At 37.8% G+C, this 288,358-nt stretch overlaps 1 protein-coding gene across 3 annotated transcripts; it reads left to right on the top strand.

Moving 5' to 3' along the window:
• The first annotated feature begins 94,451 nt into the window (after nt 1-94,451).
• On the top strand, nt 94,452-286,096 carry Mei4 (meiotic double-stranded break formation protein 4). 3 transcript variants are annotated; one of them, XM_060384692.1, is made up of 5 exons: nt 94,452-94,579; nt 130,423-130,668; nt 167,449-167,987; nt 216,383-216,514; nt 284,595-286,096. In XM_060384692.1, exons 2-5 carry the CDS (start codon nt 130,434-130,436, stop codon nt 284,862-284,864), a joined length of 1,176 nt encoding a protein of 391 aa, XP_060240675.1. In that variant the 5' UTR covers nt 94,452-94,579; nt 130,423-130,433; the 3' UTR covers nt 284,865-286,096. The 3 variants fall into 3 exon arrangements, 1 of the variants encoding a protein (XP_060240675.1); XR_002477470.2 differs by lacking the exons at nt 94,452-94,579; nt 130,423-130,668; nt 167,449-167,987; nt 216,383-216,514 and adding exons at nt 256,499-256,740; nt 256,867-257,004 and having other exon boundaries at nt 284,595-284,725; XR_009592214.1 differs by lacking the exons at nt 94,452-94,579; nt 130,423-130,668; nt 167,449-167,987; nt 216,383-216,514 and adding an exon at nt 256,493-256,740 and having other exon boundaries at nt 284,595-284,732.
• The last annotated feature ends 2,262 nt before the right edge of the window (nt 286,097-288,358 follow it).

The following is a 288,358-nucleotide window of genomic DNA, read 5'->3' as shown; positions in this document are numbered from 1 at the left end:
AAACAGGTCTTTCAGCATACTGGGCACCTCTGCCTTTTATACAAGCTCAGACAGTCTCACAAATACATGATTAGAGAAAAAAAAGAAAAAGACAAAGAGAAATAATTGAAGAAACTCCACTTGTTGAAAAATAAGCTACAAAATTTGAACTTTTTTTTTTTAAACAACACACTTTTAGTAGCTGACTCTAAACTTCAAAAATATAAAACTTGCAACAGGTGATTTATGAAGTAGCTCTGTATGTAATTAACATCCCTGAAGATGACACCTGAAGACATAGCAAGAGAGGCTCACAAAATGAAGAATAGCAATGAGTCAATTATTTAATCAGTAAATAGTATTAACAAATAGTATTAACAGAGCAACAGTAACCTATGGGTGAACATCAAGCAATCTTAGAAACCTGACTGGAATTAAAGGCAGAAGCAAAAGCTACTTTAAGAAATAATGAACAATTTTCTTTTTTATATTTGGTAAAAATTGTAAACTGCTGGGGCCAAAAGGCTCAGTAAAAAAAAGAAAAGAGACCTGATTAATACTGCACTGGCACATCATAATCATGTGCCTTAAGACTGCTAAAAAGCTCTTTCTTGACTCCATCTTTGCGGTAGCAGCAATGGGGTCTGCAGGTTAGTCACCAACACACAGATCTTCGTCTGCGCCCTTGAGGTGATGGGCTAGAAGGTCTCCCAAATCAGAGCTCATGTGGCCTCATTGGAAGGCAGTGAGCCTGAGGATCAAGTCATGTTTCTGGCAGGCTGGCCACTGAGGTGAGGCCACCATAGGCTAGTGTGGTGTAGAGGCCAGGACCACTCTGGAAATAGCTGGCCGCGTGCAGGAAGGTATAAATTCATGGTTCTCTGGCTCATGCTGGAAAAATAACAGGTCAGACTCCCAAGCTGACCAAACAGAAGAAGGAGAAGACAGGCCAGGCCAGGCCAGGCCAAGCGGCGAATGCTTGTCCTGCCCACCCCAGTGCTAATTTCCTAAGTCCTATTGTGATCCTGGCACTCTGATAAAGCCACTTTGCCCAGAAACAAAACAAAACAACAACAACATCAACAACAAAAACTGCTAACAGATGAAGATACATAAGAGCAAGCAAGGTGGAAAGATTTCTAAATAGAAGCACGGGATGCTGTACCAGAAATCTGAATCCAGGTGTTTCAGAAAAAAGATGGGGAAAAAAGACTTTATCAAAATAGAATTCGTCAAACAGAAGAATTCATTACCAGCAGGTTTGCACTATGAGAGCTATTGACTGTTAGCAAGTTGTAACCTTTCAACCCAACACTCATACTTAAATGTACACTTCATGTGAACACACACACACACACACACACACACGGGGGTGGATTAAAGGACCTCTTTCAATCTGAAAGAAAGTCATAAGAAGTGGATACTTGAGCATATGCAAAGGAACCAGAAGCCCTGGAAATGTTTGTACACCTAACATACTTTTCTTATTATTTACCTCTTTCTAAAGAAAATACAAGAGCATTGCATTCTGATGTGCAGAGTACATTGAAAAGAAAATCATGTGGTAAGTATAGAACAAATGCTGGAAGGGAAGGAAAACACGTACATGCTCCTGAGTAAAGTAAAATGACACATTTTAGCTTGAAGGTAGATGTTAATAAGTTAAAATTTTGTACTTTATTAGCTGCGAATTAAGATAACAATAAGAACCACTACACAGCTATCTAGGACACTAACAGCAAATGCTTGTATAGGTGGGACAAACAAAAACTCTTACTCACTGTTAGCAGGAATGCAAAATGGGTATGGCCCCTTGAAACAGAATTTAAGGTTTCTAACTGAAAAATTCAATAGTCACTATCTTTGGCATTTGTCTAAAGGAGTTGAAAATCTTTATCTCCAGAAAAAGCTCCATATACGGGAGGTCCTCCTCTCCTCCCTTCTGATTTTAGTCTATCAGATCACATCATGGACTACATTGTTTTTTAAAGCAAGGAAAAGACACAGAGGAGCCTAAATGAGCAACACTAAGTGGAAGCAACCAATCTGAAAATGGTAAACACCGAATGATTCAAGCTATGTGACATTCTGGAAAGTATGCGAGCATCGTGTTCCACCGTGGCTCAGTTGGTTGGTGAGATTCATTTTTTTTAACATTAAAAAGAGATTTATAGAGACAGTAATGTCAAGGATTGGGGAAGGAGGAATTAGTAATGGAACAGAGATGAGTGAAACAGTAAAGCTTTTTGTACAGTATTCTGATGGGAGGATGTCTCCATGTATTTGTCAACACTCGCAGACTACAAAACACCAAATGAACAGTGCATGTAATGTGTATTACATGTAATGTAAATGATAGACTTTCAGTGACAATGAAGGGTTTGTGTATCAAGAAAAGTAATTCATTTTTTTTTTTTTAAGCTTGACTCAAAGTGGTCATCTGAGATGAGACAGTCACAACTGGGCAACTGTCTCTATCAGAGCGTTCCATGGGCAAGTCTGTGTGGACATTCTCTTGATACAGAGTGATGAGAGAGGACCAAACCAATGCGGGTAGTACCATGATGTCTGGGCGGGTGACCAAAGGTTGAAAAATTGCTGAGTAAGCTATGAATAGCAAGCCAGTAAAACATGCTTCTCCTGGTTTTCTGGCTCATTTCTTGCCTCTATTTCCTGCTTCAATTTCTGTCTTCACTTCCCTCAGTGATGTGTATGGCTTAGATTTTTCGAACACCTACTTTATTTAAGGTTCTTAAATGCCTCTACTTCCCTTCCACAACCACCTCACCCTAGGTAGGAGATTAGTAGTCACAGGGACTGTAGACCTCTTTCAGCTACTTCCCTCTGATTAGGGTCATTGGGTTCTTTGAGGATATGCCAGTTTCAGACATCAGGATACCAGCAGCCCAGTCAAATGGCAAAGCAGCAGCCCAGCAAACAGCAAGCAACAGCGACAGAGGTGGGACCACTCGGCAGAAGCAGCAAGACTCTGCCCGAACTGCACAAGCCCACTGAAGCTGGAAAACCTCCATCAGGGCAGCATGTGAAGTTCTCAAACACTGGCAAAGTGATGCAAAGCATAGCGATGCAAAAGGCTTTGTCTCCCTGTCTGAGGGCTTCTAGTTATTCCTTCTCAGTGTCCACATGAGGATGTTTTCCAGCTAGCACAAACCAGGCCCCGAGCACAAGGAAGTTTCCAGCTGACAAACATCACACACCTTTTCTCAGGGCGGTTTTTTGAAGGGGTTGGTGGAACATTCCCACATCCCACACTTGAAAACAAACCAAAACAAAACAAAACAGAACACATTCATGTGACACAACGGAGTTACCAAAGAAACCAGAAACTTCCACTTCAGTGATGGACTGTGACATTAGTATAAACTGGAGTGAATGCTTTTCTCCAACAAATGCACAGCTTCAATATAAATGTTTTTGTTTGTTTGTTTTGCTGGAGTGTGGTGAGGAAGGTTTGGGAGGTTTCTTTTTCTTTGTTTTTGTTTGTTTGTTTCTCTTTTTAAATTCACTTTCCATCCTGGTTGTAGCTCCATGCCTCTTCCCTACCCAGTCCAACATTCTCCCCTCCTTCATCCCTTCAACCTATTCCTCAGAAAAGAGGAACTTCCTTTTCCATCCACCCCAGCTCATCAAGGTGCATCAGGATTGAGCATGTCCTCTTTCTTTGTGTCCTGACAAGGCAGTCCAGCCAGGAGGAAGTGATCAAAAAGCTAGCAAGTGAGTCCAAGTCCAATGCAGCCCCTACTTCCCTTACTTGAGGACCCACATGAAGCCTAAGCTGCCCATCTACTACATCTTTGTAGCAGGCCTAAGCCCAGTTCTTGCATGGTCCTTGGTTGATGCTTCAGTCTCAGCAAGCCCCTCTGGGCCCTGGTTAGTTGCCCCTGTTGGTCTTCTTGTGGAGCTCTTGTTACCTCCAGGTCCTTTTCTCTTTCCTTTCACTTTTTGAGGCCCTGCTGGGTAGAGTCTCTCAGGAGACAGCTCTCACAGGCTTGTGTCTACAAACGTGGCAGAGTACCATTAATATTGTCAGAGGCTGGCACTCTTCCTCAGGGTGAGGTAACCCAGACCCAGAAAGACACAAATGGTATGTCTTCATAAGTGGATTTAGCCATACAGGATAAGCGTACTATAAGGCACAGAACCAAGAAGATAAATACCAAGGAGGATCCAAGGGAGGATAAATAGATCTCACTTGGAAGGGGAGAAAGAATAGACAGAGGTAGTGGTTGAAGAGAAGGAACAAGATAAAAGAGGGGGCACAGAGAGTTAAGAGGGTGGAGATCAGACCTGGCAAGAGGACAAGGCCTGTAGAGAAAAGAGAAACTGAGGGTGGGGACATCTCTGTGACAAGCTGGAGCCCTAAGTCAGCGTAAGCTACTGGGAGGATATGGGGGGGGGCAAGCAAAGACTCCTAGTAGCAGAGGCATTGGACAATGAGAAGAACAGTCTCTAACTAGACTAGTCTCCTAGTGAGAGATGGGAACACCAACCCACCCACAAAAAACTTTGACCCCAAACTTACCCTGCACACAAGATGTGCGGGGATAAAGATAGAGCATATAGAACAGAGATTGAGGGAATACCCAATGAATGCTTAGCTTTGATATAAATGCTGAACATGAGTATAGAAGGCTGCACATATGTTGGAGCTAACAATCGAGCATGTATAGATCTTCTTATGCACCTTAAAGCAAACAGACCATTCACCTAGGTAAGAATTAAAAGTGAATTTTTATTTTAGCTTTATTGAAAGAATAAATAACTGTAAATAACCAGAAATGTGTAACAATAGTTCAAAGGATAGATAAGCATAGAAAACACCCTACTGAATATTTCTCAGCAAAGCAGAAAATAATTATTTTATAAAGAACATAGGAAAAAAAACAGAATCATCATGTTGAATGAGCAAAGTTGGGGAAAAAGATATGGCATCTTGTGGAGAAAAAAAAAATCTTATCAGTCAAAGGCAGATTGTGGTGTCTCAAAAAACCAGGTCAAGCAGACAAGAGAAATGATATTTCATATCTACTTCCAATATATTTTTGATAATGTAGCCTACATGGTGAGAGATACAGTTTCCTTTGGTGCCAAGTTTTGTAGTCATACCATCAAGGTCTTCTTGCCTTTATCTTCTTTCCTTTCCCAATAATTTTCTTTCCTACCATACTGGAGATAAGGCCCTATCCTGCTACACAAATGTTGTGCAACCGATTTACATCCCCTAACGTTTTCTTAAAACTGTGTTTATTTTTCTTTCCCCTCCCAATTTCTAAAAATTGCATAATACATATTCTTCAAATCACCCAGTTCCTTTCTTACAAGAAAGTTTGCCGCCCCCTCTGCACCAGTTCAAATTCTTGGCAAATACCTGGTGTAACCCTTCTTGTTATTCACAGCTTTTACCTTGAAAGCTGGTTTAAAATCTGTTGGAACATGGAGCACATTGCATCCTGCCTAAAATTTGTGCTTTCAATGTCGCAGCTTTGATCAGACCAAATCTTAACCAACTTGTGCCCCAATTAATAATCTACACCCTATAGTTCTATTTACACAGACTTCAGAAAATTAAACAGAATGTAGGCAGAGAGAGTGAATCAATAGTTGCAAAGGGCTTGAGAGGGGAAATTGATAGACAAGTGGACTTAAAAGTGACACAAAATGTGAAGATATTAAATAAGGCTCATAATATTAATTGTGGTAGATTTCTCAGATATAAATATATAAGATATATATTCCGCTGACACATATGTACCAGAGAATTTCTTACATTTCAAATTTTATATATTTGCAATTTTTGCAACATTAATGATTTTTATTATTCTATTTTCCCTTTTATTGAAAATAGATATTTTCTCATATGATATACCCTGATTAGTTTCCGCTGACTCTAATCTTCCTTGTTTATCCACACCTCCCCTCTGACTTCTGTTCTGTCTCTTATTAGAAAAGAGCAGACTTCTAAGAGATAAGAACAAAACAAAATGTAATAAGATAGAGAAAACCTAAGTCTAAGTTGGATAAGGCAAACCAACAGAAGGGAAAAAAACCAAGAGGAGGCACAAGAATGAGAGACCCAATCTTCCAAATTCTCAAAAGTCCTATAAAATCACTAACTAGAAACCCAATGCATATATGCAGAGGACTTGGTACAGACCCATGCAGGTCCTGCGCTTGCTGCCTCAGTGTCTGTGAGTTCATACGAGCCTTGCTCAGTTGATTCAGAGGGCCTTGTTCTTTTGATGTTTCCATTTTCTCTGGCTCTTACACTCTTTTATTTTTATTTTTTATATTAATTATAGTTTATTCACTTTGCATCCCAGCTGTAACCCCCTCCCTGATTCCCTCCCAATCCCACCATCTCTCCCTCATCTCCTCCCTACCCTTTTCCAAGTCCACTGAGAGGGGAGGGCCTCCTCCCATTCCCCCATCCATCTGATCCTACCTTATCAGGTCTCAACAGGACTGGCTACATTGTCCTCCTCTGTGGCCTGGCAAGGCTGATTCCCTCTGGGGGGCGGTGTCAAAGAGCCAGCCACTGAGTTCATGTCAGAGACAATCCCTGTTCCCCTTATTAGGGAACCCACTTGGAGACTGAGCTGCCATGGGCTACATCTGAGCAGGGGGTCTAGCTTATATCCATGAGTATCAGTCTGAGAAAAGACCCCTGTGCCCAGATCTTTTGGTTCTATTGCTCTCCTTGTGGAGCTCCTGTCCCCTCCAGGCCTTACTATCTTTCATAATATTCCCTGCACTCTGCCCAAAGTTTGGTTATGAGTCTCATTATCTGCTTTGATGCCCTTCTGGGTAGAGTCTTTCAGAAACCTTCTATGGTAGGCTCCTGTCCGGTTTCCTATTTTCTCCCTCTTCCAATATCCATCCTGTTTGTCTTTCTGAATGAGGATAGATCATCTTACCCAGGGTCCTCCTTCTTGCTTTGCTTCTTTAGGTGCACAGATTTTACTATGATTATCCTATATTATATGTCTAGTATCCACCTATAAGTGAGTGTATACCATGTGTGTCTTTCTGCTTCTGGGATAGCTCACTCGGGATGATCTTTTCTACATCCCAACTTATGTCTGTAAATTTCATGATTTCCTTGTTTTTATTGCTGAGCAGTATTCCACTGTGTAAATGCATCACAATTTCTGTATCCATTCCTTCATTGAGGGAAATCTGGGTTGTTTCCAGGTTCTGGCTACTATGAATAAAGCTGCTACAAATATGGTTGAGCAAATGTCCTTATTGTATACTTTAGCATCTTTTAGATATATGCCTAGGAGTGGAATAGCTGGATCTTGAAGAAGCACTATTCCTCATTGTGTGAGAAAGCACCAGATTGATTTCCAAAGTGGTTGTACAAGTTTACATTCCCACCAGCAGTGGAGAAGGGCTTGTCTTTCTCCACATCCTCTCCAGCATGTATTGTCACTTGAGTTTTTTATCTTAGCCATTCTTATGGGTGTAAGGTGAAATCTCAGTATCCTTTTTATTTGTATCTCCTGATGACTAAGGGCATTGAGCATTTCTTTAAGTATTTCTCTGCCATTCTCTATTCCTCTACAGAGAATTCTCTGTTTAGCTCTGTACTCCAATTTTTTTAATTGGATTGCTTGATTTGTTGCTTTTTAACTTCTGTACTTTTTTATATATCCTGGATATTAGCCCTCTGTCAGATATAGGGTTGGTGAAGATCCTTTCCCAGTCTGTAGGCTGTCATTTTGTTTTGATAACAGTGTCCATTGCTTTACAGAAGCTCTTCAGTTTCATGAGAGTTGTCTCCTGTGCCAATGAGTTCTAGGCTCTTCCCTACTTTTTCTTCTAACCAATTTAGTATATCTGGTTTTATGTTGAGGTCTTTGATCCACTTGAACTTTAGTTTTGTGCAGGGTAATAAATTTGGATCTATTTGCATTTTTTTCTACATGTAGATATCCAGTTAAACCAGGACCATTTGTTGAAGATGCTGTATTTTTTTCCATTGTATGGTTTTGGCTTCTTTGTAAAAAATCAATATCTGTAGGTGTGTGGTTTTACTTTTGGGTTTTCTATTCCTCTTTTACTCTTTATGCCTTCCTTTTCATGGGTTTCCATGACTCTGAAGGAAGGACTTTGAAAGAGACTTCCTGTTTTGAGGTTTGTGTTCCAAGGAGCTACTTTTTCTGTAATGTCTGGTTGTTGGTCGATGTATTCTGTCTGCTGCAGGAGGAAGCTTTTCTGATGATGACTAAATAAGGCACTGATCTGAGTATAGGAGAATATTAGAAGTTATGGTATTGATCCTTTTTGCTTTTTTGTTTGTTTTATTTATTTTTTTAGGTCAGTAGTATTTGGTTATACCCTAGATCTCTGAGCTATCTAGGTTCCAGTATTTGGTCATCTAAATATTGTGTGGAGTGGACCATAAGTCAAACCAGACATTGGTTGGTTACTCCAAGTTTTCTGCCACCTTGCCCTATCATATCTTGCAGGCAGGACAGATTATAAGTTAAGGGGTTTGCGGCTGTGTTAGTGCTTGTATTTCTTTTGTTAGCTTTCAGAGTACCTTTCTGCAACAAGTACATTAGAACATAGGGATGAAAGGTCCATGTAACCACCAGCTCTACTTCTCCATATTCAAAGAATTGTGTAGGTGTTGTTTTCAACAATGGAGCCTTGCTGTCAATTTATAGAGGCAACCCTATTATCTTAACAATGGATTGGGTTGTTTGGAGATTTCCATGGGATCTCTTTGGTCAACAACTCAATTGGATGTAACCCAGATCAGGTCCTAGAAGATTCATTTGGTGACAAGAGACTGCCACTTGGGCCTTTGTCACCTTCTACAGAAGGAATATCTTGTGTTTTGTATGAATGTAGCAACTGTCAATAATAAATTGGTTAGTCTGTAACTTAGGCAGGAAATAGAAGATGGGACATCCAGTAAACAGAAGTGATTCTGGGGGAGAGCCATGCATGGAACATTCAGCCAGCAAGATGTAAAGAGGATGGATACATGGTGTCTGAGCACAGGTAATCAGCCATGTGGCAGAGCTAATAATAGTATAAATGAGATATTTTAAGTTATGAGCTAGTCTGAGAAGAGCTTACCTATATGGGCTAGATATTTGTATAATATTTTGAGTCTCAGGAGTCATTATTCCAGGAGCTTGGGGTCAGGAACCCACAAAATACCTCATTATTGGAGACTTCATTAGCATTATCTTCATGCATTTTTTAGGAAGTTTTTATTGTACTAGGTTTCCATATCAGCCCTCAAATGCCCCACAATTCTAGGTGTTTCTGCTCACATTCTCTCCCCAACTCCAAATTCCCCCTCCTCCCCACCCAATCCTTCCATTCTTGACCCCCTCATAGCTATTCCACTCATAAAATCTATATCAGTAACAAAAGTGGAATAAATTCAATAAGTAGAAATTATTAGGATATTTTGTGGATCAGAGAAGCCAAGCAGGAAGGAATATGAATTCTATGATTTCATTTATATAAAGTTTTACAAAATGAAACTCCATAATGGTAGAAACCAAAAGGGTGTTTCTTTTCTATACAGATATATGGGGAAAAGCCTACTAGAATAGAAGGCCAAAGGGAACTCTGAAGAATATATATAATCCAGGTTAGGGTACAAGTAATGATTGATTAAGCAGTCCTAAACATTTGACACCAAAAGTCTGCATATAAGATTAGTGGATATGGGGGTTGGAGAGATGGGTTAGTGGGTAAAATAATGACTATGCAAGCTTGAGGATCTGAGTTTGGCTTTCCAGCACCTGTGTCAAAGCTAAACTGAATGTCAGGCATCTGTAAGCACAACACCACACCGGTGGGACAAAGAAGGGTAGAATCTGGTTCGTTGAGAGACCCTGTATCAAAAATTTAAGTGATCAGGGGCTTGAGAGATCTTGTTGTATATGATTTATATCTCAATAAAAAGTAAATTAGATAATGCCATGGCAGAAGTATGCACAAGAATAAAAAGAAAGTACATCTTTTCATGTCTAAGAGAAGGAGTTTGTTTCATAGAGGAAGAAATACCTGAGATAAGGATTGAATAAGAGTTTGGCAAATGTGCAATCTGATGAAGAAAATTACTCTAAAAGAACATGACACTGGGAAATAGTGGACTGTTTGGCAAGGAGGTCTTGGCTAAAAGGAAAACTGATTACAAAGAGGTAGAGGTGTCTCTGAAGTGGGCATGTTGAAGCTGCGGTAAGTTGTGGATCAGACTACTCATGTTTTGCTTTTACAGTATATTGCAAGGTGACTTTAGAATTGATTAAATGAAAAAAAAAACACCAGAGAACTTGAGAGATTTTATCCTAAAACCATTATTTTATAGTCTCTGACTTTAACTTGTACCTTAGAAATCATGGCCTAATCTATTAAGAGAGTTCATTTTTGGATTTTACAACTTTTGCAAGTAGAGCCATTTGTAGTTATGAGTAGAAATAGGATTAAATTTTTACTGACTTGGAACCAGGTGGAAAATTAGAGAAAATGACAGTTTAGAAGCCATTATAGAAGCAAAAATTTCAATTGTCTGCATTTTGGACAGTGACTTAAAGAGCGTAATTATTTTTTATTATTATTTACTTTTTTTCTATGAGGTTAGTGTTTTCATCAAATTTAGAAAGACAAGAGGAACTTAAGAGTTGTATCCTTGAGACGAGAATCAGTTAGAGGAGAAAGTACTAAGAGTTACAGAAATAGTCAAGTGACTATGAACAGACTCTGAAAGGGATATTTGGGCAGTATTTGAGCAAAAAAGGCCTTGGAGTACTCCCATTTGGAGTAAGACAGATAAGGATACTGTGATAATGCTAAAAACATTATCACAGGGTCTCCCCACATCCAAGGATTACTTCTCATGCTTCACTTTAAGATTTTTATTTTATCCTGGTTGCTGTCAGTACTCTTCCCTTCCTTTCCTCCTCAGTTGAAAAGTTCTTTTACAATTTACAAAGGGGCTGCTGCGGCAACTCTCTTGCTCCATGCTGGTCTTGGAAGTAAGACAGGACTATGGTAACATTCTTTCTTTACGGTGAAGATACATATTTAGACCCCCTTCCCATTAGTCTAGACCTGACCGAGAAAACTGTTCTCAAAAGTGTTACGGACAGGGGAGTGAGTGGCTGCCTTGGCAGCCTTTTGTGGTCAGCAGACTGCAGGGCATGGTAACCTCCCTGCTCTGCTCCAAACGCCACGCTCTGAAACACAGCGGTATTGCTGCAATGTTAACTTTTTACTCTTAACACCCCTTTATATCAGACTTGAAAGAAAATTGAGACAGGAAAATTTGACATGTTTCTTCTTTTATTTCCAGGCCATTTGACAAGCTGATACCCACGAGCCACCTAATTCCAAAGTCTGAGTGACATGGGCTCAGACTGTCACCACTGCACATAGACTGCGCACCTACTAGGGACAGTCCCACTTGGGTGGCTGGAAAGTGAAGCCAATAAGCTGAAAAGTTCATTTAGGCCAAGAATAGCTGTATAACTGGACAGCAAATCAACAATTTCCACACTTTTTTTTTTTTTATCGTGGCTTAGAAAGTGACTTGTCAGTGAAAAAGGAGCCAATGGAATCCTACCATAGCCATCTCGTTGACAGAACAAGTTAAACCTTATTCTTTTTAAATCATCTAAAAGAAACATCCCGGAGGCAGCCAGGCCAAGTCACTACACCTGACCCTTATGCTTCCAAGCTGAATCAGGAGCGAGAAATGAAATGAGTTAAAGGAAGAAATGAAGACAGTTAAATTCCCTACAGTGAAAGCTTCTGATGGAAAGTCAACATGATAAACTGACTATATGACTAAAGCCACACGACAAGGGTTTCTGTTATTTACAAAAACTACGTTGGCAAAGCAGTGAAGCTTTCTTTATAACTCTCCAAAATCCTCAGTTTATAATTTTGTTTCAGTTCCTTTCCTCTTCTTCTTCTTCTTCTTCTTCTTCTTCTTCTTCTTCTTCTTCTTCTTCTTCTTCTTCTTCTTCTTCTTCTCTTCCTCCTCCTCCTCCTCCTCCTCTTCTTTTCTTTTATTTTTCTTCCAGATCTCCCTTTTCACATCTTTCTACTCCTCCTCCCCATTTAGTATAAGTAATATTTTTAACTTAACAGTGATTTTAAAAATTTGATTTAAAAAATAAAAAAGCTCTCTTTTCAGATGAAATATTTGACATCATGTTTCTATCAGCTATCAACAATTCAAGCAGGTTGAAATCAAGTTTCCTGTTTTCTTGTCTGATCCCTGATGAGAACACTCAGATAATTAAATATAAATATATATACACTTGGTTAATTTAATAAATTTAGATATATGCATATTCATGTGTACTTGTTTTTTTGTTTTTTGTTTTTTTTTTTTTTAGATATGGGGTCACAAAGTTTATCAGTGATATACTGGCTAGTTTTATGTGTCAGCTTGACATAAGCTAGAGCCATCAGAGAGGAAGAAGCCTCCCTTGAGGAAATGCCTTAATGAGCCTGTTGTAAGGCAATTAGTTATCAGTGGGGAATGGCCCAGCTCATTGTGGATGGTACCATCCCAAGGCTGGTGATCCTGGGTTCTATAAAGAAACAGTCTGAGTAAGCCATGTGGAGCAAGCCAGTTATCAGCACTCCTCAAGGCCTTCTGCATCAACTTCTGCCTCCAGGATCCTGCCCTATTTGAGTTCCTGTCTTGACTTTTTTCAATAACAAACAACAGTATTGACATATAAGCAAAATAAACCCTTTTCTCTCCAACTTGCTTTTTGCGCATGGTGTTCCTTTGCAGCAACTGCAACCCTAACTAAGATAACTGAATTCATTGTCTTCTAAGAAACCTGCAGAAAGTACTTCCCCAGGATCTTTTTGTAGAAGCATTGAAATGACAGGTAAAAGCTACTTTACACAGATCTGTTTAATTTGACCATAGATTTTTTTTAATTCTTCTAATTTATTTTTTTTTATTTATTACAATTTATTCACTTTGTATCCAAGCTGTAACCCCTTCTCTCATCCCTTCTCAATCCTGCCCTCCCTCCCTCTTCTCCTGCCATGCCCCTACTACAACATGTTTGCAGTGGGGAAGAAAGCAGGCTTTGGGAGAGCCCTCCACTCACTCTGCTTTGTAAAGTTCATGGGTTCAGCTAAGTTGCTGGTCTTTTAATATAATGACAATGTCTACAAAGGGTTACAGCCAATCCTTCTTCAGACGGAGACCTCTCTAGCTTAAGAGCTACCAAAGTATTATTGTTATTACTATTTGTGCATAATTTTTCCACCTCTCTTCAGTGTCCTTTTTCAAAAGTAAAAGATCCTTAATATGTTCTTTTTTAGTAGAAAGTACTATGTCTTTATAGTTCTTTCAATATATTAACTTTCAAAGATACATAAACAAAACATATTGCTTCACATAATTTCCATAACTAGAGTTCATTTGTAATGAGCAGTGTATTTCTAGGCCTTGTGATTTTCCTTTTACCTGAGGCCTGAACTTTAACACTGTTTTTGTAAGGCACTGTTCTCTGTCATAATGTCAGATGTTCCTTTTGTAGCGTGTTCCTTTTTAACTGCTTTCTCATAACCCAAATGACTAGTTTCTGATAAATACATAAGAGGAGCATCAGTAGATTTCATTCATAACTCCACTCCAGTATTCTGAGAACTCTAGCTACCCTTGTCTCCTCAAGCTCTCCATCCATCCCACCTCTTCCAGGTCCCACAGATATATTCTCACACAACTGCCCTTGCATGTCTATCCTCAAGCATTCCCTTTACAGGGCTCAGCAACAAATTCAAACCCTAAGCTCTAGGTTTGGTATTTGACACTAATAACAGCACCTGCCTAAGGTTTTGTCCCGGGTTCCTCAGCAAAACTCGCTCTTTCCTTTTTGTGCTGTTATGGATATAATCGTATAGCCCCCAAACACATATATTAAAATACTGATCCATAGAATCCCAGAAGAAAGGGTTATTCAAAACATGAAGGCTGTAGAGGTCATTGTTCTGATGAAATTATTGGAACAGTGGGAAACTTTAGTCCACTGTAACTGGTTAGGCCATCATATTGGTCAGATCTAGCAAAACGGAAAAAAACTCTGCTGTAGGCTTCAGATGTTGTCTGATGACAGTTTTAGTTTGAGAGTTGGTGAAAGCCAGTGTCCAGTTCATGAATTTCAAGACACGGGGAGAAATTACTATTTCTAGAGGCAGAGACACGTAGGTACAGTCATGTGACAGAGGTAGAAGGAATGGCACTATAAGACAGGAATCACAGGGCCTGTTGCCCTTAGCAGAGGCTATGCAAGAGGCATAAGCCTGGAGTGTCAACACGCTCTGTTAATACCCTCACTTAGAACACTGAAATTTCAGAGAAAATATGTTTCTGTTGCACTAAGACTCCCAGTTTGCAGCATGTTGTTAATGTAGCCTTATGAAACACTGAAATATTTAAATGGGTCTGATCTGCTAGTCCTTTTCTTAGACCTAATAAAACTCAGTTATATCAGATAAGTCTGCATTTCACCACAGTCTGAATTCCTGTAAAAACAAAAAACAGAAAGTTCCTAACTTTGCCCAGTAGATGTCAGGGAAATTCATAGAGGAGTTTATTTTTAATCTGCAGATTACATTTCGGTCAGATTTTACCAGCCAGGAATATACCGAAAAGAGCCAAGGCAGAGGAAATAACATGAATATATTTTCCAATATTTATTTCAAATAGTAACTCAGTTTAAAGGGCCAAATCCATCAACTCTCTATTATTATTTCCCCTTCTGCTTTCATAGAGCAGATTTAACCTCTCTGTCTTTCATTTGGAAATGCAGCATTTCTTTCACATAAAAGCAATTGATCAAGTTATACAATCACATTTTACATAATAGTGCATTAGAAACAGTAACACTCCACAGAAAGCACAGACAGATCATGAGTCTGACAAGCAGAACGCTGCAATAAAATCAACTGGCAGAAAATTCTATACATTTGAATCACATACAATAAGTCTAAGACTATACAACCTTAGAACACCATCCTCTTGGGTAACAAAGGTTTTCTTAGTTTGCAAGCCAGTGCAGTCACTAGTATGCATATAGACAAGTAATGCTAAACACAATTCTAACTTTGAAGGGAATAAGAGACTATAATTTCTGAGCTAAATATGAGCAACCATGACATAGAGACATGGATCCAGGTTTCTCCAAATAATATGAACTGATGTGGAAAGCATATGTTTCTATTTCAACAACAACAAAAACAACAAAATCAAATCACACATCAAGGCAAAGTTAAAATGTGTTGGTGGGAACATCAGACAGGTAAGTTATAGCAAAATGCAGAAAATTCTGCTGTAGACTTCAAATGTTGACTTACATAGTCTTAGTTTTAGAGATGGTGAAAGCTAATGGTATATTAAGTTTATAAGACTTTATCTGACAGTTTAAAGAGATTAGCTCAGACATAGAACTTGGCAATGAATGGTTATTAAGTGAATAATGATAGACCAAGATAAATTGGTGCTGAACCTATAATATTCTTACTCTCAGAACCACAAAATTCTAATCACTGAACTTTGCAGAATGTTTAATACACATGTGGCTATGTTTAGGGTGGATACTCTTTCTCTCTGTGTGTGTCTTTTTCCCTCTGTCTGTACATTTGCAAGTGTATATATTCAGCGGAATCTATTTGAAATTTTATACTAATATTGCAAGGCAAATCATGTAAATGTGTGCCATTCCCTTCATCTAATAATTGGCTGGGTTTCCCTGGCCTTGGAGTGGGGAACTATTGTCATTTCTACATTTTTTTTCTGATTTTTTTTATCTTAGTGTGAAAATAAAACATTGTTTTACAGGTTTGCTGCATGTAGGGTTCTAATTATTTCCTGTATAAACTCCAAGGCCACAACAATTTGGTAGCCATATTGGCTTAATATGATCTTTCTATTGTCTTTCCTAAAACTGAGACATACTGACTTTGCATATGCTAATAGCTGAGATATTGAAGTTAAATTTTAAATACATATTAGGTGAAAACATAGCTTTCCTTGTAGGCATAGATGCTCATAAGAAATAGTATCTTTAAAAATACTTGCTTATTCTTTAGAGGATTTTATATATGCTCACAATGTATTTTGATTATATTCACCCTCCGCTCCTCCCATAATTCCTCCCAGATCTGCCTCACACACCCTCCCTCTCTCAATTTGATCATGTCTTTCTTACAGACCTCTAATTCCAATTTGTACTGTCCAGGTACTCATAACTGTGGGAACATCCATGCCCTGGAAGAAAGCTTACTCTCCCTTTCCTCAAACTCGTCAACTATCCATAGCTTCTCCGTTAAAGGGGAAGGCTTACGAGGCCCTTTCCCCTCCAAGCTACAGTGTTGATTGGCTTGTTCTTATGCAGGTCTTCTGCATACAACCACAGCTGTTGTGAGTGAATAAGTACTGCAGTCTCGTCATGTCCAAAGGACATGTTTTGATTGTGTTTGCTTGCTTGTGTTGTTTAGTTAGTTGAATGTTGTTTTTTGTTTGTGTGTGTGTGTGTGTGTTTTGTTTTTCGGTCTGGTCCTTTCCAACCTCTTGTTCTTCCAGTCTTTCCACACTCTCTCTGCAATGGTCACAAAACTTCGGTGGGAGGGGTATGATGTAGAAGTCCTAATTGTGGCTGAACACTCCATAGACACATAGACTGTACACTCAGTTGTGAGTTTTTGCATTGTACATAGAGACCTCTTGGTGATATATGACAGCTGTGCTAATCTCTATGTATTTAGTAAGGTAACTAAGGGGATATATGATGATATGTCCATTTAGGAAATTAATAGTAGACTTACCTCTGGGGGCTATGACCTCCCTGGCTATAGACTTTAGACCAGATTGACAGTACCAGTTGCACTTTTCCTCCTGGGGAATGGACCTTAAGTCTAGTCATGAAATCGTTGGTTACCCCAATAACATTTGTGTCACTACTGCATTCATTGGCATATTGTGCCATACAAATGTGTGATCAGTTGTTATTGTAGTTTAAAGGAATCACAGTTGGATAAGACTATTAGTGACCTTCCCCCCAGTAGCCTTCATAGCACCATCTAGTGATATTATCATATCCTGTGCTCAAAGTCTTTAACATCGTCTTACCATCAAGTTCTGGTGGGGAATCAAGAGCAATGACAATAGCTGGTGTTTTGTGTTAGAATTTCCAGGCCACTCCTGGCAAATGGCTCAAGGGGAGATATCTTACACTTGGCACTGAATGTTTTGTTTGGCTTCTGAGATGAGCATTATCAGTCTTATTGGTAACTCCAATTAAATTATTTTATATGAATACACACAGACAGACACACAGACACGTTATAACTTATCAAATGGGCCCTATTGCTTTTAAGTGTAAAAACCGTTAATGTTGCACCTTGACCCACTTAAAGCCACATTCCAAAGAGTTCCAAGATTCTGTGGTAGATCTGAAATATTCTCTTAAAAAAGTAAAAGTTAACAATCACATCAAAGAAAGAAACTTCAGATGAGAAGAAGTGTTTATCACATTCCGGGGACAATTTCAAATATGTGCCGATGATACTGCAGCTGCCTAGGGAAATCTGTTCAGAAACAGAGTCAGCTACCACAGTTCCCAGAGAATTCTGCATCTAAGTTTTAAAAAGCAGAGCTCATGTATGAATCTTATAATTCTCACCAGTGTCTTTCCATTTTATTTTTTCAAAATATATTTAAACAAAAAAACTGCAACAGACTGTTACCTATTCATTTACAATAGCCTTATGTGCTTTAAAAGGATATATATTCAAATAACTTTATAAAATGAGTAAAAAATGAAAATAAGCATCGGGTCCAGATTCATGTTACTCATAGAAATACATGCAGTTACTTACTGTTGTACCGACATAGAATAAGACACCAATATCTTCCAATGAACATTGGAGAGTTATGGACAAAGTGCCAATTTTATTCAACAACAAGAACAGGAACAATTCTATTATGACATTTTCTGTTCTTCATTTAAAAAAAAATGAAGTTTTGGAATTTGAGGCTAAATGCCACCATTTATTAACTAAACTGAAGCAAGACTGACAAGTCATTTAAAACAAAGTAGAAATTCCTTTCCTCTCTGATAATGTACAATAGCGATGTATACTTGAACAATTACTAGTGTAGTGTAGTTATCGCATTGTTGCTGTAATACAACAATTGAACTGAATTTAGAAGGCAGGGTTCTGCACAATTTTATACTTACAACTGAAGAAAGCTGTCATCAATGAAATTAAAAAATTAAATGTGGGACTTGATAGGCCAAACTCAATCAATTTGCCATCTTGGAAAAACTGTCACCAGAGTCAGACAGAGGAAGCTGAGATTTTTTTTTAATGGCCGCATTAACCACCATTGGTGTCAAAAGATTCTTTATTAGTTTCTGTCAAGCCACAGAACTCTACACTTGCAGGAATATAAGTATTATCACTTTCGAGATTAAACGTGGGACGCTAAAGGCTTTAAAGAATTAGAAGTTATTTAGTTAGATGTCATGTTCTAGTTTTAAGCAATGATTTCATTATATTCCTTTCCTCTCTGCTAGTCTCCAAACTTCCTCATTTGCATAATTGGGGATTTTTTTGTTGTTGTTGCTGTTAGCTTTTGTAGCTACCTTGCTGGATGAATCAGGAGGTTTTTTTTTAATATTTATTTTGGTTTTCTTTAATTTATACAAAATAACTGTACATAATTAAAGGGTTGTGATGAGGTGTTTCAACACAGGCACACAATGTGTACTAATAAAGTAACAATTAATTTTTCTTCTTCTTATCATTCCTCTATATTTAAAGTCATCTAGTTCTTTATAAAATACATAAAAGAATGAGTTACAGTGACCATAACCGTGCTGGATGGCTCAGCCATTAAAGGCTAGGTTCACAACCATAAATATAAGAACCAGGACTTAATGCAATAGTGTTTACTGTGGTAATCATAAGTAGAATTTTATTAAAACTAGTAAATTAAAAATGTTATTTATAAACTCTGACTTTACTCTTGATAAAATAATAAACTAAACATATCTTTCTTAGATTAAATAATATGTATGTTTATTTTAAAGAAACAAAGAACAATACATCAAAAAGTTGAGAAGTGGATCAGCAGGCTGACCAAGGGGTATAGTCACAGAGCTTCATTATCCTAGCACACAAGGGAGAGAACTGAGTCCCCAGCCAGTTGTCTGACCTCAACATGTGCATCACAACACACTTTAATAGACACAAACACACACATACACAGAGAGAGAGAGAATGCATAAACACATAATTCATAATTTATTTTAAAAACTATTAGCAGCCATTAACTACATGAAGTAGTGGATTATATTATGATATTTCTTCTCAAATTAGATACTACTGATCAAATTTACCCTCTGATGCTCTGCTCCTTTCCAAGTAGGCCCTTTCTTCTACCTTAATAGTTTTTTTTTTCTACTTTCATAGCTTAAAGAAAATCTATAATCCACACATGGGATTACATGTGATATTTTTTTCCAGGTTCAGCTATGTTTTGCTTGCCATGGTGATTCCCATCATTTTGGGTTTTTTTTTTTATTTATTTTACGAATAACACATTTTTCCCACAGATAGGTAGTACTCTTGTGTGAGCATATGTATATGATAAATACATCCCGCATTTTCTTTTTTTCTTGGTGAAGGGGTACCTAAGCTGATCTCATAACTGGACTATTACAACTAGTGTTGCAATAAAAAATGGATCTGCAATCATTTTTATAATAAGATTCTTTTACATATATCATTTTTATAATAAGATTCTTTTACATATATACCTAGAGTGTCATGTGATAGCAATATTTTTAGTATTTCTGTAGTGGCTAGAGTAATATACATTCACACCAGGAGTGTATAAGTATCCCTTTCCTTCATGCACTTCAGAGAATTAGTTGATTTTAATTTCTATTTAAATAATTAATTAAATTCTTTTTACAGCCCAGTCACTGACCACATCCTCTTTCCCCGTGGCCTGGCATGGTAGCCCCACCAGGGGAAAGTGATAAAAGAGCAGGTATCATAGTCCATGTGAGAGTCAGCCTCTATTCCCCTTACTAGGATACCCATATGAGGACAGAGCTGCCCATCAGCTACATCTGTGTAGGGGGCCTAAGTCCAGTCCATGTATGGTCTTTGGAGGATACTGCACAGGCCTCCCTAGGGCCTGGATAGTTGGCTCTGTTGGTCTTCCTGTGGAGCTCCTATCCCCTCCGGATCCTTCCATCCTTTCTTCCATTCTTCTACAAGACTTCCTGTGTTCCACCCAATGTTTGATTGTGGGACTCTGCATCTGTTTCCATCAGGGGCTGGATGGAACCATTCAGAGGACAGCTATGTTTGGCTCTCAGCTGCAAGCATAGCAGAGTGTCATTAACAGTGTCAGGGGTTGAGTCTCTCTCCTAGGAGTGAGTCTCAGATTGGGCCACTCATTGGCTGGACATTCCCTCAATCTCTGCTAAGTTTTTTGCCTTGCCCATCTTATAGACAGGGTAAGTTTTGGGTTGAAGGTTTTGTAGGTGGATTGGTTTTGCCCTCCCTCCAGTAAATATTTAAACAGAATTCTCAACAGAGAAATATCAAATGGCTGAGAAGCACTTAAAGAAATGCTCATAGATTACATATATCAAAATAAATGTAGTTTCTAACTAACTTTTTTTTAGAAGACACAAGAGTAGGATGAATGCATGACAAGGCAATAGTAGCAAACTGAAAGAATTCTACACTCAAAGTGTTAAGTTTCTACTCTGAACATTTTGTAAGACATAGTCTTGGGACTATAACACTAACTTCATTGTCAATTTCTTAAAAGAAATTCTAAAAATTCTGATTCATGTAGTAGTTGTGATTATTTCTTTCTCGAAAACAAGTGTTCAATACATGGTAAATGTAAATACATTGATTTATGGATTGTAAAATATAATAAAATTAATGTAAATACTTTAATAGTACTTTAGATTTTCTCAATGTCTGTTGCCATGTCCCCCTTTTCATTTCTTTTTTAAAAATAATTAATTTAATTATTTATTAATTACAGTTTATTCACTTTGTATCTCAGCTGTAGCCTCCTCCCTCAGCCCATTCCAATCCCATCCTCCCTCTCTCATCTCTTCTCTCATCCCTCCCTGAGTCTACTGATAGGGAAAGTCCTCCTCCTCTTCCCTCTGACCCTAGCCTATCAGGTATCACCAGGACTGGCTGCATTATCTTCCTCTGTGGACTGGTAAGGCTGCTTCCAACTCAGGGGGAGATGATAAAAGAGCCAGCAACTGAGTGCATGTCAGACAGTCTCTGTTCCCAATACTAGGGAACCCACTTGGACTCTGAGCTGCCAAAGGCTACCTCTGTGCAGGGGTCCTACGTTTTCTCCATGCATAGTCTTTGGTTGGATTATCAGTCTCAGTAACGGCCCCGTTGTCTAGATTTTTTTGGTTCCTTTGCTCTCCTTGTGATTTTATTTCTGACTTTGTTAATTTGGGAATTATCTCTCCGCCTTTTAGTTAGTTTGGCTAAGGTTTATTTTATCTTTTTTATTTTCTCAAAGGACCAGCTTTTAGTTTCCTTGATTCTTTGTATTGTTTTCTTTGTTTCTATGTTATTGATTTCACCTCTGCGTTTAATTATTTTCTGCCATGTACTCCTATTGGGTGTGTTTACTTCTTTTTGTTCTAGAACTTTCAGATGTGCTATTAAGTTGTTAGTATGTGATCTCTCCAATTTCTTTATGAAGGTGCTTAGTGCTATGAACTTTCCCCTGAACACAACTTTTCCTTGTGTCCATAAGTTTGGGTATGTGTGCCTTCATTTTTATTGAATTCTAGAAAGTCTTTAATTTCTTTCTTTATTTCCCATTTGAGAAGCCCTGATGTGTCATAGGGCATTCTGTCCAGTTATAAGAGAAAAGCAAGGAAGATTTAACCACTAACCAGCTACATGTAAAAGAATAATAAAAACTCTCTTCCAGGCTCATCTGCATGATAAGAAGAATGAGTAAAGTATTGATATATTTTGAATTAAAATACTTTAGTACGTTATATACATCATAGTTTTATAAGTAATTCCACTTGCCTTATGTACATGAAAATTAAATGTGTAAGAAAAGAAAAGTACATCTGGGCATGGTGGTACATGCTTTTAATGCCAGTACACAGGAAGGCAGAGACGAGTGGATAACTGTGAGTTCGAAGCCAGCCTGCTATACAAAGTGAGTCCAGGACTTCCAAGGCTACACAGAGAAACCCTGTCTGGAAAACACAAAAATGAAAGAAAATAAATGTACTCAAAATCAAACAAGAAAAAAAAAAAAAAAGAAATGCTCAATGACCATAGTCATTGGGAAAATACAAATCTAAATGACACTGAAATTCCATCATAGACCAGTAAGAATGGCTAAGATCAAACACAAGTGACAGCACATGTTGGTGAGGATGTGAGGAAAGGGGAACACTCCTCCATTGCTGGTGGAAGCACAAACTTGTTGTACAAACACTTTGAAAATCAATCTGGCTCTATCACAGAAAATTGGGAATAGCTCTTTCTCAAGACCCAGCTATATACCACTTCCTGAGTATATATCCAAAAGATGCTCTATCATACAATAAGGACAGTTTTTCAACTATTTTCAAAGCAGATTTTGCTTTTTAGATGATAAATATTCCAACTAAGGATGAGACTGCATTCAACTTATCTTTGATGTACATTTTCGTGATTGCCAGTGATGTTTAAAACCCTTCCACGTATTCATTAACCATTTGTAGGTCTTTTGAAAACTACTTGTTCGGTATATAAACTTAAAATTTATACATGCACACACTAAAAAATGATCAATGAAAGATATATCACATATCCACATTTTACCTTATATGTATATAGCTCTTCACTTTTAAGTGCATAAATTTTAATTTAATTACTCAAGTTACTCTAAAGCTTCATATGAATGAATAGAATGATGTTGAGTCCTAGAAAGAGTCACAATAACTACAATGTGCTATAAATAATTGCTTTTGGATAGATAGTTGATAGATAAATGATAGATGATTGATAGATAGATGGTATATATATATATATATATATATATATATATATGGATAATGCTAGAAAGCGATTGATAGATACATTACAGATAGAATATATGATAAATACATAGATACAAAGATGGATAAATAATGGTAGATTGATAAATGATAGACAAACAGATAATAGATATATAGTAGATAGGTAGATGATAGATAAATTGATAGATAATTATAGATAGATAGGTGACCGATAGATAGACACATAGATGATACATGCGTAGATGATAGATTGGTAGGTAATAATAGATATAGACAGAGAGATGGATAATGATTAAAATGCAGATAAATAATAGATAGAAAATGATAGATGGTAGAGAGAGATAAATAGATAGGTAAATGGATATATGATAGATAGATTTTACAGATGGATGGATGGATATATGGATCAATAGATGATAAATAAATAGAGAGAGAGAGAGAGAGAGAGAGAGAGAGAGAGAGAGAGATGATTGATAGAAAGACAGATAGCCCATATTCACATTCATAAGACCAGGACTGTTATAACTCCTGCTCCCTTTGGGCCAAGAAAGACAGCTCTTCAGTATTCCCAGGAAAATGGTTTGGCTACACTTTATTTCAAAGTTTTTAGAATGGCAGGCAACTGACAAATGTAGTTTTTATAAAATCAAAATATAAAAATGTGTGATACCTGCCATATTCTTATGTCCCTGTTTCTGTACTGCTATAGCCTCCTCTCTGACCCTTAACAGGAGTAAAAATGATTGCTATTGAACGGACTTAGTAATGAAGAATTTCTCTAAGTTCTATCTTTTTAACACTAGAAAAAAATAAATATATTTAAATTTGAACTAAAGAACTCATAACACAGTTAAGAATTCTGAAGTAAAGAACTATTTTGTCACAAATGCCCTTTCAAGAAACAGCAAGCCTGGAGTGGGAGACTAGACAAAGCCAAGCATCCAATCCTCACATATTCAGGAAACAGGTACAATGACTTTGTGACACAGTGACAGCAAGAGGACAGCAGGTTGTCCCTCTCCTGTGCTGTGTAGGAAAGAGCAGGAAGTGGGAATAAATGCTGTGTTGGAATTTATGTTGCAGACCCGTTAATATCAAGCCTGGCTCTAAGAGGCGTGTTCTTCCACTCCATCCAAGGACACAACTTTTATTATTATTATTATTGTTGTTATTATTATTGTTATTATTATTATTTACAGTTTGTTAACTTTGTATCCCTGCTGTATCCTGCTCCCTCTTTTCCTCCCAATACCACTCTCCCACCCTCATCTCCTCCCTGCCCCTTTCCAAATCCACTGATAAGGGAGAACCTCCTCCCCTTCCATCTGATACTGGTTTATCAGGTGTCTTCAGGACTGGCTGCAAAGTCCTCCTCTGCTGCCTTGCAAGGCTGCTTCTCCCGGAGTCGGGGTGGGGGGCGGTAAAAGAGCCCGCCATCCAGTTCATGTCAGAAACAGTCCCTGTTCCCCTTATTAGAGTATCCACTTGGATACTGAGCTACCAAGGGCTATATCTGAGCAGGGGCTCGAGGTTGCATCCATATATGATCCTTGTTTGGAGAAACAGTCTTATGAAAGACCCCTGTGCCCAGATATGTTTGGTCCTTGTGGAACTCCTCTCCTTTCCAGGTCGTATTAACTCCCCCCCCCCCTTTTTTCTTTTTGGTTCCCTGCATTCTGTCGGAGGTTTGGTTATGAGTCTTAATATCTGTTTTGATACACTGCTAGGTAGAGTCTTTCAGAGGCCCTCTGCGGTAGTCTCCTGTCCTGTTACTTGTTTGCTCCTACATCCAATGTACATCCCATTTGTCTTTCTAAATGAGGATTGATCATGGAACCCTGGGTCCTCCTCTTTCTTGTTTATCTTCTTTAGGTGGATAGATTTCAGTATATTTATCCTATCTTACAGGACCATATAAGTGAGTATATACCATGTGTGTCTTTCTGCTTTTGGGATACCTCACTCAGGATGATCATTTCTAGGTCCCACCATTTGCCTGCAAATTTCATGATTTCCGAGTTTTTAATTGTTGAGTAGTATTCCATTGAGGACATAGAACTTTATCTGCAGGAGTATTTTTTATATCCTTTTCTGGGCCCCTTCAAAGCGCTTCTTCTTATGCATTTTCCCCAAACTCAGTAGCTTTTTATCTCTAAGCAAGCACAGCATCATGAAGTGTTCTCTTCTCTCTGTGTGCAATGTCAGAGAAAAGCATCCTTTTGAAACCTTTCCATCAATCTGTTTTCCCTCGTGTAAATTAGATACAGAACTGGTCTCTTTTGTTCGCACTTCTCTCACTTTTGGTCAGCTATTAACTCTCATCTAATTACTGCAGTTTTAATGAGCCAGCTTCTCCAAAATGTCTTCTTTGTTAATCATTTGAAATTGTAAGTGATTCCCTGGTTAAATATTTTATTTTATTCTCATTTTCCTTTTATATTTTGGTAGTTTTCAAATGTCATTGATTAGGTGGATTAAAGCCACAACTTTTGATTACTGGAACAAATGCCTATATAGTATAGATTTGCTAATTTGTAAGTTAACATGATTACTTTATATAGTTCAGATGACATGAATTAAAATAAGTCATTCTGATCAATTTATATTTTTAAGTGAAAATGGTCCATAAACACTTCACTTCATTTACTAAAAAAAAACAAAAAGAGTTTTACTCATTAAATTCTAATTTTAATTACCTAGCACATTATCTCAATACACAGATAACAAATACTTTATATACTTATATGTAACTCACACATGCATGAAACAGGTCATTGGGAAGATGTAGTCCTGAAAGAAATACTTAATAGTAGTATAAACTTTAGTCTTAACAGGGAACATGTTTTGACTCTCAAACACTTTACATGTGCAGCCCACAAACTCAATGTATTGACGATGGAAATAAACATTGTGACTCATTTTATTACTTGATTTATTGGAATTGTAGAAGGCCACATTGTCCAAACCTGATCCTGCTGTAAATGAGAGATAATGACCTGGTGGACTAGGAAACAGAAATAAACCAGAACTATCCCTGGGGAGAGCGTTATACAAAGATTTCAATCATGTATAAAATTTTAATTTTCCTCATTTAATTCTATAGAGTGAAATTTTACTGGCCAAGTGAATAAATATTTATAAGTTTAGTGAACATATTTATTTTTGAGATGTATTATTACTCTTATAATAAAATTCCAGTATTATCTAGTCCCCAGGGAATGAGCCATGCTTGGTACTATAGCTTTTAATGCACTCTTATAGGGATCATTAATTATTTGAAGTACCCTAATTCAGGTATGGAGGGTTTAATGCTGAAATTGTTAAGGTTCCAGTATTTCTAAGTACCCATTTTTAAGGGCTCTGCTGCTGTTATCTTTAACCAATAGTGTGGATTGACCTTTCTACCCTGTCGAGGGATTGGCGTAGGGATCTATTGCCCAATTTTTAAAACTACAGTTATAACACCACATGGGGGGTTAAATCTTTGGATGTGGGGTTGTAAAAAAAAATGTAACAACAGAAAAAGGTTTCTGAAAGCATAGTTAATGACCTAAGTTTTATCCAAAATCAAATGCAAGCATTTCAGAAAGCCAAAGATGCCATGTTTCCTTGCATGACTTCACTGAAGATTTGGTTCTGAGCACAGGAAGGGAGCATTTTGCATTGCACTTGCCATTATTATGCACAGAACAAGTAGTACTGCCTGAAACACTTCAGCTCAGATTTGAGGCTGCAGTGTTACAAATGGCTGTGTTCTTACTGTATGTATGTTTCCCACTTTTAGAAAAACTGATTTAATTACAGAAATAAAGACTTGTTCTATTTTCCCACCGAATTAATGAAATCTTTGGATTGTATTCTGTTAGAATGTTTGACTTTAATTTTTTTAATTGTTAAGTTGAATTTTATTGCTTAAAAAGTATTAAATGCATTTTGACTGAAGGCTAGAATGGAATAGGTCATTGAACAAATTGTTCAATGACCTTAAACCAGCTCCTGTCATTTTGTACTATTTTTTTATATAAAACAATAGTCTCAGAATTGATGATTACAAAATCAAACTATTGCTCAATTCTGAAAACTGTGGAAGATGCTCTACATTCTTCTGTCATGAGGGTGCTACGTCAGGAATGAGCACATTTGTCTGTCCTCAATGTCACAATTTATTAAATGTCAAGAATTCAGAAGTTTCTCTGATTTAAAAAGCAGTAATTTGCCAGATTTCCTTTGAGAGTTCTGGCTGAGGTGAATACAGGTCTTTCTATTCTAATTTTATTACTGATTAATTGTTAAGATACACATTACACAGTCAATATGTTTAGATTTTGTAGAATTCCGTGAAGAGATAGAGGTTGCAGAAAGCTCAAGCAGACTCGGAAATCCTGAGAAGCAAGATAGTTGATAGATGGAGATGGAAATAAGCCTCTGTGAGAGACGAAATAAAGCAACTTCTGGAAAAAGTGCTTATGTTGTGAGTCAGGCCACTGTCCATCACCGCCTTGCGACTGAAGCCGCAGGGTGGAGTCCAGCTGCAGATGACAATGGGCACAGCTGAGTACAGATGAAGGTACGGGCCTGCAGATGGATGGCAGGTCCAGATGGGCAAACAGAAAAACAGGCAGCGTAGGCAGCATCAGCCGTGCGTACGGGGCCAACCGGAAGCACGTGACATACTGAGGCGCTTTCAGCCCGTCCGTTCTCGATGCACATTCCAGGTGGTCAGATGACAGTTTGTTGGCGGTCATCACCATCACAGAGTCAGGTGTACACATCTGTGTGGGGCCCAGGTGAAGAAGTTACAGGTTTTTTTTTTTTTTTTTGGTTTTTTTTTTTTTGGTTTTTTTTTTCCGTGGGGTATGATATGCCCATAAGGTCTTGATCCTTGTTTTTCTGATATTATTACAACACACCCATCTCCCCCCGCAGTCCCAGTATACCCTGGTAAGTATATAGAGAGGAACACTTTCTACTCCCAAGATAAGTCATTTATCTTTTCATGGCACATGGGCAGTGCCAGAGAGATGGTACAGTTCATTCTTCCTCCTCAAAATAAAACCAAAAATTCTTGCTAAACTGAGTCTCTTGGGACCAGGCACATTGTTTTGCATAATATGGATAACTTAAGAAAGGGTACAGCCTTATTTGAACACCTATAGTTCTGAATATTCACCCAAGTTTTAACTCTATGTTTATAAAGAAGCTCGTATATCTCATTATCCGGAGAATTTATTTTCAAATTAGTAAATGGCAAAATTACATATATATCAATTTAAATTATTTTTATATTTTGTTATCACTAAATATTTAAATTTTATATTTACTCTATTTATTTATATGCTTGACCTCATGTGAAAAATCTCTTGAATGAAACTAAGTCACAAATAGAAAATGTTTAAGAAGTGCTCACCCACTGGGCGTCATAGCCTATGGTCTTTGGAATCCAAGCCTAGTCTCATTTTACAGCTAAAATGTGTGTTGGATTATTGGTCGCGTACCTACGACCAAAATGACAAGATTATGTGAACAATGTGGCATTTAGGGTCTTATTATAAGATCACAGATGAGAATGGATCCCCATCAGGGACTTTCCACAAGATTAATTCAGAAATACCCTAAAAGAAAAACCTTGTCTCTGGCCAAATTTTGAGGAGGGGGCGTACTGTAACCCATCACCACTGAGCTTCCTCATTGTCATCCAAGCTTCTGCCCTCGTCTGCGTGACCCTCCTGTGCAAGGTGTCGATTGAATGGTGTTACCTGCACAGCTGCTCAAGCTAACCTTTTAGGACCGAACACTGGCAGATATGGACTGCTCTCATTTACAGGGCAAAATCAAAATAAATCCAGAAATATGAATGCAAAATACCTCACTATAGGCAAAGAAGGACTCCTGCAAAGGGATGACTCCTCACAGACCATTGCCTTATAACTAACAACTGAACTCTTGTTGCTGCCCAGCCCACTGCCTTGCAGTATATGGAATGTATATGGTACAGTTTCAAAATGTAAAAGGTGAATTCATTCACTTCATGCTAAGCATTTTTTTTTATCTCAAACCTTAAAAGAGCAAAAGTATAAAGTATTGTATACTAAAGTATAAGGTATTTGGGGGCACTAGTGTATCTAATACTCCCAAAGAGAGAGAAAATAGATTTTTGGTTGAGTTTAAGAGTTGATTACAGAAGTAGTTTTCTTCTGTTGGCCAGTAGTTGTTGGTGTGTGTGGCAGAATGTGACCTAAAACTGCCTGTTATTGTAACAAGCATCTTTTTTAACAAAAATATTTTACATTGGGGAGGGGCATGCATGCAGAAAGGGGAGGAAGGGTGGGATCGGGAGGGGAAGAGGGAGGGGCTTATGGGGGGATACAAAATGAATAAAATGTAATTAATAATAATAAAAAAGTCAAAAAAAAAAGAAAAAAGTGTGCATCTTTGTGTGTGAGAGTGAATTTGTACATGTGACTTCTGTGATTTTGGACACAGGAAGGGGGTATTAGACCCCCTTGACCTGAGTTATATATGAACGTTTGGGAGATATTCCATGTGGGTGCTGGGAACTGAGTTTGGGTCCTCTGGAAAAGCAGAACACACTGTTAACTAGTGTGCCTTCACATAAGTCTTTCCAATAGAATGTTCCTCCCATGCAGCCTCTTCTTGATGCACACTGTACCTTCTGGAGGGTAGGGTAAGCGTGTCTGGGAACATTAATGTGACATGAAATTAGTGTCAAGTCAAAATAATCTAAACTACCATAGTTGCTGTAAGAGTAACTTTGACACAGAATTGGTTAATAAGAGAGCATGCAATGAGAACATAATGTACAAATAAGAGTGTGTGTGCCTATTAGCCTGAACTCTAGGAGGCTGTTGCATGAGGTATCAGGAGTTTTCAGCCTAATTCAATCTCCAAAAACTGAGGCTTGGAGATATAACTCAGTGGTAATTTATACAATGTTTACACAGGTTCTACTCCAGCACTGCAAGAAAAGGGGAAAAATTGGAAAAAGCAAGACTTGGCCACCATTTCAAGGACCAGAAGTAATGGAAGGAAGAGCTTAGTTATGATAACCTAAAAGCTGGTGACAGAGGTTAACTGGTCACAGCTCTCAGAGGCCTGAGATGTTAGTTAACATCTAGTGATGTTAACACTGAAGCTAGTGTGGAATCCTAGCAAACAACCTGAAAATAGAACCTGTTGTCTGATGAGGGAACCATTTCTTAGAGATGTTAGCAAGAAATGATATCTTTTCTGTCTCCTTCTGGGTTCTGAAATTTTAGCAGTCATCTCCTAGTTTAGGGATGGAGTTTGGAAAGCAGAGAAGCTTGCAGCATCCAGCTTAGTAGTGCCACTGAGCCAGCAATGAAAGAGTTTTATACTGAAAGAAAATAGCCTAATCTGCCAATGGGCTTTGGTGAGGATCTGTAATACAGGAATGTAATAATCTTTGGAAACAGTGATAACGGAACTTCCAAGAGCTGTGGACTGTTTGACAAAAACTCCGGTGCCAGACATTAAAAAAAAAATCCTTTTCAGTTTTTGATAGGAGGATTTCAAGAGTCTCCCCAAACAAAATAGGCCATTGCTGCTGCCTTAGTTGCTTCCCTGAAGTTGAAGATAAGTTCCTCTTGCTGAAAGACCTAATATTTGAAACAAAGGACTTGGATAATTGACCTGGGAATAAACTGGAAGCCTCCTCCCTGAGGACTAACTTTCATAGGCCTGGAAGGTGATGAGTAAGCTGCCAGGGAGGAAAGCAATCAATAGTCCTACCCAACTTTGACACCTACGAACCAGATTACACAATGGCAAGCTTTGCACGATACTCTAAAATGTGCACCAGTGGCATTTATATTTTCCAAGTAACCAATAGCTCTTTAATTGTAATTAAGTCTTGCTGAACAAGAAAGAAATTATGTCTGCTACTGTAAACCTAGCCAACTATCTGTGGCAAGTGAGATCACAGATCCCGGGGGAGAACCTAATGCCACTCAAACCAATGTACTTCCTACCTGCATTGTAAATATGTGTTCTTATCCCACCAATAAGGGTAGATCTTACCACTCATCAATGTAACTTACCACTCATCAAAGTAACTTACTGCTCATCAAAGTAACTCATCAAAGCAGCACAGACCATTACAGAAAGACACACCTAGTCAAAATGCAGAGAACTGACTGTGGGGCATCTCAATTTATAAATTTACAACACCTCTATCCCCAACACTCAGGAAACATCTTAGAAAAAGGGATGGAAAAACTTTGAGTCAGAGGATCAGGAAGCCTCCAGCATGATTCTGACTTCTAGATATGACAGTGAAATAATATCCATGAAATCTCAACAGTATAGCTACTTAGAACTGCTGTGGACAATGGCTTCAGTTGACATGTTAAAGTGGATGAGGGAAATCCCATGTGGTCCCACCTATAGTTTAAGAGCATACCTGGAAAAATATTGATGCATTTTGGAGAGAATGGTGCTCTTTCTTTGGGTGGTGATTTCATAGTTCTGTCCATACAACAAAATGATGACATTACACATTTAAGATGCATAAAATCCACTACAAATAAATGGGTCAGCTTTGTTTCTGCAATTTTTCTATGCATTATGTAATATGCATTCATCAGTGATGGCTTACATATGCTTTGGGAGTTGAAAGGTGATAAGGGAGCTCTGAATTTGTCACTTGTTGGTGACAGTATGACCATTCTAAGATTGCTGAGCCACTCATCGCATTTGTGGTCCTACAGGTATAAATTAACCTATCGTGTTACACATCGTAGAAAATTTCTAGTACATACAAATGTATACAGTGTAGAATATTTGTCAGTGATTGTAAACACCTATTATTGCATTAGTCTCTATATGCTATTATCATTTTAGAATGTATTTCTTCTACATTTTAAAGTAAGCATACTACAAAACTACATGCCATGTTAGACCACTGGCAGCTTCCCATAGCTCATGTTTACTCATTTTCTATCATTTTTCTTGTAATTAATTTAATCTTGGGTTGTTTGTCCAACATGCTCCTATTTGGGATGGTTAGCAAGATAAAGAACACAGCACAGAAGTCAGGAAAAACTAGAACATCACTGATTCTATTGGCTTTTTACTTTGTGTTGCTAAAGTTCACATGATTCATTTATTATTTTCTAGTTGGAGCAGTTACTTCTGTATCCTCCCATGATGGTAAGATATAAGGGCCCCCAAAAGCAAAGAAAATTAGAGGTTTCTGTTGTGAAACAAGACACAGTTTCATTGTCATTCAATACTGAATGGAGCTCCCACCCTTGGCTTTCATCAATACAGAGCATCAGCAATCTTTTCAAACAGCTCCCCTGAAACAGCCTTGATCTAGTGGCTGGCCGGATCTGGGAGAGATTTAATGTGCTATTAGTGCTGCACGTGGACTGGTTCTGAGAGCATTGCACTTGGCAGAACATTATTACAACCAAAGGGCCATATTAATGCCTTATGAGGCTGTAAACTTGTTGAAAATGCACCTGAATTCTCAGGGGTAGGAAAATGAAGATGTAAGTAAGCCTCGGGCAAGTGTTTAGCTTCGCAGTTTATTTTCTGCTTAACAATAATGGGATGGGAAGTAGGAAGTTCCTATTACTTGTGATTCACACAGCAATACACTTTCACTGACGGCGGACAACCTTCGGATGATGATGTACCTGCATCTTGATGCCCGGGAAAAAGATGCTAAGGATCAAACTGTGCAGATCCGACAGTGTGAGGCCATGGGCCCTTAATGGATAAGTATTAGATATAATTTGTGCCAATTAACATAAGATCCTAGCATTTCTCCAAAAGCACCTCCTAGGGTAAGCGGTAAATGGATTGATATCTTACAAATTCTGTTAAGCTAACCAGACATAAAGCACTATGAATTTCAGGCAGCCATTACTGCGCTTAACAAAGTGGCCCATTTTACAGTAAAAGGTGCCTCTTTGGCTTGACATCTCAAATCCCAAATCACTTTATTTCTATTCAGTTCACTGTGTAGATTACAACCCCCAGAGGGTAGTTAGTATCAGTAAAGCCTGATGGGAAAATCTTACACATAGAAGTAGCCAACTTAGAAATTGAGATTCAGAGTAGAACACAGACTGACCTGGGAAATCTGAAGACCTGCGACCTGGCTGGGACTGCATAGATTTTAAACTAGTTCTCGTTTTCCTCATGTGTCCCTTACAAGATGTTGTTAAACTAAGTTTCTCCTGAAAAATAATGTGTTCACCTCCTTGGTTTTGAATTTTTCAAACACAATTTCATTTTTATTTTTGTTAATATTAAGGACACTCCATCCTGTTGCCACAGTTAATAACTTCCATTAAACAACTAATGGAAATTTACAACTCTTAGAAAATGTTTCTTACTTATCAAAATAAATGTTGGAGGCCATCAACCTGTTACATCCAAATCTTAGTGTGTGTGTGTGTGTGTGTGTATGTGTGTATAAATATATACATTTGTGTGTTGCTCAGATGATCAAGAAAAGCTAGAACTACAAATGGGATTTAAAAATAATGACACAGCATGTACTCCACACTCAGTACAGGTTTTATGATTAAGTAAATGACATAGAAACTTATTCAGAACAGTTCTGTGACTATTTTACACTAAAAGAATCAGTGCTATGGCCAACTTGAGTGGCAAATGAAAATGGAAGACTAAGCAGAGAGGAATGACCAGCATAATGCTTGGGGCAAATCCACTCATATTCGAATATATTTTGTGTATGTCATACAGCATTAATATACATCTTGCTGCTTAATGCAAACATAGCCATGTTAAATAATGCAAATCAGCAAAGTGGAAAGGTACATGAAGCAACATCTGTCCATGTGTGGGCTTATATGTGTATGTACAGCTGTATCTTTGGGCCAAAGACTGACAATGACTATCTTCCTTGATTGTTCTTAACTTTATTTTCTAAGACAGGCTGTCTTGCTGACCCAAATTGTGTTGATTCTAGAACTCTAGCCAGCTTGTTTTCCCTGTGGATTCCCTGGCCTCTGCCTTCCAAATGCTAACTTGCAGGTGGCTGTCATTCTGCCCTAGCATTTGAATAGGTGCTAGAAGAATGAACCGTGGTTCTCATGACTGAACAGCAAATACTTTATCCACTGAACTATCTCCCCAGTCTGTTAGTCATGTTTTTTAGAAATTTATTTGTATTATCTTTTTTTGCTTTATTGCTTTATAGAAGTCTACACTGCTAAGTTCTCCAATGGGTTAGTATTTCCTTGTGCTTTTATATCTTCTCTAATAAATATTCAATATCTGGAAGTCTCACTGAAGTTCAAAACCCTGCCACCTTGCAACTAAGACTTAAATATTTTACATCTGAAACAAAGAGAGGAGTGACTGAAAAAAAAAAAGCCTTGTGTTAAAGGGATAAGGAAAAAGGCAGATTCAGAAAAGAAATCTTACACTGATCATATTAATTACAGATTCAAGTAAGATGGCTCTTTTTGTTAAAAATCATCAAATGAATTTGCTGGATATGAAATGTTTTTGTAGTCCCCAGGTTATCCCCATAGATAATTTGCTGGTTATATGTCCCAGCTTATCATGTGATGTATCTTACCCTTGCAGTTCTCTTCTGTTCTAAAGTAAATCATTTGGTAAAGCTCTCTCTCGTTGTTATTTAGGTTGACAACACTGCAACTTTTCTATTTATCAACTAATGCCCATTTGCTTTTTTAATATATTTTGGCTACGCTGTACAGTACTGCAATAAAGAAGAGGGTGGACCTATCTCTACACTGATTTCATTTCTTTTGGATGTATATCATGGAGGGGGATTACTGGGTCCTACAGCAGTTTATTTTTAGTTATTTCTAGAACATCCGTACTGTTTCCCACAATGCTTATGCTAATTTACATTGCCATTGTATCAGTAAATTTTCTATTGTGATAAGCTTCCATGACCAAGGAAAAATGTAGACAGAAAGGTTTCAGAGAGGTAAGAGTGAATCGCTGTCCCAGAGGGAAATGTGGCTGCAGGCAGGAATGGCAGTTGGATCAGAAAGATGAGAGCTCACGTGTTAAAGCACTGCATGAATGAGAGAAATTAAACTTGGAATAGTGTTAGTCTTTGAACCTTAAATGTGTTTCCCAGCAAGGCCATACCTCCTAAACCTGTGCAAACAGTGACAACTGAGGACCAAGTATGCCAGATGCCAGACCCTATGAAAGTCATTCTTATTCAAGCTACCGCACCTCCTAGCAACAAACAATAGTATGAAAAACAATGGTGATCATTTTCTTTCCTCTTGCTGTGATAAAACACCACAACAAAAGCAGCCTAAAGGAGAAGAGATTTATTTCCATCACAGTACCATGTTACAATCCACCTCTGTAGGGATGTCAAGTCTGCAGAGATGATCACATTGCCTGCACAGCCAAAGAGTAGACGAAAATTAACACGCATGCTAATGCTAAACTTTGTTGCTCCATTCTTTTTTTTTAATTACACTTTATTCATTTTGTATCCCCCCATAAGCCCCTTCCTCCTCCCCTGACGATCCCACCCTCCCTCCCCTTTCTGCATGTATGCCACTCCCCAAGTCCACTGATAGGGGAGGTTCTCCTCTCCTTTCTGATCTTAGTCTATCAGTTCTCATCAAAAGTGGCTGCATTGTCCTCTACTGTGGCCTGGTAAGGCTGCTCCCCCCTCAGGGGGAGGTGATCAAAGAGCAGACCAATCAGATTATGTCAGAGGCAGTCCCTCTTCCCATTACTATGGAACCCACTTGGACACTGAACTGCCATGGGCTACATCTGTGCAGGGGTTCTAGGTTATCTCCATGAATAGTCCTTGGTTGGAGTATGAGTCTCTGGGACGTTCCCTGTGTTCAAATTTTCTTGTTCTGTTGCTCTCCTTGTGGAGACCCTGTCCTCTCCAGCTCTTACTATTTCCCACTTCTTACATAAAATTCCCTTCACTCTGCCCAACAGTTGGCCATCAGGCTCAGCATCTGCTTTGATAGTCTGCAGGGCAGAGGCTTTCAGAGGTCCTCTGTAGAAGGTTCCTAGGTTGTTTCCTCTTTTCTTCTTCTTCTGATGTCCATCCTCTTTGCCTTTCAGGATGGGGATTGACTGTTTTAGTTAGGGTCCTCTCTCTTGCTTAGTTTCTTTAGATGCACAGATTTTAGTGGGTTTGTCCTATGTTGTATGTCTATATGAGTGAGTATATACCGTGTGTGTCTTTTTGCTTCTGGGACAACTCACTCAGGATGATACTTTCCAGGTCCCACCATTTACCTGCAAATTTCATGATTTCCTTATTTTTCATTGTTGAGTAATATTCCATAGTATAGATGTACCACAATTTCTGCATCCATTCTTCAGTTGAGGGGCATCTGGGTTGTTTCCAGCTTCTGGCTATTACAAATAAAGCTGCTACAAACATGGTTGAGCAAATGTCCTTTTTTGTGTACTTGAGCCTCTTTTGGATATATGCCTAAAAGTGGTATGGCTGGATCTTGGGGAAGCGCTATTCCTAGTTGTCTGAGAAAGTGCCAGATTAATTTCCAGAGTGGTTGGTTGCTCCATTCTTAAAGAATCTAAAGTTAACTGTGTGGGAAACACTGCCACTTACAGTGGGTGGATCTTCCTACACTGATTAGTGTAATTAAGTTAGTCCTCTACAAAGCAAATGTCTCAGGAACTTTTCTATTGCTGTGATTAAACACAATGTCCAGGGTAACTTATAAAATAAAGCATTTAATGGGGAGCTTGTGGGGTTAGAAGGGTAGAGGCCATAATAGTGAAACAAAGATGTAGTGGCAGGAACAGCTGAGAACTTTAAAAAGCTGGAGCCAGAGAGCTTTTAAATGATAAGTCTTTTGAAACCTCAAAGTCTGCCTCCAGTGACACACTCTTCCAATAATACCAGACCTTCTAATCCTTCCCAAAAGCTTCCACCAACTGTGGACCATGTATTCAAATATGTGAGCTCTGGTAGCCATTCTCTTTCAAACCACCATGCCAAAAAAAATATACATAATCCCTCATTGAAACTCCCTTCTCAGATTCTAGGTCGTGTCAAGCTGGTGATTAAATCTAGCCATCATAAGTTAATGAATAGAAGAGAATATTTACAAACTATAAGTTTGATAAGAGGTTAATTGCCAAACAAACTAATAGCCAAAAGTCCATATGCTTACATGAACTCAGATGAGCAGAAAGTCTGAATAGATATTTCTCAAAAGAAACCACATGTAAACGGTCAGCAAGTATCTAAAGAATATTCAATGTCATTAATCAAGATCAAATCAAAACCACAGCAGGGAATAATTTCATTCAGACTAGAATAGTCATGACAAGACAAAGAATGGGAACTTTTGCTCATTAATTTCAGTAGTGCCTTTGTTCCTTTTTTAAGGCTTACTTTTGATCTTTTAAAACTTTTTAAAGTTAAAAGTATAAATGTATTGCTATTGTTTTTAAATATTTAGTAAATTGTCCTTAACACTGAGTATTTAGTCTAAGTGTTGTTTTGTATGTAATTTTTCTCTGTTGTCAAAGTATTCACAATTTCCTCTGTGATTTTCTTGTTATTTACAATCATTTTGGGATGCTATCTTAGTAATTGTTCTATTAGTGTGAAGAGGCATCACTAGTACAACAACTCTTATGAAAGAAAGAACTTACCTGGGGCTTATTTACATTCAGAGGTTTGTTCCATCATCAGTACAGTGGGAAGCATGGCAGTATACAAGCAGGCATGGGACTGGAGAGACCCCTGAGAATTCCACATTTCAACAGGCAACTGGAAAAGAGAGATTGGGCCTCCCCTGAGCAATTTGAAACCTCAAATCCTATCTCCAGTAAAAAACTTCCTCCGAAAAGCCACACCTACTCCATTAAAGCCAAACCTCCTATTCCCTGTCAAGATGCACCAGTCTCTAATGATCAAGCATTCAAATCTATGAGCCTATGGGGCCATTCTAAATTCAAAGCACCACAAATGCTGCTTACATACAGTGGTTTTGTTTTATTGATTGGCTTTAATACTTACAATTTGGTTAGATAATACATTTATAGAACGGTTATTTGAATTTTGCTGGGGGTCTCTAACACTGATTTTTAAATATAGATTATAAATAAATCTCAATGCTTGATTCAATGTCAATATACCGTTTTCTTCCACTAAAACCACTCTGTATGTTATATATATATATATATATATATATATATATATATGTATATATATACATATACATATTGGCAAATATATATATATATATTTGCAAAAAAATAACCATTATGAGACTGCTTCAAATAAGAGCAAGAATGCCAGTTCAAGGCCAATAACAGTTGTAAATAGACAATTATATTGGTATAAGGTCTTGACTGGTTTTGTTTTCTCTGCCTGTTCTAGAATTAGAAGGCAGTGGCCAAAAAAAATTCAAGTGCAATAGGTAGCAGCAGGGAAACTCTCAGACACACCAAATAGCATCAGCTCATGAAGAAAAGCTAAGATTGGGGTCACACATGGGAAGATCCTCTGAAATGCAGAAGAAGTACTCATGTAGTTGAACATGGCTCTTTCTGCAGGGATGGGAGTGTTAAGGGTTTTAAGGAGTTTAATGCCTTAGCTTATTTTTGGTCAGTTTAAACAAAAACAAGGATGTTGTTGGGCACACAACTTTGGAGATAAATATGTCCTGTTAGACTTATCTGCCTGGACTACCAGCAGGGCCTTATTGGCTTGAGAAAAGTCCTGCCAGGCCTTTGTGCCTTTGTCTCTGGTCAGAAGCATAAGGAAGAAACCAGAAGTTTATCATCTTTATTATCTAGTTGTGTCTTACACTCTGACTGGCTAACACAGATCTGTGTAACTTCTAGTCCTTCCATATAAATGTGGTTCCCAGAAGGGACTATTAAGTCCTTAAAGCCTATGAATCTTTTTATTTTTATTTTTTACCAGAAATGCTAATTTATTAACAGATGGAAAGCTTATAACCTCGTGCTCAAAATCAGCCTTGTTTAATAAAAATACTCTTTCTTACTATGTACGCAATAAACTCTTATCCAAGTTGTAATTCTTAAAACTTAGTGTTTAATTAACTTAGCTTTCTTTGATTCTTTCACTTAGCTCCCAACAACACAGGGTAATTAGGAATGGGGGTCAGGAAAAAAATCATTAACCGTCAAATCGAGCGGTGATTTACACTGTGAGAACACTGTGACCAGTCTTTCAGGGCACTGCTCATTCTTCATGGGACCAAACACCTGTATGTGTTTTGTTTTATGCCACTTTGTTCTCTTTGCAGATCTCCTTCTAATCGCAATAATACTATGCAGTAGTCTTGAAATTCTGCTGAAAACTTTTGTCCACTTGAGCTTGGCTCGGTCATTATATCTTGACAAATAAAAGGAAATAATGAAAATGGAAGCAGGGCTGCTGGAGGACAATAGAAAACTGAGCAGTTTGTTTACCAAAAGACAGGTGCTCGGTGAGATATCAGCTGCCTTATAATAAACTCACTTACACCAAAGCCATGATGAGAAAAGATGAGTGTACCAAGAAATCAAAGAAACCTTTAAGATGACGTAGCCACCTCCGGCAGTAACTGACTGAGAGGTTCCATGTGAGGACTGCCTAACTCCATATTCTTAAGCAAAATTAATATCTGATAAAGTACTCTTGGCATAATATAGTTTGCAAGAGAGAGTGAGAGATAACAAGAGAACAAGAGACAGACAGAGAGAGAAGAGAGAGAGAGAGAGAGAGAGAGAGAGAGAGAGAGAGAGAGTGTTAGATCTTTTAGGGGAAAAGATGTCATTGCTTTGTTCAAAATTGTCCTCATGCTCCCTTCACTTTATGTAATACACTTTCTCCTTTGTCTCCTCTCATGTATCATACTTGAAGATGAAAATTGGGATATGGAAGAATCTAATCATTAAGAATATCCTTTCTCCAGATAATAAGCTTGCCTGCTAGGCTCTTGTTCTGCTCTATAAAATAGCTGAGTTGCAGAAGCTATTATCTCTTTCTTGGGGTAATCCTCCATGACAAATTCTAATCCTCTCCTACACTCACTTCTCCTCATCTTCCAAAAAGGATCCCTCTGGTAGACTGCATTACTCAGAAAGGCAAAAGGCACATTTAGCTTTCAATGCACAGCTCTTATTACATCAGTCCTATGTTGGTGGTCCAGGTACTTACCCAGAAGTGACTTTAAGGGTATTGCTAACCTATGACTAAGTTGGTACAACAGTTTGGCTCTGTTGTAGTAGCCTCAGGCAGAGCCCACTCCACCTGCATCTCTCTCTAGCTTCATTTTGGTTTCCTCAAGCCAGCAACTCTCTTTTACTGACAAAAGTAAGAAAAGTCAGTAGCAGGTTTTGCACTAGCATCTTTTTGTGAGTGTAAGAATACCTCAACGACTGGCTCCTTTACCTCCCCCTCTACCCCTTGAGGGAGGAACAGTCTTGCTAGGCCACAGAGGAGGACATGGCAGCCAGTCCTGAAGATACATGATAAGCTAGGGTCAGATGGAAGGAGAGGAGGACCTCTCCTAGCAGTGGACTTGGAAAGGGGCAGGGAGGAGATGAGGAAGGGAGGGTGGCATTGGGAGGGAATGACGGAGGGGGCTATGGCTGGAATACAAAGTAAATAACTTGTGATTAATATAAAAAATAAAAATTAATAATAAAAAAGAATACCTCCTGTTTTTGTTAGACAATAAAGACCAGCCTGAGACTTAAGGCTCAGATTTGTATAGGAGACTTTGTTTTCTGTTTAAATTTAGGCAGAATGAGCATAACAACACTGTGGAACTTAAGGGTATATCTCCATGAATTTTCTTATATGTAGATACTTTGTAACTACCATTCAGATAGAAATATATTTCATTTCTGGCCTTTAAAGCCTCTTTAAGTGCCCTTCCGTATCAGTATTCCACCCATAGGTGTGTGTTGTTGTGGTTTTAAATACAATCACACTTTGCTTTGTTAGGACCTCCGTCATGTAAGTGTAATTTTACAATATGAGTTATCTGGTAACTCACCGTTATTTCTATAAATTGATTCATGCTGTTGCTCTGGGGCCATGTGATATTCCCCTGGTGTACATGTATCACGCTTTATTCTCTGACTGTTAATACTCATTTCATTTGTTTCCAAATTTGTACCGGACACTTGGACACTTCTCATGGTAAAATATAAATAACATAACACGTACTATTTGGTCCCTCGCTTGTTTTGGTTGTGTGAGACAAGGTTTCAGTGTATAAACTAGTCCTGTCTCTGCCTCATGGGTGCTGAGATTACAACCGAGTGCCAGCACACACAGCCACTTTGTCTGTTGTGAGTGTATAGCTCAGTGTCATTATTACAGTCACTTTGCAATGGAGTCAGTCACTATTCTCCAGAATATTTTTCATCTTTTCAATCGAAAGCACTACACTATTAAACAACATTTTCGTTTCTTCTCCTATGCCCTGGCAACCAGAATTCCCCATTGTCTGGGTGAATTTGACTAACCTAGGCATCTCACAGATGTAGGCTCACCTTATTTGACATTCTTACACAACATTGCATAATGTCTTCAAGGTTAATTCATAGTCTAGTGAGTGTTCAAATACATCCATCTCCCTTTTTTAAAGGCCAAACAACACGGTGTTTGTACATACATAAGTAGATAGATGCTTTGATTACATCTACAGTTTGACTATTATGAATAGCAAGAACATGAACATACAATTATGTGAGTCAATGCTCTCAATTCTCTCATGTACATATTCAGAGAAACTACACAGTAGTTTGGTATTTACTTTTCCTAGGAGCCACCATCAGGTTTTATAGTGGTTAAACCATTCATTTTTTTTTTTTCACCAGCAACAGACAAGCGTTCTGATTTCTCAGTATCATTTGGCAACGCTTGTTAACATTTATTTGGTTGGGTAAGTTTTGTTTTCTTTTATTCTATAATAACTATGCTAATGGATGTAAGAAGTGTTTCATAATCGTTTGATATGATTTTTCTATTTACTAGCAATGTTGAATATCTTTTCATGTGTTTATTTTCAATTTTTTAGAGAAATGTTTGTTCAGGTCCCTTGCTCATTTTCATTAAGTTGTTGAATTGTTGTTGTTCTTGGGAACAAGGAAAGACTTTTACCATCCTTCTTAATATCAGACTATTTTTTACTTATGAGAACAGTCTTTATAGGAAAGTAGGGTTTGTTTTCTCATTTATCATCCTAACATTTTATCTTATAATCAGAAATGCATTTAATTGTCTCTATTTGCAGTGCACTGTAGTTATCTATTTTGGACAGAAAAAGAACCTCAGATTTTAAATAGAAAAAAAAATGGGTCATTAGGATTCTTTATTCCCTTCTGGATAGAGTCTAAATATCTTCTTCTTATTAATTTTTGAGTCACAGCCCCACAGAGGGTCATATACTTGGATGTGGTAGTTGTGAAACATTTGTTAACAGTAAGGAGGTATTTTTTGTTTGTTTGTTTGTTTGTTTGTTCTGAGTACTTAACAACCAAAAGTCAATTCACAATCAACACATAATGAATCTGAGGTATTTCTGGTAGGGCTCCTGTGAGTTTTTCCACATAGTTTCAGTGCAGCCTTGATTCTGAACATAGAACACACATACTTGCCTTTTATTTGACACAAAAATGTACAACATCAACCAAAACAACCTGAAACAGCTTATTTGATTAAGGTTCGAGACTATTATAGATTGTAAATAAAAGGGTTTTTTGTTTTGGTTTGTTTTACTGAATATACAAAATGTAAATACCAAATTAGTATGTATCAAATTGTATTGTGTTTATGTGTGTTAAGTTTAAGTATTCCTGGTTTATTTTTTTTTTGAATTGTCAAATAATTGCCTACCTCAATCACATATGATTTTTACATAACACAGGTTAAAAAAACAAAATCTAAGACATAAAGATATTTTAAATATGCATCAAGTTATTGCTTAAGAAAGATCAGTATTCAAGGGCAGCGGCACAAAACTTCCTCCTTGAAATATTCAAATGGTCTTATTTCAGAGACTGTAAAATTCTTCAAGGCAGGGTTTCTCATCTTCAACATTATTGATATTTTAAATTAAATATTTTTTTTTATTTTTCCACTGTAGTTTGTTCAGCCAGAGCTTATCCTCTAATGGCTCTTCCACCCACAAATATAACAAAAATTCTTCTAGAAAGTCCTACGTGAACCTTGGAAGTAAAATGTTTTCTGGTCAAGAGGTACTACTTCCAGTTAAAAGTATCACTATGGTCTGTGATGTGTTACTTACAGTGATTTTTAGGAGTCCTAGAAAAACCTCAAGCTAGATAGCCATAACATATATTAAGAGGACCTAGTGCAGACCCATACAAGGTCTGTAATTGCTGTTCAAGCCTCTGTGAACCCCTATAAGCCCTATTAGTTGCTTCTATGCGCCATGTTCTCCTGGTGTTCTCGACCCCTCTGGCTCTTACAATACTTCCTCTTCTTCCCACACAGACAGGTATATTTTAAATGCTTGGTACCACTGTAACTTTGTTCACCTATGTTGCTTTCTTCCATTTATTTATTTATCTATCTATCTATTTATTTATTTATATTCTGGAGGAATAGTAATGATGTTTACCTATTTACTTCCACGTGCTCAGACTCATGTACGGACCTAAAAAGAGAAAACTCTTGAGAAAATCAAGTAGGATTTTCTCATTTAGGTGATACATAAGGAAATCAATATGCTGAAGATGCACATGTCTATTTTTTTCTTTTTTTGCTACCTTCGCTGATGCACTCAGACTTCATAGAGGAAACATTTATTTAGCTCAGCTATTTGGTAGTTCAGCAGTATTTTCATTAGAGTAAGCTCACCTCTTCTGAAAGTCCTCTGGGTTGTAACATTTCCAGTTTAGTGCATATGTATGAGAAACCAGTCACATCTCAAAACAGAAAGCTTCAGGGATGAGGTGGATGGAGCCAGTCTCATGCTTTTATAATGATGCTATCAAGAGAGCTATGGAGAAGTTCCACATGAACTGCCTTAAACACATCAACAACCTATAAGGACTTTCCAGTCTGTCTTGCATCCCCAAAGTCCACATCTCTAGACACCACTACTTCATAGCTAATATCACCCACCTATGAACATTTGGAGGACATGCAAACCATATCCAAACCATAGTAGCAAAAATGTATCCATGGGGCACAGATAGGCAGTTCACTCCAGGGTCTGGGAGGGGACAAAATGGCGGTGGTAATGTGAGGAGGTGCATAGCTAGAGCCCACAACACAAGGAAGAAGTGAAGCAACATCAGAACTGCAAAAGGTCTAACCATCCCATTGTGGATAAAAATTGTCATACATATGAGCACGGTCCTTTAAAATTAGCATTGCTGGAAATATTCTAAAAATCCTTTCCTGAATGTTTTATATCCATTTTCCTATAATCATTGAATGCATACCATATAGTCGAGTTTGAATGGAATGATCATTTCTTACTATCCTCCCCAAGCTAACAAAGCCTGATTCAAAAAGATTTAAGTATTCATAGGTCTAGAAGAAAAATAATGAAAATTCACACAGACTGTCTCAGAATCACACTAACAAGCCTTTGACCAGAGCAGGATCTATCCTGGAACTGCAGTTTTAAAGGGTTAAAAGAATTAAATAAAGGGGGGCAAGAAATGGTGATACATGGGAGCTCAGTGAAAAGAATGTTGTTTCATCATGACTGTTTCTAGTGCAATATTCTACAAATAATTTATATTAAGAATATGAGTAGATACTGGGTCTAGAATTGATCTGTGACATGACTGGAGATAATGTCCTTGTGGAAGATCAAAGGTATCTTGGTGACCTTTACATGAATGTAGTCAATGGATTATTCCTGCTTAACAGTCTTTTATTGTGTAGCCAGGAGAGAAATCACTGATGCATAAGAAGATCTGGATAGATTTAAGGGATCAGAAAAAAGATTAAGCCTACCAGAAATATAAAAATCCATTAAATCTTTGCAAAAATAACTTTAAAAATATACGTAGTCTGGTAAAATCAATGATTTTAAAAAAAGAGCAATAAGTTTCTAAGGAAATTAAATTTGTTAAAAAATAGAATTTTGATAATATTTCAGGATGGTGTAGTATGGGAAACTGGAAAAAGAGCGATCAGTTTTTCTTTACTCAGCATTTAAGCCCTACAATCAGCGAAACTCAGAGACTGCAAGGTTGTATAAGCTTTTGCACTTCTTTCCAAAATCATTATTACTCCTAGTTAGGAATAATATGTGCTTATTTTGTGTAAAACAGGGTAATGAGGAGGACAGGATTTGTATTACACTTTAAAGTACTGGGTGTTTGCTTTGTACAAAATGTACTAATTAACAATAAGGTACTTGCAACTATTTCTGTAGAAGTTGCTTATGGATAGATGTTAAGAAAAACCATTGACTTCATCTTCATATGTCTGTGATTTGAAAATTAGACTTACTACCTTTCTTCTCACTAATTGGTTGCAAACTAAAATTAACAAATTGTTATAAAACCAAGAAGAACTAAGAAATTATGACATTTCTAAATTTAATTATGATAATGAACTATCTCCATGATAAACTAATTTTATTACAGCAGAGATAAGACTGCAATGGTTTGGCAATCTATATTCCAAGAACAGAGAAAAGAGAAAAATTAAGATTGCCATATGGGAATTAATTATGAATCTTCTCATAATGGAATAAAACTGAGATATTCAAAGACATTATGTAACTTGGTATTACATAATGGATCTCAGGTCAAAATAAGTCTGAAGAAAAAAGAAACATGTCATTTAGAAAGTGAGTGAACATCTTAGGAAAACTGAAAAGATGTGAAGTGGAGAGGCTGTGCTGGGGTTGTTTTAATTGACACCTCTGTACATTGCAAAGGTGTGCCTCATGTGAAGACTATTTCATATTCTTGATCACTAAGTGCCATTCAAGTCATCCACTTGCTCCAATGTCAGGCTCATTAAGCCAGTGTTATATAATCTAGTATTCTAGCTATTGACTTAAAAACACAGCTAGCACCAGTGTGTGCACATCAGTTGTGACAAAGAATGAAAATTAACTAGTTGTGATTCTATCCTATGCATGGATTCTGAGCACACAGGTTTGCTTGCAAGAGTGTATATGATGTTGAGGCACTGATAGCTATGATCTGGCATCTCATGTGTGTTAGCTTCACCAAGACCAAAATCACTTTGCTTTGCAGCTTCTAGGCATCTTCCATAGGTAGTGACCATCTCTCCAAATTCTTTAGCAGTATATCATTATACAGGATTTTATTTCTTCACTGTAAAAAAATGGCAAACAGATACATCAATTTAATCCTAAATGTTCCAGTCTCATTATAGTTCCAATCTTAAACATCATTTTAAACCTCATATATGGCAGGTTTGGTTCCAGCCAATGGTACTCTTGGAGGTGGTGGATATTTAGTATGTGACAGTTGAAAGAAATAGGTCATTGGGGGCATCCTTTTGTAGAGCATTGTACTAATTACTTTTCTGTTGCTGTGATAAAACATGATGACCAAGACAGCTTGTAGAAGAAACAGCTTATTTGAACCAACAGTTTCAGAGAAAGAGTCAATAATGGCAGTGAATAAATGGGAGCAGGTAGCTGAAGCAGGAAACTAACAGATTGTAAACATGAAACAGAGCAAATTGGAAATAGGACCAGATTATAAATTCTAAATACCCACACCCATGACATACTTCCAACAAGGCTATACCTTCAGAACATTCCATGTCATCCTCCAAACAGCACCAACTGAAGACTAAAGTACAAATAATTGAGCCCATGAAGGACACTTTTCATTCAAGCCTCCGTGATCTTACTGAATTGCAATCCATTCTTCTCTCTTCTTTATTCTCTGAACATTGTAAGGTGAGCTACTTTTATATGACAAGCATATATGATGGGAAGTTCTTCCTCACCGCAGTTCTAAAGCAAAAGCATCAACATCCACAGACTAAAACCTCTGAAACGAACCAAAACAGACCTTTCCACCTTTACGTTTATTTCTTTCAGGCATTTTGACAAAATTGTAGAGAGCTCACCATTGCAATTTGCAATGGTAGCTTTGCCACCAAAACTGCCAAGTATTGCTTCGTGTTTTTAGACTTAGCTCATTCTTTTAATCTCTGAAGAAATTTTTTTGAATTCTCTTCTCTACTCACAAATTCCATGTGTTCAAATTAAAAAATCAGTGATGACTTTCCCTTTCCTTTATATTCACTTACAGAAACAGAAGATGCATTGCATTTCCTATAATCCATTTGAATTATTTGAATTTACAAGTCTTACAGTGAAAGAAATTTTCTATTTTAATCTCAGAGGTACAATTCTTTCTCGTGAGATCAAATTTATCATGTTATTAGAGTTCATTCCATGTAACTTTAAGATTCTGTTTGCCATCAACTATCTTATTTCATTTGTATCAAACCATGAAGAAACTAACATTCAACATTTTCTTTCTTAACTCAAATAGAACACAAATGGTAAGGAATTAATTATATCTCTGCCCCTACATCCCCTACAGAGCTACTATGCCTTTACAACCAAACTTCTTCAAAGAGTTGACATCATACACTATCCCTACCTGCATCCTCATCTTACCTTTGTCCTCAAGCATTTCTCTCACATCTTATACACTTCTGGAAAAAGATGCTGATGTTCAGAATCAAGATTCAGATTGGAAATAAATGAATTTTCTATCTGTAATACTATTTGAAAATGTGAAAAAAAATTAAACAGAGAAGAGCAAATGAATGAAAAAGAGGAGCAAAGCAAGTACATAGAAGTAGAACATGGTACCGTGAGGGGAGGCATTCCTAACACATAGTGTTATATATGTAAGCAAAATATGGGGATGCATAGAACCACCCAAAGTATTTAAATGCAGGAGTTCTACAGATGAAGAGTCTTGGAAATAAATCCCAAGCCTATGAAACTTTAAGTGCTTAACTGAAATAGTACATGAAGAAACAAACACATTACGAGACTACAGTGTTGTGGAGAAGTGGGGAAAATGTGGGTATTTCAGTGTGAGTGTTATTATTAAGAAAAGAGAAAAGAAAACAGGGATACTGTAATGTGGTTTGATTTTTTTTCTCTCCAATATATATGCTCATGTCATTGAAAGAATGTCCTAATAAATTATATACTGAAGTCAATATTACATAGGATATAAAAGGGGTAGGTACGTGTTAGAAAAAGAAATTTTGACAGATAAAGCAGTGGGCAGCTGTACTTGTAAAATATTTAATGACAAATTGTAGCTATGAAGCTATAATCCAAGGATTGAAGAAATAATTCTAGGATTGTTAGAAAACCCAGCAAGTAGAATCAGAAGACAGGGTCCTTTTCTGGAGCCAAAGAGATCACAGTTCTGCTGATGGATTCAAAAGTAAGTGTCCAGGACTTTTCAAGAATAAAATGTTTCTCCTGTGCCATCAGGATTGTGCTAATTTGTCATGTCAGTATTAGGAGATGTTACATGAGTGGAAAGAATTTGATACAAAATTAGGAGGTTTTTCAAGCTGACGATAATGGATCCACATTAATGAAAAAAAAAAAAACCCTCCAATTTCTTGTATAGAATCAAGATTCTTTGTTTCCAAATCCTTGATTTTTCACCAAGGAGATTGAAATCTCATATATAAATATTTGGAATTTTAAGGTAGAAATTACTGCACTATGTCTTTGAAACAAGACTTATATTTCAAATTAAACCATGTCGGTAATTTAGAAGAATGAGACAATAAATTTTCTGAAAGGACATCATTCATGCCATGTTTCATAGACTTTATACAATCCCTCCTTCTTTTTCAGAATGCATGAAGTTTATGCACCAGAGGTCATGATGTTCTATAATTATATAAATAAAATAATTATGATTTTTTGCAGTGTCTATCAATTTCCACATTCAGAAGAAAGTGAAACTATGTATATTCATAGACTTTGCCTACTAAAAATATAAATTATAGTAAAAAATCTATTAAGTATACATTGAATACAATAGTAATTTTCAAAAGTAGTATGCTTTTGATTATAGATTGCATGCCAAATACATTTAACTTGTATATCAAACTAGTAGAGATAAAAAATCATAATCATTCGCAATGTCTGCTTCTCAAAATAAGATATTCCTAGTGGAATATGGTTCTAAAATATCATTACATATAAATTTTAGCATGGTTTAAGTCATGTTTATATTCACTCATCATCCCTGAGGTAATAAGAGATTACATTCTAAGAATGTTTTCCACAGAACAAAAATGTACTGAAATTTATGTTTTATTGTTTCACAATGTCATGTATTGATATAAAGTATTTTGGTAAAAACCGTCTATAAATATGTCCCTTAATTTTTCTTCATATCCACGACAAATTTTCCTTTTTTTAATTCTAATTGTTATTAATTACAATTTATTCACTTTTTATCCCCCCTGTAGCTCCCTTCCTTCTGCCCTCCCTCCTCTTTCTCCACACATGCCCCTTCCCCAGTCTGCTGATACAGGAGGTCTTCATCCCCTTCCTTCTGATCCTACTCTATCACATCTCATCAGGACTGGATGCATTTTCTTCCTCTGTGGCCTGGTAAGGCTACTCCCCTCTCAAGGGGAGGTGTTCAAAGAGCAGGCCAATCAGATTAGGTCAGAGACAGTCCCTGTTCCCATTACTATGGAACCCACTTGGACACTGAACTGCTATGGGCTACCTCTGTGCAGGGGTTCTAGATTATCTCTATGAATGGTTCTTGGTTGGAATATCAGTCTCAGAAAAGACCCTTCTGCCCAGATATATTGGTTCTGTTGCTCTCCTTGTAGAGCTCCTGTCCTCCTCCAGGTCTTTCTATTTCCTACTTCTTTCATAAGGTTCCCTGCACTCTGCCCAAAGGTTGGCCATAAGTCTCAGTATCTGCTTAATCTCCTTAGATGCTGAAAAAGAATTTGACAAAATCCAACACCCATTCATGTTTAAAGTCTTGGAGAGATCAGGGATACAAGGCATATACCTGAACATAGTAAAGGCAATATACAGCAAGCTTATAGCCAATATCAAACTCAATGGAGAGAAACTTAAATCATTCCCACTGAAATCAGGGACAGGGCAAGGCTGCCCACTCTCTCCATATCTCTTTAACATAGTTCCTGAAGTCCTAGCTAGAGAAATAAGACATTTAAAGGAGATCAAGGGGATACAAATTGGAAAGGAAAAAGTCAAAGTATCACTATTTACGTATGATATGATAGTATATCTGAGACCCCAAAAATTCTACCAGAGAACTCCTAAAGCTGATAAACACCTTCAGCAAAGTGGCTGGATACAAAAATAACTGAAAAAAGTCAGTAGCCCTCCTGTATACAAAAGACAAAAGGACTGAGAAAGAAATTAGGGAAACAATGCTCTTCACAATAGTCACAGAGGACATAAAGTATCTTGATGTGACCCTAACCAAGAAAATCAAAGACTTGTATGAAAAAAAATTCCAGTCTCTGAAGAAAGAATTAGAAGAAGATATCAGAAGATAGAAAGATCTCCCATGCTCATGGGTTGGAAGGATTAACATAGTAAAAATGGCCATCTTACCAAAAGCAATCTACAGATTCAATGCAATTCCCATCAAATTACCAACACAATTCTTTACAGACATTGAAAGAAAAATTCTCAACTTCATATGGAATAAGAAGAAACCCAGAATTGCTAAAACAATCCTCTACAATAAAAGATCTTCTGAAAGTATCTCCATCCCTGATCTCAAGCTGTACTATAGAGCAACAATACTAAAAACTGCATGGTACTGGCATAGAAACAGACTGGTAGATGAATGACATTGAATAGAAGGTCCTGAAATAAAGCCACACACTTATGGACACCTGATTTTTGACAAAGATGCCAAAGGCATTCAATAAAAAGAAGATAACATCTTTAACCAATGGTGCTGATCTAACTGGATGTCTACATGTAGAAAAATGCAAATAGATCCATAGTTATCACCCTGCACAAAAATAAAGTCCACGTGGATCAAAACCAGACACACTAAACCAAGTAGAAGATAAAGTGGGGGATAGCCTAGAACTGATGGGCACAGGAGACAACTTCCTGAACAGAACACCAATAGCACAGGCTCTAAGATCAACAATCAATAAATGGGACCTCAGGAAACTGAAAAGCTTCTGTAAAGCAAAGGACACTGTCATCAGAACAAAATGACAGCCTACATATTGGGAAAGAAATTTTCTGTTTTTAATCATTTATTTTTTAAGGTATTGAAATACCCAGATCATGAGTCCCCAAATGACCTACAGGCTTTGAGTCCGATATAAAACACACGAGGGTCCTTTATTACAAACTCGAGCTGGGTGGTTGCCCTTTACAAGAACAAAGGGGCAAGAGACCCCCAACTCCAGGGGAACAGGGTTTTTTTTCATAGAACAGTTAATTTTATTCTAAAATATGTATTTATATATACTATAAAAATATAAAGTACATATATATGTATATATGTACACATGTGTACACCATTGCATCAACCTTAACACTGCATACACTAAAAAAGAAATGAATAAATAACAATATCATATACAACAATGTTTAACAATGCCAATGGGGCAGGAGATAAAAGGTATGCATGACATTTTATTTCTTCCTTATGGTATAATTTCAATGTTTCCTCAAGTGATCTTGAAGAACTTAATAATTATTTTTTTAATTTTATTAATTACACTTTATTCACTTTGTATCCCCCCCATAAGCTTCTCCCTTCTCCCCTCCCAACCTCACCTTCCCTCCCCCTTCTCTCCACTCATGCCCCTCCCCAAGTCCACTGATGGGGGAGGTCTTCCTTTCTTCCTTCTAATCCTAGTCTATCAGATCTCATCAGGAGTAGCTGCATTGTCTTCCTCTGTGGCCTGTTAAGGCTGCTCCCCTCTCAGGGGGAGGTGATCAAAGAGCAGGCCAATCAGTTTATGTCAGAGGCAGTCCCTGTTCCCATTACTATGGAACTCACTTGGACACTGAACTGCCATGGGCTATATCTGTGCAGGGGTTCTAGGTTATCTCCATGCATGGTAATTGAGTCTCAGGAAAGACCCCTGTGCTCAGATTTTTTGGTTCTGTTGTTTTTCTTGTGGCGCTTTTGTCCTCTCCAGATCTTACTATTTCCCACTTTTTTCATAAGATTCCATGCACTCTGCCCAACAGTTGGCCATAAGTCTTAGCATCTGCTTTGATAGTCTGCAGGGCAGAGCCTTTCAGAGGCCCTCTGTGGCAGGCTCCTAAATTGTTTCCTGTTTTCTACTTCTTCTGATGTCCATCCTCTTTGCTTTTCAGGATGGGGATTGAGCATTATAGCCACAGTCCTCCCTCTTGATTAGTTTCTTTTGGTGTACAGATTTTAGTAGGTTTATCCTATATTATATGTCTATATGAATGAGTATATACCGTGTGTGTCTTTCTGCTTCTAGGATAGCTCACTCAGGATGATCTTTTCCAGATCCCACCATTTACCTACAAATTTCATGATTTCCTTGTTTTTTTATTGCTGAGTAATATTCCATTGTGTAGATGTACCATAATTTCTGTATCCATTCTTCAGTTGAGGAGCATCTGGGTTGTTTCCAGCTTCTGGCTATTACAAATAAAGCTGCTATAAACATGGTTGAGCAAATGTCCTTACTGTGAACTTGAGCCCCTTTTGGATATATGCCTAGGAGTGGTATAGCTGGATTTTGAGGAAGCGCTATTCCTAGTTGTTTGAGAAAGTGCCAGATTGATTTCCACAGTGGTTGTACAAGTTTACATTCCCACCAGCAGTGGAGGAAGGTTCCCCTTTCTCCACAATCTCTCCAGCATGTGTTGTCACTTGAGTTTTTGGTCTTGGCCATTCTGATGGGTGTAAGGTGAAATCTCAGGGTCATTTTGATTTGCATCTCCCTACCTAATGAGGTTAAGCATTTCTTTAAGTGTTTCTCTACCATTTGATATTCCTCTACAGAGAGTTCTCTGTTTAGCTCTGGAACAGGGTTTTTAAGGGGTCAAAAGGCAAGGAGGGAAGTGCAAGTCTTGGTGTTACAGGATTGGGTGAAAGGGTCTCTAGGGGATGTAGGGGAGCTGACCTTTAAAATGATTGGTTTGTTTTTAGGAGCCAAAAGGGTAAATGGTCAAGTCTGGCTACGTTGGGGACACCTGACACAACCCCCTCCCCCCCACGCCCTGTACTGCCCTGTTAACTACAGGTTAGGCTGTAGCAAGGGGGAGAGGTAATTAACACATTCCATGGGCTTTCTTAGGGGCTATGTGACCCTAGTCATACCCTAAGGTTAATCTGGTCAAGGGACTGCTGCTGGACCCCTGCTCTGAAAGGACTGTGATCCGGTGATTTTGTCCCAGTCCCAGGAATTAACTTTAAGTTTTTGAACCTCTCAGTATAATTATATCATTCTCTCCCCTTTCTTTCCTTCCTTCAAAGCCGCTCACATATTTCCTCCTTGCCCTCTTTAATATTCATGGCCTTTTGTTATTAGTTGTTTCTCTCTCTCTCTTTCTTACATTCATAATTATAGCCTGCTCATCTACAAAATGTTACATGTATATATGATCTCATGGCTGATCATTTGGTATAGGATAACTAGTTGGTGTACTCTTTACAGGAGAAGACTATTTTTCTTGCTCACTGTACTCCTTGGTTGTCTGTAGTTTTTTGTGTATAAAGGATTGGGGCTTCAGGGGCATTTCCTGCTCATTTTAGCATTTCTATTGTCCTTGTTCAACTTCTGTTTAGGCAATGATATTGATGAGGCTTATGATGGTAGCTTATGGCACAATCTCCCTGATTCTCTGGTGCTGACAATCTATCTTTTTCTTTTTTTCTTTTCGTTAAAAATTGTTTAAAATTTTATATGTAAATGAACAGCTATACTATCAATTGAAAATATTTTTAATTTAATTTAACTATAATAGGTAACCCTCTCTACTTCTGCGGACATCTTGCCTATAAAGAACTATGGTTAAGCACAGAAAGAAAAAAAAATCTACTGGGAAAAAAAAGAGAAGCAAAGATGACCACTCCTGCCTCCACCACTCCTCCTCTTCTGTCTCTCCCTATCACACACACCCCAAACCCACTGAGGAATGAATGTGGAGCTTTGGAGCCTCTCAGAAATTGGAAAGGATTGGCATTTGAGATGGACAGGCTTTTGCACAAATGTGCTTGGCCAGTGAAGTAGTATGTACCCCACAGTCCTTTCCTTTTGAGCTATAAGGTAATCGTCAAATAAATTAACAATATAAGGGATTATCTCCCAAAGTCTCACACATTACATCTGGACCACAGCCTCTCCTTCTTTCCTTCCTCCCATTCTCCCTGATCCACCCCCATTGCCTCCTCTTTCAAGCTGATCCCAAGTCTCAGGTTCTGGAGTTGTACTGTAGATATTACAGACATGTTCCTTAGGACTGAGCCCCACAAGTATACATTTTTATTAGTCTTGGTTTAGGGTAATGGACTTCATTTACTGCAAAATGGAACACTCTTTTTTTTTTTTTTAACACACTGTTTTCATTTAGTGCTGTCAACAAGGTCATGGATATAGGATCATGTATTAGAGGACTGGAAGCCTCAGAGGGGCTGTATGCCAAAGAAAATTGACTATTTCTTCCTCAGCAGCTGTTAGTTGTCAATAGCTCCTCAGGTAGGAGTGAAACTTTATCGGCTCCCACATCCATGTTCACCATGGACTTGTAGATTGCCTTTATTCTATTGTGATATGTCTGTGGAATTCCTCATTTTCCTGAGACTTTTATCATGAAGAGGTATTGGTTTTGTCAAAGGCCTTGTTCATCCCTAGTGAAAGGATCATGGTGATTCTGCCCTTTAGTGTGTTTATGCGGTATACTGGGTTTATTGACTTTTATATATTGAACTATAAGATGAGGCTGATGTGATCATGGATGATTTTTTTTTAACTTTTTAAATTTGTATATGTATGAGTGTTTTGCCTGTATGTATGTATGTATGTATGTATGTATGCTCATCATGTGTGTGTGTAGTGTGGCACAGGTCAACAGAGGACATTGGTTCCTCTAGAACTGTAGTTACAGGTAGTTGTAAAGCACCAAGCAGTTTATCTATGCAAGAGCAACCAGTTCTCTTAACCTGGGAGCCATTTCTCTAGCTCCTGTGCTGGCTGATCTTCTTCATGTGCTTCTGAATATAATTTTAACATATTTTATTTGAGAATATTTGATTCTATGCTTATCAGGGACAGAACCACAATTTCTTTCTGTTGTTCTTCTGTCTTATTTGGTTTAAGTACCAAATATAATCCTGACATCATATAATCAAGAACTTGGGATCATTCTCTCTTCTTGTGCTTTAGAGAATAGTTTGGGAAGCATTCATTTTAGTTTACCCATAGAGGTCTGACACAATTCTGTAGCAAATTTATCTGGACCTGGGCTTTTTTGTTATTGTTTAGGGAATTTCTTTTATTGTTCCTTTAGTTTCATTGCTTGTGCTGGATCAGTTTCTTTTTTGGTTTAACACTGGTGTGCCATCTGGATTAAAAAATTTATCTAGTTCTTTTAGATGTTCCAATTTCATGAAATAAAGGTTTTGTAAATATGTCCTGCATTGTTTTGGTATCTGTTGTAATATTCCCACTTTTCCTATGATTTTATTAATTTTTGTTTTAATTTTAGTTGATTTGGATAAAAGCTTGCCAATCTTGTTAATCTTTTCAAAGATCCAACTCTTCATTTCATTGATTCTTTTTTTTCTCCACTTTTGATTCTATAATGATTATTTCTGTCTTTTCCTTTATCTCCTTCTACCTTTTCCTGCAGAGGCTGGGATAACAGTGAGTTTGGCAGTGTTCCCCGTGGAAGGTGATCACAGTCCTCTGGTGACCTGAAGTAATGTTTGTTTCCACGATAATATTCTATGATTAAGGGATCTCAGTTCACTTCACCATTCTGTGTGATGGATTTTTTTTTTTTTTTTAGGTTTCTCTTACATAATTTAAAAGGCTGTACGAGCACTCATAGACATTACAGTGCTTATATTTTGATTACTCAAGTGGAGAATTATTGCACCAATAACAATGGTAATTATGAGTTTAAAATAAGTATTCCTGTAGCAAAATGAAAAATATAACATTCTGAGAAGGGCAACAAATGCATGCATCTTGGTGTTTTAAAAAAAAAATCCACTTTGACCAGTCACTGTCACAAAATGCTGGCTAAGATCTTCTTAAACTCAATCCAGAATGCCATAAAAATACGAAACAAAATCCTCTGGACTCTACAGTAACTGGGGCATTGTGGCCTTCACTCATAACAGTTTAAGAGCTGCTGTTTCAAACATAACCCTTAAGCGGCACATTTTTAAATTACAACTGAAATTATCACTTGCTTTTCCTGTTAGAGAAAAACAAAACACTCTGGCGAGATGGGTAGGCTGAGTGCAGGAGGGCTATGGAAATGTTGCATTTGTGCCTACCTCCTGTTCACTGGGTGTGTTTGGAAACAATAGCAGTTAATTTGAATGTGAAAGAATAGACCTTGCCAAATCACTTCACAATTTAATTCCTAGCAATAATGAAGGGGTGGAATAATGTGGAAAATGGATTTAATTTTAAAGAAAACATTATTTACATGATAAGTAAAGTATTACAACAATTAATATTTAGGGATGCCACTTCTCACAAATTTATCTAACATAATATATTCTAAATTGTTAATAATCTCCCAAGTAAATTCATATGTAAATGTGGAGGAAGTGCCAAAATATATGAGTTTTACTTTGAAGCTCATAAAATCTTTATGTGAAAAAAGTCACTGAAGCAGTTCTTCGGGGATATTACATTCTGAGCTAATATTAATAACTTGTGTGAAATATTGGAATATTTGACAAATACAGCATATCAAATCTATAATCACTGCCAGAGGGCCTGTGAGAGTGTTTTTCCCCATCAATCTAGTGAAGTTGACCATAAAAGACAAAATTCATAAAATGCCACAGAACTGACTTTGCAGTCCTCTGTAAGAATATTTCCTAAAAAAAAAAAAAATTTAGTATGATTTTTTTCAAGATAACATGATAAAGATATTTATCTGACCTTTGTTGTTTATTTAAAATAAAAAGTTTTAAGACAAACCACTTTCCATATGTCAAAAAGTGAGATTTTTCGCTTAGTTTGTCTTGCTGCTTTTAGACAAGGTTTTCATGTAGCTCACTCTAGTCTAATATTTACTCTATAGCACAAGGTGTCATTTACTTCCGGATTATCCTATGTCTCCACCTGAGTGGATGAATTGACAGATATGTGTTACCACACCCAGTGGGAAAGGGTTTCAATTTGGGTGCAGGATTAGGTACAGAGTTAGAGGACAGCTTGCAGGACTCTGGTCTCTCCTTGTGCCATGATCCCAGCGATCAATCTCAGGTCATCAGCTTAGTAGCAAGTGCCTTTATTGACCAAGCCATCTCATCAGCCTAAAATATTATTTTTAACGATTATTGCTATTTTTAAATATCTAACTTGAGGCTGGAGAGATGGCTTGTTGGTGATGAGCGCTTATTGTTCCTGTAGAGGACCTGGGTTTTGCTCTCAGCACTCACACGATGGCTCACAACCATCAGTAAGTCTTCCAACTTCTTCAGGCATGAAGCATGCACATAATGTACAAACAAGCTTGCAGACAAGGCAGTTATGCTTATAAAATAAAGTAAATATAAAAATGTTTTAAAAAATCTTACTCTAGATTATTTACTATGAGGAATTTTTTTCAACTCAAGTTTAATAAACTGTAATTCTATCTTTCTTTTTAAGAAGATCAACACCCCCTGGGGGTGCGACCTTGCCAGGCCACAGAGAAGGCAAATGCAACCAGCCCTGATGAGACCTGATAGGCTAGGGTCAGAGGGAAGGGGAGGAGGTCCTCCCCTATCAGTGGACTCAGGAAGGGGCATAGGGAGAGGAGGGTGGGAGAAGAGGAGGGAGGGAGCCACAGCCGGGATACAAATGAAGTAAATTCCAATAAATGATTAAAAAATAAATAAATAAAACTGGACTTTCCATTAAATATATATATATATACATAAATATATATGTATATACACACACATATATATATTTCTACATCAGTATATATATATACTTTGTTTCTACATCAGCATATATATATATATTATACATATATATATATATACATATAGATACAGTATATACACCCCCCTACACACACACATATATATGTGTACTGATGTAGAAACAAAGTTAAAGATATATATATATATGTACTGGTGTAGAACCAAAGTTAAAGATCTGTCCTAGCACCTTGACCTTGTAGCATTGCAAAGCTCTGCAATGGTTGGCTGACTTCGGGGTCTAGTGCATGCTAAAGGAACTCTATGCCTTAAGCCACATTCAGGGCCTTTACCCATTTTATTTTTCTTTTTAGAAAAAAAAAACTTTTATTGTTCTTGCTCAATATTCTATTCTCTTCTTTACTGGACATTTTCCACTTTGGAGGCTTATTTGGACAGTTCATTTTTTAAATTGAAGTTTTTCGTCATCCATCACTGGATTTTAATCACAACCGTGCAAGTTTCACATTATTTCATATATATATACCTGTTTTCCTGTTAGCTATCATTAATCAAGCTGCAATTTTGTTGTCTATAAATGAAAATAAAGAAATGAGAAAATAAGTTCTGTGGTTCATCTTTCCCGCTTATTATTATTTTTTTGCCTTCAAGCAAGCAAATCAGGGGCAACCTTTGATCATTTTCCTTTCATCTCACTTGGCTAAATTTATGTTCCCTTCAGCAAACTTCTGAAATGTATCCCTTTGTCCATGAAGCTCCTATGAAGAACATTTCACACATAATATGCTGTTACTATTTTGCTGTTAAATTTTTTTTCATGCTATACTTCCTTGAATGTAAACAAAACATGTGTGGCATTTTTCTCATTAGCTCAATTAATTCTTTTAGTCAGTCTTTCAGATTAACAATGTAATCACATTTTTTTTTCATTTCATTTCTTCCAGTTTTTTTAAGGTGTATTTTTTAAATCTTTTTCCTTTTATTGAAAGTAGATTTTTTTCTCAAGTAATATATACTGATTACAGTTTTCTCTTCCTCCATTCTTCCCAGTTCCTCCTCACGTGTTCTCTGTAGATCTGCAACACTGTATATTTTCAGAGTATCCTTAACTAAGGTCAAACAATCTCTCTAGATCCTTTACTAAAGATGTGGCTTTGTAAAGAACTTTATCTGCTCAAGTTTATCCTAGCACATTCTATGGGTGAGTTATTGGTAGAACTGGGAAAGAAGTATCTTCAGGACTGGCTTTATTCTTGTCCTTATCAATGAGAATATGTCATCGCTATAGTTATGCCTAAAACACAAAAGGAATAAACAACCACACATAGTAAGACAGAACATTGAACTGATTTTAGCACATGAAGCTGGGCATTTAAGTTTCTGTTAATAAGTCACAGAGTAATGGGCACCATCATGACTTTATTTTAAAATTGTTAAATAAGGAACCGGAATTACTTATTTAATGCAGTTTTGTAATTCATTCGTGAAACGACACCCAAAACATTGAGTTCAATGTTAGTTTTAGACTAAAGATAAACTTTCATCTGATGAATCACTCAATTTTAATAGGTTGTCAGATTCCTTTTAATCACATAACCTCTATAAAGTTATTAAACTTTAAATTAGTCTATAATTTCTTATACACTTGTCTGCTTATAAAGATACCAAAAAAAGTGAAGAAAAATATTCCAAACTTTTGACCAAATAGATTTGCCATTTCTCAATCATAACACCAAGAAATGCGTTTGTGTGAAGACATTTAAAAATTGTCAAAAGCTTAATGGAGAATGGGAATTGTTGATTAATGCATTATAGAGTTGTATGAGAAAAGTGACCATCCCAAACTTCTCTGGTTATGCTCTGTCTTCAAAGAAATCACTAAAACACAATGAACATAAATTCTCAAAACTGTTCTTTAATTGGATTAAAAAAACTGTTCAACAAGAAATTCATACCTGGTACTAGAAATCTAGCCAACTACTAAGTCCCAGTGAACTTGTGATATTGGTGAAAATCCCACAACCATCACTTTACTGAATCAGCATATCTAACTACATTCAAAATAATTGTCTTTATTCCCACAGACTAGCAGGATTCTCACTTATCAAGAAAATTTCTTCTTGCAACAAATGAAGATCATTACAGAAAACCACAACAAATCAGAATGCAAAATTGTTGACACCCAGTACCAAAGGATGCATCCAAAATACATCTTTAAAAAGTCTTTTTAACACTTTTTAAAATTAATTTTTTAATTATAGTTTATTCATTTTGTATCCAAAATGTAGCCCCCTCCCTTGGTCCCACATAATCCTGTCTTCCCTTCCTCCTTCTCCACCCATACCCCTCCCCCAACACACTGATATCAGAGGTCCTCTTCCTCTTCCATCTGACCCTAGCCTATCAGGTCTCATCAGGACTAGCTGCCTTGTCTTCTTCTGTGGGCTGGTAAGGCTGCTCCCTCTTAGGGAGAGGTGATCAAAGAGCACACCACTGAGTTTATGTCAGAGACAGTACCTGTTCCCATTACTAGGGAACCGACTTGGACACTAAGCTTCATGAGGTACATCAGGGCAAGTGTGCTAGGTTACCTCCATGCGTGGTCCTTGGTTGGATTATCAGTCTCAGAAAAGACCCTTGTGCCCAGATTTTATTTTTTATCTCTTTATTTATTTTTTGCTCTCCTTGTGGAGCTCCTGTCCCCTCCAGGTCTTTCTATCTCCCCCTTCTTTCATATGATTACCTGCACTCTGCCCAAAGTTTGGCTATGAGTCTCAGTTTCTGCTTTGATACCATGCAGGGTATAGTCTTTGAGAGGCCCTCTGTGGTAGGCTCCTTTTCTGTTCCCTGTTTACTCCCTCTTCCAATATCCATCCCATTTCCTTTTCTGAATGAGGATTGAACATTTTACCCAGGGTCCTCCTTCTTGATTATCTTTCTTTAGATGTACAGATTTTAGTATGGTTATCCTATATTATATGTCTAATATCCACTTATAAATAAGTATATACCATGTGTATCTTTCTGTTTCTGGGATACCTCACTCAGGATGATCTATTCTAGTTCCCACTATTTGCCTTCAAATGTCACCATTTCATTGTTTTAATTGCTGAGTAGTATTCCATTGCGTAAATATTCCACAGTTTCTGTATCCATTCCTCAACTGAGGGGCATCTGGGTTGTTTCCAACTTCTGGCTATTACAAATAAAGCTGCTACAAACATGGTTGAGCAGATGTCCTTGTTGTATACTTGAGCATATTTTGGATATATGCCTATCAGTGGTATAGCTGGATCTTGAGGAAGTGCTGTTCTTAATTGTCTGAGACAGCACCAGAATGATTTCCTCAGTAGTTGTACAAGTTTACATTCCCACCAGCAATGGAGAAGGGTTCCTCTTTCTCTACATCCTCTCCAGCATGTGTTATCACTTGAATTTTTGATCTTAGCCATTCTGATGGTTATAAGGTGAAATCTCATGGTCATTTTGATTTGCATTTCCCTGATAGCTAAGAATATTAAGCATTTCTTTAAGGGTTTCTCTGCCATTTGATATTCCTCTACTGAGAAATCTGTTTAGCTCAGTAGCCCATTTTTTATTTGGGTTATTTGATTTTTTGCGGTTTAATTTTTGAGTTCTTTATATATTCGGTCAGATATAGAGTTGGTGAAGATCCTTTCCCAATCTGTAGGCAGTTGTTTTATTTTGATGACAGTGTCCTTTGTTTTACAGAAGCTTTTCAGTTTCATGAGGTCCCATTTATTGATTATTGCTCTTAGAGCCTGTGCTGTTGGTGTTCTGTTCAGGAAGTTGTCTCCTGTGCCAAAGAGTTCAAGACTCTTCCCTACATTTTCTTCTAACAGGTTTAGTGTGTCTGGTTTTGTATTGTGGTCTTTGATCAACTTGGACTTTAGTTTTGTGAAGGGTGATAAGTATGGATCTATTTGTATTTTTCTACATGTAGACATCCAGTTAGACCAGCACCATTAGTTGAAGATGCTGTCTATTTGCCATTGTATGGTTTGGGCATCTTTGTCAAAAATCAGGTGTCCATAAGTGTGTGGGCATTTCTACATCATCTATTTAATTCCATTGATTCACCATTCTGTTTCTGTGCCACTACCATTCAGTTTTTGCTACTGTTGGTCTATAGTACAGCTTGAGATCAGGTATGGAGATAACACTAGAAGATCTTTAATTGTAGAGGATTGACTTGCTTCATTAGAGTCATACCAAGGTACTTTATGTCCTTTGTGGCTATTGTGAAGGGTGTTGTTTCCCTAATTTCTTTCTCAGCTCTTTTGTCTTTTTTATACAGGAAGGCTATTGATTTTTTTTTTTTAGTTAATTTTGTTTCCAGCCAGTTTGCTGAAGTGTTTATCAGCAGAATGAGTTCCCTGGAAGAATATTTGGGGTCAATCATGTATACCATCATATCATGTGCAGTGATACTTTGAATTCTTCCTTTCCAAAGTGAATCCCCTTGATCTCCTATAGTTGTCTTATTGCTCTAGCAAGGACTTCAAGAACTATGTTGAAAAGATATGGAGAGAGTGGGCAGCCTTGCCTTGTCCTTAATTTCAGTGGGATTGATTTAAGTTCCTTTCCATTTAGTCTGATGTTGGCTATAGGCTTGCTGTATATTGTCTTTACTTTGTTTAGGTAAGTGCTTTGTATCCCTGATTTCTCCAGGACTTTAAACATAAATGAATGATGGATTTTATCAAATTTTATTTCAGCATATGAGGATATTATCACTAGCTGTTTTTTTTCCTTTCAGTATGTGTGTGTATATATATATATATATATGTATATACATATATATGTGTGTGTGTGTGTGTGTGTGTGTGTGTGTGTATGGTGGATAACACTGATGGATTTCTGTGTATTGATCCACTCCTGCATAAGTGGGATGAAGACTAATTGGTAATAGTAGATGATGTCTTTTATGTGTTCTTAAATTCGGTTTGAAAGTATTTTACTGAGTATTCTTGCATCAATGTCCATAAGAAAGATAGATCTGAAGTTTTCTTTTTTGTTGGGTCTTTGTGTGGTTTAGGTATCAAGGTGCCTATGGTTTCATAGAATGAGTTTGGTAGTGTTTCTTCTGTTTCTATTTTGTGGAATCATTTGAAGAGTATTGGTGGTAGCATTTCTTTGAATTGTTTTATTTGTTTCTAATTTATTATTTCAGCCCAGAGTTTAATTATTTCCAGCCTTATATTCCTCTTTGTGTGTCTGCTTCTTTTTTTTCTAGGTCATTTAGATAAGCCATTACATTGTTTGAATGAGATGTTTCAAATTTCTTGAAGGCACTTAGTACTGTGAAATTTCCTCTTAGTTCTGCTTGCATTGTGTCACATAAGTTTGGATATGTTGTGCCTTCATTTTAATTGAATTCTAGGAAGACTTTACTTTTTTTTTTTTCTTCCCTGACCCAGCTGTCATTGAATAGTGAGTTGTTCTATGTGTGTGTAGGCTTTCTGATTTTTCTGTTGTTGTTGAGGTCCAACTTTAGTCCATGGGTCCATAGTGGTCAGTTAGGATACAAGGGATTATTTCAATTTTCTTGTATCTGTTGAGGTTAGCTTTTTGAACAACTATAAGTCTATTTTGGAACATGTTCTGTGAGGTGCTAAGAAGAAGGCAAGTCCTTTTGTGTTTGGGTGAAAGGTTCTGTAGATGTCTGTTAGGTCCGTTTGATTCATAACCTCTGTTGGAGTGATTGTTTCTTTGTTTAATTTCTGTTTTGTTTCTGTCCTTTGTTGAGAGTGGGGTTAGAAGTCTCCCACTAATAATGTGTGGGGATCTATGTGTGGTTAAAGTTTTATGAATGTTTCTTTTACAAATGTGGGTGCCCTTGTGTTTGGAACAAATATGTTAAGGATTGTGATATCTTCTTGGTGGAAGTTTCCCTTGATGAGTATGAAGTGTCGTTCCCCATTCCTTTTGATTATTTTATTTTATATTAGAATGGCTCTTCCTGTTTTTTTCTTGGGTCCATTTGCTTAGTAAAAAACATCGTCCATCCCTTTACTCTCAGGTAATGTCTATATTTGTGACTTAGATGTTTCTTGCATGCAACAGATTGTTGGGTCTTGTTTATGCATCCATTCTGTTAGTCTGTGTTTTTTATTGTAGAGTTGAATCCATTACTGTTGAGAGAGATTAATGACCAGTGGCTGTTAGATCCTTTGATTGTGATGATGGTTGTGGTAGTGTGTTTGTGTGCTTGGCTACTTTTAGTTTTGCTGTAGTGAGTTTATTTATTTCCTGTGTTTTCCTGAATGTAGTTAGTATTCTTGTTTGTTTGTTTTTTTTCTTTCTAGTATCTTTTGTAATGCTGGATTTGTGGGTAGGTACTCTTTTTTTTATTTTTTTTTATTATTTTTTTACACTTTATTCATTTTGTATCCCCCCATAAGCCTCTATCTCCTCCCCTCCCGATCCCACCTTCCCTCCCCCTTCTTCATGCATGCCCCTCCCCAAGTCCACTGATAGGGGAGGTCCTCTTCTCTTTCCATCTGATCTTAGTCTATCAGATCATATCCGGAGTGGCTGCATTGTCGTCTTCTGTGGCCTGGTAAGACTGCTCTCCCCTCAGGGGGAGGTGATCAAAGAGCAGGCCTATCAGATTGTGTCGGGGGGAGTCCCTCTTCCCATTACTATGTAACCCACTTAGACACTAAACTGCCATGGATTACATCTGTGCAGGGGTTCTAGGTTATCCCCATGCCTGGTACTTGGTTGGAGTATGGGTCTCTGGGAAGACCCCTGTGTTCAAATCTTCTAATTCTGTTGCTCTCCTTGTGGGGTTCCTGTCCTCTCCATAACCTACTATTTCCCACTTCTTACACAAGATTCCATGCACTCTGACCAACAGTTGGCCATAAAGTCACAGTGTCTGATTTGATAATCTGCAGGGCAGAGCCTTTCAGAGGCCCTCTGTAGCAGGTTCCTAGGTTGTTTCCTGCTTTCTTCTTCTTCTGATGTCCATCCTCTTTGCTAGAATAACTGGTTGTACCTTGGAGCAGTATCTAGGGGTTGATCCAGTAGCTCAGGCTTCTGTATGTCTGAGGTTGAAGCTATGTGCCCCAGTACCAAGCAGTAATCAATGGCAGGTGTGTCCTGCACTCATGCATGTAGCTGAAGGATAGAGTCTAGAGCCTGCAGGAACCCAGAAACTTTTCCACAGCTGGATATCCTGAGGTCAGACCTGATGTTTTCCCCAACATGGGGTTTCCTCCCATCAGGGAGACCCAAATTTCTGGTGTTTTGGGGTTTGCAGTTCTGTCTGGGATGGTAAGTGGAGCACGCTGGTGCAGGTAAGTGGCTCTGTGCTGGTGACTGGGTTCCTGCAGGAACCCAGGAACTTTTCTGGAGAACTTTCCTGGAGTTCTGGGATTGGCTGAGTGCCCTGAGATCGTACATGATTTTTCCTTCACCATGGGGTTTCCTTCCAAGTGGGGGACACAGTCTTTAGTGCATTGGGGCCCACTGTTCAGTCTGGGATGGTGAGTTGGTTGTGCAGGCAGGTCTCTGGACTGGCAGCTGAGAGCCTGCTGGATGCCAGGACTTTTTCCAGGGATTGTCTGGGAGACCTGAAGTCAGTCCCAATTGCTTTGTTCATCGTTGTGTTTTATCTTGACTGGAAATCCCAGTCCCCAGTGTTGTGGTGTCCACGGTTCAGTCTGGAATGGTGATCAGGGCACACAGATGTGTGGCTCTGGGCTGGCTACCAAGCATCTGCTAGAACTCAGGAACCTGATTGTTTCCCGTACTGTGGGGTTTCCTCTCAACTGGAAAACACAATCACTGGTGTTTTAGGGCCCAGACTTTGGTCTGTTCGTTGCTGTACAGTCAGTGCTGTCCTGCTTACCAGTCACTGTGTCTTCCTGGCACCGCCATCTTGGATCCTCACGATACAACTCTTGTACCTAAGGTTGCAGAACAGGGAGCAGGAAGCTTATAAGAGCCAGATAATCAGGAATATTGCTGTTAAAGTGTGTTTCTCAATATTAAATGTCAGAAGTTGCACATACAATGCTCCACTAATATCATTTTATAAACGTGAACAGAATAGGATAACAAAAATAAACAGGCTAAAGTATATGGAGCAGGGGATGGCACACAGGAGTCCCAAGAGACCTGAACACTACCAAAAGAACTGCAGGTAGTTAAGTAATACTGAGAGCAAATGAAATAGTCTGTCCTGACAACAATAATGAAAGTAATATTATATGGATTGAGCATGTTGTATTTATGTATTTAAAAAATATATACATTACTACTTAAACAAACACACACACATATAGATACACACACAAGAAAAATTAGTAAAAAAAGAGACCATTAATTTGAAAAAGAGCAAGGTAGGACACATGGGATGGTTTGGAGGAAAGAACAGAAGAGGGAACATGAAATGATTATAATATAAAAAAAACACTAAAGAACAATAAAATAAGAATTTCTCAAAATTGATCATTCACGCAAGTCCTAAGTCACACACGAAAGTGTTTGTTGTGTTGCTTAACAGGTATGAACACATGTTTTTTACATGCTTATTATTTATTGAATTAAATTTTGTATTTGAATTCATAAGGAAAAAGATAGATTTGCACATTTATTAAATATCTATTGAGGATAGCTTTTAGCAAGCATAAACTGAATAATTTTGCCATTGCCTGTTGGCTTGGAGGGTTGAAACTTTTGGAGGCTGATACATTTTTACCACCTTTCAGCTCACAGAATAGCATAAGAATACTTGTGTTGCAGTCTGCTTTTTGAGACAAAGCTGCAGCCATCTTTGCATCCAGCTTCCATTTTTGTTTATAAGGTGAAATTAAGTTCAAATTTTTAAACTTTTCAACTCTGCATCCTGGAAGCAGTTGTTCAAAGCTGGCACTAGCAGACCCTGCCAGAGGTCGAGCTGACCTTATATTTTTCTGTGATTCAATAGTGTTATAACTCACGCTGTATTATCTATTCACTTAGCTACACTCTGGTTGCACCTGGCTACCCTGTGGACGTACTCTAAAAGATCCTAAGCACTGCCTCGCGCACGTTACTTCTGATCAATCAACTTAAAGGTTAGTTGATAATACTTTGTCTAGTTAGTAAAAAACATAATATTGCTTTGTACAGTTAGTTAAAGTGTGTTACTCCCCTCCCCCCCATATCTTTTACATTTGGTTCTTTCATTTGATGTGAAACCGAGTCAATGTCACAGTTAGGCTCCCATATCCTTACTGTGGCCCTGATAGATCAGCTTGGAAAAGGCATTCAAAGTCTTAGTAGTTTGTGCCCCTATTCTTTTACTAGTACAGTTTTCATAGCTAAATGATGTGAATTGTCCCAAATAATTCCTAGAGAAAAGTCAGAAAGATTGTAAGAGCCAAAGCTGGAAGGTGATTATAAGAAAAGAGTATTTTCTGATCACAGCAAGGCAGTTGCACGTATGCTCTCAGAGCAGTTGTGACAGCATCACACGACCTGTGAGAGCTCAAGACAGACAACATGCTATTACAGAGAAGGGAGATGGACAGGAAGCTCAGTCACTAGCTAAGGAACCACTGGCAATTGGTAGCTGCTGGGACAGGAAGAGAATAGTCCTTGCTAAGTCAACCATGCCTAGTGGAAGGCCAGCATATCCAGCATATATCCAGCATATATATATGCTGAGAGAACATTGTTTGTAATTATTCTCGAGGTGGTGGCCTTTACTACCACCTAGCTTCAAATCTGTGGCATCTTTTGTAAGATGGGGAGAATTGCTGAACAGATGCCCATTTGTGCCTTAGGTTTTGCCTCAGCTGCATAAAATGGCTCAGACCTCTAAATTTTCTTTCTTAATGTCAGTTTTTATTCCAACCTATATAAAAATTTAGAAATAATTTCTACATGAAAATGTCAGCTGTCCATATTTGTTGATAGAAACCTTTAGTCCCTTTGCTGTATGCTGACACTGAGCTGTAAGGGCCATCTTTCTGTCAGGCTCCCTCTGACCGGGTGAGTGGTCTGATCAAGCTTGCTTCTCCCTGGAGCAGTTGCTGTTCATGGAGACAAGGGGGCCATATATATATGTATATATATGCTATATATCCAGCATATATAGGATGTAGAGGAATTTTTATCCAGCAAGATGTCTTCTCTTGCAAGGGAACACATCTATCTAGGTCTATGTGTGAACTTCCTGGAATTCAGACATACCACACACCTTTAATCCCTCTAGCTGCAATACAGACAAGCTTTTACTGCACACTTTTAATCCCAAACAATGTAGGTAATGTTAATTTGTAGAAGGATGCAGCCATGTTTGTAAGTGATGTCTAACTGGATAGCAGACAATGTGACAAATCAGAGAAAGAATTTGCAGAATGAGTCAGAGATAGGATATGCCCAACTATAACGGAAGTTCCTTTGAACCACCTCCCAAATAATGAAATGGACACCTTTTATTAATTATGGTAACTTGACCTTATCTTAGGCTTGTTCCAAACCAGCTCTTAAAACTTAAATTAACCTAATTTGGGTTATTAATTTGGGTTCTGGTACATGGCTTGTTACCATTCCTTAGTACAAGCATCTGTTTCCTTCTCTGCATCTGGCTGATGAATTCCCTGTGCCTGATTCTTCCCCAGAATTCCTGTTCCTCCCAAAGTTCCACCTATATTCTGCTGCCTTTGCTCTTTATTAAAACAATCAGAAGGTGGTGGAGGGAGTGTTTACAAAATATGATGCATCCGTAAAAATAACAGTACCAAAAGTTAAGCCTGTAAGAAACATTTTGTTGGTACAGAAGTCAACATCTGAATAATAAAAAGACAACTTTCACACAGTTCACAAGAAATTATGCCAACACCCAAATCTCATCAGAACAGAGAAGAAAAAGAGGTGACTTAAGAAATCAGCACAGAGAGAAGGAGAGAAGAGGAAGTTTCACTGGGACAGTTTTACAGAGTCAGGTTATAGAGAGAGCAGGCTAGTCATAGGTGAAGACAGACAACCCAGATAAGAAAGAATGAGCCAGAGATTAGAATAGGTAGCTAGAGTTAGTTTGAGGCCAAGCAGAACAATTCAGTCTAAAGCTGAGAGAACTCAGTTTGAATAAGTTAGCTTGGAGAGCATGTTGAGCCAGAACAGTTGAGATGAACCAGACAGTCTGAGTTCAGAAAGAACTAGAAAGGTTGAGCTTACTCAGCAGTAAACCTCCAAGATAAATATTACATCTGGTAAATAAAAGTTACTTTTATAGTGGGCAGAATAAAATAGGACTTTATGGGTCAAAAAAATAAAAAAAGATCATGAGGACATATAATTGAGAGTGTGGGAAGGGAGGGTGGTTCATACTCCTTCTCCCAATTCATATGATCAAAATACATTGCATGAAATTCTCATTAAATTAAGGAAAACGAAGTTTAGAGACTAGAACAAATCTAACTCAGTGTTTCGTGTAATCATTCACAATCTGTGACTACTTCAGAACTCAATATAAGGAACACGGAATGTTATTGAGAAATATTCTTTCATCTTCCCAAATAATGGTGATTTTTGGATAAAGTAATGAATTATATTACGTGGGCCTGGACATGATTATGTACGTTTTATATACAACTATTAGTAAGAAAAAAGAAAATCTATACTAGAATCAGATATCTTCTAACTTGAACACGACACAGCTTTAAAACTAGGCCTACAATCTTTGGTGTATTGAGAATTCAGTTGTTTTTAGTTTTCTGTTTCACTTACTGATATAGGAACATATAATTAAGCTTACAACCAGTTGATGAACTGATGAACAAAAGGGAATGCAACTGGAAAATCACAAATTGATTAGACTTCTGGGGAAGTAGAACTGGCACAGAAAGAAAACAAAACAAACTCAGAAAAGGCTTCTTTGTAGACTCTAACTTGCTATTGCCAGCATTTCAACAGCATAAAGAGCTTACACACAAGTGTTTCTTTGATAAGCAAATGCACACGATGAAGTCCTAAAAATCAAACCTATTTCTCTTATAAAAGGCAGGATAAAGTTGCCATCAGAAAGAATCATTTAGCTTAATTCAAAATGTTAATGTAATTTTATTTTTTTAATTTATTAGAGTTTATTCACTGTGCATCCCAGCTGTAGCCCCTCTCTCTTCCCCTCCCAAACCCACCCTCCCTTGCTCTTCTCCTCCCATGACCCTCCCTGAGTCCACTGGTAGGAGAGGTCCTCCTCCCCTTCCATCTCACCTTAGCCTATCAGGTCTCATCAGGACTGGCTACATAGTCTTCCTCTCTGGCCTGGTAAGGCTGCCACTCCCCTCCCCTAAGAGGGAGGATCAAGTTGCCAGTCACTGTGTTCATGTCAGAGACAGCCCATGCTCCCCTTACCAGGGAGCCCATTTGCAGACTGAGCTACCATGGTCTACCTCTGTGCAGGGGTTCTAGGTTATCTCCATGCATGGTCTCTGGTTGGAGTATCAGTCTCAGAAAAGACCCCTGTGGCCAGAATTTTTGGTTCTGTTGCTCTCCTTTTGGAGCTTCTGTCCCCTCTAGTCTTTCTATCTTCCACTTCTTTCCCTGTACTCTGCCCAAAGTTTGGCTATGAATCTCAGCATCTGCTTTAATACCCTGTTGGGTAGAATCTTTCAAAGGCCTTCTATGGTAGGCTCCTGTCTTGTTCCTTTTTTTCACCCTCTTTTGATGTCTATCTTGTTTGCCTTTCTGAGTAAGAATTGTGCACATTACCCAGGGTCCTCCTTCTTGCTTAGCTTCTTTAGGTGTACAGATTTTAGTATGATTAGCCTATATTTTATTTCTAATGTCCACTTATAAGTAAGTATATACTGTGTGTGTCTTTCTGCTTCTGGCTTACCTCATTCAGGATCATCTTTTTTAGTTCCCATCATTTGCCTGCAAATTTCATGATTTCCTTGCTTTAATTGCTGAGTAGTATTCCATTGTGTAAATGTACCACAATTTCTGTATCCATTCTTCAGTTGAGGGACATCTGAGTTGTTTCCAGATTCTGGCTATTACTAAAAAAGCTGCTACAAACATGATTGAGCAAATGTCCTTGTTGTGTACTTGAGCATCTTTTGGACATATGCCTAGGAGTGGAATAGCTAGATCTTGAGGTAGCCCTATTCCTAATTGTCTGAGAAAGTGCCAGATTGAGTTCCAAAGTGGTTGTACAAGTTTGCATTCCCACCAGAAATGGAAGAGGGTTTCCTGTAATTTTAAATGATTTATTTATTTTTACATTTTTGTTTAAATGCAGGTATATGTCCACATAAATATAGTAGGCAAGAAAAGGCTACTGGATCCCCTGAAGCTGAAGTTATAGGCAATTGTGACCTGCCCAACATGGGTGCAAAGAACTGAACTGAAGCACTCTGAAAGCTCAGTAAGTGCTCCTAATTGCTTATCCATCTCATACAGCCTCCTGATGTACTATTTTTCTTCTTTCAAGTCCCTCAAAAGTAGTAAGATTGTTTAAAAAAGTATGTAGTACTGTTGGGAACTATTCAAGGCCTTGGCTAAGTGGATTCTTATTTACCTTATCAGTAGCTGAACCAGCACCAATAACATGTCTGAAAAGAAAAAAAAAATGTATATATTTAGGTACTTATTATTTTTAGCATTTAGTATCGAAAATTCCAGAACATTCGATTGTTATGGCACTTAAAAAATGGCTAGACAGTATCTTTTGAGATGAATGCTTTCTGAATTACTTTTCTCTTGTATCCTTGGCTTCTTTTTCTCTGTAGTAGACAAATTTCCTCTGGGTCTTTTCAATTTTATTCTGAAAGGTAGACAAGTAGCCCAGTAGACTTGATTCAAACAGAATTACACTCATTTGCTCACATTACAATTTTCAGGAGGGTATGCTGGGTAAAGAAAGTATATTTTCTATTAATACTTTTGATAAGCCAATATGCATGCGTACTAGCATTGAAACCTAATATAATATGAAGAAAGTAGCATGTCTGCATAATTGTTAAATTTATTAAAATATATAAAGTTCCTGTAATGCTTGGCTACAAACTTTGTGTTTTTTATGGTTTTGAAAACTATGAATGAAGTCCTAGTGACAAATTACGGATGTTTGGAATTGACAGATTTTAAGAATAAATGTAGATTTCTGTGTCTTTGTATATTAACCATTTGAGAAAACATTATTTATCATTTGTTTTAACTCAATTCTGAGAGGACTATAAAACAATGCACTATATATATCACATATTATTTGTTTTTCATTCAACTTAAATAGGCTTTAAATTAGCATTTTTTAATTTTAATTGTTTTGTATTAATGTAGCTCCTTCCTTATCCCCTCCCAGTCCCCCCTCCTCCCCTCATCTCCTCCCTGCCCCTCTCTAAGTCCACTGATAGGGGAGGTAGGTCCTCCTCCCCTTCCATCTGACCCTAGTTTATCAGGTCTCATCAGGACTGGCTGCAGTGAATGTCCTCCTCTGTGGCCTAGCACTTCCTCGGGGGAGTGGGGAGGTAAAGAGCCAGGCACTGAGTTCATATCAGAGACAGTCCCTGTTAGCATATTTTTAAATTTTTTTGAAAACTATTACATATCTAAATTCTGATCCCCAACACATATTGGCTTTATGAATATTAATTTTTGCCACCACGCAACTCCTGTTTTTAATCTATCAGCAATCAGACTCTAGAATCTATTGTTTCTTATGGATCCATAGCATAAGAACAACATGGGTAACAGTCTATTTAAATGTGGGATCCTAGGCTCGGCTTCTAGGTGTTTTATTGAATGGGTCTTGGTGTGGCTCAGGTAAGCTCCAATATGTCTTCAGAGTGTTTGCACCCTCTCAGGACATTGTTATTTTACACATGAACCATTGTGGAAACTGAGAGGTTAAATTGCATGACCAAAGGTAGCACAGTTAATTGTTTAAAATATAAAACAAAATATAAAACAGGCACCCTACAGGGAGCTGCGTTTATTTTAAAAATTGAAATTTAGCCAAAATTAATTAAAATGTAACCAAAGCTCTTGACAAGAAAGGGTCTTATATGTGTCTAGTTTTGAAGTTTTCCAAACAGATTCTATCAATTATAACCTTGTGTGGACATTTTCTTGCCACGATGCACATGTGGACATCAGAGATTAACATTTGGGAGTCAGCTCTGTCCTTTCCCTACAGATTCTAGAAAATTAACTCAGATCCGTAGGTTTGTGCAGCATAAGTTTTTACCTACTGAGCCATCTTGCTGGTCCTAGGCTCTCATCCTTATGTACACCACTTTGTCTTTTCCTTTACTTCTTCTTCAGTCCATTCTACTGATATGACACTTCATTTATGTATCTCAAATCAATTTAACAAATATTTGCTGTCTACAATGAGAAATGTAAAACCCCAAATACTACATTTATTTTGTCTTCTTTTTATATTTTAACAGAAACATTTTTCTTTGAATCTATTTTGTCTTAATTTATAGCTCAAATCAAATGAATTGTATCTCACCAAACTTGATATTAAAAATAAATGGCTAATCATATTTCATACTCAATAATTTTATACTTTGAATTGACTCGGTAAATTAATTAGCTATTTAAGCTGTATAAAGCCTTAATGTGTTGAGTTATGAATTTTTAATATAGCAATTTTCTGTTCAATTTTAATATGCTTCTGACAATAATTTTGGAGATGTATAGAGCATTTATATCTACTTTTCTTTTCTGTTGTCCTGCTTTTCTCCTGCTGGCTACTCTTGTCAGGAAAAGGATGGATAAATAATCACGCAGAATGCACAAGAAGAAATGATTCTGACTCCTTCCTTCTCTAGGCCTTGATGCTCTCCCCAGAGCATGTTCACGTATCATTGCAGCTTTACTGAATAAAGACTTCAGTCAGTTCACTGAGATTTCCAAGTAGCAAAAGAAAAATATGTCTGACTGATCTTTTGGTGACAGTGGATATCTTTCCCATGTTCCCGACTTTATTATAAGCTCCATGGGAATATCCTCATTTAGTTCTCACATTAATCCTATTATATTCTTCATCTTTTACATATGAACCCTAAAACATGGAGACACTTACCTTCCCAAGGTGATTTGGCCAGGAAGGAGCAAAGCTAGTATTTACAGGAAATTCACTGGATTCTAGAATACAAAGTTTTAAACACAGTGCTGAACTGACTGTTCAGTATAGGCTGCAGGACCTTCATAAATCTTAAATAATGCATTTACAGAAATGAATAGTTAATCGGGTGGAAGACACATATGCCTGAAGATTAAGGGAGCATTGGCTTTCAGAAGCATTTTGCTCTTCCCAAAAGGCAATTGTGTCTTATCACTCATGCTCTACAGACAGCTGGAGAAGAATTAATGTAATCAACAAAAGTATGAAAGTGTCCTCAGCATTGCTAGTGTTCTACAAGCCTCTTCAGTCTCCACCTCTACTTCTCTATTTCAGTCACCAGAAAGTTGAGTGGATTTCCTAACTTTATTTGAGGAATAAATTTGCATAACCTAAATATTTGAAATACATATTACATGTTTAAAAGGAAAAATTCAACTTGCAGCAATATATTCAGATATTAATATTTCTGCAGAGTTGATTAGAAAAGTAGTTTTCCAAATAATTTTGCCATTTTTTTCTGAAAAAACCTGCATAAATAGTTCAATTTATAGTTACTGCTATTTCTCTCTTTTTCAGAGGTGCTGAAATAAAGTTGTGTGATAAAGAACACCGCCCTGGCTGCTGTTCATGTCACTCAGAACTGGGAAAGATCATGATGGATCGCAAAGGCTTCACTTAATCATACACAGAGATATTGCAGTTCTACAAAACTGTAGGAGGAAACAGTTTATAAATGAAGCTCTCGCCCCTCAAGTATGCTTTCACACCATTGACGCATCTGTTCCATTAATATGTCCTACCAAACCACAAGACAAACAAAAGAAAGAGATTCAGCAGATTACAGATTTGAAAGCCAAAGCAAGAAAAAGATGAAGACAATATCCTTCTGATGAGTTTGCCATCAAGGCAAACACTCACCTCCAGCTGTGGTTTTAAAACTTGTTCATCTGGAACAAGCATCAGTGTAAAAGGCAGTCCTCAAGAGAGTAACATTTCTAAAAGCTGATCCAATAGGGAAATCATGGAGGACAAAGAACTTTAGTTATGTGAAGATACAGTACCAAACATTCCATTTTAACTTTTGAAATGAAGTACTATTCACAAAAAAACTACTGATTTTTAGCCTAAAGATAATAACTTAAAAGGATAAATAAGAACTGCAATTTAATACACCATATTTTCTAAGGAGCATACAAGTGTCCAAAGACTGCTTCACAGTAAATAATTAGAGTTAGTAGTTTCAGTGGGAGTTGAAATATAGACAAGTAGATGAGGACTCAGACATGGTTATTCCAAAGCATGGCTCAAACTAATTCTCTAATTCAGAGAGAGAGAGGGAGAGGGAGAGAGAGAGAGAGAGAAATTTGAAGTTTCTGTTCATTTTAACATAAAGACTCAAGTGTGCTAGGTCTTAATAGGGTTGGGTTCAGAACGGGACACTTTTCTGTTCAAAGCACTGCTCATTTTCAGTACTAATATTTAATCTTTTCCAAAGCCACATGTAATTTCCTCTCCACGTGGGAATCTCATATCTACTCCTATGTTACCCATGGCACCCAGTGTTGACCATTGTTAAAACACAAGTGATACTATGACACTATAATGTTTGTTAATTCTTCTCTGTTCTTCACTTGACTCTAAACTCCTTAGTAGTATTTCCTTTTATCTTTTGTTTCTTTTTTTTTTTTTCTGGTATTCTGAATGATGTCCACCCAACATTTCAGTAGGGGTCACCATATTAGTTACGTGTTTGATTGCTTATTATAAAATAACCCAACAAAAGCAGTATTAGAATAAGAAGGTGTATTTTGACTCATAGTTTGAGCATATGGGGTCATGGAAGGGAAGTCTTGGAGGTACCTCAGGCCTCTGGTCATATTGTAAATACAGTCGGAAGGCAGAGTGAGGAATGCTAGTGCTGTACTTGTTCTGTTCTTTTCTTTCTGTCCAGGAGCTCAGGCCATGGAACGGTTCTGCCTCCAGTTAACAGAGCTCTTCTCACCTCAGTTAAGCTAATCTAGAGAATCTCTTACAATGGACTTGCACAGAGGATCACCTCGATGATGGCTGATACACAACAGTAATGTACCATAGCCATTTAGTAAGTTTACAGCTGTCTCTGAATGCCTATCATGTATAACTTCTATAACATACTATCAAGAACAACTAAGGTAGCGTGAGTTTTGCAGATGATGTATGAATATGGCAAAAAACATTAATAGCAACTTGAATATATTTAGCACATACTCAATAAATATTAGTTATTAAATTTTCTTTTATACATACATATGTGCCATTTTTAAAAACAAAAGTAACGGTGAATGTAGAGGTTATAGAGGAAGAACAATACACATCAGAAGTTTGACCCCTCCTTTACTCAGGAGCAGCCAGGAGTCCACTGTAAGGCTTTATATTATGATTCTCTTAGGCCTTTGCCCAGTGCAACCCTTCATTTTAAAACAAAACAAAACAACAACTATCTGGACAAGGATATTTTTGAAGTAACAAAACAATAATTATAACACAAAAGTTTGAAATAAGTTGAAAATTAGTGATGTGGTTGGGGGTGTGATTAGAATTTTAGAGCATAAAGACATTCCATGGGCATCTTGCCCAATTCTTTCACTTTACAGAGAAGTAATGTTTCAGAGAGTTACAGTACAATAAAGAATGCAATCTAGATTAAAGCCAAGGTATTCGGAAACCAAATCCATCTACTCTCTTTCCCAGGATAGCATAGCAGAAATGGCATGTTCCAGGTCTCTGTTAGCAAGAAGAGCAACAGATGTTTATTGCTTTATGTAATGTAAATGCAGAAGAAAATGTCTGCTAACATTTGCGATGCAAATTTCTTCTACCATTATAAGACAGTACTCCTATGATCAAATGAATAACTCTATATAATGTCATCTGGAAGAATTCATGCAAATGAACACTGGCTAATGAGAATGCTTAAGGAAGTGTTTTGAGGGTGCAGTTAGTTTTCAGTTTGCCATGTTTTAACAATGTATTCCACTTAGCTGTGAAGGTGGCTCATCAGAAAGAGGAGCTTGAAGATAGGCTGACCACTTCAGTGTTTGGGTTGTAAGACCTGGGGTCTCACAGCTCAGGAGTTCAATCGCGCCCTTCCCAGAAACTCCCCCAGACCAAGACTCATTGCAAAAGCAAGAGGTTTATTTACCATTGTACAATGGGGTCACCCCCGCTGGTCAGCAAAGAGTGGCACCGGGAGACAAAGGCCTTTAGGTTTTTAAAAGAAAAATTGCGGGAAATTTGAAGTTTAAGTTTTGGCAATTTAGGATTGGATGAGGAAGCTATAAAGTAAGATAATTGGTTAGGCTTAGATGCTCAAGCTTGGCCAGTCCTGCCAAGTGTGGATGCAGCTGCAACTTAAGGTGGGGGTGGTTAGCTCATCCTTGAAGATTAGGGGCTGCGGACTCTTGGCTGGAGGTCAAAAGCTAATCAGAAGAAGTCTAGGTTCGTTGCTAAGAAACGCTATCTCAAGGACAAGGGTCTGGTCCTTCTTTTGCTGAGTGAAGGTCATTGCTTGCTTGCCCTTTTTTTATATCTGTCCTCACGGATAGGGTCACATTTCTTCACTCTCTGGAAAGGTACTAAGAGGCTTTAGCTTAACCTGGACCTAAAACTCAAAACTATAGGCTTTAGAAGACATATAGGTTACAAAGTTAGCCTAACCCTTTCAGGGTCAGTTGGAGATATTCAGCCTGAGTCCCGAATGAGATTCCTCAGAGAGGAATCTTTCTTTATTTTTTAAAGTGATTTATTAATTTTATTTTATGAACATTTGTGTTTTTCCTCCATGTGTGAGGCACTCAGATCCTCTGGAATAGGAGTTGCAGATAGTAGTAACCTGCCATGTGGGTGCTGGGAATTGAACCTGGGTCCTCTGAAATAGCATCCAATGCTATTATCCACTGAGCTGTCTCTCCAGCCTTGAGAAAGAATTTTCTTTCTTTTTTAATTTATTACAATTTATTCACTTTGTATCCTACTGTATCCCCCCTTCTCTTCCCAGTCCCACCTTCACTCCCTCTTCTCCCCATATATACCTAACCTAGTCCACTGATAGGGAAGGTTGTCCTCCTGTACTACCTGACCCCAGCCTATCAGGTCTCATTAGGATTGGCTGCATTGTCTTCCTCTGTGGCCTGGCAAGGCTGCTCCCCCTCAGGGGGAGGTGATCAAAGAGCCAGCCACTGAGTTCATGTCAGAGACAGCCCGTGTTCCCCTTGCTAGGGAATATATATTGAGACTGAGCTGCCTATGGGCTACATCTGAGTAGGGGTTCGAGGTCCTCTCCATGCATGGTCCTTAGTTAGAGCATAGGTCTCTGCAGACCTCCTGGGCCCAGATTTTTTGGCTCTGTTGGTCTTCTTAAGGAGTTCCTATCCAAATGCAAATCAAAACAACCCTGGAATTCTCCCTGCCCCTCATCAAAATGTCTAGGATCAAAACTCAAGGAATGACACATGCTGGAAAGGGAAACCCTGTTCTATTGCTGGTGGAATGTAAACTTGTACAACCACTTTGGAAATCAATCTGGCACTTTCTCAGACAATTAGGAATAGTGCTACTGTTTAATTCTTAAACATTACAGCACTACCTCCAGATCCAGCTATGCCACTGCTAGGAATATACCTGAAACATGCTCAACCATACAACAAGGACATTTGTTCATAGCAGCTTTGTTCATAATAGCCAGAACTTGGAAACAACCTAGATGTCCGTCAGTTGAAGAATGGATAGAGAAATTGTGGTACATTTACACAATGGGATCCTACTCAGCAATTAAAAACAAGGAAATAATGAAATTTGCAGGCAAATGGTGGGATCTAGAAAAGATCATTTTGAGTGAGGTATCCCAGAAGCAGAAAGACATACTTTCTTTCTGACATGCGATATACTCACTTGTAAGTGGATATTAGCCATATAACATAGGATAAACATACTAAAATCTATAGTCCTAAAGAAACTAAACAACAAAGAGGACCCTAAGGAAGAGACTGATACTACATTCAGAAGGGCAATCAGGATAGACATTAGAAATAGAAGACTGGGGACAAGTCAGGAGCCTTCCACAGGGGACCTCTGAAAAACTTTACCCATGAGGGTATTAAAGGAGATGCTGAGATTCATAGCCAAACTTTGGGCAGAGTGGAGGAAATCTTATGGAAGAAGGGGGAGATAGAAAAACTTGGAAGGTGGTTTCAAAAGAGGTTGAAACATTCACTTTGTTACTTTAAACTTACAGGCAACCTCTGTGATTTGATAATAGTGGGAAAACAATTAAGACCTTCCTTCCTTCCTTCCTTCCTTCCTTCCTTCCTTCCTTTCTTCCTTCCTTCCTTTTTTTCTTCCTGTGATGTTGGGGATTGAGCTCCAGTCTCCATGCAAGATAATATGAGGAAGGGGTGTTTATTTCATGATACTGGATCTTTACTTCAGGGCTTGCAGCCCTTAGCAAAGAGCGTTGTATCAATGAACAATGACTAGTTGTCATTTGCTGTTGTCTTCACATACCAGGTTTGCCACTTCATGCTTTGGCTAGGGTGGTTTTTTCCTATATTCGTTTTCAAATTATCATATAAAATGATGTATTCTATTATGTATTTTTATATATACAATGATCTTTTTGATGTTTCTCTTCCACTCACCTCTGTCCCTTTGCTCCCTCCTGTTAATTCTCTCCTTCCCCTAATACTTTTTCTTTCGTTTTCCTGACACATGGATTCTATTACTTTCTTTTTCTCCTTAAAATTACTTCTTTCCTGGGACTCAACAACCCCTTAGTGGCTGTCTAATGCAGAGCAGTCAGCTTGAAAAATACATACACACAAAAAAAAATCAGACTCAAGAGGTTGCTTTTATATATTTGTGCATAGGTATATTTTATTTTTACTTATATATACAATGTATATATTATAGTATATGTTACATATAATATGTATAAATATATTTTATGTATAAATATATTTTTACAATAATAATCAAAGAAATAAAAGGCTATCAAATTAAGACTGGCATGGGAGGGTTTGGAAGGTACTCGAGTCTGGAAAAGGAGGGAGAAAGTGAGGTAAATCTATCTTAATTGAAATAATACTTGTTTCTGTTTCATAGTTCTATTTCATAATCATGTCCTGCCCTCAACACCCTCCCACACCTGCACCAAAACTCCACAATACACCCCTAACAAAAGAAAGCGTAAAACATAAACTTCAAATGAAGCATTTTAACATCTTGACTGAAGTCCATATGCAAAAAAAAAAAAAAAACAATTAGTGAGAATAAAATTAAACAGAAAAATGCCCCAAGCTTGTTTTTGACATCAAAACTGTGTTGAATATTTATCTTTCTACTGCTATATATATGTGTGCGTGTGTGCATATATGTATATATGTGTCATACTATATAAAAAGCATAACATGCATTTACCCTATCTATATATCCATGTATCTATAACATCTGTGAGCTCCCTAAACTTGTTTCTGAATAATAGTTGGTCTTACACAATTTTGCAACAGCTCTATAAATTTTGTTTGAGGACACAATATAGTAAGAGTGCTTGTGCTCTTTATTTTACATTCTGTAATTTGTTTTAGGAAATTTTATTTGGAAAAGAGTGTTCACAAAGGCGATGTTTTTATGCTGTTTTTGAGTTGCAATGCATGGGAAATGGTTAGAAGAGCTCTACAATGAAAATGGGCTCTGGGTAGAGTACATTCACTCATGAATGCCTGTTACCTACAGTAAGTGAAATGAGCATTTTCTAATGGAACATAGTTGACAAAGCACATTTACTATAGAAAGATAAATATGTACTACAATAATCTCCTTATCTTTGTAGTTAGAATTGCTTAAAACAATTACCATTCATGGGAGATCAAAACCTCACGCAAAACCACTACTAACATTTATCTAAAAGAGCGTGACTCCCCCACTAAGGCGTTATGCACAAATGGTATCATTTAACACGAGTGTGATCATCATCATCTCCTTGTCATAGGTTAAAAACCTAAAAATCATAGAAGACAATCTATTTACTCTGGCTTATTTTCATTTGCTGAATCAAAACTGGTACTCAGAGTTCCTGCATATATTATTATTCACATAAAAAATAAGAAAGATTAATTTCAACCCAGTATAAAATAAAGTAGTTTTTTTTTGTTGTTTTTTTTTACCTGAATTGTAGTAATCTCGGTACTTGCTCTTTGACAATTTCAAGCAATTTGTATAACCTAAGGCTGTATAGCATTAAAATATCCCAGGTTGAAGGAAACTTCTTAAAACAATGGAAGTAAAAAAGAAAGGTGAAACAACAGAACATTTTAAAATAGGATGATTTTACCGTGTGTGTGTGTGTGTGTGTGTGTGTGTAAAACAACAAAATTCACTAGAGTTGGGTAAAGCATTCCATCTTTCAGGGAAGCTCCTTAAGTTTAGGAAGTAATCACTTCAAAACAGCTTCAGGAAGTCCCTGAAATTGACCAGATTCACTAGGGTCCTCCCTTCCTAGACATTCATATAAGCAGTAAGCACTACTGTGGAACACTCTCTGGCAAGCCTGTATACCTGGAAGAGTATCATACAAGCCAAGTTTCCTAGAGCATCCCCAAGCTAACGTGAAAAAGCTCAGATTAGACACACCACCTGGAAGAGGCTGAGACTAAGTGACCCATTTACTAGAAGTGGAAGCTGGCTACACCGCATAGAAGAAGAGAGAAACTGAATTGCCTAGAGCACTGCTTCCCAACCTTCCGAATATTGCAACCCTTTAATACAGTTCCTCACGTTCCGGTGACCCACCTGCCCAACCATAAATCTATTTTGTTGCTAACTGTAATTGTGCTATTGTTATGAATCAGAACATAAATATCTGATAAGCAGGATATCTGATATGTGACCCCTGTGAAAGGGTAATTGAACCCCACAAAGGGGTCATGATCCAAAGGTTGAGAACTGCTGGCCTAAGGCAGTTGAAGACAACCAAGCTGCCTAAGGGAGCTCAGACCAACTGAGTCACCTAGAGAGGACACTGTCTTACCTGTTGGGTTGCTCAGTGTGCAAGCTTCCAGCTTTCATGGGTTTTGCACTTATGTGGGAGTGGATTTTGGCAATACAGCTATCATTGAGTCATTTCTGCTCTGGTGAGGAACCCCAAACAATTCAGTGAGGCTGCCTTTGGAACATTTAGAAATAAGAAAGGTGAAGATTGTGGGGAGTGGATGAAGTCCTGAGTGAATGTCTATTACCAGTATGAGCACAGCCATGTCAGGGACTTAATGCCTCAGAGTGCCTCAGAGAATGCCATAGCTCTCCCTGGATCAGGGTCAGAGAAATGGCAAAGCCTTCCTCTGCTCCAAGTACAGAAGTTATGAATGAAACCTTTTTTCAGTAAAAATGTGTGCAATGGAAACTATCAACCACAGCTTCTTCCTCCCAGATACCAGAAAGTTGAGACTGTTTTCTACAGAAAGCCAACATAGGGGTTACCTACCCTCCCTTCTCATTCAGTTATATACAGGACAGCTGCCTCCACATTCAGCAGTATATAACAAATGTGCAGAGTCTACAGGCTGTTTCCATTAGAGGGCACAGCTCACCTGATCCCAGCTTTTCTGTATGTGTCTATCCTTTCTTCATTCCCTCATCAACCCAGTAAGGTCAAGTTCAAAGTCATGTATTTTAGAGGAATTTTAATCCTGCAACATAGCTGCCCTTGCAAGGGGTAACATCCAATGACTAGTTCTGCGTGTTCAGGCTGGAATACAGACACACCCTTAACACATATCTTTAATCCCTCTAGCTGAAATACACACCCTTAATCCCTCTGGCTGGAATACAGACACACCTTTAGTATACAGCTTTAATCCCAAACAATGAAGTCTAACTGAGGAATAGACAAAGTGATGAATCTGAGAATGTTTTGACAGAATGAGTCAGAGATAGGATACACCCAACTCCCACTAGAACAGCACAGGAAAGAGAAGCTACTTAAGAGAGCATAAAGAAAGATCAAAGGAGGTCATGGAGATGGTACCATAGAGCTCAGGAGTACAGTACAATTTGGTGCAGTTCAGTTGAGTTAGAGCAGTTCAATTTGTGGAGCTCAGGGGCATTTTCCCCAAGAGAAATTCAGTGAGAAACAGAGGAAGTCTGTTTGAGTCAGTCAACTTGGAGAGGAGTTTTGAGCCAGAAGAGCTGAGTTGAACCAGCAACCAGACAGAGTTCAGAAAGAATTAGAAAGAATGAGCTTATTCAGCAGTTAAGTTACAAAGCCTGAAAATATTCTAGGCCTAGGTTAGTAGATGGAGGCTGGAAGCGGGAGCCTTTAAGGTCCAGGCTTGCAGAAGATTAGATTGTATAGAAACTAGAAGCTTCCAGATGTAGGCCTAAGCATAATTAAATAGAGATACTTTGGGCTCAGCCCAAGCCATATATTCATAAAGCTTGGGTAAGGCTTTCATCTCACCCCCTCCTCTGAGGAAATAAAAACATTTACAATGTAGCATGACAGGCAGCCCCACTGAGTTTATCTAGGGTGAGAGAAATTCATGGAGGCTTTATAAAAGTACCATAGGATGAAAATGCCAAATAATTAATACCAATGGCTAAAATCTTTTCATGCTGTGTTAGATCTTGCTAATGGTTTATTCTAATATCTTCTTAGTAGTGAACTTGCAATTACCTGAATCTTGGAACGGATGACAACAGACTTTCAGAGTGTTTCACCAAGGTTATCTCCATAACCTCACTATATGTTATAGGATGTTGGTTTGGGACTTTTCACTTTTGTCCTGCTCATCCACTATAAAAAGATTATTGTTTTATATAGACAGCACAATACTAGCCCATATGTGGCATTTTGCACATTTAGAAACCCATTTGAGTACTGCTTAAGTACACCTAAAGGAGTAAAGATAAGATAATCTGTTCATAAAGAGTAAACAAGGGCTCTTTTAATTTTATTTATTTTTTTAAGAGTAGAAACAGATACTCCCCAAAGTCAAATGGTTGTCAAAAATCCTAGTGCCAGTATGGGTTATCTCCCAAGAAGTTGTTAGGGAGCCATAAAGGCCCTTAAAACAATAAAGGATATTTCCATTGATATTGGTTGCATTTTAGAACTGGATGGTAAGAATATCTTGCGGAAGACATCACATGGTTCTGTTACAGGGTTTGGAGCAATAAGCCTAGGACTGAGCTGGAAGTGTCCTTTTCTTGTGTTCTAGCTCTTGTAGTACTGGAAGGTGCGACTTTAAAGTTAGCCTAGAGGATTAAGGTTTATAGTCCTACTCAAATGAGGATTTCACATGCTTTATAATGAAAAAGCCACAGGCAGGATTACCAGCTAGTGCAATAGTAGCACAGTGTTATGGATAGAGCCAAGTTTTCAATTGGACTTAAATTGGACTTCACAGAGGACAATCAAATAACATCTTGTACTTGGAACTTAGACAAAGCATGCGGCCAGGAAAGTAATTTGAATATTTTTCTGTGTTTGTTTTTGTTTGTTTGTTTTTACTTCTCTTATATTTTATTGCAAAAGAAGTAACCACCAAGACACACTCACACAGGCTCAGTACTCCATTAAAGCCATAGTCAAACTTTTATGTCCCCCCTTCCAAAACTCATATACCTTTCCAGAGTGGGAGGGAGTATACAGAATGTGACAGCTATGGAAATAAGGTGAGACCTTTCTGGATGCTCCTGATGGGGTGATATCATGAGTGGTATGATAATCTCTGGAACTTCCTCCCCATCAGAGAGCCCAGCATTGAGCTTGAAATTCCCAAGTAGGCACTCTTACTACTTCTATTTTGCTTTAAAAAAAAAATTAGGTGGTTGTAAAAGTTTATATCTAGGTTTTTTTTTTTTTTTGTCAGTACTCTGATGGGTAGGAAACTCAAGGCCCTAGAACAAGGTGAATACTGCCGACAGATATCAACGCAGCAGCTGCTGCTTCAAAAGAAAGCTCTGGCTTTTGACAGTCCAAACTTCAGTCTGATCAAGTTGGAAACTGTGACACTCTGGAACAGCCAGAAAAGCTTCACCTTATTTTCATGCCCAAGTCAGCAGAACCTGAGCCCCCCCCCCCCCCCCCCCGACTCTGTTCATTGAACAGGAAGGATGTCAGGAAGCCTGCTCCCAGCAACATGGAGATCATTGGAGATGAAGACTCTGCCTTACTGAAAGCTTCTGTTTCAGTACAGAGTTCACTCAAGCCAGTCTTCACGACTGCATCAGGAGATGAAGGAAGTGCTTACTACAACCTCAGCCAGCAGAGAACTGAAACTCTAGCCTTCAGGGCTTGGCACAGATAGAAGGAACTGTTCCCATAACTTCTGGTGACTTGCAGATGAGCTTTGCCAAGTACACCTCTATGCTGATTCCCTGGAGCCCCCTGTTTGCTTTTGAGAGGTAGCTAATTTCTCGGTGGGTATCCCCAAACCTCTGAGACTATACAGGTGTAATATCTACAACCTTTCTGCTCAGCAGCCCGAACCCTGCTGAGGACAGACAGAAGAAACATCTTCCAGTTGGCATGGTCTTGCCATCAAGAGTCTTAGAACTGTTTATTTCTGTGTGTAATATAAAGTTACCTTTGCTTTTCCTTTGCTGCTTGCCCACTCCGTTTTTGGAGGGACGGTAGAGAACACCCTGATCATAGATAGAAGATGATCTCCATCCACCCACCATTTCAAGGCCAGTGCAATGCTGATTAAGACTCAAGGAGACTTGTAAGATGGATGGTATGGAGTATGGTAACAATGATGCAAATGGCAGAATGAATTACTAATTTCTGCATTAATAATTATTAATTATTAATAATTAATAATAATCCTATGTATGATATTTTAGATAATGTGAGTTCTACTGACTATGAACTTATTATCTTTTGCAAATTTGAATGGATTATTAGACTCATCAGTGGACAGTGGACTATCACTGTCCTATGAAGTGAAAGTCCTATGAATGTGAAACAAAAACGTGCATGAATGTCGTCAGATGGAAGTCTAGCTGAGGCTGACAAATTGAAACAAAGAATTGCGAAGTTATCTGCCCTAGGTATCATCATTAAGAAAATTTTAAGATAATATATTCCTGAATAAGAAACTTGGAAAACTGTGTTAAAGGTCATTAGCTAGAGACTGCTTAGCCATATTCCTGGATGTGCTACAGCGCATGTGTCCAGTATATGGACTTGGAGGAAAGACAGTAAGATGGACATCATATCCTCACCATTAGCAAACTGAATGTCCTCCTCAGATGAATACATCTGGAGCAGTTTCCTCATTGCAAAATAAAGATTAAAGACAATACTTGTCTCATAAAATTTTATAAGGATTAACTGCATTAGACAGTCTATGATTACAGGATATTGAGAGTGTGTTTGGTATTTGCTAGTTAAAACTTTTACTGGCTAGTTATATGCTTGAGACACTTAACAAGAGGGAAGCACAGTTGTGAAAATGCCTCTGTAAGACTGAGCTATGTTAGGGAAGCAAGTAGACTACAGCATTTTTTCTAATTAGTGATTGATGAAGTATGAGGGGACAGCCCATTATGGATGGGGCCATCCCTGAACTGGTGGTCTTGGGTTCTATAAAAAGACAGGCCGAATACAAGAAACACACCTAAGACACAAAGATAGACATTACCTGAGGGTAAAGGGTTGGAAGATGACTTTCCAAGCAAACGGACCCAAGAAGCAAGCAGGAGTAGCCATTCTAATATCTGATAAAATAGACTTTCAACCAAAATTAATCAAAAGAGATGGGGAAGGACACTTCATACTCATCAAGGGAAAATTCCACCAGGAAGACATCACAATCCTGAACATCTATGCCCCAAATACAAGGGCACCCACATTTGTGAAAGAAACATTGATAAAATTTAAAGCACATATAGATCCACACACATTAATAGTGGGAGACTTCAACACCCCACTCTCAACAAAGGACAGGTCAACCAAACAGAAATTAAACAAAGAAACAATGTCTCTGACAGAGGTCATGAATCAAATGGACCTAACAGACATTTACAGAACTTTACACCCAAACACAAAAGAATTTACCTTCTTCTCAGCACCGCATGGAACCTTCTCCAAAATAGACCACATAGTGGGTCACAAAGCAAGCCTCAACAGATACAAGAAGATTGAAATAATCCCATGTATCTTGTCTGATCACCATGGAATAAAGCTGGACCTCAACAATAACAGAAATAACAAAAAGCCTACACACACATGGAAACTGAACAACTTGTTACTAAATGACAGCTGGGTCAGGGAAGAAATAAAGAAAGAAATTAAAGTCTTTCTAGAAATCAATGAAAATGAAGACACAACATACCCGAACTTGTGGGACACAATGAAAGCAGTGCTAAGAGGAAAGTTCATAGCACTAAGTGCCTTCAAGAAGAAATTCGAGACAGCTCATTCAAGCACCCTAATGGCTCACTTAAAAACCCTAGAAAAAGAAGAAGCAGACACACCAAGAAGGAGTAGACGGCTGGAAATAATCAAACTCAGGGCTGAAATCAATCAATTGGAAACAAATAAAACAATTCAAAGAATCAATGAAACCAAGAGCTGGTTCTTTGAGAAAATCAACAAGATCGACAAACCCTTAGCCAGGCTAACTAAAAGGCAGAGAGACACCACCCAAATCAACAAAATCAGAAATGAAAAGGGGGATATAACTACAGACACTGAGGAAATCCAAACAATCATTAGGACTTACTTCAAAAGTCTATATGCCACAAAATTTGAAAATCTAAATGAAATGGACAATTTTCTTGATCGATTTGACTTACCAAAGCTGAATCAGGACCAGGTAAATCAACTAAATAGACCTATATCCCCCAAAGAAATAGAAGCGGTCATCAAAAGTCTCCCATCCAAAAAAAGCCCAGGACCAGATGGCTTCAGCGCAGAATTCTACCATACCTTCAAAGAAGAGCTAACATCAATTCTCTTCAAACTATTCCACAAAATAGAAACAGAAGGAATATTACCAAATTCATTCTATGAAGCCACAGTCACCTTGGTACCTAAACCTCACAAAGACTCAACAAAGAAAGAGAATTTCTGGCCAATCTCCCTTATGAACATTGATGCAAAAATACTTAATAAAATACTTGCAAACCGAATCCAAGAACACATCAAAGATATTATCCACTATGACCAAGTAGGCTTCATCCCAGGTATGCAGGGGTGGTTCAATATACGGAAATCCATCAATGTGATCCACCATATTAACAAACTGAAAGAAAAAAACCACATGATAATCTCCCTAGATGCTGAAAAAGCCTTCGACAAAATCCAACATCCATTCATGTTCAAAGTATTGGAGAGATCAGGGATACAAGGCACATATCTAAACATAGTAAAGGTGATATACAGCAAGCCTATAGCCAACATCAAACTGAACGGAGAGAAACTTAAAGCAATCCCACTGAAATCAGGGACAAGACAAGGCTGCCCACTCTCTCCATATCTCTTCAACATAGTTCTGGAAGTCCTTGCTAGAGCAATAAGACAGTTGAAGGAGATCAAGGGGATACAAATTGGAAAGGAAGAAGTCAAATTATCGCTATTTGCAGATGATATGATAGTATACGTGAGCGACCCCAAAAACTCTACCAGGGAACTCCTATAGCTGATAAACACCTTCAGCAAAGTGGCAGGATACAAAATTAACTCAAAAAAATCAGTAGCCCTCCTGTATACAAAAGACAAAAGGGCTGAGAAAGAAATTAAGGAAACAACACCCTTCACAATAGCCACAAATGACATAAGGTACCTCGGAGTAACCCTAAGCAAGGAAGTCAAAGACTTGTATGAAAAAAATTTCAAATCTCTGAAGAAAGAATTAGAAGAAGATATGAGAAGATGGAAAGACCTCCCATGCTCATGGCTTGGTAGGATTAACATAGTAAAAATGGCCATCTAACCAAAAGCAATCTACAGATTCAATGCAATGCCCATCAAATTACCATCACAATTCTTTACAGACCTGGAAAGAAAAATTCTCAACTTCATATGGAATAACAAGAAACCCAGAATTGCTAAAACAATCCTCTACAATAAAAGATCTTCCGGAGGTATCTCCATCCCTGATCTTAAGTTGTACTATAGAGCAAGAGTTTTAAAAACTGCATGGTACTGGCATAGAAACAGAATGGTGGATCAATGGAACCAAACAGAGGACCCAGAAATAAACCCACACACTTATGGACACCTGATCTTTGACAAAGACGCCAAAACCATACAATGGAGAAAAGATAGCATCTTCAACAAATGGTGCTGGTCCAACTGGATGTATGTCTACATGTAGAAAAATGAAAATAGATCCATACTTATCACCCTGCACAAAACTGAAGTCCAAGTGGATCAAAGACCTCAACATAAAACCAGACACATTAAATCGGCTTGAAAAAAAAGTGGGAAATACCCTAGAACTCATTGGTACAGGGGAAAACTTCCTGAACAGAACACCAACAGCACAGGCTCTAAGAGCAACAACCAATAAATGGGACCTCATGAAACTGAAAAGCTTCTGTAAATCAAAGGACACCGTCATCAAAACAAAGCGACCACCTACAGATTGGGAAAGAATCTTCACCAACCCTTTATCTGACAGAGGACTCATATCCAGTATATATAAAGAACTAAAGAAGCTGAAAAGCAGCAAACCAAGTAATCCACTTAAAAAATGGGGAACAGAGCTAAACTGAGAATTCTCTGTAGAGGAATACCGAATGGCAGAGAAGCACTTAAAGAAATGCTCAACCTCACTAGCCATTAGGGAAATGCAAATCAAAAAAACCCTGAGATTTCACCTTACACCCATGAGAATGGCCAAGATAAAAAACTCAAGTGACAACACATGCTGGAGAGGTTGTGGAGAAAGGGGAACCCTTCTCCACTGCTGGTGGGAATGTAAACTTGTACAACCACTCTGGAAATCAATCTGGCGCTTTCTCAGACAACTAGGAATAGCGCTTCCTCAAGATCCAGCCATACCACTACTGGGCATACACCCAAAAGAGGCTCAAGTACACAAAAAGGACATTTGCTCAACCATGTTTGTAGCAGTTTTATTTGTAATAGCCAGAAGCTGGAAACAACCCAGATGCCCCTCAACTGAAGAATGGATGCAGAAATTGTGGTACATCTACACAATGGAATATTACTCAGCAATGAAAAATAAGGAAATCATGAAATTTGCAGGTAAATGGTGGGATCTGGAAAGGGTCATCCTGAGTGAGTTGTCCCAGAAGCAAAAAGACACACATGGTATATACTCACTCATATAGACATACAACATAGGACAAACCCACTAAAACCTGTGCATCTAAAGAAACTAAGCAAGAGAGAGGACCCTAACTAAAATGTCCAATCCCCATCCGGAAAGGCAAAGAGGATGGACATCAGAAGAAGAAGAAAACAGGAAACAACCTAGGAACCTACCACAGAGGGCCTCTGAAAGCCTCTGCCCTTCAGACTATCAAAGCAGATGCTGAGCCGGATGGGCAACTGTTGGGCAGGTGAACGGAATTTTAGGTAAGAATTGGGAAATAGTAAGAGCTGGAGAGGACAGGGTCTCCACAAGGAGAGCAACAGAACAAGAAAATTTGAACATAGGGAACTTCCAAGAGACTCATACTCCAACCAAGGACTATTCATGGAGATAACCCAGAACCCCTGCACAGATGTAGCCCAGGGCAGTTCAGAGTCCAATTGGGTTACATAGTAATGTGAAGAGGGACTGCCTCTGACATAATCTGATTGGCCTGCTCTTTGATCACCTCCCTCTGGGGGGGAGCAGCCTTACCAGGCCATAGTAGAGGACAATACAGCCACTTTTGATGTGAACTGACAGACTAAGATCAGAAAGGAGAACCTCCCCTATCAGTGGACTTGGGGAGTGGCATGCAAGCAGAGGGAGGAGGGAGGGTGGGATTGGGAGGGGAGGCGGGAGGGGCTTATGGGGGGATGCAGAATGAATAAAGTGTAATTGATGAAAAATTTTAAAAAAAAAGAAAAAGTAGTTTGAGATGCTAAGTACATTAATGTATATAGATATGATCATCATATACAATATTTCAATGTGTACTTAGTAAAATTGTGGCCAATTAAAAAAAAAAAAAAAAAGACAGGCCGAGCAAGACAAAAGGACAAATCAGTAAGCAGTAACTCTTCATGGGCTTTATCTCCTTCCTCCAGGATCCTGCCCTGCTTGAGTTCCTGTACAGACTTCTTTCCGTGATGCAGAAGTGACCTGTGATACACAAGTATAAACAAGATAAATCTGTTCCTCTTCAAGTTTCTTTTGGTTCTAGTGTTTCATCAAAGCAATAAAAACCATAAGATACTATTGATGCTTGATGGCAAAATTTGACTGTCACTAGACTGTAAAATTACTGAGAACAATGGCTTTCTTACTTATAATTGGTGCTAATATATATGTTTCTTGAACTGTTGAATTAAACATAGAGCCACTAATTTCCTTTGTCGGCCTTTGTTTTGTAAAAGAGAATAGCCTATTATTGTTTTCATAACTGTATATTATAACATGCTACAAAGTGTTTGATTTTTATTTTGCTTTCTGTTCTTCCAGACTGAGCCCCTGATCTGAAGCATACTAGTACTGCTCTCTGCTCTGTAATATTCACTGAATACCCAGACTACAGTTTTGTGTTTTTTTTTCTGAACACATAACATATTGCAACATCCTTAAATAACAATTCACATTTCTTTTGCTATATTTTAGCTATTCTGTTGTTAATGGTTTAAGTAGCCATCTTAGAGTTAATTTTGCTCCTTGATTACATATTTTGTAGTTATTTGCTTGTGTATATCTTTACACAGTAGTGCACACTTATGCCACATCACAAGTATGGAGTTCAGAATACAACTTCTACAAACCAATCTTCTCTTTTTAAAATTTGGATACTAGAAATTTATACCAAAATGCTGAGGGACAAGGAGCTGGAGATCCTTAGCAGGCAAACAGATGAAAAAAAGGACTACTCGTCAATAATAAGATGGCAACTTTCCAGCTGCTTTGTGACACTCTTGACAAAGTCCTGACAGACCTCTCCTCCTGCCATCAACACCCTATTCCTTTTTATTAACCTGTCCAGTGTGGTCAGATGTGTTCAAGGCTGCCCCTGAACATGATTACCTGAAGCTTTGGAACTATGACTCCCTTTTCGTTTCTAAAGCTGATCAATAGAAATTGAGAGGAGGGGGGTCATCAAACCCCAAACTCTATAGGTGAAAATCAGGTTCTGGTTTCTAAGTCCTCTTCCTACTTTATGCTTTATGGTGTGTCTTTCTCTATGCCTTGCTTGCTCTTTTTAAGTGTATGTCTGTGTGTTTCCTCACTTTCAATATTGAATATTTCAATACTCAATTTCAATATTCAATATTCTTCGATTTCAATATATATATCCTTTATACACACACACACACATACACACACCTCTTTTAGAAAAGTGGGTTAGTCACAGTCCCATTGCCAGACTGTGACATTTACTAAAAGGCTTTAAAAATGCCCAGAATTAAACATAACTGGTAAAACATAACTGGAGTCCATTAATTACTTTATTCAGCAAGCATGTATTTGGTTGACCACTTTGTATTTCATTTATTGTGAGTCAAAAACTTGTATCATTTTCTTGAATTGTTTTTCTGCTATGTAGTTGTAAAATATCTTTAACCACTGAATCTGAAGAGATTCACACAAACATGTTCTGAGGCTGTTGAAATTAGTTGGTCTCTAAATTTGTATGATAAAGAATAAGATTTTGTTGAAACTGAGTCTGAGCTTTCCTCCAGGATTTCAGTGGCTGTGTTATATTTTGCTGTTACTAATTTGTTTTAATTATTAGACTGAATACTTTGTCTTGTATAGGGCTGTAATCAGGGCCCACCCAGTGTCTGGCTCTTAATAGTTCAATTTGCTCAATAAATGTATGACTGGAATTGAAATAGAATGTCCTATTTATCAACACAAGACAACTTTTCTACACCACTCTTACATGACTCTTGATTATCCCTGAAATGAACTTTGGTGATTTTATTTTACATTTCTTAAAAAAGAGCAGCAAACACAGTAAAGAATTAATTTAATGTTCATTAACTTGGAGTTCAAGATAATTCAATTTTAGTTTGCATGAAAACCACTGTTGCAAGATCAATGAACAACTATATTAAAATAAGTGCCTTTAAAAATAAGTGTCCTTCTTAAACACGCACATGGATTGAAAAACGAAACTTAACATTTCCAAGACATTTACAATACCTGACTGAATGCAAACTGATGTCATAATAAAGGCTCATCTATGTAAGAGAATGAGCTGAGCAGAGCTCTAGCTATAATACTTGGTAATTTATACTGTACAACTGTTGAAACGTCTACCTACTAGTGACTTACCACTTTATCACTAAAGACTACAGGACTGCATTCAGAATGCTTAGAATCTATTTTGCATTTTAATATATGGCAGATTTTAGTGTGTAAGGCAAAAATGAATAAAAACTATCCTGACAGGTGGGCAAATGAGAAACGTTCCCTTGCAGGAAGCAAAAATTTAAAAACACCTCTGGAAACAAACAAAACCGAAACAGTCCGTTTTCCCGACTGTTTCCGTGTAGAACAGGAGTCAGCAGGACGTCAGTTTTCCTGATATTTTTCCTTTTCTTCATGGCCAGGTTCTTCCGGGCTAGGAAGCCCCGTGGAGCTCTCCTTAGAACCCCGCCAGAGCATCTGCTTCTATCAGCAAGGGAAGTGCAGAGTGTCTTAGACAGCTCTGGAAAGCTGGCTCCAAGATGCAGGGAACTCCCAGGTATTCCCGCCAAACCCCTGGCGAGCCCTCGCCGAGCCCGCCCGAGCCCCTCCGAGGCGAGTGGTGCAGGGGCTTCTGGGGCTTGTAGTCTCCGTTCGTCTCCCTCTTGATTGACATGAGAAGGAGCAAGGCGGAGCGGCGCTCTGGGCTCTGGCGCCTACCTGCTGGCAGCGCTTGCATCTGCGCATGGACAGAATACTGGCGCCCGCGCTTCCCCTGCCGCCTGAGGGCGTCCTTCCTGCTCAGGAACCCTAGGTTTGGGTAGCTCCTGCCTTCTCTCTGTTCTCTCAGTGCCTCTGGTGCCCTGAGACATCGCTGTGGCTTGGGGTTCCCTGTCGCGCCCTTGGAGGAGGTAGGTCTCCTCATGCATGAGGATGGTCTTCACCTGATTAAGTAGGTTGCATCTGGAGCCTCAGAAACTTTGGCAGGCAAAACGTGAGTTCTGTGGTGTGTTCAACGCCTTTGTAGAAGGCTGGCTCCACCATCTGGATGGTTTCTGAGGCTTCCAGGAGAAGAGGGCATTTTGGGGACCAGTTAATCACTTGTTGAGCAGATTTTTTATTGAGCAAGTACACACCCAGAGGAACTGCAAAAAGTGTGAAGGGTGTTCAAGGTGGGGCAGATGGGTTCTCCTTGTCTCAAGTATCTGACAAGCGTGTGGTACAGGTAATATGTAGATAAAAACCTTCCGTTGAAGGACTCATGTTATGGTCAGAGATGTACCTCATCTGAGGACTAGGACCAGGAGTGGGGTGTACATTACAAAAGGAGCTAGTGAGGGTTCGGTGAGCCTGGATTGTCCAGAGCAGCAGAAAATAAGTGATTTGAATTGATTTATAAAGCCTTGAGTAGCTTTACAGTCTGCGATTACATATTTAGGATTTGAATTCCATCAGGAACCATAGCAAATAAGTCAGTATGTTGCTATTCACAAAATACACATAATATAAGAATTCCATAACATGGAGTCTTCATTAGCTGGATTTTTTTCCCCCATAACTTTTGGATTTTTGAGACAAGGTTTTACTCTGCAGAACAGCCTGACTTCGTGCTGTCAAGACTCCTGGCAATCTTTATGCCTCAGACTCCCAGATGCTGGGATTACTGTGTTGAGTCACTAAGTCTGAATATATCAGGTCGTTTTCAATTAACAATATTTGTATCAAGTTCATTGCATGCATTCTGATTGGCTTGTTTGTATTATCTTTTTTTCCTACTTAAAATTAAGAGATCTTTGCTGTATCTTGTGACCATAGAGATGAGATTTATGATTTACCACATCCACTTTCTACTTTCTTTTGTTAAAGATTCTGGAAGGGCTTTAGATCAAGCACAATATCTTTGTCAGCCAGATGATTTTAAGAGTTGTCAGTGGATCAAAAAAAAAAAAAAAAAAAAAGACACGATTCACATGTAAAAATTGGGCTTGTGGACCAGGAACACAGATTTGTCACTGAGTATTTTAAAAAATTTTTTCATGAATGACAGTAGGAATATTAATATTTGGAATCAGATCTTTAAAACCAATATTATTGAGGCCTTGCTAAAACATATAAATGTTTTATTAATTAAAACATTATTATATTAATGTAGTCCATGGTTTAATATATCCAAGGAAATGTAAAGTCTAGTCTATTTTAGCTTTCTTGGTATATGTGTAGTTTTGCTGTTTGAAAACACTTGAAGTCAAAAGCCTCAATTGAGTAGGTAGCTCAATCAAATCAGTTGAAGCATTAGTGAGGTAAACATACGTAAAGACTGTTTTGCAGAGTTTGGAGGAGCTGAGAGTTAGAAAGGTAAAGGCTTACAAAGGCAAAAGAGTTGAAGACAAAGTGAATAATTTTTTAGATACTGAGGTGTTCTAAAATGAGGGAAGTGATTTTGAATGTCAGATACAGCAGCTGGAAGTAGTAGCATGGAGGATTTGTCCATTATGTCACTTGTAGCAACAGTAAGGACACTCAGGTAGTATGAGGGTATCGAAAAGTTCTTTTTAAAAAAAACTGCTTGGCCCCCTGCACACATGTAGCAGATGGGCGGCTTGGTCTTCATATGGGGCGCCTGGCGAGTGGAGGTGGGGAACTGTTTCTAACATGGACTGTGTTGTCCGCTTTTGGATCACTTCCCCCTGGAAGGACTGCTTTGCCTGGTCTCAGGGGATGAGAATGTGCTCAGTCCTGATGTGCTGGGGAAGGTTAATATGGCGGGGGGGGGGGGAGGGGAATCTCCTTTTCTGGAGGGAAAGGGGGACCACTGGGAGGAGAGGAGGGAGGGGGCACCCTTGAGATGTAAAGCAAATAAACTAATGTAAAATTTAATTAAAGAAAAAAAACACAATAATTTAAAACATTTTGTAAATACACATTTTATGTTGATCATATTACACTTTGCACCTCCCTACTCTAACTTTCCATATCCTTTCCCCTTCCATTAGTAGCCTTTGTACGCCTAGACAGCTTCATTTCTCCTTCGTGTCATATGTATACATATACTTTCTGTATCTCTATACAATCTAGGAACCACCGTGAATGAGAGAAAAGACATGCTTTTAGGTGTTGGCTTCGCTCTTTAAAATGATCATCTCCAATTGCATCAAGTTTCCAACAGAGGACATGACTTTTCTTCTTTATGTTTGGCAAAATATTCCGTTACGTGTATGGAACACATTTTTCTTATCCTGTCTTCTGTTGTGAACACTTCATAGGTCCCCTGATTTGGTTAGTGTGAAGAGTGCGTCAATAAACAGTGCTGTATTTGTGTGATGCCTTGACTTGAGTCAGTTGAGTAAATATCCAGGAGTGATATAACCAGAAAACATAGAAGATTTGTTTTTAGGTTTTGGAGAAACTTCCATTCTGACTTCCATTGGGGCTGAGCTAGTTTACATTTGCACAACAGTTTATAAGTATTCCTTTGTGTTCACGTCTTCACTATCACTTTCTGTTAGTAGTTGTTTTAGTGATTATCATTCTGACTGTGGTAAATAGTCTCAGTATAGTTTTTAAAGCTATTTTAAACCTTTTTTGAGGTTATAATAAAATTACATCATTTCCCCACTTGCTGAAATTCTTTTTTTCATCACTTCCTATGTACACTCTCCTCTTTCATTCATTCAAATTCATGGCATTTTTTAATTGTTCATATATATTTATATACATATATATTACACACATACACATATGTCTGTGTTTGTGTGTGTGTAAATATATAAATATAACCTTCTCAGCCTGTATAATGTTTTGATTTGCATTTCTTGGATGGCTAATAAGGTTTAACATTTTTCTTTTTTTTTTGCATGTTGACTATTTGCATTTCATCTTTTGAGAATTGGCTGTTTACCTCATTAAGCCATTTACTGATTAGGCTGTTTGATTTCTTATTTAGTTTTTGTGTTCTTTATGTATTCTAGATATTAATCCTAAAAAATAGCTAACAAAGAGTGTTTTTCATTCTATTCGCTTGATTCACAATATTAACTAGTAACTCTTTTTTGGTGGTTAGTCTAATGCTAATTATTGACACTCAGGATCTGGCTACTATCCACTGGATAGACCCATTCTTGTTTGTGTAAACCTGCCTAAAACATTGTACCTGAGTGGTTCATTAAATGGCCTATACCTGGGAAGGACAGAATTGGGTAGGCATGGCTACGTTCCCGAGCTTTTGGGGACTGAAGGATCACAAGAATCACAGACAGTGAGACAGGAAGAGAGGAGGAAGGATGCCAAAATGGGTTACGTGGAGAAGGAACCACGTGAGCGAGGAGAAAAGACTTCAATAATGGTATAAAAAGGCCCAACTGGTGCATATTTTGGAACATTGCTTGTGGTATGTAAGGACAGATGAAGAATATAGGCAAGTACCATGGGATTATGTGTGGAAGGTAGAACAAATGAGGAGGACCAAGGTGGATGGCATTGGATGGGGGCTGGGAGGTGGATAGTGACATTAATGAGCCAGTGTAAGTAAAATATCTGCCTGGCTCAAGGTAAATAAGGCAGTAACAGGTCTCTGTCTTATTATTTGTGATAGTGGTTTAGATAACACTGCCACAAAAACCATAGAGCTAATAATAAACAATTTAGACCAATACTTTTATTAAAACTACAATTCTTCTATGCTGAAACATTGATTTCATTATGTCCTAATCATCTGTCATTGATCTTATTTCATGAATGACTTGAGTTCTGCCAAATCCTTGCCTATGTATGTACCTTAAAATGTCTTTCCTTTTTTTATTTTTTCTCTAACAGTCACAGAGTTTCAGGTCTGATGGTGTCTTAGCTAGGGTTTTGTCACTGTGGTGAGACACCATGACCCTGGTGACTCTTATGAAGGAAAACATTTAATTGGGACTGGCCTACATTTTGGAGGTTTAGTACATTATCTTCATGTCAGGAAGCATAGTACCGTGCAGGCAGAAATGATGCTGGAGAGGAGGCTGGGAGTTCTACATCCTGGATGGCAGGAAGAGAGAGTGCCACTGGGCCTGGCTTGGGCTTCTGAATCTCTAAATCCCACCTCCATTGACACACCTCCCAATAGTGTCTATAAAGGACATTTTTATTCAGACCACCACAAATGTTAATTTTCTCCTTTGTTAATGTTGAGAGCAACCTGAGAATCATGGTATTTTGAAAGGTCGAAGCCAAAGTGTATGGGGGAAAAGCCCATGAGGCCCCAACTATAAACAAAAAATTATAGAGAACTGAGGAAAACTAGGAATGGGAAAGGTAAAGGTGATTTTCCCCAGGGTAGAGAACACCTATTGGCCTTCCAATGCAAAATGGTTAGCTCCGAATACATATATAAATGTAACACTATACAGAATTCATTTGTTATTTAGGAATATATATGGATATACATATATGCATACAATAACAATTAGTGAAGAAAGAGGCCATTTGAAGGACAGTGGGGATAGATATATGAGTTTGGAGGGAGGAAAGGAAAGGGGAAAATGGCTTATAATTTCAAATATAAAATAAAGAAATCATAAGAGGATCCATTTGAGCTTATCCTTAAATTTTACTTTCTGTGTTAGGGATGGAACCAAATGTGTTAAGCTCGTGAGACAAGTGTCCTATCAGTGAGCTATATCCTCAGCTGGAGGATATCTAAAAACTAAACAGCTTGGTTGCTTGCTCTTTGATCAGTTGCTCCTGGTGATGTGGCCTTACCAGAACACAGAGGAAGAGGGTCTAGGAAGTCCTGATGAGACTTGATAAGCTATGGGCAGATGACAGAGGAGAACTCTCCCCTTCAGTGGACTAGGAGAAGGGAATAGAGAGGAAGAGGGAGGGAGGGTCGGGCTGGGAGGAGTTGAAGGAGGGGTCTTCAATCAGGATATATATATATATATATATATATATATTAAAATTAAAATAAAAAAGAACTGAAGGAATGTCTCCAGCCAAAGGAGGAGTTGAAAAGAACTAAAGAGGATTTGATATGCAATTGGTGCATATTTTGGAACATTGCTGGTGGTATATAAGGACAGAAAGCTACTGGCTGTTATTTCTGAGGTGCATTTCAAAAAATAGTCTCAGTTTTCTCATGATCTAGCTGAGTGGCTATGGCTCTAGCTTGCTTTTTTGTCTATTCACTTGGTATACCCATTACCTAATACTTTTTCATTAACCATCCTGTGTTAGTACTAGGGATTTCCGCTTTAGTTATATAGATTGTAATCAATAACATTTACTAATTATGGAGTGTTTATATAAATATTATATATATGAATATATATGTTAACTGATTAGCTATCACGATCCAGATGCAGTTATGATACTTGATGGGAAAGAATATCCACCTGCATTAGAAGGAAGGAACAGGTCCTGTCAGTATCAACGAAAGTAATTTCAAGCAGGGAATAAATTTAGAGCCTTGGTAGGAGGTCAGCCATACCCCTCCCATGCTGACATGATGACTTACTACCATCTTCCTGGGTCTTATTTCAGTGTCGGGCTTAGTTTCCCTTTTTGGGAATTTGCAATATATTTTTCCGGTGGGTTGGTGAGATGTGTTGGGAAGACTTTAAAGAACGAAGACTTCATAAGGTTCTTCCTCAAGCTTAGTATTGCTGCTTCATAGTGACTAAATATGAACTAAGTGGCCATTTAATTTTATTCATGGTACAGTTATTCCCATTAGGGGAAAAGAAAGGTTTGGGGAATGATAAATCGATGATGAGCCACAGCCACCACAGACTAAGACTCTTCGCATCCTTTGGAGACATCACAACAACATAGTGCCTGTCACTTCTTATTAGGAATTTTTGGTAACAGCCAAATCAAAGTATCTTTTTACCCCTTTCCTGTTTTAAATTTTAATGCTTTCTGAGTCAAATGATTGGGGAATAAGCATCCACTCTGCAGGGAAGCAAAGTGACTATTGCTGCTATGATTTGGCATTAAAGCGCTGAGTGTTGGCTAAGTGCTTTACAATCAATTTTATTGTTCAGTTTAAAAGATAGCCTAAATTCACCTCTGTCAAGTTTTGTTTGGTGTGATTCAGAAAAAGGATCTTTTCTTTAAAGAGGCTCTTCTTTGATATGGAAGAAAGTGACTAATGAAGACGAGGTAAAATATAAGAAAATGGAAGAGAGTAAAACCTTTAGCAGACAATATTATCCATGTGATTCTTTTTGTTCCTGGTTTTAGCAATGGAAGTATAAGTGAAAGTACAAACAACAGTTGAAATGCGATGTTGTGAGATGTCAGCTCTCCTTGTAATATGATTTTTTAACTAGGGAACCCAGATGTATGTATGTGTGTGTGTGTGTGTGTGTGTGTGTGTGTGTTGTAGCGTATCAGTATATGCCTTTTAATATAAATATACCATTTTAAAACACTAGGTTTTATTTAGAACAAAGTCTGGCAAGCAGTCTATATATTGCCAAAGAGTCAATATTTAAGGCTTTGTAGGCTGCACCATTTATATTGTAGCTGCTTAGCTCTGAAGTTCTAATGCAAAAGCAGCCATACATAATCAAATAAATATGACCATTTTATTTTTATTTTTGGTTTCATGTTTTATAGAGACAGGATGCCCTCATTTGGCATGTGGGCTGTGGCTTGCCAATCTCTGATTTATAGCACCTCAGAGATTTCCTAGTGAATAAGGAGTACTATAGATAAGAATGATTGATAGCTGAATACTACATAAAGTCAGAGATGGACTCGTTTATTGACTGTTATATCTTCATTAATAGCGCAGCTTCTGGTAGGTGAGAGTTAATGTAGCTTATTTGTTGAACAAAACAATAACTAGTAAGGTTGTATGGTGGGAGATTACCCTAGGTAGGCTAGGACATTCTACAGTTGATTTCCAGGTTATGTGATATGACTCTCAAATACTACCACTTTGGATAAAACAGATATTTTCTTTGAGTACTTAGTTCAAAGAACAAATTCAGGGAAGATGAGTGAAGGAAAAGAGATTTGCTGTAAAATGATAGTAAGAAACCTTAGGTTTGTTGATCTCCACCAGGAAAAATGAAAATTGTGTCCTTTTGGAAGTCTACTCAGAGAATGTATTTTAGCCTCTCTCTCAGTCTTGGGCTTTCTTTGTTTTTGCTTTTTTTTATATATAGTTAATTATTTTTAATGACTATGTCAAGAATACACAAGGAGTAGTTTTGGGACAACTAGATGAAGAAGAATACAATTAAGCTCTATGTCACACCATATATAAAAATTAACTCAAAATAACCCAAAGACCTTAAATTTGAGAGTGGAAATTTGTATGATCATAAAAGCATAGGAAACAAACACAAAAATTGACAAATGGATTCTGTCCTCTGTGTTGGGCTTTCTTTGTTTTATGTGGCTTTGTTAACATCTTTGATGAATGTCTTCCTTTTGTCCCTCCAGATTCTGTACCAGTTCTTGGAGTTTCATGGAACTCTCCATCTTGCTGCTTCCTACTTCCTAGCACTCCCCTTAAGATACTCCAGAGGCCCCATCAGGGATCCTTGTCTTACTCAACCATCTCTTGTGGTTTCTCTAACCGATCATTCCTCTCATTCTTTAGGCTTTGAGCAATGGAGGGATGCTGTAGTGTTGCTGTGATTAGCAGCTCCTGGGTCATTGTTTTGCCTTCTTAGTTGTGGCCACATTTAGAAGCAGTCTCTAATAATTGTACTCTTGGTTTTTTATATAGTCAGCTTAACACTTTCCAGAGATACATATTGTAGGTCAAATAATGGCTTAGTTTAGCCACAGTCAGTGACTGTTTCTGTGCTTCTCTCTCTCTGTGTTTGTGTGTGTGCACGTGTGTGTTTGTGTGTGTGCTTGAATATCAGCCATGGTTCATGTGTGAATGTCACAAGGAGTCAGTTCTGTCCTGTGGCATGGGGTTCTATGGATCAAACTCAGGTCATGAGGTGGCAAGCATTCTTACCTCTAGAAAGCCTTTTGCTTCTGTTTTTTTTTTTTTTTTTTTTTTGTAGGATCTCATGGTTAAAATGGTCCTGGAAGGTGACTCAATTAACCATTGCCATCAGAAGTTAAGTTCTATCATACCCTGCAATGCTTGAGCACCTTCTTTAGTAGGGTACTCACTAGTCTTTACATTCTCATACATGTTTGTATACCTGACTGATGGGATATATATTCTTTCACTCCTTCCAAAGAATCTGTCCTCTTTATTGGGGCTCCTCAGAATAAGCCTTGTCTGTTGCTCTTCTAGTCTTTTGACAATAGACTTCAAGGTTCTTTGCTACCTCTGTATGAAAATGGAGTGCATACATAGTATCTCTATTTAAATATGTGGTCTGATGCTGTTGGATTGAGCCTTGGTGGGCAGGATGACTTCACCTGGAAGATGAAGATGTAAAGGAGCAACATCTCTCTCTTGTTTACACAGATGTGGTAAACCTTAGGGTCATGCACTAAAGGACGCAAGCACCACACATGATATGAACAGTAGTCTTCAATAATCACTTAAGTTTTTCCCTTTCTATCACAGACCTATTAAAGACTGTAATTAAGGACTTTCAAATCAATGGAATAAACTATCTTAAAAATCATAGTACTTATTAATCAACTTCTGCTTGCTTTTACTTAAAATATAAAAAGTATACTGCTCATAATTTTATTATTTTAGGGGAGACTACTTAAATATTTTACTATATTTATGTTATAAATCTGTATTTTTAGTATCTTGTTCTATTTAGTTTTTTTGGACTATTTATTTTTATCTGGATTTTAGTTCTCCATTATATTTATTATTATACACCTTAAGTCTTGTGAATTTAACAAAATATGTAGAAATGTATCACCTTTTATGTTGAACATAAAAAGGATTTCAAGGAAATGTTTAGAAGTGAATCCTTAAGTAAATCATTAAATTTAGGTAGTTTTTGTACTGGAAGTCCAATTTGTTTTATTTCAGGCTTCTCCTATATTTCTCAGTCCCTCCAGCTCTTCCTCCTTATTTATTCACTCAGTTCATTTCTTACTTTATTTTTGATTAGATTTCATTCACCATGGCAGAACTGTGGAAAATAAACCCTCTTGTATTTAATACATGCTTTAGTTTACTTGGAATAAATAGAATAATAGAACAGCCTATTAGAAACTAATTTTGATGGTTGATGAGAAAGATGTAACATTCCTAATCTTTAGTATATTTCAAAGGCTGCTTCTTTTCCTATATTTTCTTTCTGCTTAACACAAATACCTGTCATTGCAAAATGAAAAACCAAACAAAACATGATTATTTTATACCCCACAGTGATGGCTGTTTATTTCTTCTCAGGACAATGGAAGGATAAACTTACTTTTCTTTCTTCACTGATTGTATATGATTATCATTCATATGCTTGTTTGTAATCTGTTTATTTTATTATTCTTCTATTTCTATTTCTGCTGTCTTTCTGGGTCTCCAGTGTCTGGTACAACCAATCATTGTTTTTGAATGTTCCTTGATAATAGAAGACTGTTTAATATTCTTTTTTTCTAAAGCAATGCACAGAATATTTCACTTAGTTCTGAAAAAAAATTACTGCTTCCCAAAACCGTGTTTGTCTGATAGCTATATCCTAAATGATCCATTATTATGCAAGCTTTGTCTTTTAAAACATTCATGACTTTCATCCATTAATCTGATGATTAATCATAGCTATTGCAACCATGTAACAAATAGATTTAACATTATATATGTATATGTATAATTCTGATAAACACTTCATCAACATCATTTTCCTAAAACAAATGTGTTAGTTTAAATTCTATGTGAATGCAAGTGGGACCAATGTAATTGCAGACAGCATATGGAGCAACTGGTCCTGAATGCACATTTTATAAGTCACTGTTAAAAGGATGGTAAATACTAGCCAAACAGCAAGTTTTTCAGTCTGTCCTAAAATAGATGGACGCTTCATCAAATCAAACAAGGAACTGATTTGAAGAACATGGTGGCTGGGAATTTAAGTTCTTCAGTTATTATTAGCGTGTCGGCCTGCTATTTTACTGCTCATTGGTGAAAACTAAGGTTCAGTAAAGAATGAAGGAAATATTTAAAAAAATCTCATGTTGTGAGGGTAAATGTTTTATCAGCATTATTTTGAACTCTTTATTTTCTGATACTTTTAGTATGTGTTTCTGACTGGCGCCTGTCATTTCATGGACCTGATGGAGTCATCCTAGAGCCTTCCTTCGCTTGCCCTGTCCAGTCTGGTAGCAACCTTCCAGTGCTTCTGGGATTCTTCGTGTGCACTTTTGCTATTTGGGCCTGGTTCTTCTTCTAGAGTCTTTCACTCTCTAGTGACAGCATCCTTCTAATTTTTCTCAGCAAGCAGAAGAAACTTCTTCAAATACCACTTCGATTATTTCCCTTATCCACTCAGAAGGCTAAGATATCTTCTAGCTATCTAGTAGTATAGGAAGTTCAAGTTTTGCCAGCTGACATTCAAGGTCTTATTTTCCCTGTCTTGTTTTCCTTTACTCCCCAAACTGTTACCAAGATCAGGTCTACAACTTCACATCATCTTGGATGGGATTAACAAAAATGTTCAAGAGTTGTAACTGATTATGTTCATCACTAAATTGTAGGCTTATTGGTGGATGTCACTGGAGAGGAGTTTTCCCAATCAGAGAATCATCAGAGGAGGCAGGCATGATGAAAGGGAGTGCGATGCTGGGAGAGATGGGTGTGGAAACCACACTGGGAGAGCTTGATTGCTCTATTCAAATCCTTGGAGAGTGATTTAGGAAAGTGAACTCTATGCTGTTTTACTACCAAGTGCAGACACAGGAATAATAATTAGAGTACAGAGCGTATAGAAGGAATTTCCAAGAGTTGTTCCTTATGTAATCAGATTTTCAGTACTGTTCCTGTCCGTGAGTCTGGGATGGATTTCTAATTCTGTCATTAGTTGACAGACTAAACCATCTCTCTGATGTGAAACTCTTTGGGTTCATGATATATACAGCATGGTGTTGTGTTACATTTTATTATACCTGAAATATACCCAAATAGTTATTTATGCCTCAGATGCTAATTTACAGTGTCCACGTGGCAGCCAGAAAAAAAAAAAAAAGCTGTGGACTCAAATTTTATCGTTATTTTCAACTAGGTGATTTCTGTCTGGTTACTTTTTGTGTTTTTTGTTTTTGTTTTGTTTTTGTTTTTGTATCACAGGGCTATTGGGAAAATCAGTTATGTTGATGGGCATTCGTTCAGATGCTTTGTATCAGAAAAGCTGTCATTCACAGAAACATTTATTTTTCTTCTCTTTTATTTTATGGTTTTCTTTCGTGCTGAGGATTGAACACAGGGCCTTACACATGTTAAGGAAACACTGTACTGCTGAGCTTCATACACCCAGCCTCAAGATTTTCCTTCTTGTTTGTTAAAACCATGCTGTTCCTCTCTAAAAGCATTTTACTCCCCACTGCAGAGGTAAACATCAAGAGATACATTGGTATTTTGCTATAAAGGAAAAATCTCCTCTCGTTATTTTAAATCCATCCCTAAATGCTTTTTCTTTTTTTAAGTTTTTTAAAAAATATTTTCTTTATTATTATCATTTATTAAAATTTATTCAATTTGTATCCTGGCTGTGGCCCCCTCCCTCAGCCCCTCCCAATCCTACCTTCCTTTCCTCTTCTTCCCTTATGCCCCTCCCGTAGTCCACCAATAGGGGAGGTCCTCCTCCCCTTCTATCTAACCCTAGTCTATCAGGTCTCAATGGCTGCATCATCTTCCTCTGTGGCCTGGCAAGGTGGCACCCCCCCCCCCCAGGGGGAGGTGATTTCTCTATTATTAGCACATTTGATTTTGTTAAGAATGACACAAAGGTAATGGCAAATTAAAATTTTCAGCAACATAACAGTATCTGGAAAGATCTCCAGACTTTCTCTTTCTTCTTTATTTTCTGTTATTATAAAGACATGTAAAACATACTTGCCCCTGACATTTGCTTATTAAGAATGAATTTGAGGCCTGGAGCATTAAGTCAGTGTTAAGACCACACTGGATCTGAGTCCTTTTCCCAGCACCCCAAATACATGGTGTGTACCTACCCAGGCATATACACGTAAATAGTATTTTTAAAACATATTTGAAAATCACAATTAGCCTTTTTATTTACGTTATGGATTCATTATTTTGTTTAACATGAAAAGGAGGCTAAGTGGTAAGTAGCAGGGTGTGGCCCCTTTGGAGGGCCTTGAGGACTCTTGCACAAATCTCTCCTAGTTTTTGGTGTTTTTCTGACAATCTTTAGTGTTCCTTGTGACTATCGCGTTTTCTGTGTCTTTTATGCTGCATTTCCTTCTCAATATCCAGACATGTCAGCATGTCTGAGTTTGACTTTTTAAAGGAGATTTTTTTAAAAGATATATATGTGTATGTATCTGCTTATGTAGATGCCCTAGGAGGCAGGAAGGGCATTGAATCCCCTGGAGCTGTAGTTACAGGAGGTTGTAATTCCTGTGCGTTGTGACTCCTGACCAATGTGGGTGATGGGAACCGTAATTCTGGTCTTCTGAAAGAGAAATAAGTGCTCTTTGCCAAAGAGCCTTCACTCCAAACCTACTTTCTCTCTTTTTAAAAATAAATTCCTTTTTGGCTTTGAGAATTGCATATATGTACACAATGTATTTTGATCAAGAATGAGTAGTATATAAAAGGGGGTGAGGAGTATTGCAATTTCTGAAATTTATTGTAAAATAGATATTTTATTAATTTCTGCCCAACTAATCTTTGTCAGGAAAGATACATCCTGGCTATTGTGATCTCTGGTGCTTCATGAAAGTAGCTTTTATATTAGCAAAATAATTTCTCAATCATTTAAGCAAAGTAAAAAAGAAAATGCTTCACTATATCACCTATGGAGCCTAACTATGCCATAAGATCAGTTTTAATGAGCTTGCTGATCAATTTGAAAAGATGAACCCTATCAAAAAAAGCATAGTGCATTAGCCCATTGCTTGCTTAAAGATATTGTCCAGTTTTCAAAAGAAAAATTGATATTATTAAGTATTGCATTTGTGTGAGAGTATATATATATATATAATTATATGAAATGTACACATTATATACGTATATGTATATATAATCATAATTATGCTGTAACAGTTCAGTTTTGGGCATTGTGCTCTTTCTGGTGCTGAATGAAAAACTGAAAGCAGAGGAAAATGAATTTGTGCCCATTGTGTATATATTTTATATAGTACTCTTAGATACACATATCCATGTTATAATTGAACCATTAACATTCTTCCCATGAGCCAGATGCTTTATTAAGTATCCTGTTTGGATTTTCTCATTTAATATTCATGTAAATTTGCCTTATTTTTTTAGAAAAGCAAGCAGGCCTGTGGAGAGTAAGCAAACATGCTTGAGTGGTGGAGCCTGTACATTAACCAAGATTTTGGCCTTCACAGCTGAAACTTTTCATTGCCATTATAACAGCTGGAACTTTTCATTGTCATTATAGCACTTGTCGGGTGGTTCTGTAATTACAGATTCATAATTGGAAAAGATGGTGGTCAAACTGTATGGCTTTCATATCAGCGCTGAAATCTGTCCTCAGCTCTGGCTGATGGCTGTTCAGCTTCTGCTTGAGTAACTCCAGTAATTGGAATTTCATAACGTCACAAGACAGCACATTCTATTATTGGGCAGCTCTTATCAGTAGTTATCTTTTTCGTCTGGCTTTTGGAAATTTGTCCCCCTGTAATTTCCACCTGCTGGTTCTAGTTCTGCTTCTGGAAAAACCCTGACGGTCTGCCTTTCCCCCTTTGCCTGGCAGCTCTCCAAGGTTGTGCTCCTGAGTTCTTGACAGTGCTGTCTGGGTGTAGAGTTCTTAGGGAGGCAAATAAGGTGGGGCTTGAGGCAACACTATGGATCTCAGCCACTGCCATTCAGCTCTCTCTTTTAGGCATGCATTTCCAGGTCTTTCCACATCAGTGGGGCCTGTCAATGCATCTCTGCTAGGAAGTCACCTGCTATTTGGGGTCAATTCTTAATACTCCTTAATGCTGGGGCAATTTTTATCTCACTATGCATTTTATCTGAGTTGTTTTAGCTGCTCGTCACAATCTGAAGCATGTGTGTTTTCCTTATTTGCCTAGTGACTTCTGTTTAAATGAAAACACTAAGTGGTCTGCCTGTTTCCACCACTGCCACAGTCTTTAAGGACTTGAGGATGTAATATGTGGCCAACAGACACTTGTTAAATAAATCAATGAATTGCCACCACACTCACATTTCAGGGCCCTGTGCACACCAAAGAGCCCACATTCTAAGGTTTGAAAATAATAGTAATAACAATATCATAAGTGTTGTTATTAATGTGTGTGTGTGTGTGTGTGTGTGTGTGTGTGTAAACTTCAGGGGATATGTTTGTGTAGTCAGTTCTTTCCAGTCACGTTTACATATTTCTAGAAGCTGAGGTCAGGTAGGTAGAATTGCATGGCAAGTTTCCTTATCCATCTTGCCATGGTCCAAGCCTTGCTCACCTTCTCAGCAGAAGAAAATGTGCAATTGGAAACTATTAATTTTTCTTTTAATCTTTCAATTTCATACACGTATTGGTCAGTGAACTTCCTTATGACCTAGGAATATTATCTGACAAAACAGTTGCCTGCACCACATTTTCTGGCATTGTGTATTCTAATGCTAAAACTTTACTAGTTAATGAAAGTGAACTTTACCATTAGTTTATTCTTTCAGTAGCCCAGAGTTACAGTTTAGTGTGTAAATGTATGCTGACTTTTCCCCCAGTGGTTTCTTTGTAGCTTTTTATCTTGAGCTTTTGCTTGACAGTGTGCCAGTGACCACATCCTCAAATAGTTAGATATTTCCACATTAATGGGTTTTGGACCTAGTAACTGAATAAAGGTGAGGAGAGAGATGAGCGATGTGCAGACTCTAGAAACGTGGTTCTCAACCTTCCTAATGCAGCCAACCTCTAATACAGTTCCTCGTGTTGCAGGGATCTCCAATCATAACATTATTTTTGTTGCTACTTTGTAACAGTAGTTTTGCTACTGTTATGAATTGTAATGCAAAATATCTGTGTTTTCTGATGGTCTTAGGTTACCCCTGGGAAAAGGTATGTCTGATTTCCCCCCCAAAAGAGTCTCAGCCCACAGGTTGAAAACCACTGTTCTCGGGGCACTAGACTGTTTGTCCCCCAATGGGTAGAGTTTAGGAAACACTCCTTGTGTTCTGAGAAAACTCTATTTCCATAAGGTGGAGGTAGGATACGGTCACTGGTAGAAAGAATAGTTTTGTGTCCGATTGCTGTTTTGTCATTAGAGCAGTGCACATTGGCTAGCTGACAGCCTGGCTTTAATGGAAGAAACCAACTGAAGTCAGCAGAACATCTCACTGTACCAGGTGATCTGCCTTTTGGCAGAGTGAACAGGGAAGGATTTCTTCGTAGCCCTATGAGTTACTACCACGTGCTGTTACAGTTGTTGAGTGTTGCACATCTACCCAGATCAAATGATGCTGCCAGTCATTGGTCAGACCATTCTGAATTTAAATCTGCAGGGTCCTTATTGGTTAAGGTGCTAGGAAACACTGTGGCTGCTTGCTTAATTTTTTTAAATGTTTTTAGTAACAAGGAGGCTTTCAGCAGTATGCTGTGAATCTATCATCATTTAATAACAAAGCTTTGCAACTACATCTGGCAAGGCAGAAGATGACCTATGAACGTGCTTTGTCTTTACATTCCATTTTATATCTGAAGAGGGAGGGTATGTATTTTAGGATAATATGTATTTATGGATATATGGATGTATGAAAATACCTTGAGATTTTTTGTGAGGTATATTAGAATTAAAATGATTTTCAGTGTAATATAATTTCAGTGTAAGTCTTAATTAATAACAACAATTATGATTGAAGCTTTTGTTAAGCTAACAGACACCATTGCTTGGAAACAAACATTTGGGAACAGATGGTGAATAATTGTTCATTGCATTACACAAAGGGCTATAATTTAGATTTGGGCTCACTGATGGGTGTTAAGTGGGTAGGCAGGACTACTCTAAAGGCTAAATGGATAAAGAAGAGCAAAAGTAAGGAATTACACAGTTAAGAAACTTCTCCGTGTGCTTTCTCTTTCCCAGATAAAAACCAGCATCATAGCGGTGCTCTGAAAGTAACAGGAAGAACACTGCCGACGCTGCCGATGCCAGCTGTCACTGTAACTTAAAGTTCTCACTGTTATTTATATATTTCTGTGCATTCATGTACACAGCATAGCACACGTCTCTGTGATTTAACTCATGTCCGGGGCTTGGAACCAAATGCCTTCATCCTTGAGCCATCTTGATGGCCTCATCGTAACTTTCTAATCACGAGTTATTCTTGATTTAGATACAATCCTATGAGATATGATTATTAACATTATATATATATATGTATATATTTCATACACAGTGTAAAGAAAGCTGCAGAGATTACTCTGAGGCGTTGGGCAAGTGAAGGGAAGAGGTGGATTCAGCATGCAGGACACTGAGTTCTGTGGCTCAGGCCTTCTACTACTGGTCAGGTTGGGTATATCTCCCTACCTACACCTTATGAGTGCTAAGGTAGTCTTCACCCCAAGGAGGCTGATTCTACAGGACAGAAAAGATAACACTGGTGCTAACTGATTAGGATGTGAGAATGGTGTTGTGTGCTCCAGCAGCTTTGGGGCCAGGGAAAAGCACCGGGGCCTCCATGTTAGAGAAGGCTGCTAAGAAGTGGCTGGCTTCACCTTATGGTTTCAGTTTTCTACCATAACATGTTGTGGGTTTCAGTGTGTAGGTTCTGGTAAGCGTTTTATGTCTTCTTTCTGTTTAAGGGCTTTTGAGAACGCTTTAAAAGCAGTTCAGATAGGTGTAGACTTTTGATGTGGAAGTTCACATCAGAAACACCACGTTTCTAATGTATCATCAGTGTATGTGTGGAAGGGTGAGTTCAGGGAGATCTTAGAAGTCTGAGAAACAGATGAATATAGTTGACATATTTAAATTCAACCAAACTGCTGAAGCAATCACTTGCTCCTGGTGGGAAAACCCTGTCCTAAGTTGAAACAACCTAAATGCTTTCATTGTTCTGATGTCCTTCCTCAGCCTGGGGTTAAGCTAAGGCAGGTGCTGAGTTCAGAGTTCCTGGGCCATGACTTGAGATTAAGAGTAGCCTGTGTATTTTAAATTTGTATTTTTATCACCTACGCTTTTCGTTATGTTCTGCATGATTGTATCTGAAGACAATGAATTTTTTTATATTAACTTCATAATGCTGCATGTGGCGGCTTTCTAAAATCGAAATTCATTTATTTTAATGTGTGGTTCTAGTTCATTTATTTTTCACTACTTAAATTTATTTGTGTAAATATATCCATTTGAATATGATTATATTAGAAAATATTTAGTTTATGGATAATTTTTATCATATATAATAAAGCTGTGAACACTTGAACATTTCGCTATCATCTATGTTTGTCTTCTGTGTGTTCACATACTATTTTTGTGGATAGCTTTTTCATGTATTTTGCCAACTTGTTGTAATATGTTTTCATTTCTTTATTGATTTATTTGTGTTTTGTGATATCATGAATATTAATCATTTATTTAAATGTATGTATTAAGAATGAATTTACTTACTCTATGGCTTGCTTTTTTTCCCCACTGGCTTTATGGTGACTCAGTGGACAAAAGTTTGACATTTTAATGCAGTGAAATTTATCATTTTTCTCTACTATCATTTATGTTCTGTTTTGGTTTTGAAAAATTTCCAAAATGAGGAAATAAAACTTGAGTTAAACATATTCAACAAAGAATTTCAAATACTAAAGGTGAAAATATTAATAATGATTTTTTTAAAAAAATGAAGAGTCAAAATTGGCCTATCACACCCTAGTAAAATATTATTTAGAATTACCAGTTTAGTTAAATACAAGACAAGATTTAATGTGCTACCATCAGTATTATATATATAAATTTACTGTTCAAACTAGGTATTTTATACAGATAAAACATTGGGGTAAGGAATCTATTACTGAAAATACTGACACTTCTGATTACTTTTTTAAAACATTTTTTAATTTTAATTTTTATTAATTATACTTTGTATCCCCCCTGTAGCTCCCTCTCTCCTCCCCTCCCAATCCCACTCTCCTCCATTCCTCACAAATGCTCCTCCCCAAGACTACCTACAGGGGAGGTCCTCCTCTCCTTCCTTCTGATCCTAGTCTATCAGGTCTTATCAGGAGTGGCTGCATTGTCTTCCTCTGTGGCCTCATAAGGTTGCTCCCCCCTCAGGGGGAGGTGATCAAAGAGCAGGCCAATCAGATTATGTCAGAGGCAGTCCCTGTTCCTATTAGTATGTAACCCACTTGGACACTGAACTGCCATGGGCTACATCTGTGCAGGGGTTCTAGGTTATCTCCATGAGTGGTCCTTGGCTGGAGTATCAGTCTCAGAAAAGACCCTTGTGCCCTGATTTTTTAGTTCTGATGCTCTCCTTGTGGAGCTCCTGTCCTCTCCAGGTCTTACTATTTCCCACTTCTTTCATAAGATTTCCTCCACTCTGCCCAAGGTTGGCCATAAGTCTCAGCATCTGCTTTGATATCCTACAGGGTAGAGCCTTTCAGAGGTTCTCTGTGGCAGGCTCCTGTCCTGTTCCCTGTTTTCATCTTCTTCTGATTACCATCCTCTTTGCCTTTCTGAATGGGCACTGAGCATTTTAGCCAGAATCCTCCTTCTTGATTAGTTTCTTTAGGTGTACAGATTTTAGTAAGTTCACAATTCTGTTTAATAATGAATTTATTAGTGCAGAGAAATGTATGTATGTATATGTGTGTATATATATGTATGTATGTATTTCTTTATAGTAAGCTTGTTTCCGAAGTCTGTGCTTTATCCACTGGTCTATTTATTCTGTTCATATTCTAATATTATATTCAGTAGTTCCTAATTTACAATATATGTGTATTGAGGTTCTCTTTAAGTAATTTGACTTTCCCAATTTTGATCTCTTCATATTAGTTTGGCTATTATATTTTTCCAATTTAGTTAATAATTTATTGTTTGTTTTTTGAGACAGAATTTTACTGTGTAGCTCTAGCTTTCCAGGAACTCACTATGAAGACCAGGTGGCCTTGAACTAGCAAAGATCTGCTTGCCTCTTCCTCCCAACCGCTGGGATTAAAGGCAGGCACCATGCAGTTCCTTAATTTTTTTGAGCAAGGTCTTAACTATGAAGCCCTGGCTGTCTTGGAACTCTCAATGTAAAAGAGGCTGATTTTGAACTTGCAATGATTTTCTTGCCTGACTTCCAAATGCTTGGGTATAGGCATGTACTGCGATGTCTACCCTTGATTTAAATTTAGAATTTCTTTATTAATTGCATGATTTCTTGGAATTTTAATTAGGATTCTATATTTAAAGTGATTATAGAGATGAATTTAATTCATTTTCACTAATACATTTTCTAAGCCATGACTAAAGAACTTCTCAGTTGATTTGTAACTTTATCTGTCATGTCCATTGTTATATTATTCCCAGCTATGTTTAATTAAAATTTTCATAGATAAGGGAGTTGATTTTCTTTATTATTTACCTTGTACCCTTAATATATTCTCTCAAAAATTCTGGAGGCTTTAATATTCATTACTTTTTTCAAAGACAATCACATCAATATTGATAAGGATAATTTTTAAAGACAATTGTATTCCTCTCTAATACATATGTCTTTATCTCTTTAGATTATATTGTTAGCAGTAAAAATACAAAGAGTAGACTACTGTATTGCTTTTATCATTGTTCCCGGTTTATGTCAATTCCAGATACTACAAAGGTTGTGGTTTTATAGCCTTTTCTTTTACCTACTAAATGATTATGTGCACGTTTTATACCCAAAGAATGTTTTGATATATGAGTCTCAGTTATCAAAGTAATTTTGATGGTATTATGATGCTATTTTGCTTTTAAAATTATTTTGTTAATATTTTGAGCTGAAGTACTGATTTTGGAGGTTAAGCTAATCTTGTATTCATAGAGAAACTTGTGATGATGGATTTGATTTCCTAATATTTGGAAAGGAATTTTGAATCTCAGTTCATGATTTATATTGATTGTTTTCATATAAATTTTTATAGCATGGTTAAATATGTATAATAGATACACTATATTTTCTCTTGATTTTTTTTTCTTTAAAGTGTTTCTTTATATCTTTCTTTATATTTTTGAAAACCTTAGGGTAAATATTTTACAGTCACTTCTTAATATTTTGTTAGAATTTAGCTGTGGAATCATGAGGACATGGTCATGATTGAGGATGGCAGTGTTTATTTTTTCCATTTTAAAATTAATTATTATTATTTATTACAATTTATTCACTTGTATCCCAGCTGTGGCCCAGTCCATCATCGCCTCCTACTCCCACACTCCCTCCCTTTTCTCCCCTATGGCCCTCCCCTAGTCCCCTAATAGGGAGGAACTCCTCCACTTCTGTCTGACCTTAGCCTATCAGGTCTCAATAGGCAGTGTTTTTAATAAAAAAAACAGTCTCCTTGATAGAGGCAGACTGAAATGGTTTACTTATTTTAGTCATTTTTAGTATACTTTTCAGGACATTTAGTCACTTGATATTAAGTTGTTAAATTTATTATCACAGATTTTGCATAACTTAATTCTTTTCTGTGCTCAAAGCATGTTTTCCTCTTTTAAAAATCAATTTCTTAATAAAATTTGAGAGCCATTTTGGTAAAAGACATTTGAATTAAAAAAAATTCTTAGCATGCAAAGTGTTAAGTTCATTATAAAATTTTGGTACATATGTAACATGTGACATAGATATTAATGTAATTATATATGTTTTTCCCTCCTTCTTCTGTCCTCCTTCAGTCCTACTACCTGCTTCTTGCTCCCTTCTCTTTCTCCACACTATCTAGCTCATCATTTTGCTTTTATGCTTCACACTTTTTCTTTTTTAAAATTTTATTTATTTATTTTTATTGATTACAGTTTATTCACTTTGTATCCCAGTGTAGCCCCTTCCCTCAGCCCCTCCCAATTACATCCACCCTCCCTCTTCTTCTCCTATGCCCCTCCCCCAGTCCAATGATAGGGGAGGTCCTCCTCCCCTTCCATCTGACCCTAGTCTATCAGGTTTCATCAGGACTGGCTTCTTTGTCTTCCTCTGTGGACTGGTAAGGCTGTCCCCCCCGCCTCAGGTGGAGATGATCAAAGAGCAAGCCACTGAGTTCATGTCAGAGATGGTCTCTGTTCCTATTATTGGAGAACCCTCTTGGACACTGAGCTGCCATAGGCTACTTCTGTACAAGGGTTCTAAGTTATCTCCATGCATGGTCCTTGTGTGGAGTATCAGTCTCAGAAAAGAATCCTGTGCCCATATTTTTTGGTTCTGTTGCTCTCCTTGTGGAGCTCCTGTCCCCTCCAGATCTTTCTGTTTTCCCCTTATTTCATAAGATTCCCTGCATTCTACCCAAAGTTTGGCTCTGAATCTCAGCATCTGCTTGGATACCTTGCTGGGTGGAGTCTTTCAGAGGCCCTCTGTAATAGGCTCCTGTCCTGTTCCCTATTTTCTCCCTCTTTTAATGTCCATCTTGTTTGCCTTTCTGAATGAAGACTAAACTTCTTACCAGGGTCCTCCTTCTTGATTAGCTTCCTTAGGTGTACAGATTTTAGTATGATTATCCTGTATTATATGTCTAATATTCACTTATAAGTGAGTATATACCTTGTGTGTCTCTCTGCTTCTGGGATACCTAATTGAGTATGATGGTTTCTAGATCTGCCCATTTGCCTGAAAATTTCATAATTTCTTTGTTTTTAATTTCTGAGTAGTATCCCATTATGTTAATGTACCACAATTTCTGTATCCATTCCTCAGTTGAGGGACATCTGGGTTGTTTCCAGGTTCTGGCTATTACAAGTAAAGCTGCTATGAACATGGTTGAACAAATGTCCACACTTTTTCTTATCTTTGGTTTTTCTCCTGCCTTCTCGATATTTCTTTCCTCTCCAGGTTTCTCGTATTCCTTTTGCAGGACCCATGGTCTCAGGCCTATATGCCTGCATGTGCATGTATGTGTACACACATGTATACATTTATGTCTAGAATTGAATATGAGAGAAAATATCAGTATTTTTTAAAGTTCTGTTTCTTTCTTTCTAACAATTTATTCACTTTGTATGCCCACTGCAGCACCCTCCCTCATCTCATCCCAGTCCCACCCACCATCCCTCTTTTCCCCCATACCCTTTCCCTAGTCCCCTGAGAGGGGAGAAACTCCTCCCCTTCTACCTGACCCTAGCCTATCAGGTCTCATCAAGGCTGGCTGCATCATCTTCCTCTGTGGCCTGACAAGGTTGCACCCCCAAGAGGAAGGTGATCAAAGAGCTGGCCACTGAGTTCATGTCAGAGACAGCCCCTGTACCCCTTACTAGGGAACCGACTTAGAAACCAAGCAGCCTTTGGGCTTCCTCTGAGCAGGGGTCTAGGTCCTCTTCATGCATAGACCTTGGTTGGAGTATTGGTCTCTGCAGGACCCCTTGGGCCAGGGATTTTTTTTTGGGGGGGGGGGGCTCTGTTTTTCTTGTGGAGTTCCTGTCGCCTCCAGGTCTTTCTATCTCCCTCTTCTTCCATAGGGTTTCTGGGACTCTGCCCAAAGCTTGACTATGAGTCTCAGTATCTCCTTCGATACCCTGGTGGGTGGAGTCTTTTTCTAAATCTGATTTATTTCTGACCCTTTACATAGAATATCATGGTTTCATTTTCTTTTACAGCTAAAAACATCCATTTGTGCCTGTGGTGTTTATATATACATGTGTGTATATGAGCATGTTCTTAATTCATTTGTCTGTTGAGAGGCAGCTAGCTAGGCAAGTTTCTGCTTCCTAGTGTTGTGAGTGGTGTATCAACTAACATGTATGGATATTTAATGTTTATCATTTCTGTTTCTTTTTTTTTCTTTCTTTTTTCACTTTTTTATTTTTATTAATTACAGTTTATTCATTTTGTATCCCCCCTGTACCTCCCTTCCTCCTCCCCTCCCAATCCCACCTGCCCTCTTCCCCACCAGTGTCCCTCTCCCAGTCCACTGATAGGGGAGGTCCTCCTCCCTTTCCCTCTGATCTTAGTCTATCAGTTCTTATCAGGAGTGGCTGCACTGTCTTCTCTGTGGCCTGGTAAGGCTGCTCCCCGCTTGGGGGGAGGTGATCAAAGAGCAGGCCAATGAGTTCCTGTCAGAGACAGTCCCTGTCCCTATTACTATGGAACCCATTTGGACACTGAACTGCCATAAGCTATCTCTGTGCAGGGGTTCCAGGCCATCTACATGAGTTGTCCTTAGCTGGATACAGAAATTGTGGTACATCTATACAATGGAATATTACTCAGCAATACAAAACAAGAAATTATGAAATTTGCAGGTAAATGATGGGATCTGGAAAAGATAATCTAGAGTGAGGTATCCCAGAAGCAGAAAGACACACAGGATATGTACTCAGTCATAAGTGGATACTAGACATATAGTATACAATAAACATACTGAAATCTGTACACCTAAGGAAGCTAATCAGGAAGGAGGACTCCGGCTAAGATGCTTAATCTCCATTCAGAAAGGCAAAGAAGATGGACATCGGAGGAGGGAGAAAACAGGGAACAGGACAGGAGCCTACCACAGAATCCTCTGAAAGACTCTACCCTGCAGGGTGTCTAGGCAGAAGCTGAGACTCATAGCCAAACTTTGGGCAGAGTACAGGGAATCTTTTTTTTTTTTTTTTTTCAATGCAGTTTATTCAGGAACCTTGAACAATCCTCGGACCCTGGGGAAAGCCAGCCCACAGCTTAAATAGCCTCTGGGTAGCCAACCCAGGCGTGCCACGTGGGCAATGCAGATAGGTCCACATACATGGAAGCAAGCCAGATCCTCAGCCTTAGCCAAATGTGGAATTGTTCGTGACAGAGAGCACTCACCATCAGGAAGGTGGAAGGCGGAAACCAGCTCCATCTTTAAGGCATAGCATTCCGCAGCTCTCTACAGTTCCCCCTTTTTGTTTTAGACGCATCAGGCAAGAGTAGAGGTCTGATCTCTGATATTAGAAATAAATTGGGACTTTGGAGTACAGGGAATCTTATGAAAGAAGTGGGAGATAGTAAGACCTGGAGAGGACAGAAGCTCCACAAGGACAGGGACAGATCCTAAAAGTCTGGGCACAGGGGTCTTTTCTGAAACTGATACTCCAGCCGTATATGTTTCTTAATAAAAATTTAGAGTTGAAAAACTAGAATTGTCATCTAGTTCACTTTAAAATATAAATCCAAGCAGGAAAAAAAAAAAGTATTAGATTGTCTTAGAAAAATGAAGGCCTAAAAGAGGTCATGAAACATTGGCAATTGCTTGCAGGAATTTGTAGTTCTCTTCCTGAGATTTCAGAGGAGCATAACACATTTTCAGAGTTACAAATGAGCACTAAGGATGTTTTTGTGTGATTTTTCATTGGTTTCTGGAGTTCATATCCTTAGACTCTACAGAAATAAAATTCAAGTAGGTGTTCATAATTGTTAGAAAAAGGTGTTGGGCTTTTTTTTTAATTCTTTAAATAGTTTTTAAAATGGATCATTTTTGAAATTGTATGTTCTTGGAGACTTGCATCTCCATCTTCCCTCCAGTCCTTTATCCTTTATCGCTGAAGACCTGGCTTAGCTGCTCCCAGAATGGGGCTGCCTGTCTGTTGGGACTGGAGAAATGCTGTACTACTTTACTGTGCTGTTTCTTTAGTCTCTGTGCTGCATAGTCTCTTCATTTTATGATATGTAGTTTTTGTCAGACCTAGAAGAAAGCTCTGAAATAATACAAATTTGTACAGTTTATGGACTCGAGTCATATAGTTATGCAGCTATGTAGTCACTTAGTTTCTCTGACTTTTTATACACCTCACAATTAAGATAGGTTTATATTTTCAGGGCCATATTTTCAGGATTATACCTATTTCACTTTATGAAGTAGCAGAGTACCTGAGAGGCACTAATAAGTCTAAACTATTTTTAAAAATTGATGTAAGTGGTAATCCTCTGCACCAATTTCCTTTCAGGGATAAATGAGGATCTATGGTGACATAGTATATGATTTGTTATCTTAGCCAGTGTACATATTTAGAAATTTATAAAATGTCTGTTAAATTATTTCCATGTGTGTTTCTGGAGAAATTCAAAGAAAATATGCTCTATGACAAAGAAGGAATTGGAAGAAAAGGTTGAGGAAAAAACAATCAAAACCAGTAAAACAGCAGCAGGAGGCTTATAGGAAAAGTCTACGACTAGTTAACTCTTTTTTTTTTAAACAAAGAAAAAAAAAAGATAGTTGGCTTGTTTTGATGGGAGTGGTACAGAAATAGAAAGAAAGAAAAAAAGAAAACCGAAGAGGCGGTGTTGTTTTATCTTTTTCAGCCTCCCATCACCCACACTCTGTTCGAAAGGCTTTTAAAGCTGCCTTAATAATTAAAGTAGACAGAGTTGAAATCTTGAGTAACTCCTGATCCTTTTATGTAAAACTTTACGGGATGTTAGTCTGCTGAGCACTTCACAGAAACTGTGAGCGGAACCTATAACAATAATTAGGGAATTTGTCAGCTGGATCCAATCCAGGCGTTGTCCAAACTTTAGTGAACTAATTATCTTAAAACTCTCATAATAGCTTACTGTTCTGGTATTTCCTCAATATTGGTATTTGGTAAGTGCATATCTTCCTACTATGGTACATACTTACTTCCTTTCCTATTTTTACTTTGTCTGATCTCATTCATCCCAGTGTATTAAGAAACGATTTACCGCTGTCTTTTAGTTCCTTGCTTTATTGGAGGGTCAGTTATTTATTTTAGAACTCACAGTGCATAAACTCCTTCTCCTTTAGAGCTGACCTGTGACCTAACACTGTGTATGAATAGGTGTGATTCTGTTTTGCATTGAGCATGTGGATGCTGCGGGCTGAAGTTATTAAGCACGAGGAGACTGGAATAAAGCTCTGCCCTGCAGCTGCATTCGTAACCATCTTCCACTCTCTGTTTCTAAAGTCACTTCTACGTATTTTACTACATCTCATAATGAATGAACATCCCATGTATGAAACTTGCATTGTATAATTAATACATATATATGTATGTAGTGTACGTTGAACTATTTTGACATTTGTATATATTCAGAAATCAGTAAATCAAACTAGTTGCTGTATTCTCACATAAGTGAATTTTGTTGCAAAAAATACTAAAGATCTGTCACAGCAACTTTTAAGTTTATACCGTTATTAATGATAATCTCAGTGATATTCTCTAGGTCCCCACAATTTTTTCACCCTAAGAGAAACTTTGTTTCTTTTTAGTTAGTTTCTCCTCACTCTCCATAGTCGTTCTATTCTCTGCTTCTATGTTTGACCATTTTTAGTGTTGATTTATTTTATACATCTCTCCTTTTTCTTTCTCTTCTTTCTTTGTTCCTGATCCAAAACAATACTGCATTTGTCTTTCTGTCCTAGTTTATTTCATTTACAATAATGTATTTCAGGTTCATCAGTGCTTTCTCAAATGACAGTTTCTTTTCTAAGACTTAATATTATTCCATAATACAGGCATACATAATAAATCTTTTTCTCAGTCACCTGACAGGCAAAAACTGCTGTCTTTTGACATTTGAGAATTTTCTCTTTTTCTTTCCTTTGTTTCTTTCCCTTTCTTCTTTTCATCCTTCCTTTCCTTCTTTCCCCCTTCTCTCCCTCCCTCCCTGCCTCCGTTTTTACTGCTTCATTCCCTCCTTTCCTCTCCTTTCTTTCTACTTCCCCCTTTATTTTTCAGTACTTGCATGCAGCTCAGGGTGAGGTGGCTTCCCTAGCACAGAGCTACACCTGCATAGACTATTGTCTTATCGATAAATCATTTTCCTAGTCATGAAGTGACATCTCATTGTGTCTATAACCTGCATTTCTCTGGTGACTTATAATGTAGAACATTTTGTCATGTATCTGTTAGTTATGTTTTCTTTTGACAAATATCTGCTCATGGTCTGCCCATTTTTATTTGGGTTGTTTTCTTTCTACTGAAGTGAGCTTTATTTGACACATTTAGTGCATTATCAGATGTATTTTTCCCAGTACATATATTTATTTTTATTCTGTTGAGCGTTGCTTCGGCTATACAGACAATTTTAGGATGATAAAATCCCATTTTTTATATTAAATACTTTTTTTTTGGCCTGTCTTCCACAATCATACTGGAAAACTCTTACCAGTAACGTAAAAAAAAAAAAAAAAAATCATTTGCATGTGTTTTCTTCTGGTATGTTTATAATATCAGCTTTTACATTTAAATATTGAATACACTTTGAGATGATTTTGTGTATTTGGCAAGATGATTATTTTTTATAGTTTATTACTTTTAATTTTTTAATTACATTTTATTCACTTTGTGACCCCCTGTAGCTCCCTCCTTCCTCCCCTCCCAACCCCACCCTCTCTCCCTCTTCTTTTTCATGCGCCTCCTCAAGTACACTGATAGGGGAGGTCTTCTTTTCCTTCCTTCTGATCCTAGTCTATCAGGTCTCATCAGGAGTGGCTGCATTGTCTTCTGTGGCCTGGTAAGGCTGCTCCCCCCTTGGGGGGGGAGGTGATCAAAGAGCAGGCCAGTCAGTTCATGTCAGAGACAGCCCCTGTTACTATTACTATGGAACCCACTTGGAGACTGAACTGCCATTTGTTCAGGGGTTCTGGGTTATCTCCATGCATGGTACTTGGTTGGAGTATGAATCTCAGGGAAGACCCCTGTGCTCAGATTTTTTGGTTCTGTTGCTGTCCTTGTGGAGCTTCTGGCATCTCCAGATCTTACTATTTCCCACTTCTTTCATAAGATTCCCTGTATTCTGCCCAACAGTTTGCCATAAGTCTCAGCATCTACTTTATAGTATATAGTAATCTAATCTTTTTATTAGCTTTTCAATCTGGTGACAGGTTTTTTTTGATAATCAAAATGTCCTGTGAATCATTTATGGGAGTAAATTTCCATGTGTCTGTGAATACTTTTTAAATGTAAAAACCAACTTATATTGCAAAGACAGAAGTCTTAATCCTTTTGTATATACTTAGAGCATATTAAGATTTATTCTTTTTAAAAATAATTTGTTTATTTTTATTTTATGTGCATTAGTGTGAAGGTGCCAGATCCCTTGGAAGTGGTGTTACAGACAGTTGTGAGCTGCCATCTGAGTGCTAAGAATTGAACCTGGGTCCTTTGGAACAGCAGACAGTGCTCTTAACCACTGAGCCATCTTTCTAGTTACCAAAGAATTTATTCTTCTTGATAATTATTGTCAGTTCTCACAAGTGTGATGGAAGAGTGAGTTGTGACTTTTGTTATGATAGGATTTTCATCAGTGTTTTCAGAAATTAAGCAAGTTCAGAATCTTGGGTTATACTTCAAAACAGTTTTGATAGTTTAGAAGTTTTGCTCATTAATCTCATATTACATTTCATTACTGAAACAGAAGAGAGAAGGCTGGAAGAATTACATTTTGACAGAGTAGCATTAATTGCCAGATGGAGATCCAGGGGCTATAGGAATCCAGTAGATTAGTACTCCACAGCTCAGTGGAGGACTTTTTTTTTTATGGTAAGGGCTTCTCCCAAGTGGAAAGAAAAAATCCAATTTAAACTAATATATACTATAAATGTAAAACTTTATATTTCAAATTACTAAGAATTCAAAGACACTAAAGACTTGCTTGGGGGATATTAAATGTTCATTTTAATTATTTACTATAATTATTTGCATATAAATTGAATTTAAAAAGGCTTTCTGAATATAGTTAGGAAGCTAAGGTTCTTTCAGTTATAACACCAAATTTTCTGATTCTCTAGATCCTAGTGAGGTATCCAACAATTGAGTTCATTTCTGAACTTTGTGACCAAAGACAATGTTAGATTGCACAGGGGTTCTGGCCCAGTTACAAAGACTACCACAAGCTCAGGTGCCTGATACATGGTTTTCAGTTTAGCTGTCCATGTAAAGAAGGAACTTTATTTTTTTTTAAATTTTATTTTTCTTATTAGTTACATTTTGTTAACTCTGTGTCCCAGCTGTATCCCGCTTCCTCATTCCCTCCCCAACCCCACACTCCCTCCCTGGTCTCCTCCCTGTCCCTTTCCAAGTCCACTGATAGGGGAGGACCTCCTCCCCTTTCATTTGACCCTGTTTTATCATGTATCTTCAGGGCTGGCTGCAAAGTCCTCCTCTGTGGCCTAACAGGACTGCTCCTCCCCTGGGGGGGGGAGTGGGGAGGTCAAAGAGCCTGCCCTTGAGATCCTTTTAGAAATAGTCCTTGTTCCCCTTACTTTGGAAAACTACTTGGTTACTGAGCTACCACAGGCCACATCCGAGCAGAAGTTCTAGGTTATATCCATAGATGGTCCTTGGTTGAGTGTCAGTCTCAGAAAAGACCCTGTGCCCGAATATATTTGGTCCTTGTAGAGCTCCTATGATATCCTTTCCATATCATACTAACTCCCCTTCTTTCATATGATTCCCTGCACTCTGCTGAGGGTTTGGTTATGAGTCTTAGAGTCTGCTTTGAAACACTGCTAGGTAGAGTCTTTCAGATGCCTTTTGCGGTAGACTCCTGTCATACGTTCATACCTTGGTGTGACTCTAACCAAGCAAGTGAAAAACCTGTTTGAGAAAAACTTCAAGTCTCTGAAGAAACAAATCGAAGAAGATGTCAGAAGATGGAAAGATCTCCCGTGCTCATGGATTGGTAGGATTAACATTGTGAAAATGGTCATCCTGCCAAGAGCAATCTACAGATTCAATGCAATTCCCATCAAAATACCAACTCAGTTCTTTACAGACCTTGAAAGAAAGATTCTCAGCTTCATATGGAGAAACAAAAAAAAAAAAAAAAACCAGAATCTCCAAAACAATCCTGTATGACAACAGATCATCTGGAGGTATCTCCATCCCTGATCTCAAGCTGTACTACAGGGTAACAGTAATAAAAACTGCATGGTATTGGCATAGAAACAGAAAGGAGGATCAATGGAACTGAATAGAAGACCCAGAAATAAACCCACACACCTATGAATACTTGATATTTGACAAAGCAGCCAAATCCATTCAATGGAAAAAAGACAGCATCTTCAACAAATGGTGCTGGACCAACTGGATGTGTACATGCAGAAAAATGAAAATAGATCCATATTTATCACTCTGCACAAAACTAAAGTCGAAGTGGATCAAGGACCTCAACATAAAACCAGATACTCTATATCAGTTGGAAAAAAAGTGGGGAACAGCCTAGAACACATTGGCACAGGAGACAACTTCCTGAAAAGAAGGAACTTTATAATCCGCCAATCAAAAAATAAATCTGCCCCATAGAGTTTGCCACAAAGGATTCAGGCCAGGAACAGCCTCATGGAAGAGACACTAGTGGTCTTTGTGCTGTGGAGAACACAAAGCTGTGATTCTCATTTTGTATGCCACATTTGCCTATCATCTGGATGTGCTTATTAACCTGGAAGCTCTCTGTTCTCCATTGTTTAAATTATTTTTTTTTCCTTATCTGTTGCTTTAGGTGGCATTAGATAGGCCTGATCCACCATCATCTCAGTCTTCTGTCTCTACCTTTTTCCCTGAGGTTGAGGTTGGAGTTGGTAATGAACAACCAACTGTCTAAGTATGGTTTGGTTTTTCTGGCATTGAGTCCAATTTGGAAACATGGGAGAAGTTACCTCAGTAGAGCAAAAGTATCTACTGCAACTACGGAATTAATATTCTAAAGTATTCAGGAGCTTTGCATTAGGATCTTGGGACAATGGCCAAATAAATATTTTGCCTGTTATAGAAGCCTGTACTTCTTTCATAGAAATTTAGGGCAAATAGATTTGTATGACTACTCCAAAATGAAAAAGACACAACCCCCCTTCCCTCACACACACACATCTCAGAAGCCCATTCTGATTCTTCTCAGTTTGATTTATACCCTACAGCTTTGCACCAGGCATCTCTATTAGCAACGGTTGACATTCATTTGTGATTCACAAAACTGAAATGAATATGCTCCTCACAGCACTGCTTTTATATTGACAATTAAATAGATAAGTATATGAGGCCATGATTATAAAACTATTATTTAGTCATCAAAAATTAGGTATTAGTAGGAGAAGTTTTACTTAGATGGAAAAGTATTAATGATATGGTAACTGAAGCAATGTGTTCATTTGTTCAGACCCTGAGTTAGTAACAAACCGAAGGATTTGTAATTTGATCTTTTTTCTGATGACCAACAGCATGATTTAAAGATAAATCACGTACAAAGACTTAAAATTCAGAACATGTAGTCAATCAAATGACTTAAATCAATTTAGTATTTCTGCAAGACATTGGGGATTTGCCTGTTTTTATGATGCAGGGAACTCTGCACTGTTGTCTTACCAAACTATTTTTTCTTCTAGGCTATCTTCCCACTACACATTTGCATTTGAAATTTTTCTAACTAAAACAAATTTAAATAGGTTTTAGGGTTTTTTTCCCTCTGTGTTTGTGTATAAAAGTTTGTCAATATTGTTAAATATACAAGCAGGCCTGCTTGTTCTGGGAGAGTCATCCATGTGTCTGTGATCTGCATGCAGGATGCTTCTCTGAGAGTAACAAGTGTCAGAATCCTTAGCTCTATCCATGACACAACAGATGGAGAATGAACCAGCAAGTGGGATGGCTGTTGCCAATGTTAAAATAAGTGGGACTTTAGTTCCAATTAGCATTTCTTATCTCACTTGTATAGACCTTGGTGTGTTTATTCAGTAGCGGTGAATGGTTCAAAAAAATGTCACTAGGCTTTCATTTTGGAAATGTATTCTTTAATAATTTGATATAACCTGATACATAATCACTGATAATAACGATAACAGACAAATGAAATTATAAAATCAGTAATTCTAAAATTACATATAATTACTAATTTACAGGTTTTTTATTACTATATTTAGATTTCCACGTTTTCATTGCTTCAGTCACCATATCATTAATACTTTTCCATCTAAGTAAAACCTTTCCTACTAATAGCTAATTGTTGATGACTAAATAATAGTTTTATAATCATGGCCTCATATACTTAACTATTTAATTGTCAATAGAAAGGTAGTGCTGTGAGGTGCATATTCATTTCAGAGTTTTGTGGTTACCACAATTATAGTGAGTCACTAAGGGCTGGGGAGTTTTTTCAGTTAGCAAGCATGAGGACGCAAGTTCAGATCTTCAAGACCTATCTTCAAAGCAGCAATGATAGCATGTGTCCATAATCAAGAGTGCTGGGGAGGCAGAGGCAAGGGGATGCTGGGACCTTGCATCCAGCTTAACTAATGGGTCATATTCTTGGGTCAGTGTGAGAGACTCTGCCTAAAATAAAATAAATAGAAAACTGATAAAGAGGACACCAAACATTGATTTCTGGATTCCACATGTACATGCGCAAACATATATATTCTTCCCCACATTTGTAGACACTCAGGAATACACACACATACACAGAGACACACACAAAGAGGAGGTGTGGAGAGAGAGAGAGAGAGAGAGAGAGAGAGAGCAAGAAAGAGAAATGTAAGTGACATTAGAGTACTTGTCACGGTGTTCCATTTTTCCCCCAATGGCAGGAAGTCAGATAGATCAATCTGCTTTTTTTCTTTATTTATTTTTATTACTAGTTACATTTTATTAACTCTGTATCCCAGCTGTATCATGCTCCCTCATTCCTTTCCAATCCTACCCTCCCTCCCTCATCTCCTCCCTGCCCCTTTCCAAGTCCACTGATAGGGGAAGACCCCCTCCCCTTTCATCTGACCCTGTTTTATCAGGTGTCTTCAGGAATGGCTGCAAAGTCCTCCTCTGTGGCCTAGCAGGGCTGCTCCTCCCTTGGGGGTTGAGGGGTGGGAGGGTAGGAGGGTGAGGGGGTGGGGGAGTGGTCCAAGAGCACTCCATTGAGTTCATGTCAGAAACAGTCCGCTGTTGATCAATCTGGTTTTGTATGGGGGTGAATCTCAGGAGTTTTATTTATTCTCAGATCATCATTTTTTTTTTAAATTTTGTAAACCTGTTTATTTCTTTTAAAAATTTATTTGTTTTATTAATTACAGTTTATTCACTTTGTATCCCAGCTGTAACCCTCTCCCTTGTCCCCTCCCAATCCCACTGTTTCCCCCCTTTTTTTCCCCAATGCCCCTCCTCTCCCCCAGTCCACTGATAGAGGAGGTCCTCCTTCTCTTCCCTCTGACCCTAGTCAATCAGGTTTCATCAGGAGTGGCTGCATTGTCTTCCTCTGTGGCCTGATAAGGCTGCACTCCCCTCAGGAGGAGGTGATCAAAGAGCAGACCAATCAGTTCCTGTCAGAGACAGTCCCTGTTCCCATTACTGCGGTACCTACTTGGACACTAAGCTCCCATGGGCTACATCTGTGCAGGGGTTCTAGGTTATCTCCATGCCCAGATTTGTTCTTCCTTCCTTCCTTCCTTCCTTTCTTTCTTTCTTTCTTTCTTTCTTTCTTTCTTTCTTTCTTTCTTTCTTTCTTTCTTTCTTTCTTTCTTTCTTTCTTTCTTTCTTCTCTCTGCTGTCCTTGTGGAGTTCCTGTCCCCTCCAGGTCTTTCTATCTCTTCCTTCTTTCATAAGATTCCCTGCACTCTGCCCAAAGTTTGGCTATGAGTCTCAGTCAGCATCTGCTTTGATATCCTGCAGGATAGAGTCTTTCAGAGTCCCTCTGTGGTAGGCTCTTGTCCTGTTCCCTGTTTTCATCCTCTTCTGACATCTATCCCATTTGCCTTTCTGAATGAGGATTGAACATCTCACCCAGGATCCTTCTTCTTGCATAGCCTCTTTAGGTATACAGATTTTAGTATGTTTATCCTATATTATATGTCTAATATCCAGTTATAAGTGAGTATATACCATATGTGTCTTTCTGCTTCTGGGATACCTCACTCAGGGTGATCTTTTCTAGTTCCTACCATTTACCTGAAAATTTCATGATTTCCTTGTTTTTAATTGTTGAGTAGTATTCCATCGTGTAATTGTACTGCAATTTCTGTATCCATTCCTTAACTGAGGGCTTCTGTGCTACCTCAAGATCCAGCTATACCACTCCTAGACATATATCCAAAAGATGCTCAAGTATACAACAAGGACATTAGCTCAACCGTGTTCGTAGCAGCTTTATTTGTAATAGCCACAAGCTGGAAACAACTCAGATCATCTTAACAATGTATTGCACTAGTGGCTTATGAGTTATCCAGAAAGGATACAGACTGGCCTTGGGCAGGTGTAAGGGAGTCAAGGCATCATAACTCATGAAAATTCATTAGCAGAGATGTGAATGGGAAACAACACGAGCAGTGCAGCCCTACAGTAGTGTAGGATAGGCCTGAACAGTAAAGTTAATAAAATATGGGCTATAATGTTAAATTGTGTTAATGGATCCGTATTGTAACTGGACACTGAAATTTTTGCAACATTGCATTGTTATCTCTGAGCTTTGGGGAAATGGCTACTTGGAGCCTGTCAAATACAAAGATATATAAATGAACAAGTACTTTACATGAAATAGATTACTAGTCACATATAATCTATGAATTTCCTCCTTTGTGCTTCAAGTCATCATTATGATATCTATATATGTGACTACTATGCAGAGTTGTTGCATGACTTTAAGACATAACAAGAGAAACGATCTGAACATGTTCAGAACTGGTGCAAGTTTTTATTCCGGTGGCTTTGATGAGCAGACGGCTGAATGCGTGTACATGGAAGTGGATACTGCAGGCATGAGAAGCTACCGTACTTTTAACTACTCGGTAAACATTCTTATAGTATGTTTTCTGTTTAGAGCCTCTGTGGTAGTCCAGTAAAATATGGTGGAAACCACAAAGTGATTACTCTTCAGGAGAGATGATGAAATTAAACTTTGATTTTGCACTATGTTTTCCCTTTAAATGTATTCATATTGCAAGGCTGTGAAATGTTAATGGTTCGGAAAAGTATACTCATGGCAGCAGTTGAAATAGAAGCACAGGATCAAACTACAACAATGCAAATATTTGAAATGTGTTTTTATTACCTTCTTTCAGATTATAAAGTAATTAAATTATTTTGCCCTTCTCTTTTCTCCCCCGAAACCTTCCTATACATATTCTCTTCCTTGCTCTCTTAAATATATGGCCTCCTATTATTAATTCTTGTTGCATGTATATGTGTATTTGTATATTGTTAAATACAACCTGCTCTGCCTGTATAGTGTTACTCATGTATATTTTCAGGTCTGACCATTTGGATTGGATAACCAATTGTGTTCTTCCATGGAATGACTGTTTCTCCTACTCTCGGTATTCCATACTTTCTTGTAGTTCTTTGTGTCTGGTTGAGGTCTGCGAGATTATGTTTCCTAGTAATGTCAGAAGCTACACCCACACAGTCTCACTCCTACGACTACTTAAACATGAGTTGAGCAAGGACAACAATGGACATGCTAAAGTGGCCCATGAGATCTTGTATTATTTTTTAATCCCTGAGAATTTTGTTTCAATTACTTGGAACCAATTTATATTATAAGCTTTTTAATTAGCACTACTCTGAAAGATTTAGTACTGCTAAAGTTAAGAGGAAATTTGGTAACTTTTGTTTTATTATATGATAGGGACAAAAGCCATGATGGATATGCAGAAATGGTATTTGAAAACTTCAAAGCTGGCTCTAGCACTGGCAATTATACGTTCAAAACCAGCAGACAGAAGCAGCAGAGAATATACAGAGCACCTCGCCACCCTGGTGACCCAGCAGGAGTCCAAATGGAAATCAAAAATTGCAGCTTTGGAAGCTGAAGTTCTACAATTACGTCAAAAACTTTTCTTGAGTAAGATATCCTCCGGGTTGTTTAAGAATGGTAAGTATGTGAGATCACTTTTTAGTAATGTATAAACCTATTATTATGATAATTAGCTAGAAATGTATTACAAATTTGAGAGATGTTTATTTTTTCATTTAGACATAATCTTCTTGCATCAAAAGACATTTTGCCCTGTTTAGTTAAACATTACAAGTTGTTGTCACTTTCTTTTTTTTTAATTTTATTTTTCTTATTAGTTACATTTTGTTAACTCTGTGTCCCAGCTGCAGCCGCTCCCTCATTCCCTCCCCAACCCCACACTCCCTCCCTAGTCTCCTCCCTTCCCCTTTCCAAGTCCACTGATAGGGGAGGACCTCCTCCCCTTTCATTTGACCCTGTTTTATCAGGTATCTTCAGGGCTGGCTGCAAAGTCCTCCTCTGTGGCCTAGCAGGACTGCTCTTCCCCTGGGGGTGTGGGGAGGTCAAAGAGCCTGCCCTTGAGATCCTGTTAGAAATAGTCCTTGTTCCCCTTACTTTGGAAAACTACTTGGTTACTGAGCTACCACAGGCCACATCCAAGCAGAAGTTCTAGGTTATATCCATAGATGGTCCTTGGTTGAGTGTCAGTCTCAGAAAAGACCCTATGCCCATATTTGGTCCTTGTAGAGCTCCTATCCTTTCCATATCATACTAACTCCCCTTCTTTCATATGATTCCCTGCACTCTGCTGAGGGTTTGGATGAAGGGAGCCATATTAGACTAGGAGATTAAGTTAATGGAATCAAAGTACTCCAGATGCCAAAATAGTGTATATTATTGTTGTTGTTATTGTGGTAAAGAAAGGAAGCATCTTACCACTCAGTGACAATAATGCTTGTAGTCACTTAAAGAAATTCATTTTAAAATCTCATTCTTCAATTCAACCATCTTATTTTTTCTCTTCTATAAATGCCATTTATAAAGTACAAGGTGAGTGATTAAGGCCCCAAAATATGCAATATGGGATACTATTTTCTTCATTGACCACCTACCATTCTAGTGGGAGAAATAGACCTAAAATTAACCCAGTTGTGTTGTATTACAGTGAAGAACAATAGAGGCATTGACAATTCATCCTGGCTAATTTTTTGGAAGGTTTCAGAGGTCTGGTCAATGAAATTGTTGCAGAGGATCTAGCAAAAGAGTATGAGCAAAGAGGGAGAATCAGAGTTTATACCCCCCTTCAGAATCCCATCCCAAATTCTGTGTTTTGGAGTAACCAGAGTTCTTGTGAGCAAGTTGGACATGACAGAAAGGAGGAGAGGTGACTTTGGAGAGTTAAAGGTCCTAAAAATCAAGGGAGCAAAGTTGTACTTGTTCATTAGTGTCAAGTTCACTATATGAATGTCAGCACTAGTTCCTCGTGATCTTAGCGGGGAATCTGATAGTAATTATCCTAGGAAGGTTCAGGCAAACCAGGGATCCCTTGAGTAATCTGGAACATTCATCCCATGATCCACTTCATTCAGGAACTTTTCTGAAGGAGGAGAATGACTAGGAAACAATTCTGGTAACTGCAGAAAAACATGAAAGTCAGATCATGTTATAAACTAGGTCATGCTACTAGTTTGTGTAAAACTCTTCTCTGACTTCTATTTTTGTTTCATTTTAGATCAAGACTTTTACAGTGTCCCGTAGGTGATGTCACTTGTACTCCTCTCTTCCTACCAACCTTATCTGCACTTACCCATCATAAGCTCCTCTACCTTTGAAGGCTCCATTTGGGGATGCATATCTGTTATCTTTTCTCACATCTTGTTTCTGTTCTTGTTATTCAGTTTTTATTTTAAATGTCTTGTCTTCAGTGCAGTTTTCCCTGACCATTCTGCTTACATTTCATGAGTCACTCTATAGAAAGTGTGCTTGGTTGCTGCCTTAGCTTCTGATCTAGTGTCTGAGTTTCATCCAGGAGGAAGAGGTGTCCGTGATTTTCCCAGCCTCCATCCTAACACAATCCAAGGTGCTCAGTGACTACCTGATCAATGAATGTGAAACATAGCCATCACTGGAGACAGGAATACCAATTTTAAAACCTTTTTCCAAAGCCTGTGATGTGAACTCATGTTAAAATGTAAACATTAGAGTGAGCTATTGAGAGGATGTGGCTCATAGGGACCTATATAAAGTGACTAGAATAGTATGTTGACTGGTAGAGTTGCCTTGGTCATGATGTCTCTTCACAGCAATGCAACCCTGACTAAAACAAGGTGAGATAAAAGCAAAGGGGGCATTAAAATATCAGGAAAGTCAGAGAAGAACTGAGTGGTTGTCTAAGGACAGACAATTTGAAAGGATGTCACTACTTGCTCCACAAAAACCTATTCCAAGGAATCAAAACTATAGTAGAGAGATATTTATATTATTAACTATATTTTTTCTGTAGTTTTCAGTGTTTCTTTATATTTCTTACTGTTCTTACATGTTCTCAGACTCTTAATAGATGCAGAATTGAATACTTCTGGAAAGATTGACAGACTGGGAACATAATTTACAGAATCATCTATCCTCTGAAGCAGTGAACAATCTAGAATTAAATGAAGCAGAGCGGAAATGGCTTCTACAACATCTTAGGAACTGAACTATTTTTGTATTCTGATTGATTTTTCTATCCTTTCTTAATGAGGAGTCTATTCCTTAGGGAACTGCACTAGAGAAGGGATACATAGAATCCGATTCTAGACTTATACCGTATTCTTTCCTTACTGAAATGTTCACTAGTAGTAAAGAAGGAAGTGATGGGAGAAAGGAGCAACTGAGGGAAGGAGATGGAAAGGAAGAATCCTGAATACCTGTGGTGCCTGTGTCAAGCTTTTTTAATGATTTGTGCCAGACACAGTTCTCTACTCAGTAGCAACTCCTTTTTATTTTTATAAGTTCTTCATTTTATTTGGAAAAGATGCGCGTGTCCAGTGGGTTGACCCATAAAAGGCTTAGGGCTGTTTTTGAGAGTCTTGATCTAAGTTTTGCGAAGCCCAATTTTGGCCAATGAAAGGAAGAAAGCAATTGGGAGATTTACATATTTGGATGAAAAGATAGAGACCCATAAAAGATAGGGATTAGAAAATCACCTTTTTCTTAACCCTTTTGCTTCCTGTATGCACCCTGCTAAACCAAGAAATGATTTAGGACTGTTGCAGCCACTGACTAATGTGTTAAGGAATGCAAAACTGTGAGGATGATGTGAGCCTGTATCCTGGTGACATTGCTCTTTTATCTAGAGAAGATCTTGTTAATAAACTTTTAAAGGGTAGAGAAAGGTAAAAGACATTACTGAAGGTCTTTTATTCTTAATTTTTGTGGAATTAGTGAGTGGAATTAATGATAAGCATGGTGTCTTTTACCCCAGAAATCTACTCAATTGTAGGGGAGAAAATGAGAGAAAAACAATGTTCTTCAATTGCAACAGCTTTATCGAAGCTGGCCTCATGATGATTGCTAGTACTTAATCTAGGGCTGAGTAAAAGGAAGAGAAAAATCTGAAGGTATAGGACCAGTCCAGAAAGCTGTTAATTGCTATCCTTACCCTATAAGAGTATCAAAAAAGATGAGATGCCAGTGGCAAGGCTTCAATAGTGAAAATAAAATTCACAGGATTGTATTGCACATAAGGAAGATTAGATTTTAATGATAGTTAGGGAGGGATATATATATATATATATATATATATATATATATATATATATTTAAATTTTATTTTATTTTTAATTACACGTTATTTACTTTGTATTACCCCTCTAGTTCCCTTCCTCCTCCCTTCCCAATCCCTCCCTTCCTCTCCTTTCTCCACGCAGGCCCCTCCCTAAGTCCACTGGTAGGGGAGGGTTTCTTTTTCTTCCTTCTGATCCTAGTCTGTTAGGTCTCATCAGGAGTGGCTGCATTATCTTCTTCTGTGGCCTGGTAAGGCTGCTCCTCCCTCAGGGGGAGGTGATCAAAGAGCATGTCAGAAGCAGTCCCTGCTGCCATTACTATGGAACCCACTTGGACACTGAACTGCCATAGGCTACATGTGTGTAGGGGTTCTAGGTTATCTCCACGCATGGTACTTGGTTGGAGTATGAGTCTCTGGAAAGACCCCTGTGCTCAAATTTTTTGGTTCTGTTGCTCTCCTTGTGGACCTTCTGTCCTCTCCAGATCTTACTATTTTCCACTTCTTTCATAAGATTCCCTGCATTCTGCCCAAAGTTTGGCCATAAGTCTCAGCATCTGCTTTGATAGTCTGCACGGCAGAGCCTTTCAGAGGCCCTCTGTGGGAGACTCCTAATTTGTTTCCTGTTTTCTTCTTCTTCTGATGTCCATCCTGTTTGCCTTTCGGGATGGGGACTGAGCCTTTTAGCCAGAGTCCTCCCTCTAGATTAGTTTCTTTAGGTGTACAGATTTTAGTAGGTTTATCCTATATTATATGTCTATATGAGTGAGTATATACAGTGTGTCTTTCTGCTTCTGGGATAGCTCACTCAGGATGATCCTTTCTAGTTCAGGAGGGATATTTTTATAAGTCATTTGTACCTTCATAGTCGTTTGGTATTCAAATGAAGAAAATAGATGGATAAAGCATGAATTATATGCTGTTTACATTTTCATCCTTTCATAAATGACAGCCTACAGGATGAGCAAACAATTGGCTAGATCAAAATAAAGTTAAGAACAAGTTAATTTATTGATTTATATATCTATTATCAAGTATTCATTGAGCACAGGAGTGGAAGGGAGGTTCAACATGCAAGCTTGCACACTTGCCTATGGTTGAGTTTTGGCTTTTTCCTCTGTGTCCAGGAGATAATTAACTCGACTAGATTGCTTTGTGAATTCTCTGGCTGGCATTATATTTGTCTCCCCAGTCTCCTTTGCTGATGTTTGTCCTGAGGATTCAATCCTAACTGTTTCACTTCTCCAACAGCTCCTACTTTTCATCCAGTGCAAATGTGGATTCAGCAAAATGTTTTTAGCTGAGCTGATGACAGCAAGGCAACAGAACAGGAGCTGTACATCATCCCATGTTTGTGTACACTCTGCCAGAGCTAAGGCAGCACTCGCTTTGAGAAGCCATTCTCCCGGTTACAGCCACTGGGCCTTAGCTCATCCTTATGTTCTTATCCTTTGACAGACCACATATAGAGAATCTGTCTCATGGATACAACTGTGAAACTCAACATTATGTAACACTTAAAATACAAATTATCAAATATGATGATAATGGAAATTTGATTAAAATTGTGGTTAATTTAAAATAGTCACAGAAAGTTACTTGCACTAAAATATGCACTCAGTTGAGGTTTTATTGAAATTATAATAATTACAGGGAAATTTACAATTATATATTAGAAGTGCTTTACTCATTACACAAAATTGAATTAACTTGATATTACAGATCATCAAATATAAACAATTAAATTAAAGTTGAACTAATTAGAATATCAAATAGTTTTAATAGCGATAAATCCAAAATTAAGAAACAATAGATACCTTAATTATAAAAATTTCTTATGAAATATAGGTACTTAATAATCTATTTTTTTTCTTTCAATACAATGTTTCTTTGTGTAGCCTTGGCTTTCCTGGACTCTATTGACCAGGCTAGCCTTGAACTCAACAGATATCCACCTGCCTCTTGACTCCCTGAGAGCTGGAATTAAACATACAAAAACATAAAGTATCTTGGTGTAAGTCTAACCAAGCTAGTGAAAAACTTGAGTGAAAAAAAAAATCAAGTCTCTGAAGAAAGAAATTGAAGAAGATGTCAGAAGCTAGAAAGATCTTCCATGCTCATGGATCACTAGGATTAACATAGTAAAAATGGCCATCCTACCAAAAGCAATCTACAGATCCAATGCAATTCCCATCAAAATACCAACATATGCTCGATCCCCATTCAGAAAGGCAAAGAGGATGGACATTGGAGGAGGGAGAAAACAGGGAACAGGACAGGAGCCTACCACAGAGGGACTCTGAAAAGCTCTACCCTGCAGGATATCAAGTAGATGCTAAGACTCATAGCCAAACTTTGGGCAGAGTGCAGGAAATCTTATGAAAGAAGTGGGAGACAGTAAGACCTGGAGAGGACAGGAGCTCCACAAGGAGAGCAACAGATCCTAAAAGTCTGGGTACAGGGATCTTTTCTGAGACTGATACTCCAGCCAAGGACCACTCATGGAGATAGCCTGGAACCCCTGCACAGAGATAGCCCATGGCAGTTCAGTGTCCAAGTGGGTTCCATAGTAATGGGGACAGGAACTGTCTCTGACAGGAACTTATTGGCCTATTCTTTGATCATCTCCCCCTGAGAGGGGAGCAGCCTTACCAGGCCACAGAGGAAGACAATGCAGCCACTCCTGATGAGACCTGATAGACTAGGATCAGAGGGAAGTGGAGGAAGACCTCCCTTATCAGTGGACTAGAGGAGGGGTACTGGTGGGCAACAGGAAGGGAGGGTGGGGTTGGGATGGGAGGAGGGAGGTTCAGGTAGAAAGTGAATAAACTGTAATTAATAAAAAATAAAAAAACAAAAAATACCAACATAATTCTTACATATCCTTAAAGAACAATTCTCAACTTCATATGAAAAACAAAAAACAAAAAACAAAAACAAAAACCAGAATAGCTAAAACTATCCTGTAAAATAAGAGAACTTCTGGAGGTATCTCCATACCTGATCTCAAGCTGTACTATAGTGCAACAGTAATAAAAACTGCATGCTACGGGCATAGAGACAGAATGTTGCATCAATGGAATTGAGTAGAAGACCCATAAATAAACCCACAGAAGAACAGACACTTGATTTTGGACAAAGCAGCCAAAACTATACAATGGAAAAAAGATAGCATCTTTAACATATGGTGCTGGTCTAACTGGATGTCTACATGCAGAAAAATGAAAAAAATCCATATTTATCACCCTGCACAAAACTAAAGTCCAAGTGGATCAAAGACCTCAACATGAAACCAGACACACTAACTGTTAGAAGGATAAGTGGGAAAGAGCCTTGAACTTACTGGCACAGGAGACAACTGTGAACAGAACACCAACAGCACAGGCTCTAAAATCAACAATCAATAAATGGGACCTCGTGAAACTAAAAAGCTTCTGTAAAGCAAAGGGCACTGTCATCAGAACAAAACGCCTGCCTACAGATGGGGAAAGGATCTTCACCAACCGTACATTTGACAGAGGGCTAATATCCAGAATACATAAAGAACCCAAGAAATTAAACACTGACAAACCAAATAATTCAATGTTAAAAATGAGGTACAGAGCTAAACAGAGAATTTGCAACAGAAGAATATCGAATGGTGGAGAAACACTTAAAGAAATGCTCAACATCTTTAGTCCTTGGGGAAATGCAAATCAAAACGACCCTGAGATTCCATCTTATACCCATCAGAATGGCTAAGATCAAAAACTCAAGTGACAACACATGCTGGAGAGGATGTGGGAGAAAGGTGAACTCTCCTCCATTGCTGGTGGGAATGTAAACTTTACAACCACTTTGGAAATCAATCTGGCACTTTCTCAGAAAATTGGGAGTAATGATACCTCTAAATTCAGCTATACTACTCCTGGGCATATACCTGAAAGACACTCTACTATGCAAGAAGGGCATTTACTGAACTATGTTCATAGAAGCTTTATTAGTAATAGCCAGAATCTGGAAACAACCTAGATGTTCCTCAAGTGAAGAATGGATTCATTGTGGTTCACTTACACAATGGAATACTACTCAGCAATTAAAAACAAGGAAATCATGAAATTTGCAGGTAATGAATGACACTAGAAAAGATCATCCTGAGTGATTTAACCCAGAAGCAGGAAGACACATATGGAATATATTCACTTATAAGTAGATATTAGCCATATATCAGGATAAACATACTATAATCTAAGACCTAAAGATAACAAGGATGACCCTGAAATCTCATTCAGAAGGGCAAGCAGGATAGACACCAGAAGAGGTTGAAGAAAGAGGACAGAAAAGACACAGATATCCTTTGTCCACCCAGCAGGCAGGTTGAAGTGTATGCAGACACATCTAACACAGGGAGTCTTTGGAAGAAGGGAAGAGGAAGGAGTAGAAAGACTGGAAAAGGACAGGAGTTCCACAGGGAGACCAACAAAGCCAACAAATGTGGGCCCAGAGGTGACTGCAGATTCTGATGGCATCTACCAAGGACCATGCATAGAGAGGACTCTGACCCTCTATTCATATGTAGTCCATAGGCAGCTCAGTCACCATGTGGTTGCCCTAGAAAGGGAAGCAGGGACAATTTCTGACATGAACTTGGTTGTCTGCTCTTTGATCATTTCCCTCTTGGGAGGCCACCTTGCCAAGAAACAGAGGAAGAGGATCCAGGCAGCCCTGATGAGACTTGATAAGTTAGGGGCTGATAGTAGGAGAGGAGGACTCCTCCTTTTAGTGGACTAAGGGAGGGTGGGGGAGGAGAGAGGGAAGAAGGGTGGGACTGCAAAGGGATGAGGGAGGGGCCTACAATTAGGATATAAAGTGAATGAATTGTAAAAAATAAAAAAAATAGATTAAAAGAAAAAGATTAAAGAAAAAAAAAAGTGTCTCACCACACCAGGCTTACTTTAATGATCTTAAGAGGACTTCTTTCTGTAGTAATAATAACCCAAAAAGGACATAAAAGTACCAAATATGTGCTCACACAGGGAACAGATAAGACCTTCAGAGGCTCATCTGAAGATTGAAGATTTCATAGTGGTTAACATACCAGACAGAAGCCATCCTTCATCCCATGTTTCTGGTACAGGGTTGTGAATCTGATTGCTTAATTTAACCATCTTCCTTGCAGAAGCTGGGTTCTAAGGATATTTTGTTAGGTGCTCAGATAGCCACTTGAGTTAGGTGGAGTCTACATTTTTATTTTTGTTTGAGACAGGATTTGTTTGTGTAGCCTTGGCTTTCTCAGATTTGCTTTGTAGACAGATTCTACTTTCTATGTATCACTGGCATCTTTCCAAATCTGGCCATTCCTAATGGAAGTAGTTTTGTCCAATTACCTAAGTTGAACTGTATAATGTTATTTGTCTTTAATTTATCTAATTATAGTGTATTTATTTTTGCAGCATGGATGTTTTCTACTCTAAATTGTACCCAATCTCAGGTCTTCTAATTGCTTTGGGAAGAATGCTGAAATTCTTAAGTTGCACTACAACTTTCTCGGGGCTGTGGCTTATTTGCAGCTCTATCTCAACCTCATTACTTCAGGTTCCTTCACATTCTGTCCCGTGGACAGAGAATTTTTTCCACTAATGTTACTTTATTTCTTTTGCTTTGCTGCAAGCTTGTACACCCACTATTTCTAATGGCGTGTTCTCCCTTTCCTTTTTGTTTCAAAATGCTCTTCATTTTTCCTTATACAGTTTTAATATTCTACTTACGATTACCTCTCTAGACTAGATTAGGTTTTCATGTTGTGGGTCTCATAGTCCCCATTTTCACAGCCTGTGTAAGGTAAGTTATAGGTGGTTAAGCAGTCTGTCTGCCTTGTGGAACCTGAATCATCCTTGCAGGAACTGTGTTAGAATCATCATCAGAATAATCAGATAGTTAGCACAGCGCCTGCATATCAGGGATAGTTAGTGACTATCTATCCTTTCTCATTTGTGTGTTTCTGGAGCTATTTCTAGCCCTTGTAGTAATAGACGTACGTCCCAGAGGGCAAGTGCAGGAGGCAGGATGAATTTCTGGAGTTCTACTTCCCAGGAGGTTAATCAGATCAGAATAAGTGGACAGTGACAATTGCAGCTTCTGTTCTTTAAAACAGGAGTGAAATGGTTTAGAATACTTTCAGATATTTAGATGTTTGCTCAGTGAGGTCTGTTCTTAGCTCAACCATTAGCACAGATATTTAGTTATTACTATTATTAATTTGGTTCTAGGAATTGAACTCATGGTCTAATAATGTATGTTAAGTATAAGCACTATTTTTTAGTTACACCAGTAAACCTATAACACATTTCAATATTCTTCTCCTGTTTATTTTTAGCTTTTCGTATAGTGTAATAAGTGGTTTTTAAATGTCCCAGTGTTAATCTGGTTTTTAAATTAAGGATATATTAGAAAGTTAAATGTGTCATGATTCTAAATTTAATTTTGGTCCTTAGATGCTCAAATTTATATTTTTAAAAAATAAATTGGAGAAAGGGGAACCCTCCTCCACTGCTGGTGGGAATGTAAACTTGTACAACCACTCTGGAAATCAATCTGGCGCTTTCTCAGACAACTAGGAATAGCGCTTCCTCAAGATCCAGCCATACCACTCCTAGGCATATATCCAAAAGAGGCTCAAGTACACAATAAGGACATTTGCTCAACCATGTTTGTAGCAGCTTTATTTGTAATAGCCAGAAGCTGGAAACAGCCCAGTTGCCGCTCAACTGAAGATACAGAAATTGTGGTACATCTACACAATGGAATATTACTCAGCAATGAAAAATAAGGAAATCATGAAATTTGCAGGTAAATGGTGGGACCTGGAAAGGATCATCCTGAGTGAGTTATCCCAGAAGCAGAAAGACACACAGGGTATATACTCACTCATATAAACATGTAATATAGGATAAACCTACTAAAATTTGTACATCTAAAGAAACTAACTAAGAGAGAGGACCCTGACTAAAATGGTCAATCCCCATCCTGAAAGGCAAAGAGGAAGGACATCAGAAGAAGAAGAAAACAGTAAACAAGCTAGAAACCTGCCACAGAGGGCCTCTGAAAGGCTCCGCTCTGCAGACTACCAAAGCAGATGCTGAGACTTATGGTCAACTGTTGGGCAGTGTGCATGGAATCTTATGCAGGAAGTGGGAAATAGTAAGATCTGGAGAGGACAGGAACTCCACAAGAAGAGCAACAGAACCAGAAATTTGAACACAGGGGTCTTCACAGAGACTCATACTCCAACCAAGTACCAGGCATGCAGATAACCTAGAACCCCTGCACAGATGTAGCCCATGGCAGTTTAGTGTCCAAGTGGGTTACATAGTAATGGGAAGAGGGACTGCCTCTGACATAATCTGATTGGCCTGCTTTTTGATCACCTCCCCCTGAGGGGGGAGCAGCCTTACCAGGCCACAGAAGATGACAATGCAGCCATTCCTGATGAGATCTGATAGACTAAGATCAGAAGGAAGGAGAGGAGGACCTTCCCTATGGTGAAGAAGGAAGGGGGAGGAAGGATGGGATTGGGAGGGGAGGAGGGAGGGGCTTATGGGGAGATACAAAGTGAATAAACTGTAATTAATAAAAAATAAAAATAAATTGGATATTCAATGAACAAGATTCATGGCGATATCTGTGGGAAATGTACCATATACTACCATTCTCATTATGAAAGCAAAAATAAAATCAGATAAGTGAGTCAAATGGGTGTGCCTAAGAACACTTTTCTGACCATCTTCAGGCAGTGTGGGTGCTGCTGGTGGCATTGGCACAGCCTAAGACCTCTTTGTTTTAATATAATGAACTCGGCTGAAAAGAACAGGGAGTAAAGAGTAGTTGAGGAGTATGTAAAGGCACACTTGCAGCAAAAACACTATTCTTGCACTTCAGCTGGAAAGAATTAGAAGACAGGAAAAGGAAGATATTGAAGGAGGAGGATGTAAAACAAATCGTAGGTCGCCTGCCTACTACCTGGATTCAGAATAAAAATGAGTAGAAGCAGGAAAGGGTGGCCTGAGCCACCAGGAATGTCAGACATCTCGGAGGGTCTCATGCCCACCATTGGGTGGGTATCAATTTGGCATCATCCTCTAAAGTTCACATTTTTCTGGCCTCCAAGCCCTTTCATGCACACGTCTGCCTTTTGGTCCTATTTAATTTTTTCAGCTGCCTTTAATTTTAATTTTTGTATTTATTTCTAGGCTGCTTTTTGGAGGTCATCTATAACTCTTTCTTGGTCATTGTTAAATGAGGAAAGCAGGGTAAGGAACTTATCTAGAATTAAATAAACAATTGCAAATGCGACAGGATCCTATGGAATCCTCAGCAATGTTTTTCTCCAACATTAAGTTATTTCCTTGAATTATCAGCATAGTTGGGAGGTTGTTGGAAAGCAAAAAATTCCAATCCTACTTGTAAAGCAAATAAGAAACTCTGTATACCCAGCAACCCAGAACGTAACACTCTTTTGGGTGCTCATGATGAATACTGAAGTTTCAATGCTACCGGTTTAAAGAAATAAAATTGAAATTTACGTTCATGGAACATAATTGAGGATTTACTGGAAATGAACCGATAGGAACCTAATTATTGCCTGGTATACCATAATGCCTGCGTACCATAAATGAAGAGGGAAACAAGCCTTGAAGCATTTTATAATACCTAGCAAAAAATACTGAGCCTGCGGTTCCAGAGTTCAATATTCATTTAACATAAGATTAATACAGCACAGTTAGGAGAAAGCAAGGAAGCACCCTTGAATACTGTTTGGTCTACCAAGATACCCCATACTTTACGGAACAAAGTGTACAGTTGTTGAGGGCAATCTTTCTTTTCCAAAACAAGGCAGTTTCTGATTCTTATATCAATTTGAAGTAATTTTAAAGACATTTTGTAGGGAGAAGGTAGTTAGAAAGAAAGTTGCATATTGCATACTGGAAATCTATATGAACTTTAAATTGGATGAAACTGTAACAATCATTTGACAAGTATACATATTATCAAGATAAAAATTGTAAGTATGATGCTGTGGATGAATGTTAGCAAAGTCTAGACAGACAATGTAATTTTGCCATGTAAATAAAGTCTCATCACAAATGCAGAACTGTATTTACATTATGTTCCAGGTCACATAGAAACCTAAAGTAACTGACCTTAAAATAAAGCATTTTGAGTGAATTTCTAAGAAGAATACATTTACTAGCACGTTTCAGTATGAGCAGGACACAGAACTGCAGAGGATGTCTTGGGATAGTGGTGTGTTAAAGGCGATATGAGACTGGTGTGAGCTAGTCACAGCCTGTGAACGGACCCGTTATTTCATGTCACCGGATCGTTTTGTAGAAATTATATGGTCATTTTCTTGTTCTCAGTATCCAGTTTTTCTCAGAGTTAAAGGAAATACTGCTTATATGTCTTTAATACATTCAGAGTATTTCTGGTAGTGTTTGTGCTTTAAAATACACAGAAAAAAGACTGTTCAGTAAAATCTGGGTTTTATACTTTCAACATCCTGGTGCTAAAAATACCTCTACTTTTTAAGTTAAATTTATATTAACTTAAATGTTAAATATTAAGTTACTTTTGTGTTTTCCCTTGGTTTTAGATTCAGTGATATCTTGAACATCGATTTGCCCTCAAAAAATATTTTTGGGTCTAGTTAAAATATCATATCCAATTAAGCTAATAAATATGAAATAATGAAATTATTTTATGAGGCTTGGTGACTATTTCAGTGTAAACTACGTTGTAATGCATAGGAGTTATAATTTTATCTTAACAGGTGTACCTTGGTGAAAGGTGACTGATGAAAATTCAAATATATCTGCTCCTTCTACATATTTCATGTTTAAAGTTTTCTAATTTGTAATTAAAACAGAATACTGAGGCTTTAGGTATCTTGCCTCTGCACATTGTTATTCTGATAACAAATACTGTTTACCCTGGAATTTAGTAGAACGTGCCCATTTCTTTCCCTAAAGTAGTATTTTTAACACAATGCCCCATTCCTTGACCTACTTTATACAAATTAGATTGCAGCTTGCATATTTTAATGCATAATTTCGTTAATAATTTACTGTGCTTTCAGTGGCAACGAAGCTGTTTCTATGTGTGATTGTATGAAGTGTTTAACCTTATCTCGTTAGTTCTTACTCAGCGAACCATGAAGAATCTCATCATCTCTGTGATTTCTGAGCAGTTCTCAGTCCACAGTGGTGGGGAGCTCTTTGTATCTGTGTGGCTCTTTGACAGAACTGGAGAGGCAGCGGTATATGGAGCCAGAGGACTGTGTGACTAGGTGATCTGGGGAGAGAGAGAGAGAGAGAGAGAGAGAGAGAGAGAGAGAGAGAGAGAGAGAGAGAGAGAGAGGCGGAGAGTACCTGAGAGAAAGAAGGGAGCCCTGACTGCTGCTTGGGCTGTGATTGTGAAGAAAGCAATAGCCACCTGAGGTGTTCTTTTACACCATTTAACAGCAAGTGCCGAATAAGTCGAGACCTTCTGCACCTGCAGGCCCATGTTAGTAATCAGGAATTTTCGTAACTATTTCTGCTCACTGCAAAAATGAATTGCCACAGACAGATTGGTAGTTTTCTTTTTTAAAAAAATTCAGTTTATTTTACATGCCAGGAGTGCTCCCTCTCTCCTCTCCTCCCAGGCCCCCTTTTCCTCCTTTCGCCTTTCCCTCTCCCTTTCCCTGCAGAAAAAGGGGAGCTCCCTCTCCCCCGATATCAACAGTCCCCAGCACAATTTCATTTTTAAATTTGTAGGTTTTTCTTTACATATATATGTAAATTAATATATATATTTTTTATATTCGCATTTCAAAGTTAGTAATACAAAGTGATGGGTTTTGTCATGGCATTTGTACATACTTTATTTTTATTGTTCCTTTACTCCACCCTCATCCTCACAGCTGGCCTTCTCTTTCCCCAGTTGCTGTCTTCTGCCTTATAGCAAATGTATTCTATTGCCTTACTTTTATTTTTCACTTCTCTGTTCCTTAAGACCTCATTTCTCATTCTCACTGTTTCTATTCTTTTTATGACCTAACTCTCCCCTACATATATAAAAATTAAAATCTAGGATCTATATCAAACTCAGAGGAATGGCATGGGGGGTTTTCTTCGATATATTTCTGAAAGTCTTTGTTGCTTTACTGTTGGTATACACACTGTTTTAGGTGTGGCTCTCATCAGCCTTGATTTTAATGCTAGGGTCACCTGATGCCACATTACACCTAAGTTTGTGATGTCTGAATCTAGAGGTGAGGGATTGGACTAAGTAATCAGTGTCTTTCATTTTCCATAAAATATTTGGATTATTTTCAAATGCAGCCAAAATTGAAACCCCGTTTTTAAGGGGAACTTTTATTTTCAATATTAAATGCATCTGTTCTTACTACCAGCTTGTAGCATTAATCTCATCTAATTTAAATTCTTTTATGGCATTGAAGTATTCACATACTCCAGCTCTGGATTTCTACTCTTTGCTTCTCAGAGCTCAGTGTTTTGTATTTTACATACACGTCCATTCATACATTTTTTTCGTTTGTTTGTTTCAAGTACCTTAGGTAGGGTGAGAATAGAGTGGTGTTGATCTAATGGTTCAAAATTTTAGGTAGGCAGAGTGAGTAAAGGTTTGGTGACATCTTCTACAGCATAATGATCATAATTACTAAGAGTGTATTTGCAGAAATTGTTAAAACAGTGGATCTTAAATATTCTCACAAAATGTTAGCACTTTTTATTCATTAGTTATAACAAGGCACCTGATATAGGTCCATTGTAGGGAAGAAAATACAGGTGTGTGCCGATGTCTGTATATAAATAGCTCTACTGTGAGATGTGAGGGAGTCAAAATTACTGGCAAGAAAGGACAGTAGGACTTGGCTTTGCATATTAGGTAGGCTGGTAGCATGGCCGCCTTTAGAACTGGACTGTTACTGATGCTTTCAGGCTCCTTTGAATGAATAGTTCGCAATTGCTTTTCCAGCCCCTTTTACTTTCTTGACAGTACATAGTAGTACAAACTAAGAGTGGTGCCTCATGAGCCCTCCATCTTCCGTCCTGGAATGCTGACTTGCTCAGTCTCCTGTAGGCATTATATAGGCAGCAAGCATAGCTGTTATGACTTCACATATACAAATGCCATGGTCCAAAGGGACCAGAGGATATATGTATCTCAAGATGGCAGCACAACTTGAGAATATGTAAGACTCTCCCCATGGTGCTATTTTTTTAAAACATGAAGGGATCATGGAGATCAGCTGAGACTTGAAATTGTGAGAGGCCAAGAGACACCACTATTGAAGGTATGCCATCAGTTATGTTGGGCTCCAAAGGGCTTGGGCAGCCTCACCTCTGTAATGATGTCAGCCACCTCTTGTTTGGTAAACTCGAGCCATTTCCACTCTACACTTGTCACTGACTTTTGTGGTCTTGGTGGCCACTATCCTGGGGTCTTCGCTACAATTGAGGTTGTAACTATACTGGTGGCCTCTCCTAGACTCTTGGGATGACAAGCTTTTGTTTCTCTCTATGTCTCCTTTAATCACAGTCGATCCAAGCCTTCTTGGGTTGCTACCATGCCTAGAGAGGTGAGCCTCAGCTACATGAAGAATGGTAGCTGAAAAGGCAGAGGCAGCAAGCGAGTAGGCAACATTTCTCCTTGCTCTCCACCTCAGTTCTTGCCTCTGGATTCTTGCGTTGGTTCCCTCTGTAATGGACTGTTTGTAATTTGTAAGCCAAACAAACCTTCTCCTGGCCCAAGTTGTTTTTTTGTTCTTTGTGTTGCACACAGCAGCAGCAACAACAACAACAACAAAAACCAGAACAAATGTGGAAGCCAGCAAGTCAATGAAAAGATTCCATATAAGAGCACATTGAAACCAAACTAACATAATTCATTGAAATTACCTACTGGAAATAAAAAGAGGAGGAAAAGGCTGCTTCAGAATAGAAACAATATCTTTTGTTCCAATATGGAGATTCTAAGCCAGACTGGCCTAGAATGTTCTGAGTAAAACAGACTTCCCTTGAACTCAAAAATAGCCTGCCTCAGCTTCTCCAGTGCTGAGATTACAAGCTCATCATATTCAACTTGAGCTATAATTATTTTTCTCTCAAAAGTAATGGTTGCATATGTGATTTAACTATTACTACTTATAAGTTCTGAAAGTATTTCCCACTTTAAACAAGAAAGGGAGACAATTTAATGAGCTGGTGTTTTGTTTTGTTTTCTATTTCTTTTTGGTATCTAGAAGATACATAGTCAGATTTCTTTTGCAGTAAATGATGTATTTACCTAATAAAGATATTTTAGATGCACATGGCAATTTTGAGCTATCACAGAAAAGTAGGGTTGCAGGGTAGATTTGTTTCACCTGCCTTAATAGAATTCAGACTCTCAGTACTCTGAACAGACAATAGGTGCATATATTAAGACTCTGAAAGATGCGTAGGAGTGTGTATTGTGTATTTTATAATTATGGTCAGCACATGGAAGAAACATGATCAATAGTCACCCAAAGTGAAGATTAAAGAGGCTTTTGTAAATGTTTTCTGTTTCTTAGGCCTGCCAGATTATATCATTGGAGATGTCAAGTTTTTTTTTAAGATGTATGCTTAGCAGTTACCTGCAGATAGTCTGAAATGTCATTAGCTCTGAGTAGGCACTTATATCACCTTCCAATAAAAGGGCATAGGAAAGCAGAACTGCCAACTATAACCACATCAAAAGCAAGGATGTCAAAATGCAGTGTTAACCATGATTGCCTGAATTTTGTGGTATTCCCTCCCCTTTTTTAAACAGGAAACAATTCCCTTAGTACCTGTGATTGTCAGTAGGTTTTAGGAAAAATTATTATTTTAGGGTGAGACACTGAACTTTTTGATGGCATTTTAACAAGGCCTACGTTTCATGGATCAGTTTCAATGTATGGAATGTAAAAAAAAAATCTTGAAACTAGACTAATTTCCAAAACCACTAACTATACACAATAAGCTGTAAAAATGATGTAGTCAGAATGTGTTTATATACAGGCAGGCAGCTCAGACTTGGGGCGTTTTCTTATTAGGATTCCTATGGGTTTAATTATAAGCAGATATATATATTTATTAAGTGTGTGTGACTTACATGATGCTATCAGCGTCTACAGAGTCAAAGTCTATAACTGTGGATCACCCTTTCCACATTGTCTTCCTAGAATATGGATATGATTTAAAGAGTGGAACTGAAAGATAAAGGAATTAAAATTACAGATGTCTTATGTGCTTTTAATTATTATATAATAAAATGAAATTTCAGGCTGGGTGTTTATAGATTGAAAGTTTATGGAAAAACTCATTTATAATATTTCTTAGTACTGTTCAATTCAAAAATATGCTGATAATCTCCTGAAATGGAGAAAATAATATATAAAACATATACTTGAATATGTCATGTTCTATCATTATGGTACTTGATTTCGAAGACTCGAAAGGGACAAAAAGTCTGTTCACTAATCAGGTGCCTGTGTCTGGTTAGGGAGGCAAGATATCTTGAAATAGGTACATTAATTCATCAGTTCATTGCTTATTCAATGTACAATTCTGTCATTTCTGTAGTGAGAATAGAGAAGTAATAAATTTTCTATTCACAAAGCAGAAAATAACTTAATGAAACAATAAGGAAGGGATACTAGAGTCTGTTAAAACATGTCAATGACAATAAAAGTAGGCTGTGGTGGTGAATTACCTAGAGAGGAAAAGAGCAGAATAGTTAGACTGCGTGGGCAGTGTGCCCTTATATAGAAGGAGGTGGTTGGGCTAACTCCTCAAAGAGCCATCTACTCAATGGCCATGAGAAAGGAATGCTCAGCAAATAGACAGAGGCCACACTGACTGTGGAAGAGAACAAATAAGGAATATTGGGGCTATGATGAAAGCCAAGGAAAAGGCAGGTGTCCAACATTTGCGGGGCTTTTCTCAGTGGGTAAAAATTTTGTGACAATGGAGAGAGCCTTTGGCTAAATTAACTAAGAGTTTAAACTCCTTGCTATCACTTCTGTATGGATTGGATTATTGGTGGGAGATAAATCATAACCACTGGGCAGGAAGGAGGCTGTAATATCATGAAATAATAACTTAATAATAACGACTTAGGCTAAGGTGGAATGGATAGGTAGAATAGGAAAGCTTCTACTTTTGCAAGGTTGGAAAGGTAATCCATGGAAAGAGATTTGAGCTGCTGTTGAGCTTACACATATTCAACAACATTATGAGGACCATAAGAGAAAGTAGGAAAACATTCTGGAAGTTGTGAAGGTATTATTTGGAATGGCACAAAAAGCCCCAAGTCGTTATTCTCTAAAAATATAACATAATAAATATGAATTAATAGATAACAATTGTACATTGACTTTTGGGCCCTGTGAGTTGGAGGGTCTAGCGAATTTGGCATAGTATGAGCTGACTGTACTAGATTTTAATAGAATTTAAACAATTCTTATCTGTAGGTAAGACAGAACATTAGAGAAGCAAGTTACTTCAGGATAACTTCTTGTATCATAGAGATTTAGAGTCTAGTCAGGAACAGGCAGCAACTAATAAAAGCTAGAATTTGGAAACAGAACAGCAGTCATTTTGAGAGATACGTTTTCTTTAATTCTATGTCTGGGAAGGAAAAAAAAAACCGGTATATATGATGTAAATAAGAGAAAATCCAGAAATGTTTATTTGAGATACAAGTTTGATATTGTCTACATGGAAATACTGAGTTCCTGTCTCAAGGTTACTCGACTGAAGCATATTCCCTTTATGATGTAAGTTATGGAAATATTGCATTGGCTGAAAGATTTCACTATGCTATATATTTTCTATAAAGTGTATGAAGAGGTTATTTCTAGACAGCTGTTTTAAGCTCTTTTAAGCAGGAGAGAATAGTATAAAGATAAATATAAGAATCTACTGGGAAACAGCTTAAGTTGACTGGCATATAGAGTAGGAAATAAACAGTGTAGAAAATAAATAAATAATAAAAAATCTAGTGTGTGTCTTTTTAAGAGAAGGCATGACACAGCACAAAATGTGCTTTTTCAGTTGGTAGGTAGAGTCTGGGGGGTTTTTCTAGGATGATTTATTTGACATAAATTGTACTTGTTGAAATTAGTATGTTTTTTTGAAAAGTTATTCATCTGTATTATCTTGGTGACTAGTTATTTAGATAGAGAAATTGGACAAGAGACTCAGATTTCCTTATCTTGCTCCACTCTTTACACACAATCACATGATAATGGAAATAAAAGAGATGGAATAAAAAGGGTGTGTTTGTTTAATCTTACTTAGCTCTTGCTCAGAATTGTACACTTTGAGATAAAGCAGTAGACCAGAAGTCTATCTCTTTCCTGAAGCACACATGCTTAAGGGTCAAGACAAAAAAACAAAAAAATCAGTGGGAAATGGTCATGAATTGATAGTGACAGGCCAAGAAACAGGAAAATAGGACAAAGATTGATCTGGAGGCTTCCTTAGGTTAGGGTGGTTAGAGAAGGGATTTCTGAAGAAATGATATTTAAAGAAATTTTGAATGACAGGAAACCAGCCTTGAGAAAATTCTCAATGTCAGGATATCGAAGTTAATCTAAGGGAAGCCGCTGATTTCTTTTGGGCTTGGAAATGTCAGCTGCAGAGGTCAGGTTGTTGAGATAACGGCCAGAATATGACTTGTATATAAAATGATCCCCCCTTCCCAGTTCATGTATTTAAACTCTTGATACAAGTTGATGACACTGTTTAGAAAGGCTGTAGATCTTTTATCTACATGGGAGTAAGTTAATCACCGTGGTGCAAGCTTCGAGATATATAGTTCTGCTTTTTGTCCATTTAGATATGAGCAAGTATTTTTATGATACTTCTACCCACAAGAAGCTAGCTCTTCCATAATGCCTTCCATTCTATGAAAGGTTCAAGTCATCTCAAACTGAGCCAAAGTAAATAGATAGGTAGCTAAATAAGTTGACTTATAATATCTGATTATTTATTTATTCCAGTTTGGATGGTCACATCCTGGGTTGTCAGCATGCTAGAAAATCATGTCAATATGTTCACTGTACTGTCTCTGATTAATTTTATCTAGTAAATCCTTCATTTAAACCCATACATTCTAAACCTAAACCTCATAATTTCAAAACAGAAAGAAATATTTATTTTTAATTTAATATTCAACAAAATGCCAGTGATTATTTTGTAAGAAATAATTTATTCAGAGACAAGCCCCTGTTTCTGATTTAGGAGTACCACATGAAAACCCAGCTGCACAACTGTTACATGATGTACAGAAAGCCTAGGTTCACCCCATTCATGCTCTCTGTTTGGTAGTTTAGTCTCTGGGCCATTAGGGGCCCAGTTTAGTTGATTCTGTAGGTTTTTCTATGGTGTCTTTAACCCCTCTGGTTCATTCAATCTTTCTTCTCCATTCTTCCACAAGATTCCCCAAGCTCCAGTTAATGTTTGGCTGTGAGTTTCTGCATCAGTTTCCATCAGTTGCTGGGTGAAGCCTCTCCATTGACATTTATGCTAGGCTCCTGTCAGCAACTATAGTGGAGGATCAGTCATTGTGTCACAGGTAGGCTCCCTCTTATGGCATGGGTCTCAAATTGGGCCACTCATTGGTTGGCCCTTCCCTCAAGTTCTGCTCCATCTTTTACCCCTTGTAGGCAGGGCAAATTGTGGATCTAAGGTTTTGTGGCTGGTTTGGTGTCCCTCTGTTCTAAGTCTTTCCTGGTTACAAGAGATGGCCATTTCAGGCTTTATAGCCTCAGTTGCTAGGAGTCTTAGCTAGGGTCACTCTCATAGATTCCTGGGAGTTTCCGTTGTGCTAGGTTTCTAGGTCCTCTAGTTGCCTCTCCTAATACTCTTTCCCTCTTTCCTTCCCCACCTCATCCTTCCTGTTCTCATCCCACCCCTTCCTCCTTCCACCTACCCCCGATGTCTAATCTATTTTACTTTCTCAATGAAATTCAAGCATCCCACCTTGGGCACTACTTATTATTTAGCTCTTTTGGGTCTGTGGTTCATAGCATGGCTATCCTGTACTTTATAACTAATATCTGCTTATAAGTGGGTATATAACATGTTTGTCTTTCTAGGTCTAAGTTACTTCACTCAGGATTATCTTTTGTAGTTCCACCATTTGCCTGCAAATTTCATGATGTCATTGCTTCTAATGGCTAAGTAATACTCCATTGTATAAATTGTACCACATTTTATACTTGTTGAAAGTAGTATGTTTTTTTTTAAAGTTATTCATCTGTATTATCTTGGTGACTAGTTATTTAGATAGAGAAATTGGAAAAAGGAGGAGGACCACCCCTATCAGTGTACTAGGGAAGGGACATAGGGGGAGAGGAGGGATGGAGGGTGGGACTGGTAGGAGATGAGGGAGGGAGCTACAGGTGGGATACATAGTGAATAAATTGTTTTTTTTTCATTAGTTACATTTTATTAACTCTGTATCCTAACTATATCTGCTCCCTCATTCCCTCCCAAACATGCCCTCCCTGTTCTCCTCCCTGCCCCTTTCCAAGTCCACTGATTGGGGAGTACCTCCTCCCCTTTCATCTGATCCTGTTTTATCAGGTATCTTCAGAACTGGTTACAAAGTCCTCTGTGGCCTAGCAGGCTGCTTCTCCCTTGGGGAGTGGGGAGGTCAAAGAGCCTGCCATTGAGTTTCTGTCAGAAATAGTCCTTGTTCCCCTTACTATGGGAAACCAGTTGGTTACTGAGCTACCATGGGCTTCATCTGCACAGAGGTTCTAGGTTATATCCATACATAGTCCTTGGTTGAGTGTCAGTCTCAGAAAAGACCCCTGTGCCCAGATATATTTGGTCCTTGTGGAGCTCCTATCCTTTCCACATCATACAAACTCCCCCTTCTTTCATATTATTCTCTACACTCTGCCGAAGGTTTGGTTATGAGTCTTAGTATTTGCTTTGATACACTGCTAGGTAGAGTCTCTCAGGGGCCCTCTGTGGTAGGCTCCTGTCCTGTTACTTGTTTTCTCCTATGTCCAATGCACCTCCCATTTTTGTTTTTCTAAGTGAGGATAGATCATCTTACCCTGGGTCCTCTTTCTTGTTTATCTTCTTTAGGTGTATAGATTAAATTATGTTTATCATATCTTCTAGGACTATATGAGTGAGTATATAGCATGTGTGTCTTTCTCCTGGGATAGCTCATTCAGAATGATCTTTTCTAGATCCCACCATTTGCCTGCAAATTTCATGATTTCCTCCTTTTTGATTGCTGAGTAGTATTCCATTGTATAAAATTACCACAATTTCTGTATCCATTCCTCCGTTGAGGGACAGCTGGGTTGTTTCCAGGTTCTGGCTATTACAAATAAAGCTGCTACAAACATGGTTGAGCAAATGTCCTTGTTGTGTACTTGAGTAAAGTTGGGTATATGCCTAGCAGTGGTATAGCTGGGTCTTGAGGAAGCACTATTCCTAACTGTCTGAGAAAGCACCAGATTGACTTCCAAAGTGGTTGTACCAGTTTACATTTCCACCAGCAATGTAGGAGGGTTCCCCTTACTCCACAACCTCTCCAGCATGTGTTGTCACTACAGTTATTCATCTTAGCCATTCTGATGGCTGTAAGGTGAAATCTCAGGGTCGTTTTGATTTGCATCTCCCTGATGGCTAAGGATGTTGAGCATTTCTTTAAGTGTTTCTCTGCCATTCGATATTCCTCTACAGAGAATTCTCTGTTCAGCTCTGTACCCCATTTTTAAATTGGATTACTTGATTTATTGCTTTTAAACTTCTTTAGTTCTTTGTATATGCTGGATATCAGCTCTCTGTCAGATATAGGGTTGGTGAAGATCTTTTCCCAGTCTGTAGGCTGTTGTTTTGTTTTGACTACAGTGTCTTTTGCTTTAGAGAAGCTTTTCAATTTCATGAGGTCCCATTTATTGATTGTTGCTCTTATAGCCTGTGCTGTTGGTGTTCTGTTCAGGAAGTTGTCTCCTGTGCCAATGAGTTTTAGGCTGTTCCCCACTTTTTTTTCTAACCGAATTAGAGTATCTGGTTTTATGTTGAGGTCTTTGATCCACTTGGACTTTAGATTTGTGCAGGGTGATAAATATGGATCTATTTTCATTTTTCTGCATGTAGACATCCAGTTGGACCAGCATCATTTGTTGAAGATGTTGTCTTTTTTCCATTGAATGGATTTGGCTGCTTTGTCAAAAATTAAGTATTCGTACATGTGTGGGTTTATTTCTGGGTATTCTATTTGGTTCCATTGATCCTCCTTTCTGTTTCTATGCCAGTGCCATGCAGTTTTTGTTACTATTGCTCTGTAGTACAGCTTGAGATCAGGGATGGAGATACCTCCAGATGACCTGTTGTTGTACAGAATCATTTTGGAGATTCTGAGTTTTTTGTTCCTCCATATGAAGCTGAGAATCTTTCTTTCAAGGTCTGTAAAGAACTGAGTTGGTATTTTTTTTTTTCAATGCAGTTTATTCAGGAACCTTGAACAATCATCTGACCCTGGGGAAAGCCAGCCCACAGCTTAAATAGCTTTTGGGTAGCCAACCCCAGCATGCCACGTGGGCAATGCAGATAGGTCCACATACATGGAAGCAAGCCAGATCCTCAGCCTTAGCCAAATGTGGATTTATTTTGATGGGAATTGCATTGAATCTGTAGATTGTTTTTGGCAGGATGGCCATTTTCACAATGTTAATCCTACCAATCCATGAGCACGGGAGATCTTTCCATCTTCTGATATCTTCTTCAGTTTCCTTCTTCAGAGACTTAAAGTTTTTTCACTCAGGTCTTTCACTTGCTTGGTTAGAGTCACCAAGGTATTTTATGTTATTAGTATTAGTGGCTACTGTGAAGGGTGTTGTTTCCCTGATTTCTTTCTTGGCTCTTTTGTGTTTGGTATACAGAAGGGCTTTTGATTTTTTTTTTTTTTTTTAGTTGATTTTGTATCCAGCCACTTTGCTGAAGGTGTTTATCAGCTGAAGGAGTCCTCTGGTTGAATTTTTGGGGTCGCTCATGTACCATGTACCACATTTTCTTTATCCATTCCTCAGCGGATGTACATCTAGGTTGTTTCCAGTTTCCACCTATTACAAATAAAGCTGCTATGAACAGAGTTGAGCAAGTGTCTTTGTATGGTGGAGTTTCTTTTGGGTATATGTCTTGGAGTGGTGTAGCTTCATCGCCTGCCTCTGGATCCCTTTTTGCTAACTGGGTTGCCTTGTCTAGCCTCAGTAGAAGATGTGCCTAATACTACTGCAACTTCATATCTCCGGGCTAGCTGATATCCATGGGAGCCATCTCCTTTTGTGAAAAGAAAGGGAGGAAGAGTAGATGTGGGGACAGGGAAAAATGAGGTGAGAGGGGAGGACTTGAAGGAGAGGAGGGAGGGAGAGCTGCGCTTGTGTTGTAAAGTAAATTAAAAAAAGAAACTTAATTAACAAAGAAATAATCTAGTAAAGTTCTGTCAGCATTGAAAAAGAGAGACAATAGCCAGCAAAGAAAACTAATGAGTTGAGAATGGATTATGATTAGAGATAGAGATTTAAGAGTCTTTAGCTAGAAGTAACCCATCAAAGGTTGTTAGGATGGAGATATTCAGGAAGGTGAAATAGGTGGAGAAAGCCACAGGTTCAAAGGGCGCTTCAGTAAAGAGAGTTCTTGTTGGGAGCCAGAAGGCATCTCAGGAAAGAGACTATATGGAAATCCCAGAGTCTGAGCTCTGAAAGGCAGGAGGAACTGTGCTGTCAAATTGTCTAGGATAAAATTGGCTCACAAGTACACATTTTGTTGGGTTTATAGTCAGAAAAGATGGTTCAGTCATGAGGAATCATTCCATTTGGTTATATTTCCATGCATTTGATATTTCATTCTTTTTGGTGTATTTAAAGTCAGAATGTGATGTACATTGCTGTACTTTTGGAGAATGCAATGAAACCTTTCCTTTGTCAGCATTTCTCAAATGTACTTTGTTATATGTTAAAACATATCTTCCTAGAGGAAGAAGCAAGCAGTTGCTTTTACATGAAATACTGTCATTAAGAGCCCCCATATTATTGATTATCGTATACCAAGTTGTCTGCTTTGAGATCATAGAAATACAAGTAACAAAGACTAACTAAGCAGGTTGTGTTTATTTATATGTTTACGTGTGTGTGTGTGTGTGTGTGTGTGTGTGTGTGTGTGTAAACCTAAATACTTAAAAGGAAGTCATGAATTTGAAAAGGGGAACATGGGAAGGGTTGGAGGGAGGAAGGGGGAATGTTTTTTTTTTTTTATAAATACAGAATGTAATTATTTTATAATGACATTCGTAATTATCTTATAATTTCAAAAACTATACAAAAAGTATTACTAAAATGAAATTATGAAATGGATTTAAATAACATTTTCTGTTTGACCACCAGGTGGCATAAATATTACTTATACATTATTCAATGCATGAATGTATTTTATTTAATGATTATTAATAATTGGAAATCATAATTGGTAGTGGTAAATTATACATGCCTATGTTGAGTATATTTTAATGGATGTTACTTGATTTAATCATAATATACATATACATGTGTGTGATTTTTTTTACAAGTATTCAACTTAACAACCACATAGGTGAAATAACAATGGCTTATTAAATGCAGGAAAGAGGGTGTAGACAGAGGTAAGCTAGATAAGAATGTTGGGGAAGGGTTGCAAACAGTGATTTAGTTTGTGTGCTGAGGACCTTGGAGGACTTCGTTCTGTAGCATGAGACACTTCTAGAATACTTTTTAAGAACAAATGGCCTATCATCAGAGTGGTCCTTTACCAAAGATAGACAGGGGAGGATGAAACTAGAGGCTAGTCGCTCACGTGAGTGAAGATGCTGCATTAAATAGTTAAGGGGATGATGGTGGCATGAATCAGTTTGAGGAAGTTATTGGGGGAGGACTGAGACACAGATGTCTTAGTTATTAAGTTTCAGTTCAGCTCTCTGGGCACTCTACAGATTGCAGAGTATAGCAGATTGGGTTGCTCTCATCCAGTAGGCTGAAGGCATGGAGAAGACAAAAGCCAATTCTGTTCTAGTGAGGGGCATTTCTGCATTCATTTCTGACTTTTGGGGAAATGCGAGTCTCTTCTTTCCTACAGACTCAATCTGAGCCATCAGTCCTTTTGTCTACAGACTGCTGGTGTTTGGACTAGAACATTTTTGGCTTTTCTGGGTCTCCATCTTGTCTAGTAAATATCTTGGGATATCTTTTCTTCTTTAATTGTTCTTACCTTCCCCCCTTTCTCTCTCTTTCACACACACACTCACTAAATTGTGTGTATTCCTTTGGATCAATCTGATCATCAGATTTTGTAAAGTAAAATAATTGTAATAGGGAATTTCACTGTATGTGTATTGATGAGAAAGGAGACTAGGTTTATCCATAATACTGTACCCAATGACAGAAGGATTAGTGAAATTAGTTGCAAGAGAGAATACATAGAATAGACATGAATTTTGCCTTTGTATGTGTATAGAGACATCTTCAGTTTGTTAATCATGAACTTCATGGGGCTTATAGAGGATACAGAATATATTATCTTTACAACAGATCTGTAGGTTTAGTTTTAGGGATCGTGTAAAGGTTATAAAAGTGAGTGAGATAAGACATCAAAAATTGATTGAATGAGCATATATTACCTTTGAACCAGAAGTGAATATTTCCAGGTCAGGGTATGTTACAGGAAGGTACCAGCTCTATTTTTGTTTTTGTTTTTTAAGAAATTATAATAGCTATAAACAATTTATATACATTATTTATATAATACAAATATTTTAATTTTATAACAATTTTATTTCATTTTTACATTAATTATACTTTATTCTTTATTTACTGACCATACTTGAGATGTATCTTGAAATGGCAAATAGATTTATGTTGGAATTTAGAAACAGTAAATGTGATGTCTGTGGTTCAGCAAAATGAAGTAGAATATTTATAGGTCTCAGTATGTAGGAGAGACACATGCAGAAATTGTAGACTTCAGTAGGTGGTATTTGTTACAGCTTTTAGTTACTATCTCATTCCCTATGTCTTTGTATATTATTTTACTGTACGTTTCATAAAAGTGCTGGTATTTTATAGCAATGGCTTATATTTATTGAGTGTACACTGTTTGTCTGTGTACAATATCAATTTATTTATGTGTATTTTATCTCTATCAAATCCAGTGATAAACCTGTTAGGAAGATCATGTATACCAAGTTGGAGAGCTGTTATCCTCCGTACTTCAGCACAATAGCACAATTAAGAAAGAGTCATCTCACTCAGAAGGATTTCTGTTTACTCAGTCAAGTTTTTGTTGTTGTTTTCTCTCCTGTGCAGAAGCCTATTAATTTCATATAATCACACGCTCATTTTTGGTATAATTTTCTGAACTATTCGAATCCTTGAATGTGCTTATATGTTGAAGAGTTTTTCTTAAGATTTCCTCTAATAGTTTCAGAATTTGAGGTCTTATATTAAGGAATTCATTTTGAGTTGACTTTATACAGAGAGAGAGGTACAGAGATACAGATCTCATTTCATTTTTGTTTGTTTGTTTGTTTCCATGTAGATAATCAATTTTTCAGCCCCATGTGTTTGAATGGCTGTCCTTTCTCCAGTGTATAATTTTGTCTTTTTTTTTTTTTTCTGAAGTCCTCTGAGTATTACTGTGAGGATTTTTATCTAGTCTAGTTCCTCTGTTCTTTTTACATGTCTGATTTTGTATTCCTACCATGCAGTGTTGCTACTCTGGCTCTGTAGGATAGCTTGAGATAGGGATTCCTCATTCTGCTTGGGTATATAACTGTTTTCAGTGATTCTCAACTTTCCTAACATTGGGACCCTCTAATACAGTTGCTCATGTTTTGGTGACCCCCCTCCCAGCCATAAAATTATTTCATTGCTACTTCCTGTTATTTTGCTACCGTAATGAATCATGAAGGACCCATTCAACCCACAAAACGGTGGGGACCCACAGGTTTAGAACCACTAGTTTATCATCTTTTTTTTATTTCCTATTTTTTGTCTCATTTTGAGAAAAAATAATTAGCATTTTAATTGGAATTGCATTTATCCATAGATTACACTCAGTATTATAACCATTTTTACATTATCCTGCCTTTCTATGATTGTAGGAGATCTAATGCAATGGTTCTCAAACCTCTAATGCTCCAACCCCTTCATACATCTCTTCATGGTGTAGTGACCCCAAACATAAAATTATTTTCATTGTTACTTCATAATGGTACTTTTGCTATTATTATTCTCGATACTTTAACCAATTAAGGGTCTTTGTATTAACTATTGCCCACTGCAAAAATCAATTTTTAAAGTAAGATTAATATTATTACTAGTCTGTAAGTATGAATATGCATGTTTATATGGTGGTTTAAGTTCATGTGCATTTAGCAAAACCATCAATAGTGCTCTTCCCATCCTGGCCTCCTTGAATAGGCTTTTGACAGGTTTATGATATTAGGCATGAATTCTCTTTCATGGAATTGTTTTTTTTTTTTTTTTTTTTTTTAGTTTTAACGTAGGAAGTTCTTTTCTTTTTCTTTTTTATTATTATAAATCTTATTATTAATTACATCTTATTAATTCTGTATCCCAGCTGCATCCCGCTCCCTTATTCCCTCCCACCCCCACCCTCCCTCCCTCATCTCCTCCCTGCCCCTTTCCAAGTCCATGGATTGGGGAGGATCTCCTCCCCTTTCATCTGACCCTGTTTTATCAGGTATCTTCATGACCTATCTAGTTTCAGATTCTTGGTCACTTTCACAGTGACATGGATGAGTCCCATTCCATGGAGTGGCTTTAAATCCAATACAAGTGTGTTTGGTTCCTCCCATAACATTTGTGCCACTAATGCACCAATATATTTTTAGAGGCATGTCATTGTTGTAAGTCGTGGGGTTTACAGTTGTGATATTAATAATTACTTTTCTCCTCTCGTAACCTAAATTGTCTACTTAAAAGGACTTTAATACATGTAGGACATTGTAGAAGTATAAATGTATGTATATACATATATATGTGTCCATAAATAAATTTATATAGTTGAATAAATAAATATATACTTTATATACTAAATAAAGTTGTCTTATCTGGTCTATGTATTATTTTTGTTTCCATTTTATTCATTTATTCATTTCTTCTCTAGTCTTTATGTTTAAGTTTTTGTTTGTTTGTTTGTTTGTTTGTTTGTTTTCGGGGAGTGGATTCAAGACAAGGTTTCTCCGCGTAGTGCTGGGTCTCTAGGCTATTGAGTTCTCCTTCCTCATCAGGCGTTGTTGGGCTCCCTTTCATGGCATGGGCCTCACCGTAGACCAGTCATTGGTTGGCCACTCCTCCAAGGTCTGCAAGGAAGGGCCCATTCCTGAGACCAGTATTCTCAGCCTCCATCATTCTTCCCCTGTACGACCAAGCATTTCAGTTGGACACTTTCGGCAGTATCTGGACACAGAAATGGTGTTGTTTCTGGCATCTAGAGACCCTGAACATCTTACACAAGATGCCTAAGAAAGCCTTCGGTTTTCACAGAAAAGAATTATGTGGTCCAAAGGGCAGTAAAGTTAAGGTCTAGAATCCTGCTGGACAGAGGGCTGCTTAGAGGGCAAGCACTGAAGTTGTTTATTGTGTTTTTTTGTTTGTTTGTTAGCAGGAAATTCTTCTTAATCTAGGAATGGACATGTTTACTCAATCTGTTGAAATCTTTAAAAATTTTTCTTTTATACTCTGGTTTCTCTTCAGATAATATAAATCTTTTACCCTTTATTTAGAATTTTCTATTTGATAAATTTAAAAAAAATATATATATATATATATAATTCCCTCTTCCTTCTGCACTGTACATTTCTTTCCATGTCTCCTTTCTCACTTTCTCCCAAATTTATGACTTCTGTTTCATTAATTCCTATTGTTACATATAAATTTATAAACATTTAAATACAACCTTGTAAGTCTGTTTAATATTGCACACACACACACATACACACACATATGTTCAGGACTGACTACTTAATATTAGATAACAAATTAGAGGGATTGTCCCTGGGATAAAATAACTTTCCGTCTCTTAGCAGTTCTCAATTGAATATAGATCTTCATCTTGGGTTGGGGCCTTGTGAAATTTCTTACTTCCATGTTATCATACCTACTGGTATTTTTCTGGTCTTCTTTTAGGCAGCCATAATGTTGAGGCAGCATGGGTCCAACTCCCTTTGCATTTCTAGGTATCACAATCTCACAAAATTTCTGGTCTTTTGGCTCTTATAATTTGTCTCCTCTACAGCAATGTTCCCTAAACCTTAGTTGCAGGAGTTTTGTAAAAGATGTATCAATAAGGTGTAGGCACCCTGCTATTTATAATATTTTGCCATCTACTGCTTTTGGTTTTGATTGTTACTGTTTTTGTAAGGTTTTATGGTAGTTCATTAAGTTATTTGAGACCTCATCTCTTCTTTAAAGAACGTGTATAATTATGAACTTTGCTGTTAGTGCTGACTTGGGTATATAGCTCAGAGGTTTTGTTAAGTTATGTTTCTTTTTTTATCTAGTTCTAATTGCTTTTAAAATTCTTCCATGTTTTCTTCAGTGGTCCACAGGTTCTTACAAAGTGCATTGTTTAAGTATTTGTGTAGTTTATATTTTTAAGATTTGATTTGTGGCCTACTGTGGGGTGAGATAATAAAATGCTGATGGTTCCAGGAGCTGTTGAGAAGAATGTCTGTTTTGTTGGATGGGGTATTCTGTGATGTGTACTTGAAATAATGTTTCCTATTAGTTTTTGATATCTGCTCTGAAAACATATCCAAGCAGACAAGGTTCTGATTGCTGCAGTGGAATACTCTCTAAACATCTAACAGGTACATTGCTGTTTCGATGCTGTAAATTTCACAAATAGGTTTGGACATTTAAAAATGTGTCTTTCCTGTACAGAAAAAAAAAAAAAAACTACAAGTCTCTGAAGAAAGAAATTGAAGAAGATATCAGAAGATAGAAAGATCTCCCATGCTCATGGATCAGTAGGATTAACATAATGAAAATGGCTATCCTACCAAAAGCAATCTACAGAGTCAATGCAATTCTCATCAAAATACCAACATAATTCTTTACAGAACATGAAAAAACAATTCTCATTTCCATATGGAAAAAGAAAAAACCCCGAATCACTAAAACAATCCTGTCAAATAAAAGATCTTCTGGAGGTATCTCCATCCCTGATCTCAAGCTGTACTATGGAGCAACAGTAATAAAAACTGGATGGTACTGGCATAGAAACAGAATCAATGGAATCAAATAGAAGACCCAGAAATAAACTCACATACCTAAAGATACTTGATTTTTGACAAAAAAAGACAAAACCATACAATGGGAGAAAAGATAGCATCTTTAACCAATTTTACTGGTCTAACTGGATGTCTACATGTAGAAAAATGCAAACAGATCCATATTATCACCCTGTACAAAAGTAAAGCCCAAGTGGATCAAAGACTTCAACATAAAACCAGACACACTAAATCTGTTAGAAGAAAAAATGGGGAAGAGCCTAGAACTCATTGGCACAGGAGACAACTTCCTGAACAGAATGCCAACAGCATAGTCTCTTAAGATCAACAATAAGTAAGTGGGACCTCATGAAACTGAAAAGCTTCTGTAAAGCAAAGGACACTGTCATCAAAACAAAATGGCTGCCTAAAGATTCATAAAGTATCTTCACCAACCCTATATCTGACAGAGGGCTAATATCCAGAATATATAAAGAACTGAAGAAATTAAACATCAGCAAACCAAGTAATCCAATTAAAAATGGGGTACAGAGCAAAACAGAGAATTCTCAATAGAGGAATATTTAATGGCAGAGAAACACTTAAAGAAATGCTCAACATACTTAGTCATCACGAAAATGCAAATCAAAATGACCCTGAGATTTCACCTTACACCCCTCAGAATGATTAAGATAAAAAACTCTACAGCCACCATTGTTACTACCATCTCATTGACGGCTGTTGGAACTACCACCAGGGCATTAGCCATGAGTCATACTGGGCAGACTGCTCAGACCCTGAATAATCATTTAGCCAATGTAGCTCATGCCTTAGTTGTACATAAAAGAATTAATGCTCAACTAAAAGGAAGCTTGATGGTGTTCAATCAGAGGATTGACCTCTTGCAGGAGCAAATTGATACCCTATGGCAAATCGCTCAACCTGGCTGTCAATGAAAGTATGCTGGACTTTGTGTCACTAGCATACAACATGAGAATTTTTCCTGTGCTGCAAATCTGTCTAAACAATTGTCGAGCTATATTTTAGGTAATTGGACTGGAGAATTCGATACTACGATGGAGCAGCTGAGAGTGGCCATTGTCACAGTAAATTCTACCGGAGTGGACGCAGGACTAGCCACAGGATTATCAACATGGATTGCTGCAGCCATGAATCATCTGAAGGAATGGGCGGGCATGGGAGTGTTAGCAGGCCTTCTGGTGTTGGTCTCCTTGGTTTGCCTGTGGTATATATGCAAGATTAGAGTCTCACAACAGTGTGATGCAGCCATGATCATTCAGGCCTTTACAGCCATTGAAGCAGGACATTCTCCCCAAGCATGGTTGGATACCATAAAAAGCTAAAATGATACGCTCAGGATGCGAGGCTAAGCACTGCACTCAGGGTCAGCCGCTTTGGACCCAGAGAAGAGCATGTCTGATTGCATGCGGGTTGATGCCCCAGGTCCCGCCTCTGAGAAAAAGGTATTGGACGGGTCTGATGCTCTTTGGGTGGATGACACCTAAATGAACATCTGTACAAAGTCCCAATTTATTTCTAATATCAGAGATCAGACCTCTACTCTTGCCTGATGCGTCTAAAACAAAAAGGGGGAACTGTAGAGAGCTGCGGAATGCTATGCCTTAAAGATGGAGCTGGTTTCCGCCTTCCACCTTCCCGATGGTGAGTGCTCTCTGTCACGAACAACTCCACATTTGGCTAAGGCCGAGGATCTGGCTTGCTTCCATGTATGTGGACCTATCTGCATTGCCCCCGTGGCACGCCTGGGTTGGCTACCCAGAGGCTATTTAAGCTGTGGGCTGGCTTTCCCCGGGGTCCGAGGATTGTTCAATGTTCCTGAATAAACTGCATTGAAAAAAAAAAAAAGATAAAAAACTCAAATGACAACACATGCTGGAGAAGATGTGGGGAAAGGGGAACCCTCCTCTATTGCTTGTGGGAATGTAAACTTGTACAAAGTTTGGAAATCAATCTGGTGCTTTTTTTAGATAATTAGTAATAGTGCTACCAAGATCCACCTATACTACTCCTAGGCATATATCCAAAAGATGCTCAACTATACAACAAGGATATCTACTCAATCATGTTCATAGCAGCTCTATTTGTAATAGCAAGAATCTGGAAACAACCTACATGTTCCTCAATGGAGGGATGAAATGGATATAGAAATTGTGTACATTTACACAATGGAATACTATTTAGCTATTAAAATAAAGGATATTATAAAATTTGTGAGATTTGCAGGCAAATGGTGGGAACATTTGATCATCCTGAGTGAGGTATTCTAGAAGCAGAAAGACACACATGGTATATACTCACTCATAAGTGGATATTAGCCATATAATAATATAGGATAAACATACTAAAATCTATATTTCTAAAGAAGCCGTACAACAAGGAAGACCCTAGGGAAGATGCTCAATCCTCTTTCTGAAGGAAAAACATGATAGACCTCGGAAGCAGGAGAAGACAGGGAACAGGACATGAGCCTTCCACAAGTGCCCTCTGAAAGACTCTATACATCAGGGTATCAAAGGAGATACTGAGATTCATAGCCAAACTTTAGACAGAGTGCCAGAATACTTTTGGAAGAAGAAGGAGATAGAAAGACCTTGAAGGAACAGGAGCTCTAAAAGGAGACCAACAGAGAAAACAAAAACGAAAAAAAAAAAAAAACTGAGCCCTGGGAGTCCTGAAGAGAATGATAACCCAACTAAGGACAATGTATGGAGATGACCTAAAACTCCAGCTCAGATGTAGCCCATATACTCATTCTCCACGTGGGGTCCCTAGTAAGGGGCGCAGTGTCTTTGTATGGCATGAATTCAGTGGCTAGGATCACCTCCTCGTGGGAGTGGGGTGCAGCCTTGCAGGCCACAGAGGAAGACAATGCAGCCAGTCCTGATGAGACCTGATAGGCTAGGGTCAAATAGAAGGGGAGGGAGTCCTGTCCGATCAGTGGACGAGGGCATAGAGGGATAAGAGGGATGGAAGGATTGGGAGGAGATGAGGGAGGGAGCCTCAGCCTGGATACAAATTGAATAATTTATAATAATAAAAATAAAATATACTTAGAGATTTAAAAAATAAAAATGTGTTTTTGTTTGCTTATGGCTATTGCTAGAGATTATAATGCATTAATAGCATCACTCAAGAGGTTTAATCTTCTGTAAGGAAAAACATGTATTTCTTTTTCCATCTATAAGAACACACTGTAACTTCATTTATCCATTATTTAGATAATTAGGCCATGAGTATTTTTTAATATGAAAACCTTGACTGCTGATGTAAATGGTAGCTATGAGCAATGCTAGGATTGAGAAAGTAGGAGAAAAAGCACATTGTACATTGACTATAAATTGGTGATCATATGGCATGAGAAAACATAACATTGTTAGTTTTCTAAAATGCTTACACTATTATTATGATGATTATTACAATAATTGTATTATTGTAATAAATAAGTGCCTGGGTTTTTTTTTATGATTTTATCTAAGTTGACAAAACATTGATCCTGGCTCATTGTTCCTGTTAACCATGAAGAATTTCTCAAAGCCTGTAGCAGGTTATAGCACTAAGTGTTTCTTCTTCTAACTTGTGTTCTACATATGATGCAGTTATTACTAAAGGAAAGGAAAGTTAACAGGAGGGTTAACAGGGTATAATCCTATACCCTCAGGATTTCGTGACAAGGATGGGACACCTAGAAACCAATAAATACTCTAATTGGGATGTACAGGAGCTCCCATGCAAACACAAGAGCCTCTTTGCTGCACCCCAAAGAGCTATATGCAAAAGGTGGCCGCTGAGGAAGAAAAAAATTGGTTTTCTTCAGGGATATGGCCTCTACTAGGTTATCCGATAGCAAGTATTTAGCTGTAAACACATGTACATACTTAGTAGGCTGTGTATATACATACATGTAATTTTGTGCAGCAATAATCATTAAAAGAAGACATTGTGAATTTTAAATGGAGTGGGGTAGTACAGGGGAAATACAGGGGTAGAAATCGTGTAAACATAGCACTCATGAATGAAATTCTTAAAAATCAGTGAGTAATATTGGCATTGAACAAACTGCTTAACATCGGGTTCTCTAAAAATGAGGTCTGGTCGACTTAACGCGTGCGCATACGTGCGTGCGCGCACACACACACACAAATGGAAATATATCTCATGCTTTTGCAATAATTAAGACACCTATTCTACAGAAAAGATGTGTAAGCATCAAGGATCATTCATGGTCAGTTTGAGTATTACTCTCTTCTAGGGCACACACACACACACACACATTTGGAACTACTTCAGAACTGTGAGGGACAGGCATGGGGACAGTCTCAGTGGGTAGGAGCATTTGCTGCTCTTGCAGAGGGCCTGGAAACCACATCATGTGGTTCACAGTCACCTGCCACTGCAGTTCCAGAGGGATCTGTGGCCCATTTGTGGCCTCTGCACAATGCAGTGAGGTCTATAGACACATATACATACAGATTATTAAAAATAAAACTTCTAAAAAAAAAAGACTGTTTCTGTTCTGCATGGAGGAAAAACCCTGGAGTGACTGTCACTTCCTAGGAGCATGCTTGTAGTTGAGTGAGAGCTATTATCTTAAGATGCATAAAACTGTTTCTTTTGCCAAATTAAGCCATTTCTGGTTTTGCTTCCACCCAGTTCTTACCCTGTTAAAAGTTTTATGTAGTGTTTTGATTTACAACAGAAGCATTGTGTAGTTCTTAAGACATAGAGCTGCAGGAAGATAATGCTTCTGTTCTTTTGTGTTTCAGGACACGATGTGTTCCCCCAGTTGCCAGATCAGGAACCTACAAGTTCTGAAAACACTTCGACCTTGATGGATGATTCCGGATGTGTTTTATCAAATGAGCAAAGAAGCCAATCCCCAGAGTTGTCCCAGCATTTTGTGGAGGGCTGCAGTCCCCCACTGTTTCTACCACTGCCTCTTGAGAAAAAGCAGTGCACCATCAAGGATAGTCCTCTGTCTTCTCACATGCAGTTCCTGCAACATCTGCTTGAACTAAAGAGCCTGACAGAATCCAGTAGTATGAAAATATACTTAACCCACTTTGAAAAAGACTCTTCTACCGTTTCTGATTCTGTTTCACAGTTGTTAGATGGCCTGATCACATTTTACCAGAACCCCAAACTCCCTTTTTCAAGCTTTTGGACAGAAGCTGTTGGTACATTAGCCAGAGTGGCAAGTGATTTTAATTTATCTAATCATATTCTTAAAAAATGTTCTAAGAAGTTGGAAGAATTTGAGAAAACTCTACTTCAGGCTATTTTAGGGAACAACAGTATAAACCGGGTAAGTAATACATGCTATCTAATTATGACCTAATGTGGAAGCCATATATATGAGCATTTGTTTTGGCAGAGATATGTCGTTCATGTTTGTGACTGAGAGTCCATAATTGGGCCTTCCGCACCTGTGCTCTCATCTCTTTCTAAGTTGAGTGTTTCTAGCCTTCCATTGCTACAGTGTTGTTCTTTCTTGAGATGCCTGTGCCTCAAGTTCTGTTGCCTCTAGTTTAAATTCTTTTACTATTGTAATTTCTATTTACTATTGTAATTACTATTGTAATTTCTTTCTTTTTTTTTTTTTTTTTTTTTTTTTTGCCTTTGACTTTTTTACTTTTCCCCCCTTGTGTCCTTGTTTATTTGCCATTGGTCAAGAAGTTGCAATCCTATCCAGATGAATACTAATGCCCAGAGTTCACACTTTGTGACTTCAGTGATGCAGTTCCTCATGTCTAGTGTCTGGAAAGGGATGTGGAGGGGAAGTAAAGATGAAAGTTATTAACATCGCAAGTCCTAGTCAAGGAGCCGGAAGCCAAAGTAGTCCGGTTTAAATGTTCAAACTGAAGTCCATTAGAATATCTTGACAGGGTCAAAAGAACACGTATTGATCTGACACCTGCATACTTTTGTTTGTCCTAGAAGGCTGCTCTCTACAATGATGAAGCCAGTGTCTGCCTACAGGCTTTTTGATGGTTGTTGAAGTGGCTAGAATAAATAAGATGTCCTTCCCATGTGTCTTCTAGATATTTGCTCATAATCCAAGTTTTAGATTAAAGCAATAGTGTGTTTTTCTCTTTTGACTGTAAGCAAATGCTGTTGTGAATTGAGGTTTGCAGTCATACATCTGGGCATCATTTTACTTACCGTGAAGAGATTAACTAGTGAGAGATAGTTGTCCAAGGAACATCTTATATAGATTAGAGCCATTAAAATGTTTGGAGGTATATTTCTTGAACTATTGAACATGCCCAAATTTTAAGTTTCAGACGTATTTTCTTGCTGGATAAGGCTTTGTAGCTATCCAAAATTTATCATCTTCTCCTCCTCTTTTGTACCACCAAGACCAGTTGATGATCTTGCCCTCAGGAGTCTCTTGGACTTGAGACAACTCTCTACCTCATCTAGTCTTTTCTCTTTTTTAATTTTTTTATATTAATTACAGTTTATTCACTTTGTATGCCAGCTGTAGCCCCCTCCCTCATTCTCTCCCAATCCCACCCTCCCACCCTTATCTCCTCCCAAACCCCTCTCCAAGTCCACTGATAGGAAGGTCCTCCACCCTTTCATCTGACCCTAGCCTATCAGGTCCCATAGGACTGGCTGCATTGTCCCGCTCTGTGGCCTAACAAGGCTGCTCCCTCTCTCAGGGGGAGGTGGTCAAAGAGCCATCCACTGAGTTCAAGTTAGAGACAGTCCCTGTTCCCATGAGCTGCCATGGGCTATAACTGTGCAGGGGTTCTAGGTAATATCCATGTATGGTCCTTGGTTGGAATATCAGTCTCAGGAAAGACCCCTGTGCCCAGATATTTTGGTTCTGTTGCTCTCCTTGTGGAGTTCCTGTCCTCTCCAGGTCTTACTATCACCCCCTTCTTTCATAAGATTCCCTGTACTCTGCCCTCATCTTGTCTTTCTTATACCACTTTTTCCATCTTTGTGAGAATAAGTCAAAAGCCTTGCATGACTGTGGCTTCACTGGGAAGTACTGACAAAATCATTCCTTTGTATGACCTTGATTGCAGACTGGTCATTTGTTAGAATTCACCACATGGAGTCTCCATGACCTTCATTAACAACATAACGAGGGACTCCCCACAATTACAGAATGTTTCTAGAGATACCTGATATCTCTAGATACATTTCTAGAGAAGGAAAAGTAATCTCCTTTTTAAGCCTCTGGACATTATGAAGAATATTGGCTTCCAAATACGGTAATTGAATACACAGAAGATCAGTTACACCAGTCTTGTAATTTTAAGCACTCTGTAATATATACCAGACCTCCATGGTGGTATTTTGTTTGTTTGTTTGTTTTGTTTTGTTTTAACGTTGACATGTTGTTTTGCCTAATGTAACTTCTGATTTCTACAAGGGACTTAAGAGTCTTCCTAGTCATGATCCTCCCACACTACCCAGACATCAAAGGAAGTTGAAACCTTGAAATAGCTGGACTTGGAAATCACATGTGATTTTACAGTAGCCCAGAGAAAACATGGGCAAGCACAAAGTTCATCCTGGACCCAAAGGATAAACTGCAGGTGCTATATAAGCTGCTGCTAATGGACAGCTACAACAGCCAGAGGCAAAGGGAAATCAGCCCCCTTATTCTGACATAAAAATTCAAGATCCTTATCACTGGGTAGTGCAGCCTTTGCTGGAAGTCTTCCATTTCCATGAAAAATTAAGCATGCAGGAAGGAGAAAACCAAACCAATACAAAACAAAAATGAAAGAAAAAGTATGGGATATGTGACTGAATGAATGCCTGTGGTACATGAAATTAAGGGGTGCCAGGAGATTTTATGGTTTATATTATGTGATTTCATTAAGTAAGATAGCAGTTAGATCACATTTCTTTCCCTCTCTTGATGATGTCCCTATCCAAGGTGCTCATCATTGTAGAGTATACACTGGTTTGAATTCACAAGGTAGGACTGAACAGGTGATGAACAGGTGGCTCCCAGAATTTAAAAAAAAAAACAAAAAAAACTTGAGACATGCCCCACAATTCTCGGGGACCTACTTGACCTCAGAGAGAATTTTCCGTTTTAATCCTTTTGATCTCATTGTTTAGTCTGCAAGTATGGTGACTGAGACTAGTGGGTTAGTTGCATCAGTCTGCCACTCTTCACTATTGTGTAATTCTTATAGATAAAACTTGGAAAAATCAAACACATATATAAACTTTGATTAGGAACAATTTTTTTTTTTATTATTTAGGCTAGTCCTTGTAATCATTACAGAGAGTATTATACCATCTGGTTTAAGCAGAATTTTCACATCAATGAGCTGAACTTTTACCACTTGAATAACTTATGTAACCTGCTTAGACCCTTGGCAACTTGCTTAAATTTTCCAGATTTCTTTTCCATTTTGGAAAACACACACACACACACACACACACACACACACACACACACCAAGCCACATTATGGGACATATCAATAGTAATATAAACTTATTAAAATGAGTTTGAATCTAAAATGTATGCATGATAAATTAATATTACCTGTGTCCATACTATTAGAATATGGAGCTTGATCAGTTCCCAGGTAAACTTAATAGAAGACAAAAGACAGTGCATCAGATAATAGTGATAGTGCCTTTACTCCCTTGCTGTTTTGTTTTTCTCCTTTTCCTTTCACGGAGTCAGTGTCAGCCTGACTCAGAAAGGGTGACTTTGGAGAACATTTATGATGAAATACTTGAGACTGAAGTTGGAGGGCTAACTCTTGTCTCCAGAGCCAGGATTCGGTAGGCTCAAAAAGCACATGGCAATTAATGAATACACAAAAGACATTGTTCCTCCATTAAACTGAACCTAGTGGTTTACACTGAAGAGGAGGCTTGCTGTTGAGTGCAGTGACAACTTGAAGCACCTGTCCTCCTTACCGATACAGATTTGTCCAGATGGGATGAATCTGATGGCTTCTGCATTGTGATATGAAAAGGGATCAACAAGCTTTCCTTTTACTGTCTTTATAAGTTCATGGGTGAGAAGCAGTGTACATCTGTGATCAAGGAGGATGAAGCTGGCAGAAGAATCTACCTTTTACAGTGTCTATCTGAAACCCTAGCTAGACTTGGTATAGCAATTGCTTGGAAGTCTGTAATAAACGGTTATCTTTTGACTCTGCTAACAAGAAGGTTATGTGAATGAATATAAGTGAGCCAGAATTCCTGCAAGGAGATTTTCCAAGGGATAACAGGGCAACACTTCCTATCAAAAGAAAGTCAATGGGGGCATATAACAAACCAGGTATATGCATGCAGAATCTTAACAAATGCTGAAAGCATATTTCTAAGCTTTTTAAAAGCCTTAATTAGATTTTGAGAAAATTTAAATGTGTGATACTAGTACAAATTTACATCCTTACATTTTAGGGTTTTAAGTTTTACTTAGGTGTCATTTTTTAAATTTATTTTTGAAGTTGTCATTGCAACATTTCTCTTTCTCTACATCCATAACTTTATGTACACCCCTTCTTGCTCTCTTTCAAATTCATTGCCAGCCTCCACTTACAAATCTATATTTATATTTGAGTGACCTCAAAATGGCAGTCACTGTTTTTCATCCTTTCATAGGTATTAGCAGTAAAATCTACTGAGGGTGGATTTAGGAATTTTGTATTGATCAGAACACATTAGTAGCACTTCCCTCTACCCATAGCACCCAAGGACTAGTCCCATATAGAGTTCATTTCCTGCTGTCAATCAAATGGACAGCAATTGACATGATTTCTTAAAGTTATATAGGAGTTAACATCAATGTGAAATCCTAATTTCATGACATTTCTATTCCTATAATAGCAATCAAAGAAGGTTGTATATTCATCATTACAGATGATCTGTTTAAATTTAGACTTGAAAGAATCTAAGGGAAAATATAATTACAGCATCCTAATAAAGAATTATTTTCTTTGTGACTTGAGAAAAAAGAGAGGTTTGTCGGTTTGTTTGAGTATCTGAGGATTTAATTCTAATTCTGCTCAGTGTTTGGAAAGGCAACTGATAGGTTACTTTATTAAAATCAGTTTGTCCCATCTGCAATGAGGATAAAGAGAAACAGAGAAGCCTTGGGTCAGGGTTGTTTCATTCCCTAGTTGACCTGGATGGGAATGTGCAGTCTGCCAGCAGAGAATACCTGGAGAGCTCAGACTGGGTATGCTATTAAATGCACCTTACCCATGGCTTGGAGCATTCCCATCTCTCAGTTTCCTCCTTCCTTGAACCACACAAGCTCTCAGGGAAACCTGTCATAAATATAAAATGGGTGTTGGGCTATATGTTATTTATTACTTGTCCTATGATTATTATAGTGGTATTTTTAACCCACTATCACAAATAGTAAGACACAGACACCTGATAGATTTTATATCTGTCATATTTCTTTGGGCTGGGCAGATCTTTCACCTACGCTGTCTCAATAACCTCACCATTCATCTCCCTGCCCCATCCAATGCCACCCTCCTTAACCATCCATAATTCCAAAATACTTGATTATATTTTTCATCTGGGCCTTTCCATGCCAGTCCTTCCTTTCATTGGAGTCCTTTCTCCAGGCCCATGTGGTTTTGCTAATCCATCCTTGGCGTCTTCCTCCCTCCTCTCTTCCCATCAGCCTGGCTGTCTCCCATGATTCTGAGCCACGCCTACCCCATTCTGTCCTGCCCAGTTATAGGCCTTTAATCAACCAATCAGGTAAAATGTCTTAGGCTGGTTTATAAAACAACAATCAGGTAACTAGATCTTGAGGGCCAGTAATTAGCATCAAAATAAAGCACCAGAACAACCCAAACAGAAATCGGAAGCTCTGTTTACCTGGGTAATGGATCCTGCATGATTACCTGGGATTACCTGCATGATGGGTCTTGTTCTGCACCAGCAGTACCTCATCTATGAGCAGTCACAGTGCTAAAGAGAGCCAGGTGCGGAAAGGAGGCAGATAGGCTCATGGTCATTAGCTCATTAATCTCCTAGGAGAGTTTGAGTCAAGACTGGTTCTTCCCATTTCTGGGACCCATCCACTTACCAGTTCAGAAAATCTTGCCCCTTGCAGAAATCTGACTATTCTAATTCCAAGAGGGAAGAACCAGGGCACAATTACAAGCACATTACAGCAACATGAAAGTCCAACATTGTAAACAGCTCAGTGTTCAATATTTAGGATTCACTCATGATCTTCTGGGTTCTAAAGGACTTGGGTCGCTCCATTTCTCTGGCTCCGCCCTTCACAACACACATAGCACATCTAGTCATCACACAATTCTGGCATTTTCTTTGGCTTTTAGGCCACCGAAACCAGCACCATTAGGGAAACTTGAAGATTTTACCAAGTCTGGCTTACAAAATGGAGTAGTCTCTGTGTGCTGATCCTTAGGAAAGCCTTCCCACCTCAATGGTATTGGTCTCATATTAGCCACACTGACGCTTCAGGCCCAGCTGAGCAGAACCACACAAAGATTAGATGAACAACCCTGAGATTGTCTTTACGGGACTCTAAACTTCCCCCTGACCCTCATAAAACTAGGTCTCTTAGCCATTAACCACAGCTGACAGGCAGGTTGGCCCTCCCTCACAGCCTTACCTCTGGTGCTCATCACATTTCTGTCTGTTTCCCAGACTAACAGGCTGAAGGCCTTTCAAGAGGTAATTGTGATTTGGCCCAGAGTCTGATGTCACTCAACTGAAACAAATTATGTGCAGGTCATGGGTACTTTTCGATTTGGCCAGCAAGTTTTCAGATCTGTGCTGCATTCAGGCCATTGATACTTGACAACTATTCTGCCAGTTGTTCAACAGAAACTGGCTGCTCATCTCCTTCTTCCCATTAGATCTCACTACAGAACCATCATGCCAAGGGTTCAAGTAGTACCTGTAATAGAAAGCAGTCACAGAGAGGGTACATCTTCAAGAGGAACAACATGAAGCCATTACTGGTAGAACAGGGATATCTAATTGGGAGGAAAAATGGACACATGCAAGGACACTCAGCCAGCAAGAGTATCCTTTGCCCTCTTAGAGATCCCCTGGCCACAGAGACCAGACTGCTGTCAGGCAAAGGGGAAAGCAGGATCAGGGGCAGAAAATTTAGACACTACATAATCCCTGTTGACCATAGGAAGCCTGCATCTTGGATAATCACCCCAGGTACTCAGAACATAGCAGCTGACTTCAGAATTCCAGTATGTAATGCCTTCTTGTTCTCCTGGCCTCAGCAATGAGTCTCTCTTTTGTCACTGGAGGCCTTCCTTAAGTGCTTCCCTTATTGACAACACTTGGCAGGAATTGTGAAGTGCTTAAAAAACACTGGAACTTATGGGTTTCACCAAGTAAGAAGCAATCAGACTCTCAATCCATGCCAGGATCAACTCAGAAGCTATGGAAACTTTCTACCCTGTTAATTACTATGTATTTCCCGGGAGTAGCCAGGCTTTTTATAGGTATATAGGTGAGGCCTTGTGCAGAAAAAAAAATAATTGCTATTCCTTTCTTAAAGTCTGTGGATCAAAGATATCCCAGTACCCAAGGACACAGTGTAGGGGAGCCTTTATGGCCAACTACCCATCTGTAGAAAAAGATGGATGTATTTCCACTATTCATTCATGTAAGGTCTAGTGCTTAGAAAAATCTCTGGAGCAGATATTCTCTTTTATCTACTTTTTCTCAAATTTACAATCTATAAGTAAAACCCATCCACACATACAGTGAATTATTTGCTACATATAAATATGGAATGTTTTTTTCCCCCTCAGCCTGTTAATGTCACAGCAAGAAGAAAGTGAAAACAAAAGTGGGGGCCCTAGGACAAGACAGGGAAGAGACAAAATCAGACAGTAAGAAACACAGTTCACTGAGCTACCACAGGCTACATCTGAGTGGAGGTTCTAGGTTATATCCATACATGGTCCTTGGTTGAATGTCAGACTCAGAAAAGACCCTGTGCCCAGATATATTTGGTCCTTGTGGAGCTCCTATACTTTCCCCATCAGACTAACTCCCCTTCTTTCTTATGATTCCCTGTGCTCTGCCAAAAGTTTGGTCATGAGTCTTTGCTTTGAAAACACTGCTAGTTAGAGTCTTTCAGATGCGCTCAGTAGACTCCTGTCATACGTTCAATGCACATCCCATCTGTCTTTCTAAATGAGGATTGATCATCTTACCCCATGTCCGCTCAATTGATTATCTTTTTTAGGTGTATAGATTTCATTATGTTTATCATATCTTATAGGTCTATATAAGTGAGTATATCCCATGTTTGTCTTTCTCCTTCTGGGATATTTCACTCAGAATGATCTTTTCTAGATCCCACCATTTGTCTGCATTGGTTTCCCAAAGTGAGGGGAACAAGGACTATTTCTAACAGGAACTCAATGACTGGCTCTTTGGCCTCCCCACCCCCAAAGGGAGGAGCAGTCCTGTTAGGCCACAGAGGAGGGCTTTGCAGCCAGTCCTGAAGATACCTGATAAAACAGGATCAGATGAATGGGGAGGAGGTCCCCCCTATCAGTGGACTTGGAAAGGGGCACGGTGGAGATGAGGGAGGGAGGGAGGGACTGGGAGGGAATGAGGGATCGGGACAGGGCTGGGATACAGAGTTAATAAAATGTAACTGATAAAAAAATAAAAAAAAGACTAAATTAAACGGTTCATGACACACATGCAATTATTTGAAGTATATAAAGGGCATTATTAAATATAATAATAAATAGAAATGTGCCAAAGTAAAAATTTAAAGAATAATAAAAAAAAAAAAAACAGTTCACCCTTTCTCCATTCCCTCCCACTTCTCTCAGTTCCTCTGACAAGATCTATAACATCATGGTGAGAAATGGTAATGGTGAACATCCCTACCCTTTTCAAAACCTAGAGGAAAGTATTTAACAGTTTACTGATCATGTTTTTAGCAGTATGCTTTTTGCTCGTATCCTTTTTTGTATTGGGATGAGACCCTACAATATCTATATTGTTTTAGTCATAGTTTATCAAATGTTTTTTCCCAAACTGTTGAGATTGTTCCTTTATCTCTCTCTCTCTAATTCTTATGGCTAATATGTTGCATCATATTGATTGACTGGCAAGAAATTAACTTTCCTTGCATCCCTGTGACATATTTTAAGTGAACACAATGTTTGATCATTATAATGCTGAATTTGCTTTGCATTCCACCAAAGACTTTGTCACCTAAATTCAGAGATATTGTCAAATTCTGTTTTTTTTTTTCATAAAGTATTATCTCTCTTGTTTTTAGTGATCTTTGATAGTTCTCAGAGGTGTTTTGAAATTCTTTCTGTATTTAGGTAGGTTATAAGAAGAATTAATTAGCTGCGAGTCTTTATTTATTTTGTTTTTTTTTTTTAATAAGAATTATCTGTAAAAGTAGTGGGGTGTGATGCCAAGACTTTTTTTTTCATTATTATTACTACCTTGTTTCATATTAGTCATTAGTCTGTCAATACTTCCTATTCCTTCTTAATCCAGTACCGTTTAAGTTTTGTTTTTCTAGGAGTTTACTGATTTATTCTCTTATTCAGTTTCTTAAGATTGTTCAGATAGTAGTTTCTTAATATTCATTTTATGCCCAAGCCACCCAATGTGCCTCCTTATGTTCTGAATATTACTTTTCTTGTGTCTGTTTTAAGATTTCCCCATTTTTTCATTATATGAAAATAATTTTGATTTGATTTTTAAAGTGGTTCTTTTGCTCTCATTTTTTTTTCTCTTCTAATTTTCACCATTGTATTCATCCTCCTAATTGTGGGCTGCGTTTGCTCTCCCTGGTAGACTTTAATCCTTCATTTACAGTGATGGATGGCACATCTGGAGAGAAAGTCAATAAAGGAAGCATCTGCTTGAGCAACAGTGTAGGCCAAATGGTTTTAGTTGGCATTGACAGAGTTCCCCACTCAAGAGAAGAAGAATGCTCAGTCTTCTGAAGCATACTTACAGTTCTCTCCAGAATAAATCACAAATGAGTCATAGAACAAGCCTTGGTGACTGTAAAAGTCTAAAATCATTCAGTGGATCTTTTCTGACAACAGGGTAATAAAACTATAATAGAATAAAAATAAATGAAATGGGAGTTTTTATAAGAATGTAGAAACTAAACCATTTAGCAATCATGAGGAGTGAGTACAAAAGCAAAAGAAACTTTAAAAGTATTTTAAGGTGAATGAAAATTTACCAGCATGTATGGTTTTTACCCAAAAGTTGTTTTATAAAGAAAATACAGGCGTAGGGCTGAATGCCTACATTAGAGCGAGCGAAATCTAAACAAAACATAACAAAACACCAGCAACAAAAAAAAATGAAAAACTAGTATTTTAAACACAGAATTACAGCTGAAATTTGTCTACTGAAAGTTTTGTTTACTAGCTGTGACCTTGAAGAGGTCACCTAACTTGCATCTCTGTAAAGTAGAACTGAGATATGGCAGCATCGTAGTGTTGTTGGAAATTTTCACTGATGAAGTACATAATTAACACGCTGTTTAACATCATATAAACTCTAAATATATATTTCACATCTCTGCTTTTCTTCTTGAACAGTAAACCTGTGTTCTGCCTGAGCACTAGTATTCCAGTGAGCGCTTCCTCTCAAAAAAAAAAAAGTACTTACTTTCATTTTATGTGTATGTCTGTTTTTGCCTGTGTAATACTTGTGCACCACATACATTAAGTCACTGTGAAACACATGTGTTGTGACTGAAGAGGAGAGAAGGGATTGAACCCTTTGGAGTGGGAGTTGGGGCAGTTCTTACCCTCCATGTGGGTGAGAGAACTGGGCTAAATCTCCTGCAAAGAAGCAAGTACTCTTAATTTCTGGGCCATATCTCCAGGCCCCTGATGCGGGCTTCTTTGAACTGAAAATAGGGTGAAAACGTGTGGCTATTTATGTCTCCTACATGCCCATACATTTAGGGACCATCAGTTCGTTCCCTAAGAGCATGTCTTACTGACATGGTGGATACATTCCTGGCGTGTGTGCATTTGTCATTAGACATTTTGTACCCTCACCAAACTTCCATAGCTGCAGCTTGCAGTGATTAGTAGGATATCCTGGAATTTCTTTCCTTCTATTTCAGTTATGGAACTCTACTATAAATTAAGAGTCTGAGTGCCAGTCAGTTTCCTTGACTGTTTGCACTGGTCTCTTTCCATGAAGTTCCATCATGTGGCTTTGATGTTGAATTTTATAATTGATCATTTCCTCATAAATGGCTGGGTTGTTTTTTTTAATTTTTTATTAATTATTATTAAAATTTATTCACTTTGTATCCCAGCTGTGGTCCCCTCCCTCATCTCCTCCCAATCCGTCTCTCCCTCTTCTCCCCCTATGTCCCTCCCTTAGTCCCCTGATAGGGGAGGTCCTTCTCCCCTTCTATCTGACCCTAGATTATCAGTTCTCATTAGGACTGGCTGCATTGTTTTCTTCTGCGGAAATGGCTGGGGGGTTTTTGTTTGTTTTGTTGTTGTTGTTTGTTTGGCTGTATGTGTTTTTTTTTTTTTTTTTTTGCCAGAATCAAGGTGATATTTGATATTTCCTCAGACTAATTTCAGGCAATTTGTAGATAAATCTGAAGAATATGGTTCATGAAATCAGGCCTCCTCTTTTCCATTATTCTGTGTTCCTTAGTTATATCTTAAAATCATTCTTGTCATAATTATGTTGATCAGTGAGGCATATAAGCTATTAATTTCATTCTGTGCTGATATTAGCATTGGTTACACATTTTTTTTCACTGTGAAGTGGAGCATCATTGCAATAGTGCTATAGCTTTTTTTCTTATAACTTTTGTTCCTACTCAAAGTCTTTGCTATCCTCTGTCATTATTTTGTTTTGTCATAGACATTCATCAGTTTATTTAGAGTGTGCCAGAAAGACTTTTTTAAAAAAAAAAAAAAACTAGACTAAGTTGGCATTGTTTTACATTATTTGTCAAGAAAAGAAAAATAAGTGGATTTCAAGATTAAGGTTCTGTCTTAGTCATTGATCTGAAGAGACAACATGATCAAGCAACTCTTGTGAAGGAAAGCATTGAATTAGGGCTTGATTAGTTTCAGAGGGTTAATCCGCTATTATCATGGCAGGGAGCCTGGCAGCAGGTAGGTAGGCATGGTTCTGGAGAAATGACTTAGAACTACATCCTGACCCATCCACAGCAGGCAAAGAAAGAGAGAAAGACAGAGACAGAGAGAGGGAGAGAAACTGACAGACAGTCAGACACACAGAAAGAGAGAGAGAGAAAGAGAGGGAGGGGATACCTAGTGTGTGCTTTTGAAACCTCAAAACCTACCCCTAGTAGCATACCACCTCCAAAAAGGCCACCACTTATCTGGGCCCACTCCCGAAAAGGCCACACCTAATCTTTTTCAAATAGTCTACCAATTGATGGCTAAGCTTTCTGATTATTAAGCCTGTGGAGACCATTTTCATTCAAAGCACCACAGGTCCCATGACCCATTGCATAGTGCCATTTTTTAAATATAGGATAGTTTCTTTGCAGTTTTTCTTTAATATCATAAGTGTTCATTAAAATATTTTTTGTCTTAAGGTACAATCTAAGTGCTCTTTTTGATAACTGCATCGGTTTTTAAGCAAACCATTGTTAGATTTTCACAGTAGTTTTAACTTTCAGTGTTCAGGTTGAGGAAGAAGGAGCATATAGAACAGCACTTTGTTCAGTTTAATTTCAAAGCATACTGTATATTTCAGTATCTCTTTCCAAGATAATTAATAGCAGTCTGACTTCATAATCTACCTTACAGCTTTAAAAGTATTCACACTGAGAGTCCATTATCTGTAGTGACCACAACTCAGATCCATGTAATGGCTATTAATGCTATCTTAAGTTAATATATGAACAAACTGAGGTCAGGAAAGTTAAAAGACTCATTCAAAATACTTAATTAACCTGTAATGAAAAGACTGGGTCTCATATCTAAGTATATGATGACAGATTCTTCCTCCTGTATCATATTTTCATTTTAGTATTAAAAATTATTTGTGCAGTTCTCCTAAGTGCAGAAAAACAAACTGACTTATGCTTATGAGCTAAAACGCATTCCTTGGGAAACACACGTTAGTAATATTTCTCTCAAGTTTATAATGAGAATATTTGCAGTTTGCCTTGGTAAGTGTTACACATATTCATATTTGTAGGTAGCAGAAAAAAATAAAAAGAGTGCCCTGCTCTGTGGTTCAATGTAGAATCACCTTGCTTTCTTTATTGGCTATAAGTAACTATATCTTGGAAACTTTTTAATTGCATGTCCATCCTTATGATGTCCTTTCTAATTGAATATAAGTTACATAGTTCTGATTATCTCCAAATATGAAAAGCCCTCCTCCGACTTAAACAGGTTTGTGTGTGTGTGTGTGTGTGTGTGTGTGTGTGAAATGTATCTTGAATTCTCTAGAATCTCTATAAATGAAAATAAATAAGATTGCTTCTGTATAGCTCATGGGTCTCCATCTCTAGATCACTAAATCCCTTCTCTAAAGAAGCTTTTGCCACATAAGGTAGTACTGGTCACATGTTCCTGGGACTTAATGTGAATATCGTTTTGGAAGATTTTTTGTTATTATTTTCTGCCTACCGTCTTAGTATTTCTTTTTCCAGTATAGCCCTTTAGATTTATTAAAATGTGTGTTCATGTCTCCACATAGCCATGTCTCTCTCCCACAGTTCTAAGATCTATGGTTAGGCCTAACATCATTCCTTCTACCAGGAGTAGGACAACAGTGAATCTTTGACTGTGGCTAAGTAGGGGCTTCCTCTAGTTTTCTGGTGGTTTTGTTTTATTCCCTGGGGAATACTGAGAATACTTGTTGCTCTCTTTTGTAAAGCTGTGATCTTACAGTCACCTTCCTATATTGGAAGGGCTGAACAGCTATGTTAAGAAAGGTTAAAGCCCAGGGGATAAAATAAAATTTAACAAGAACTGAACTAGGTTAAGTCAACCATGAGGCCTGCAGAATTTAGAGATATCAAATCATAGGTGTCAGTGCATTTCCCTAGTATTTAAGGAGATTTAAGCTGTTTTTTTTTCCTTAAAAATTCAAGTACAACATGGTTTAACTGGATAATTTTTTTTCTGTTTTTTTTTTTTTTTTTTTTTGCAAAATTTGGAATTTAGGTGATGGGAAGCCATTGATTTGAGTTTCAAAAATCTCACTTTGAGTAACATCAGTATTATTGGTTAGAAGTAAAGAAGGGGTGTATGTTACATACTCAGATAGCATATAGGCAGAGTTTTCTGGAAAAAAGTGACAGTCCAAAGAGGAAAAATGACTGTCTCAAGAGGGAAAATATGTGTGTGTTCTACTACAGAGGATTCAGAAAAGGAAAAACAAACAAACAAACAAACAATATTACTGCACCCTGAAACTTGTATCACATAACCCCTTATAAAAAACCAAGACTTCCTAGTTGTCCTTTAATCTTTGATCTTAAATATTGGCATACAATTCAGTATTGGCATACAATTCAAATTTCTGAAATAGGACGCTGATATCTTGACAGCGGCATAAAGGAACTAAAGAGAAAGAACAAACAACTTAAATACTTAAACTGTACAAATATGTGTATGCACTTTAATACTCTCAAAGATAAAAACATGCTTTGCAATCACTAAAAAAAAAATGAGTAAAGTACTTTCATTTTTCAGGAAATGAAAAAGACCTTTTAAAAATACACAAATTAAAAAGTTAGAAGGTCATCCAGGAAAAGTGCCCCGGAAGTACAAGAAAAGAAAAGGAGAATATGTGGAAAGAGAAGCAAAAATTAAGAGCCCCCCTGTAGAGCAATGTTTGAATGGTAGGATTTCCAGAGCGAGGGAGTTGAGAAAAATAGAAGAAGGGAGGAATAATTGTAGGTAATATTTCAAGATCTTCCTAAAAATGAAATGCTGCAATTCAAAACTGAAAGCCTACTAAGTGTCCAGTACTCTTATGAAAATAGATTTTTATATTAAGGCTATCATTGTAAAATTCAGAACACTAAGACCAAGAAATATTATATTCCTGTATACTCCCAAGTAGAAAAGGAAAAAAAACAAAAATGAAAATGAAAAATGCCAAGAATATAAACAAATCAAATACCATAAACATTTCAAATACTGTAGTCGAAGAATTTAGAACCATAGAAGTATCCACAATTTTCATTTTTACTGTTTCTTTTTCAATCTTATTTTGTTTCTGCCCTTTTAGGGATAGTTTGAATAGATTCTCAGATATATCTCATTGTCTTAACAGATACCTCCTAGACCACTAAAAGTGAGAGTGGAGGTGTCCCTTACTCTTTTATCTGCTCTTGAGACCCTTTTCTTCCTGCGGGGTTGTCTAACTCAGCCTAAGTATGAGGGCTTGTGCCTTGTAATATTTTCTCTTGTCATCTGTTTTTGGTGGATATTCCTGGGAGTCTTGTTCATTTCTGAAGTAAAACAGAGGAGGGATGGATCTATCTGGAGGAGAGGAGATGTGTTGGGGATGAATGGGAGGAATGGAAGGTGGTGAAACTGTGGTTGGGAGGTATTTAAAACAAATCAAAACAAACAAACAAAAAAGAACCTCCTTGGAAACCCTTCTTGGATGCTGCTGGAAGCTGTTGTTTTCTGATCAAATTAGCTAGGAAAGGAAACTAAAAGTTGTTGTGTTCAATCAGCTGGAAGGAATGATGAGAGAGGGTGCTGCTGACAGGAGACTTCAGGCTGGCCACAGCGAGCTAAGCTAAGAGACCAATCATTCTGGTTTCAGGTAAATTGAAAAATAGTAGGAATTAATAAAATTATATTGGTGGAATATTTAATATAAATCAATATCTTGATAGTAACTAGGGATGAGTTTTTATTGTTTACAAAATAAACCCAATGAGTCAAATAAGACAATTATTAAATAGGGAAATATAATATTCTGTGGGATGTAGCGGTGTGTAAGTAGTTATGATGATATGAATAATACTGAATAGTTAGTTAGCCAAAATTAAGAATAACCAATATATAGCGGACAGAAAGGAAGGGAAGAGTAAGAGGAGATGAATGAGTGCCAAAGACCATCAAGTCTGAGCATCCAAAATGGAGAACTAGGTGTGGTCTTTAGAGTGATGAAGGTAAATATCAAAATAATCAACTAAGAGGTCTTCATATAGAACGATAAGAAAAGGGGTGCAGCACTATCATCCGGGGAATAGATGTTCATGATAGCATATGTGTGCACACGTGGGGTGCTATTAAAAATACCAAGGACGTGGGTATTGATGCAGCAGACCTATGGTGTTTGAATGTGGGCTTCATGTGGAGAGGAAGGAGAAATAGACATGAATGTTGTTTTAGTAACAGCAGCAGTGGACTTGGGGAGGGGCATGGGAAGAGAAGAGGGAGGGAGGGAAGGTGGGATAGGGAAGGAATGAGGGAGGGGGCTACAGCTGGGATACAAAGTGAAAAAACTGTAATTACTAAAAAAATAAATAATGTAAAATATTAATGACTTAGAAGCCTGAGCCTTAGAGGGAACATTAGGAAAGTGTTGTAGAAACCAACAAAAGGAAGGCTTTTCTAAAACAAGGGACTGTTCAGACTTGCTGAATGTTACTCAAGTTTCATCAAATCAGAGCTGGATGATGTTCTAAGTTACAGTCATTTCATACAGATGTATGGCTAGACAATTTGGTGCTGTTGTCCTTAATTTGCTTTTGCTGCTTTAAATGTGTTGCTGGTCATAATGTTACTTATATAAAACAGGTGAAAGGCCAGCTGGACAGCTCAGTGGGTAAAGTGCTTTCTGTGATGACCTGAGTTCAACACCTGAACTCGGCATGGAAGGAAAGAACTGACTTCTGAAAGCTATTCTCTGCTGTGGTACAAGTGCTATGGAACAGATATACCTGCACTCACATACACACACATGAATGTTCACACCTGCACTTGAGCACACACAAACATGCACACATATCACACACACATATCACACACACATATACACACATATCACATAACATGTACACACATATCACCCATACATACAGCCACATATCACACACACACACCACACACACACACACACACACACTAAATTTAAAGAGGAGTAGGTTCATCTTTGAGTTAATGCTGGGAACCTGTATAGATAATTGAATTAATAACATTGTACATTTTACAATATTTCACTATATTACTTGGTTATATTTTTGGTGGGCTTAAGATAAGAAGAAAAGAAAAAGAAGAGCGAGGAGAGGAGGAACAAAGAAAAGGAGGTTTAAGAGTCTAGGATATAATTCAGCAATAATACTTGCCTCAGAAGTCCTTAGATTACTAGTCCCAGAACCATAAAACACAAAACAAAACAAAAACAAGAAACAGCACCCAAAAGTATACAAAAGAGTATGTCAAGATCATGGTAAAATCACCAAATTCGGCCCGTGAGCCATGCATATGAAGATAAACAGTTATGTAATATTAAAAAAATACTAGGTAATTTAGGTAAAGAATTATTAATGATACGAATACCAGTCTTCTAATAACGCATTATATGGAGGTATAGATGGCCATTGTAGGTCTAAATGGAGTGACTCTACTTCCCTTTTTAATGTTATTTAAGTGCAGAAGCCCACATCATTGCAGTTAAATTTTGCAAAGGCCTGCTCTTCTTTCCCACAGCATGTGGGTGCTGGTACCTGTTTTAACATCCCTCAGACCTTGTAATACTCAGAGTGCAGTTCAGGCATGAGCCATGTGAGCATCACCTCGTTAAAATACAGACTCCTGAGCCCCTGTCTCAGAACAACAGAATTTCAGTCTGCATTTTAATAAGGTCCCCAGGTACTTCATACAGACATTAAATTTTAGAAACACCTCATTAACAGATTTGATTCTAACTTCTAATTTGTTAGATCTACATTTACTGAGTTCTTGCTACCTACTTTGCAACGTTCAGTAAGTGTAATTTTAGCAATAGTCTGGGAAGGTGGTTATTCCTGCTTTACAGATATGAAAACTAAGATGTAAAGAGGGGGCATACTATTCTCATGAGAGCAGCCATGCAAACCCCCGATCTAACTTCTAGTATATGAATTATAAGTACTTTCTTTAAACAAGACAGGTGGTACCTTCCTGAGTCTTTAATTCTAAGCTGCATTCCACAGAAGTCCAAGGTTTTGTTCAGAAGATCACTGATTTCTGTCATTGTGAGTTTTCCCCTTGAATTCTGAAAGTGAGTTATGAAATACAAGGTCATTTTTTAATCAAAAGGATAGTTTTTTTTTTTTTTTTTTTTACTAGTCTCACTGATATAGTCTAGGGTTTTTGCTTTGTTTGGTTTGGTTTGGTCTTTGTTTTGTTTTATAAAAGGAATATCAGGTTAAACAAAATGCTAGATATTAGATGCTTCCAGTGTGAAATTGTCATGATGTTTCAATGAAATGAAATTGGAACGTTTTAATCACTAATAGATTTCAACATATATTTGAATATATATATGTACAAATTTATGTACAAAGCTCTGGTGCTTAGTTTTGATAATGTTTATAAGAAATAATATTAAGAGCCAGAGAACCAGGGCGTCGACTGTGAGATGTCTTCTATAAATGCTAAGGAAGCCTCACCCATGAAATGTGAAAAATATCATCACCTAAACAAGGCCTCCACTACACTACCAGATGGCATGCCGGCATGGATGAGGGGATTTCATGTGGCCCAACACCAACATGAAGAGCTACTGAGAGAGGAGTATTCCAACTTCTCCGGGGCAAAGTCCTGTTCTCCACTCCCAGTGGTCAGCCCTACTTAAATACGCATACGAGCAATACTAACCGCAGCACTACATTATATTTACACGGCACGTGTGCGCACACGCATGCGCACAAGCACATGTTACTATAAAGAAAATGAGGTCAGGAGTTTAAGGGGCTCGGGGATACTGGAGAAGGTGTAGGGGAAACGGGAGGGGTGGGAAGGATGTAAATACAGTATTCATAATGGAAATTCTCAATTTTAAGTTAAAAGATATTTTCCCACAAAAATAAGTCTGAAACTTCTAAGTTTACCTTATGTGGCTAAATTAAGAAAAATCAGCTTAAAAATTAGTTTCAGTGAATTCTTCGTGGTGTATGGTCTAGCTGATGTGACGCTAAGACTGTTCTTGATTTGACCTTTGACTAGTGATACATATGTCCCCACCAGACATTCTGGATCTCATGGTATGTGAAGTTTCTAAAGTTTCACAGGCGATTTTAGGGATTAGAGAGCCGTGAACACTGGTGTCTTGATATATTGTTTGCTTACCCTCTTTATGAAGTTGTTCGGGAGACACCTGTCAGTTGCTGACTATTCTTTTTAAACAACTGTTACAGTCACGGCCTGACTCAGCAACTAGGACGTACTTTTTGGAAAGGTTATATACCAATTCTATGTAAAAATAGATTAATGGATTTTCTAGATGCACTTCAAATCTATGAACCCGAGGCTTGTTTTCCATAAATTAATTAAATGCCCAGGGAATTAACGCTGAGGAAATACTGTACATTCCTAGGTCCAAGTGTCAATTAAAGCTGGCAGAACAGCAGCTCAATCACAGAGGTTATTATGAAGCTCTTTTAAAAATCTGCAATCTGCCACGTATCAGCAAGTAGCCTGGTGCTGAGCACTGTTAAATGTAAATACCAAAATTAATTGACTTGCCATACATTGCCTTTTCAGAAAGCCATATTGGCTGGCAAATTTTCTGTTTTTCTACCCTACACTAAGTGGAAAAGAGGATGTAATTGCCCACATGGATACTGTTAATTTGCAGTCCTACGCAACCCTATTTTTTTCTTCCTCTATTTCTAGTGACTCTGATGTCAGTTAAAAAGCATAACAGCATCTTTAAGGTAAGAGGCTCAAGAGAACCCACTGTTAGTGCTTCCAGCCATGCTGCTTGCCTTTGTGTCCTACAGAAGTCAAAGTTAGATAGATAGATGACATTTTCAGACGGTGTAAAGTCAGGGGAGTTTATCATTATAAAGGTTGCCTTCTAGAAAAGGTAAATTTTTTGACTGAAAGAGAGGGACATTAAGTAGCAACATAAAGGTACAGATTGAGAGCTCTGAGGTACAAATTGAAAGTACTGGATCACTATGATGGTGGCATGCAAGCTACGTATAACTGTAGTATAAAGGCTAAAAGACAACTTGAACCCTAAATTGAACCACACAACCACCAACACTTATTAAAACAAAGGAGAGCAGAGTAAGAGAGGAAGACATGTAGATGAAAGCCCTAAATCCAAGAAATTAACAAAAAGTCCAAAGATTCTTATCTTTTCATAATCAATTTAAATGTAAATGACTTGTTATTATGTTTTTATTTTCTCATACTCAGTAATGTCTGATAATGTTTCAAATTAGAAATGAGGCATGACAAAATATGTTAGCTCAAAACATACTTCTTATATATGGGACAAATTACTTTAGCAACAGATAATTAAATTCACTTTTCTTCCAGCTTTTTTTAGTGTATAAATGTATCATTTATGTGTGGTTTTTTTACATTTTACAAATTACCAGGGAGATACAGAATTTGTATACTAGCTTTTATTCTGAACGGACATGTTTATCTGACATGTAGGACATCAAATTGATGTAATAATATTGAAATGAAGTTTTTTGCCAATATGTAGATTTTAATCTTGAGTTTGTAAATGCACTAGATACAATCAATGAAGTAGTAAAATTCTATGTCAGATGTATAAAGAACTATGGCAATGTATTGAAGGTTAGACATTCATCTCTTATTATATGCTAGTCCCTTGAAAATTACAAAAGCAAAAGGATCTCTATTTCATGTACTCTTGAGATCTCCTGACCACTCAGGTTCTAAAGCTAAACTTATGGTCAGACTTTTATCTCTTATATTCTACTCCTTTGGAACTCATAAAAACAGAATATATGATTTCTTAGTATGTACTTCAGAGATTAAGTTCTCACTTGGGCCTAAGTGTAACGTGATGGTGTGGAAAGGCTACAGTGAAATTGGAAAGACCTGCATGTGAAATGCTTATTTGCTACAATTTCGATACTACATTTTTATTTTAGGAAATACTCCATTCTTGTAGAAAAATTTTCAAGTCAGATATGAAATGCTCCAAATATTCATATATTCCTTCAGAAATAGTGTATGCTCATTGAGCACAGTTCTCGTGAACAAGACAGTTCCATATTTGATATGTGCGAGCAGGTAAGTTGAAGGCTAGTCAGTAAGAATAGGCACCACTCTATGAACCTGAAATAATCATAAAATAATGACAATACGATTTATTTTATAAATTTGTAACTCAGCACATTAGATGTACCGTTCATACATTTGATGTGTGCTGTGTCTATAGGATATATGTACACTGTGTAAGTACATGAGTTTGGGGGCTAGAATATGTCTGCATTTTGGAAATATGGTTTGTGTGCACATGTGTGCATGAGGGAGCTAGGGTATGTATACATTGTGTAAGTATGACATATGCACACATGCATGCATGTGGAGGCTAGGGTATGTACGTATCATATCACTATGATGTCTATGCTCATGTGGGCACGTGGAGGCAGATATATGTCCTAACCACTGTAAGTTTCCACCTTATTCCTCTGAGATAGGGTCTGTCATGGAGCTAGGGACTGGGCTTGTAACCATCCAGCCCAGTGATCATCCTGTCATCCTGTGGTAAGGTTATGTAAGTGCATGAGCATACCTGCCATTTAGGCCATGTCGGGATCTGAATTCATGTCCTCATGACTGTACAGCAAGTGATCTTATCTGCTCTTTACATACTTCTTAATTATAGTAAGTTCTGATATGCTATTATAACCTAAAATAGTGAAGAAAATAAATATATTCCTCCTGATATATTTTAGAAAACCTTTGGTACAGTAGAACATTGTTACCTAGCAAAGAGAAAGTTCCCAGAACTTTCCATGATACAAACTTGTTGTGTATCTACAATACTTGCAAACCTACTGTGCATTCGTAAAACTATGATGCCAGTATTACACTCAAACAAGCTTCATTCCAAGTCTCCATGGCTAATCTTTATGTAATTATTACAAGTATAATTACTTACAACCAAAATAGGACAAAATAAAAAAAAAAGCCAAAGAATTCAGGTGATGACAATTGGTTCCCAGGAATGCTGAGCCAAACCGGAGCATTATATTTTGAGTTTGCAAAACCTTAGTGATAATACATATGGTGTGGATGTATTGTGGTACAATCAGAATTAGCCAAATGTGATGGAATGGACAAGGATCACTGGGTGAAATATGGACATTTAGAAGGGAAAACTGGAATCCTTGGATTCTACTAAGGCTGCTTGAGATAATTTAATATTTCGTTACCCAAGGTTGTGTTTCAAACTGTGTTTAGGTGGCTCTATCCATACCCCCGTATTTCTTAGTTTCAAATTTATCACAAAAGAGAAAATGAACAAAAGCAGGCATATTTGCTTCTCTAGGAATTTAGAATTAGAACACAAATCCTAGTCAGCTGTGTTGGTGAACACACTGGCTTTTAGCTATGCAGTCCAGAAGTTGGCAAAACAGTGAGTTGTGGGATAAGATAAAATCATGTTTTTAGAAAATTATTAATGGGAATAGAATAATAGAAACAAAAATGTCTGTGGTTCCCAGCACAGTTTCTTTAAACTGCTGATAGAACCACAGAACTAGCCATTGGCAGGTTTTATTCCTTACCAGTCTATTCTTCCTGCACATCTGCTTCTTTTTCCACTTTGTTCCTTTTCTACAAATGAAATTCCATTTGTATTTGAGCATATAGATGGGTTTATATTTCTTAAACCAGAACTTGTCCTAACATTGGATGGATGAGCCAGTACTGGAATATTATAGCAGTTTACATGCTTTGCTATGTAATAGGATCATTTAGCTTTGAATAGTAATCATGTTCAGGGTTCACTGCAGAAAATTAATTTGCCCAGGTATTAGAATTCAGGTATGAATATCTTTTCAAAAACTTCCCATGTGATTCTGAAGTGTACCTGGATTGAGAGGCATTTGTATTTCACAATATTGATTTAAGATAAGACCTTCTAAGAGAATCACCTATCATTTTCATATAAAATAGTTTTAGTTATACTTAGAAATGCCATGCTTTTGGTGTAATATATCAATAAAATTTATTTTTGTACATTGATAATTTCGTTATCTAAAAAGATACCATAATGCTGAATGTTGAAATCCTGAAAGATAAAGGATCCTACCATCTAAATCCCTAAAATAACCACCATAAAATATTAAAATCCTAAACTAAACATTGAAATCTTATATGCTAAAATACTGATAATTTTGCAATTATATTATATATACATAATTTATATATATTATATATACTATGTATCCCATATATAATATAGTACTGATATTAAAGACATAAGATACTTGCTGTATTTCACATAGAACAAATATCAAGAAACCTGGGCATTTTGGGGGGTGTATCTATGAGTGTTCTTTCTAATGGGATATGAATCTTAATGTACCGTGAAAAAGGGCATCTCATCTTGGGTAGATGCCATCTAATTTTCCAGGAGCCTAGAAAAAACAAATAAGATGAATTGTAGCCTGTCTTGTGATAGGTCAGAATCTAGAACTCTGTGCTCACTCTCCTTTGGTTTGTAGAATATGTGCCAAGTGGCTCCTAGGAAATTCAGGAGTTTACCTTACAGCTGCTTGTTTGTCCTACACCACTTGTTTGTAGAGGACTTTAAACTTGGATTCAACATACCACCAGCATCTCAGGTAATCTGGTTTGCATATGGCATATGAATTAGGATCCGGAGTAGTTTTTGACTAATCTCATTTCAGATGACTATACTTACAAAGCTGGCTGCAATGATTGCCAATCATGGTGACATGTTTATTCAATTTGATCTTTGCACTATTTCTTCATTTGTAATTTACCCGATCAACACTTTTAGCCCTGTTTTGCTATTATTAATATATATGAGTGTTTAGGTTTGCAAACATTTGTAATTATTGATTCAGTTTATTGTGTAAAGTAGCCTGTCGTGTTTTATGTATCAATTCATCTTAAGAGAAACTGATTTTGGAAAAATTAAAATATGCTCAAGAGCCAGGCCACAGAAGAAGACAATGCAGCCACTCCTGATGAGACCTAATTGACTAGGATCAGAAGGAAGGAAAAGAAGTCCTCCCCTATCAGTGGACTTGGGCAGGGGCATGCATGCAGAAGGGTGGAGGAAGGGAGGGATTGGGATGGGAGGAGGGAGGGAACCACAAGGGGGATACAAAGTGAATAAAGTGTAATTAATAAAGAATTTTAAGAAAAGAATCATACAGAATTCAAAGAAATGTTTAAAGGCAAAAACAACTAGTTGGGAAGTGCATCAGGTTTTTGTCAATAAATAATATTGATTCAGGAAATCCCTGTACATAGCATGGTTCTCATAAAAGGCTGTGGAGAGAGCAAAAATATAAAATTTTTGGAACAGGAAGAGAGTTAGACAAAGTGGTGGATCTTTATATCCAGGATACATAGGCTCTCAGCATGTTGCAAACTATGACTTAGCAGTTTAGATATTGTCATACATTTATATAAAAAAGAGACATAGCTGAAGGACACCTGGAATCTTGTGTCATTTCAGCATGATGCTTTGGGGAACTTCAGTCTACTTTTGAGGTTTACTCTTAAGCTTTCTGTATTCCTTAAATAAATACTGTTTTAAAAAGGAAAATGATTAAACTGTTAAAGAATTTTTTTCCAGAATTATTGTTCAGGAATTTTGACATTTCAGAATTTTAGATTTAAGGGATCTAGACCGTTTCAGATTTTGTTTTTATTTTTGTTTTTTTATTTATTCTTTTCTCATACAATACATCTGGACTGCAGCCTTCCCTCCCTTCTCTCCTCCCAGCACCCACCCACCTCCCCTCAACCCTGGATACCCTTCAGAAAAGAGTAGACCTTCAAGTGATATGAGGGTTTAAGCATGGTCTTATTGTATCGTCTTAGATTATTTCTGACTTGAACATTTTAAAAATAAATTACCAATTATGGCATTTGGGATTTTGGTGATGGGCTAAATAATTTATTAGGTGTTGTATAAATGTGGTTTTTATTTCCTCAGATGAGGGGCTGAGGTGAGAGCTATTCCCAAGCCTTTCTAGCTCTTTCTGAACTCTTGCTGGCTGATTCAACTCAATTGTTCTGGCCTTAACTCCTCTCCAAGATGACTGATTCAAACTGGCTTCTCTTGGCCTCTGACTGAATTGCTCTGTATTGCTCAACTTAATTCTGGCACTATGTTTTAATCTTCTGGCTCCTTTTTTTTTTTTCTGTCTCCTTCTATTTTCATCTGTGACTAGTTTGCTCTCTGTACATCCTGTCTCTGTAAAACTGTCCCCAGTCAGAAACTCTCAAGTGTTAAAAGCTCCTCTCTCATTGTGCTGCTCTTTTTTAATTTATTGTTTATTAATTTATTATTTTATTAATTACAGTTTATTCACTTTGTATCCCAGCTGTAGCCCCCTCCCATATCCCCTCCCAATCCCATCCTCACTCCCTCATCTCCTCCCATGCCCCTTTCCAAGTCCACTGATAGGGAGGGCCTCCTCCTCTTCCATCTGACCCTAGCCTATCAGGTCTCATCAGGACTGGCTGCATTGTCTTCCTCTGTGGCCAGGTAAAGCTGCTCCTCCATCAGGGGGAGGTGATCAAAGAGTCAGCCACTGAGTGCATGTTAGTGACAGTCCTTGTTCCCCTTACTAGGGTACCCATTTGGAGACTGAGCTGCCATGGGCTACATCTGTGCAGGGGTTGTAGGTTATCTCCATGCATGGTCCCTAGTCTCAGAAAAGACCCCTTTGCCAGGATTTTTTGGTTCTGTTGCTCTCCTTGTGGCATTCCTGTCCCCTCTAGGTCTTTCTATCTCCCCCTTCTTTCATAGGATTCCCTGCACTCTACACAAAGTTTGGCTATGAGTCCCAGCATCTGCTTTGATACCCTGCTGCGTAGATTCTTTCAGAAGCCCTCTGTGGTAGGCTCCTGTCCTGTTCCCTGTTTTCTCCATCTTCTGATGTTCGTCCCATTTGTCTTTCTGAGTAAGGATTGCTCACCTCACCCAGGGTCCTCCTATACTGTAGAGCATGTGGAGAAAGGGGAACCCTCCACCATTGCTGGTAGGAATGTAAACTTGTACAAACACTTTGGAAATCAATCTGGCGCTTTCTCAGACAATGAGGAATAGTACTTCTTCAAGATCCAGCTATTCCACTCCTAGGCATTTATCCAAAATATACTCAGGTACACAAGGACATTTGTTCAACCATGTTCGTAGCAGCTTTATTTGTAATAGCCAGAACCTGCAAAAAACCCAGATTTCCCTCAATTGAGGAACAGATTCAGAAATTGTGGTACATTTACACAAAGGAATACTACTCAGCAATTAAAAACAAGGAAATAATGAAATTTGCAGGCAAATGGTGGGAACTAAAAAAGATCGTCCTGAGTGAGGTATCCCAGAATCAGAAAGACACACATGGTATATACTCACTTATAAGTGGATATTAGACATATAATATAGGATAAACATACTAAAATCTGTACACCTAAGGAAGCTAAGCAAAAAGGAGGTCCCTGGGTAAGATGATCAATTCTGTCATGAAAGAAGGGGTAGACAGAAAGATCTGGAGGGGACACGAGCTCCTTGTGCTGCTTTTAACTAGCCTCTCTACCCTGTCCTGTTCTTGACAAGAGTTGGGTGTATCCTATTTCTCTCTCATTCTGTTAAAATTTTCTCTGATTTGTCACTTTGTCCCCCAATTAAATGCCACTTTTAAACATGGCTGCTTCTTTCTATAAACTGATCTTACATTCATTGTTTGGGATTAAAGGTGTGTAGTAAGGGCATGTCTGTATTTCAGCCAGATCACATAGACCTAGAAAGGTCTTTGGATGTGATCTCTTCCCAGAACACCCATGTTGCTGGGTGTTAACATTCCTCCACAGTATTGCTGTCTTGTCCAGAAGGTTATATATATATATATTTTTTTTTTCATTATAATTATTTAGCACATGAAATTTGACTGTAAATAATTTTTCATATCCTGATGAAAAATATGTTGTTCATAACTTTTATTACTATAAAATAGAGTATCAGCAGTTATTTTTATTCTGAATGAAGACCTTTAATTGGAAAGGTAAAGAATGAGACTTCATATAACCCAGGACAGAACATAATTCTGTTGTGCCACCACCCTTTATACTTCTGTAAAAATTTTTCTTTGAATATAGATGAAATAGTATTCTTTGATTCTTTGAGTTGATCACGATTCTTTGCCAGATGTTTCTTTTTTCAAGATGATTCATTAACGTTTCATGAACTTTCCAGCCTCCCAATTTAGATAATGCTGTGTTCATTTATTTTCAGTTCCTTATGCGATATAGAACTGTACATTTGAAAAATCTTCTCTGTGATGTATGTCATAACATGCCTTATTCACATCATTCCTTAGAGGGCAAAGAAAAGAGCACATGTTAATTTTTGAAATATATTTTATTCCATTTGAATATCATTTAGAACTTTAAATTTTTTATGAGAAATAAGAAAATAAGACCAGTAAAAGCAGCTTTTACTTATCAATACTTATTTACTTATTAATGGTTGTTTATACTAGAAAGACTAAAAGTATTGATTATAATTTCTCATAATATACAGTCTGAGAACCAGGATCTTGTAATGAATGGATAGATAAGGGCAGATATCTCAGGGATCACTTTGCAACAATTCCAAGCATAAAAAAATCTTATCCTAGTAATTAGGTGTTCTTTTCCTTTTTTTCCTGTGAACAGTATAAAAAATATTATTCCATTCTACAGACTTTTGACAGAACAACTTGTTAACACATTACAGAACATTACCAAAGCAGGTTCTCAAACATTTTCCTAAGGTCCTGGAAATGAAATCTGTTTTCCATTTCTTCAGAGGGTAAGCTTTTTCCAATTAAGTGAAAATGTCCTGACCTCTCATTGTTCTTTCATCTGGCTTGCCCTCAGGTTGCTATATGTAAGGAGAAAATAGGTCCCAACCTTTATTACTGTTCTGGAAAAATAAAGAAATAGTTAATAAATATCAGACGAAAGGAATAACTCACAACAAAACATGGGCATAAAGTACATAAGAGACATGTTGTCTTAAGTCTGTGTATTTGTTGCTGTGGATTTTAAGAAATGAAAATGTGGCTCCCTTTTACTAATGCCATTCAGCTATCTTTTCATAGAGTATACTATCACTTTAAGATGCTGAACTGTTTCTTTCTGTGTCACTGTACCTGCTGCTCTGTGAAACCACCTATGCATGCTCAGGGTAAATCTTCCTACTATAGAGTGATAGAAGCAGTTCTTATGGAGATGCACAATATAGAAGATGTGATAAATACATGTGATAGATGCATAGGTGTGCATATATATATATGTATATATATATGTATATATACATATGCAGTGAATGTGTTATTGGACCTCTGCAGCAGGAGATAGAAAGGTTTCTTTAGATTCATATTTAGAAATTCCAGTCCATCACTGCTTAATTGTGTTGATTGGGCCTGCAAAGTATATCTTTACTGAAACCTGTGGCAGAGAGATGAAGTCCACCTCATGACAAGGAAGCAAAATAAAAAGGAAAAAAAATAAGGATACCATAATTCCCCCCTAGGGCATACCTCAATGAACTCAAACCTCCCAGAAAACGATCCCCAATAAAATGCTCCATTGCCTCCCTAGAACATCATAGAATGCAGATCTATTAATACATGAGCCTTTAGGGAACACTTAACATCCAGATTGTAGCATTCTACACCTGTCACTAAGTTGATCATCTCCATCTTGTAATGGAGAATACACAGAATGTATCTTCCCAGTTTCCCAAGTCTTCAGCTCATAAGTTCAAATTAAAGTTCTCCTTTGAGATTCACAACAGACTCTTCAGCCATGAGCTCCTGTACAAAAAAAAAAAAAAAAAAAAAAAAAAAAAAAAATCAAGAAAGTTACATACTTACATGACACAGGCTAAACACTTCTACTTCAAATGAAGGAACAAGAAAGTAGCAAGGATTACCAGGCTAAAGCAAGCACAAAAAGTAGCTCATGTGTGTGTGAGTCTGTGTGTCTCTGCATGTGTGTGTGTGTCTGTGTCTGTGTGTGTGTCTGTGTCTGTGGTAACTATAGCAGGCTATGACCTCCCATAAGCTTTGGCAGCTGTGGACCTATGGTCTGTCTGGATATAGCCCACACACCCATTGTCTAGGCTTGCTTTGTCCAAGACGTCATGCTTTTCTGTGGGTCAAGGATGGATACTAGACCACATGAGGACAGGTATAACTTTGGACAAGATACTGTGTAGCAACTGAGCAGTTAACTGAAGGGCCTGGCAGCCTGGAGGCTGTTGACATCAGTCCTGCTACCTAGGATGACAGTGATTGAATGCATGGGGATCTAGGTGGTACATCAGTGTCTTCCTGAGAAGACAAATTATATCATCTTTGTTTATCTCCTTACTCAAGAGATTTATGGAATGCTCATGTTCTTCCTGGCAGTAAACTAAATTCAGGTAGAAAAATGTGCAAAGCTACTATCACATATTGTAAAAGTGCAGAGAATGAATGAACAAACTTATTCTATGGTGCCCATGTTGGGATTCACCCACATTATTTAAGGGTATTGTCAAGATCTTGACAACACTAGTTAGTAGAGTGGGTAGAGTGGTGTGTGTACAGACACAAATAGCAATGAATGAAGTAGTTCTGTTTCAGCTCTAAAGGCCTTAGGTTTTCTTTCTGTGAAAACGGACAGTTACATCCCTTAATTAAAAGCCTTCAATAACTCAGACATAGAGACATTTTCAGTTCACATTTTAATATTCTCCACTTCCTCACACATAGTTGATTCTCAACCCAGTACCTTCAAAGAGAAAACTCATGGTTTCCATGTACTAAACTATGATGATAAATTTTATAGGTTAGAGTCTGTGCAATCACAGAGGCTGTGTAAGGTGCCTGAGCTACCTGTCCTTGAATACATCATCTGCAGCAATTTTCCCAAGAAATAAAACTAACCTGAGTGATTGGCATTATGGAAGCCTTAAATTTCAAATATAACACATGGATAATCAGATCAGACAATATAACCTGCTTATTCAAATTCGTTAATTTTCCTGTATTTTAATTTCCTCAGTTTGGCAGCTTGATTTGTATAATCCAATAAGAAATTCCAGGTTTCTTTTCAGATTATGCTAAACAAATTCAAATAGAAAGAATTTTCTAATAGCCTGTGAACTGACAACAGTGGAAATATAAGGTCTGCCAAATATGTAACTTATGTTGATGGGTGTGACTGAATGTGAGTTAAAGTGAGCTAAGTCAATGCATGCCGGGCAAATCTGGTTGGGACATGTTGCCCAGTCTCAGATGTGGAATCTCATTACTGTCCACTGTGTCTTCCCAGGTGAAAACAGACATGAAAAAGATAGTTTTAATGAGTACTTGGCAGATGGTTCAGTTTTTTTTTTTTTTTTTTTTTTTTTTTTTTTTTTTTTTTGTGCCAAACTGCAAAAATTTGCAGTTAACACTTGACTAAATCTCCAAATCTTCCTCCAGGCCACCTGTTAGTGCCTCTGGAAGCATGGCTGTAGCTTCTGGCTGCTAAATGCTGTGGGATAAAGAACTGCGAGTACTTTGGCTAAGTTACCTATGACTACACAGATCTCTAGGCTGATGGAGAGCCAGAGAAGACCTTGGCAAGTGTTTGATCACACAAGTAAAAATGTCTATTAACCCAAAGGAGGTGAACAGTGCATCTCACTGCTGCTGGACAAGAACAGGTGAAGGCAGTCCAGTCCATAAAGTTCACAAGCTTTTGTCTAGTTATCAGAGTGGAAGTTTCCAACTCAGCTATATCTCATGACATGAGATAGTAGAACTCAGACATTGGAAATATTTTTAGTAGTTGTCTTTAGTTCTTTCTGCCAAAAGGAAAATGCATACCATGGGTACCTTTAATTCTTTTCATTTTCATTTATTTCTTTATTTAGCCACTTTTGAATTCCTGTTAATTAAATATAAACACAAATAGAATACAACTTAGAGTATTTTTTTTTCAAGTTTCCAGTAGGGATCTTTACCTTTGTTCATATCCTGTGTGCTCTACATAGGCCCCTTTTCTTTTGTTAGTATCTAAGCTCTTTGTCCAAATTAGTGTGTTGAAATATATCTTCTTGATTAGATCTCCTTTTGTAAGAAAGAAGAGACAGGGAAGAAAAACACTTGAGATCAGTACTGCTTGCATTAAAATTTATTTCCTTACTGAGTTTTCAAGAGTATTTAATTAAAACTTGGTTGTACTATAATTTCCCCGTAAAATTGATGAAGGCTATGTAAATGGACATCACACATATCATTCCATTGTTTACAGAGGCATCTCAATTATTGGAAAACAAATTTATTTAAGAGAACACATGTATTTAGTGGTTCTGTATTTGCTTAATGACACATTATAGTATCAGATTACCAAGTAGTCTCAATTTAACTACCAGTTTTTTTTTTTTTTTTTGTGTGTGTGTGTGGTAAAACCTTGAGAAGTACTAATTTAATTTTCATGATATGTAAACTCATTGTGACTTTACTTTTAATTTGTCTCATGATTAAAAACGGTGAATATTGGTGGTATGGGGCATTTTTCATATGTTTTATAATTGGAATTTCTTTGAGAAATGTCTATTCCATTTCTTTCCATATTTTATCAATTATTTATTTTATCTTCCTATCATTGAGTTTTTTATATTATGGTTATTCTCTATCTCATGTGATACTTGTAAATATTTCCTCAATAAGTGAACTGTATATTTACTTTCCTATTTATATGCCCTTAGTTTGCCCTTAGAAAGCCTTTAGCTTTGTGTTGATGTGATTAACACTATGACCAATAGCATCTTGGGGAGTAAAGTATTTATATTTATTTTTTATTATTGCTTATAACCTATCATGAAGGGGAGTAAGGGCAGGAACCCTAGGTCAGAACTTTGAGAAGCAGAGCGATGGAGGAGTCCTGGCTTACCTGTGACTCACTTAGCTTTTTTTTTTTTATTTTTATTTTTTTTAATGAAATCCAGGACTACCTGTTCATTGGTCATACACCTTACAGTGGCATTTATACAGAAAGTAACCTATAAATTTGTTTTCAGGCTAACCTGCAGGAAGCACTTTTTCAGTTGAGGTTCCCTCTTCTCACATGACCCTAGCTTGTGTTTGACACAAAACTTTACAGCACATCAAGCACTCTCCAGGGTAGGACTCACTCTGAGGAGCAGTTGACCAGCACAAAACGGACTTCAGGGTGTGTGTCTGTGTGTGTCTCTGTGTGTGCATGCATGTTTGCTTGCTTTTTCTTAAGAGAAAAAAATATGAAGTTGGATAGGTAGGAATCATAAGGGAGCTAGGAGGATTGAGGAGAAGAGAAATAATACGGTCAAAATATACTGCATGAAAAATGAAAACAAAAGCAAACTAGGATAGCTTGCATCATGCCCTTATTCTCTCTGCTCTAAATTGTGACTATGGATGTAAAGCAACTAACTCCTTCAGGTCCCTGCCTTGTTTTCTCTAGATGAAAGACTGTAGCCTAGAATTTTAAGCCAATTAATCCCTTTCTTCCCTATCTAGCTAGGGTTTCTATTGTTCTGAAGAATCATCATGTCCAAAAGTAACTGGGGGGAGGAAATGATTTATTTTGCTTGTATTTCCACATTAAAGCTCATCATCAAAACCCTAATCATCGATCTTGGCAGCAAGCCTCTATACACACTGGACCACCTCATTGGTTTGACTATAAACTCAAACATCTGATAGACTCCATTCTGTTTTGTCAGGATTGCTTTATTGGTTTTCTTTTGTAGCTTCATATAAGTTTTAAGACTGACTTTTTTTTTAATTCAGTGAATGATTCAGTTAAAATTTTGATAGAAATTAATTACATTGAATTTTTGTATTGCTTTGAGTAATATGAATATTTGTTTATATTTCTTTTTATTTTAATTTCTTTTTTTCTTTATTAATTACACTTTATTCACTTTGTATCCCCCTCGTAGTTCCCTCCCTCCTCCCATCCAAATCCCTCCCATCCTCCACCCTCTGCATGCATGCCCCTCCCCAAGTCCACTGATAGGGGAGGACTTCTTTTCCTTCCTTCTGATCCTAGTCAATTAGGTCTCATCAGGAATGGCTGCATTGTCTTCTTCTGTGGCCTGGTAATGCTGCTTCCCCCTCAGGGGGAGGTAATTAAAGAGCAGGCCAATCAGTTCATGTCAGAGACAGTCCCTGTTCCTATAAAAATGGAACCCACTTGGATACTGAACTGCCATGGGCTACATCTGTGCAGGGGTCTTTAGGAAAGAAGTGGGAAACAGTAAGATCTGGAGAGGACAGGAACTCCACAAGGAGAGCAACAGAACCAAAAAACCTGAGCACAGGGGTCTTTCCTGAGACTGCTATTCCAACCAAGGAGTAATATGAATATTTTAACAATATTCTTCCAACTCATGAACATGGATTATCTTTTTTTTTATTTGTGTCATCTCCTATTTCCTTTGTCAATGTCTTAGAATTGTTATTATTTAGATTTTCAATACTTTTGATTAAATTTTCACTAAAGAATTTTCACTATGACATTATAAATGGGATTATTCTTATTTTTTCAGACAGGTGGTTTTTAGAAACAGGTAAGTACTTTTGTAAGTGATTTCATTTCACAAAACATTTTATAATTCATAAATTTATGAAACTCTCTCTCTGTGTATATGTGTATATGTGTGTGTGGTCTTCAGGGTTCTCTATAAAACTCACTAGTCTTTTTCCTCCATTCTTTTTAAGTACTGCTGGCATTAAACTATTTCACTTTTTAGTTCTACAGATACCTGTTTTTCTTTCATTGGGTCTGCTTATTGTTTAAAAAAAAAAAAAAACACCGTGGCACCTACGTACATATTCTTACTTTTCACTGTGCACAAAACCTGTAATCTTAGTAAGGTTGTAATTTGAGTGGAATAAAATGTGGGTCTAAAGAATTTTCTTTTTCCTCCTTTTTGTGTACATTTTTAAAATGGATAGTTTTTTTCACAAGACTTTCTTTTTAAATTATTGGTTCTCACAGCCCAGAAAACGTTAGAGACAACATCCATTCAAAGTTAGTGCATTTTGCTTTCTGAAGACAAATCCTGTAGAATCAGAGCTATCAGAGCAAAAGTGAAACGGGAGTAGCTTTTTGCTAGAGTTTGAGCTTCTGCTGTGAAACTCAGAGGAAAGATTAAGAAGTGGAAATTGGTTTCAGAACTTGTTACTGTCAGGAGCAGGGGCCAGGCTATTAAGTGAATATTTCTGTAATCTTTGTCCAGGAGATTAGAAGAACAAAGCAGGGCTCAATAGTCATCAGTAAGAAAGCTGACCCCTGCAATGGGAGGACAGAGGACTTACTGTTCATTTTTATAGCTCTTCCATGGGCTAGCTGCATCCTGTTAGAAATACATTTATGCTCTGTTAGAAACATTATGGGCCAGTTGACACGTGGGTTATATTTTTACTTTCTCAGAATATAATCCAAGCCTCTCTCTCTCATGATATCTATCTATCTATCTATCTATCTATCTATCTATCTATCTATCTATCTATATCTATATATCTATTTATATCATGGTGTTTTGGTTATTTTTAACAATAATCAGACATAATCTTTACAGCACACACACTCACACATATCTATCTATCTATCTATCTATCTATCTATCTATCTATCTATCTATCTATCTATATCTACCTATCCGTGTTTGTGTGTGTTTGTAAAGATTCTTAAGGCCTGTTCTACTCCATAACAGGAGCTTATTTCTGAAAAAGCATCCAGTGACTTTTGCATATACCTGATTGACCCCCAGAATTGTCTTTTCTTTTTTAGTTTCCTTTTTCTCCTTTATTCTTCTCTTATACAATACATCCCAACCACATCTCCTTCCACTCCACCTGGCTTCATCCCATCTCCCCATCTCTTCCAGTTCTACTCCTCCATTTACCTTCAAGAAAGAACAGGCTTCCCAGTGATATCAAGCAAACACAGCATCATAAAGCTCAATAAGATGAGGCACAAACCCTCATAACAATGCTGGACAAGGCAACTCATAGGAGGAAAAGGGTCCCACAAGCAAGTAAAAGAGTCAGAGACACCCCAAATCCCACTGTTAGGAGTCTAACAAAAACTCAAGCAATGAAACCACAGCATGTGTGCACAGGGCATGGTACAGACCCTTGCAGGGTCCTGGTTGCTGATTCAGTCTCTGTGAGCACCTAGAAGTCCTGTTTATTTGATTCTGTGGACATGTTCTCCTGATGTCCTCAAGCTGCTGTGGCTCCAGCAATTCTTTCTCCCACTCTTGTGTGGCATTCCCTGAGCTCTGCCTAATGTTTGGCTGTTTGTCTATGTATTTTGGCCTATCAGCTTCTGGAGGAAGCCTCTTTCATGACAAGTCAGCTAGACATCAATCTGAGTATAGCAAAATATCATTAAGAAACATTTCATTGACTTTGGGGGGAATGGGAGAATGAGGTGGTTCAGTCATATTTGTTTCTAACCTAGGTCTCTGAGCTATCTAGCTTCTGGATTCTGGCCACATAGGCAGAAGCAGGCTTGGGACTCAAGTTAGACCAGTCATTGCTTGGCCATTCCCATCAGCTCTGAGCCACCATTGGCCCACTGCATCTTGCCAGTGGGACAGGTTTTGTCACTGGATTGGTGTGCCAATCCCTCCGCTGGGAGACTTGCCTAGTTACAAAAGATTTAGCAGGTTCAGCCTCCATGTTTTCTAGGAACTTTTGCAAGGCACTCTACACTGACGATAGTGGATTTCACTCTCTGAATTTATAGGTTCATTCCCAGTATTAACAATCACACAAACAGAATCCTTATATTCTCAAGTTTTCATTGCTGATAGCTGTGAACAGCAGAGGATTAACCAATACAGACGAATTGTATTGTAAAGCTATCTCTGTATTGTATGCATTGTATCTGTGTATCTGTATTGTAAAGCTATTTCTTAGGAAAATTCTGTAGTCATGGCTTGTCAAAACTGGTTGTGGTATGTATATGTTCCACAGTTTCCTGGAGAGTCAATGACATACTATTGAAACATAGTTGGATAAGTCATCATTGAAGACAGACTACCTAATATAGGTCACATACACTGCTCATAAGTGACCTAAGTTGATATTTACCCCAAATTGAGAAGTCGGAGTAGTACTGGCTTATTTTTTTGTTATGTATTATCTCAGCCTTGTGGGGATCTTAATTTCCTGCTTTTTTTTTACCATATTTTATGTATCTTGGCTTGGCTAAGTATGAGAATGCTTAGCCCTAAGACCTGTCAATTTCTGGTGGCTTTCTTTGCAGACAAAGCAACATGGAGGACTAGAGTTGGCATCCTGTTGGCATGTGGCATGTGTGCCGATGTCATTGTGAGCTGACATCTTTAGCAAACCTGAAATCTCTGCTTACTACTGTGCTTCTCCATTATATTGTCTTCCATGAAGCTCACATACTCTGACCATCCAGAGTCGAAGAAAAAAAAGTGGCACTGGTGAACCTGATGATGTGATTTTAGTGTTCATGTATTACACCTCCAAAAATGATCTTATGTTTGCAATGAGGGTGAAAGTTTCTTATGAAGCAGAAGTAATTGTGTATCAAAAGGTTCAAATTCCACAGAACAGGCACCCAGGCATCCATAAAAAGATCATTATGTATTTTATCCCCAAACATTTAACTTTGAGAAAATATCTGTCTACATAGTCCATTCAGGAAGAGCACACTGTAAAAGTCTGCTTTACTGAATCACGTGTTTTTCCCAAAAGAATTCAGTATGGTCTATTTGTATGCTAAATAATAATCTACTCAATTCACAGTTTGAACTTTAATCCATCCTTATTTCCTCTTTATAACATAAGTAAGCAAGAGCCAGGATATGATAGCACAAACCTTTAATCCCAGTAGTCTGGAGATAGCGGTAGGTACATCTGTAAGTTCCAGGATGTTTTGGTGAGGCAATTCCAGGACACCAGCACTACACAGAGAAACTCTGGCTCAAAAACTGCATATATACATATTATATTTGTATATGCATATACATATATAATCTTTATATAATATACAATATATAATATAATATATGTAATGTACATGTGCATTTATATTTAACCTAGTATATTAAATTATGTATGTATGTATAACTAAACAATGACTTCTTGTAACACTGCATTTTTATCAAAATATGCTTCTTTTAAGATGGAGGACCTGATATAATCTCAGATGGATCATAGCCAATTATTTTTAAATGTTGATTAAGCAAGTTAATATGAATTAAAAAGAATAGTAGGATTCAGTCATATTTCAAGCTACTTGAAGATAGCGTAGTATCCAAGTGGGTTCCATAGTAATGGGAAGAGGGACTGCCTCTGACATAATCTGATAGGCCTGTTCTTTGATCACCTCCCCCTGAGGGGAGAGCAGCCCTACCAGGCCACAGAAGATGACAATGCAGCCATTCCTGATGAGATCTGATAGACTAAGATCAGAAGGAAGGAGAGGAGGTGGACTTGGGAGAGGCAAGCAAGAAGGGGGAGGGAGTGTAGGGCTGGGAGGGGAGGAGGGAGGGGCTTATGGGGGGATACAAAGTGAATAAACTGTAATTAATAAAAAATAAAAAAAAAAGATAAAAAAAGAAAATTTACCCTTAATCTTAAGTAAATTTACATTTTTATTTTACTAATAGTGCCCTGGATTCCTTGGCTACTATAGAATAGAATGCTATTATCTTGACCCTTATATATCATCTGCATGTAAAATCATGTGAGGTGATGTAACACTTCTTATTGGGGACACACTTTGATTTTCTGTTTTCTTGATGAGATAAAAACCTTGCCTTATTTTTTTATCATAGAGCATGTACATTTAAGACTTGCTGGATCATCTTGGCTCTTGTTATAATCAGACCATAAAACTGTTTCAAAAATACAGAATCAAATTTAATGTGGATTCAGCTAGCTGATATCTGATACTGAGAAGAGAGTTGTAATTATTCGCAATGCTGTGGAATGATCCTTATTCCTTTCACTGTTTCTATGTAATGCATCACTCTAAAACTTTGTTCCTTGAAGCAATAATCTCAACCCAGTCAACTGTTATCATCAGAAGAACAAAAAGCATATTGATAAGAGTGAACAGAAATTAGCCTCCATAAATAATCTGTAGAAATGCAAATTAGGTGAGACACAATGAAAATCCATAATGGAGGTTCCTTGAATACTATAGATAGAACTATCACATAACTCACTTATACCATGCTTAAGTATATACCCAAACAAATGAAAGTCAGTATAAAACAGAGCTATCTGCATACTCATGTTTATCAGAACAGTACTCAAAGCAACATTTTATGGAATCAGTGTAGTTTAGTGTAGAGGAATTTTAATCCAGCAACATGGCTGCTCTGGCAGGAAATCACATTCAAAGTTCTAGGTCTTCGTGATCCTGATGGAATATATAGGACCTTAGTACACACCTTTAATCCTTCTGGCTGGAATATAGACACAACACATTTTTAATCCCTATGACTAAAATTTAGTACACAAAAAAGTTAATCCCAAACAATGATGTCTAATTGAGGAGCCAACAAAGTGATGAATCAGAGAAAGATTTGACAGAATGAGTTAGAGATAGAGTAAGCCCAACTTTCAGGGGAATAGAAAGGAAATAGAAGCTACTTAAGAGCAACAGAGAGAGAGAGGGAGAGAGAGAGAGAGAGAGAGAGAGAGAGAGAGAGAGAGAGAGAGAGAGAGCAGGGAGTTCCTGCATACAGTACAGCAGACTTGAGAAGTATGGAACAGTTCATTTCAGTTGGTACTGGTTCGTGCAGTCCAGTTGAGAACAATTGAGTTCATTTGGGTTCATTCAGTTCTGTTTATTTCCATTCAGTTTGTGTAGTCAGTGCAGAACAGTTCATGGACTTCAGAGGCAGTTTTTCTAAGCAGAGCAACTCAGGAGAAGGTGAGAAAGGCCAGTTTGAAGTAATCAGCTTAGAGAGGAGTTTTGTGTTATAACAGCTGAGTTGAACCAGCCAGCCAGAGTTCAGAAAGAATTAGAAAGTGTGAGCTTATTCTGCACCAAGTCTCACAGGCTGCAAACATTCTAGGCCTAGGTTAACAGATGGGAGGCTGGAAGCTGAAGCTTTCAACGTCCAGGCTTATAGAAGATTAAATTGTATGAAGTCTAGGAGCTTCCATGCCTATACCTAGGGATAATTAGATAAAAACTTTTTGGGTTCAGCTTAGGTATGGCTCTTATCTCATCTCCTCATCTGAGGAAATAAAAACGGCATTTACAATTTAGCCTTTAAGGAGAACGAAATCCTATTTTCAGGAAATGAAAATGAAAATGACGTCATCATGTTAAACAGCATAAGCCAATCCCAGGAAGAAAAACACCAGGTTTTCTCTTCTGAGCAGGAAGCTAGACTTTTCAAATGTGTAAAAAGAAGAAAATCTGCTGTGGCTTCAGAGTTCGCTGAGTTCTTCCAGCTCTCTGCTAGATTCTTTGCCTCACATTGAATCTTCAGAATTTTTTGTGTTGCACTGAAAAACAATCAAAGAGGGTGTGAATTTGGGAGTATGTCCTGGGCCAAACCTGGAAGCAGTCTGGGTAATACTTTGATCTGTTTTTCTAGAACTGTCTCTTCCAAACAAGTTTAAGTTCTAACGAATCAAAATATTTCCAAGATGTGATTACTATCATCTTTGAATTGAAATAATAATAATATATAGAACTACAGCGGTGCCTTGGGATTTACACTGAAGAGCAGTTAGTTGATGTTTAGTGTCTGTAATTTCTGGTCAAGTAATTAGTGGAGTCTTTAAGTTTGTGTAAAAAAAAAAAAAAAAAAAAAGTAGAGCCGGAAGGTGTGAACAGGGATAGCATTAAAGACAAGAGACTCATGACCAAACCTTTGGCAGAGTACAGGGAATCATAAGAAAGAAGGGGAGTTAGTCTGATGGGGAAAGGATAGGAGCTCCACAAGGACCAATTATATCTGGGCACAGGGTCTTTTCTGAGACTGACATTCAACCAAGGACCATCTATGGATATAACCTAGAACTTCCACTCAGATGTAGCCTGTGGTAGCTCAGTAACCAATTTGTTTCCCAAAGTGAGGGGAACAGGGACTATTTCTAACAGGAACTCAATGACTGGCTCTTTGGTCTCCCCACCCCCGAAGGGAGGAGCAGTCCTGTTAGGCCACAGAGGAGGGCTTTGCAGCCAGTCCTGAAGATACCTGATAAAACAGGATCAGATGAATGGGGAGGAGGTCCCCCCTATCAGTGGACTTGGAAAGGGGCACGCACGGTGGAGATGAGGGAGGGAGGGAGGGACTGGGAGGGAATGAGGGAGGGGGACACGGCTGGGATACAGAGTTAATAAAATGTAACTGATAAAAAAAAAAAAAAAAGACAAGAGACTTGCATGTAATGGCAGGAATTTAGTGAGGGCTGGTTGAAATTGAAAGCTAACTCTGGGCCGCATGTGTCCGTATTATTTAGCAGTTGCAATCTTGCCAACTCTTCATCATTTATGAACTATTTTTAAAGGATTACATGGAATCATGTTGCATGATTTATATTGGCAATACATCTGTATTCTTAATTGTCCCAAATATTTAGCTTTGTATGCTTACCAAAGGCAAATGAACTGGACTGGGTTGAGCATGTGTCAAGTCATACTGATGCAATAAGAGTTAAGCTAGTAATAGACAATAACGATTTAAATATCTACAAATAATGATCGTTTTAAAACATCTACTGATGGATAAAAAAAATAAAAGCAAAAGTTGGGTGGGATAACTGTGTGTTAGAATATCTAGAAATGATAGTGTTTGGATTAGTTCAGCTAGTTCTGTTGTTAAGAAATTGTGTTTATAATTGTATGTCTGTAGTACAGAAAAAAAAAACAACCTCCTGTGTAGGCATGAGGAGGGAAGAGTAAGTGGAAGTTAAAAAGGAAAGGACAAGATTGCTTGGAGACATGTTAGGAACAAGAAGTGACTGATGAAGTGTTACTCCAGTACACAGGCAGGCATCAAGGGCAAAACAAAGCAACCTTTTACAACTACAGGAAAGATAGGCCTGCTTGCTCTGTAACGGCAGTGAGAAGGGAAGTAGTAACCTGCTTGTGTTAATAAAAACGTCTTGGTCATAAAATATTATCCCCGTACTTCAAGTGTTCAACAGGAGTGACATGAACGGTATTAGAGAGATGCCCTGAAGGACTCTCTGCCCGTGGTGTATACAGTGAGGGCACATTCAGAAATTAGTTTTAGTCTCTGGTGGACAATAAATCTGCTTCAGCTCAATAGAAATCAACTCACAGACAAACAAAAAAAAAAAAAAAAGGAAAATAAAAGGAAAAAAGTGAATACCCAGATGATGTGAAAGAAAATCAAATAAAGCCCTGGGAGTGAGAGGAAATCAGTGATTGGCATCCCTGTACCACCCTCCTGATACAGAACCTGAGGCCATTTTTCTGATGGGTATTTTTGCATGTTGCGTAAGCTCCTGACTACAAACTCTGACTTTGCTGTATCTCAAAGTAGCTATTGATGCTTTAGATAAGCAACCCGGCCTGTCCCTTCTTGTCCTCACTATCATTTTTTTTCTTTTATTTTTTCACTTGTAGAAGGACAAGGAACGGACTTTGCAGCCAGTCCTGAAGACACCTGATAAACTAGTATCAGATGTAAGGGGAGGAGGTTCTCCCTTATCAGTGGACTTGGAAAGGGGCAGGGAGGAGATGAGGGTGGGAGGGTGGAATTGGGAGAGAAAGGGGGTGTGGGATACAGCAGGGATACAAAGTTAACAAACTGTAATATTAAAAAAATAAAAATTAAAAAAAGGACAAGAAACTTGATACACACAGTGCTGTCTAATAGATAGTGAATTCTTGAAAACTTCAAGGCTTGAGCTGGCAGGACAAAAGATATGCCCAGACATTACTTTTCTCTAAAATGTGGGTGAAGCACAACGGAGAGTCTAAATTAAATAACATGATTCCCACAAAATCTTCCTTCCAGAGCAAGGATAAAAGTGTTTTTTAACTGTATAGAAAAGAATGTACTCCCGAAGGTCAGATCTGATCTTTTCTCCCATACATGTCATTTCCATATTTTCCTACTTTATTATGTCCCTAGATTGGACTCCTATTTTAAATCTTTATTTTTACTCTGTGTGTATTCATGTGTTTATTCCATTTGCATGTTATGGCTTCAGAGGAGAGAGTGGATGATGGATTGTCTGGGATCAGAGTAACAGGTAATAGTGGGCTTCCATGTGGGTGCTGAGAATTGAAACCAGATCCTCTGGAAGAGCAGCCAGTACTCTTGGCCACTGAGGCATCTCTCCACCTTCTCCATTTTTATTTTTTTTAATAAGTTAGTATCTCCATGTAGGAAAATAAAAAATAAATTCAGCAATGCAAATATCTATCATCTGTCTATCTCTGTATATATATAAAAGATTCAATAATGCATATATACTATATAATATATACTAAATATTATATATATTTATATGTATATATTATATGTAAGTGTATCTATCAAAAATATATAATATATAATATATATTTGCATTGTTGGGTGTTTTTGATGGTATTTTGTCAATGGTTTCAGGGCTGACCACTCTGCTTTGTGTAACTGCTAAGGTGCATCAGTCAGTTTTTACCTGTAGTTCTTTGTCTAGAGGTGGGAATTTGTGAAATTTTTCTTTGTAGTTATTTTCTTAAATACTTGTAAAACCAGCATTTTATCATATCTAATTTCTATTCTTCTTATGTAGGATATATATCTGTATTCAGTTCATTTCTATTACATATTTGTTATCTTTATTGTGAGCAATAATTATAGACAATAAAACTAGTCTTTTTCTTTTTTATACTCTATGTACTTAAACGTTTGAATTTATCCTTCCTGACAGCTCCTTGCATCTTTTTGAATGATGGAGCCCTCTGTGAAGATAGTGGTAGTAAAATTCTATGAATGAGTAGACTAGAACTCATACACATAAGAAACTAGCAAGCTGTTCCCTTTCTCTGCCAGAGGGGCACAAAAGCCTTAGCAAGTAGTAAGATTCTTTCATACAGAAGTACTCTCTAAATATGTCTTGAGATTTGGTTTTAGAGTACTGATTTTCTACCTTTCTTTCCTTCCTTCCTTCCCTCCTTTTTCCTTCCATCCTTTCTTTTATTTTTCTAGAAGTCATTCCACTATCATCATCTGATGTCTCATGAATAATAGAATTTCTGTACTTACAGTTTGGGTTTATGGATCCTCAATCATGTTTTCTTTTTTAAGAATTTTTATTTTCATAATACTTATTCTTTGTTGTGATTGCTATATACTTCACTTCTTTTCTTCACCTGTTTTGTATCTCAGTTATGTTTGATTTGTTTTTTTATTGTGGCTCTTTTTTCTCACTGTTCAACTTATCTATGATGTTACTAACCCATCCAAGAAACATCAGTTTCAAGATATGCTAAGTTTTGATGTAAACAAACATGACATATGACACGTAAAAGTATATATAAAAACTTAAAATAGGGCCAAAGATGGTGGCCTTTAATTCCAGCACTGAGGTAGGAGGATCTCTATGTGTTCAAGACAAGCCTAGACTACAAAGCAAGTTCCAGGCTAGCCAGGGTGGCATAGAGAGATCATTCAGTCTTCATGTGGGTACCCTAGAAAGAGGAGCAGAGGTTGTCTCTGACATGGACTCTCTTACCCACTCTTTGATCACTGTGCAGCCTTGCCAGGCGACAGGGGAAGAGGATCCAGGCAGTCGTGATGAGTCTTGACAGTCTATGGTCAGATGGTAGGGGAGGAGGGATTCCCTTTTCTGTGGTTTAAGGGAGGGGAATAGAGGGAAAAAGGGGGTGGGATCAGGAGAAGACTAGGGAGGCGGCCTACAATTGGGATATAAAGTGAATAAATTATAAAAATAATACAATTATATGTGTATTTAAATAGATGAACCCAAGTAAAGGTAACCAAGCCTGTTGCACAAAGTGGTTACCTTTATCCTCTCCCTGATAAACTGACCCATATTTCATACCTTGATTGTACTGTATCTGTCCTTTGCTGACTCATTTCATATCTTGATTGCATTTCTCCTTCTTGAAGACTAATTCTGCTTGATACAGAAAATTACATTTTATTAAATACGAGCATTTTGATGGTGATAGACTATTGAGGTTTTCATTGCTCTGTTGAATAACTATGTTGTTGATCTTATTATCTTTTTTCTTTTAATATGCATTACAGTTCTTAAGTCTATAAACTTTATTGTTCAATAAATTATTTTCCTTTACCCTTTCATGGTTTTTCTTTCCTCTTGTTCTCCCTGCCACTGTTTTTCTTATTTACCAGAATCCTTCCCAGAGCACTGTACATTCTAGGCCAGGCTGCTGTATACTCTATCACTGATCAATAGAGCTTCACCCTCTGCTCTTCTTTCTTCCTTCCATCAGTCTCTTCTTTCCTTTTTCTTTCTCCTTTTTTTTTTCAAATTCTGAATAAGCTATGCCTCTTGATTCTCTTAAAACCTGTAGCTGCTTTTTATACATCACACAGTGCTTTTCATCTCTACCTGGTTTCCTTTCCTTCATTTTCCCAGTTTACTACCTTTCTCTTTAATCTGGTATTTATCTTCTTGGCTTAAACATTTAATCATTTTTTTCTTATCTGCAAATTTTTCTTAATACTCTGAGCAGTTTTATTCACAATAATTTTCTATCCTATACTTGATGTCTGACTAATGACTCATGTGTTTGGAAATCATGTTTGTCACTTTTATTATTGTTTTTTAGATGGTATCTTATTTTCAAGTTTATTTGTTCAGATTTTATTATAAGTCCATGTTTACCTGAATTTTAAACTGTAAAAATTCTGAAAACCAAAATTGGAAATTTCTTTTTCCCAAAATGTGTTTTGCATTTTTATGTTCCAAATGTCAGGAATAATTAGTTATTCTCCTCAATTTGTGGTTTCCTGGAATACTTGGTACTATAAATCTGAACCGCAAACCAAATATAGAGATGACTGCTTGGCAGAGTCTTAGAATAACTATTGCTACATGTTAACAGTACTGATAATACTAGTTCCGGAATGCTTCCTTTAAGTATTGTTGAACCTTTTTGAGGTTGAGGCATAATGCCAATGTTCATTTCATGCTCAGAAACCACACAGTAAAATTACAAAGAAGGAAAGAAGGAAGAAAAGAAGGAAGAGAAAGAAAAAACCTCTAATCTCACAAGGGCTGGGGATGGCACAGTGGTTATGAGCATTGGCTGTTCTTACAGCGAACTTGGTTTTGTTCCCAGCACGTGCATGATAGTCAATAACTATCAGGAACTCCAACTTCAGAGGACATGATGCCATCTTCTGACCTCTGTAGATATTGCAAGCACAGATGGCACACAGTTGTAATGTGTAGGCAAAACATACACATAAAATAAAATAATTTAAAATATATTTCAAGAATATTTTTGATTTTGTGTTGGGAAGTATTCATAGCTATCTTTCAGCATGAACCATAGGCTGCTTATAGCCCATATTCTGAGATTTATCTCTTACTTTCTAGAATACTCATGGTTTTCTAGAGCCTTCAAAATACCTGCTTTTTACCATCATGATAACCAATATAACACATCAACCCAATGTCTTGTGGAATAATTTGAAGATTGCAGTTCTTATAAACTAATGGCTAAGGGGCAACGGATTGACATAGATTTAAAAGTAGCAAAAAAAAAAAGTATGTGCTTGATAACTAAGCAAATGCAAACTTGCTTCATTTTGCCTACATTTAGGATCACCATGTGCCTACCAATGGTAAGCTAGAGGTAGAGGAAATGGTACCTCTGCACAAAAACACTACATAATCCTAGATGCCTCAATTGAATGAACCATCCTCTGATGTCTCAGCTCTTCCTACCTACATTGTTCCTATGTAGTGCACAGGGACAATGAATTGGGCGTGTGGTAGGAATTTTCACCCTCCATATTCCAAGAGTTTAATGTAACAGTGTACCCTGTGCATCCTCAATAGGTAGGACTTTGGCAACTGAGTTTTAAGGAAGAACTCTCTAACCTATAAGATCACAAATGAAGTTGCTGCTTCTGCGGTGATTACAAAGAACCTGTCTAATTAGATTCGGAATGATTGCTGAGGCAGACCCTCAGCAAGGAAATGCACACTGAGCATCTATGTCCAGTCTATTCTTCTGTAATGCCCTTTTAACTCAGGGGCTCAGTGAGCAGTCTCATCAGCAGAAATTAGCTCATCCTTGCTACACAGGCATTTGAGCAAAGATTATTAATAAAGGAAGATTTGATAGGGAAAAAAGAGGTTGATTTGGGTGTTGGGTCAGGCCTTCATTGTTATTTCTGGTCTTTATTCAGTCTCTCCAAAGTTTCCATTGTGTCTTAAAAGAGAAGAAGCTTTGATTATAACTTCAGATATATAGAGGGCATTTTAAGATAACATTTACAGAATTATAAACAGCAGTAAGAATTATACACGTCATTTTATTTATGAATTTAGTCAGTATAGTAGCTCTCTGTTGTTATACTGTAGATGAGGTCTTTATTTTGAAGTTGTCTGTATTCTCAGCATCCTTCACCAGCATAATTGCATCATTCCATATTCATAACATTTAGCTTTTCAGTGGCTAATAATTTAAATTTATATCCTCTACCCACCAATGCTTTGAAATTATTGTTAGGAATTGTAGCGTTATGTTGCCTATTGGGCACCTTACTAGGTGTCTGACACTATGCTAAGCATTTTCACTGTCTCAACTTAATGTGCCTAACAATTCTACAAAGTAATTACTGTCACAGTTGTCGTTTTGCATGTCTGGAATCTATGACACAAAAGGCCAAATAAGTGCTACTACAAATTCTGAAACAGCCAGACTAAGATTTGAATCAGAGGACATTAGTTAGAATCTCTAATGTAACCTCATCACTGCCATCACCACTTTATTACTCCTCCAAAGTGTCCCTCATTCTCAGTAAATTTTGCACTTATGTGCTAAAGAATTAAAATGTGGAGAAGGGTACACACACAAAGCATCAGTTAAAATAGCCATCTGAAATCTCTCAGCTCAGATAAAGGCATGTTTTTCTTTAATTACAAAAATGAAAATGTTGTAAAGAAATGTCATGCTCCACCTTCATGAGCAGTCTGAATCTTAAGCAATTATGTTGTTAATAAACAATGATAAGGAAATATCTAAGTGTCCCTATGGCAGTATATTTCCAGAATTAGGTTATCTTAGGCTACTGTGAAGTATAAGCTATATATTCCAGAATCATGTGAATATTTTCATTACTCTGTAGCATTGTTATTATTGTCATTGTGAACTCCTAAAAGAATATGTACAGTTAAAGTACCTGTAAACATATATTTATCTTAAAAGACACGGTGCAACATTTAGTAGTTTCACCTGGCATATGTAGCACTGAAATTGATGTCTCCTCAGTGTTATTTAAACTCACAGAAAACAGTGATGGAATCTGGCCAGTTCTGTTTCAAGCCTCTTTTCTTCAATTGTGTTAAAGGTCATATTACATGAAGTCCTGCTCACGAGTTTTATATTTTACAGTATGATTTTTGATATTTTTGATCACACGGCTTCATTTCCAATAGCAGAGATGTGATATGTTGTTTCCTGTTGGCATTTGTGGTTTTCTTAAAGGTGGGTGGTTTGTCAGGATAGTTGAGTGGATAAAAGCTTGTCGCTGAGCCAAATGATCAGAATTTGATCCCAGGAACCCACACATGCAAAGAGAGCACCAACTCTCTTAAGTCTTCCTTTGACCTATGCTTGTACATTTTGGAACTTTTACACACTCATGCACATAGACACACAAACATGTACCCACACTATAAAACAGAGAGATGGATAAGCAGATAGATAGATAGATAGATAGATAGATAGATAGATAGATAGATAGATGAAATGATTAAAAGAACTAACAAAGAGAACTCAGACCATCACCTATTTTTTCCTCGTAACTATGAAGCCTGACTCCTGGTAAATAGGGAACTGGTTCACCCCATCCTCTCCACTGTGGAAGTGAGATACACAGAAGACCCCTAGTCCTCAGAGCCTTCAAAGTTCACCCACCACCTTTTAAATCTACTTGGGTATATGTCTGCCTGTCTGTCTTCTATCTAGTGAGGACATAAAGTGAGTTTTATTATCTTCTTTCTTCATTTTGAATGTAGTCTCTTAGGTGTTCTAAACTCATCCTTAACGACAGTTCAACTTCTTCCATTTTAGCACTGTGATACATGTAAAACTTTTGACATAAAACCACAGGACCTACATTAGAATAATTTGTTCATATTATCTCTCAGTACTAACCCCAAACTATGCCAATATCTTACCCTCCTCCCAGGGCTTACCTCCCAGGGCTTACCTTAGCAACGGAGGTCTTGGAAGTTGTCTGTTAAGGATGCTGATGTGAAGGAAAGTATGTTCTCACTCATCTTCATTTGCAGTTCCAGGTGCAGCATTATGTCTCACAGAGTCTAGTGACCTTAGGAAGCTGCAGCTTGTTGAGGAAGTCGATTGTATCGCTACTGCTATCGGAGGTAAACAGCTTTGTGGACGACCTGGGAGCCATCATTCAGGTACACGGAGCTTGAAGCTGTAACTCATTAACGGTGCTTAACACAATTATCAGCTTTTGGCTTTGTTCTCTCTCTCTTTTTTTCTTCCCACATTGATTTGGTACAATTTCATTTGTTCACATATATTGTATTATCTCAAATATATGTGAATATTCCTGCCTACTGAATTTATGGAAAGGTACTTCAGCCAGGATGGCTTTTGTATGCTTCCTTGTTATTTTTGTTTTGTTTTGTTTAACTAAACTTCTCTTGTCTGGCACACATATACCAAATTTTCTGTCCTTTTTAGCAAAGGAATATTCAGACAAATAGACTGAAATATTCCCAGTGGTAGTATAAAGAGAAAAACTGAAAAAAGAAAATTTGGATACAGGAGGATCCTAAATAGAGAATGGTTCTTCTACCCAATTGCCTGAGAGAATTTTCCAGCTGAATTTTAAATATCCTGTTGCCAAGCCATACACAATCCAATTAAACAGAGGTCTCTGAAGTGGGATGGTGGGTATCAATATTGTAAAAGTATGCCTGGTAATTCTGCTATTCAGCCTAGGCTTAATACCAGTGCTCCCCGCCCTTTCATGGGTACAAAGCTTTGCTTCCCAACTTTGATAAACATGTAAAAGGAATATAAGGCATTCCCAGATTTTGATGTTGGTAATTGAAGCTACTTGTGCTTACCTTATGTCATTTCATTATTCTTACGGATTCTTCTCTATTGTAGCATTCCATAGAAATCAGAAACGAGTTGACTATTTAGGTAAAAGAAATTTAATGATTCAAATCAACTGTAGAGTTTTAAAGTGCTTTTCAGCTAGGTGCTTACCTCTTCTCTACATTTATTGGATTGCTTTTAAAACTGTTATTCTAGTCTTGTTAGTGGATACCATGTTATATCAGCAACTGTTAAAGTGATTCTGCAAGGTAGGCTCATAAAGTCACTGTCACAGATCTAAAGGGGTAAAAATAAGTCAAGCTGACTGCTGTAAAAAGAACAAAATGTTGAAATAAATGAGTGGTGCTATTTGTATGAGTTCCAAGGTCAAAGAACTGGTCATAATAGTTTACAAGCCCAAAGTACTTCCTGTCAAAGAAACAACGTTAAAAATAATGATTTGAGTACAATCAGGATAGGCTAGCAGAATGCAAAGGAACTGGGTTGTTGTGTGATGAGAGGTGTCTCAGGGATTCTGAGAAACAATATGGGTTTGGTACTTAACAGGAAACAATGTGTGAAATAAGTTTAATTGAACTGAAATATTTGTTTGAAGTATAAGAACAAATTAAGAAGTCAGAATTTTATCTGCATATTTCATTTAATTTTTAAATTTTTTATTTTATTATTTTTTACAATTTATTCATTTTGTAGTCTGGTTGTAGTCCGTTCCCTCATCTCCTCCCAGTACCTCTCCCCTTCCTCTTCCCTCCATAGCAGCCCCTAGTCCACTGAAAAGGTGAAGTCCTCTTTCCTTACTATCTGACTCTAGCCTATCAAGTCTCATCATAACTGTCTGTTTCCTCTTCCTCTGTGTTCTGGTAAGTCCACACTGCCAGGGGGAAGTGATCAAAGAGCAGGCAACAATTCATTTCAGAGAATCTGTCCCTGCTCCCCTACTCACTTGGAGATTGGTCAAGTTCTTAGCAGGGAGTCTAGGTCTTCTCCCTGCATGGTCCTTGGATGATGTATCAAGTCTTTGTAAGCTGCCTGGGTGCAGAATATTGTTGCTGGTCTGCTTGTGGAGCCCCTGTCCCCTCCAAGTCCTCCACTTCTTTCATAAGACTTCCTGCACTTCTTCCAAAGTTTGGCTGTGATTCTCTGAATCTGCTTCTATCCCCTGCTGAGTGGAGTCTTTCAGAGAACATCTGTGATAGGCTCCCTTCCTGTTCCCTTTCTTCCCCTGCTTCCTGTTTGCCCTTCTGAATGAGAATTAAGCATCCTCCCTAGGGTCTTCCTTGTTGCTTAGCTTCTTTGGGTCTGTGGATTTTAGTATGGTTATCCTGCACTGTAGGTCTAATATCTGCTTATCATGAGTGCATACAATGTGCATATTTCTGGGTCTGCGTTTCCTCACTCAAGATGATATTTTTAGTTCCGTCCATTTGCCTGCAAATTTCATGATTTCTTTGTTTTTAATAGCTGAGTAGTATTCCATTGTGCAAATGTACCACAATGTTTGTATCCATTCCTTTGATGAGGGACATCTGGGTTGTTTCCAGATTCTGGCTATTAGGAATAAAGCTGTCATGAGCATAGTTGGGCAAGTGTCCTTGTTGTACAGTAGAACGTCTTTTGGGTTTATGCCCAGGAGTGGTATAGCTGGATCTTTAGGTAGAGCTATTCCCAGTTTTCCGAGAAAGCACCAGATGGATTTCCAAAGTGGTTGAACAAGTTTGCACTGCCACCAGCAATGGAGGAGGGTTCCCCTTTCTCCACATCCTTTCCAGCATGTGTTATCACTTGAGTTTTTTATCTTAGCCATTCTGATAGGTATAAGATGGAATCTCATTTAATTCTAAAGCAGCAACGTGAAACACATATACCTCTTTTATCTAGTTCATAGACACAGAAGCTAAATCTTAATGTCCATAACACACTTGACCATGACTGCAAAATGACATCTGCAAATGTGTAATTTTAACTTAGGTGTTCTGATCTACTGCTCTAAAATAACGCATGGAGAGGTTGGAGAAATGAGTTAATAGTTAAGAGCACTTACTGTTCTTGCAGTGGACCAAGTTCAGGATCAAGCACCCATCAAAGCTGCCCATTATTCCAGTTCCAGGGGATTCAGTGGCCTCTCCTGGACTCCAGAGGTTGTCAGCTTGCACCTGGCACACAGGAATGCATGCTGTTTAAAACATATGTAAAGGAGGGAGTGAAGGAAGGTGGAGGGAAGAAAGTGAATTTAAATAATAAAAGAAAAAACAGCAATAAGACAGTAAACAACTAATTGTTGGCAGGCATTTGTAGTAAATGCTTCATTTGAGCTCTCCCAATCAATCCTTTTGACAAGCCTACCAAATATTAGTATTGATCAAAGACAAAGAAACTATAAGTCAGCATTTCTAGTGGCAAATAACAGAATGCTGTGCAGCCAATTTAAACAAATGGATTAATGAGAAGCTATGGAATTTGGGAGTGGTCTGAAGGATGAGACTCCAGCCGTGCTTTCCTGTATTAAGCCATTATCATACAACAGAATTAGGCTACCAGTGGCGTAGCTACAATTTTTCTCATTACATACCATGAAGCTGTGTACTGAATTAATTGGTACTTGTTCTTCTTTGGCATTCTGAGAGTTCAGTCTCAGCACAGTGTGAGCAGATCATGTGAGCACTGTGTAAGATCTGACTCACTAAATAACTTACTTTCAGTTGAATGTTTGGTTTTTTTTTTCATATATATACAACCAAAAACACATTCAGAAACTATAGGCAAGGAAAAAATAAAATATTTAATTACATGCATTTTTATCTTATTTGAAACTGTGAAAAGAGGATAGAATAATGAGTGGTAATGTTAGCTCATAAATTATATCATATCTAAGGGTCAGAGAGTCGGTACCACATTCTTAGAGGAAGAACGGTAATAGCACCATTGAAAAGCTTGCATGTGGGAAGCCAGCGGGAATGCAAAGGTGTACAGGTGAAGATTGGATACAACAAGCCACTTATTCCCAGGTCTCACTGCAGTATGTATACCAACAGATTCTAAGTTAAAGTCAATGTGAAGAGATTTAACTTAACCAAAAAATATTACCCAATTAAGAAATGTAGAAATATCACTAAAAAGAAGCTACTGTGGAAAAAAATGCTTGTGTGTGGACAAAGATGGAGTTTGAATATAATGAACAGGAAGAAGTTTTGAAGTACCACAAATATAAGCAGATGGGAATATGAGACAGTCTTTGGAGAGGTCTTAGCTGATTCACAGTTGGCTGCTAGAGCAATCTGGAAAACCAAAGCCAATATCATGTCATCAGTGTCTTCTCTGTAGACATGTAAAAAAACAAAAGAATATAACCTAGAAGCTTTAGGAGAAAAATTAGTTAGTAGAAATAAAACCCAAACTGAAGCTGGAAAGATGCCTGTGTGACTAAGGCATCATGTGCTTTTTCAAGGGACCCTAGATCAACCCTTGATATCCATAAGGCAGCTCACATCAGGCAGAATATCCTAAGTGATTCAACGTCCTCTTCTGGCCTCTGAAGGCACTGCACACATGAGGGACAAAGACATCATGCAGAATTCACACACATTAAATAAAATAAAATAAATCCAGAAGATAGTGACACTGTTAGCTATTGTAAATGTGTTATGATAGTTTAAGGACGTCTGTTACAAATCTGTCACATATCTTAAATCAAATCAGAATAGTAATAAGAAAATAGATTTCAAAACTAAAATTGAAAGCAGTGTACCTATGAATAAAGACTGTGAAAACATAAATAAATATAAAAATGAATGAAATCCATACCAGTAAGCTCAGTAATTTACAGCGCTCACACATTTCTTAATTGCCAGTTTCCAAAATGAGGTGAAGAAGAAATAGAAGGTAAAGTTACCTTCTGTGTACTAGATGCATTACATGTACAATTATAATCAATTACCCAAGTAAAAGTTTGGGGTCAAGTGATAAAACTCTTACACAAATCCTAGAAGAGTAGTTCTCAACCTGGGGATAGTGACCCCTTTGGGGGGATCACATTCAGATGTGCTGCATACCATATATTTACATTATAATTATAATATGTAGCAAAATTACAATTTTGAAGTAGCAACGAAATAATGTTATGGTTGGGGGTCACCACAACATGAGCAACCGTATTAAAGTGTCACTTCAGTAGGAAGGTTGAAAACAACTGCTTTAGGAGATAAGAAACTTTTCTGAATTCAATTTAGAAGGCCACTTGTTATCTGTCAAAACTAGAAAAACACACTAACAGCAAATACCAAAGCCTCATATCGATATCTCTCATAAACGTAGAAAGAGAAGCTGTACTAAATATTAGGAAATGGAATGAAACAATATATGAAAATACTAGTAATACCAAACAATCAAGTAGAATTTACCCAAAGGAAAAAAACACTGCATATATTATTATTATGCATATATATATATTCTAATAATAACCTGTATTTTTTGTATATTGCTTGGATGTATGGTTATGGTTTGCCCTGAAAACTTAAAATATATTTTGTATCATTTCTATTAGCAAGGTAGGCTGCTGTGCTTTTGGAGTAATATGGGTCACATTATCATTGTTTACAGTCAGCATGACCATGAATATAAAAAAATCCAAAATTGTTTTCTAAGGTAACAGTCTGTAAATAATTCCTCATACATATAGCCAATTGATTTTATACTTACTTTAAGGCAATTCCATTGGGAAAGATTGGGCCAATGCTCAGTATGATAATGGGGAATATACTGGGACAGATCCTTTATAAAATTGCTGTATTAGTGGTCAGAAAGAACATGAATAATTCACAACAAGAATATGTGCTGGGTAGAATTGCTAAGTTTTTTTTTTTTTTTAAAGACTAACACTTCTATATATTAAAAAGTGGAGATCAACTTGAATTTATAAATTTTTATGGGAATTGTAACAAATGCACATACTTTCTTAGAAAGTTAAGCATTGTCTTGAACCACCATTTGGCTTCACAATTCAATAACTGTTTACATTTTGAAAAACTATTCATGAATATTAATTGTATCTTTGTGGTAGTTTGGATGATAAATGCCCCCCAAAGCCTCCAGTATTTGAACAATTTCAGTCCCTGGTTGGTGATGCTGTTTTGAAAGATTTAGGTAGTTTGCCCTTGCTGGGGAAACTATGTCACTGGAGGCAGGCTTTGAGAATCTCAAATCTCTGTCACTTTTAGTCTGCTATGTGCTTGGATTTGAAGATGTGAGTTCTCAGCTACATGAACTCACCTATTGCTTGTTGCCATGGCTCCCTGCTTTGATGGGCTCTTAACCCTTTGTTCCTAGATTTTTCTTTTTTGAAATGATTATATTAAGTTGAAAAGGAGGTTGAACTATCCAAGGAAGAGAAATACTCAGTGGTAAAATTGTGGATACAAAATCATTGCACACATCTGACACTCTTCCAACATACACATACTTTAAAATTATTGTTTCTAAATATAAATCCTGGAGTAATACAGGAGAAAATATTACTGTATTTAAATTTGCATATTTTATGAATGAACTCCCATGACTTTTGCATTACAAAAATTTTATCTTGAAGAGAAAAGTTCTCCTTGCATATCAGAAATATACTGACTGAAGATGAAAGTCCAAATTTAATTGCATTTTTACAGAAATGTTTTTCTCCTTAGATGTACTTTCCACTGCTGTCTACTCAGCATGTTTTTGGAAACAGTAGCCAAATTATTAAAATAAAAAGTACATTTGGAACATCAGTAAGAACAAGTGAGATCTGAATTTTGAGTAGCATATTCATACTCTTATTAAATAGTTCAGTGACACAGTGTTTACAAAGTAGATGAAATGTCTACATGATGACGGATTTAAATTTTAGAATAAAAGCATACAAGGGAAGAAACTTAAAAAGTATGTTACTTATACCTTTTATATATCTTTTTTCTTATTAATTAACATAAAAACTAAACAATTCATTAATAAAATAGACATGCCATATTCTGAATGTGGCATGTTTATTCATACATATTCCTAATACAAAGCTAACTGAATTTTCTACATCAGGGTAAATTATACTAACAAAATAAGTAGTTTTTATCTAAGAGAAAATAAGTAGTTTTTATCTATGAGAAAAATAATCAGAGTAATAAATCTGAGCAAGAAACAGCTGGGCTATTTCACATGAGAGAGAAACTGGACTCTTCCAAAATTGTTAATCTTTTACTGATATTGTAGCTCTAAGAGCTTTGGCTCAAGCAGCTTCCAGTCAATTCATTGTGTAGAATAGAATTTATTTTCACGTGTTCAAGTATAAAAACTAATGATTAGGGTCCCTTGGTATGTGTTCTTCTGTTTTTATTTATTTAAAATGAATTTATAGAAATTCCTGATAATGAGTCCCAAATTATCATGCATGCACATTTACCACATGTGCATTTCCTTATGTAAACAATCGTTGTGTCTGGATAGAGCAAGGCTCGAATTTTCCCAAAATTCAGAATGAACATAGAAATTTCTGCATTTTCTGAAAACCTTTTAAAAACTGTTGACAAAGCATTTATCTGTTCAATGATCAGTACAGTGTTTGCCATTTGAAAACTAGATTATGTTACTTTATATATATTTTAAGACTGTTGTACATCACTAATGTATTTACATATTTCCATCCTACTCCACTACTCCATTCAAACTCCTCTCATGTCTCATTACTCAGTCCCTAATTAATGGCTACCCCTTCTTTTCAAATTTATTATTATTATTATTATTATTATTATTATTATTATTATTATTTGGGTGTGTGTGTCTGTTGAGCAGCTAATGATATCCATCTGCTATAGAATGAAAAGGAAAAGCTTAAGAAGTGCTTGGTATCTGGTAAATATGGTAGGATAGCTTAGTGTCTCCCAAAAGCCCACATGTTAACAGTTTGCTCCCAAATGTGGTAATATTGAGAAATTCAGCCTTGGGAGGTGACTGGTTCTTTAGGGATCTATCCTGATAAATATGTTAATTTAGTTGTGGTTTTAGAGTTTCATGCTGATATATTTTTTTATCATCTTGACACAAGCTAGAGGTGTCAGAAAAGAGGGAATTTCAATTGGACAAGTTTGTGGGGCCATTTTCTGATTGATTTGGGAGGGCCCAGCCCACTGTGAACTGTGCCAGCCTTGAGCCAGTGGCCCTGAGATCTGTGGCTGAGTGAGTCACAGTGCAGCCTGGCAAGGATCACTCCTCTGTAGTCTCTAAGTCAGTTCTTGCCTCCTAGTTATTGTCGTGAGTTCTTTCTTGGATCCCCCTCCATGAAGGTGTGTGATCAGGGAATGTAAGCTAAATAAGCGCTTTCCTCCCCAAGCAGTTTTTTGTCATGACTTACCACAGCAATAGAAAGCAAGCAAAGACCAGTTCAAAGGGCATGGGGCAGGGACTGTGTCAGAGAAGTCAGCTTGCTTTTTGTTACCAAAACCGTGAGTGGAACAAGCTCTCTCCAGCAAGTACTTCCTTCCATCTTTCTACCTTGTCCCAGAAGCCATGCTGTCCATGGACAAAAAACTCAGAAATTATGTGGTGAAATAAATCTATCTCCTTAGCATTGATTTTTTTTTCCTCAGATATTTCTTTTTTTCCACATTGTTAGAAATCTAATAGATCAAAATGTTCCTCTTATGTGATCTAAGATCCAGAGTATATTAGAAGGTCTTTGTGGACATAATGTAAATGTCAACAAAAATGTAAAAGGTTCAGGGTATCTGGGAGCTCTGTTTGTGAGGCCAAAGAACGTATTAACACTAACACTGATGGAAAAATAAAGCTAATAAATACAGAGTTTACTCAGAAAACTAAAGGTAGACCCTCCGTAAGACCCAGACACTCCTGACCATATATCCAAATGACAATGTATGTTACAACAGAATTACTGACAGATCCAGGTTTATTGCTGAACTTTTCCCAAGGGCAAGGGAATGGAAGCAGCCAAGATTTCCAACAGTAGAAGAATAGGTTATGAAAATGTGGTGTGGGGACTAGATTGGCGGCTGGTGGATTAAGTGGACTTGCTGCCTTTCATGTAGCCTTGGTTTTTGTTCACAGTACCCTGCTTACAACTGTTTGAACCTCCAGTTACAGGGGACCCTTCAGCTCCAATGTCACCAGGCACACACATGCTGCATATACACAATACAGCCCAAACACTGGTCATACACTTAATTTTTAAGTACATTTTAAAATGAAAATGTGCAAGAAAATATGATAAAATTTTATTTAGCAATAAAGAAAAATGAAATTTACAAAAAGTGCTGTAACTTGCAGTTACTGTGTTCAGTGAAGTAACATAGGGAGACAAATACTATATGTTATCTCTTGTACACTTTTAATTGTTTATATGTATGTTTATACAGGTGTGAGTCTGGATAAAGTTCATGAAAATAGAAAGAAGACCATGAGCACATCAAAAATGTTTTAAGGGATAGAGAGATAGTAATAGAACACTTATGGTATGAAAGAATTATTGAAAGAAAATTTACTGACATTAGAAAGGTACAGGGGTACAGGGAGTCAGGAAAGACAAGTGGGAGAGGTTCAGTAAAAGTACATCATGTCTGAAGGTGGCATAGTACGACCAATTACTTGTTTGTTTACTAAAATGTAACATAGCTTAACAAAATGAAAAATGTCTTTTGTATCTTCAGTAGTCTTTAGTTTATTCTTGCATGCATATATATATATATATATATGAGAAATACAAATCTATTATATAGTATATACATATAATATTCCTAATCTTTCCAAGTACTGTTTATTGGAAAAAGTTTTTCCAGTACATGTTTTGATGATTTTGTCAACATGAATTTATACTTGGGTCCTTCGTTCTGTTCCATTGTTCCGAGGCTACTGCTGTTATCACAGTATACCTGTAGTAAACCGGAAGGATATTTTTTCTCAGTTTCTATATTATACAGTTTATTAATGTTATATATAAACCTACTTACGGTTTTATATAGTTACTGAAAATATTTATCAGTATTGAAAGTCTTTGATAGTCTGTAGAATCCTTTAAAACTAGAATAGTTTTATCTGCAAATTGCAATTGTTTGCCTCTTCCTTTTTCCTGTCATATGTATTTATATCTTTCTTTTGTTTATCTGATTTTGTCAACTTAAGCAGTATAGTGAATGAGAGTTAAAAGTGTGGACATCCTTGTTTCATTACAGATTTTAGGGGAAATGCTTCAATTTCCCTAATGTAAAATAGTATTGGCTATAGACTTAATGAATAGCCTTTACTATGTTAAGCTATGTTCTGTTTTTAATCTCTAATCTCTTCCAGTGTTCTCTCATGAAAGTATATGGTCAGGTCTGATTTCTTTAATAGCTATGCCATGGGTGCAAATGGGATTCCCAGTTGCTGGCCTAGGATGCCCTGGGCATACCCCTCTTTTTCTGCTGCACAAAGGGAGAAGGAATGGGTTAGATCTGGGAGGTGTGAGACCAGGCCCTGAAGGACGGCCTGTTGGAACTTCTGAAAAGGCTTGGTAATTGTATGAAATTCATGCGAGGGGTCAAGGGCTGCATCATGTAGGGGGCATGGAGGAAAAATAGAGGAGATCCAGTAGTGTAAGAAACCAGCCTTTACTAGGAGTGATAAAATCTCCTCTTTAGTAGGTGGAGACCGCAAGGGACTAGATTAGATGTTTTCCATCTAAGGTAATGGCTTTGTGGATTGGAGTAATTGTTAGTCCCAAGTAGGTGACTGAGGGGTAGACAATTGGACCTTAGACAGGGAGACTCTGTAGCCCAAGCTGGACATGAAATTTAGAAGAGCAGAGTTTGGCTAATTTGGAGGGGTGGACTGCAGAAGACAAGGTCATCTACATAATGTGTAAATTTAGATTTGGGGAGATATAAAGAAAGTAGGTCAGAGGTTCAGTTCCTTAGCTCAGAAATTAGTAATGTTTCTGTTTAAACCTTAGTGCTGTGTTATCTGACTGCTGATTCTGTGAGGGCACACAGACATCCTTGGGCTGTGACCCTGACCTACAGGTAGTCCAGGCTGCTTTTTTCCTAATGCCTAGCACATGATTATATTTATCAAGAAGATATGATCTTAAATGTGTAAGCAAGCACTAGGGAAACTAACAAAAAAAAAAAAAGCAAAATACATAAAACAAAAATTGGCAAAACATAGTAGAATTGGATAGGTCTCCAGTTCTTCTTAAGTATTTTGGTATTCATTTCTTCGTTATTGATAATACAGTAGAGGGAAAATCAATAAATACTATATAGATGCTGAATGAAGCCATAACCCACCTTGACCTCAGTGTTATTTCTGGAGTAGTTCATCAGTCAGTAGCAGACTGCATAGCTGTTTTCAAGTGTGAGTAAGACAAGCACTGGGGTAGATTTTAATCTGAACAGCAAGCAGAAGTTAGCAACATTTGAAGCGTTGAATTATGTATCTGATTATTATTTAACTACCATGGGAGTTAACAATTAATTGGTAACTTAAGAGTATGGGAACACCCACCCAGAACTCTTTACATATCAAACAGGACACAGTTGAAGTTTTATTGACAGAAAAAAATGGGCTAAATGAAAGTATAACTCCAGAATTAATGAGATTCACATAAAGTAGTAATTATTATAGAATGTTAGAGTATCAGGGCTTATGATAGTACTGAAGAGATCCTATACGTAATGTGGGAAATGAGAAAAGCAAGAAAGCAATTAAGTTCAAATGTACGAAAAGAATAAAATACCAAATATTAGTGATATTATAAAGAGTGGAAACAATAGAAAGTAGTCAGTAACCCAAAGCTGCTTACTGGGGGAAAATGAAATAAAATCAAAGTTGCCAGTGACAATTTTGAATGCCACTATAGTCTTCCAAGTATTCTTCAGAAAGAAACATATAGCTTGGTAGTTTACCACATCCATTAAACAGATTGAATTTTAGAACCTTCCAACAAGAAATGTAACAGCAACAGCAAATGCTATTTTAGTATGGGTTCAAAGAGCATGCTAGCACACTAAACATGTAAAGAAACTTTGCCTCTTCTACAGCCTCTTCCAAGAAACAGAGATGTTTTGAAATTCATTTTAAGGGACTGGTGGTATCATGAAACTAAAAACTAGAGAAACATGTTGATGTCTCTAAATGTAGCTCACGGGGATCTATTTACAATGATGCCTCAAGATGTAAAGGACAGGAATCTAGTGGTTGGAATAAAAGGCATTCTCCAGGCTACTGTTGCGGAGTTCCTGAGAAATCCATGGAAGGATTCAGTTTAGGAAAATGGTTCAGGACATACCATATTACCCAGCAAACCTGACTTGAGCAGTAGCTGTATGAAAGCTAAGTGTAGGCAATGAGATTCCCATGGACTTGAAACAAACTTTCAGGAAGGCTTATCCAGCATTAAGTATTGGTTCTCCCCAAACTGCATCTATGATCAGTTAGTTTAGAGTGTCTCAAGGACAAATGACAAATGACAAAGTAAAGTACAGCACATAAGTGTTGCTTTGTATAATGGCACATTAATCTGTTTGTATTTGTCTTTCTCTTGACACTCATACTGATAATAACTCCTTAGAGTCCATGATCATGAAGAATGCTCTAAAATTTGTACTTGTAATTCCTAAATATTTTATGCCCTGTACAAGAAGTTCTTTGTCTATGTTGAAGGCTCACACATTAAAGTATTTCTCAAGGCCTTCCAAAGGAATGCTTGGATACATTGAAATCCTTTAGACATTTAAAGATCTGCAGCACTTTTTTCTCAGTTTCATTTTTAAATATTAATTACAGTTTATTTACTTTGTATCCCAGCTTTAGCTCCCTCCCTCATTCTCCCCAATCCCACCCTTCCTCCCTCATCTCCTCCCTGCCCCTCTCTAAGTCCACTGATGGGGGAGGTTCTCCTCCCTTTCCATCTGACCTAAGCTTATCAGGTCTCTTCAGGATTGGCTGCAATGTCCTCCTCTGTGGCCTAGCAAGGCTGATCCTCTCTCGGAGGTGGGAAGGTCAAAGAGCCAGCCACTGAGTTCATGTCAGACACAGTCCTTGTTCCCCTTACTAAAGAACCCACTTGGATACTGAGTTGCCATGCGATCCATCTGTGCAGGGGTTCTAGGTTATATCCATGCATGGTCCTCAGTTGGAGTATCAGTCTCAGAAAAGACCCCTGTGCTCAGATATATTTGGTCCTTGTGGAGCTCCTGTCCTCTCCAATTACTAACTCCGCCTTTTTTGATATGATTCACTGCACTCTGCCGAAGGTTTGGTTATGAGTCTCAGCATCTGCTTTGATACACTGTTAGGTAGAGTCTTTCAGAGGCCCTCTGTGGTAAGCTCCTGTCCTGTTCCTTGTTTTCTCCTATTTCCAATGTCCATCCCATTTGTCTTTCTAAGTGAGAATTGATCATCTTACCCCAGGTCCTCCTCCTTGTTTAGCTTCTTTAGGTCTACAGATTTTAGTATATTTATCCTGTCTTATATGTGTAGTATTGACTTATAAATGAGTATATATCGTGTGTGTGTTTCTGCTTTTGGGATACCTCACTCAGGATGATATTTTCTAGATATTACTATTTGCCTGCAAATTTCATGATTTCCTTGTTTTTAATTGCTGAGTAGTATTCCATTATATAAGCATACCACGATTTCTGTATCCATTCATCGTTCAAGGGACATCCGAGTTGTTTCCAGGTTCTGGCTATTATGAATAAAGCTGCTATGAATATTGTTGAGCTAATGTCCTTATTGTGTACTTGAGCACCTTTTGGATATATGCCTAGGAGTGTTATAGCTGGATCATGAGGAAACATTATTCCTAATTGTCTGAGAAAGCGCCAGATTGATTTCCAAAGTGGTTGTAACAGTTTACATTCCCACCAGCAAAGGAGGAGGGTTTGTCTTTCTCCACAGCCTCTCCAGCTTGTGTTGTCACTTGAATTTTTTATCTTAGCCATTCTTATGGGTGTAAGGTGAAATCTCAGGGTCATTTTGATTTGCATCTCCCTGATAGCTAAGGACATTGAGCATCTCTGTAGGTGTTTCTCTGCCATTCTTTATTCCTCTGCAGAGAATTCTCTGTTTAGCTCTGTACCCATTTTTTATCGGATTGCTTGATTTGTTGCTTTTTAACTTCTTTAGTTCTTTATATATTCTGGATATCAGCCCTCTGTCAGATATAGGGTGGGTGAAGATCCTTTCCCAGTCTGTAGGCTGTTGTTTTGTTCTGACGACAGTGTCTTTACAGAAGCTTTTCAGTTTCATGAGGTCCCAGTTATGGATTGTTGCTCTGAGAGCCTGTGCCACTGGTGTTCTGTTCAGGAAGTTGTCTCCTGTGCCAGTGAGTTCTTGGCTCTTCCTCACTTTCTTCTAGCTGGTTTAGTGTGTCTAGTTTTATGTTGAGGTCTTTGATACTCTTGGATTTTAGTTTGGGGCATGGTGATAAATATGGATCTATTTTCATTTTTCTGCATGTAGACATCCAGTTGGACCAGCACTGTTTGTTGAAGATGCTGTTTTGTTTTTTCCATTAAATGATTTTGTCTTCTTTGTCAAAAATAAGTACCCATAGGTGTGTGGGTTTATTTTGGGGTCTTCTGTTTGATTCCATTGATCCACCATTCTGTTTCTATGCCAATACCATCCAGCTTTTATTACTATTGCTCTGTAATACAGCTTGAGATCAGGGATGGAGATACCTCCAGATGATCTGTTGTTGTACAGGATTGTTTTGGAAATTCTGGGGTTTTTGTTTTTCCATATGGAGTTGAGAATTTTTCTTTCTAGTTCTGAAAAGAATTGTGTTGATATTTTGATGGGAATTGCATTGAATCTGTAGATTGCTTTTGGCATAATAACCATTTTCACTATGTTAATCCTTCTGATCTATGAACACGGGAAGGATTAACATAGGATCTTTCAGTTCCTCTGATATCTTCTTCCAAACCAAATCCACGAACACATAAATGATAACATGCACCATGACCAAGTAGGCTTCATCCCAGTCATGCTAGGGTGTTTCAATATACAGAAATCCATCAAGTAATCACCATATAAACAAATTGAATGAGAAAAACCATATGAGCATTTCCTTAGATGCCAAAAAAGCATTTGACAAAATCCAACACCCATCCATGTTTAAAGTCTTGGAGAGATCAGGGCACATACCTAAACATAGTAAAGGCAATATACAGCAATCCTATAGCCAACATCAAACTCAATGGAGAGAAACTTAAAGCAATCCCACTGAAATCAGGGACAAGACAAGGCTGCCCACTCTCTCCGTATCTATTCAACATAGTACTGGAAGTCCTAGCTAGAGGAATAAGACAACTAAAGGAGATCAAGGGTATACAAATCAGAAAGGGAGAAGTCAAAGTTTCACTAATCGCAGATGATATGATAGTATACATGAGCGACCCCAAAAATTCAACCAGAGAACTCCTTCAGCTGATAAACACCTTCAGCAAAGTGGATGGATACAAAATTAACTCAAAAAAATCATAAGCCCTCCTGTATGCCAAAGACTAAAGGGCTGAGAAAGAAATTAGGGAAACAAAACCCTTCACAGTAGCCACTAATAACATAAAATACCTTGGTGTGACTCTAACCAAGCAAGTGAAAGTCCTGTTTGAAAATCTCTCAGTTACTTAAATAACCTGAGCATTCTCAAAATTTCTGGATATGTGTAAATAAGTTTGTGTTGAAAACTGAAATCCTATGTTAAAGGATGCTAAAGTTACAGGTAACCAACCAATAACAATAAATATATAAAATTAAATAAATTGGAAAGGATTTTAGTTCATATTCTATACATGTGATTAATATGTAAGTGTGTAAGTATTTCATAAAATGATTATATTTGAATAGTTTTGTGATATCTTGAGAAAATATAAAGCAGATATTGTATTGACGATTAGCCAATATCTTTTCATTCCTTCAGCATCTCTTTAAAAACTCTGAGATTCAGATGGCATTAGGGAGTATAATTTAATGGCCCTTAAGGAATAAAACAAACTCTTTTAATTTTAATTTATACATGAACTATATTTCCAAGCTTTCAGACAACTTGATGATTTTGCTAGATTATCAGAATGTTTTTGTTGTTTTTAGTTTGGGTTTCTGTTTGTTTGTGTTTGTTTGGTTTTGAAACCACTGGAAGCCAAATAAAACCAGACACTTGCTGTTTGAGTCTTGCATTTTCTTTCATTTGTATATTGTTGATATGGTGATGTGATAACGTGATATTGGCTGTCTGGTGGCTCAGTTTTTTGTCTATAACTCAATACCAAAACGCTTCCTCTTGTGGGCAACTGTCTATGTTGTGTCTAGGGGTGAAGGTGGCTATGAGGAGACGGTCTGGGACAGCTCTCTAACACAGACTGTCTTTTGTCATTTGGTGTTTCTCACTGTTTCAGACCCTCCAAGGGGATCATGTTTGCCAGATGATTCATTTTTAAACCATGTTAAGAGTAGGTCTTCATGAGTCTATAAAGAACAAATAGGTGCTTAATACTTCAAGTATTCTATCTGGAAGGTTAATGTGCTCACCCAGCTTTTCATCAGGGACCTGTTCTTTTGTGACCTAGTTTTCTGCCTGCTCAGTTATTTGGTGGATCTCAGAAGTGCATTGGTGTGAAGCATGCACTGAGCAGTGGTTGGCTGCTCTAGCTACCTTCTCTTATGGTGTGACACCCTCTCTAAAATATACTCGGTTCCACATGGGCAAAGCATACTCCTTGATCCTTCCATCAGTTCTTTCACAGCTGTGACACCAGTGTTGTGACTTCACTTTTATTATATATGTTAATACCTAAATCTTGTGCCTCCATTTTAGTGAAAAAAGTTATTTTACATTAAATGACTTTGAAATTAATATATTCAAGTTCATAAGTCGAATATTTGGATTTTTTTGTATTTACGTTTAATACTTTTTATTGCACTTCTAAGTAACTTCCCTTAAAGATTAAAAATGAAATAAATAATATACATATATTAAGTTCTCAGTAAAATTTTAAAATAAAAATTACAAGTGAAACATATATTCTTAAGTCTCGGTATAATGCAGAATACCCGGCAATGTGGTTCAGTAGAGGGACTTGTCATCAAGGTTGGATGAAATGAGGAAAGAGATATTTGACTCTCACGTGTTGAACTCTGACCTCTGTACGGTATCGTGATATACTTGCATCTCTCAAGACATACAGTAGAAATTAAAACAAATAAAACCAGATTACTTAGTCAATTGTTAAAAATTATTTTCAAGTCACTGTTAGTAATTTTCAAATTATCAAGCCTGTGTAGGAAAAATAAGCTAACTACTGTATGTGGACCTGACCATTTGTTTATTTAAAAAAAAAACAAAACTATTTTTGATTAAAAATATACTTTGACATTTTGATTAAAAATATACTTAATTAAAAAAATTAAGGCATTTTTAAGTAAAATAGAATTACATAACTTCCTCCTTTCCTTTTTTCTCTCCAGCTCATTCCAGGTACTATTCTTCCAGCTCCTTCAGTACCCTCAACACCAGTCTCTCCCACTCAGTACCCACTACCTAATTCATAGCAACTTTTTTCTTGATTAAGATGATATATACGTATGTATACACAAATCATCAATGTATCCCACAGAGTCTGATTTTGTTGTTTGTGTGTGTATGGTTTCAGAGTTTACCACTTTGTATTGAGAATTTTGTTGACTCTAGTATTTAATTCAGCATTATCTATTTACATTGAAAAGTCTTGGCTTATAAGTCTTATTATTTGTATTTGTTATATTTCCTCATCACTTTGACTTATTTGTTCTTTCTCAAGTTATTTCGTCATTGTTTACTCAATTTCTTTAATGCTTATTCTTAAAGATTTTCTATCAATGGTGTACATTTCACTTTTCCTTTTGTAATATTATATATTATTTCCTCATTTCATTACATTCTAATTTTTTTTGCACATGCTCCTCTTGCAACTCAATGTCTGCTTGTCCTTTTACATTTTAATCAAGTTTCCTGAAGGGTTCATGTTCTTTTATGTCACTGATCATGTACATTGAACTCTCGTCTCTGTTTATCCTTATGGCTTTTCTTTAATAAGTCATTTTCAGTCTTGTATTCAACTTAGTATTTACTTTACCATTCCTTTTCTTGGCCAATTGATGTTTTTCAGAGAGCAATTCTTTATTTATTGATTCACTTATATTTACGTAATTTGCTTTTTTTAAAAAATATATATATATATACTCTAATAAGGCGTTATTGGAGCTGACTGTGGTTTCCCAGTGGATGGTCATAGGAGTTGTTTCTGTCCCTAAAGGCTGTGCATTTAGGCATTAGCTAAAAAGCATTTTCTATTCTTATGTTCAGTCATCTTTTACTCACACCGATATAGAACCCTGTACCATAGTGTTTTGATGGATTCCTGAGACACTCAAACTAATATGTTGGTTTTGGTAGTTTCCAGATGCATATCTTGTAAGATATATAGCATCCATGCACCTAGGTCCCCATCCTCACTATTTGCAGAATCCAGGAGAGGGTTTTTTTCCCTTATTTATTAATTTTTTTTTTTGTTGTCCTTGATTACAGTTTATTCAATTTGTATTTCAGCTGTGGCCACTTCCCTCATCTCCTCCCAATCCCTTACTCCCTTCCTCTTCTCCCCCTTTGCCCCTCCCCTAGTCCACTGATAAGGGAGCACCTTCTCCCCTTCCCACTGACCCTAGCCTATCAGGTCTCATCAGGGCTGTTTGTTTTGTCTTCCTTTGTGTCCTGGTGATCAGAGAATCTGCCACTGATTTCATGCCAGAGAAAGTCCCTGCTTCCCTTGCTATGGACCCTACTTGGAGACTGAGTCTATGTGCTACATATGAGCTGGGTTTTAGGCTAAAAAAACAAGGAAGATCCTAGTTTGTTAGGTCTCATCAGGAGTGGCTGCATCGTCTTCCTCTGTGGAGGTTTTAAGCCATGGATTGTGTTTCTCCATCAAACTTAATCAGCTGCTGGCCTAGAGCTCCTTTTTCCTTTTTGCTTCCGTAGTAAGAAACTGAAGGACTTAGTGTTGCAGAAATAATTTTCAAGAAGAATCCTTACCTACAAAGATGTGTTACTTTTGTTAGGAACTGAAAGAAGTAAGGGCACATAAGTTTATTATTTATTCTGGTGAGTTAATGAAAAATGGAAAGTATACTTAAATAAAATAATGAGGAAAGCTTGCTGTGAACATTCTGAAGTGGAGCATGAATCATTATGTACAGAACACTTGGCGGAGGAAAACCAGGTGCACTGTCACTGTCTGAATAATTCTATGCTTTAGAAGATAATTAATTCAAGAGATGCTTTGAGTAACGACAAAAAAATAATGCTAATTATTTTCTCTGTATTTGGCTACCCTGGCAATAAAATGCAAATTAAATATGATTAACTCTTCCCTTTTCCATAAGGGCAAGAATATATTGCAATAGCTCTAATGGCTGTGGTGCTGAGGTTTATCAGTAACAAAAAAAAGAAATCCCCAGTCATTTCAGTGTAATGAAAAATTCTAATGTATCTCGCCCTACCTTTTTCTGGTTTTGTTTCTTGTTATTGGTAGCGAATAATGTTTGTTCTGAGTATCTTTTTGATGAAATTAACCTAATGCTTTCTATGATGTTTGCCCTAACCACTATAACCAGGAGCAACTGTCTCCTTATTATTCCCACTTTGTAGCATACATATTAACACATTTTTATTGAACACAAATGCAGTTTGCTCCAACATTATTTATATTTGCATCTTAGAATATACTAAGATTAGCAAAATTTTATTCATTGTTTCATATCTCACATATCAAAAATAATGAGCTTACTAACAAGGACTTTTCACCTTACAACAAAACGTAGCAATTTCTATGAGCAATTTTCACTTAGAACTTCCCACCACTTGTTTTCCAAGCTGTGATTCATAATTAAAAAGGAAGCGAGAAAGTAGCAGTGGAATCGCTGTCTCCCCTTCACTTCATGCAGAGGGCTTTTGATCCCTGAAAAGACTGATTTCAGGTACAAAGTAAATTGGAGGGTCTTTCCTTTTTGGAGGATGTAGGATAGATCCACGGCACGTATTTGATGCCTTAATGTGCGTGTACTGAAAGCAACAAAAAGATAAGGGGAAAAAAAAAACATTAGAGGGGGTGGGAAGGTTATGAGTGGTCCTGGGATATCAATGAAAGAAACATAAAGGAGAAAAGTTACGTTCTGAGTGTGGAGTTTACTTCTGCAGTTTAAGAGTTTACAGCTGTTGCCTGCTCCTCAATCACTTCTCCAGGGCAAGGCGGCCTTCCCAGGCCACAGAGGAAAAGGATGCGGGCAGTCCTGGAGAGACTTGATAGTCTGGGGTCAGTTGGTAAGAGAAGAGAGCTTCCTGTTTCTGAGGAATAGGCACAGGGATGGGGAAAGGAGGGAGGGACCAGGCGGAGGCAGGGCTATGATCGAGATGTAAAATGAATAAATTAATAAAAATAATAAGAAGAAAAGTGTAGAACTGTTAGGGCTTCCAGATGTTGGTACAGAATAGATGTAAAGTTCATTGGACTGTTCCTCTGTACCTGCCCAGTGAGTATTTTCCCTGGGCCCAGTCAGCTACAATTAACTCTGCACCTGCTAACAGCACTCAGAATGCAGAGGCAGGCAGATCACAAGTTCAAGGCCAGCCTGGGATACACTCAAAGGTTCTCAAAAAGATCCCAGAAGTTGGAGGTGTGCCAGGAATCATTTGTTAATGGCGCTGCGAGTTTAGATGGTTTGTTCAGGAGGCATAGAAATCCGCGAAGATGCTAAATGAAAAGCAGAAGGAAAGGGGAACCGGAGAGAAAGGTGCCAGGCACTTCAGTCTTCGTAACCTGAGTGAACCTGAGTGAAAGCTGCCTTGGATCTCATGAGTGAGTGAAAAAGCAGAAAGAGTGGTGCAGGGAAACACCATGGGCCATGGACTACTTAACTCTGCTGAGACCTCTGCAAGGCTAGCTTGGTGGCTGTGACATTCCACACCCAGATCTTACGCTTTGCATCCCTGCCCCCTCTCAATTAGATCTCCACGGAAGCTCTTCTCTCAGGGAAACTGGAGTTGGCAGAGTAAGTGAGGAGGCTGGTTCCACGAGGACCGAGAAGGAAGAGATCATCTCCCTGATTGTGCCTTGTAGTTAATTAGGATGTGATGTCTCAGTTTTTAGCCATGCTACTATGAAGCTGAGCTGTAACTTCTTTTAAAATTGTATTGTTATGACTTATTAATCTAACGAACCATGTTGAGCTACTGGGCCCTGAATATGTTCTGAGGTGCTCTGAGATAGTACTGGAGATAGAGTATGTAACAATTGAGTGAGAGGGTGTTTCAAGAGACCCCCAAAACAATACAGGTAATCGCCCTTGCTCTTTGTTACTCATCAGAGCTTTATGGTAAGAACCTATCCCTGAAGGTTCCTGTGCTCTCACAAGGCAACCTGTATGGCACCTTTCAATAATATGAATGCTTTCCAAAAGGGGATGACACTTAGTCATTAGTACCAACTTTATTTCTCCACGTCTTGTGGTCATAGTGTGTGCTATCCTCAGGAGAATAGTCTTAACATCAATTTCTGATGAGCTACCAAAGGCAATGACAATTGCTTGTATTGTTTGGAGCCTCTCTAAGACACCCCTGCCAACAGCTTTGAGGGAAGGTGTTCCATACATGGCATTGTTTTATTTTTTTAATTTCTTATTACTTATTATTACAATTTATTCACTTTGTATCCCTGCTGTGGCTCCCTCCTTTATTCCTTCCCAATCCTTCTCTCCCTCTCTCTTCTCCTCCTATGCCCCTCCCTAGTCCACTGATAAGGGAGGTACTCCTCCCGTTCTTTTGGACCCTAGCCTATCAGGTCTCATCAGGACTGGCTACATTGTCTTCTTCTGTGGCCTGACAAGGCTGCACTCGCCCAGGGGGCCCAGATTTGTATTGTATTGTTTTGTTTTGTTTTGTTTTGTTTTGGCTCAGTTGGTCTACTTTAGAACTCCTGTCTCCTCCAGGTCTTTTTATTGGGCAATTTCTGGTGTCTGGGACTAGGATTGCCTTCTTGCTCCAGCTCCTCCACTTTACTGTCCTTTATTTTCTTCCTCACTTCTTATCCCCTATATTCTACTAGCCTCCTTCCTTAAGATCTCTTTCCCTTGTTTCACACAAGAAAGGGCCATTGGAGTAAAGGGGAAAAAGTAAGTTTGAGGTGGCTGGTGTTCTCAGGATGCATTACGAAAAAGAGAAGACTTAAGCCATCCCAGCTCAGTGAATGATGGACAGCAACTACACTCTACTGAGGAGACTGCCTGCTTCTATACCTTCCCAGTGCAAAGATTACAGTTCATATTCCACTTTTAAATATAACCTGTGCTTTATGATTTCCTGCACAGGCATTAGTTTCTTCTTGGTATAGTTTCTCCAAAGTGCTTAGATGGACAAAGAGCATGAATAACACACACACACACACACACACACACACACACACACACACACACACCAAAAGCGAACTTCAAAGGAGGTTTTTAGGAAACGTCCACTTCCTTACACAGCCACGGTGATTGCAGAGCTGCTGTGCCCTGTGGGGCAGAGGAGCTATTTAGTGGTGCTTGGAATGCCAAAGTGATCATTTCATGCCATTCTCTTTGGCTCTATGAGAAAACCGCCTTGACTCCTTCAATGAATGTTTGTTCCTGAAATTATGACATATTTTGGTGGGACTGCTGTTCTACACAATGCTATGTTAACATTTGAGGCTATGTTTTCACGAGCACAATCTGTGGCATGTTGATCTTAACTGCGCAGTTCTGAACACACCTGATCTTGGAATGTGGCAGAACTTGGTAAAAAGTAAGAGCAGTTTCACTCCTGCTTTCATCTTAGACATGCAGGAAATGACTAAATATGTGAGAGATTATATCACATGTTCTAGTGCATTTAGTCTGTAGCGGCCACACTTTCTAACATGATCACATTGTTTCAACATGTGAATTTTAATACGACACAAGTGCTCAGAAATGGCAATGTATAAAATAAATAATCTATAAGGACATTAAGACAGGTTAATGTTATCAATTTTAGTACCTGGAGTATTTTTGTGAACGATACACTTCATATTATCATAGAGGCTCAATAAAAAATAAAGTATCTGATCCTTTTAGTTTACTAATGAAAGACGAATCACATGGACTCATTGAGTTATACAAGGTAGTGCATTAAACAATGCAAAATCAAGACTGCTGTTTTATCTCTGCAGTTAATCAATGCCCCATGGTTTTAGGGGAGCAAAAGAACATTTAATATTTGTTACTCCTAGCTCTTCTGTTATAAGTCAAAACTGACAAATATCCAGCTTATATAACCTAAAGGGCCGTGGAAAAGCCTGTGAGAAAATAAGCAGTGAGGTGCTTTGAAACTGTGGTAGATCAGATTCTAGAGAAATCTTACTTTTTGTGAAAATGTCTTTCTCAAAGGAGTTAAATCTAAAGTATGGTCAGAAGCTTTGCATGTAGGTTTTATAGTTTTCTGTTGGGTCATAAATTAGGCTCTACTAGAATAAAAAGTAAGATAATGAGAGGCGTAGGAAGTACAAACTAAAAGATCACTACGTTGGACACATTTTGCTGGTGTGTCCTTCAGACATTCTCCTGGGAGAGCTGAGTGTCCTAGTTTGCTTCTCTGTAGGAGTGATAAACCACTGACCAAATCAGCTTGGGGAGAAAGGGGTTTATTTGGCTTCTAGGTTACAATCCATCATCAAGCATAGTAAAGACAAGTTCTCTCTCTCTCTCTCTCTCTTTCTCTCTCTCTCTCTCTTTCTCTCTCTCTCTCTCTCTCTCTCTCTCTCTCTCTCTCTCTCTCTCTCTGTGTGTGTGTGTGTGTGTGTGTGTGTAGGAAGTGAAGCAGAGACCATGAGTAATAATTACATTATGAAGAAAATACATTTGTGTAGTTTAGAGCCCCCCCCCCCATAGAATGAAATGGTATATTAATTACCTGTCTGTTACTCTGTGAACAAATCCTTAGTAAGGAGCAACTTCTGTTTATTTTGGCTCATGGTTGAGGTTGTAACACATCATGGTTGGGAAGGTGTGGTCACAGGAGCCCGAGGGAGCTGCTCAGGCTACACCACAGTCAGGAACCAGAGAAAGATGGATATGACAAACAACTCACTTTCTCCTTTTTATTCAGTCTGTCATCTTTCCTCCTCAAGGAAAGCCCAGTTAAATGCCTGCACTAACATGCCCAGAGGTTTTTGTATTAGGTAGTGCTAAAGTCTATCAAGTTGGCAATCAAGCTTAACTACCACCGATGGTAATTCAGATAGCTTAATTAGAACTTCAATCAAGGTAATAGTAGTTTCCACTCAGAATGCGCAGTGTGCTGTTATGAAAACTTTTTCTCTGCCTACTTTTATCCTTATGTGTTTTTCTGCTAATATTTTTGACCTAGGAATGAAACTGTGGAGAGTTTAACCAAATATGGGATGTAACCATGCCCCTCTCCTCAAGGCTCAGGGACAATCCAAGGTGAGGAGGAGGAAAGATTTTAAGAGTCAGATGTGGTCGATATCAGGAAAGCAATGTTTTCTGCACACATAGTACTCTGCAGATATGAACTGAGAGCAACTGTGACAGCGTGCAGAAGACCCATGCCAAAATACAACCTCAAGCCACACAAGATCCTAATACAGAGGGAAGAAGATGGGCACAAATGACACCAGTAGCTTATTTGTCACTAAAGCCAAAACCCCACGGCATAGTTAGAATGCAGAAACCATTTAATTTTTTTATTTGAAAGTTTTCTATAAATAAAGTTTGCTTTAAAAAAAAAAAGTAAATTCCAGGAGTGGGAAAGTAAATGGATTTCTCTCATGCTGGATCTCTTCCTGCTCATCATTGGTTACAGGATAAACTCTAAGTTTCCCCAGATAGTGCATACCCTCTGTGATCACGCTCCTGCCTGCCACCAGAGCCATGTTTTCCACGGTGTACTGTTGTATCCCCAGCTCTATCTTCTGTCTGTGCTTGATCCTAAGCTTCTGCTCAAAGCTCAGCCCTCTCACCCAGTCAGCTGTCTGTCTCCCTTTCTCACTCCTTCCCATCCCTCAGGCTCGCTCAGGTTTCTGCCTAAACCCTAAACTCTATTGGCTATTTCTGCCCTCTTTTTTCCAGGAGGCCCTATTTAATTACAATATTGTACTCATACATGGAAAGCTGCCTGGATTCTTCAGGAACATAGGCTTGGTGAAATTATTACCCAGAGGAGTGGTTAATGAAAATGGATTATTGCTAGCACATAGCAGCATGAGTCTAGTATAATGTAGCCTGAATTGACGAAAGTCTTTTAATCTTCAAGTATGAATCAGTGCCGGCTGCCTTATCAATACAGCGTATAGAATGCAAAAGTTTGACCAAGGTCTAGTTATGTAGCCATAACCCAGTCATTGACAACTGTATAGAGTTTGGCAAACTAAACTACAACTCCTTCTTTATATAGTAGGTGTGCTGGCTAATTTAATGTCAACTTGACACAAGCTAGAGTCACCTGAGAAAAGGGACCCATGATGGAGAAGATGCCACCATAGGAAGCAAGCCTGTGGGGCATTTTCTTAATTAGTGATCGGTAGGCGAAGCTCTAGCTCATTGTGTGTGTGTTGGGGGGGGGGGAGGTCTTGCCTGGGCTGTTCATCCCAGGTTTTATAAGAAGGCTGACTAAACCGTGGGGCAAAGCCAGTAAGGACCACTGTTTCATAGCCTTCTCAACAGCTCCTGCCTCCAGGTTCCAGCCCTGTTTGAGTTCCTGTCCTGACTTCTTTCAACGATGGGCTATGACAAGGAAGTTTAAGACAAATAAGCCCTTTCCTCCCCTACTTGCTTTGGACGTAGTGTCTCATTGAAACAATACAGACTCTTAAGTAGGACCAGAGGACACAATTAATGCACACAATTGATGTGAGTAGTAAAATCAAGTATGTGACATTGAAAGGGTTAGGCTAATTTTGTGACCTATATGTCTTCTAAAGCCTATAGTTTTGAGTTTTAGGTCCAGGTTAAGCTAAAGCCTCTTAGTACCTTTCCAGAGAGTGAAGGAATGTGACCCTATCTGTGAGGACAGATATAAAAAAAGGGCAAGCAAGCAATGACCTTCACTCAGCAAAAGAAGGACCAGCATTTCTTGAGATAGCATTTCTTAGCAACGAACCTAGACTTCTTCTGAGTAGCTTTTGACCTCCAACCAAAAGTCTGTAGCCCCTAATCTTCAAGGATGAGCTAACCACCCCCACCTTAAATTGCAGCTGCATCCACACTTGGCAGGACTGGCCAAGCTTGAGCACCTAAGACTAACCAATTATCTTACTTTATAGCTTCCTCATCCAATCCTAAGTTGCCAAAACTACAACTTCAAATTTCCCACAATTTTTCTTTTAAAAACCTAAAGGCCTTTGTCTCCCGGTGCCACTCTTTGCTGACCCGCAGGGGTGACCCCATTGTGCAATGGTTAATAAACCTCTTGCTTTTGCAACAAGTCTTGGTCTGGGGGAGTTTCTGGGAAGGGCGCGATCTTAAACTACTGAGCTGTGAGACTCCAGGTCTTACAACATAAATGTCCTTAGGTTGAAGGAGAAAATATCTAGCAAGTCATGGTAAGTCGGTATGTGAATATATTCATAACTCTAATATCAGCATTTTGAAAAAATTAATTTTAATGTTTTGATTTTAACATCCACTGGATGCCTGGTGCCCGTTTCAGGCAGTGGCATGTGCTTGGCATCTCATTTGAAGTAATGAGGGCATCTTTGAGTACAACTTACTTGGGGATATCTCTGATGTCCCCGTGAGCCTTTATAATTTCCAGTTAGATGAACAAGACCCTATTTTTTTTAAATACTTTACTTGTTTATTTATGATTAATTTTTTTCTCCCTAGTCAACTTTACAATCAACGTGGGATCTATTAAAATGTCCAATTAGAATTTTCACTGGATGGCAGTGATTCTTTAGTTTGCCATAAGGAAAATTTGCATTTGTGCAATGTCAAGTCTTTTCTTCAAGCTACAATTTACGTCTATTTATTTCCAAGTGCCTTGAATTTACTTTATTATTGTTGTCTTCTTTATTTTAAATCCAATTTAATTACATTACACTCAGATGTGGCCTTGCAGATTTACACTTTCTGGTATGATTTGAAATTTTCTTTATGATCTAACATATAACTACTGGTTTTCTTCTGTTTATTTTATTTTTACATATAACGTGGATTTTTAAAAGACTGTATCTGTAAGCAGTTTTTGTTACATTAACTATCTTGTCGTATACGCATAATTAATTACTTTTTATTTTCCTCATAAATTTTTGTCCTGAAATATTAAACTAAGTATGATTGTGGATAATATATATCCACTATTTCGATATATACTGCTTCATTTGTTTCTCTGTTGTTTGCAGTTATGTTTTTATGTTTGTGTATCTTTCTGGTGCTTTGTAAGTTTGCTTAGAATGAAAAAACTTTTTCTACCTTATTCAGTAATCCCCATCTTGAATACAATAATAGTCTATTATGCAACTATGTTTCATAGACTATGTTAGCATTTGCCAACTCTGTGATCCATCCATATGATTTATACTTTATTATTTTATATTTGTCTGATGTATGCAATACAATGCCCTGAACATCCTAGTGAATGAGAAAATAATAATTTCTCATGGTGCTTTCATTCTTCGGGGCCAACCTGAATGAGAACCTTACCAAGAGTAATAAAATAATTTCAGATTTTTATAATCCTTATGAAGAAAACATTGAGACTTATGTTGAAGTCGGGTTAAATAAAGTCACTTATGCGTTATCCTTTTTCTTACATTCCATACTTTTTATTTTTGTTCTGATTATCAGAATTCACTATTGTTTTGCTTTCCCTTCATCATCCTTCATTGAGGCTGTTTACCTTGAATTAGTTTAAGATGGTTCACTCTATTTAAACTCATATTGAAAAAAATAATTTCTGAGTCAATATCTAGAACGAATTAGTATTTCCCTCAACGAAGAACAGGACTGAAGCATTGACATGTTATCCCTCTGTCTTTTCCCTGAACACATCACCTTCTCTTCTGTGCTCTCTTGAAATCGTGGGCAAACAGTGACTTCTAACCCTGAGAACTCTGACCCTGACCCTGAGAATTCAACGGACGATGGTTAACAATCCCATGCCTTTGTGGGGTGTCCGTGATACACCTGAGATATCCCGTGTTCTTTTTATGGAGAATTACTTGATTAGTTCCTTACTGCCTTCGTCCCATGTATGTATGTTAGTTTTCTGTTGAATGTCTCACATGTTTTCCTGCAAACTATATATAAGATGTTGTGCTTCTTAATAAACTTACTTGGCCTAAAGTATACTTTATGCAACCTACCTACATTTTCTCATCCAATGGTCCCCCTACCCTTCCCTTCCGACCTATCTTTGAAGAACAATCTACTGATTCAGTTCACTTGTTTAAAAAAAATCATTTTACATATTTGCACTCAGTTAACCATTGTTCTGAACCTCTTACTTCCCCTGACTTTGGCTTCACAGGCTGTGTGTGAGCATATGCCTAAGGATGTTGTAGAAATTCTCTTTTCAGATCCACACATTTTTCTTACAGGATCTTTTTTTTTTTGACCAAACTCTTCGAGAGACAGCATAAAAGTGGAAATTTCAGATTAATCTTTAGTGGTTTTTCAATGACTGTTTTTTATGTAAACAATTTTATTATGATGATTTATTACAATTTATTCAATTTGTAGCCTGGCTGTGGCCCCCTCCCTCTTGTCCTCCCAATCGCACCTTCACTCTCTCTTCTTTCTCTGTGTCCCTCCCCTAGTCCACCGATAGAGGAGGTCCTCTGCCCCTTCTATCTGAACCCAGCTTATCAGGTCTCATCAGAACTGGTTGCATTGTCTTCCTCTGTGGCCTGGCAAGGCTGCACCACCCCAGGGGGAGGTGATCAAAGAGCCAGCCACTGAGTTCATGTCAAAGACAGTCCCTGTTCCCATTACTAGGGAACCCACCTCAGACTGAGTCCGTGGGCTACATCTGAGCCAGGGTTTTGACTCTGTTGTTATTGTTTTTATTCTTTTTAACCTAGCTTAGAAAGTTGTATTACATTGAGACATATACAGTATATAGTTAATGCTATTCATAATTATTTAATTTGTAAGAGACTTACATAAATGGAGTGTTTAAAATACTCATCTCAACTAATTAGGCATACTATTAAATATTATTGTAAAAATTAAATTTTACTCTGAAAGTAGTTAAAGAATGAGTATCATTAAAGACTGGGATAGTACCTTTATTACCACAGTGAACATTTGCTATTCCACTAATCAAATTCTCAAGTCACACAGCTCATAATTTGAAGGTATTCCTGATGACTTGATAGAAGCAACAGTTTAAGCATCTCAAGTGTCTCAATTGACTTTTTTTTAATTGTTCTTTCTTCCAAAACCATCAGTATGGATTATAATGGAATACTTCCCAACAAGAATTCCATGAAATTTTTCATCATTAGGGTGGCTTTAATGCATACATCTTTGCTGTAAAGTTTGATCTTCTGAGGTACATAAATGTTCTTTTTCAACAGCAAACACATTCAATCCTGAGCAATAAAAGTATGCTACCAAGTGATGTTTTCCCAAATAATGTTTAGTATATATTGTTTTTTGAGTTTTTTGATATATTTATTATTCTTGAAATTCATAATTCTTCATGAAGAGCCATATTTTCAACTTTATGTGAAGGAATGCTTTATTTATAATGACACTCCAGACACTGGTGCTGGCACATACTGTGCCTCAAAGATATTACTAAGTAAATTACACAGGAAACACAGTCCTTTACTGATTTATTTGAGACAGCCATGCCATATTTTCATATTAACAAATAATACCCAAAGGTATGAAAGGAATTACAGTCAAGTATATTTCAATGTTTCTATTTAAATTTATAAAGTTGCTTCAGTTATTGAATAGAAAGCAGTTTAGTTAAATATTGCAAAGAAGTGCTTTGGATTAAGAAACATATTAGCTTTCCTTGCTATACCATTTTTGTTTGTTTGTTTTGTTTTGTTTGCTTTGGTCTTCTTTTTTCATATGGAGGGAACTAGAAAAGATCATCCTGAGTGAGGTAACTAACCCAGAAGCAGAAAGATATGTATGGTATATATTAATTTATAAGTGGATATTATCCATATAATATTGGATAAACATACTAAAATCTATAGTCCTAAAGAAGCTAAACAACAAGGAGGATCCTAGGGAAGAGGGTTAATTCTCATTCAGAAGGGCAAACAGGATGGACACCAGCAGCTGTAGAGGAGAGGGAACAGGATGGGAGCTCACCACAGATGCCTACTAAAAGAACCCACCCAGCAGGGGATCAAAACAGAAGACAAACAGCCAAACTTTGGATAGAACGCAGGAAGCCTGATGGAAGAAGGGGGATATAAAAGGACCCAGAGGGAACAGGAGCCCCACAAGGAGACTGACAAACAAAAATCAAAAAAATGCTGGGCCCGGGGCGGCGGGGGGGGGGGGGGCGGTGGGGGTGGACTACAGAGACTGATGCATCAACCAAAGACCATGCGTAGAGAGGACCTAGATCCCCTGCTCAGATGTAGCCCATACACAGCTCAGTCTTCCTGTGGGTCCTCTAGTAAGGGAAGAAGAGACAGTCTCTAACATGAACTTGGTTGCCTGCTCCTTGATCACTTCTCCCTAGTGGGTGACCTAGCCAGCCCACAGAAGAAGAGGATCTAGGCAGTCCTGATGGGACCTGATAGGCTAGGGTCAGATAGCAGGGGAGGAGGACTTCCCCTATGAGTGGACTAGGGGTGAGAGATTGAGAAGGAGGTGGGGAGGAGGGCGGGGCCAGGAGGAGATGAGGGAGGAGCCTACCACTGGGATACAAAGTGAATAAGCTGTCAAATAATAATACAAAAATTAAGGTCTCATTTATCACAGACTGTCGTTGACTTTGCTATGTAGTCAAGGATGATAGAGAACTTCTTCCCAGATCCTAGAATTTCATGTGTGTAACGCTGTGTCCAGTTTATGCAGAAGTGAGAATCAAAGTCAAGGTTTCCTCCAGACTAGGCTGGCACTCTATAAACTGCACTACATCCTCAGCCCCAGTGTGTATATGTATATGTCTGTGTGTGTGTGTGTGTCTGTGTATATATATATATATGAATGAATGATTTGGACTTTGGACTTTTTGTTAACGCCTGATGAAGATTGAGAGTAAATGTGTAATCTAACAAATGCATGCTGTCACAATTAATCCATTAATGGCTAGTTATATAAAACTGACGAGGCCTTTTAGATACATTGAATTTCAGTAAATATTTAAAATTTAATCATCTCCAAAATGATGATGCATTAATTTATTTGTCAACAATAGGTAACTGCTTTGGTATTGTATAACTGTTTTAAAGCTATTCTAAGTTAATTAAATTGTATACATATTAATTAGGGCTCATTTCTTTCTCATTTAATTCTTTCTTGATCATATTATGGACATTTATTGACTATTACAGTGGTCAAAACATTCAGTTAATCTAAACAGATGTAGGCAGCCCTTGGAAAGATTGAGCCTTTAGTTTGGGCCTCAGAAAGAAGTAATATTCCTGCAGATAGCAGTAGCACTTACTCATGAAATGGTTATTTCATTACCCCCTTAGATTTTCATACCTTTTAGTACCCTTCTTTATATTTCCATACAAGGATATTTTGGTTTGTTTTGGGTTTGGGTTTTATGAGTGGTTGTTGATATTGTTCGTTGTTTTGTTAAACAGGATATCACCTTTTAGTCCTGGTTCATTGAGAATTCACCATGCAGGCCACTCTGGTCTGGAATTCCAAAGTTATGGGAATAGAAGCTGGAGCCACGAATCTTGTTTGCAAGTTATTTTCATTGAGAAGCTACACTGTTTTAGAATGATGAATTTTAAGTTTTTGTGTTTCTTTTAGTGTGGCTTTCTTTTGATTTTGAGCACTCTAAGTGGGAAATGAATACAAAAGAATTTTATTATGAATACCATGTAAGTCAAATGATGGGAAATGCTTTCGTTTGATTCTTTTAAACCACTGATCTTTTGTTTGCAAAGTCACTTGAACAGCAGACTCAGAAATCTCCTCATCCTCTTACAGAGAGGATAAAGGACAAACCTTGGTGTTGGTAGCCGTATGCTTCTGATCTATGTCAATCGAATTATGCCAAATGTGTGCCATTGATCAAAAGCCAGATGAAAGTCTTACAAACACTCCTAGCTGTTCGTAGTGATTTCTTCCCGTTTGATTTCAGTGACTTATTAAACTCATTTACTTTTAAGAATTATAAGTCACAGGGTAACAAAATGCTATGATCTCCAGGATTTTGTTCACATGACTTAACTTGGTTTTTTTGTTGTTTGTTTTGTTTTGCTTTTACAGTATTGCTGTGGCAAATAGAACAGGCATTGCGTATTCATACTGTACAGGCAAAATTATGTAGGAGACAGCCTGCCTGGTTAATTTAACTGGTTTTATGACTCCACGGAAAATGGAGCCATAATCTTGTTGAGAAAGATTCAGCAAATATTCTGGTCGGTGTGCTACATTAGAAAGCCTGTTGTTCATGCTCTGGTGAATGTTAACAGGGCTCATAACACTCCATTGAAAAGCTATCAAATTATCTTATGTAGTTATTTAGTTAAGAAGCGACGTCTTATCTAACAACAGCATTTCTGATAGTACCCCCTGAGACTTCAGAGAGCCATGTCAAACCTCTGATGGAATTCCGAGCACGGGTCTTACACATGTGCCTCAGGAGTTTTCGTTGTCTTTGAGTTCTAGCTACCCAAGTCTCATTATGTCCTGGCTGCTGCTTTTCTCTCATATCTTTATGTAGATAGCAGTAACACTTTTTTTCTCACAGGAGTCATTTCTGATGTAGAATTCTTCAACCCCATTACTGAAATAGGGCTTATCTGGAATCATATTTCCCGTTGGTTGTGGTCGTTTCCTGTTTTTTTTCTCTCCAGTGGTCTCCATTAGTGTTTCTTGTTCTGTGTTTCCCTGTAGACTGATTGCAGAGGGTCATATGGTAAGCGAATTTTCCACCCCTTAAGCCATTGTACAGCGTACCTATACAATAGCTCTTTCATTCAACAGTTGGTCTTGTGATCTTCAAAATGGGAGTGTGGACTCAAACTATATCTTAGGTCAAACTTTATTAATTATTTTTCTTAGAAAATTGAAAAAAACTAGATATATTAGGAACTTCTATGCTGTAAAAGTGTGCCGATTTATCTCTTATAAATTTTAACATTTTAACACATGCTTCCTTGTTCTAAAATCAATGTAGATGTGCCCTGAGTGGCTGTTTGCAGTAAGACAAGGTTAGTTTGTAAAGTCAAGCGGCCATGAATTGAAAACCAATGCAGGAACTCAGTAGCTTTGGAACCTCTGGGAATTAGTTAGCTTTGTTACAACTGAGCTTTTTCATCTGCCCAGTGTATGTTACTGAACTGTCAGAAGTAGCTGTACGAATGAAACGATGTCACATGTGTGTGAAAAACTTACCCATTGCCCAACACATTGTAGGTTCTGCATGACTGCTTACATTATTTTTAATGTGTAGATGAAGGTTTTTTCTGGCTGCAGTACTGACTCCAGTTTTATATCTCAGGACAATTTATACAGATAAATGTGATGGCTTTTCTGTCCTTATTATTCTAATAAAACTCAGCATACAAAGAATTTATTACTTCGACTTGCTTTCTCTAATTGTTCATATTCTGACATTGTGATTTTGACAACTGGATGTTAGGTCTCCCTTGAACAAATTAGAAGTGCAGCTACTTAATAATAAAAGCCAACATGTGGGGATTTTAAGCAATTACACATTCGTTCTGTAGTCACAAAAATATCTTTCATGAAAAATCATATATGGATTTTGTTTTCCAAAATTAAATAGTTTACTAATGACAGAAGAATTCACAGCACCATTCACTAAACTTTCTTCTTGGTATAGCCGTATTCTTTTTTCACATAAAGTGTTGTAATGTTTTCTGCATTATGGTATTCAGCACTCTGGGATTGCTGCCCTTTCTCCTTGCTATTCTCTTCAGACAATCCTCACAGTTCGTTTCCTTCTAACCAGAGTAGCTTCCAAGTGGCACCTTGCAGAAGTCCACCCTGACTACATCCATTTGCAATGGATGCTGCAATGAGTTGACATAAGTTGGGTGAGAGAAATGGCAGATACATATTTTCTCACAGCTCCAAAGTAACAAAAAAGGATGACAGCAAGCCTCTAAGCCTATCCTCAGTCTTATGGTCAAAAGAGAGTTAAAACTTTCCAAGTAATGAATCTAGCCTAGCCTCCATGGAGATGGAATATGTAAATCCATTCTCCTTGCTTACTCTGTATCCTGCGGTCAACTGTAAGAGTGTAAGCGGCAGTGACCAAATGAAGTGCTACATGAGCGCTGAAGAGGCAAGGTATCAGAAACTAAGAAGTCACCAAGAAGCCAGGTCTAGGAAAGCAAAGGAGAGAGGCCTCCAAGCAAATCAGTGCTGCTGACACCTAGGTCCTGGACTTTGCCTTTGCTGAACTTGGGGAAAATATCTGTTGACACAAGAAGTGGAAGATTGGATGGTGGAGGGGATATTAAATACTTTTATGATAAATTGGGAGACATTGGGGTGAACTGTAAATGCCTGGAAACTTCCATACCTGGGAATTCCTTGGTTGGAGGACAGGTCCAACAGAGACATGGCGCTACTTTTTTCTCCAAGCTATCTTGCCAAAAACTGGAGAGGAAGTGGTTAAATTTTACAGTATGTTTCTAAGTAGCAGGATGGGAGGGAAAAGACAGAAAGGGTACAGATGAACTTGTGCCCTCAAAGGCAAACGCTTTAGTAATGTTAACTTATAGAATCCCAAGGAGAATGAACCCAGTCACTCTCATATCAGTGTGCTTAAGCCAGATAATACTGCTCATGAGTGAAACTTATTTCTAAAGCTATATGTCCAAACTGTAAAGTTAAAGAGTATGTCTTTCATTTGACTTTGTTTAACTGGAGAATGACTTTTTTTTTTTTATTTAAGACATTTGAACAGAGTGGTTCAGGGCAGTATCAGAAGGGAACAGATAATTACATGCCATTCAAACTGTTGACAAACATGAATGTAATTATGGCCTGGAAGAAGCTGCAATATGCTGGATTCTATCAGGATGTCACATTATTAGTTCCTTACAGCACATCAATGTAGTTTCTAAGGAAGCTTGTGGTTTGAATTTCTTATGACTAAACCCCAGTGAACTACTTTCTGAAAATAGATAATTTAAATACCTCTTTTTAAAGAAACTTCTGCCATAGAATTATTTCACACTAAAGGCCAATGTAGGTCAGGGAGACGTGGTAAGGGGATGCATTTCTGGGAACACTCCTGAGTGGTCCTTTTCAAGGGGTTCTGATTAGCAGTGATGCACCTAGTTGTCCTATTTGTACGCTTAGTACTGTGTTTTAGCTTCTTCACATGTACATGGGCCATTATATTGCTGGGGCTGATTTAGAGGGTTCAAATACCCCACAGTTAATCTCTCCATAATGGTGAGCTAAAACTAAAGAAGTTCCAAGTCAGCAAAGCAGGTGACAAAGTTAAAGGAAGGTTGGAATGGGTGGACTTCTCAGTGCTATTTTGCTGTTCAAAATAATCGGGGGAAGATTATTGAGAAAGCATAATCATGATATAATATAAACTCATCTTAAGTACAATTTATTTTGTAGGGCTACTACATGCATGTGACTATACCATTAAAAAAATGCTAACCTGGAAAAAAAAACCCACAAGTAGGAAGGCCTAGAAGTAGAGCCTTTATAAAGGAAAGCAGGTAGAGAGGCACTTATGTTCTCAGCCTCACTGTTGTGAAGCTGAACAATCTGCTAAAGTTCTCAGACACACAGTCCAGTCCACGTTAGGCCCTTCCCTGACAGAAGCTCTCTTCCCATTTCCTTTCAAAGGTGGTGAGCTCCTTCCTAGGGCTCTCATCATGAGTAGATCTTCCTTTCTCTTCTTACCAGCACTCACATGTGCAGGCAACCCGTGTGTGTGTGTATATGTGTATGAGCACATGCATGCATCTATATGCACACACAATCCCTATGTTCTTTACTCTGATATAAAAACCACTTTCTCCATCATTTGAGGTCACTATCAAAGAGGCTCTTAATTTTAAGTAACCCATAACAGATCTTTGGAAAAAGTTATGTGAATATATGGCTATGAGAATAAGTGATTTTTTGATATGAAGGAATTATTTGTGATAAAAGTATGGATAAACGTTAACTTTTTGATATGTTTGAAATGACTAAAAGGCATATGATCCTGGATCATGTCTGGGTATTGGAAAATCGCTCTTAAAAGGTATATAAAACAGAATTGTTAGGCATTTGGGAGGCTTTCAAGACTAGAAAAAAAGAAATGTTTACTGTAACAGTAAACACTGAATTCTCAACACACAGTTTTATATTAAAATAACTGTATTAATAACATAGCTTTGTATCAACAGAACTTTACATATTCTCAAAAGGTCAAAAGCATCCAAAGTCTCAGTGAATTAATGGTGAAAGGCAGAAAGCATATCGTACAGTTAAGCAATGGCTGTGCCACTTTCTACAAGCATCTGTGGAGCTCCAATCAATACGGGATTTATCAAACCAGTGTTCAAGGAATGGTCTAGTTGAAGTCTTCAAAGAACCTAATCCTGAAAGATTACCCAATTCTTCACATTCTCTTTTGATCTTTTTGTGGATTGATACAAATCAATACATAACTGACCTTGGAGTCACACAAAGAGACATTGGAATTTAGGATAAGAAAGAATAGAGACCTCAGAGCTATTGTGACCCAAGAAACAATACTGCCTTGACACAAGCCGAAGTCACTGGTTCTTTAACTTTAAGACAGAGATAATTGTATTACCTAATCCTCTGATATAAATGGGAATTTAAATGTTTATTTAAAAGCCACTGGTTTTCAAATATTAGTTTTTCCTGTCTTTGTTTAAATGCCACCTCTATTGACATAATGTTCAGTAACAGAAATTCCATCACAGTGCTGCCAAGTCAGTACTGCATCCACTGACATAGTTAAAATTGAAATGGTCATGACTTAACAGTTAGGTAAAATATCAAAGTAACCTCAGTTGCAAAGTATCCCAGTGAGTCTTAAATTAGGACGAGAAATAAAAATAAAAAATAAAAAAAGAACATGCAAAAAAGGAAAAAGAGGTAAAGAAAAGGGAGAGAGGAAGAAAGGAAATACAGACTAAAATTTAGAAATAACAAGATAGTAGCCATTGATTAAAGGGACTCAATCTCATCTAACTTATTCTGAAAAAGTCAACAATTTAAGTTCAAAAAATAGAATATTAATCATTTAGGGAAAATTATGCTGTGAACACCAGCTGACCAGGCCAGGTAAACAGGCAACACAGCCATCACACTCTGAAAATTCAGGGAAGAAACATAAACCAAGGAACAAAACCACTCACTCAACATGGACAAAATTGGCAGGTAGACCTTTAATCATCCTAAACCCAGGTACTGAGACACCAACATAAAAATACAACTAACAACAGCCAGGGAAATATGTCCTCACTAGAGGCCACTAGAGAGGGGGCCCAGCTCTCCTACCACAGCAGGCACTGAATATTCCGACATAGCTGAAACACCAAAAACGAATAAACAAAAAACCTTAAGACAAAATTTATGCACATGATAGAAAACTATAAATAGGAAATTATTAAATCCATTGAAGAAATAAAGAAACAAACAAACAAACAAAAAAAAAAAAAACCACCAAGAAATAGTATAAAGAAATGGATAAAAACTGTTCAAGACCTGAAATCGGAAATAGAATTACTAATGAAAACCTGATAGGCTAGGGTCAGATGGAAGGGGAAGAGAACCTCCCCTATCAGTGGACTTGGAAGAAGGCAGGGAGGAGATGAGCGAGGGAGGGTGGGATTGGGAGGGAAAGAGGGAGGGGGCTACGGCTGAGATACAAGTGAATGACCGGTGATATAAATAAATAAATAAATAAATAAATAAATAAATAAATAAATAAAAAGAAAACCCAAACTGAGGGAATTCTGGAAATGAAAACTTTAGGACGAGCTTTGCCAACAGAATACAAAAGATGGAAGAAAGAATCTCAAGTGTTGAAGATAGTAATGGGAAATAATAGATAGAATGGTCGAGAACAATGGTAAATCTAAAAGCCTCCTAACGTAAAACATCCAGGAAATCTGGGACACTGTGAAAAGACAAAACTAAGAATAGTGGGGGCTGGAGAGACGGCTCAGAGGTTAAGAGCACTTCCAAAGGTCCTGAGTTCAACTCCCAGCAACCACATGGTGGCTCATTACCATCTCTAATGAGATCTGGTGCCCTCTTCTGGTGCAAAGTCAGAGGGATCTCTCTTGGTGTAGGGGTGGGGATAGAATAGATTTTAGGAGTGGACTAGTGGCATGTTGTACAGAAGCATGGAATCAGGTGTAGGAGGGATGGTATGGAGGGAGAGCATATGCTCTCATACGAGCAGAGACAGCTGGAATTTGGGGGGTAGGAGACAAACTCCCTGGAATCTGAATGTAATCCTAATGAGGACTCACAGTAATAGAGGTTATGGAGCTTAGTGGTTGGACCAGGTTACATTCAAATGAGTTGTTGAATAAGGGAGTCCCATGGAAGTTCCTGACAACCTGGCTATGTGTTAAGACAAAAGGTTGCTTTATGCAAACTGATTGGTGGGGGGGCTATAGCCAAGAGCAACATAAACACCACTCATTGAACGTGGAGAAGTCAAGCTGGTACCTACATACAGCCCTCACCCTTATGCTCTAATCACTTTGGTGTGGGAAGGTAACTTTACAGGTTACTGAAAGAGAAATTTGGATACCGGATAGTCACAAATATTTGACCTACACCCTGTCCTGCCTATATTGCTAGGGCAATAATGGCACAGGAATTGTGGGAGTAGGCAGTCAATGTCTGATTTGATCTAAATTCCACTCAAGAAGGAACTCATTACGTTATACTGCCTTCAAAACCAAGAACCATAGACTAGGATATCAGATACATTAAAACCAAACACTACTAGTCTGAAAAGAGACAAAAAAATCAATAAAATGATTCCTAATGATATTCTGCTTTACTCATAAATCAGTGCCTGACCCAGTTATCATCAGAGAGTCTCTGGCTGCAGATGAGAACAGATGCAGGGACTCACAGCCAGACGTTATGTGGAGAGAGTCTAAATTGGAGGTCTTCATCTAAACCCTCCCACCTGAGCTCAGGTAATCCTGTGGAAGAATAGGCAGAAAGATTGTAAGAGCCAGAGAGCTTGGGTAATACCAGGAAAACAAGGCCCTCTGAATCAACTAAGCAAGGTGCATATGAGCTCAGTGAGATAGCAAACACAGGGCCTACCAAGACTTAGACAAGATCCTCTGCATATATAACTATTAGCTTAGTGTTTTTGTAGGACTCCTGACTGCGAGAACAAGTGGGTCTCTGACTCTTGTGCCTGCTTTGGGGACTTTCTCCTCCTACTGGGTTGCCATGCCCAACTTCCTTTATCTTTTATTTTGTCATGTTTAGTTGTCATCTTTTAAATCCCATTTTCTGATGACAGACAAAAAGGGGGTAGAACCAAGGGGAGGGGAGGTGGGGAAGAACTGGGAGGAGTAGAAGGAGAGGAAACTATCATCAAGATATACTGTATGAGAAAGAACCAATTTTCAAGTTTTTTAAAAAAATAGAATGAATGTAATCATACATTTTTTATAGTTATTTACTACAAATTTATGTGTGCGTGTTTTTAAATTTTTGTTTTTAATTTTAATCTTTTCATTCCTTCCAAATTATATAGATTTGAGCCCAATAACAGAGTTGCTCAGAATTTTATGGACAGATATATCAGAAGAAAATACTTTGATTAGTTGATCTGCCAGTTTTCAGAAGATAGGAATAGTAGACCCTTAACCATAGGCTTCAGTTGCTGGTTGCTGGCAGCAGAAGTTTCCTTCATGCTGTTTGCCAGTCTCTGGTAGTTCATTCACAGTAGATTAGTGATTTAGTCTCATGTGACCATGTTAAATATTGATCCTCGAAAAAGTTAAGTCTGAAATTTTCAAAACAAATACCTTAAGAGCACCTGTGTCCATGGCAGGTAGAAAGAAACCTTTGTCCTTTGGGGCTTGACTTTAGAAAGGGTGGGAAGAGTGTGTTATAAAATATAACCGTGTTTCTGTTAAAACAACACTGGAAGATTTGGGAATGACTGTCAATCCAAAGTCACTTCTTCCTATGGAGAAAAATGCAAGATCTTTGTGGGGACAAAAATGTTACTTGGGAGAGATCATCCTTGTTACAGCTAGGCCATTCTGAAAACAGCCTAGCTGTAACAAATTAAACGTGACGGAAATAAATGGTGAGTATCTAATGATGTCCAGCCTTTAATAATTAAAACATAACACAGCAGATTAATAATAAAAATGCATCTAGCAATAAATTCACAGTGACTGCTACATTTCAGAGATTTTATTTTTTGATCCAGGCACTGAGTGATCAATCATCAGGGATGGTGCTGTTCTGCCCCTTGGTAAAATCTGGCCCTCCTGGGTTTCTGCATGTTCTTCACTGTTTGAGTCAAAAATACAAAATTAATATGAACAAATAATTGTGTGATCTGAAGGTATGGTAATAATTAACTGGTAAATAAATCAATTATATTAAAATTATTCATTGTAAGTATTTCATGTGTGAAGAATTAAATAAGACTTTTATAGGACTTTTCCTGACTAAAACTAAAGGATTTGACATTATTTGTATACGGTTTTACAATTACTTTGAGATTATAAAATAATTTTTGTTGAAAATTAAATGGTATCCTACATTATAAAATTATAGTACTTATTATTAGCCTTATAATTATTATGTCAGTATTGTGTAACCTGCTTCATAATCAATAAGACACGGACGCCTGTTAGATTTTATAATTGCCTTATAACACCTTGGGCTGGGCAGATGATTCCGCTTATGCTATCGCAATAATCTTCCAGCACGAATCCCATGTTATCTGCCTTAACCATTCCTATCTGGGCTACCTTCTATCCGTAATCTCATAAATACATGCTTATATTTTTCTTCTTGGTGTTTCTTTTCATGCCGCTATTGGAGTCCTTCCTCCCAGCCCACGTGGTTTCTTCTCCAGCTCACCCATTCTGGCGACCTCCTTCCCCTTCTCTTCCTGTCTGTCTCCTTCTGGTGATTCTCCTTTCCTCAAAGCCCAACAACCTAAGCCACACCTACCTCCTTCTGACCTGCCCAGGTACAGGCCTTTTATTATTAACCAGGCAGGAATAATGACATAGGCAGATTTACTCAACCAGGATAGAACAGTAACCAATCTTGAGGGCCAGTAATTAGCATCAAAATACAACCAAACCAACCCCCAACAATAATTTTGTCATTTCCTCCTTTCTCAACCCTTTCTTATCTACAATCCTACTTTGATTCAAAATCATGGCACCTTTTTCATTAAATATTGTTACTGTAGAGCTGTGTGTGTGTGTGTGTGTGTGTGTGTGTGTGTGTGTGTGTGTGTGTGTATTTAGGCATGTCCATTTGGTATTGGATGCCTTCTATGAAAAAGACTATTTCTCTGACTCTCAGTGTTTTCCAATTACCTGTAGTTCTTTGTCTAGGCTTGAAGTTTCAGCAACAACATACCTGAAATGTTTTAACTAAAATGAACTGATGAACTGTAGCTCAGGGGTCATCTTCTAATTCTTACTAATTTTCAGAAACAATGATTTTTGTAAATCATTTTTGTAAATGTAAATATTAAGTACTTTAAAAGTTAGTGCTAAAAAATTAAGAGCTGATCATTACCAATTTTGGCTCCAAACTGGTTTTAAAAACTAGATTATAAATAACCACCTTATTTATTGGGTAATTTAATGTTAAATGCTATGCAAGTAATTTTTCAGAATGTTGTTCTTTCTTCTTTTGTTTCATTTGTTTACAGTCTAACGAACCAGTTAAGAATGTGAATTTTATTTACACACACACACCACATTTAACTTTGAAGTATATAAAAGTGCTGCTTTATTGAGTCAAATCTGATACGGCCTAATGTGATATATCAATGGTCTGTGTCTGGGCATATTGTTTTGTTTTGTTATGCTTGCAGTGCTTGAGACTAAATTTGGCCCTGCACATTTATGGCAAATGGACGGTAGTAACCTGCATCCACATAAGGGATATTTTAAAATTTATGGTTTTGACACTATATTTGGCCACATATATGCATTTACTGACGGGGGAAAGCATTTGAAACCTTCTGAGAATTTCATGCTAGTAAGATAACTATTGCTCTGAAACTGCACCTCCTGGGTGTGGGATGAGGGGCTCCACTTTCCATCCTCAGAACCTACATTCGTTCCCCTGGGTACTTAGAGCATGCTCAGAAGAGAGACTGTTAGGTCTACATAAGGGAGCCATCCCAAATATGCTGTTGTGGTTATGGAGCTGTGCTTTAGAATGAGACAAGCGTGATTATTATTGATGCAAACCAGAAAAGCTATTGAAGCAACAGAAGTAGAGCACTCTTTGAAAACTGGATTCCTCCATCATACCACTTAACACAATTGGAGAGATAAATTATTTATACAGCTGCTCACTCCATGCTTATGCTACTTGAGAATAAACAATGAAATGGCAAGAAGTTGTGCCTGTCAGTTGTATTGTATGCATCTGAAAAAAAAAAAAAACAGTTTTCTGACTTTGTACCATTTCACATAAAAATTGTGCATAGTTTTAATTATGCAATTTGGCAGAGAATAAAGGAGGATGTGTTGTTTTTCCACTTTCTTGTTTACCCTACAAGTACGTGCAAAAGCTTAGTCCATGTTCTGGAGCTCTTGAGTGACACTAGTTCTGAAAGAAAACACCACCCATCCTCCACAGAACAGTCCATAAACAGGCAGCACGTGCAGGAATGGGAAAGATTGCGTTACAACATAGGGAAAGATGGCAGACCCCCTCATGGGGACTCATAACTAAAACAACGTCAGAAAAATGGGCAGGAATTTTGCTTTAGAATACACTCACTTTATTAGTGCCTCAGTTCTGAAGCAAAATATCTATTAGGTTCTATATGTAGGACATAGGACAGGCTGCATATGGATTTTAATTAAGATTAAAACTGCAGGCACCATAATGTTGTAGTATTTCTTTAAAATAAGTATATGTAGTGATGGCAAATAAATGATACTTTTTATTTTTTAATTAATTTATATTTTTTATTAATTACATTTTATTCATTTTGTTTCCCAACTGTAGCCACCTCCCTTGTCCCCTCCCAATCCCACTCTTCCTCCTCTTCTTCCATGCCCCTCCCCAAGTCCACTGATAGGTCCTCCTTCCCTTCTCTCTTACCCTAGCCTATCAGGTCCCAAAAGGACAGGCTGCATTGTCTTCCTCTGTGTCCTGGTAAGGCTGGCCCCCCTCAGGGGGAGGTGATCCTAGGCAGAGACTGCCCCTCTTCCCTTACTAGCTAATCCATTTGGAGACTGAGCTGCCATGGGCTACGTGTGTGCAGGGGTTCTAGGTTATCTCCATGCATGCTCTTTGTTTAGAGTAGCAGTCTCAGAGAAGACCCCTGTGCCCAGATTTCTTGGTCTGTTGATTTCCTTGTGGAGCTCCTGTCCCCTCCAGGTCTTTCTATCTCTCCCTTCTTTCATAATATTCCCTGCACTCTGCACAAAGTTTGGCTAACAGCCTCAGCCTCTGCTTTGATACCCGGCTGGGTAGAGTCTTTCAGAAGCCCTCTGTGGTAGACTCCTGTCCTTTGACTTGTTTTTTCCCTCTTCCGATGTCCATCCCATTCGCCTTTCTGAATGAGGATTGATCATCTTACTCAGGGTTCTTCTTGCTTAGCTTCTTTAGGTGTACAGGTTTTAGTATGTTATCCTATATTATATGTCTGATATCCACTTATAAGTAAGTATATGCCATGTGTGTCTTTTTGCTTCTGGGATACCTCACTCAGGAGAATCTTTTCTAGTTCCCACGATTTGCCTACAAATTTCATGATTTCCTTGTTTTTAGTTGCTGAATAGTATTCCATTGTATAAATGTACCACAATTTCTGCATCCATTCCTCCATTGAGGGACATCTGGGTTGTTTCCTGATTCTGGCTATTATGAATAATGCTGCTAAAAACATGGTTGAGAAAATGTCCTTGTTATATACTTGAACATCTTTTGGATATATGCCTATGAGTGGTATAGCTGGATCTTGATGTAGCACTACTCGTTGTCTGAGAAAGCACCAGATTGATTTCCAAAGTGGTTGTACAAGTTTACATTCCCACTAGCAGTGGAAGAAGGTTCCCCTTTCTCCATATCCTCTCCAGCATGTGTTGTCACTTAAGTTTTTGATCTTAGCCATTCTGTTTGGTGTAAAGTGAAATCTCAGGGTTGTTTTGATTTGCATTTCACTGATGACTAAGGACGCTGAACATTTCTTTAAGTATTTCTCTGACATTCTATAGTCCTTTATTGAGAATTATGTTTAGCTTTGTACCCCGTTTTTTTTTTTTTTAATTTGGATTATCTGATTTGTTGCTTTTTAACTTCTTGAGTTCTTTATATATTCTGGATATCAGCCCTCTGTCAGATACAGGGTTGTGAAGATCCTTTTCGGTGCTGGTCTAACTGGATATCTACATGCAAAAAAAAAATGAAAATAGATTAATATTTGTCACCCTGTACAAAACTAAAGTCCAAGTAGATCAAAGACCTCAACATAATACCAGACACACTAAATCTGTTAGAAGAAAAAGTGGGGATCAGCCTTGAACTGTTGGCACAGGAGACAACTTCCTGAACACAACACCAACTGCACAGGCTCTAAGATCAAGAATGAATAAATGGGACCTCATGAAACTGAAAAGCTTCTGTAAAGCAAAGGGTACTGTCATCAGAACAAAACGACTGCCTGCAGACTGGGAAAGGATCTTCACCAACCGTGTATCTGACAGATGATACTTTTAAAAAAAAAAACAACAAACTTTTTAGTGTAAAGTATTTTTGTTTGTTTTTTCTAACAATGACAATTGAAGTGTCTTTGACATCTTTATTAGGCATGTTTATCACTTACTTGTCCTAGTAGTGTTCTCCACAGGGTCCTAATTCCTCATGAGTAAGCACAAAATCATTCTATGTTGAAAATTTGCTGAAAGCAGGTCAAGGTTTCCATTTGAATCATGTGTTTTCCAGGCGAGATTTTCAGTTTTGACTATTTTCAGCTTTCCCCAGACAGAACTCTCTGTATGAACAAACCTCCCAAGTCTGATATTTACTGAAACATACTCAGGGTAAAATGCACTTTCAAAAAGAAATTATATAAAATCATTGCAAAAGAAAGTAGAACTTTTTCTTTTAGATTACTTCTGTCTGACTCACTTAATAGCTTAAATAACTGCCTGGATCAAAATTTAGCCTGATAGCTAGTTGCATTTTTCTAGATGATAGCACTGCTTCTGCAGTGCTCCTGCCTCTCCACAACTCATGTTTGTCTTAATGCCTTTGTCCACTTTTTGTAATGACTATACCAACTCCTCTCCCTAGAGGATTTTGAGCTGATGAAATGAAAAGGTTTCAAACAGAAAGAGGCTACCTAACTGAATAACATATGGGAGGCCACTGAAATCAGAAATATGAGCAGAAAAGCCTATGACTTCATGAGGTTATTTGCATACCTTCACAAATTGAGCTGGACTTCAAGACTCATAGGTGGGATAAATTTCAGCTCAGTTCAGGTTAGTGCTGATGTCAACTGCTTGGAATCAAAACACATGCCTGAGGTCAAAGGCAATGCCTAGTAAAACTGCCATCATTCCAGAACCCAGTTTGCACTTTTAGGGGTTTCCAGGTGTCCGGCATTTCTGACCAAATAGATGTGAATCGGAGGGAGTTCCCAAGTTTCCCTCCAGCTCACCACTTGCTCCAGAGGAATAGAACTAGATAAATAAATGTTTGTTTCTTAGGTTTTTTTTTTTTTTAATTTTGTTTTGCGTGTCTGTGTGTTTATGTTTGTTTTGTTCTGTTTTATTTCAAAGAACTTCTATCATGATTAGCCAAGAGATGCGGAAGGTAACTGCCGAAACGGAATCTTCTCCCTGTAGATTCTCACTCTTAGTTTGTTGTATTGGATTGTTCACCAACCAGGAAGTTCCAGCAAGCTCAGAACTTTAATGGTTCTTTTATTAGGTAATGATTGATTGATTCATTAGCTGCATGATTGAACTCAGGCTCCACCACTTACACATTTCCTAGAATCGCTACCTGTTTTTCAATTGCATGCTGTTAGATTTATGTCTGTAGAAGCACATCCAGGCATATCAATGTTCATTACCGACTTAAAACACTCAGAAGCGCCTGTGTCTGCTTCACAATGTTTCCAACCTTCTTTGCTGTCAATTCTCACTTCTGTCAATTTCTTGGAACAGCATTTCTTTTTCCAACCAGTTACCCTCAAAATGAGTTCCTTATATGGTTCAGAGTAGGTAGACCTGTTGTTTTTATGAAAATCTCAAATGTTCGATTTTACCAATAAAGACTTGGGAGCCTTGTCTTGTCCCTGATTTCAGTGGGATTGCTTTAAGTTTCTCTCCATTCAGTTTGATGTTGGCTATAGGTTTGCTGTGTATCACCTTTACTATGTTTAGATATGTGCCTTGTATCCCTGATCTCTCCAATACTTTAAACATGAATGGATGTTGGATTTTGTCAAATGTTTTTTCAGCATATACGGAGATTATCATGTGTTTTTTTTTTCTTTCAGTTTGTTAATATGGTGGATCATACTGATGGATTTCCGTATATTGAACCACCCCTGCATACCTGGGATGAAGCCTACTTGGTCATGGTGGATGATATCTTTGATGTGTTCTTGTATTTGGTTTGCGAGTATTTTGTTGAGTATCAAGAAAATTGTCCATTTCATTTAAATTTTCAAATTTTGTTGCATATAGACTTTTGAAGTAAGTCCTAATGATTGCTTGAATTTCCTCAGTGTCTGTAGTTATGGCCCCCTTTTCATTTCTGATTTTGTTTATTTGAATGGTGTCTCTCTGCCTTTTAGTTAGCTTGGCTAAGGGTTTGTCGATCTTGTTGATTTTCTCAAAGAACCAGCTCTTGGTTTCATTGATTCTTTGAATTGTTTTATTTGTTTCCAATTGATTGATTTCAGCCCTGAGTTTGATTATTTCCAGCCTTCTACTCCTTTTTGGTGTGTCTGCTTCTTCTTTTTCTAGGGTTTTTTAAGTGAACCATTAAGTTGCTTGAATGCGCTGTCTCAAATTTCTTCTTGAAGGCACTTAGTGCTATGAACTTTCCTCTTAGCACTGCCTTCATTGTGTCCCACAAGTTTGGGTATGTTGTGTCTTCATTTTCATTGAGTTCTAGGAAGACTTTAATTTCTTTCTTTATTTCTTCCCTGACCCAGCTGTCTTTTAGTAGCAAGATGTTCAGTTGCAATGTATGTGTAGGCTTTTTGCTATTTCTGTTATTGTTGAGGTCCAGCTTTATTCCATGGTGATCAGACAGGATACAAGGGGTTATTTCAATCTTCTTGTATCTGCTGAGGCTGGCTTTGTGACCAACTATGTGGTCTATTTTGGAGAAGGTTCCATGAGGTGCTGAGAAGAAGGTAAATTCTTTTGTGTTTGGGTGTAAGGTACTGCAAATGTCTCCATATCTCTTCAAAATAGTTCTGGAAGTCCTTGCTAGAGCAATAAGACAGTTGAAGGAGATCAAGGGGATACATATTGGAAAGGAAGAAGTCAAATTATCACTATTTGCAGATGATATGATAGCATACGTGAGTGACCCCAAAAACTCTACCAGGGAACTCCTACAGCTGATAAACACCTTCAGCAAAGTGGCCGGATACAAAATTAACTCAAAATTATCAGTAGTCCTCCTATATACAAAAGACAAAAGGGCTGAGAAAGAAATTAGGGAAACAACACCCTTCACAATAGCCACAAATGACATAAGGTACCTCGGAGTAACCCTAACCAAGGAAGTCAAAGACTTGTATGAAAAAAATTTCAAGTCTCTGAAGAAAGAATTAGGAGAAGATATCAGAAGATGGAAAGATCTCCCATGCTCATGGCTTAGTAGGATTAACATAGTAAAAATGGCCATCTTAACAAAAGCAATCTACAGATTCAATGCAATTCCCATCAAATTACCAAAAAATTATTTACAGACCTGGAAAGAAAAATTCTCAACTTCATATGGAATAACAAGAAACCCAGAATTGCTAAAACAATCCTCTACAATAAAAGATCTTCTGGAGGTATCTCCATCCCTGATCTTAAGTTGTACTATAGAGCAACAGTTTTAAAAACTGCATGGTACTGGCATAGAAACAGAATGATGGATCAATGGAACCAAACAGAGAACCCAGAAATAAACCCACACACTATGGGACACCTGATCTTTGACAAAGATGCCAAAACCATACAATGGAAAAAAGATAGCATCTTCAACAAATGGTGCTGGTCCAACTGGATGTATGTCTACATGTAGAAAAATGAAAATAGATCCATACTTATCACCCTGCACAAAACTGAAGTCCAAGTGGATCAAAGACCTCAACATAAAACCAGACAGATTAAATTGGCTAGAAAAAAAAGTGGGGAATACCCTAGAACTCATTGGTACAGGAGACAACTTCCTGAACAGAACACCAACAGCACAGGCTCTAAGAGCAACAATCAATAAATGGGACCTCATGAAACTGAAAAGCTTCTGCAAAGCAAAGGACACCGTCATCAAAACAAAGCAACTGCCTACAGATTGGGAAAGAATCTTCACCAAACCTTTATCTGACAGAGGACTCATATCCAGTATATATAAAGAACTAAAGAAGCTGAAAAGCAGCAAACCAAGTAATCCACTTAAAAAAGGGGGAACAGAGCTAAACAGAGAATTCTCTGTAGAGGAATATCGAATGGCAGAGAAGCACTTTAAGAAATGCTCAACCTCATTAGCCATCAGGGAAATGCAAATCAAAACAACCCTGAGATTTCACCTTACACCCATGAGAATGGCCAAGATGAAAAACGCAAGTGACAATACATGCTGGAGAGGTTTTGGAGAAAGGGGAACCCTTCTCCACTGCTGGTGGGAATGTAAACTTGTACAACCACTCTGGAAATCAATTTGGCCCTTTCTCAGACAACTAGGAATAGCGCTTCCCCAAGATCCAGCCATACCACTCCTGGGCATATATCCTAAAGAGGCTCAAGTACACAAAAAGGATATTTGCTCAACCATGTTTGTAGCAGCTCTATTTGTAATAGCCAGAAGCTGGAAACAGCCCAGATGCCCCTCAACTGAAGAATGGATGCAGAAACTGTGGTACATCTATACAATGGAGTATTACTCAGCAATGAAAAATAAGGAAATCATGAAATTTGCAGGTAAATGGTGGGTCCTAGAAAGGATCATCCTGAGTGAGTTGTCCCAAAAGCAAAGAGGCACACATGGTATATACTCACTTATATAAACATACAACATAGGTCAAACCCACTAAAATCTGTGCATCTAAAGAAACTAAGCAAGAGAGAGGACCCTAACTAAAACAGTTAATCCCCATCCTGAAAGGCAAAGAGGATGGAGATCAGAAGAAGAAGAAAACATTAAACAAACTAGGAACCTACCACAGAGGGCCTCTGAAAGCCTCTGCCCTACAGACTATCAAAGCAGATGCTGAGCCTGATGGTCAACTGTTGGACAGAGTGAATGGAATTTTATGTAAGAAGTGGGAAATAGTAAGAGCTGGAGAGGACAGGCTCTCCACAAGGAGAGCAACAGAACAAGAAAATTTGAATACAGGGAGCTTCCCAGAGACTCATACTCCAACCAAGGACTATTCATGTAGATAACCTAGAACCCCTGCACAGATGTAGCCCATGGCAGTTCAGTGTCCAAATGGGTTACATATTAATGGGAAGAGGGACTGCCTCTGACATAATCTGATTGCACTCCTCTTTGATCACCTCCCCCTGAGGAGGGAGCAGCCTTACCAGGCCACATTATAGGACAATGCAGCCACTTTTGATGTGAACTGATAGACTAAGATCAGAAAGGAGAGGAGAACCTCCCCTTTCAGTGGCATGCATGCAGAAAGGGTTCGATTAGAAAAAAGATAAAAGATTGGGGATAAAATTAACACTAATATGGCAGGATACAAAATCAACTCAAAAAATCGGAAGCCCTCTATATATCAAAGACAAAAGGGCCAAGAAAGAAATTAGGGAAACAACACCCTTCACAATAGCCACTAATAACATAAAGTACCTTGGGTGATACTAACCAAGCAAGTGAAAGACCTGTTTGAGAAAAACTTCAAGTCTCTGATGAAAGAAATTGAAGAAGATATTAGAAGATGGAAAGATCTCCTATGCTCATGGATTGGTAGGATTAACATTGTGAAAATGGCGATCAGAAAGGAGAGGAGAACCTCCCCTATTAGTGGACTTGGGGAGTGGCATGCAAGCAGAATTTCCTCCTTTTTGATTGCTGAGTAGTATTCCATTGTGTAAAATACCACAATTTTTGTATCCATTCCTCCCTTGATGGACATCTGGGTTGTTTCCAGGTTCTGGCTATTACAAATAAAGCTGCTATAAACATGGTTGAGCAAGTATCCCTTTTGTGTACTTGAGCAAAGTTTGGGTATATACCTAGCAGTGGTATAGCTGGGTCTTGAGGAAGCACTAGTCCTAATTGTCTGAGAAAGCGCCAGATAGATTTCCAGAGTGGTTGTGTCAGTTTACAATACCACCAGCAGTGGAGGAGGGTTCCCCTTTCTCCACAACCTCTCCAGCATGTGTTGTCACTTGAGTTTTTCATCTTGGCCATTCTGATGTGTGTAAGATGAAATCTCAGGGTCATTTTGATTTGCATTTCCCTGATGGCTAATAAGGGTCAGCATTTCTTTAAGTGTTTCTCTGCCATTCGATATTCCTCTGTCTAGAATTCTCTGTTTAGCTCTGTTCCCCATTTTTTAATTGAATTACTTGGTTTGCTGCTTTTCAGCTTCTTTAGTTCTTTGTATATACTGGATATTAGTCCTCTGTCAGATAAAGGGTTAGTGAAGATTCTTTCCCAATCTGTAGGCAGTCGTTTTGTTTTGATGACGGTATCCTTTGCTTTACAGGCAAATGGTGGGATCTAGAAAAGATCATTCTGAGTGAAATATCCCAGAAGTAAGACAAACACGGTATATACTCACTTATATAGACCTATAAGATAAGATAAACATAATGAAATCTATACACCTATAAAAGATAATCAAGAGAGCAGTTATGGGGTAAGATGATCAATCCTCATTTAGAAAGACAGATGGGATATGCATTGAATGTATGACAGGAGTCTACTGAGCGCATCTGAAAGACTCTAACTAGCAGTGTTTTCAAAGCAGATACAAAGACTGATGACCAAACCTTCGGCAGAGTACAGGGAATCATAGGAAAGAAGGGGAGTTAGTATGATGGGGAAAGGATAGGAGCTCCACAAAGACCAAATATATCTGAGCACAGGGTCTTCTCTGACGCTGATATTCAACCAAGGACCATGTATGGATATAACCTAGAACCTCTGCTCGGATGTAGCCTGTGGTAGCTCAGTAACCAATTGGTTTCCCATAGTGAGGGGAACAAGGACTATTTCTAACAGGAACTCAATGGCTGGCTCTTTGGTCTCCCCACCCCCGAAGGGAGAGCAGTCCTGTTAGGCCACAGAGGAGGGCTTTACAGCCAGTCCTGAAGATACCTGATAAAACAGAATCAGATGAATGGGGAGGAGGTCCCCCCCATCAGTGGACTTGGAAAGAGGCAAGGTGGAGATGAGGGAGGGAGGATGGGATTGGGAGGGAATGAGGGAGGGGTATATGGCTGGGATACAGAGTTCATAAAATGTAACTGATAAGAAAAAAATAAAATTAAAAAAATTAGCACTAATATTTGCTTCATAAAAAGAACTTTCTTGAAGTATCTGAAGCTTTTTTATTTTATTATTTATTTAATGTCACTGATATATCAGGTTCAGGCAGCGTATCTGGGTGTGTCTTTGAATAAAGAACATGTCACCTTGTAATGTTAGCAGAACATTACAAGTTAGTTTCTAACTTTACATCTTAGTTTCTACATATAGTAAAATTTACTGGAATTTCTGACTAAAGTTAAGAAGTATGCAAGTATGTTCCAAATGTGTTTATTAAATGATACATATATTTAATAAAAATTATTTTGAAAAAGGTAACAAAGCTCTTGAAGTGCTTTAAAGTTATATTGATTAAGTATGAAAGATTCTCTTCATGCAAAAGTTCTGTTCTTTTAGTATTTGTTTATATTTGATGAAATTTTTGCACATTTCCTTATTGATTTCTCTTTATAATATGTTCTCCATTTGCTGTAAGGAAAGGCTTATTTGGACAAGAGTGATAAGTACACTTAACTGTAAGTTATAAACATAAGATACAGAATGTGGTAAGAAATCACGCTGCTATAGCAAAGTGGGAGAGGTATATTCTTTTCTACTGTCCCTAACCTGAGGGGCCCTGGGAAGCTGGCCCCTTCCATTAAGTGAGCCTTAAAACAAGTTAGACAGCTGTTGGTTATAACCCACATGTGAGTGGCCTTTATTGCACCTTTATATAGTCTTGTCATGATGGTCATTTTGCTTCTTCATAGGTATTGCCACTGATAAGACTGTTTAATACTGTGTGTGTGTGTGTATCTGTGTGTATGTGTGTGTGTGTATACCCATGTGTGTATCTGTGTCTGTGTGTGTATCTTAAGATATACATACGTATATGTTGTTATAATATCCTTGTGGAATGTACCCTTGTTCATTCAAATGCTGATTTCTCTACCTCACTATCTAGTTTCAATCCGGACATTGAATTGTGATACTTATTCTAAGCATCACCTATCTCAAGTTTGTGTAAACATACCACCATTTTTTTCTCTGTATTGTCAATAAAACAACCAGCCAGTGCTGTGTGATGGAGAGAATAAGGTAGGACATCCTAGTTCAGAGGAGAGGAGAAGGAAGCAAGTGGGAGGAGAGGAGAGATCAGCAGGACAGGACTTGGAATCATTAGGAGGGATAAACGGGTCCTAAGATGTGACTAAAAACAAGTATAATGGGTGAAATCTGAATGGAGGAAACTATGTGGGCTTGGAGATTTAGGATGGAGTAACTATTGCATAATTAAAAGTAAATCAATAATAAATATTAATAACCCACAACATATGTGTGTGTGTGTGTGTGTGTGTCTGTGTAAGTTTAGATAAATATAAAAGGAAACAATTCCTTGGGGTTTTATCAGACAGCATTGGTTTTATTTGTCCTTTATCTCTCCTTTTCCTTCTCTCTATACAGCTCTTTCTCCCTCCTCCCCAATTAGAGTCCCTTTCTTTTTTTTAAATATCCTACTTCATAACAGCTGTATTGATTTATTCTCCTCTAGTTTCACCTACCCCTTACCTATGGTTTCTTTGTATTTTCCTGGTGTGTAGTTACTCTAGTTTGTATGCACACATCTGGAGATTAAGAACCAGGAGCCACAGCTGAGAGGTACTATGTTGTATTTTTCCTTCTCAGTCTGGGTTACTTGACTCAACACAATCATTTCTAGTTTCCTACATTTACCTGAAAATTTAACAATTTCATTTTTCTTTACAGCTAAATAGTATTCTGTTGTATATGTATAGGTACCACATTTTCAATATCCATTCATTTGTTCAAGAACATTTAGGTTGCGTCCATATCGTAACAATTGTGACTAGAACAAGAGTAAACAGTGTTGAGAAAGTGCCTGTGGACTGTGATGTTGACTCCTTTGAAGCAGTATAGCTGAGTCATATGGTCGACTCATTTTTACTTTTCTAAAGAATCGCCATGCGATTTCCAAAACGGCGTCACCAATTTGTATTCTCATCAGCAGTGAATGAGTGTTCTCCTTTCTTAACAGCATCACCAGCATTTGTTGTTAGTTCTTTTGTCACTTTGAACCATTCTCACCGAGTTGAGATGAAATTTCTAAGTTGTTTTAACTTGTACTTCAGTTATTGCTAGGGATGACGAGCACATTTTATGGTAATTCATAGCCATTATTATTTCTTCTACTAAGAACCCTCTCTTTAGATCCCTACCCCTCGCCATTTTTTTTATTAATTACACTTTATTAATTTTGTATCCCCCCATATGCCTCTCCCTCTTCCCCTCCCGATTCCACCCTCCCTCCTGTTTCTGCATGCATGCCACTCCCCAAGTCCACTGATAGGGGAGGTTCTCCTCTCCTTTCTGATCTTAGTCTATCAGTTCACATCAAAAGTGTCTGCATTGTCCTCTAATGTGGCCTGGTAGGGCTGCTCCCCCCTCAGGGGGAGGTGATCGAAAAGCAGGCCAATCAGATTATGTCAGAGGCAGTCCCTCTTCCCATTCCTAGGTAACCCACTTGGACACTGAACTGCCATGGGCTACATCTGTGCAGGGGTTCTAGGTTATCTCCATGAATAGTCCTTGGTTGAAGTATGAGTCTCTGCGAAGTTCCCTGTGTTCAAATTTTCTTGTTCTGTTGCTCTCCTTGTGGAGAGCCTGTCCTCTCCAGCTCTTACTATTTCCCACTTCTTACATAAAATTCCATTCACTCTGCCCGAGAGTTGGCCATCAGGCTCAGCATCTGCTTTGATAGTCTGTAGGGCAGAGGCTTTCAGAGGCCCTCTGTGGTAGGTTCCTAGTTTGTTTCCTGATTTCTTCTTCTGGCTTTCAGAGGCCCTCTGTAGCAGGTTTCTAGGTTGTTTCCTATTTTCTTCTTCTTCTGATGTCCATCCTCTTTGCCTTTCAGATGGGGATTGAACATTTTAGTTAGGGTCCTCTCTCTTGCTTGGTTTCTTTAGATGCACAGATTTTAGTGGGTTTGTCCTACGTTGTATGTCTATATGATTGAGTATATACCGTCTGTGTCTCTTTGCTTCTGGGACAACTCACTCAGGATGATCCTTTCCAGGTCCCACCATTTACCTGCAAATTTCATGATTTCCTTGTTTTTCATTGCTGAGTAGTCTTCCGTTGTATAGATGTACCACAATTTCTGCATCCATTCTTCAGTTGAGGGGCATCTGGGTTGTTTCCAGCTTCTGGCTATTACAAATAGAGCTGCTACAAACATGGTTGAGCAAATGTCCTTTTTGTGTACTTGAGCCTCTTTTGGATATATGCCTAGGAGTGGTATGGCTGGATCTTGAGGAAGCGCTACTCCTAGTTGTCTGAGAAAGTGCCAGATTGCTTTCCAGAGTGGTTGTACAAGTTTACATTCCCACCAGCAGTGGAGAAGGGTTCCCCTTTCTCCAAAATCTCTCCAGCATGTGTTGTCACTTGAGTTTTTCATCTTGGCCATTCTCATGGGTGTAAGGTGAAATCTCAGGGTTGTTTTGATTTGCATTTCCCTAATGGCTAATGAGGTTGAGCATTTCTTTAAGTGCTTCTCTGCCATTCGATATTGCTTTGTTGAGAATTCTCTGTTTAGCTCTGTTCCCAAGAAAAATTCTCAACTTCATATGGAATAACAAGAAACCCAGAATTGCTAAAACAATCCCCTACAATAAAAGATCTTCTGGAGGTATCTCTATCCCTGATCTTAAGTTGTACTATAGAGCAACAGTTTTAAAAACTGCATGGTACTGGCATAGAAACAGAATGGTGGATCAATGGAACCGAACAGAGGACCCAGAAATAAACCCACACACTTATGGACACCTGATCTTTGACAAAGATGCCAAAACCATACAATGGAAAAAAGATAGCATCTTCAACAAATGGTGCTGGTCCAACTGGATGTATGTCTACATGTAGAAAAATGAAAATAGATCCATACTTATCACCCTGCACAAAACTGAAGTCCAAGTGGATCAAAGACCTCAACATAAAACCAGACAGATTAAATTGGCTAGAAAAAAAAGTGGGGAATACCCTAGAACTCATTGGTACAGGAGACAACTTCCTGAACAGAACACCAACAGCACAGGCTCTAAGAGCAACAATCAATAACCTCATGAAACTGAAAAGCTTCTGCAAAGCAAAGGACACCGTCATCAAAACAAAACGACTGCCTACAGATTGGGAAAGAATCTTCACCAACCCTTTATCTGACAGAGGACTCATATCCAGTATATATAAAGAACTAAAGAAGCTGAAAAGCAGCAAACCAAGTAATCCATTTTTTTTTAATTGGGCCATTTGGTTCCGTGACTTTTTTGTGGGGGGGTTATATATGCTGGTTATTAATCTGCTTTCAGATATATAGCTAGTAATGATTCTTTCCCGTTCAGTGAATTTCTTCTTCACTTGATTAATTGTTCTCATAGCTTTACAGAAGGCTTGTAGTTTTATGAGTTCCCAGGTACTAACTGTTGGCCTTAATACCTGAGCAAGTTGGGTCATGTTCAGAAAGTTCTTTTCTACACCCATTTCATAGGTAGGACTCTGCCTGTGTTTTATTCTAACAGTGTTAGTGTTTCTGGTTTCAAAATGAGGACTTTGATCCCCTTGGATATAATTTTTGTGCTAGATGAGAGATACGGGCCAAATTTCATTTTACTGCCAGTTTTTCCAACATCATCTGTTGAAAATGCTATCTTTCCTTTATGATGAATATTTTTAAATCCAAAATTTAACATCCTCCATAGTCTGAAACCTTCTGAGCCCCAGCATGATGCTGCAGTGAAAAATTCCATACATGACTTCACAGGGTACAGTACAAATGGAGGCACAGTAAAAATAATTCCTTCCAGACCCTGTCTAAAAGGAGCATGTGTAGCATTTACTTCGTGTTCAGAGTTTGGTCTTATCCCTACGAAATAGCTTTGTATATATTGCTACCCTTATTTCATCTGGAAGAAGTAGAAAAGTGAAATCTTAAATACACCTTGTCCCAAACATGCTGGTTTGGTAATATTCACCTTATGCTAGAAATACTCTTAGGCAGATATCCTACGCTACTTACTACTCTGTCCCTAACACCTTGGGATAAACATACTAGGTACCCAGTAAGCGCTTGCAATAGGATGAAAGGGAAGGAAAACAAAGGTCATAAGTGTGTAAACTTTGGAGTCGAAGCACCACCACTCAAATTAGTCCTTAGAGACTAGCTGCATTTGTCCCAGTTTCTCTACTTGTTCTCCTTCAATGGCCTTTCTGTTGGTAGTGTAGACATCTGGTTCCTAGCATTTTTGTCAAGTTTTATGATGCGAGGTGAAATGAATATTTGAAACATATATCCAGCCTTACAGTGCTGAAAGTAGGATAAGGAAGTCTGTATGCCTAGAGTTGATAGCCTCAACATTAAGATATCAGATCCTAAGAAACAGTAGGCATGCTGGCTAAACCCACATAAAGTTGACTTAGAACACAGAAGTGCAATTTACATTTATTCGGAACTCTCTGTTTTTAGTCTGGAATCTAAGAATTAAGTTGATGTCACCTTTCCATCAAATTTACTAACTCGCTTTATATATTAAGCAACAAAATTAATCAAATCACAAGATATTTCTCCATGGGAAAAGAAAAACACAAAATCGTAAAGTAGTTAGGATGTATGTGTGATGTTCTTGGGATATAGACTAAACCCTGACTTTTACTGACAAAGGTCTAGAATGGATTTGGAGTGTCCACACTTCATCTTAGATGACAAGAGAATATATTTTAATTAAAAAGAAGCAAATTCTTCAAATATAATTCTAATTAGGGGATAGAAGATAGGGAATAAGATTAAAGTGCCTTTTACATTTGTTGCTACTCCATTAGACTGTGTAGATTCTGGAATTATACCTTCCATAGTCCTTCTAGTGTCATCTTACATTTAATCCTTAGTACTACATGCTTCTGCAGACAAGCAGAAGTAATTGTCCCACCATTATGTGTGAATAACTTTCTTGATAGGAAAAAATAGGGGACAGTACATTCCTATGGCTTTGCATCTCCCCGGGCATACAATCCATAGAAGCCTAAAAATCATCTGATAATCAAAATCAGTGCCATTCTTCAATAATTACAGCTTCTCCCTAGATGAAAAGGGGGACCTTGCTTTTGTCACTCTTTATAAGATAATAACTGTGATATTCGATAATAGCAAAATAAGGTTTATCTACATATCTGGGCATCATTATTCTCATTAAAATGTTGAATGTATCTCAGTCCATTTAACAACGTACTGTTATTATTTCCTAGTAAATTTAATATGGGATATATGTTAAATTGACAATTTCTCTTCACACGCATCTTGCTTAGCAACATTCTGTTGTTGAACACACCATCACAAGTAAGGACCCTTGCCATAGGAGTTCCCATAGTAAGCCTTAGTCCATACCATTATTAGACAAATACCTGCCAGTGTCCATCTTTGAGCATTTTTGTTCAGATTGCTTTCTTAAATAAATGGCTGCTCATTTTGTTCTTAACATCTGAATTTTACCTCTAAAACCATATTTAAGATGACCAGTAAGACTGGCAAATGCAAATGTCATTTCAAAGGAAATCACATAATAAAAACTTTTTAAATGTTTTTTGATTGCATGTATTTCTTTGATGAATACATCTTTTATTTAACTTATTTTTTATTTATTATTATTTATTCACTTTGTATCCCAGCTGTAGCCCTCTCCCTTGTCCCTCCCAACCCCACCCGCCCTTCCTCCTCTCCTCGCACACCCCTCACCCAGTCCACTGATAGGGGAATGTCCTCCTCCCCTTCCATTTGGCCTTAGCCTATCAGGTCTCATCAGGACTGGCTACTTTGTCTACCTCTGTGGCCTAGTAAGGCCACCCACAAACACCACCTCAGGGGGAGGTGATGAGAGCGCCAGCCACTGAGTTTATGTCAGAGACAGCTTCTGTGCCTCTTACAAGCTAATCCACTCTGAGACTGAGCTGCCATGGGCTACATCTGTGCAGGAGTTCTAGGTTATCTAGATACATGGTCGTTGGTTGGAGAAGTAGTCTCAGAAAAGACCCCTGGACCCAGATATTTTGATTGTGTTGTTCTCCTTGTGGAGCTCCTGTTCCCTCCAGGTCTTTCTATCTCCCCTTCTTTCAAAAGATTCCCTGCACTCTGCTCAAAGTTTGGCTGAGTCTTAGCATCTGCTTTAATACCCTGCTAGGTAGAGTCTTTCAGAGGCCCACTGTGATAGGCTAAAATGCAATTCCCATCAAATTACCATCATAATTCTTTACAGACTTTGAAAAAAAATTCTCAACTTCATATGGAATAACAAGAAACCCAGAATAGCTAAAACAATCCTCTACAATAAAAGATCTTCTGGAGGTATCTCCATCCAGATCTCAAGCTGCACTATAAAGCAACAGTAATAAAAACTGCATGATACTGGCATAAAAGTAGACTGGTGGTTCAATGGAATCTAATAGAAGACCCAGAAATAAACTCACACTTATGGACACCTGATTTTTGACAAATATGCCAAAATCATACAATGGAAAAAAAGACAGCATCTTAAAAAAATGAGATATCTACATGTAGAAAAATTCAAATAGAGGACTGAAGAGATGGCTCAGCCGTTAAAGGCTAGGCTCACAACCAAAAATATAAGAAAAATGCAAATGGATCCATACTTATCTCCCACACACAAAACTAAAGTCCAAGTGGATCAAAGACCTCAACATAAAACCAAACACAATAAATCTGTTAGAAGAAAAAGTGGGAAACAGCCTTGAACTCATAGGCACAGGAGACAACTTCCTGAACAGAACACCAGCAGCACAGGATCTAAGATCAACAATGAATAAATGGGACCTCATGAAACTGAAAAGCTTCCAAAACACAAAGGACACTGTCATCAGAACAAAACAACAGCCTACAGACTGGGAAAGGATCTACACCAACCCTATATCTGATAGAGGGCTAATATCCAGAATATATAAAGAACTTAAGAAGTTAGACACCAATAAACCATGTAATCCAATTAAAAAATGGGGTACACCTCCCCTATCAGTGGACTTGGAAAGAGGCAGGGAGGAGATGAGGGAGGGAGGGTGGGATTGGGAGGGAATGAGGGAGCGGGGTACAGCTGGAGTTAATAAAATTTAACTAATAATAAAAATAAATTTAAAAAAGGAAATAATGGGGTACAAAACTAAACAGAGATTTCTCAATAGAGGATTATAGAAAGCAGACAAACATGTGTAGAAATGCTCAATGTCCTTAGTCAAAAAGGAAATGCAAATCAAAATGGCCCTGAGATTTCACTTACACCCATCAGAATGGCTAAGATCAAAAACTCAAGTGACAATACATGCTGGAGAGGATGTGAAGAAAGGGGAACCCTCCTCCATTGCTGGTGGGAATGTAAACTTGTACAACCACTTTGGAAATTAATCTGGTGCTTTCTCAGACAATTAGGCATAGTGCTTCCTCAAGATGCAGCTATACCATTCTCAGGCATATATCCAAAATATGCCTAAGTACACAACAAGGACATTTGCTCAACCATGTTTGTAGCAGCTTTATTTGTAATAGCCAAAATCTGGAATCAACCCAGATTCCCCTCAGTTGAGGAATGGATACTGAAATTATGGTACATTTACACAATGGAATACTACTCAGCAACTAAAAACAAGGAAATCATGAAATTTATAGGCAAATGGTGAGATCCAGAAAAGATAATTCTGAGTGAGGTATCTCAGAAGGAGAAAGACACACATGCTATATACTCACTTATAAGTGGATATTAAACATATAATATAGGATAAACATACTAAAATGTATACAATCTATAAACATACTAAAATCTATAAAATCTATTAGGAAGCTAATAATGAAGGAGGACCCTAGGTAATATGAACAAGCCTCACTCAGAAAGACAAACAGGATGGAAATCAGAAGAGGGAGAAAACAGGAAACAGGACAGGAGCCTACCACAGAGGGCCTCTGAAAGACCCGACCCAGCAGTGTATCAAAGGAGATAATCAAACTTTGTGCAGAGTGCCGGGAACCTTATGAAAGAAGCGGGAGATAGAATGACCTAGAGGGAAGAGAAGCTCCACAAGGAAAGCAACAGAACCAAGAAATCTGGGCCCAGGCGTCTTTTCTGAGACTGATACTCCAACCAAGGACCATGCATGGAGATAACCTAGAACCCTTGCACAGATGTAGCCCTTGGCAACTCAATATCCAAGTGGGTGCCCTAGGAAGGGGAACAAGGACTGCCTCTGACATGAACTCAGTGGCTGGCTCTTTGATCACCTCCCCCTGAAGGAGGAACAGCCTTACCAGGCCACAGAGGAAGATAATGCAGCAAGTCCTGATAAGACCTGATAGGCTGGGGGCAGAAGGAAGAGGAGGAAGACCTTCCCTATAAATAATCTTGAAGAGGGGCCTGGAAGGAGATGAGGAAGGGTGGGTTTGGGAGGGAATGAGTGAAGCAGCTACAACTGGGATACAACATGAATAAACTAATTAATATAAAAAAGGGAAAATTAAAATTAATAAAACGGAAAGAAAAGTTCATTCTGAGTGTGGCATCCCAGAAGCAGAAAGACACACATGGTATATACTCACTTATAAGTGGATATTAGACATATAATATAGAATAATCACAGTAAAATCTGTACAAGAAACTAGGCAAGATGGAGGACCCTGAGTAAATTGCTCCATCCTCATTTCAGAAAGGCAAATGGGATAGACATCGGAAGAGGGAGGAAACAGTGAACAGGACAAGAGCCTACCACAGGGGGCCTCTGATGAATACTTTCATGTAAATACAACCTTACATACTTGTTGAGCTCTTCCAGACAGAAACGAGGTACAATACCAAAATCCCAAATACTAGTCTTAATAATATAGAAATTTTCACCTACATGAGCCCACAGATCAAACAAAATCCTCTTAAAACTAATCTCCAGGATTCCAAGTTTTAGACAGGCAAGCATACTGCTTAGTATAAGAAGCACAGTGAATTTGTGTCTGCCATGTCTGTCCTTTGTAGTTTCCTTCGCATGGCCTTTGATTAAAGGATGATGGCAGAGTCTGTAACAGCCTTGTGCCAAAGCTTACAGCTCATTGGTAGAAAATCTTTCCTGATTTACTACATTCTGCTCTGACCAGTGCTTTGAATGCCCTTGATATAGGGCCAAAACACAGGGTGTGGGGTGAGGGAATTCCAATTGTGCAGCCTCTGCCAGAGGCACCGTGTAAGTCAGTGTGGATGTCACTGCATCCACAGGCTATTGGTTATGATGATGGACAAATCCACCCGTGAATCTTGCTCTGAGCTTTGGCCTGGCTGCAAGTGTGGTTAGGCCAGTTCCCCACTCCTTCTTTAGTGCCTCGGAAGCTATCAGCTGCTGAGTTAATGGCTCAGAAAGTTAACTTCCTCCCCAGAAATCTTTGTCTGAAATCTACTCTGCTGTCTTTGCTGTCTACTAAGTAAAATGGATAACTCACTAAAGGTCAGGGGCAACTTTCCCACTTAATTATCGTGGTGACAACTGACCTTTTTCTTAAAGCGTTGTGTTGAATTCATTCTCTTGGGAGAAGACTAATTTTAGTTGTATCTTACTTTTTCTTCTGTCCAACAAAATCTGGCACATAGAATACCAAGCTAATGATATATTATATTCAGTGAACATTTAATTTAACATTTAGATGATATGGCCATAGGCTTTGGCTTAATTTTCCACTCTGTAATTGCTCCAACTTTCCCCCACATCTCCTGCTTTTGTAGCAATACGAAAATGTGGCCTGTGTTTTAACACCCTCTGTGGCAGTATGCTTGCTTCTCAGCAGGCCAGGCTGCTCCTCTGTGTGCCCATGGCACCACCCCTGAATAATAGAGTTGTTAATAACCTTCCTTGTTTTCATGTTTTGCAGTTAAATGTAAACATACATCTACAAACTAAACCTGAAGTCTATAGTACCCTTCTTTCCTTTTGTTTTCCTCCCTCTCCTTTTTGTTTTGCTTTGTTTTCATGACTTCTGTTGCCAGAGATTCCAGCTTTCTTTTTGTTCCTTGGGCTATCTCTCTTTTTTGTATAGGATATAACAGAAAGCAGTAATTTTCAAGGCCAAGGAACCTGGAAATCTCTTCCATTTCCTGAGCAAACTGGCTAAAAGTAAGTTGTAAAAGATGGAAAGCTGTAAACCTGGAACTCCAACACACTGCAGACAGTACATTTAACCCTGGGTGCTGAAAACTTCTGGCCACACAGTACCCTCAAGAGTATGACACTTTGTATGCATGCCTGTCATTCATCCTCCGGCTTACCAGATGACTGTTTTTCCTCTAAGCTCTGTGTTCTCATTTCCCTATGGGAGCTATGATGAAAGGGGAAGGGCACAAATGTTTTCCAATCAATTTAGTTCACACTCTGTCTTCCCAGCAGCCTCTTCACTTCCTTAATACTGTCATGTTTTACACCAAAATTAATCTAGTGAACAGTAAAAAAAAAAAATGAGAGAGATAATTCAAATATTCAGTTATTTCATTTATACCTTGAGGAAATCGGGGGGTTTACTGATGAGGAAATGGGAAAATCAAGTATGACTGTCTTAGTTACTTTTTTGGGGAAAACTGTCTCTCATTCTCAGCATTCCCTACTTGTCTGTTGTTCTGTTTGCAGGATTAAAGCTTCACAAGCATTTCCACTTCCAAGTTAGTGTATTTACTGATGTTGTCCTTGTCTAGTCCAATCTTAGACAATCACAATGGCGAAAACTTATGGGTTTAGCTTTTGACATTCCTAGAAGACACAATCTCACAAGCTGCTATCTGTTCCCCTGGCTCTTAGAATCTTTCCCCACCCTCTTATGCAACGATCCCCGAGCCTTAGATTTGAGTTGTAGATGGATGGGTTAACACTGGGTTCCACCATGCTGCATTTTGAATTTTATGTGTCTTTTGTTCCTTTCCTTCTTGCCATCCTTTACATGATTCCATGTTTTTCTCTAGAGGCGTGCTTTGATTACATCCATTTTTTTATATATTTAGTGTCTATTATATGTTTTTTTTTTGCAGTTAAAAAGAGTTCTATGGTTGAAATAGGATATTTTAAGCTGATAATTTTGGTTTCATAAAAAATGTTCACTTTACTTTCCACATTTTGTTCTTTTGGAGTCTTAATTTATAACTTTTTATACTGTTCATCCAGTAAAAATAAAATGTCTGAAGCTATCTTTTTAACCTTCCTAGTAAACACATTATTTATTTATAGGCAGTGTTTGCAGAACTTGAGTCCTCTGAATTTAACATATATATTTTAGCAGTGTGTTTTATTCTTCCATCTGTTTTCATGTTGCTAGATTACTGAGCAGCGTGTTTCTCTTTAAGCCTGGAGATTTCCCTTCATCATGTATTTATTCTCTAAAGAGTGTTTTGAGGGTGAATAACTCTCAAAAGATTTGCTTGTTTGTGAAAGTCTTCATTTGTTTCTCATTTCTAGACCATAATGCCATGTAAAGTTTGTTTGGTTGGGATGTTCACTTACTTCCTCCTCTGATATCTGCCTAAATCATCCTCGGTCTCTGAAACTGTGAACATTCTACCTAAAGATCTAATGCTGAGCAGAGTGATATTTCATTATACATGATGGTTTTCCTGATGATTTCATAATCTGTCTTCATCTTTTATTTTCAACCAATTGATTATAATATGTGATTCAATCTCGTTCTGATTGAGACTAGATCGCTTGTCCTTTCTATATCTTGGCATTTAAATCCACCCATAGATTGAGAAATGTTCATCTATTATCGAGTTAAGTGATCTTTCTGTCCATGTCTGTCTTTTTCTTACTCCTAAAATTAGAACATTTGTTCTTTGTTACTTCCCCATAAATCATCTGTGCATTCTCATCATTTTTATTATTTTTCCCACCTTATAGATTTTATTCTGCTCTAATAAATGTAGTTTTTCCTACTCTGATAGATGCTGCTACTAATATTTTTAATTTTATTGCCAACTAAAATTTTTTTTCTTTACTTTTATTTTAATAATTTCAATTGGTCTGTTAATTTTTATATCCCTATTTTATTTGAATTTTCTATTTTCTTAAACATGTCTGAATTCTCATAAATAATCATTTAAAATTATTTGTCAGTTTGTGTATCAGTCTTCAGGGCAGATGCTAGGGGATTAATTATGTCTGCTGTGATTTGCCTCTTGATTTTGCTATAGTTCTTGTTACTTTATGTAGTTGTCCATGTGTTCCATAGAGCAATTGTTTCTGTTAGATTTTGCAAAGTAATCTTGATGTAGTTCTATTTCCCAGTCTTTTTCCCAATGGGGCAGCCAGGGCCTAGGGATACAGCAGCTATGTAGTCTCTGTGCACTTTTGTCCAAAGTCAGAGAGTGAGAAGAGGTCAGGAGGATACTACAGAGATCATTAGCAGCCGAGGCTCTGGATATCTGCTATGGCAGTGAATGATGTCGAGTGTGGTAATCAGGTTTGGCCAATCACTTCTTTCCTCTTAGCAGGAAAAGAAATTGTAGCTGAGACAATCCTATTTGGCACTGGGTTTGTCTTTCAGGCTATTTCACAATGCTTGCAACATCAATCCAATGTGGAATCACCTACAGAGCTGATGTCCAAGGCACCAGGACATGTGGGTGGGCTATGTCTTTGGTGTCTGTGCAGTAACTGACCAGCTTTTGTAATAGCATATTTGCATTGATCATAGTATGCACATCAGAAGTGCTGTGAATGGGAACCCAAATATGCTTAGAGTTTCAATGGCTAGGGACCAGATCATAGGCACATTGATACATGGAAGCTGTGGGGTCTAAAAGACCAATGCAAAGGGTTGCACTGTGGCAGTGGCCTATTTTGGTTATGGGATTATATACTGCAGCTACAGAACACATGCTCAAAGTATGGGCTCTCTTTAGTGGCCTTAGCTTAGGATTGCCACATGCCTCTATTTGGGAAAGCTGGTAACAAAAGCGGCTACTTCTTGAAACTTGCTAGCATCCAGCCACATCTAAAAGAGGTACATGAGTCTCCTTACATGACTCTTTTTGAAGTATTTATTTATTTTCAATGGTCTTTATCTCTATAATTGGGTTTATTGGGCTACCTTTTTGAAGAGTAAATCACTCTGACTCTGCAAAAAGGTTCTTCCATTTCCGTGTCATCGCGGTGTACTGCATTGAGAAATGGTTCCAACACATTCTTTCTCCCCTGTCCCCAACTGTAATACTTTCTTTAATGAACTTCAGCAAAATTGCATAAGAAAAAGTCCCTCGTTAAGATCTGTAGACTTGGAGTTCTAATTAGTGTACTTCTGTGGCTCTTTCCTTGCCTGTGAAACGGTGATAAGCATTCAGCTTACCTCCAAGGACTTCTGACTTACTTCTTAATTAATAAGGAAATGATGAAGCAAGCTTATGAGTCTCAACTGATACCTCTATTCTGTTAGGTTTGCCATCGCACCACGCACTTAGGCCTTTTGCTTTGCCTATGTATAGCTATCAAGGCCAAATAATTCCTACAAGGCCACATGTATTTCTGTCCATGTATGTGATTTTATACTGTCCAGGACTACTCTATGCCTTGCATAGACTCAGAATGTGAAGATATCTAGTTACCTAATATCGTCAGTCTACCGTTTTGCCTCTATACATGTTTCTAAAATCCTACCAACACAAACATTCTATGATCCTTGGCAGGAATGTCATGCATTGAAAATAGTAGACATAAAATTGAATTTAAAACTCTGCACTGTCATGGGTAAAACTCTTTACTGACCACTTGAGGTGTTTGCTTATAAGTAAGTAATTACCTGCACATAAGTAATGACAGGTAATATTCCGAATTCAAATGCTTGGGGCCAAGAGTATTTTGTAATTAGATTTTAAACCCTTTAGGATTTTACATGTTCCTAATAAAATAATTTGGAAATGGAACACAGTTCTTACATGAAATTCCTTTATGTATCATAAGCACTTTATGTATGCAGGCCGTAAATGATTTTATATAGTATATCCATGTACCTCTACTGTCACTAAGATGTGTCATATAAAGTCAGTTATGGAAATTTTCATTTACACTCTCATATTCTGATCCAAAACACATTGATTTTAAGAGATTTGGATTGAAGTTTTAAGAATAATTATTTATAGAACAATGGTAGAAAATAATTTCGATTTATATAAGCTGTCAAGAAAAAATAATGTTTTTAAAGTCTTTTAAATAATTGTTTTCTTTCTTTCCACTTGATCAATTTAGTTGTCTCCCTCTTTCACCAATCAAAGGGGCAGGAAGACAGAAGGCATTCAGAATATTTATTTGTTTGTTTGTTTATTGCAATGTATTCACTTTGTATCCCCGCTGGAGCCCTGTCTCTCTTCTCCTCCCAGTCCCACCCACCCTCCCTCGTCTCTCCAAATGCCCTTCTAGCTAACCCTTGCCTATCAGGTCTCATCAGGGTTGGGTGCATCATCTTGCTCTGTAGGCTGGCAAGGCTGCACCCCCTACGGGGGGGTGATCAAAGAGCCAACCACTGAGTTCATGTCAGAGGCAGCACCTGTATCCTTTACTAGGGAATCCACTTGGAAACTGAGCAACCTGTGGGCTTCCTCTGAGCAAAATGTCTAGGTCCTCTCCATGCATGGTCCTTGGTTGGAGCATTGGTTTCTGCAGGGCCACCTGAGCCCAGGTTTTTTGGCTCTGTTGTTCTCCTTGTGGAGTTCCTGTCCCCTCCAGGTCTTTCTATCTCCCTCTTCTTCCTTACAGTTTCTGGCACGCTGCCCAAAGTTTGGCTATGAATCTCAGTATCCCCTTCGATACCCTCGTGGGTAGAGTCTACTCAATGGAATACTACTCAGCAATTAAAAACAAGGAAATCATGAAATTTTGAGGCAAATGGATGGAACTAGAAAAGATCCTCAGTGAGGTAACCCAGAAGCAGAAAGACAGATATAGTACATTCTCAATTATAAGTGTATATTAGCCATATAATATAGGGTAAACATACTAAAATCTGTAGTCCTAGAGAAGTAAACAACAAGCAGGACCTCAGGGAAGATGCTTAATCCTCATTCAAAAGGTCAAACAAGATAGACGTCAGATGTAGGAGAAGACAAGAAAGAGCATGGAGCCTTCCACAGATACTTTTCTGACACTATAACCCTGTATTTCCTGCTCTGAGCCACACAGCGTCTTATACATTTTCTTGTTCCTTTGTAGGGTCAAGGCAATTACAATGTGACACGCTATGAAAATATTTTCTCCTTGTTCTTGATTCTGGAGCAACTTCTTCAACGGGAAACCCAGGGAAATGCCAAAACACATATCGATCACAGCAGCCCAGAAATCCAGACATTTCTTCACAAGCATGATGAAACTGTGTTCCAACTTTCAGATGCATTTCCTTTATTTACTTTTTACTTATGGAGACTGGGCATTCTCTTGAACTCAGCAGAAATGGAAACTGCCAAGACTGAATCATCTCCCTAGAAGTTTACAACACATCAGAAAATGCTGTGCTTCAATATTTTCCAAAAAAAAAGTTTTTAAATGAGTATTTTAATTTGACCTACCAAGCTAATCATTATTTCAATTTAATGATAAATCTTCTGTATAAAAGATGATAAATCACTGTGCTATGTTATGGTCAGGCAATTCCAGTTGACCATGCCCCAGTATGTTCGTGCATTATATCTTAATTCACTCAATAGTCTAGCTCTGTTCTCTAAAATGGCCTTTCTCCTAAAATACAGTAAGTTGTCAGTGATTTCCATCTGATACAAATCTACAAATTGTAATGAAATAAAGTGTAAACTTCTGTCACTAATACAATTAAATACAAGGTTTAAGTAAATGGTAAAAAATAAAATTTACTATGTAGTTTTTTACTCATTCATTTTCCCCCTGAAGGATAGTGCTGTAGAAAGAGAAAAGGATTTAGAAACCAATGGCTTTTAATTTTATTTAATCAACATATTTGCAAAGTATTTTTGAAGTGTTAATTCGTTCTTCCTCTCTGTTTTTAAACAATTTTTTCTGTTAGTTAAAAACATTGCTAGGATTGTTAAAATGTGGTAAAGTTGCGCATTATTAAGTCATTAGAGATGCTTTTACAAATTTTAATATCCTCCAAGAAATAAACCTTATACTTATTAAAAGTACCAAGTTTAATTTTTTCATTGCACAATTTCCTTTGCTTCATTTCCGCTATTAAACTTATAACAGACAAACTTAATGAGAACATGTTTTGTACTTTCCAATTTTGCAATTTAAAGAAAATATAATATAATTTCTTCCTTCTGTTAATTTTATCTGATTGTGTGTTATAAGTTAATTATTATTTCCAGATGCCATTAGTACTAGAAAAATTATTCTTGCTAATTTGTTCTATGATGTATATAAAATTATATCATCTTCCAGGATTTTTTTGTTTTTGTTTTTGTTCTTAACCAGCAAATCTGTTATGGAAAAAAAAAAACTCCTTGAAATGGCTGAATAAACAAGCAGAAATTGGCAATATCAGTGGACACAGAAACATGGGAGGGAGACAATTTCCTGGAGTTGTGCTCCTATGCAAAGGACTAAAGGCAACTGTGACTGCTGGGAGAAGGAGAACTACCCTTCCCCAAGGATGAGCCCCTGATTTGTAATTGCTTGACTTAAACTGCTTAAATTGACTTAATTGCTTTTCTTAAGAATAAACAAAGTCTAGTTGATATTTCCAGTTGATGGTATTTATTTAACTGGCATAGATAAAAATTCGACTCTGGTATCTGTTGTGCAAGACAATATGACTAACATTTCCTGAGAATAAAGCACATTAAGTCTTTTAGCATGCCAAGATCAAGAACAGATATCCATACATGGATTAGAGTTAATTCCAAGTCTTAGCCATGGAAATAAATAAAGCGTTTGAGCCTAGCTTAGGCTGGCTCCAAAATAAAACTTTCTTTTTAGTCAAAAGAAAAAAAAAAGATATCTCTATTTCATGACTAGAATTTACAGTGTGATCCTATTTTCCAAGTATGATATGTGGACAAATGTGCAGATATGTGTTTATGTAAGTGTGCATACATGTGGATGCCAAAGCTTAATGAATCTCATTCCTCAGAGATCAGGCCTGTTTGGTTGTTTCAGGTTTTGTTTTGTTTCTTGTTTCATTTGAGACAGAGCCTTTCTCTGGCACCTGAAGTTTTCAGATCATGTGTGTGGGATTGGTCAGCAAGCTCAAAAGGTTCTGGTCTCTGCCTCTCCAGTGTTTGGGTTTCAAGCACATGCCACCATGACTTTTTACATGTGACTCAAACTCAGGTTGTCACTTTAACAACTGAGCTGTCTCCTCAGTCCCATGTTTGATATTTTTAAGCCATTTTATGAAGCAATAAAACATCTTCTTAGTTGTATCATAGAGAAAACGATAGGCAGAATTAATTTAAAATGCATTAGCAGTGTAAGTGATATGTTCCCCAAAGTAGCTTTGTTTTGTAGCTCTTGCTCACATCTTTTCATGTAATGTGGAAAATGCATGTAAGGCCTTTACTTGCTCTCTGCTTATCAAGCGGTACTACACATATTTTGTTTTGCCATATTGAAAGAACTGTGGCATTCAACTGAGAACACATTATAGAAGGAACAAATAAAAGGAAAGGAAGGCAAGAGATGATGCGGTCAACACTATCTTACAACATAGGATGAGTGATACTGTGATTTTCTCATAATAGCATCCATCTTCCAGTTTTAAAGTGTGATGAACAAGCAGTATTTATTACTATTAAGAGAGTATGTTTTTTTAATGCATGCCTAAATGATTAGGTGAAACTGTGAATTTAACTCATTATTACTATTATTATTATTATTATTATTATTATTATACATTGGGATTTCTGTGTCTTTCCTAACTTGTGGAAGTCGTTCAGTGGAAGAATATAGTACTTAGATTTAAAAGATGAGGATAGCACCCTGTCTCTACCATATAATAAAACTCCCATTTGATCGTTAATATTTTTAAAAAAGATAATTCACCATTGGGTTGTCTGTGTAAGATGACATGCAAACATTGCTTAGTGAACTCCAAAGTGAAAAGGATGCTATAAGGAGCAAGTGCTTATGGAATATTTGATGCACACCAGGAACCTGTTCCAAGCATCTACCTGTATACCTCATTCAGTCTTCCTGCAGTCCCAGTCAGTATCATGAGGTCAGCTGGTCATGCTTTATAGCTGAGAAACAAGGAAGTTAAATGGGTTGTGCACAGTCACAGAGTAGGAGACTTATATTCTTCTCCATATGTTCTACTGGCTCTCAAAATGGACTCATGGCTAAACCATACTAAAATGCATATTATACTTGAATTTAAATTTTATTTAATGGTGATTTTGATGAATATACGTAATAAATTAACTTTTAATTAGCAATGTTTTTGCAGATTTTATAATCTGCAATGTACTCGATTTTCATTGATCTTTTTGCCACAGGGAAAGCATTCTTTAGAAGTCCAGAATCAATGAGCTCTGAAGACAGTAATACATCTAGCAAACCACTTTTCTCCCAATCAGGGTGCTATGGAATAAATTCCAGTATCCCCATACCATAGAGATGACTTCTATGCTCGACTTCTATGGTAGATGTCTTGGCTTGGCTTGTGTTTACTATTCTGGATCCCTGCTGGATCTGAATTCTAACCTTAGCTCTGGCTGAGAATGTTACACAAGTGTTAACTTTCTTTTGGAGACATCTGAATTTCTGTGAGTTTTCCTTCTCTTTGTACTGTCTTTCAGAATAACAAATGGAGATATTGCTTTCTTTCCCCCCAGTCAAATGTGGTCATGTGATAAATGCCTTGGTAAATGTTTCTCTAGAAATTGAATCCTGTGCAAGATTAGCAAAGATAGTTGTATTTCATGTAATATGGGAACACTAGATTGATAAGGTTGTTGAACTCCATCATTAGAGGAGAGTGAGGTTTTTATATTTTTTGTCCCTTT

This window comes from Meriones unguiculatus, chromosome 6 (genome assembly GCF_030254825.1).
Source record: "Meriones unguiculatus strain TT.TT164.6M chromosome 6, Bangor_MerUng_6.1, whole genome shotgun sequence".
NCBI classification, from domain to species: domain Eukaryota; kingdom Metazoa; phylum Chordata; class Mammalia; order Rodentia; family Muridae; genus Meriones; species Meriones unguiculatus.
Note: the sequence above shows the minus strand (reverse complement) of the source record. Positions and strands in the feature narration are given on the sequence as shown.

What these genes read in the sequence shown, in the direction of transcription:
- Mei4 (XM_060384692.1), top strand. Translation starts at nt 130,434, where the DNA reads ATGATGGATATGCAGAAATGGTATTTGAAAACTTCAAAGCTGGCTCTA. An exon ending in CTCCGGGTTGTTTAAGAATG is followed by an intron (nt 130,669 to 167,448) that starts GTAAGTATGTGA and finishes TTTGTGTTTCAG; the next exon opens with GACACGATGTGTTCCCCCAG. An exon ending in ACCTGGGAGCCATCATTCAG is followed by an intron (nt 216,515 to 284,594) that starts GTACACGGAGCT and finishes GTTCCTTTGTAG; the next exon opens with GGTCAAGGCAATTACAATGT.